The 288,358-nt window shown below is 42.2% G+C and overlaps 2 protein-coding genes and 1 long non-coding RNA gene across 8 annotated transcripts; 2 read left to right on the top strand and 1 right to left on the bottom strand.

Annotated features, from left to right (window-relative positions):
* Nucleotides 1-14,231: 14,231 nt before the first annotated feature.
* On the bottom strand, nucleotides 14,232-51,018 carry tent2 (terminal nucleotidyltransferase 2). 5 transcript variants are annotated; one of them, XM_046346511.1, is made up of 15 exons: nucleotides 50,864-51,018; nucleotides 50,320-50,516; nucleotides 45,065-45,178; nucleotides 44,653-44,896; nucleotides 44,352-44,466; nucleotides 44,145-44,236; nucleotides 41,753-41,816; nucleotides 41,176-41,242; nucleotides 40,750-40,826; nucleotides 37,345-37,473; nucleotides 37,170-37,213; nucleotides 33,404-33,540; nucleotides 15,645-15,736; nucleotides 15,270-15,349; nucleotides 14,232-15,153 (listed from the first exon to the last, which is right to left on the bottom strand). In XM_046346511.1, exons 2-15 carry the CDS (start codon nucleotides 50,460-50,462, stop codon nucleotides 15,082-15,084), a joined length of 1,470 nt encoding a protein of 489 aa, XP_046202467.1. In that variant the 5' UTR covers nucleotides 50,463-50,516; nucleotides 50,864-51,018; the 3' UTR covers nucleotides 14,232-15,081. The 5 variants fall into 5 exon arrangements, with proteins under 5 accessions (XP_046202467.1, XP_046202466.1, XP_046202469.1 ...); XM_046346510.1 differs by having other exon boundaries at nucleotides 50,733-50,873; XM_046346513.1 differs by lacking the exons at nucleotides 14,232-15,153; nucleotides 15,270-15,349; nucleotides 15,645-15,736 and adding exons at nucleotides 24,542-25,299; nucleotides 25,960-26,013 and having other exon boundaries at nucleotides 50,733-50,873.
* On the top strand, nucleotides 20,850-21,674 carry LOC124033963. The gene is made up of 3 exons (XR_006838479.1): nucleotides 20,850-20,939; nucleotides 21,141-21,180; nucleotides 21,521-21,674. It is a non-coding gene; the product is annotated as an uncharacterized LOC124033963 (long non-coding RNA).
* Nucleotides 51,019-76,007: 24,989 nt separating the features above from the next.
* homer1b (homer scaffold protein 1b) lies at nucleotides 76,008-201,304 on the top strand. 2 transcript variants are annotated; one of them, XM_046346508.1, is made up of 9 exons: nucleotides 76,008-76,513; nucleotides 114,749-114,905; nucleotides 115,816-115,947; nucleotides 131,595-131,690; nucleotides 132,808-132,953; nucleotides 172,467-172,623; nucleotides 172,758-172,868; nucleotides 185,577-185,657; nucleotides 195,907-201,304. In XM_046346508.1, the coding sequence occupies exons 1-9, from the start codon at nucleotides 76,509-76,511 to the stop codon at nucleotides 196,093-196,095; spliced, it is 1,074 nt and encodes a 357-aa protein (XP_046202464.1). In that variant the 5' UTR covers nucleotides 76,008-76,508; the 3' UTR covers nucleotides 196,096-201,304. The 2 variants fall into 2 exon arrangements, with proteins under 2 accessions (XP_046202464.1, XP_046202463.1); XM_046346507.1 differs by lacking the exon at nucleotides 76,008-76,513 and having other exon boundaries at nucleotides 114,027-114,905.
* The last annotated feature ends 87,054 nt before the right edge of the window (nucleotides 201,305-288,358 follow it).

The following is a 288,358-nucleotide window of genomic DNA, read 5'->3' as shown; positions in this document are numbered from 1 at the left end:
CCCGCTCAGCCCAGTCAAAACTGTTCGCTGCTCTGGCCCCCCAATGGTGGAACAAACTCCCTCACGACGCCAGGACAGCGGAGTCAATCACCACCTTCCGGAGACACCTGAAACCCCACCTCTTTAAGGAATACCTAGGATAGGATAAGTAATCCCTCTCACCCCCCTTTAAGATTTAGATGCACTATTGTAAAGTGACTGTTCCACTGGATGTCATAAAGTGAATGCACCAATTTGTAAGTCGTTCTGGATAAGAGCGTCTGCTAAATGACTTAAATGTAAATGTAAATGTAAAGCGGATGACGAAACATGTCAGCTACTACAGCGACTGAAATGACTGCAACACTTAACAAAGAGCTGCAGTTAGTTTCAGAATAGGTGGCAAGGAATAAGTTAGTCCTAAATATTTCAAAAACTAAAAGCATTGTATTTGGTAAAAATCATTCACTAAACCCTAAATCTCAACTAAATCTTGTAATGAACAATGAGTAAATTAAGAAAGTTGTTGTGACTAAACTGCTTGGAGTAACCCTGGATTGTAAAACTGTCATGGTCCAAACGTATTGATCCAACAGTAGCTAAGATGGGTCGAAAGTCTCTCCATAATAAATCGCTGCTCTATCAACAAGCCAGGTCCATTTGTCGCACCTGGAATACTGTTCAGTCGTGTGGTCAGGTGCCACAAAGAGGGACTTAGGAAAATTGCAATTGACTCAGAACAGCCCTTAAATTTACACTGAGCGCTAACATTAATAATATGCATGGCAATCTCTCCTGGCTCAAAGTGGAGGAGAGATTGACTTCATCACTACTTCTATTTGTGAGAGCTATTGACATGTTGAATGCACTGAGTTGTCTGTTTGAGCTACTGGCACACAGCTCGAACACCCATGCATACCCCACAAGACATGCCACCAGAGGTCTCTTCACAGTCCCCAAGTCCAGAACAGACTATCGGAGGTGCACATTACTACATATAGCCATGACTACATGGAACTCTATTCCACATCAAGTAACTCATGCAAGCAGTAAAATTCGATTTAATAAACAGATAAAAATACACCTTATGGAAAAGTTGGAAAATGTGAAGCAACACAAACATAGGCTCAGATACATGCATATACACACGATAGCATATGTACTAAACTCAGCAAAAAAAGAAATGTCCCTTTTTCAGGATAGATAATTCGTAAAAATCCAAATAACTTCACAGATCTTCATTGTAAAGGGTTTAAACACTGTTTCCCATGCTTGTTCAATGAACAATAAAAAATGTATGAACATGCACCTGTGGAATGGTCGTTAAGACACTAACAGCTTACAGACTGTAGGCAATTAATAAGGTCACAGTTATGAAAACTTAGGACACTAAAGAGGTCTTTTTACAGACTCTGAAAAACATCAAAAGAAAGATGACCAGGGTCCCTGCTCATCTGCGTGAACGTGCCTTAGGCATGCTGCAAGGAGGCATGAGGACTGCTGATGTGGCCAGGGCAATAAATTGCATGTCCGTACTGTGAGATGCAAAAAACAGCGCTACAGGGAGACAAGACGGACAGCTGACAGTCCCCGCATTGGCAGACCACGTGTAACAACACCGGCACAGGATTGGTTCATCCGAACATCACACCTGCGGGGCAGGTACAGGATGGCAACAACTACTGCCCGAGTTACACCAGGAACGCACAATCCCTCCATCAGTGCTCAGACTGTCCACAATAGGCTGAGAGAGGCTGGACTGAGGGCTTGTAGGCCTGTTGTAAGGCTGGTCCTCACCAAACATTACCGGCAACAACGTCTCCTATGGGCACAAACCCACCATCGCTGGACCAGACAGGACTGGCAAAAAGTGCTCTTCACTGACGAGTCGTGGTTTTGTCTCACCAGGTGTGATGGTCGGATTCGCGTTTGTTCTTGAAGGAATGAGTGTTACACCAAGGCCTGTACTCTGGAGCAGGATCCGTTTGGAGGTGGAAAGTTCGACATGGTCTGGGGCGGTGTGTCACAGCATCATCGGACTGAGCTTGTTGTCATCGCAGGCAATCTCAACACAGTGCGTTACAGGGAAGACATCCTCCTCCTTCATGTGGTACCCTTCCTGCAGGCTCATCCTGACATGACCCTCCAGCATGACAATGCCGTCAGCCATACTGCTCGTTCTGTGTGTGATTTCCTGCAAGAAAGGAATGTCAATGTTCTGCCTTGGCCAGCGAAAAGCCCAGACCTCAATCCCATTGGGCATGTCTGGGACCTGGTGGATCGGAGGGTGAGGGCTAGGGCCATTGGGGCGGCAGGGTAGCCTAGTGGTTAGAGTGTTGGACTAGTAACCGAAAGGTTGCAAGTTCGAATCCCTGAGCTGACAAGGTACAAATCTGTCGTTCTGCCCCTGAACAGGCAGTTAACCCACTGTTCCTAGGCCGTCATTGAAAATAATAATTTGTTCTTAACTGACTTACCTAGTAAAATAAATAAAATAGGGCCATTACCCCCAGAACTTGCAGGGGCCTTGGTGGAAGAGTGGGGTAACATCTCGCAGCAAGAACTGGCATATCTGGTGCAGTCCATGAGGAGGAGATGTGGCCACCAGCTGCATTGACTGTTACTTCTGATTTTGACCCCCCCTTTGTTACGGGACACATTATTCCATTTCTGTTAGTCACATCTCTTTGGAACTTGTTCAGTTTATGTCTCAGTTGTTGAAACTTATTATGTTCATACAAATATTTACACATGTTAAGTTTGCTGAAAATAAACGCAGTTGATAGTGAGGATGTTTTGTTTTTTGGCTGAGTTTATATACACACGTACACATGGATTTTGTGTTGTAGATATGTGGTAGTAGAGTTGGAGCCTGAGGGCACACAATGTGTTGTGAATGTATTGTAATGTTTTTAAAATTGTATAACTGCCTTAATTTTGCCCGACCCCAGGAAGAGTTGCTGCTGCCTTGGGATCCATAATAAATACACATTTGAAAGCTTGTTCTATTGACAACATGACTAGGTAAGTTATAAAATAAGATCTTAGTGTTAGGTTTTCACAGTGCAATTCAGAGAAACAGAGCGTCATTTTGGTGCGCATAGAAAGGAGTCATGCATGCATTCAGGTGCGTGTTCCGAGGCAAATATTCTTCATAAGACAAACATAGTTCAGGGTATGACGCCATGTCATCTAGTAATTGTACATCAAACAAAGTGATCATAAACATTGACTGCATATGAGTTTTGTGATATGGAAATGTGAAGTGCAAATTTGGACTCATGAGTGTTTGGCATCAAAGTGGTATTAATTATAATCCTCAATGTGTCATCTTTCAAAATATATGGAACCAAAATGTAATTGCAACATCCCTCTTGGTGAGCATTTCTCCTTTGCCAAGATAATCCATCCACCTGACAGGTGTGGCATATCAAGAAGCTGATTAAACAGCATGAACATAACACAGGTGCAGGTTGTGCTGGGGACAATAAAAGGCCACTCTAAAATGTGCAGTTTTGTCGCACAACACAATGCCACAGATGTCTCAAGTTTTGAGAAAGTGTGCAACTAGCATGATTACTGCAGGAATGTCCACCAGAGAATTAAATGTTAATTTCTCTACCATAAGCCACCTCCAACGTCATTTTACATAATTTGGCAGTACATCCAATCTGCCTCACAACCGCAGACCATGTGTAACCACACCAGCCCAGGGCCTTAACATCTGACTTCTTCACCTGCGGGATCATCTGAGACAAGCCACCCGGACAGCTGATGAAACTGTGGGTTTGCACAACTGAAGAGTTTCTGCACAAACTGTCAGAAACCTTCTCAGGGAAGCTCATCTGCGTGCTCGTCATCCTCACCAGGGTCTTGACCTAACTGCAGTCCGGCATCGTAAACGACTTCAGCGAGAAAATGCTCATCTTTGATGGCCACTGGCACGCTGCAGAAGTGTGCTCTTCATGGATGAATCCTGGATTTAAACGTACTGAGCAGATGACAGACAGCATGTATGGAGTTGTGTGGGGGAGCGGTTTGCTGATGTCAACGTTGTGACACATTTTGGTATGGGCAGGCATCAGCTACGGACAACGAACACATTTTATTGATGGCAATTTGAATGCAGACACCGTGACGAGATCCTGAGGCCCATTGTTGTAGCATTCATCCGCCACCATCACCTCATGTTTCAGCATGATAATGCACGGCCCAATGTCACAAGGATCTGTACACAATTCCTAGAAGCTGAAAACGTCCCAGGTCTTCAATGGCCTGCTTACTCACCAGACATGTCACTCATTGAGCATGTTTGGGATGCTCTGGATCGCTGTGTACAACTGCTTGTTCCAGTTCCCACCAATATCCAGCTACTTTGTACAGCCATTGAAGAGGAGTGGGACACCATTCCACAGGGTAAAATCAACAGTCTGATCAACTCTCTGTCATGCTAAATGAGACAAATGGTGGTCACATCAGATACTGATTGGTTTTCTGATCCACGCCCCTATCTGTGATGCATATCAGTTTTCCCAGTCATTTAAATCCATATATTAGGGTCTAATGAACAAAAATTTGAATTGACTGATTTCCCTATACTGTATGAACTGTACCAGTAAAATCTTTGAATTTGTTGCATGTTGCATTTATATTTTTATTCAGTGTACATCGAGTTTTGTTGTCCGAGTCCCTGACAACAAAAATGTTTTGATAGTTGCCCAATTAGCAGGAGGGAAGGGGGCTACTTCTTGTCACGTATGGGTGCTCAAGTTCAAAACGGCTGTCAGTCAAAACCCATACAGCGCTGTGAAACGCAGAGCCTGAGCTCTGTTATAATTTATAGCATGTTACTGTATAACCACTGCATTTCAATTTAGGTGCTTATCAGTGCCCAAACTTGCCATTTTAAACCTGTATACAGGTGTGAGTTGAAAGGGCTAATTGACGAAATCTTGCAGCTATACCTTTAAGACTAGATTCTCCGTGGCTGGGTTAAATATAGGCACTGTACCCCCTTGTAGCACAGGCGTGAACAAACATACATGCACACATAGCTATGTCTGACTAACACCATGTCCCTCCTCATGCCAACACTATGCACTGGTCATAAAACTAACGTAATTCAACATTAAAATCACAGAGACAAACTAACAAGGGTCTGGGAACCTAGAGGTCTCAGCCTCAGGTAACATTTCATTCCAATGAAATATGCAGGGACACAATTTTTCTTATCACTTAAATAAAACATTGAAAGTGTGTTCAGTACAAAAAGTCACAAGGAACCACATTAACAAAATATTTCCAATAAAAGTAGCTATACTCACGTCGAGGTGAGAGTAGATTGTCGCACTGGTCTGTCTAGCAGTTAACTGATCAAATATGAGTGACTGTCAATATTTAGAAGAACAAAACTAGTCGCTGAATCAGACACAGCAATCCAATCATAGGAAAATAAAGGGTTTGAACAGAAATGTCTTCGAATTTCCCCAATATAATTAACTAATTTGAAAAATACAGAAAGCTTCCCAGCAAACTGGGAACATTCCCAGAACATTAGCTAAGATTCCCATTAAATTCTAGTTAAGATTTTATATAACATTAGGATGATAACATGTTTTTTTTTGTTGAATAAAAAAAATAAAAAAATGTCCTTAGAATGTTCTACTAACGTTAAAATGTTGTGCATAACAGCTGTAACATCCACCACAGAACATTCTTCAAACGTTCTCATTAGGTTTCCAGGTAATAACAATGTCAAATAAATGTTTTTAGAACATACTGCTGCAACAAAATGTGAGCGCAATAGAAATGGTTCTGAGGAAACATTACAGGAACATTCTCTTAATGTTGAAGGCGATGTAATTAAATTAAAACACCCATAGCAACAAGCAGGGAATATTCCCACAATGCTCTCATAATGTTATAGTGTGGCGTTATGACATGATGGTTCCAATAACGCTCCATAAACATTCTTTAGCGGTCATTTCTGGGTTCAATTAAATTGGTTATGAGAGAACATTACTAGAACATTTCCCTGACATTAATGGATATGTCAACCGAGACACCGATCCAGGTATAGAATCTTAATTTGACCAGTTTCTCACAGCAGGAAAATAATCCTGCAGCAACAGGAAATGTGAATTACTATGTGGATTATAATTAATGGTACATTTTGTATCGGTTGATAAAATTTTTGTTTGAGCAAAAACAAGTCTGACATTTTAAAGTGTAAAAAAACGTGTATTTTAAAGTGTATTACAAACTTTAGAAGCATTTTATTAACCATTTTATTAACCTTAAATAAAATAAAAGTTTTAATTTCCTATGGTGCAGGAAGAAATATCCTACAACAGGGTGGTCAAATTAAGATCCTGTATTTAACAACCTATGATGTGTATTTATAACAACCAACAGCCCAGCAAACCGGGAACATTCCCAGAACATTAGCTAACATTCTTAATGAAGTTCTAGTTAGGTTTTGAGATTTGAGAATGATAACGTCCCACAAACATTCAAAGCATTTTTTTGATCACCAAATATTATTTTCTACGATAAAAAAAAAAATTGCTGGAATGTTCTAAAAACTATCAAAGAACATTACACTAAGGATCTCATTAGGTTTCCAGGGGTAACACAATTATCCATTAATGTTCTTAGAACATACTTCCGCAACAAAATGTGGGAGCAATAGAAGTGGTTCTGAGGAAACACTACAGGAGCATTCTGCTAATGTTGATGGATATGTTATTCAAACACATAACAGCAAGCAGGGAATATTCCTACAACGGTCTCATAAAGTTATAGTGTGACATCATAGTCCTAATAACCTTCCCTGTTGGAGCAATATAAATTGTTCTAAAAAAAACAAATTTTTATTTATTATTCAGGTAATGTTGGGATGATATTAATACTAACACCTATAACAACAAGAAACATTCCTGCGAGACTCTTACGAAGTTATTCTTTAAAGATTATGACATGATGATCCAGAATTGTTCGAAAAACATACGTCAATGATAATGGAAGTAGTTTTGAAAACATTGCTGTTTAAGTGCTGCTAATATTGATGTGTGTTGTAACACTATTATATGAAGTTGCCAAACTTTTAAAGAAATGGCATTTCAATCTTCTTACATATATTTTATTAAGGTACTGTCCAAACATAACTATAGCTTTTTTAAAGAATGGTAATCAAATAGATTTGAACATTGTCAAGCCCTGTAGGCTACAGAGTCTGCTGCCCCACCAGGGATCCTAATGTTTCCCGTGGAATTCCCTTTGTATTGAAATACTTTAATTATGATATATACCGTATATGTCTTCGTATATACAGTACCGGTCAAAAGTTTGGACACATCTACTCATTCAAGGGGTTTCTTTATTTTTACTATTTTCTACATTGGAGAATAATAGTGAAGACATCAAAACTATGAAATAACACACATGCAATCATGTAGTAACCAAAAAAATGTTAAACAAATCCAAATATATTTTATATTCTTCAAAGTAGCCATCCTTTGCCTTGATGACAGCTTTTCAAACTCTTGGCATTCTCTTAACCAGCTTCATGAGGTAGTCACCTGGAATGCATTTCAATTAACAAGTCTGCCATGTTAAGTTAAATTGTGGAATTTCTTTCCTTAATGGGTTTGAGCCAATCAGTTGTGCTGTGACAAGGTAGTGTTGGTATACAGAAAATATCCCTATTTGGTAAAAGACCCAGTCCATATTATGGCAAGAACAGCTCAAATAAGCAAAGAGAAACGACAGTCCATCATTACTTTAAGACAATCAATCCGGAATCAATCTGAAAAATTTCAAAAGTTTCTTCAAGTTGTCGCAAAAACCATCAAGCGCTTTAATGAAACTGGCTCTCATGAGGAACGCCACAGGAAAGGAAGACCCAGTTCATTAGAGGTAGCAGCCTCAGATTGCAGCCCAAATAAATGCTTCAGAGTTCAAGTAACAGACACATCTCAACATCAACTGTTCAGAGGAGACTGTGTGAATCAGGCCTTCATGTTCTAATTGCTGCAAAGAAACCACTACTAAAGGACACCAATAAGAAGAAGAGACTTACATGGGCCAAGAGACACGAGCAATGGGCAGGTGGAAATCTGTATTTTGGTCTGATGAGTCCAAATTTGAGATTTTTGGTTCCAACCGCAGTGTTTTTGTGAGACGCGTAGAGTAAGTGAATGGATGATCTCCACATGTGTTGTTCGCACCTTGCAGCATGGAGGAGGGGGTGTGATGATGTGGGGCTGCATTTTAAAATTGTATTTAATCTTTATTTAACTAGGCAAGTCAGTCAAAAACATATTCTTATTTACAATGACGGCCTACCAAAAGGCAAAAGGCCTCCTGCGGGGACGGGGGCTGGGATTTTAAAACACACATCCATCAACATTAGCAGAATGCTCCTGTAATGTTTCATGGTGACACTGTCAGGGATTTATTTAGATTTCAGGGCACACTTAACCAGTATGTCTACCACAGCATTCTGCAACAATATGCCATCTCATCTGGTTTGCACTTAGTGGGACTATCATTTTTTTTCTCTAACAGGACAATGACCCAACACACCTCCAGGCTGTGTAGGAGCTACTTGACCAAGAAGGAGAGTGATGGAGTGCTGCATCAGATGATCTGGCCTCCACAATCACCTGACCTCAAACCAATTGAGATGGTTTGGGATGAGTTGGATCGCAGAGTGAAGGAAAAGCAGCCAACAAGTTACTACATGAATTAGTATGTGTTATTTCATAGTGTTGACGTCTTCACTATCATCCTACAATGTAGAAAATAGTAAAAAATAAAGAAAAACTCTTGAATGAGTAGGTGTCCAAACTTTTGACAGGTACTGTATGCAAAGATAAAGACCACAATCTGGAAGTCAGAGTAAAGGTGTAAATTGCTTATCTGTATGTTAGTCCCTTTCCAATGGCGCTATGGTTTAATTCCAGGGATAATGCTCCCAGGTCCGATCCCCGCTTCAGACTATGGCAGAACTGTTTGTACAATAAATTGTCATGTAATTACAATTAATTGCCAGATGTGTTTCTACATGGATTGTTGTACAACTAACTTTGTCAACAGTAAGAGAACACTAATACATGAAAGAAACCTCCATGAACTGTTCAAAATTGAATTCGATCATTCTGAGAACATAGAAATAACATTCAATGAACATCGAGGGAAGGTTTTGTGCACCCTGATACAAACATTGTAAGAATGTCATCTCAAATGGACAGATTTTCTGTTTTGGGAACCCATCTTGTCATATCCCGCAATGTTCCCAAAACCTAAAGAAATGTTTTAAGAACTTTAAAATAACATAAGAAATGTGTTCTGGGAACGTTCTTGCAAACTAATATAAACATTGTATAATCATCTGGACAGGTTTTGTGTTTTGGGAACACATCTTTTGTGATGTCCCCACAATGTTCCCACCAGACTGTTCCCACATTCTGGGAACCTTTAAAGAACAGACTAAATGTGTTCTGCGAATGTTCTTGCAATGTCAGGTGAATGTTTTATACAAACATTGTATAATCATCAGCACAACGGGACAGTTTTTGTATTATGAGAACATTTACCGCAACCTAATGAATGTTCTGGGAACTTTCACAGAACCAATTTTGGTTTGCTGGGTGCTCATACATGCCATCATAGCCTAGGATCCCAAATGGATTTCTTAGTTGTTATTCCCACAAAAGCACTTCTGCAGACACTACCTCTACCTATTGTCATAGAGACAACAGAATAATGACAGCAGAATGACAATGTTCCATGATAATAACATTCTAATATGCATTCTATCTAGGATTGGTACTTCGCCCAACAACATTGTCAATGTCATAGATAATCATAGATAAGCTGGAAACATACAGGTGCTGAGGAACTAATATTAGAGAGCTGACTGGAGGTTCCGAGATGTGTTCTTGACCAAGGGTTTGACCTTGGTCTTGGGAGGACAGGTCCCCCATTGTATATAAGGAGCAGAGGAAGTAGAACACAGTTCAGGGAGAACCTTAGGACAGATCATTACAATTCCATGTACAAGGGCAGACACAGAGGAGAGAAAGAGATGGAGATGAAAAGAGAGTGGGGTGAAGAAAGGGATATTATCATAGCTATGTTTTCTGTCAGGGTCCGCTCTTATCTAAGGGGACAATTCAGACCAGAGTTACACGCTCGTAAATGTACTTTATTACCTTTTTTATGCACTTTTCTGTCTCAGCGTATTCTGACCTTGAATTTAAGCTTGGGGGAAATGCAAGTGCCAGCAAGGTATCCGTTTGGGGTGCAGATCAAATAAATGATATGATAAGAGCTATTGACAAGAGCTAGGTAATCTGTTTGGATATGGGGATTATACATATAGGCTATATAACAATTGTTTTAGATCTACTTTACCTTATGATCGCTGCAGATGAATGGAAGGAATCTGAAAAACATATAAACATGACAGGTAGGCCTATTTATGCCCCTTTCCCACAGTGAAGTATGAAATGCTGTGCCATTATGCAGAATTTTAATTGTATGGCTTTATAACTTGCAGGGATTAAATGAATAGCCTATGTTAAATATTATAAGCAACTGTGGGTAGCGACCATAACCACATATATTTAGCTCTCAATTTAATGTTATAGCAGCCTAACTTTATTTCTTTCCACTGTAAGGGCATCCTTGTGGTTGTGGCGGAGGGTCAAATAATAGTGGATACTATTTAATGAAGGCCAAATACAAACTGTAGTAAAAATAAACAATTATAGACTTCAAACTGTTTCTTTGAACTTGATGAATGCCGCAAGACTTTGTACTTGCCATCAAACAGTTCAATGATCAATGCGGGCAATTAGCGAATATTTATTATATGATACTGCTGTATACTATTCAACATATTATAATGATTTTGTAGGCTACATTACTTCCAACGTTACCATTGATGATCTGAATGTGGCAGGTTTCACAATGAATCAAACCACCTTTCTTCATTTGCCCGTAAAAGGCAACATTTTTCCATTAAGTAGGATTCATGATTATTCCCTAAACATAAATGTGTAAATCTACCCATGGATTCTGAAATTGAGGCAAATATGTACAGTGGGGAGAACAAGTATTTGATAACCTGCAAAGTCGGCAGTGTTTCCTACTTACAAAGCATGTAAAGGTCTGTGATTTTTACCATAGGTACACTTCAACTGTGAAAGACGGAATCTAAAACAAAAATCCAGAAAATCACATTGTATGATTTTTAAGTAATTAATTTGCATTTTATTGCATGACATAAGTATTTGATACATCAGAAAAGCATAACTTAATATTTGGTACAGAAACCTTTGTTTGCAATTACAGAGATCATATGTTTCCTGTAGTTCATGACCAGGTTTGCACACACTGCAGCGGGTATTTTGGCCCACCCCTCCATACAGACCTTCTCCAGATCCTCCAGGTTTTGGGGCTGTCACTGGGCAATACGGACTTTCAGCTCCCTCCAAATATTTTCTATTGGGTTAGGCCACTCCAGGACCTTGAGATGCTTCTTACAGAGCCACTCCTTAGGCCTTAGTTGCCCTGGCTGTGTGTTTCGGGTTGTTGTCATGCTGGAAGACCCAGCCACGACCCATTTTCAATGCTCTAACAAGATCTTGCGATACATGGCCCCATCCATCCTCCCCTCAATACGGTGCAGTCGTCCTGTCCCCTTTGCAGAAAAGCATCCCCAAAGAATGATGTTTCCACCTCCATGCTTAACGGTTGGGATGGTGTTCTTGAGGTTCTACTCATCCTTCTTCTTCCTCCAAACATGGCGAGTGGAGTTTAGACCAAAAAGCTCTATTTTTGTCTCATCAGACCACATGACCTTCTCCCATTCCTCCTCTGGATCATCCAGATGGTCATTGGCAAACTTCAGACGGGCCTTCAGACATGCGCTGGCTTGATCGGGGGGACCTTGCGTGCACTGCAGGATTTTAATCCATGACGGCGTAGTTTGTTACTTATTGTTTTCTTTGAGACTGTGGTCCCAGCTCTCTTCAGGTCATTGACCAGGTCCTGTAGGGCTGATCCCTCACCTTCCTCATGATCATTGATGCCCCACGAGGTGAGATCTTGCATGGAGCCCCAGACCGAGGGTGATTGACCGTCATCTTGAACTTCTTCCATTTTCTAATAATTGCACCAACAGTTGTTACCTTCTCACCAAGCTGCTTGCATATTGTCCTGTAGCCCATCCCAGCCTTGTACAGGTCTACAATTTCATCCCTGATGTCCTTACACAGCTCCCTGGTCTTGGCCATTGTGGAGAGGTTGGAGTCTGTTTGATTGAGTGTGTGGACAGGTGTCTTTTATACAGGTAACGCGTTCAAACAGGTGCAGTTAGTACAGGTAATGAGTGGAGAACAGGGGAGCTTCTTAACCTGTTAAGACTCTAGGGGCAGTATTTCATTTTTGGATAAAAAGACATGCCCGTTTTAAGCGCAATATTTTGTCACGAAAAGATGCTCGACTATGCTTGGAATTGATAGTTTTGGAAAGAAGACACTCTGACGTTTCCAGAAGTGTAAAGATTTTCACTGTGAGTGCCATAGAACAACATCTACAGGCAAAATCAAGATGTTTGAGTGACCAGGAAATCAACAGGATTTCTGGAGGCACGTTTTCCATGATCTCCTTATATGGCTGTGAATGCGACAGGAATGAACGGACACTTCCTATCGTTTCCCCCATGTGTCTGCAGCATTGTGACGTATTTGTAGGCATATCATTGGAAGATTGACCATAAGAGCCTACAATTACCAAGTGTCCCGCACGGTGTCTGCGTGGAAATTGGTGCGCAAAAGTCAGGTACCAGTATTTTTCCATCCGAATCAGAGAAGAATGCACGCTTCCAGGGAAGGGATTTCAATGAAGAGATATATGACAAAACACCTTGAGGATTGATTCAAACAACGTTTTCCATGTTTCAGTCGATATTATGGAGTTAATTCGGAAAAAAGTTTGACGTTTAGGTGACTGAATTTTCGGTTAGTTTCGGTAGCCAAATGCATAGTAACAAAACGGAACGTTGTGTCCTACACAAGCATCTTTCAGGAAAAACTGGACATCTGCTATGTAACTGAGAGTCTCCTCATTGAAACATCTGAAGTTCTTCAAAGGTAAATTATTTTATTTGATCCCTTTGCTGGTTTTTGTGAATGTTGCGTGCTAAATGCTAACGCTAAATGCTAAGCTAGCTATCACCACTCTTACACAAATTATTGATTTTCTCTGGTTCTAAAGCATATTTTGAAAATCTGAGACGACAGGATTGTTAAGAAAATGATAAGTTTGAGGATAGGCATATTTATTTCATTTAATTTGCAATTTTCAGAAATCGCTAATTTTGCGTTATGGTAATGAGCTTGAGGCTGTAGTCACGATCCCGGATCCGGGATGGGGCGGACTAAGAGGTTTTAAAGAAAAACTTACAGGTCTGTGAGAGCCGGAATTCTTACTGGTTGCTTGGTGATCAAATACTTGTCATGCAATAAAATACTAATTAATTACTTAAAAATCATACAATGTGATTTTCTGGATTTGTTTTAGATTCCGTCTCTCACAGTTGAAGTGTACCTATGACAAAAAATTACAGACCCCTACATGCTTTGTAAGTAGGAAAACCTGCAAAATCGTCAGTGTCTCAAATACTTGTTCTCCCCACAGTATATGTTTTAATGGCTTCTATATTCTGAACGCATTCGTCATAGTCTACATTCAAGTCTTGTGCCGATCAAATTCAAATTAAAGGTACACCATATTTAAAGAGATTGCTTTAGAGAAATGAACAGATTAACGATACTAAACAAAAATATAAATGCAACATGTAAAGTGTTGGTCCCATGTTTTATGAGCTTAAATAAAAGATCACAGACATTTTCCATACACACAAAAACCTTATTTGTCTCCATTTTTGTGCACAAAATTGTTTACATCCCCCTTAGTGAGCATTTCTCCTTTGCCAAGATAATCTATCCACCTGACAGGTGTGGCATATCAATAAAATGATTAAACAGCATGATCATTACATAGGTGCACCTTGTGCTGGGGACAATAAAAGGCCACTCTAAAATGTACAGTTTTGTCACACAACACAATGCCACAGATATCTCAAGTTTTGAAAGTGTGCAATTGGCATGCTGAAGGCAGGAATGTCCACCAGCGCTGTTGCCAGAGAATGAAATGTTAATTTCTCTAACAAAAGCCGCCTCCAACACCGTTTTAGAGAATTTGGCAGTACGTCCAAACGGCCTCACAACCGCAGACCACGTGTCACCACGCCAGCCCAGGACCTCCACATTCGGCTTCTTCAGCTGCGGGATCGTCTGAGACTAGCCACCAAGCCAGCTGATGAAATTCAGGATTATTTCTGTCTGTAATAAAGCCCTTTTGTGGTGAAAAACTCATTTTGATTGGCTGGGCCTGACTCCCAAGTGGGTGGGCCCATGCCCTCCCAGGACCACCCATGGCTGCGCCCCTGCCCAGTCATTTGAAATCCATAGGGCCAAATGTATTTATTTATTTTGACTGATTTCCTTTAAATTAACTGTAACTCAGTAAAATTGTTGAAATTGAGGCATGTTGCGTTTATATTTTTATTCAGTATGACTGAACAAAAACTCCCTGATCAAATTGGTATGTATTCTGGAGTTGAATTCCATTTATTTAGTGCGCGCAAGGGAACCCCCCCCAAACCTCGTTACATGCCTGAAGTCTGAATACCAACTACTGAGAAGTGCGTTGGAAAAGCGTGCCTAAGAAAGAGAAATTTACTAAGTCTGAATCGGCCCCTATGCGAGACAGCAGCAATACTTCAGGTCACACACACTTTAGCAGCAATCTCATGTATCCTCTTCAAATATCAAAGGTTATACTTTCTTTTATTTCTCCTCTGTGTCCGTAACATTGGCAGGTGAGTCAGGAGAACGTGAAGAGTCTGAATGTTAGGGCTTTGACATGCTGAGGAGGGAGACGGAGACTGTACAACCCAGCAGAAAGGCCCAGGACAGACCAGGCAGATTTCCTCTGTACAGCTGAGTCACTCATAGTTCCTCCTCCTCATCTCTGAATGGTGTTTCTGATTGGGAGGATGAAGTTGAGATCCTTTCTCAGCTGGAGCATCTGCCACGACTAGAGAGAGTGAGAGGGGTGGGGTTAGATTTGGGATGCCCCAGGCTCTCAAAGAAAAATGGTGGATTTGCAATGTGGAAGGAAAACAACCACAGTGAAACGTTCCCTAAGTCTACCTCAGCGAACTGTGCTTTGATGGCATCAAACTTGACCTTCTCATGGACTGCCCTGGCTGTGTTGGTGCCATCAAATGGCTCTGAGAGAGCAACAATGGAGAGACAACATTTCAGTTGGGACAGATGCCACATTAAAACATTGACACTGATTTATCAAGACCCAAATGTATTGCACCAGCATGTATTGCACAATCATGTTTTGTAGCACAATTCTCTAGCCCCTAGGTATCAATATAAGAAGATTATCTAAAAGGGGAGACATTACATCATGGTAATAACGTTTTTTACACAGTCACTACACAACTGTGTGGGAGGCAGCTTGGTGGCAGTGTCATGGTTGGAAGTGATTCACTAGTCAGGTCTGGTCTGACCTACCTTCCACACAGATGAACTTGTCTCTCCACTCTAGACTATTTGACTTGGGCAGAGCCTTAGCCTCTCGCACCGAGATCACCTGTTTATCCCACCTGAAACAGAGGAGAGGGAGTGTGTTGTGAGCATGAGTAGACATCTGTGTGTGTGGGAGTTCTAAATGACATGTTATGGTATTGTAGGCATAAACTTCAGAGCTCAGTCAGAGGTCCTCGGAGCGTCCAGCAACGCTGCCAAAAGGTTGAAGGTCAATTTCCACCTGTTGCAGTCCCTCAGACAGCAACATGACACCAGAGAACAGGGGGAGTGGGAGGAGAGTACATACCAGCTGTGACAGCAGTAAATGACGATAGTCGCTGATCGAAACTCCATATTTGGTGAGTAACAAATGTAATTTGACATTATTAAGCTTGAAAAGCTGGTGAACGGCAGGTTGAATGGCTGCTTCCTGGGCTTAAAGGAGATTCACCATATCAGCGTCTACTGTAAGGCCAAATTCTGGTTCAGATGAGCACAAACTGTCATTATATGCAGATGTTGTGTTATTGTATGTAAGTGATCCAATAAATTAGATTCTGGCCTTGTTCAAATGTTTAACACTAGAACCGCCAGAGGCCAACGGCCACTGACGTTTGATTTTGTAAGTAAAAGAAAAGGTGGCCTCCCTTACTTTTCCTAAATGTTTGTATTTTACATTGTGATTTCAAAATTCTGTCAAACAGAAAAGTATTTAGAGCCTTTTTACCATTTGTCCCACACCTATTCCCAACTTAACCCGCCAAGATAATGTGCTGTAGGACATTGGTACCCAGCCAGGTGCTAATGCGTCTCCCTCTCTCTCCTCACTGAATGAATGACAAATGGATGAATGGGCGATAATTGTGCATCTTACTTCACAATTGAATTTAAATTGGGCCTAACTGAATGATAAGCAGGATGAAGAGGTTGATTTAATTCAGAAAGACAATAGTGTAATGATGAAGTTGTGTTGTGCCTATTTTTCAGCAGCAAATAATTTGACCGCACCTTGCAGGTTGGTTGATTTGACGTTTTACTTTGTAAAAAATAAGCCGTTACGGGACTGTTTTATTTACTGTAACTCTACTACTGATCAAATGTATTGTAAGGAAAACTAAAACATGCTATGTGTTGCAGTAGGCCTTTAGAATAATGCTAAACATATCCTTGACTCTATCTAGGTTGATGAGCGGGAAACAAACAATGCCAGTCAGCCTGCACAGCCGGCCCATAGAAATAACACCATAAACTATACCGATACTAATTTCACACATAAGAGTTAGCCTATAGACAAGATTAAATAATTTGATGAGTGACAATTCTTAGGCCTATCAGTTAGGCCTATCAAATTGTATATAGAAAAGATGTGTGCATCTTGTAATTGACAGATGCAAGGAAAGGAGCATTACTTTATCAAATCCTCCTTCAGAGTCACATGCAGGTAAAACATTTATATTTCTATATAGTCTCAGAAAGTCCATATTCTATGACACTTACTTTTGTCAAATAGTGCAGCTGTTTCCATATTTCACTTTTTCCAAGGATATCAGTGCTGTCATTGCAGTCAGCACATGACCACTGGCTACTAAGCAAAAACTAGTAACATAATAAACTTAAAATATGCTATTCTGTCGTCAATGGATGAATGGGCGATAAAAAACAGATGGATTCTGATAATGGTGCATGTGACTTCAATGAAGGGAACGATGAGGATGATGAAGTGTAATAGTGTAATGATGATGAAGAATTGTGGGCGGTCTAATTATTTAATTACGAAAGGCTGGAAATTGTATATCATTTCACCTTGGAGAGTCAAATCAGAAACTGAATACAACCCACAATGTGTGTAGCGCACATTGGAAAGATGAAACCAAACGAATGGACGCACTGACGGTATTGCAAATGCTGCAGAATTTATATGAGTTGGAGCCGGATGGAGGCTCGGATATTGAGCTTGACGTTGCAGATGAAGAGTCTTCATCTGATTCCCAATGTTTACTTCGAGTCTCCGCCTCTGATGCCTAAGCCATGCCGCAGAAAAACAGAGCCAACAGATGGTAATTCCATCTACGGTGAGACAGGAGTCTTGAAGGGATAGCACGGTTTATGTGATGAGTGACGAGTTTGTGACATGTAGATGTTGCAAATATTGCAGCACATCAGAGATTGTACTGCCACTCATGCGCACAGAAAAGGAAATAGTACGTGAGACATGTCTATGGATGACATGGACATACGGCAGAAAGAGCATGGATGTGGAGTCATTTTGGTCTGATGGGTATGGGGTCGATTTAGTCCTCGAGACCATGCCACGCAACCGCTTCAGAGATTATGCGACACCTGCGGCAGGTGCACACAAAACAAGGCCCATGAAAACTGTGTGCAGAGCACAAAGGTGATTGCAATGTAAAAATGAAAGACTAATATTGATTTTGTTTTGGCAGATTCTTTTTTTTTATACCTTGTACAATAAAAACAATTTATAAAAAAATAACAGGTATTCTAAAATAGATGACTGTTCAACCTGTGTGACTAGGGTGAGTACGCTAGTTTTTTGCATTGTCTAGGGCTTTTTGTATGTCTAGGATTTTTGTAGGTCTAGATGATTTGTATGTCTATGGTGGCCTGATATGGTTCCCAATCAGAGGCAGCTGTTTATCGTTGTCTCTGATTGGGGATCATATTTAAGTAGCCATTTCCCTTTGGTGTTTGTGGGATCTTGTTCTACGTTTAGTTGCCTGTCTGCACTATTCATATTAGCTTCACGTTTCGTTAGTTTGTTCACTGTTCATTATTTTAATAAATTAGAATATAAGCATACCACGCTGCACCTTGGTCTCCTTCGTATGATGAACCTGACACATATTTGAAATCTAATATGCCTATTAGTGTCTTAAAATGAATTATATGAGGCTATGCATTTTTGCAGCCATTCATGGACAGTTTTGAATATTGATAATCATTAGGTTCGGTGATTTAGAGAAATGAATTGTTATAACAAGAACATTTTCAAACACCCAGCACTTGTGAAACATAGATCAGGGGTGTTCAACCCTCATTGAGAGCAAGCAGGATTTTCTTCCAACCCTCTTTTAAAGAGATAGTCTTCCAACCCTCTTTTAAAGAGATACTCTTTTAAAGAGATAGTTGCTCATAGGCCTAAGCCTTGTCAAAATGTGTAAAATCACAGGAAATTAGCTTTAAAACAGTAACATTTTCCTGGAGGAGGACACTCAAGCCCCCCTGCTAGAGGATGTGCCAATGAAATTCACATAGCAAATCTCACTCTAAGCTTTCTTCAAAAGTTGGCAGCCCTGTATTTGGCTACTTCTCTTCTCCAATTAACTAGCTAATTGTTTGGATTCAAATACCAGCCTAGTTAGATCTTCCTAGATCATCATCTCATGCAAATTCAATGCATCTCATCTACTGGACCAAAGGCAGGACCACAATATTCATAAATGGCAGCAATCTTCACAAGGACTCCTCAGAGGTTTTGCACAGATTAAAACAACCTTGTGTAAGGAGTTTAAGAATAGCTTCTTTCAATACGGGATCCTACAAACAAAATGCAGAAGGCGAGGACGATGAGGTGGTAACCTCCAATCTGCCAGTTACTGACTCTGTGGCTCAACACAAAACTGCCTTGGCTTCCATACTGGATGAAGTTTCTCCTTTGAAAACCCGCCTGGTGTCTTCCTCCAAATATTCTCCCTGGTACACTGAGGAGTTACGCTGTCTCAAAGCAACTGTCTGTCATCTAGAATGATGTATGCGATGTATGCGCAACATCAGAAAAAGACTACAAACAGGCCAGACATCCAGACAGGCCAGGCAGCTCAGACATCTTACTACTCCCAACTGATCAGCAATGGCAGTGGTAACTTCTGGGTGCTGTTCTCTACTGTAATCAATCTCCCCCAACCTGTAAACATCACTGCTACCTCAGCCTCCCCAAAACGGTGCAATAAACACCTTTGCTTCTTCCCAAGCAAAATTTAAAAGATCAATAATACCACCCTATCATCTCCAGCTCTTGTAGTTGATCTACCCAGTCCTATGATCCCTGAGTCAAGGTTCTCCACCTTCACCACAGTCATTGCAGCTGATGTAACCAAGCTGGTTAGGACAATGAGGCCCACCACTTTCCCACTTGACCCTATCCTCACCTCCTTTCTGAAGACCTGCTTACATGCTCTGGAACCTTTCTTCACGGAAATCATCAACATTTCCCTTACCACTGGATATGTCCCTCCTCAGCTCAAACTCACAGCAGTCACACCAGTACTTAAAAAGCCTGGATCTGACCCTGACAACTTCCAGAACTACAGGCCTATCTCCAACCTGCCCTTCCTGAGTAAGCTACTCAAACGTGCTGTGTCTAGTCAATTCAAAACAGCATATGGCCACTCACAACCTACTCAAGCCCTTCCAGTCGGTTTCAGAGCTAGACACAGCACAGACAGTGCCTTGGTAAGGGTCACCAATGGGCTCCTGATGAATGCTGACTCTGGGGCTGCCAGCATCCTCCTATTGCTGGACCTCAGTGCAGCATTTGACACTGTCAGCCAGACCATTCTGCTGGACAGCATGGAGAAGCTCCTGGGCCTGTCAGACACTGATAACTCCATGTTTGTAGCCCTCGGCCCTAGTAGGTCAGACACAGTGGTGGTCCATCAGGGGTCCCTCAAGGCTCGGTCATAGGGCCACTACTGTTTTGTATCTACATGCTGCCACAGGGAAATATCTTGAGGAAACACGGACTGGGCTTTCACTTTTATGCTGATGACACACAGCAAAAATACAGAGGTCGCATTCCCACCATCATTAAATTACAATTTCCCCGCTGCTCTATTTGAATACGTATGTACATTAATATGTTAAACATACAGTATCATATGCATTATAAAAGTTTCGAATTATTTCACTACACACAAATACAAGTGTTTCTGCATCTCACCAGTAGAAACAGGCCAGCTACATTTCCTGGATGTAAGCAAACCACAATATCCAAAATTCATAGCAATTTCAGGACATGGAGAACCTCCTCGTGGAGGTATATCCAACTGATGTGAAAAATATCAAAATGCCTGTGCTTGTATCCAGAACTTTCAGCCAGAGGATTTCGAAACGTAACTGAAGTCATAACTGATGGAGTTGCCATGTCATCGAATGTTGAAAAGTGATGCTAGTCCATCGTCCATCGATTTCCCCTTCACTTCAAAGAGGAAGGCATCCGATCAGCCAAAATCAGCGTAGCAGAAAAGTAGTCAAGCTGAGGTAACGTAACTAAAGTTACCTAGCTAACTACATGTCTTTATCAAAACCAGAATCTAGCTAGCTTTCATAATACGCTGGCTAGACGTTCCAAAACATATCAATGTAATTAGCAAGCTAACGTTAGCTTCTTTAGGTTACGTTAGCTAGCTAACTAACTACCGCAGAGGCTAACGTGACTAATGTTTTGTGTTCTATTTCGAGTCCAATCCCATCAACATCAAGCGCAGCACCAGGAACTAGTGTAAGTCGCCTTCTAAAATCGACAAAATCGTTCCATGATGAGTAAATAAATATACTGGTACTAGGCATAAACATGGTCTGTCTTGTCATAGTTGGTGTGTTTACAAGTAGGCTACAACTTCTAGTGTAGGTATCTGTATTATGGTGGCTTAGTTGATTGTTCACGCAAGGCTTGAAGTCTAAATTGGAAAAAATGTGATATCAGTAAGGAGGGGATGGTTAGTATGCATGATCTATTGACATGAGGGGGGTGGGTGGATATAGTACCTTGATTGAGTGTGTATTGATGGGTACAAAGTAGTAAAATGTTGGCTTATCACTGACTACTGTGTGTCCTACAGACTAATCCTAATGTTGATGACGATGACCTTGACACAAGCTTTAGTAGTGCAGAGCCTGTAGACCCACTGGATGAAAGCTTTCAGCCTGGAAAAATCTCAAGCTCAACATCATCTGACTTTGAAACAAGCCAGGACAGCCAAAGGTATTTATGAAAGCACAATGACCTTGAAGAAAGCAAAATCACTAATACACTAAACTGTCTACAAGACAAGTGATCCTCAAACGTTTCACACCCTTGCAGTCAGTTCTTTGGCATGGAGAGGGGTTGTTAGCATACTCTTTTAGCCTATTCACTATTGTTGGCAGTGTTCGTCTACTCAACAGCACAACTAGGTGCTCATACACAAAAATACACAACTAAATGGTCTACAAGTCAAGACCCCCTCAAACTTTTCAAGACCCCCATCTCAAAGCCCCATTATTGACTGAGTAAACAACAAACACATACCAGTCTATTGTACCCTTTTTTGTTTACAGATGAACATGGTTTATTGGATGGTTACACATCTTCATGATCAGTCTTCATGTATTTCCAGGAATGTTGGAAGTACATACAGTACATACAGTACAAATCTTCTGAAAGAGGTCAAAGCAGTGGGTGGTGAAGAACATCGCCAACGCCTGCTAAACCAGCTGCCATTATCCAACACAAGGGTTTCGAGCTAAAGAACATTTTGTAACCTGCCTGGAACATTCAACCGACACAACATCCATATTCAGTTTGACTGATGTTGTAGTATAATATAGAATACTTAGTATGCTCACAACTGTGGTATACACGGAGTGTATAAAACATTAAGAACACCTGCTCTTTCCCATGACATAGACTGACCAGGTGAAAGCTATAATCCCTTATTGAGGCCACTTGTTAAATCCACTTCAAATCAGTGTAGATGAAAGGGAGGAGTCAGGTTAAAGAAGTATTTTTAAGCCTCGAGACAATTGAGACATGGATTGTGTATGTGTGCAATTCTGAGACTATGGCAAGACAGAATATTTAAAGTGCCTTTGAATGGGGTATGGTAGGTAGGTTTTGCTGTTTTTTTATGCTCAACAGTTTGCAGTGTGTATCAAGAACGGTCCATCACCCAAAGCACATCCAGCCAACTTGACACAACTGTGGGAAGCGTAGGGCCCCACAGTGGAGGAGTCATAAAACCTAGCGGTCAAACAGGGAAATGGTTCTAATCGTTTTTCAACCATCCATAGGGAATTTTAGAAACACTTCAAATAAAGTTTTTTTCATGTATGCTTACCCTGATCGAAGTCACCTTGTCCTAGAGAGATTTACACGGTTATGAAAACATCATAGAAGGGTAAGCCTACACAAAACACAGCCCTTATTTTAAGTGTTTCTAAAATCCCCTATGGGAAAACTACTAGGACCATTTCGTTGTTTGACCGCTAGGTTTAATGGGTCACACTGTGGTATTCTATTGGAGTCAACATGGGCCAGCATCCCTGTGGAATGCTTTTGACACCTTGTAGAATCCATTTCCAGCTGCATCAGAAAGCAATAAAGTGTTGACTTCAACTTCTGGATCAATTCATTGTGATATTCATGAACCGTGTTTGGATAAATTAGCTTCAATCTTACTGCTAAAACAAATGATGCAGGGGGTTGGTGGATCATTTCAACTTACATTTGTTGGCAAGTAAACATGCTTCAATAAAACAATAGATTAGTCTGTCTAACCACGAGTAAAGTCACACCGTATTTAAAAAAATAATATGACAACTGTGATGGAAAGAGGAAGTTTCAGTACAATTTTATAAATGCCTACAGATAATTTGTTAATTTGACATGGTGGGATCTTTTTTGTCTATAAAATGTATTATGGGAGAAATAGCGGTGGAAAAGCCTTTATGTGCAAATACTAATATAATAACCATCACCATCAAAGCTAACTTGGAGTCTCGTGATATGGTGTGCGATCCTTCCACTACGACTTGGGAAACCATGTAGTTTATTAGGCTACAGATGACATGAGTTATGATGAACTTCACAGTGTTGAAAGTGCACACTATGTGCTTGATGCTCCTTTCAAATAAATATCAAGGGTCTTATTCTGGTGACATGATGATCGATGCTTGACTGCCATTTGGCAAATATTCTCGCTCTTATCCATAATAATATCATAACATAGACTAACCTACCTGCACTGTATCTGCGAGCTGTTGGCTATAGAGAATGTCCCAAGTCCAGTGTAGGCACATTTGCTGTATTTTTGAGACAAAACATATAAATCTAATCTGTAGAGTTGAAAATGCGATGGAAACACATTGAACTTCAGATTTTTATTTGGTACATGCAAACTTAGCAGAAAATTGCATTTTGTGTGCACTACGACATCATGCACTGATTTTTGTCGGCAACAAGTCAGTTTGGTAGAGACACACTACTGGAGGGAAAAACTTTCTTTATGCAGATTTTTTGAGATTTGCTTGAAAATCTGTCGCCAATTGGATGGAAACGTAGGTAATATAGCAAATAAGTAGACATGGCTTATATTCAAGACAAAGTTTATTTGCTCAGGAGACCGAGGTGAGTTTACACAGCAGTATCCAGGAATAGTTACTGTATAGAAATGTATGACATAAACAGTGCCTTCAGAAAGTATTCACACAACTTGACTTTTTCCACATCATGTTGTGTTACAGCCTGTATTTGTCGTCACTGGCCTACACACAATACCCGTTAATGTTAAAGTGGATAAATGTAATTTACAAATTATTTACAAATGAGCTGAAAAGTCTTGAGTCAATAAGTATTCAACCCCTTTGTTATGGCAAGCCTAGATAAGTTCAGGAGTATGCTTAACAAGTCACATAATAAGTTGCATAGACTCACTCTGTGTGCAATAAGTGTTCAACATGATTTTTGAATAGCTACCTCATCTCTGTACCCCACACAGTCGAGCAGTGAATATCAAACACGGATTCAAACACAAAAACCAGCAAAGTAGTCCAATGCCTCGCAAAGAAGGGCACCTAGAGTAAAAATAAAAAAGCAGACATTGGACATCCCTTTGAGCATGGTGAAGTTATTATTTACACTTTGGATGGTGTATCAATACACCCAGTCACTACAAAGATACAGGCGTCCTTCCAAAATCAGTTGCCTGAGAGGAAGGAAACCGCTTCAGGATTTCACCTTGAGGCCCAATAGTGACTTTAAACAGTTACAGAGTGTAATGGCTGTGATTGGAGACAACTGAGCATTGATCAACAACTTTGTAGTTACTCCACAATACTAACCTAATTGACAGAGTGAAAATAAGGAAACTTGTACAGAATAAATGGATGGATCCTGTTTGCAACAAAGCACTAAAGTAATACCGCAATTTACTTTTTGTCCTGAATACAAAGTGTTGTGTTGAGGGAAAATGCTATACAACAGCCTCCCGAGTGGCACAGTGGTCTAAGGTGTCACGACAGACCCAGGTTCAATCCCAGGCTATGTCAGAGCCAGGCGTGACCAGGAGACCCATGAGGCGGCGCTCAATTGGCCCAGCGTCATCCAGGTTAGGGCCCAGAGTTTGGCTGGCCGGGATATCCTTGTCCCATTGCGCTCTAGCGACTCCTTGTGGCGGGCCGGACGACTGCAAGCTGACTTCAGTCACCAGCTGTACCGTGTTTCCTCTGACACATTGGTGCGGCTGGCTTCCGGATTAAGAGAGCAGCGTGTCAAGAAACAGAGCAGCTTGGCAGTTGGATCCATGGCTCTCGACCTTCGTCTCTCCGGAGTCCATAGCGGAGTTGAAGCGATGGGACAAGACTAACTTCCAATTGGATATCACAAAATTGGGACGAAAAAAGGGGTAAAAGTTCAAATATATAAAACAATGTTTTATATCCAATACAACACATTACTGAGTACCACTCTCCATATTTTCAAGCATAGTAGTGGCTGCATCATGTTATGGGTATGCTTGTAATCGTTAAGGATAAAAAAAGAAACAGAATGGCGCTAAACACAGGCAAAATCCTAGAGGAAAACCTGGTTTAGCCTGCTTTCTACCTGACAATGGGAGATTAATTCAACTTTCAGCAGGACAATAACCTAAAACACAAGGCAAAATCTACACTGGAGTTGGTTACCAAAAGACAGTGAATGTTCCCGAGTACAGTTTTCACTTAAATCTACTTGAACATCTATGGCAAGACCTGAAAATGGTTGTCTAGCAATGATCAACAACTAATTTGGCCGAGCTTGAAGAAATTTGACAAGAATAATGGGCAAAGTGGAAAGCTCTGAGACTTATCTAGACATACTCACACAACTGTAATAGCCACTCAAGGTGTTCCTACAAAGTATTGACTCAGGGGTGTGAATACTTATACTACATATACCATAGTATGTGGAAACCCCTTTAAATTAGTGGATTCGGCAATTTCAGCCACACCTTTGCCGACAGGAGTATAAAATCGAGCACACCTTTCACATCTCCTCTTGCGAGTCATCAACTTCTTAGTAGCCAAGCAGTATTGTCTGTGAAAGAAAGACGAAAACGCTATTAGTTATTCATGGGCAATTGTTGTGTAATGTCTGTATTCCTACTGTAGCAGCATGGTGTAGAATATGAGACAACCCACAGACACAGGTTAGCTAGCTCGCTACAAACCACAGGTATAGTTACTCCAAGACTAATATGAGTCACAAAGACTCAAAGTCATTATATGAAACACCAACACATTTCTCCAGTGTTGCTCTAATGAGAGGCACTGAGGCTAGCTAGGCTAGTTAGCTAACTAGCTATAAATGTTAGACTACAGTACATTTTAAATGTAGCAAACAAAGCTAACTCGCTAAACTTGGCTAGTTTGGCTTGTAGGGGTACTAGCAAGCCATGTTATGGCTGAATCGATCACCAAATTGTACTGTACAACACTTCCTTGTGTAAAAAGAGGTTATATTGCTAGCTAGCTAACGACAGCAAAATAACTTACTTGTTTTTAATTTGCCCTACTGAGTCCTGGTTCAGCTGGTCTAGGAAGCAGTCACAGCTAGCTGGTCTCGCAATTATTTTTCTTGATGTTTCAACTCCTCTTCAGTGTGTTCCGGCTCAAATAAAATAGGGCTGTATGTTCCTATGTCAATTTTATAAAATTAAAACGTGTTGTCGTCGTCCAGCTCTTCTTGGAAAGAGGAATCATCAGTAGCAGCCATTATAGCAAATTATTTTGTAATCTCGGATAGAAAATGCACGGTAACATAGCTCCAGTGAACCTATAAACTAGTACCGCACCCCTTTTTTGAAAAGCCTGCCTTTGAGGGTGGGAACAATGAAGTAGGGCTCCTGTCAGGCTGTACTCTTGACAAAACCAGGGAAAATGAGTAAACCTAAATATCCTGCAATGTCTCGATTGAACAAGAACAAACACGCTGTTAGCGTGATCGTGCAAACCGTTGAAACACAAAGGCCACAATAATTGCTGCAAAACATGATTCCATTCATTTTTAGATCAGACAGCAGGTTTAAGAGGGTGTGAACGATGCTGAATGGCTGTAGACAAGGAGCTCTCCAATAGGTGCACCAAAACATTCAAAAGGCAATTTTCTCAAAAGTGAGGTTACAAGTTTATCAACTTTAAAAGCAGAATTACTTTTATCCAATGTAAAAAACACCATTTCAACTTTTGCTACATAAGACCTGGTTCACAGCTACCAAGTTATCCACAACTCTGGACTCAAAAATCTGTCTGATCTTATCCTGCCTCCTGCCCCAAACGCATCCTTCGCTCCTGCAGCTCCATCTCCCTCCAGCAGCCCCACAGCGGACTAAAAACTATGGGTGACAGGGCTTTCAGTTGTGTGTATCCTCATTATAATCACGGTCAGGACAGCTCAGCTAAAGACTGAGTTTTTCTGAAAAGCTTTCAAGGACCTACATTAGACAGTAAAAAAAAATATATATATATATATATATATATATTTTAACTAGGCAAGTCAGTTAAGAACAAATTCTTATTTTCAATGACGGCCTAGGAACAGGGGCAGAACGACAGATTTGTACCTTGTCGGCTCGGGGATTCGAACTTGCAACCTTTCGGTTACCACTAGTCTACCCTGCCGCACAGTTGAAGTCGTAAGTTTACATACACCTTAGCCAAATACATTTAAACTCAGTTTTTCACAATTCCTGACATTTAATCCTAGTAAAAATACCCTGTTTTAGGTCAGTTAGGATCACCACTTTATTTTAAGAATGTGAAATGTCAGAATAATAGTAGAGAGATTGATTTATTTCAGCTTTTATTTCTTTCATCACATTCCCAGTGGGTCAGAAGTTTACATACACTCAATTAGTATTTGATAGCATTGCCTTTGAATTGTTTAACTTGAGTCAAACGTTTCGGGTAGCATTCCACAAGCTTCCCACAATAAGTTGGGTGAATTTTGGTATATTCCTCCTGACAGAGCTGGTGTAACTGAGTCAGGTTTGTTGGTCTCCTTGCTCGCACACGCTTTTTTAATTCTGCCCACAAGTTTTCTATGGGATTGAGGTCAGGACTTTGTGATTGCCACTCCAATATCTTGACTTTGTTGTCTTTAAACTGTTTTGCCACAAGTTCGGAAGTATGCTTGGGGTCATTGTCTATTTGGAAGACCCATTTGCGACCAAGCTTTAACTTCCTGACTGATGTCTTGAGATGTTGCTTCAATATATCCACATAATTTTCTTGCCTCGTGATGCCACCTATTTTGTGAAGTGCACCAGTCCCTCCTGCAGCAAAGCACCCCCACAACATGACGCTGCCATCATCAGACCAGAGGACATTTCTCCAAAAAGTACAATCTTTGTCCCCATGTGCAGTTGCAAACATTAGTCTGGCTTTTTTTAAATGGCAGTTTTGGAGCCAGTGGTTTCTTCCTTGCTGGGCTGCCTTTCAGGTTATGTCGATATAGGACTTGATTTACTGTGGCTATAGATACTTTTGTACCTGTTTCCTCCAGCATCTTCACAAGGTCCTTTGTTGTTGTTCTGGGATTCTGGCACTTTTTGCACCAAGTACGTTCATCTCTAGGAGACACAATGAGTCTCCTTCCTGGGCGGTATGACGGCTGCGTGGTCCCATAGTGTTTATACTTGCGTACTATTGTTTGTTGGTACCTTCAGGCATTTGGAAATTGCACCCAAGGATGAAACAGACTTGTGGAGGTCTACAATGTTTTTTTCTGAGGTCTTTTGATTTTCCCATGATGTCAAGCAAAGAGGCACTGAGTTTGAAGGTAGGCCTTGAAATACATCCACAGGTACACCTCCAATTGACTCATTTTCTGGAATTTCCCAAGCTGTTTAAAAAGGCACAGTCAAATTAGTGTATGGAAAATTCTGACCCATTGGAATTGTGATACAGTGAATTATAAGTTAAATAATCTGTCTGTAAACAATTGTTGGAAAAATGACTTCTGTCATGCACAAACACAAAGTAGATGTCCTAACCGAAAACTATAGTTTGTTAACAAGACATTTGAGGAGTGGTTGAAAAACAAATTTGAATGACTCCAACCACGGTGTATGTAAACTTCTGACTTCAACTGTATGCACAAACGTTCGTGGACACCCCTTCAACTTAGTGGATTTGGCTATTTTAGTCACACCTGACAGGTGTTTAAAACTGAGCACACAGCCATGCAATCTCCATAGACAAACATTGTCTGTAGGATGGCCTTACTGAAGAGCTCAGTTACTTTCAGCGTGGCACCGTCATAAACTAACAGAATGGGACCCCAAAGTGCCGAAGCGTGTAAAAATTGTCTGTCCCCGGTTGCAACACACACTACCGAGTTCCAAACTGCCCCTTGAAGTGCCTGACCTCACTAATGCACTTGTGGCTGAAGTGAAACAAGTCCAGCAGGAATGTTCCGACATCTAGCAGAATGCCTTCCCAGAGGACTGGAGGCTGTTATTGCATCAAAATGGGGGACCAACTCCATATTAATGCCCATGATTTTGGAATGAGATGTTCGACGAGCAGGTGTCCACACACTTTAGTCATGTAGTGTATGTTTATTCTGTTCTACTGTCCACCGGATCTGACAACACCTGTAAATGGCTTTGATTGTTGTCTGCTTACAATGTTCTGTGTTTTGGTTTGTTTTTATTATCAATTAATACATTTTCTTAAGTGCGATGGATGTGAGAAAAGCGCTTAACAAATTAATTGAATTATCATTACTATTATTAACTAGCTGTCAGTAAGTTATTCTAAAATTCTAAGTAACTTAATAGCCAGTAACTTACTTGCAAATAGCTGCCAATAACTTACTGAACTTTAATGATTACAAGATAGCTTAACATTAGTTTACAACTACTAAGCATTATTTGTGGTGAGCACACCACGGACATCCTCAGCCACGCTCAAGGTCCTAAACGATATCATAACCACTATCGATAAAAGACAATACTGTGCAGCCATCTTCATTGACGTGGCCAAGGCTATCAGCAGACTAGATAGCCTTGGTTTCTCAAATGATTGCCTCGCCTGGTTCACCAACTACTTCTCTGATAGAGTTCAGTGTGTCAAATCAGAGGGCCTGTTGTCTGGGCCTCTGGCAGTCTCTATGGGGGCGCCACAGGGTTCAATTCTTGGACCGGCTCTCTTCTCTGTATACATCAATGATTTCGCTCTTGCTGCTGGTGAGTCTCTGGTCCACCTCTACGCAGACGACATCATTCTGTATACTTCTGGCCCTTCTTTGGACACTGTGTTAACAACCCTCCAGGCGAGCTTCAATGCCATACAACTCTCCTTCCGCGGCCTCCAATTGCTCTTAAATACAAGTAAAACTAAATGCATGCTCCTCAAACGATCGTTGCCCGCACCTGCCCGCCTGGCCAACATCACTACTCTGGAAGGTTCTGACTAAGAATATGTGGACAACTACAAATACCTAGGTGTCTGGTTAGACTAAACTCTCCTTCCAGATTCACATCAAACATCTCCAATCCAAAGTGAAATCTAAAACTGGCTTCCTATTTCGCAACAAAGCATCCTTCACTTCACTTCGGCGATGTCATTTACAAAATAGCCTTCATTAATTGGATGGAGTCTATCACACCAAAGCCCCATATACTTAACCACCACTGCGACCTGTACGCTCTCGTTGGCTGGCCCTCGCTTCGTACTCGTCGCCAAATCCACTGGCTCCAGGTCCTCTACAAGACCCTGCTAGTCCCCCTCATCTCAGCTCGCTGGTCACCATAGCAGCACCCACCTGTAGCACGCGCTCCAGCAGGTATATCTCTCTGGTCACCCCCAAAACCAATTCTTCCTTTGGCCGCCTCTCCTTCCAGTTCTCTGCTGCCAATGACTGGAACAAACTACAAAAATCTCTGAAACTTGAAACACTTATCTCCCTCACTAGCTTTAAGCACCAGTTGTCAGAGCAGCTCACAGATCACTGCACCTGTACATAGCCCATCTATAATTTAGCCCAAACAACTACCTCTCCCCCTACTGTATTTATTTATTTTGCTCCTTTGCACCCCATTATTCCTCTCTCTACCTTGCACATTCTTCCACTGCAAATCTACCATTCCAGTGTTTTACTTGCTATATTGTATTTACTTCGTCACCTTGGCCTTTGTGGTTTTTTGCCTATACCTACCTCCCTTATCTCACCTCATTTGCTCACATTGTATATAGACTTGTTTTTCTACTGTATTACTGACTGTATGTTTGTTTTCCTCCATGTATAACTCTTTGTTGCTGTATGTGTCAAACTGCTTTGCTTTATCTTGGCCAGGTCGTAATTGTAAATTATAACTTGTTCTCAACTTGCCTACCTGGTTAAATAAAGGTGAAATAATAATAAATAAAAAATCCTCAACATCAATGGTTGACAACCACTTGACCTTGCTGCCACAACCATCATGTCAGTGGACGTGACAGATCTGCCACAGTAGGTTACTGTGCATTTTACCATAACTACTTGCAGCAAGCGGACAGTAAATGATTGACCAATGTAAATTACCTTCCTGGTGACCAACTGCCATTAAGTTACTAAAACTGCAAGAGCTGTACTCTTAACAGTGCAGCTCTTGATTGTCACAAGTTCTTACACAGATTGAACTGGTACAACACTTCCAATAACGGTTGGCACAAATAAACATTTTAGACCATGCCCCCAAATATGCTAATGAGCCCCCACCAGAATACTGCCCCCACCTACATTTCAAAGTGCAGTAATGATTGTACCAATTAGGTTCCTCTACAGGGGGATTCCTTGTGAGAGGGTTAAAAAAAATGTTCTAAATATGTTTTGATTGATTGTAATGGTTTATTTGTTGAAATTGCAATTTTATAATTGTACCTTGCAGTTTTTTTATTCTTGGTGTTTTCTTTGGAATGTTCATTTTCTTGATTGTGAAGATGTTTGTACTCAGGGCACCCATTAATAAATAAAAGTAAAATAAATAAATAAATAGCATTCAATACACTGCTCTATGTTGTAGAAATTGGGCCAAAACAAAAGGTTGAAAAGCCAAAGATATTGATATTAACTTAAGATATGTCATCTGCATTATTTACAGTGGGTGCAAATGAATACAGTGGGCAGAACAAACAAGGTGGGCAGTCAAATCTGAGCTAGGGAGATCCTATTGGTGTATTTTAGCATGCATGTGCACATTTCTGTTAGGGAACACCGACTCTGAAGTGCACGTGTGCAAGTCGACCTTGCACTCCTAAACAACACCATTTTTTGAAACTTTGGCAAACTTTATGTACTCTGTTCATAAGTAACATATTATAGTTTTGGAAATAGAAAACTGTATTGAGATTGAATGTTTCTTTAATGAGAAAATGTGCAGAATATCGGTCTAATTTCATCCCTCTCCATCTTCTCCCACTGCCCGCCACTGGATTTCCGCTCACCACCATATTAGGTGGTGAGAGGAAGTTCCAACCGTAAATGTGTTTACCCTTTCATCATTCTATCCCGTATAGAACAGCGGGGACTGTGAGCGCTAGCACATGCACTCCACACACACGTACATTGTAATATTATTGTATTGTGGTATTATACATTTTGTATTGTAGATATGTAGTGGCGTAATAATGTTATATGATGTACTGTTTTATCTTTAGTTTTACATGTAATGCAAGTGCCTTAATGTGTTTGGACTCCAGGAAGAGTAGCTCTTTTGGCAGCAGCTAATTCTATGGTAAAGCTAGCTGCCTGCATTTTACTTTGAAGCTAACTGGTTAGTCGCTCCTACCTAGCATAAAACTAACGTAGCAAACATTTAAACATAAATTTCTGTCAAAATATTGTAACCATACATTGTCATATGGATTCAATTGTAATCATACCATTTCAATATCAAAATGCCAGTGTGATAAAAATATTCTCAGTAATGATGAAGTAGCCTATCATGCTGAGCAATTAGCCAAAATGTAGTTTCACCCACATTTTTAAACAAGGAAATGACCAATGTTGGTTAAATGAATTGAATATCCATTTAGTTGTTTTTTTTCTTCGGTTTTACACAAACTTTGGGACGTTGTAGGAAGTTGTAGTTTACAACAGGCAAATATTCAACAAAGTTGAAATTCGTTAGTACTTATTAGTACTTATTAGTACTTATTAGCATCTGCTAGCATTTTTTTTTTTTTACAGACGGTTATTGGGTTTTTTTTGCATAAAAAAGTGACCCCTTGTTCTGCAACGTAAATAATACCTTATACCCCAGTATGGCACAAGGACAGTAAAAAAAGGTATGAAAATCTGGATACCACACAACCCTACCGGCAACTTTACTTACCTGGTGACATTGCTGTAGTACTTTTACAGAGTAAATGTTGAGTTTTTGAAGATTATTTGAAGGGTCTTACCTGAAGACAGTACTAGAGTAATATTTTAGCAATATTACCTAAAGACGGAGGTGTAGTACTTGAGAAAGCCCAGCAGCAGCTCTCCCAGTGAGGCCTGGTTAGAGGAGGAGTAGGGGGGGATGTCTCTCGGACCCTCAGGCACACGGTGGATATCCATGGATGGACTAAAACACTCCTGAAACAGCAGGGGTGTATTCATTAGTCACACACGGTTGCAAAACATTCTGCAGCTAAAACAGGTTCTGCAACATCAAGCAAAAGATGTTGAGTTCCGTTTAGTTCGTAAACAACGTTTTGTGCGTCACATTGCAGAACGTTCGGTATTAAACGGTTTCCCTACAAAATGTTTTACAACGCTGTGTCTTATTTTTAATGAATATGCCCCAGGGATTTAACATGACCTCATCAAACAGGGACAGACCATCATCCTACAGGTACAGATGACATTGTTTGTGTTTCCATGCTCAGGCGTTGCATCAAACAATTATTGCGTGCCACGTCATCGACCAGATTGCCATAACCTATGATGCGGATACATAAATGATCTATCCAGGCATTGTAAGATCTGGCATGTATCAGCAAAGTTTGAGCAGGGGAATACAACACTAATTACACTGGGACATATGGCATTATCACAGAGGAACAGATGACACCATCACACGGGAACAGATTACATCATCACACAGTATGTTGTAAATTACACCATCATATCAAGGCTTTTGAGAAATTTACCGGACCATATGCATCAGGTGCGTAACCTGATTAGAGCGTCCATCCACGGTGCTCAGAATGACAGAAATCACATGCAACTCGAGGATGCAACGACATGCTTCCCTCTTACTGGATACCGATGCGCACTTTGAAGATGTTAGAAAAACTGCCACATTTACTTTTCCTCAGCTAACAAGACGAGTAACCGACAGAAAAGTCACTAGCATATGTCAATCTAATATCCCCATAGTAGAAAAGTTGACCTATTCTATTGGTCAGCTTGTTGTTCTGTGCAAGAAAGAAATACCCTATTCCGAACAGACTCTGGCTACATTATTTGTATTTCTTTAAAGCATTGAGGCTGATGTAATAGATCAGAACATTTAGCTTAATATGTTGATAAACTATTATTTATTCACATTATAAGCGCAGCAATGCGCACAAGGCAGTAGGCTATGAGTAGGCTATGCGTGAATTTTCGTTCCATAATGCAATTAGCAAGAAAACACTATTGTCGAAAGTGCACCGAAAATACAAACGGTTTAGTGACAGAGATGAAAATGTCCGCTAGAGATTTTAAAAAGAGGGGAGATGCAACTAGCACGGGTTGCTAATATGACCAGTATTGTGCCTTTGGCTACTGGAAACTGAAATAAAGTTCACTTGAAAATCAATAGAACATGAGAGAAATATGCTACCGGTTTCAATGGTTTATGGAAGTCTTTATGAAAATAAACTGAACAAAAATACAAATGCAAACATTCCACAATTTCAAGGATTTTACTGAGTTACAGGTCATATAAGGAAATCAGTTAATTTGAAATAATTAATTACGCCCTAATCTGTGGATTACACATGACTGGGAATACAGATATGCATCTGTTGGTCACAGATACCTTAAAAAAAAGGAAGGGGTGAGGATCAGAAAACCAGTCAGTATCCGTTATGAACACCATTTGTCTCACGCAGCGCGACATGTCCTTCGGATAAAGTTGATCGGGATTGTGGTCTGTGGAATGTTGTCCCACTCCTCTTCAATGGCTGTGCGAAAATGCTGAATTATTGGTGTGAACTGTACGGCGATGTTGTACACGTCGATCCAGAGCATCCCGAACATGCTCAATGGGTGACATGTCTGGTGAGTATGCAGCTCATGGAAGAACTGAGACATTTTCAACATCCAGGAATTGTGTACAGATCTGCACTCTGTTCACAATATTGACATCAGCAAACCGGTCGCCCACACGACGCCATGGTAACCAGGATTAATCCGTAAAGAGCACACTTCTCTAGCGTGCCAGTGGCCATCGAAGGTGAGCATTTGCACACTGAAGTCAGATGAGCTTTCCTGACACGGTTTCTGAGTTTGTAGTACAGAAATTCTTCAGTTGTGCAAACGCAGTTTTATCAGCTGTCCGGTTGGCTGGTCTCAGACGATCCCGGAGGTGAAGAAGCCATATGTAGAGGTCATGGGTTGGCGTGGTTACACGTGGTCTGTGTTTATGAGGCCGGTTGGACGTACTGCCAAATTCTCACGAACAACGTTTATTTGTAAAGAAATGAACATTCATTTCTCTGGCAAAAGCTCTGGTGGACATTCCTGCAGTCAGCATGCCAATTGCATGCTCCTTCAAAATTTGAGACATTTGTGAAAAAACTGCCCATTTTAGAGTGGCCTTTTATTGTTCCCAGCACAAGGTGCAAGTATGTAATGATCATGCTATTTAATCAGCTTCTTGAAATGCCACATCTGTCAGGTGGATGGATCATTTTGGCAAAGGAGAAATGCTCACTAACAGGGATGCAAACAAATTTCTGCACAACATTTTTGAGAAATAAGCTTTTTGTGCGTTTCGAAATTGTCTGGGAACTTCACACCTTGCATTTTTATTTTTGTTCAGTATAATTGCCTCCACGTTTGTATTGTTGTATTTTACTTTGAAGCAAGGTAAGACATGCCTAATTATATGAAGTAAAACGTTCAGGTTTGAAACAACTAAGTTTTCAAAATACATATTGCATCCAGATTATTGCAAAGTAGTGTGTGACACGCCTTTCTTACTGTTGCATATAGGCAATGAATGGGATTATAAAAGCCCGTTTCACTCCAGCAGCAACAAATTAGTTGTTTGAAAAGCTGTAGCAGCAGCTCTCGCGCTGTCTGACAGATTTTCCGCTCATAGGCCTCTGTATCTGTACGCATGTGATAAACTTAACGACTAATGAAAATACACACAGGCCAATTTAATTCCACAAAATTATGCTAATTCACCTATAAATGGGTAAGCATAACCGGTCAAATGTATTTCCATCGACTGGTATTTCCATCATGGAATATGCTAAAAAGCATCATTTTTGCAATGGGATTATTTTTCTTTCCCCAGATAATTGGCCGGCGACAGTTTTATTTATCAGCTTTTCATGTATTTTTTGGGGCACAAAACCAGCTATTGCCAGTTTACGGAAACCCTGCATCATATAGGGACAAAGACTCCTACACACAGTGGAAAGGAGGTGTCTGGGTGCTAGGAGAAACCAATTATTAGAACATTGGAGTCACAGGTTGAGTAATGTTCCCAAATTCCTATTATACGTCAATAATTTATAATACAAAAAAGTATAAAATGTTTTATTGTCACATACACCAGATAGGTGCAGTGAAATGTGTTGCTTGACATGGTCAGTCATAGTACGGCGCCCTTGGAGAAAATTATGGTTAAGTGCCTTGCTCAAGGATGTTTTACCTTGACAGCTCAGGCATTCGAATCAGCTATCTTTCACCTACTGGCCCAACCACTAGTTAGTAGTGAATGCCATCTTATTTTTTCAAAGCCATTTTAGCTCTTGCCGTTAAGCCGACATTGCCCCCCCCCAGTGTAAGAAACCTGCTAGCAAATGTTTGCGCTTTGAAACTAAATAAATACTACACTCTGAACCAAAAAAACATCTTTGCTAGATTCATGATAGTGTAGTTGAACAAATCATGGAAAGTAATGACATGACGTTTTATTGGAATTGGTAGCATAAAACAACTTAATAAACCCGTAATGTAGCCTGTTTTTGTCGTTTAAGAGTAAATGTAAATTTCCTTACTGGATATTCATTCTGCAGAGAGGGAATGACTGGTTCAGGCAAAGCTGGAAAGACAGAGACAGACACACTGGGTTAAACAGTGTAGTGGTTAACCTCGAAAAAGGAATGCCAGAGGTATATTGTAGTTAGTGCAGGACCATGATTACTGTGTGTGTGTGTGTGTGTTTACACTCACTCTGTAAGTAGTGTAGTACCATCAGTACTAGAGTGTAGCTGCTGAGTGTTCCTTTACTGGCGTCGTTTATCCTGTGATGTCTGGCCCACCTCTTTACCACCAAGATGATGGGACGCACACGCCGCTCAGCTATAGACACACGGAGCGACAGAGAAGAGGCTAGTACAGAATTGTAACATAGTGGGCACACATCCAGCACACAGTGTGTAACAGGGTTTGAAATACTCTCCTTATTGAAATGTGTGACTTTCACCCAAATGAACTGTTTTGATATTATTCATTTGTTGTGAGTGGAGTAATGTGGTAGTGCAGGTCTGTGGTTACTCTAGAACAGCATGTACAGTGCATTTGGAAAGTATTCAGACCCCTTGACCTTTTCTACATTTTGTTACATTACAGCCTTATTCTATAAGGGTATTGTGTGTAGATTTTCCTCATCAATCTACACACAATACCCCATAATGACAAAGTAAAAACAGGTTATCATTTTCTTGCACATTTATTAAAAATGAAACACTGAAATGTCACACTTACATAAGTATTCAGACCCTTTATTCTGTAATTTGGCAGCAATTACAGCCTTGAGTCTTCTTGGGTATGACGCTACAAGCTTGGCACACCTGTATTTGGCGAGTTTCTCCCATTCTTCTCTACAGATCCTCTCAAGCTCTGTCAGGTTGTTTGGAGAGAGTCGCCGCACAACTATTTTCAGGTTTCTCCAGAGATGTTCCAATATTGTTTAAGTCCGGCTCTGGCTGGGCCACTCAAGGACATTTAGAGACTTGTCCAGAAGCCACTCCTGCGCTGTCTTGGCTGTGTGCTTAGGGTCATTGTCCTGTTGGAAGGTGAACGTTCGCCCTAGTCTGAGATTATGTGCACTCTGGAGCAGATTTTCATCAAGTATCTCTCTGCACTTTGCTCCGTTCATCTTTCCCTTGATCCTGACTAGTCTCCTAGTCCCTCCCGCTGAAAAACATCCCGAAGCATGATGCTGCCAACACCATTCTTCAGCATAGGGATGAATACAGGTTTCCTACAGACGTGACGCTTGGCATTAAGGTCAAAGTGTTCAATCTTGGTTTCATCAGACCAGGGAGTCTTCAGTTGCCTTTTGGCAAACTCCAAGCGGGCTGTCATGTGCCTTTTACTGAGGAGATGCTTCCGTCTGGCCCCTCTACCATAAGGCCTGATTGGTGGAGTACTGCAGAGATGGTTGTCCTTCTGGAAGGTTCTCCCATCTCCACAGAGGAAATCTAGAGCTCTGTCAGACTGACCATCAGGTTCTTGTTCACCTCCCTGACCAAGGCCCTTCTCCCCCGATTGCTCAGTTTGGTCGGGTGGCCAGATCTAGGAAGAGTCTTGGTGGATCTAAACATCTTCCATTTAAGAAGGATGGAGGCCACTGTGTTCTTGGGGACCTTCAATAATGCAGAAATGTTTTTTACCTTATCAGCTTGGGAATTCAATCCAGCAAGCTTTCGGTTACTGGCACAATGCTCTAACCACTAGGCTACCTGCCGCCCCTTACAGTATACTTACAGTACCAGTAAAAAGTTTGGACACACCTACTCATACCAGGGGTTTTCTTTATTTTTACTATTTTCTACATTGGATAATAATAGTGAAGACATCAAAACTACAAAATAACAAATAAGGAATCATGTAGTAACCAAAAAAATGCTAAACAAATAAAAATATATTTATATTTGAGATTCTTCAAAGTAGCCACCCTTTGCCTTGATGACGGCTTTGCAAACTCTTGGCATTCTTTCAACCAGCTTCATGAGGTAGTCAAATGGAATGCATTTCATTAAACAGGTGTGCCTTGTTAAAAGGTCATTTGTTGAATTTCTATCTTTCTTAATGAGTTTGAGCCAATCATTTACATTACATTTAAGTCATTTAGCAGACGCTCTTATCCAGAGCGACTTACAATCAGTTGTGTTGTGACAAGACAGGGGTGGTATTCAGAACATAGCCCTATTTGGTAAAATACCAAGTCCATATAATGGCTCAAATAAGCAAAGAGAAACGACAGCCCATCATTACTTTAAGACATGAATTTCAAGAACTTTGAACGTTTCTTCAAGTGCAGTAAAAACCATCAAGCACTATGATGAAACTGGCTCTCATGAGGACCATCACAGGAAAAGTAGACCCTCTGCTACAGAGGATAAATTCATTAGCGTTACCAGTCTCAGAAATTGCAGCCCAAATAAATGCTTCACAGAGTTCAAGTAACAGACTTGAACATCAACTGTTCAGAGGAGACTGTGAATCAGGCCTTCATTGTCGAATTGCTACAAAGAAACCACTACTAAGGACACCAATAAGAAGAGACTTGCCTGGGCCAAGAAACACGAGCAATGGACATTAGACCAGTGGAAATCTGTCCTTTGGTCTGATGAGTCCAAATTTGAGATATTTTGGATCCAACCGCCGTGTCTTTGTGAGACACAGAGTAGGTGAACGGATAATCTCCGCATGTGTGGTTCCCACAGTGAAGCATGGAGAAGCAGGTGTGATGGTGCTTTGCTGGTGACACTGTCAGGGATCTATTTAGAATTCAAAGCACACTTAACCAGCATGGCTACCACAGTATTCTAAAACGATACGCCATCTCATCTGGTTTGCCTTAGTGTGACTATCATTTTTCAACAGGACAATGAACCAAAACACACATCCAGGCTGTGTAAGGGCTTTTTGACCAATAAGGAGAGTGATGGAGTGCTGCATCAGATAACTTGGCCTCCACAATCACCAGACCTCAACCCAACTGAGATGGTTTGGGATGAGTTGGACCCTAGAGAGTAGGAAAATCAGCCAACAAGTGCTCAGCATATGTGGGAACTCCTTCAAGACTGTTGGAAAAGCATGAAACTGGTTGAGAGAATGCCAAGATTGTGCAAAGCTGTCATCAAGGCAAAGGGTGGCTACATTGAACAATCTAAAATATAGTTTGATTTGTTTAACATGTTTTTGGTTACTACATGATTCCATATCCGTGTTATTTCATAGTTCTGAATATAGTAAAAATAAAGAAGAACCCTTGAATGAGTAGGTGTGTCCAAACCTTTGACTGGTACTGTATGTAAATAAAGTATCTGTTTTTTGTTTTTAATACATTTGCAATGGGGTATTGTGTGTGGATTGATGAGGGAAAAAGATGTATTTAACCAATTTTAGAATACGACTGCGTGTAACGTAACAAAAAGGTAAGGGAATGCACTGTAAAAAAAAAAAGGAGAATAGCCACACTGCTTAGATCCCCAGTTTTAATGTCAACCACATGCACAAACTAATGATTTATAGTTTAACCAGTAGCCAATAGCTGGAAGAGGGTGAAAGGTGAGTGGTGACAGTTAAGCAGTGGTGGGTGTGGGTGTTGTGTGTGTGTGACCTAACCGTAGGCGTAACTCCTCAGCAAGAAGGTGTTTCTGATCCCTACAGTGTTGTTTACGTTCAGATCAAACTCGACTCCACTGGAGAAAGAGAGAGGAAGAGATAAATACATTTTTTATTGAGGCTTGATATAGTCCATTGCCCATGCACTGTTCTACTGTGGACCATTAGTAACATGTACATATTTCTGTCTGTAAAGAAATGTTTGATGCACCGCCGTATTGTGTGAAGGAGGACCAATACGCTTATACCCAGTCAGCCAGAGAAATATTGGCTTCACCTCAAGAGTCTGGTTGTTCACAAGGTTTCTACTCTTTCTCTCAATGAGTCTTTCCTTGCCAGTGTTGCCTCTGCCTGCTAAGCTTAAATGTGTTTATGAGAAAAAAAAAGACAAATAAAATGTGATTGATTGATAAAGTTTCCACCCACCTGACTTTGTCTCTGAATTTGAGGATGGGGACCTTGGCTCGGATCAGCTGCGGTCTCTCTATGTACGCTGTGGACCAGAACACACACATATTCCTCAACTCCACAAGACCTTGCACACATATTTTTGTTACTCTGACTACCTGAAGTGAACACCATTGTGTGTGTTTAGTTTACCTACATCTCTATATATATCAATCACTCTGGCTTCACCAGGGAACTAGAGCCCTCTAGAGGACACTGAGGATAAATACAGCTGCTCCTTTATCATTAATACACAAACTCATGGAACAAGATGGGCCAAGCCCACCGATCTGACAGGTGAAAGCCATATGGTGTAAACAATAAAGCGGAACATTATACAGTACCAGTCAAAAGTTAACACGTTTTTGGTTACAACATGATTCCATATGTGATAGTTCTGAGGTCTTCACTATTATTCTACATTGTAGAACAAGAAGAACCCTTGAATGAGTGGGTGTGTCCAAACTTTTGACTGGTACTGAGGAAACAAGGAAGCTGATGAAGAGTATTGAGAGACAAAGCTGAAATGTGCTTAAACAGCAGCTGTAGTACTCACAGAGTCTGTAGAAGAGCTGCTGAATGAGACTGAGTACATACACAGCATCATTCCTCTGATCCACCTGACAGAGACACAGACAGGGTCAATGGGCATTATATTCACACAAAGATAGACGGGTTAGCTGATAGTCGCACAAACGATGCGCACGCTTCAACAGGGCAGAGGTCTGTGTGTTGTTGTGATTCTAAATGGTCAGATAGCTAGCAACAACGACAAGAAGCTGCCATGTTGCGAACTGTAGGTGTCTCGTTTCACAATGTCTTGTTTTGAGGTGTTTTGACTGAATGCTAAAATGGTTGTGTGTCTGTAGCTCGGTTTCCAACCAATTGGCAACAGATGGGGGTGCCACAGGGTTCAATTCTTGGACCGACTCTCTTCTCTGTATACATCAATGAGGTCGCTCTTGCTGCTGGTGAGTCTCTGATCCACCTTTACGCAGACGACACCATTCTGTATACTTCTGGCCCTTCTTTGGACACTGTGTTAACAACCCTCCAGGCAAGCTTCAATGCCATACAACTCCCCTTCCGTGGCCTCCAATTGCTCTTAAATACAAGTAAAACTAAATGCATGCTCCTCAACCGATCGCTACCTGCACCTACCCGCCTGTCCAACATCATTACTCTGGATGGCTGACTTAGAATACATGGACAACTACAAATACCTAGGTGTCTGGTTAGACTGTAAACTCTCCTTCCAGACCCATATCAAACATCTCCAATCCAAAGTTAAATCTAGAATTGGCTTCCTATTTCGCAACAAAGCATCCTTCACTCATGCTGCCAAACATACCCTTGTAAAACTGACCATCCTACCAATCCTCGACTTTGGCGATGTCATTTACAAAATAGCCTCCAATACCCTACTCAACAAATTGGATGCAGTCTATCACAGTGCAATCGGTTTTGTCACCAAAGCCCCATATACTACCCACCATTGCGACCTGTACACTCTCGTTGGCTGGCCCTCGCTTCATACTCGTCGCCAAACCCACTGGCTCCATGTCATCTACAAGACCCTGCTAGGTAAAGTCCCCCCTGATCTCAGCTCACTGGTCACCATAGCATCTCCCACCTGTAGCACACGCTCCAGCAGGTATATCTCTCTAGTCACCCCCAAAACCAATTCTTTCTTTGGCCGCCTCTCCTTCCAGTTCTCTGCTGCCAATGACTGGAACGAACTACAAAAATCTCTGAAACTGGAAACACTTATCTCCCTCACTAGCTTTAAGCACCAACTGTCAGAGCAGCTCACAGATTACTGCACCTGTACATAGCCCACCTATAATTTAGCCCAAACAACTACCTCTTTCCCTACTGTATTTAATTAATTTATTTATTTTGCTCCTTTGCACCCCATTATTTTTATTTCTACTTTTGCACATTCTTCCATTGCAAATCTACCATTCCAGTGTTTTACTTGCTATATTGTATTTACTTTGCCACCATGGCCTTTTTTTTGCCTTTACCTCACTTATCGCACCTCATTTGCTCACATCGTATATAGACTTGTTTATACTGTATTATTGACTGTATGTTTGTTTTACTCCATGTGTAACTCTGTGTCGTTGTATGTGTCAAACTGCTTTGCTTTATCTTGGCCAGGTCGCAATTGTAAATGAGAACTTGTTCTCAACTTGCCTACCTGGTTAAATAAAGGTGAAATAAAATAAATAAATAAAAGATCTTCAAGTAAATATTTAAAAAATCTGCATAAAAACCATACGTGCATTTTACCACGAGGTGTGTTTCCATCAAAAGCTGTGTGTGAGGACATAGTGCACATTAAAAACACTTTTGCTCTTAAGTTCCCATGTACCAGCAAATGTGTCCAATCTGGTTTTGGCGCATGCTGTTTAGAGAAGAGTTCATTGATGAAGTGGACAGGGTAGGTTACATGACAAGATAGGCTAAGAGCAAAATCATTATATTTGATAAAGCACCGATCATCATGTCACCAGCATTCAAATAATAGCCTACCCTCGATATTTATTGGAAATTTGCATGATCACCATGCACTTAACCACCATGTGAAGTTCATCATAACTTATTTAATCTGCCTATAAACTCATGCTTTTCCACATTGTGGTGATAGGCCTACAACATAACATATTTACTTCCAAGTTTACCTCAAAATTATGGTTATTATATCAACATTTGCACATAAAGGTGTTTCCACCACAATTGTCGCATACTCAATTTCACGACAAAAAGATTATCCACCCTTGTCTAGCGTATTTTGTGTTGTTGACATTAGGAAATTTTACCCACAAATTTCCTGTTTCCACCAGGCGTGTTGTGACTTTTTTTATGCTTCAGGTAATTCATCCGCATTAAATGGTTGGATGGAGATCTGGTTTGTGTCTGTTACAAGTAATTGACACACTCACTGGTGCTGCTTGGATGACCAAACAGAGGTCAGCATCACTGTTCCTGCTGCCGAAACCACTCAGAGAAGAACCAGCCAGGTACAACCTCACCACTGAGAGAGAGAGAGAGAGAGAGAGAGAGAGAGAGAGAGAGAGAGAGAGGGGGGTGGGGGTGTAGAGAATTATGACAGTAGGATGATTTAGTGTGTGTCTGTGTGTGTTACATACATGGGAAGAGTCTCTGGATCTCTCTCTGTAGTTGAGCTCTGCACAGCTCCTTCCTCTCCAGGTCAGTCGACTGCTGCTGGCATGCCTCAAAAAGCTCCACCATCTGACCACTCAGCTGAGAGACATAACAACTCACAGCATTTGTGCTGATACACACACAGGCTTTCCCACTGGGACTTGTTTTCCCATCCTCTCTATTTGTTTGTGTATATCCATGTGAACGCGAATGTAAACGCCCGGGTTGGATAAAAAGAAAACCACTACACATAATATGTATTATTATCATGATCCTGAGGCTTACCTTGTCCTTGGCATAAGCCTGCAGTGAGCTACGAGGGTTCTCTCCCCACAGGGGGGGCATCCGTGGGGCAGACAGTTGGGGGCTGAGAGGGGAGTGCTGGATTAGGGTAGACTGTGTTTCCCTGGGGCCAGGGCGGGATACAGAGGGAGAGGTGCCGACAGCAGGAGGACTGCCATAATGGGGGACAGGGGAACTGAAGTGCTGCCTCTTTAAATTATACGGGCTGTGGTCTCCACTGTGCCTCCTAGTATACAAAGGGAGAAGACACAGGAGCACATACACACAGGAGAGGAAGACACACACACACACTTTAGGAAACTGCAACATTTCAGGTCTAACGTTTGGAAATGGTGCCTGTGCTAATGAAATAGGGCAGGTAGAAGAAAACAGAGAAAGAATAAACAAGCCTTACTTCCTCCCGTTGGCCAGTGCAGATGCATGAGGACCAGGTGGGGTGCTGGGACTTGGCTTCCAACCATAAGGAGGAATATCTGAAGGACCTGCAGGCAGGGTCCGACCATGGAAACTACACACACAGTGAGAATAGGCTAACACACCAGCATGAAATATCTCAGTAGTTGATAAACAGAGCAAAGAGATCAAGTACATACAAGTAGCCATACAGACTAAAGAGAATGCATTTGATTCTGTATTGCTTGCGCACATATGGCACAAATGCAGGATTAATTTTCACAAGGTTAGGAAAAGAGAAGTGATTTGTCGGCTGAGGAAACAGGAAAAGTAGTCTGCAGCAGACCCAGGTTTGGAAAGTCTTTGATAATACTTTAGGGTCTTTCCATGTCATTTCAGCATGTCATGACACCCACCATCTCAGATAGTTCCCGAAATCATTTTTGTAGTAAGAAACAGATAAGATTAGCATTCCTGCAACATTTTGTTGAAATATAATTAGATCTCTGAGAAATGTTTCTAATTGATTTCACACAAATTGTGCATTTTAAATTTTATGAATCATATAATATTCAATAAATATAGTAGATGAAATCTGATATGGACCCCAAAATATTTTAACAATGTGTGAAACATGAGGATTCCAAAGAAATTGTCAAAAGCCACACACAGACCACCCACACCAATCCCAACCCAACAAGTTTGACAAGTAGTATGGAGCTGCGGCTCAGTGAAATTAGTCATTGAAGTTGTTAGGTTTATGTCCCATCTTACATCCTGATATTACCAGATTCTGACAGGTAGATGGGGCTGTTCCTGGTATTCTGTGATTAATTTTAAAATAATCCACCACCACTCAATTGTTCATCCAAAGTACAAAATGACATATTGGTTCCCTTAACCTGTAAACCAGGATTCCCCAACTGGCTGCCCGCAGGATTCTATTTGCCCCCCCATTATATTGGTTTGGGCTTTTTGCAGTCAATTTGCAGTCTACATATTATTTGTAATTATGTTCCGGCCCCCTGATCATATGCTCAAAAAAAAAAAAAAAAAAAAAAAGGTCCCGCGGCTGAATCTAGTTGATGATCCCTACTGTAAGCAGTGTATAGACAAGGTACAACAGCAACCCATGCTTTGGTTTATACCTGCAGTGATGCAAACTGGTGAGGGTCCAAAAAGGTGACAAAATGTTATTTTTATCATTTGCATCTTTTCAGAAAATAACAAGTACATAACACATATTTGAACAATCTCAATAGTCAGGAAACATGTTTATGGTAGGCTGGCATTGCTTAACTGATGATGTGGGTCGAAAATTATGTTTTGGTTATTTAGATCTCCATATGTTTACTGTTACAGGGAATTGTTCCGAGGTCGTCATTGAAAATAAGAATTTGTTCTTAACTGACTTGCCTAGTTAAATAAAGGTAAAATAAATAACGTAACTAGCCTAAATATATACTGAACAAAAATAAACGCTACATGCAACAATTTAAGATTTGAATTAGTTACAGTTCGTGTGACAAAAATCAGTCAATTGAAATAAATACATTCGGCCATAATCTATGGATTTGACATTACTGGGAATTCAGATATGCATCTGTTGGTCACAGATACCTTAAAGAAATGGGCCTCAGGATCTCGTCATTGTATTTTTGTGCATTAAAATTCCCATCGATAAAATGCAATTGTGTTTATTTTTCATAACATATGCCTGCCGATACCATAATCCCACCATGTGGAGCAAACCGCTTGCCAACACGACGCCATATACAGTTGAAGTCGGGAAGTTTACATACACTTAGGTTAGAGTCATTAAAACTAGTTTTTTCAACCACTCCACAAATTTCTTGTTTAACAAACTATAGTTTTGGCAAGTCAGTTAGGACATCTACTTTGTGAATGACACAAATCAATTTTTCCAACAATTGTTTACAGACATATTTTTTTTCACTTATAATTCACTGTATCACAATTCCAGTGGGTCAGAAGTTTACATAGACTAAGTTGACTGTGCTTTTAAACAGCGTGGAAAATTCCAGAAAATGATGTAATGTCTTTAGAAGCTTCTGATAGGCTAAGTGACATAATGACATAATTTGAGTCAATTGGAGGTGTACCTGAGGATGTATTTCAAGGCCTACCTTCAAACTCAATGCCTCTTTGCTTAACATCATGGGAAAATCTAAATAAATCAGCCAAGACCTCAGAAAAAAAATTGTAGACCTCCACATGTCTGGTTCATCCTTTAATTTACAAACGCCTAAAGATACCACGTTCATCTGTACAAACAAAAGTACACAAGTATAAACACCATGGGACCACGCAGCAGTCATAAAACTCAGGAAGGAGACGCATTCTGTCTCCTAGAGATGAACATACTTTGGTGCAAAATAAATCCCAGAACAACAACAAAGGACCTTGTGAAGATGCTGGAGGAAACCGGTACAAAAGTATCTATATCCACAGTAAAACCAGACCTATATATCCACATAACCTGAAAGGCAGCTCAGCAAGGAAGAAGCCACTGCTCCAAAACCACCATAAAAAAAGCCAGACTACGGTTTTCGACTGCACATGGGGACAAAGATCGCACTTTTTGGAGAAATGTCCTCTGGTCTGATGAAACAAAAATATAACTGCTTGGCCATAATGACAATCGTTATGTTTGGAGGAAAACGGGTGAGGATTGCAAGCCGAAGACACCATCCCAACCGTGAAGCACAGGGGTGGCAGCATCATGTTGTGGGGGTGCTTGGCTGCAGGAGGGACTGCTGCACTTCACAAAATACATGGCATCATGAGGAAAGAAAATGATGTGTATATATTGAAGCAACATCTCAAGACATCAGTCAGGAAGTTAAAGCTTGTTCGCAAATGGGTCTTCCAAATGGGCAATGACCCGAAGCATACTTCCAAAGATGTAGTAAAATGGCTTAAGGACAACAAAGTAAAGGATTTGAAGTGACCATCACAAAGCCCTGACCTCAATCCGGTAGAAAATGTGTGGGCAAAACTGAAAAAGGGTGTGCGAGCAAGGAGGCCTACAAACCTGACTCAGTTACACCAGCTCTGTCAGGAGGAATGGGTCAAAATTCACCCAACTTATTGTGGGAAGCTTGTGGAAGGCTGCCCGAAACATTTGACCCAAGTTAAACAATTTAAAGGCAATGCTACCAAATACTAATTGTGTGTATGTAAACTTCTGACCCACTGGGAATGTGATGAAAGAAATAAAAGCTAAAATAAATCACTCTACTATTATTCTGACATTTCACATTCTTAAAATAAAGTGGTGATCCTAACTGACCTAAGACAGGGAATATTTACTAGGATTAAATGTCAGGAATTGTGAAATACTGAGTTTAAATGTATTTGGCAAAGGTGTATGTAAACTTCCGACTTCAACTGTGTGTCCACCTCACTTTAGCACTTTTCTTCACTCCAAAAATGGTGTTGAACCACGAAGTACCAGTAGTCTGAAGCCTCTGCTCCTGTGTTGCAGGAAGTGCTCTGTTTAACCATCTAGTTGCACTTTACCAGACTGCACACTTATCGCAACTCAACACTCCTGCTGCACCACCAATCCATAGCTGCAGACAGAACTGCGTTGCCACAAACCAAGACCACTATCAGTAGGTCTATGTTACACAGCATTTTGTAATAGTCCTTATTTTTCAGGTTGTGAAGCCTGGCCCGGTTGACGGGATAGAGTTGTGAAAACCAACCAATTCAAGTGCTGATGGAACAAGGTAAGATTAGAGACATGTCCAGCTAAAAGGCTTTAAGAACAGTGGCATCAGTCTTTAAAATGTAATATGAAAGGCTGGGAGGTAAAAACTCTAGCGATCTGTATCTGTGTTAATTGACGCTTTCAGCCTAGCGCTCTTTATCTAGACAGGTTACAGCAGTAATGAGTGGTAAAACATAAAACATGGTCATACCTAAAAACATCTCACACATACATAGTGGGAGCTACTGTGCATCGCTCCTACTTTCATGATGTGTGTACCAGTTAAATAATTTCTCAAGATGCAAAACCGTGCGTCTTTGGAAGATAACAGTTTGTCGTGAGGAGGTAGGCATTATTCATGGTCACAACCAGGGAAAGCCTTGAAATCTTTGTCAGAGCCTAACAGGTTCATCATCAAGTCCATCGTTCATAGCCGCAAAACAGCGCAACCCGTAGCCAATGGTCTTCACTAATATTCTACAATGTAGAGAATAGTAAAAATAAAGGTGCCTCCAAACTTTGACTGGTACTGTACATACACACACACATTACACACAGGCTGTAACATAACAGAATAGTTTCTGAATGTACTGTGTGCAGGAAAATAAAAGGCAAGTGATGTATCGGAAATTGTGTAATGGCATTACAGCCAACCTAAAATATTGTCATATAATTATAAATACAGTTTATACACGTTTTATACATATGTTCTGTATACATAGCCTCTAAAATATACATAAACAGATCATATATGTGTCAGATTGTTTCCTTTTAAAGCTGTTAGTGTTATTATGATACAATATCAGTACTTGTTGCATTTACAACTTATCTAAGTCCTATCCTCAACTGATTTGAGCCAGTGTATGGCTGTGGATTGTTTGAATGAAATGTTGGTATATTGGCAGTTAATTTGAAAAATGTATGGAATCATTCTCTAAAACGGATTGGCTAGCTAACACACAGAGTGCAGATACATTCTTCACATTCATTGTTTTACAAAACAACTTATCACAGCACTGGCAAACCATGGTCGACCAACTCCCTTACCAACATGGCTGAACTTTGGACAATCATAATGGAGGTTTATATACTTTCTCGTATACTAAATCCTAATTCAATAGCCACAGTATTGTCCCATGAGTTTGCGGGGCTAGCCCATCATGCACAGCAGTGTTTTTGTTACTCTCTTTGTGCACATGCTTACAGGGGGCTCGAGAACAATGACCTTGTACACAATTTCGAGGACACTTTTAGACTCTTGAGCACTGCTTTCAGAACTACCGGCTTAAAAGTATACAAAACCTCTGTTCAATTTCTTTAAAAACGTATTCTTTTTAGTCTATAATGGACATTACATACATACATACATACATACATACATACATACATACATACATACATACATACATACATACATACATACATACATACATACATACATACATACATACATACATACATACATACATACATACATAGAAAGACCCACCCAGCCACATTATTCCATGGGATTGCCTTACTTTGTGTTAGCGATGTTTCGTGGAGCCTCAGCTAGTTGCTGGTAATGTTGAAGGAAGGCCTGAGGTAGCGGGTAGAGTCCATTACCGTGCCCGTTTTTGGAGTTGTAGGGCGGGCATCCCGCTGGCGCAGCGCTGGGGTACATGTTGCTGCTCACGGAGGTCCAACATCAACTGTGCCTCGGTGTATCGGTCTCAGGCTAGATGAAGTACCAAGAAACAACGCCAAGATCTTAGCCAGCAGTCCTAATATTTTTTATCAATTAGCTAGCAAGCTAGTTATGCTAAGTTAGGTGACGTTAGCTAGCTAGTAAGCTAACGTTAGCAGTTTCACTTGTTAGTCTGTTTTTGAGTCTCTGCATCAACATCATCTGTTAGGCTGGAGAAAAAAATAATTGCAGTAAAAACATGTTTACTTTGGAGATTCGGAGTTTGCTCGTCAATAGCTCTCGTGCAGAAGGTTCTAGGATGATGAGTGATATATAGAATCAAATGATGGTACAGAGCTAAGTAAACCCTTTGTGTTTACTGATATTCGAACTCTTACCTTAACAGAGACAAAAAGGAGGCATTACGATGTTTTCTTGGCCTCTGGTGATTTAGGGACCATCGTAAAAGTGCACAACCGGTAATTGCGTGTAAACTCAAAAATGTTTTAAAATTTCTATTCAGAAGGGTTAAACCGATATGAAGATTACACACTGCATGGCACCTCCAGTCACTGAAGGGCTCAGCATTTGTATTATTTACCTCTAGCTACCAAGGGGGAAACATTTGACCCATTTACAAGGAAGCTTCCTACTATCTAGGTGAAATGGAGATGTAAAACCACATAATGTGAAGTCACTGACCTCCTCATCTATGCTATATTAATGATATTTTCAGGTCATTACTTCCCTGATTTTACAGCCATATTTCTTGTGATAGGTCTGTATTTCAATACCTTCCTATCAATATAAGCTACAGATCTAGAAACAAGTGTGGTGGGTTCCTTTACAGCTCTTTCAAAATTATTCCCCTTTGATTGTTTACAAATATTTATCCTATTATTATTATTTGTTCACGTACAGATCTAATTTTCTTTAGCTCTATCCAGATGGTTTTGAAATCTAACACTGAAAATTATTCTCAATATTGCACATATATATTCCATAGTGCCCTCAAAGCTGAAGAGTCTGTGACTAAGCACATCCCTCTGCAACTGGATCTTGGACTTCCTGACGAGCTGCCCCCAGGTGATAACGGAAGGTAACAACACATCCGCCACGCTGATCCTTAATACGGGGCCCCTCGGGTGCATGCTCAGTCCCCTCCTGTACTCCCTGTTCACTCATGACTGCACGGCCAGGCACGATATCCGTCTCTCCTTCCAGTTCTCTGCTGCCAATGACTGGAACGCCAACATCACTACTCTGGAAGGTTCTGACTAAGAATATGTGGACAACTACAAATACCTAGGTGTCTGGTTAGACTAAACTCTCCTTCCAGATTCACATCAAACATCTCCAATCCAAAGTGAAATCTAAAACTGGCTTCCTATTTCGCAACAAAGCATCCTTCACTTCACTTCGGCGATGTCATTTACAAAATAGCCTTCATTAATTGGATGGAGTCTATCACACCAAAGCCCCATATACTTAACCACCACTGCGACCTGTACGCTCTCGTTGGCTGGCCCTCGCTTCGTACTCGTCGCCAAATCCACTGGCTCCAGGTCCTCTACAAGACCCTGCTAGTCCCCCTTATCTCAGCTCGCTGGTCATCATAGCAGCACCCACCTGTAGCACGCGCTCCAGCAGGTATATCTCTCTGGTCACCCCCAAAACCAATTCTTCTTTTGGCCGCCTCTCCTTCCAGTTCTCTGCTGCCAATGACTGGAACAAACTACAAAAATCTCTGAAACTTGAAACACTTATCTCCCTCACTAGCTTTAAGCACCAACTGTCAGAGCAGCTCACAGATTACTGCACCTGTACATAGCCCACCTATAATTTAGCCCAAACAACTACCTCTTTCCCAACTGTATTTAATTTACTTATTTATTTTGCTCCTTTGCACCCCATTATTTTTATTTGTACTTTGCACATTCTTCCATTGCAAAACTACCATTCCAGTGTTTTACTTGCTATATTGTATTTACTTTGCCACCATGGCCTTTTATGCCTTTACCTCCCTTCTCACCTCATTTGCTCACATTGTATATAGAGTTGTTTATACTGTATTATTGACTGTATGTTTGTTTTACTCCATGTGTAACTCTGTGTCGTTGTATCTGTCGGACTGCTTTGCTTTATCTTGGCCAGGTCGCAATTGTAAATGAGAACTTGTTCTCAACTTGCCTACCTGGTTAAATAAAGGTGAAATAAAAAATAAAAAATAAAAATAAAATCCCCGTCTGTACTAGCAAAACAGTCTTGTAGCCTCGCATATGCTTCATCCAACCACTTCCGTATTGAGCGCATCACTGGAACTTCCAGTGGAACAGCTGAGTCAGAGTTGAACTCTATTTGAAGTCAAAATCGAGGTTTGTAACTGTCGATCTGATGTCCAGAAGTCATATGTGATAATAGTGTGAACTTTCTGTACAAAAAAAGTAAAGATAAACGTGATAAAAGTCATAGAAAAGTTGGGTTGGAACTCGTAAGATATGACCCTTCTCAGTCAACATAGGCGAGAGGTTTGCTTTGTTAATACAACCGATGGATTACAGAATAAAGTTAAGAATGTTCATGCGAGACAGGAGTTAGGATTTTACGTTTCATTGGCATTGGGACTATAAAGGAAAATATATATGTTATATGTTAAGATTTCAGTTGACAGAGATGTCTATGTAGTGAATTGTGCATAGGCCTATCACATTTGTGACTGTATTTTATAGGCTATACTGTAGGGGTTTCCTGTAGGGTTTATTAATGAACTGCATTCGGGTTGCGTGTGCAGTCTGGCAGTGTCACTTATGTGTGTGCTTTTTATGTCAGTTTCAGTTATGCGTGTGTGGAATTCATGGTGACTATTTGTGAAGTAAATACGCTAGGCTAAAGGCTTCCATGCATCAACCAGCTTAAATGTAAATGTAATAATGTCCTATTACATTTTTGGCTAGTCTGATGCTGCGCATGTTGTGTATTTTGTGGAATTGCATTAGCGCAGACATTAGGTATTTTTTTCTTCATTTCCCTGGTTTTGTCATTTTATTTTTTGGGGAAATGTGAAGAGTGTTCCCTGGACAGTCCAGAGATCCCAGATACCCAGGTTAATCCCTAATGTATACGGTTAGAAATGTGGTATTACACACCAAATGGTTCTGTAAGTGGTGTATGGCCCAAACCTAAATCATATGGACTTGTGGAGATCTGAGTGGATTTGACTGGTGTAAGCAATATGGCAATAGCTTCAACTTTCCATCTTATAGTATTTGGAATTTTCACCATACTGCTTATACCAATCTCCACAACCTTTGATCTCCACAAGTGCATAGGGCCTAGGTTCAAAGGGTTGATTGGGTATTGTTCCTATGATATTGCACTTTGGAGGATGCTGTCTTTTGGAAGGGGTCTTAAACGCGTGTCTTGAATATCTGATAATTTAGTATCTTAACATGGTGGGCCTACTTCTCATAAGAGAATAGTTTCTTACCCTGATGTCCTGGCTAAATTCCAATTTGAACCCTCTACCATAATGTTCATGTAATCATTCCTCTCCCAAGTACTTATAGCTCATTAATCCACTGTCTGCCCTATGCAACTAACACTTATGTGTTGGCAGCTAATAATAGCCATTAAAAAATATTTATTATATTTAAACAACTAATAAAATATTGTTTCGGGCTTCATCAATGATACAGATGGAATTGACAAATACACAGGTCATAGGGATATGCAAAGAACATTTGCAAAGAAACTATTCAGCTGGTGTGCCAATGAGAGGTGTGGTTGTCAATTCAATTTGTCCACAGGTTAGGAGGAACTGTGGTCAATGGCTTCACCAAGTGTCAAAATACAGAACAGAAAACAATAAATCAAAGGCAGAGGCAAGGCAAGCATATTACAACTGCACAAGTGAGCAAATATGTAAAACCACTGCTAGAAGTGGTAGAATAAAGACCTAGGTAGGGAATATATGTTAAAACTGTACAATATTGGAATGTTTTTTCAGTGTTTGTTTCAAAACCATCTGGATACAAAGAAACATAAACTGTTATCTGTACCTGACTTAGTAACCAAGGCAATAAAAGGAAAAATATTTATAGAGAATCAAAAGGGAAGAATTTTGAAAATTGAAGGTGAACCCAACGCACTTGTTTGTAGATCTGTAGCTCATATGGACAGTGAGCTATTGAAAATCTGGAAATATTCATAAAAATTAGTGCAATGGAAAAAGGAAATTCTAATGGGTGTACTATGGATGAGGTAGGACTGTGACTTAACATCAACTGATTTTACAGGTATATGTAATTTGGATAAGAAACTATTGAAAATTAGATATCTATGTGAACAAATAACCACAGCTGTAATAAGATAACTATTTGTAGAATATCAAAGGGGAGGAGTACAAAAAAAAGGTATAGCTTTCATAAGAGAGGTAAAGTTTGCAAGTTTGCAGACAACACAACAGTAGTAGGCTTGATTACCAATAACGACAAGACAGCCAATAGGGAGGAGGTGAAGGCACTCGGAGTGTGGTGTTAGGAAACAAACTTTCACATCAAAGGAGATGATTGTGGACTTCAGAAAACTGCAGCGGGACTTGGTGCGGCAACTGCACCGCCCACAACCGCAGGGCTCTCCAGAAGGGGGTGCGGTCTGCACAACGCATCACCGGAGACAAATTACCTGCCCTCCAGGACACCTACAGCACCCGATGTCACAGGAAGGTCAAAAAGATCATCAAGGACATCAACCACCTGAGCCACTGCCTGTTCACCCCAGTACCATCCAGACGGCGAGGTCAGTACAGGTGCATCAAAGCTGGGACCGAGAGACTGCAAAATAGCTTCTATCTGAAGGACATCAGACTGTTAAACAGCCATCACTATCACAAAGAGGCTGCTGCCTACATACACACTTAAAATCATTGGCTACTTTAATGCATGGATCACTCGTCACTTTAATAATGCCACTTTAATAATTATTACATATCTTGCATTACTCATCTCATGTGTATATACTGTATTTTATTCCATCTATTGCATCATGTCTATGCCGCTCGGTCATTGTTCGTCCATATATTTATATGTATATATTCTTATTCCATTCCTTTACTTGGATTTGTGTGTATTAGGTAGCTGTTGTGGAATTGTTAGATTACTTGTTAGACATTGCTGCACTGTCAGAACTAGAAGCACAATCATTTCGCTACACTCGCAATAACATCTGCTAACCATGTGTACGTGACCAACAATGGCTCCCCAATGGTGGAACAAACTCCCTCACGACACCAGGACAGCGGAGTCAATCACCACCTTCCGGAGACACCTGAAACCCCACCTCTTTAAGGAATACCTAGGATAGGATAAAGTAATCCTTCTCACCCCCCCTCCCCCCCCTTAAAATATTTAGATGCACTATTGTAAAGTGGTTGTTCCACTGGATGTCATAAGGTGAATGCACCAATTTGTAAGTCGCTCTGGATAAGAGCGTCTGCTAAATGACTTAAATGTAAATGTTAAATGCAATAAAAATGTATTTGATTTGATTTAAAGGAACCCTCCATACTTGTTTGTAGATCTGTAGCTCATATAGACAGTGGGCAATTGAAAAGAAGACCCATAACTGCAAATATTCATATAAAATCAGTGCAGTGGAAAATTGAGATTCTAATGGAGGAGGGAGGTCTGTGACAACTTCAAACGGGTTTACAGGTATACATCATTTGGATAAGAAACTATTGAGAATTAGATACAGTTTAAGTCGGAAGTTCACATACACCTTAGCCAAATATATTCAAACTCAGTTTTTCACAATTGCTGACATTTAATCCAATTTATTTATTTATTTTAAGAATGTGAAATGTCAGAATAATAGTAGCGAGAATGATTTATTTCAGCTTTTATTTCTTTCATCACATTCCCAGTGGGTCAGAAGTATTTGGTAGCATTGCCTTTAAATTGTTTAACTTGGGTCAAATGTTTCGAGTATTCTTCCACAAGCTTCCCACAATAAGTTGGGTGAATTTTGGCCCATTCCTCCTGACAGAGCTGGTGTAACTGAGTCAGGTAGACCTCCTTGCTCGCACACACTATTTCAGTTCTGCCCACAAATTCTCTATAGGATTGACATCAGGGCTTTGTGATGGCCACTTCAAATCATTTACTTTGTTGTCCTTAAGCCATTTTGCCACAACTTTGGAAGTATGCTTCGGGTCATTGTCCATTTGGAAGACCCATTTGCGACCAAGCTTTAATTTCCTGACTGAGGTCTTGAGATGTTGCTTCAATATATCCACGTAATTTTCTTTCCTCATGATGCCATGTATATGGTGAAGTGCAGCAGTCGCTCCTGTAGCCAAGCACCCCCACAACATGATGCTGCCACCCCCGTGCTTCACAGTTGGGATGGTGTTCTTCGGCTTGCAAGCCTCCCCCTTTTTCCTCCAAACATAACGATGGTCATTATGGCCAAACAGTTATATTTTTGTTTCATCAGACCAGAGGACATTTCTCCAAAAAGTGTAATCTTTGTCCCCTTGTGCAGTTGTAAACAGTAGTCTGTATTTTTTATGGCGGTTTTGGAGCCAGTGGTTTCTTCCTTGCTGAGCGGCCTTTCAGGTTATGTCGATATAGGACTCGTTTAACTGTGGATATGGATACTTTTGTACCCGTTTCCTCCAGCATCTTCACAAGGTCCTTTGCTGTTGTTCTGGGATTGATTTGCACTTTCCGCACCAAAGTACGTTCATCTCTAGGAGACAGGATGCTTCTTCTTCCTGAACGGTATGACGGCTGCGTTGTCCCATGGTGTTTATACGAGCATACTATTGTTTGTACAGATGAACGTGGTACCTTCAGGCGTTTGGAAATTGGTCCCAAGGATGAAACAGACTTGTGGAGGTCTACAATGTTTTTTCTGAGGTCTTGGCTAATTTATTTGGATTTTCCCATTATGTCAAGCAAAGAAGCACTGAGTTTGAAGGTAGGCCTTGAAATACATCCACAGGTACACCTCCAATTGACTTAAATGATGTCAATTAGCCTATCAGAAGCTTCTAAAGCCATGACATAATTTTCTGTAATGTTCCAAGCTGTTTAAAGGCACAGTCAACTTAGTATATGTAAACTTCTGACGCACTGGAATTGTAATAAAGTGAGATAAGTGAAATAATCTGTCTAAACAATTGTTGGAAAAAGTACTTGTGTCATGCACAAAGTAGATGTCCTAAACCGACTTGCCAAAATTATAGTTTGTTATGGGGTGGTTGGAAAGCGAGTTTTAATGATTCCAACCTAAATGTATGTAAACTTCCGACTTCAACTGTATGTATGTGAAAAATAACCACAGCTGTAAAAAGATACATGTTTGTAAATGAAATCTAAGGGCAAGAAATCTGAGAAAAAATAAAAGGTGTACCTTTCATAAGAGAGGTAATGGAACTCATGGACACTGAGATATTGAACAGAAGACCCATAACTGGAAATGTTAATATAAAATCAGTGCAGTGCAGTGGTGTGAATCAGTTATATTTCAGATGGTGTCAACAACATTTAGTTTTCATGCGTTTTGGAGTAGAATGTTGTTTTTTTAAGTCACCAGAAGTGACTTGTCACAGTTATGCTATAAAATAATCTGATCCAACCCCTCAAAATCCTCCAGCAAAGAACCCCCCCCCAACCCTACCTATGCCTCACCACTGCTGAAAACACTGAAGATCATAGGCCTATTCATGCTTTTTGACCTTGTAGTTTTACATAAAATAGTACATATTAACAAGATCAAATTTAAAAATGTAATTGTTGTAAGAGCTCTTTTAATTGAGACAAACATTACGTTTTCCTGTAAACACCACATTCTGCTTATTGCACTTTTAAGACAGTCCCTTAGTCAGGATTGCATAATATCCCCTATTGAAACCAACTTAAAGGGGAATGGAAACACTAGAGCTGTTTTCGAAATATTCATACTAACCGCACGAACCATGCTATTTGTGACATTGAGTATATAGTATGCTCATTGGTCATAGTATGGACATAGTCAGTATTCCGGATAGCGTACTAAATTCGGCAAAATATGAAGTATACATGCAGAGGACACTATTTCCGTACTTTAGGACCCATAATGCAATGCTTCATGAAATGGGTGTGGCTTCACATCGTTTCGAGATTTGAAGAAAATGGTCAAAAAATGCAGTCGAAGTACAACGAGAGCGGATACAAATTCATTGTTGTAATTATGAGGAATGTTAAGAAAATGTTGAGCAATAGTGATGCCTTTTCAAAGAAGTTAACTTACACGTTATATTTGCTGACAATTTGTTAGCTATGCTGTCCTTACGAAACACACAGCATATCATTACTGCAGTATGTACATGTATGTTGTTAGCTAGCTACCTAACAATAGTTAGCTACTTGCCAGTATATTATCTATAGGATATCTAACTACCCAACGATTATTGACTTGATTTTCCCGTCATTCTTAGCTTAATGGTATAGTTGTGGTATATATAGTTGCTTTCATAAATTCGTTCTGGCTATCTACTCTGAATTCAGAGCACTCTCCTCTGTGTACCAGAGCGCAGAATAATGGATTTATGATTGCTCAACATCCATTGAATATGGCCGGTGTCAGTAAATGTTAGCCAATAAAGCGTAATTAAATTGTTGCCAGCAGCACAGCTACAGTCACCAACGCTCTGGATAACATGAAAACTGCCTTACCAGCTCTACTAAGGCAAGTAAAATGGTCAGTGGTCTCATTTGTGTCTGAAAGTAGCTAGCGTTAGCTTGGGTGCTTAACTGCAGTTGTAAGGTCAGAACGCTCAAATCAACCCTACTAGCCTGAGCGTCCAATGTGCGCTCCGAGAGCGAAACGCACTGAATTGACAAACGGGACAATCTGACAATGCTCTGAATTTACAAGCGCACTCTGGCACTCCATATTGAATTTAAGGACACATCCGAACTCGTAAAATGTCTAACTAGTAATCTGTTATGCTAACTAGCTAGCAAGAGCATCAACTTCGGGTATACAGTCCAAAAGCTAGTATGATAAACTGAAGGCATACTGTTTGTTTATTGTATACTAAAATGAACTAAAAGTATGTAGTATATACTGATTAAGTATGCCACTGGGGCGGCAGCGTAGCCTAGTGGTTAGAGCGTTGGACGAGTAACCGAAACGTGACAAGTTCAAATCCCCTGCTGACAAGGTACAAATCTGTCATTCTGCCCCTGAACACCATAAGTAAAGGTGAAATAAAAATGTTAGTATGGGTTTTAGAACACTGCTTAGAGCTGTCTTCAAATACTCATACTGACTACTATTTGTGACTTGAATTGAGTATAGTATGGTTATTGGTCATAGTATGGATATAATTAGTTTGCCAAAAGTTGTACTAAATTCGCCAAAACATGAAGTACACATGCACTTTGCAATATTTCCGTACTTTTAGGGCCCATAATGCAATTCCTCAGAAAATGAATGTTGCTTCACAACTTTTTTAGATTTGAGAAAATGGTGGAAAATATACAGCCGAAGTCCAACGAGAGCGGTTACAAATTCAATGCTTTAACTAAAAATGTTGAGCAATGTAATAAAGTAATGACTTTTCAAATATGTTACATTATTTGCTATTTGCTACGCTATCCTTACGAACTGTATAGCATTACAGCAGTTATGTACCGGTATGTTAGCTAGTTACCTAACGTTAGTTGGCTACTAATACATCAAACTTGCCAGGCAGTATATTAACTATCTTAACTACCCAACGTTTATTGACTTAATTATTCACATCATTCTTAGCTAAGTGGTATAGCCGTTGTGCATTTCAGAGCACTCTCGCGCAGAATAACTGATGAATTTCCTAAAGCTCAACACTCTTAGAATTCGGCTTGCAATCTTCCCCCTTTCTTCTCCAAACACAACGATGGTCATTATGGCCAAACAGTTCTATTTTTGTTTCATCAGGCCAGAGGACATTTCTCCAAAAAGTTCAATCTTTGTCCCCATGTGCAGTTGCAAACCGTAGTTTGGCTTTTTTATGGCGGTTTTGGAGCAGTGTCTTCTTCCTTGCTGAGCGGCCTTTCAGGTTATGGGACTCATTTTTACTGTGGATATCAATACTTTTGTACCTGTTTCCTCCAGCATCTTCACAATGTCCTTTGCTGTTGTTCTGGGATTGATTTGCACTTTTCGCACCAAAGTACGTTCATCTCGAGGAGACAGAACGTGTCTTCTTCCTGAGCGGTATGATGGCTGCGTGGTCCAATGGTGTTTACACTTGCGTACTATTGTTTGTACAGATGAACGTGGTACCTTCAGACATTTGGAAATTGCTCCCAAGGATGAACCAGACTTGTGGAGGTGTAACAGAATAACTTTACGTCCGTCCCCTCGCGCGAACCAGGGACCCTCTGCACACATCGACAACAGTCACCCTCGAAGCATCGTTACCCATCGCTCCACAAAAGCCGCGGCCCTTGCAGAGCAAGGGGAACTACTACTTCAAGGTCTCAGAGCAAGTGACGTAACCGATTGAAATGCTATAAAATTCACCCAATTCATTGTAGGAAGCTTGTGGAAGGCTACCCGAAATGTTTGACCCAAGTTAAACAATTTTAAAGGCAATGCTACCAAATACTAATTGAGTGTATGTAAGCTGTGAGGAAAGAAATAAAACCTGAAATATATCATTCTCTACTATTATTCTGACATTTCACATTCTTAAAATAAAGTGGTGATCAGAACTGACCTAAAACAGGGCTTACTCAGATTAAATGTCAGGAATTGTGAAAAACTGAGTTTAAATGTATTTGACTGAGGTGTATGAAAACTTCTGATTTCAACTGTCTTATTTCATTCCTACTTAGATTTGTGTGTATTTGGTACATATTGTGTAATTTCTTAGATATTACTTGTTAGATATTACTGCACTGTCAGAGCTAGAAGCACAAGCATTTCGCTACACACGCAATAACATAGCTTATCACATGTATGTGACCAATTAAATTGGACTTGATTTGAAAGAGCGGGTGTTCCTAATGTGGTGTTTCCTTCTCTGGGACATTAAAGCTCATGCATATGATAAATTAAAGACAAAATGAAAAGTGAATGGAATTTAAAACCATATCAAAATGTATAATCTTTTTGAGGGGGCCCCTTTAACTCCCAGAGAAAACAAACACCCCTTTGATGACATAGGTCTCAGGAGTGCATCCAGTGTCAGTGCATAGTTTTGCGCAGTGATGAAGGCAGTTCATTGCTGTCAGTGATCATTGGGATGGGGGAAAATAGGGGGGTGCACCCAACAGGGTATAACTACACCTTGGGAGTTTTTACCCCAGAAAAGTTAATGTCGGGCATAAATGCAGAAATAAAAGTGTAGCCAATGTAACAATGCACACCGATAGCCTACCATAATTTTATATTGCCCCTATTGAAATTCCCTCAGTAGGTAAGGCAAAAGCCATCACTGTCTGTGCTTCTGAGAACAGATTTTATTGAGCACAATTACATGCACACTAATACGATTAGTCTGGACAGTCAGATTAATATAATAGTTTGATTAAAACGTTTACATGCTTTGAAGGAAGAACGATTTCCCTAATAATCCTGTTTACATGGACACATCTGTCATGCCCTGACCGTAGATTGCTTTGTATGTTTCTATTTTTAGTTTGGTCAGGGTGTGATGTGGGTGGGTATTCTATGTTTTGTTCTATGTTTGTATTTCTATGTGTTTGGCCTGGTATGGTTCCCAATCAGAGACAGCTGTCAATCGTTGTCTCTGATTGAGAACCATACTTAGGCAGCCTGGTTTCGCCCTTGAGTTGTGGGTAGTTATTTTCTGTTTAGTGTGTTGTTTCACCTGACAGGACTGTTTTGTTTATTTCATTCACTTTGTTATCTTGTTTTGTGTGTTCAGTTCTAATAAATTAACATGGACACTTACCACGCTGCATATTTGTAACAGCGTTCGTCTGTTGAAGGAGAGTCGGACCAAAATGCAGCGTGGTGGTTACTCATGTTCTTTAATGAAGAATATAGCGATACATGAAATAACTAAATAAATACAAAACAACAAACGGAACGTGAAAAACCTAATTTCAGCCTATCTGGTGAACACTACACAGAGACAGGAACAATCACCCATGAAATACACAGTGAAACCCAGGCTACCTAAATATGGTTCCCAATCAGAGACAATGAGAATCACCTGACTCTGATTGAGAACCGCCTCAGGCAGCCAAGCCTATGCGAGACACACCCCTAATCAGCCACAATCCCAATGCCTACAAAAAAAACAATACGACAACACAATAAACCCATGTCACACCCTGGCCTGAACAAAAATTAAAGAAAACACAAAATACTAAGACCAAGGCGTGACAGAACCCCCCCCCCCAAGGTGCGGACTCCCGGACGCACCTCAAAACCATAGGGAGGGTTCGGGTGGGCGTCTGTCCATGGTGGCGGCTCGGGACGTGGACCCCACTCCATTAATGTCATAGTTCCTCCCCTTCGCGTCCTGGGATAATCCACCCTCGCCGCCGACCATGGCCTAATAGTCCTCACCCAGAACCCCACTGGACTGAGGGGCAGCTCGTGACTAAGGGGCAGCTCGGGACTGAGGGGCAGCTCGGGACTGGGGCAGCTCGGGACTGAGGGGAAGCTCGGGACTGAGAGGAAGCCCAGTACTGAGAGGAAGCCCAGTACTGAGATGAAGCTCAGGCAGGTAGTTGGCTCCGGCAGATCCTGGCTGGCTGGCGGATCTGGAAGAGTCTGTTTGACTGGAAGATCATGGCTGACTGGCGGATCTAGCTGCTCTGGCTGCTCCATGCAGATTGGCAGCTCTGGCTGCTCCATGCAGACTGGCTGCTCCATGCAGACTGGCAGCTCTGGCTGCTCCATGCAGACTGGCAGCTCTGGCTGCCCCATGCAGACTGGCTGCTCCATGCAGACTGGCAGCTCTGGCTGCTCCATGCAGACTGGCAGCTCTGGCTGCTCCATGCAGACTGGCAGCTCTGGCTGCTCCATGCAGACTGGCAGCTCTGGCTGCTCATTTACATTACATTTATGTCATTTAGCAGACGCTCTTATCCAGAGCGACTTACAATGCAGACTGACAGCTCCATGCAGACTGACAGCTTTGTGCAGACTGGCAGCTCTGGCTGCTCCATGCAGACTGGCAGCTCTGGCTGCTCCATGCAGGCTGACAGCTCTGGCTGCTCCATGCAGACTGACAGCTCTGACTGCTCCATGCAGACTGACAGCTCTGGCTGCTCCATGCAGTCTGGCAGCTCAGGCTGCTCCGAACAGGTAGGAGGCTCTGGCAGCGCTGTAGAGGAGGAAGGCTCTGGAAGCGCTGAACAGGCGGGAGACTCCGACAGCGCACGAGAGGAGGAAAACACTGGATGCGCTAAACAAGCGGGAGGCTCCAGCAGCGCTGTAGAGGAGGAAAGCGCTGGCTGCGCTGAACAGGCGGGAGGCTCCGACAGCGCTAGAGGGAGGGAAGGCTCTGGCTGTGCTGAACAGGCGAGGCGCACTGAAGGCCTGGTGCGTGGTGCTGGAACTGGTGGTACTGGATCGAGGACACGCACAGGAAGCCTGGTGCGGGGAGCTGCCACCGGCGGACTGGTGTTTGGAGGTGGCTCTGGATAGACCGGATCGTGCAGGCGCACTGGAGCTCTTGAGCACCGAGCCTGCCCAACCTTACCTGGCTTGATGCCCACTCTAGCCCGGCCAATACGAAGAGCTGGTATGAACCGCACCGGGCTATGCACCCGCACTGGAACCACCGTGCGCTCCATAGCATAACACGGTGCCTGCCCGGTCTCTCTAGCCCCCTGGTAAGCACAGGGAGTTTGCGCAGGTTTCCTACCTGGCATAGCCATACTCCCTGTGAGCCCCCCCCCCCCCCCCCCAATAAATTTTGGGGCTGACTCTCAGGCTTCCATCTGCGTCGTCGTGCTGCCTCTTCATACCAGCGCCTCTCCACTCTTACCGGCTCCAGTTCTTCTTTGGGGCGTCGATATTCACCAGGCTGAGCCCAGGGTCCTTTTCCATCCAATATCTCTTCCCAAGTCCAGAAGTCCTTTGATCGCTGCTCCTCACGATTAACAGGGAGAGTTAGCTCAGGTCTGACTCCTGACTCTGTCACTCTCTCCCTTAGTCCCCCCCCCAATACATTTTTGGGTCTGACTTTCGGGTTTCTTTCCGCGCCGCCGTGTCTTTCTCTTCGACTCCATTCTCCTATAACCCTCTTCGCACTGCTCCAGCGAAACCCAGGCGGGCTCCGGTACTCTCCCTGGGTCGACCGCCCACCTGTCTATTTCCTCCCAAGTAGTGTAGTCCCGATATTGTAGCTCCTGCTGCCGCTGTTGTTTCTCCTCATACCAGCGTCTCTCAGCTCTCGCAGCCTCGAGTTCTTCTTTCGCTGCTCCTGCTGTTGCTGCCTGTTACCACGCCGCTCGGTCCGTGTGTGGTGGGTGATTCTGTAACGCCGTTCGTCTGTTGAAGGAGAGTCGGACCAAAATGCAGTGTGGTGGTTACTCATGTTCTTTAATGAAGAATATAGCGATACATGAAATAACTAAATAAATACAAAACAACAAACGGAACGTGAAAAACCTAATTACAGCCTATCTGGTGAACAATACACAGAGACAGCAACAATCACCCACGAAATACACAGTGAAACCCAGGCTACCTAAATATGGTTCCCAATCAGAGACAACGAGAATCACCTGACTCTGTTTGAGAACCGCCTCAGGCAGCCAAGCCTATGCTAGACACACCCCTAATCAGCCACAATCCCAATGCCTACAAAAAAAACAATACGACAACACAATAAACCCATGTCACACCCTGGCCTGAACAAATAATTAAATAAAACACAAAATACTAAGACCAAGGCTTGACAATATTGGTCCGATCCTTCCTACTCCTCCTCGGACGAAGAGGAGAAACGTTACAACATCTGAAATCAGGCTAGCTGTTGGGACTTAAATAAATGCAGGAAATCACCAATCAAAATAAACGTTCTACCGCAGTCACCAAGTTATTTTTTGCGAACCCTATTTGATTCTGAGTTTGTACATACAAAGCTTGTATTTCTAATATGCATGTGCTGATCAAATACACCACTAGAACGCTGATCAGTGCAACTCTTCAATGGGGTAGGTGTCAGGGCCCGGTTACGAAACCGGGTCTCCGGAGTGAGAAACAGTCACTAAACCAACTGAGCCACGAATAGTCAGCAGAACCCAGAAGATGAGGCAGACACAGCAGTACTTGAGACGGTGTATTTAATGAAGTAAAAAGTGAAGTTCTTCAGCAAAACATGTAACTCCACAACCTCAAAAGGAATTCCAAAAGAACAAAGGCAATCCTCCAAGACAAAAAGGCAAATCCACAAGGTGGAAGGCACAGCACAAAAAGCCTCAAAAGATACTCAAAAACAAACAAACAAGAACAAAAAAAACAGAACTCCACAAGAGAGTCCACCGGGATCAACAAGAGCTCACAGAGTACTAGGGCTGGGTGCTAACATACAAACACAGAGCAAAGAACTGAGTAAAACAAAGGGTTTAAATACAATCAGGGGAAACGAGGCACAGGTGCAAATAATAATGGGGATCAAGGGAAAACAAAAGGTCAAAAGGCACAATGGGGGCATCTAGTGACCAAAAACCGGACCAACCCTGGCCAAATCTTGACAGTAGGGACTTCCGAAGGATCTCGGATAGCATGGACCCTGGAACTCCGATTAAGCTCATTACATATACTAATAATTCCAGGTTTTTATTCGGCATATGCAGGTTATGGTGTTACTATTTCCATACTTGGCCTACTGCCATAGTCAGTTTAATATCGATGTATTAGTGTGCATGTACATTTACTATTTTGTGACTGGACTAATGCCAGTGGAGTCTCCTCAGAGGAACAAGAGCAGGACCATCCTCCTCACTGAATTCCATAAAAATAAAAATAGTAAAACTATACTAAATATATTAATGTTACCAAATAATTGATTAAAACACACAGTTTTGAAATAAAGGTCTACAGTAGCCTCAACAGCACACTGTAGGTTAGCACCATGGTGTAGTGTCGTGGTAATTTGATGTATTAGTAAATGATGAGAGTTACAAACCACACACTAGTCAGAGTTATACTTAAACTTAAATATTCTAATAATATGAGCTTCACCATAGCCCTGTGACTCTCAGATCAATTCAGTGTATATAAATGAATTCTCTGAGAGTGCTTACAAAAGAATACTTCATCTTTTATAGCCAAGATACACCCCTCTCAACTCACAATGACGAACCACAGATCTTAGGAACTTCACAAAGGGCCTTTTACTTGAAGTATCCCATAGCCAGATAGCATTAGCTCTAAATTATAGTTCAGTTTGGTCACGAAAACGAGATTCTAATCTCGTTCCTGGTACTTCATAGTACCAAGACATTACCTCACTATCTGGAATGCTCTTTAGGCTTTATTGGCCAAAGACATCGTACATCTCCTCTGTCAGTGCTGTCTCATAGAGACCCATCCTCAGTGGAACACACACACACAATATTCTAATGCAATACAAAGATGATAAAATAATCTTACAAGCACTATAACATAATCTTGCAATTTTCCACGACATCTCCCCATCACATGGTTTAACAGATATATTCATTATGAAGACAATGTTCAAACCTGACTTCTCCCTTTCGGATATTCAACCTATTACCAGACATGTAAGGAACAAGCCTGACCTCTCCCCTCTCTGGGCCCCAAGTGACTTTTCCCTAGAGAAGAAAGGAAAAAAATAGGGCTGCCGGTGTAACCGCTATACTGCATGATTGTAGGGGGTTTACTAACACATTAGTTCTATTAGCTATGTTGACTAGGACGTTACTTTAGCTAATATGGTGACAACGATGTAGGCTGTGTGTAGTGGTTAGGATATGGTTTGGCTTGGATAGGTTTTTTCGCCTGGTTACATACTGCTGATGCAAGTCCACAAATGAAGGGAAAACAAGTGAACTGTTTACGTGTCATCAGGGGTGTATTCATTCCGCCGACTCTGTTGAAAAACGTTTCTTAAATGGAAGCAAACGTAAATGAAATGGGGATAAACATATCTGAATTTGTCCAATAGAAACTCTTGTTTGCATTTGTTGGACTAATGTTTACACCCTAGATCAGCTAGATGCAGGCAAGAGTGTGCAAAGCGGTGTTAAATGTGTCGCTGTCTGTCACCTCAGCATTTTCTCTCGACCTGTGTGCAGCAAAGTTGTAAACTTTAATTCATAGGCTAGGTTGTAGCACCCTCATGATGGTGTCGTGACGTGACTATCATTAATGCAATGACTATTATCTTATCAAATCAATTAACTATGTTTAATTGATTATGTGATTCAATTAATAATGTAACAATTAACTCAGTAACTTGGGACACCACAGGAAAACTTATTTAATGAGTTACTATCTCCCAAATTGGGCTCTTATAAGATATATTCATATCTATAGATAACAGTCACTTATTAATGTATTTATTTTACCTCATATCAGTCTCATTCTGAATGTCATAATATTCTATAAATCTGCACAAACCCTAGTCTACATGATGACTCAGCATACGCAAATTGGCTTAATTATTTATTTACTAACTAATTTAACAATTACACAGAAATTCATTAACACACACAGTATAGGTTGAATTGATTACTAACATAATGCAATGAAAAGTCCCTAGTGGACTAACCCAATATGACGGCTGGTTACACAATGAACGGGGTGGGGAAAGAAAGAGCAGGAGAAGGAGAGACAAAGGAATTCCACCAAATTTCACAGTGGTTGCGAGACCTGGAGAAGCCTACAAGCCACTGTGTCTTGCACACACTGAAATTTAGTGGAGGATCGGTGATGATCTGGGGGTGCTTCAGCAAGGCTGGAATCGGGAAGATTTGTCTTTGTGAAGGACACATGAATCAAGACACGTACAAGGTTTTCCTGGAAGAAAACATGCTTCCTTCTTCTCTGACATTGTTCCCCAACTCTGAGGATTGTTTTTTCCAGCTGGACAATGCTCCATGCCACACAGCCAGGTCAATCAACGTGTGGATGGAGGACCACCATATCAACTCTGTCATGGCCAGCCCAATCTCCAGACCTGAACCCCATTTAAAACCTCTGGAATGTGATCAAAAGGAAGATGGATGGTCACAATCATTGATCATCAATGTGAAAGACTGGTGGAGAGTATGCCAAGACGCATGAAAGCTGTGATTGAAAATAAGAGTAATATTTTTTTTAAAGTAATATTAAAAAGTAACACAATAAGAATATCGAGGCTAGGTACAGGGGGCACCGGTACCGAGTCAGTGTGCAGGGGTACAGAATAGTCGAGGGGCGAAGTAGCTGGGGGCGAAGTGACTGTCCATAGGTAACAAACAAACAGCGAGTAGCAGCAGTGTACAAGGGAGGCGGGGTCCATGTAAATTGTCTGGTGGCGATTTTTATGAATTGTTCAGCAATCTAAACACATTAGTATTGTGTTAAAAAATGAATATGAATTTATATTATTTGCATTATTCAAGGTCTGACAACACTGTGTATCTTTTTTGATTGTCTTGAAAATTTCTTCCAAATTCCAAATAAACATATTGTCATTTAGAGCATTTATTTGCAGAAAATGACCAGTTGTCATTTTCTGCAAATAAATGCTCTAAATGACAATATGTGTATTTGGAATTTGGAAGAAGTGTTGTCAGTAGTTTATAGAATAAAACAAATATGTCAATTTTACCCAAACACATACCTATAAATGGTAAAACCAGAAAAACTGATAATTTTGCAGTGGTCTCTTAATTTTTTCCAGAGCTGTATATTTAGCATCTCTTGAGAAAATGTGAATGCCCACGTAATGTGTTATCTTTGACACTGTTATGCAAGCAGACAGTATATCAACCACATAAAAATATGCACCCAAGACAACCTGAAGTCTTATCAGAAACGTTTCATAGTTTTCTCAGTGTTTAATCTCCTTATAGATTGTCATTTTGCTCAGGACCAATCTTTCCTCTGTTTTGGAGTTATTGCAACAATTAATTGATATTGAATAAAGATGATTGTTTGAAAAATGACAAAGTCTCTCTCGCCTGATTAGAATATTCCATGACGGATACAAGCTTTTTTGGGTTATTGTAAAAGGGTTACTTTGTTTACCTGAGGCAATTCAAAAATAAAAATACTTGAGTATACTGAATAATAACTAGACATTGATGTGCATGAAAAAGTGATCAGTGAAAATGGAAGGCAGTCGGGAGGAGGCAAGATCAGATTGGACCATTCTAGCCGATGAGAGGGCAGAGATGTGTGAGGAGCTCAGGCACAATGGTTTCCACTAGATAACCACAACAGCCACAAGGTCAAAATTGGTTTATTATGTGCTTTTTGCTTTTCATTGAAATTATAGTTAGGCATGAGGTTATCAGTGTGGTTGAGGATAGGGTTAGGTTTAAAATCACATTTTAAGAAGAAACATTTTAGAAATAGGCTGGTTTATAACTCTGTGGCTGCGGTAACTAGAGATGTCCTGGCACAACTTCGATATAAAGTGTTTTATCTCAAAGTTGTTGGGATGTGTCAGGGTTTTCCTGTGGTGAAGTAGAGGAGGACCAAAACGCAGCGTGGTTATATTGACTCATGTTTAATAAAAACGGATAAACATGAACACTACAAAACAATAAACGTGGAAAACCAAAAACAGCCCCATCTGGTGCAAAACACAGAGACAGGAACAATCACCCACAAAACCCAACACAAAACAGGCTACCTAAATATGGTTCCCAATCAGAGACAATGACTAACACCTGCCTCTGATTGAGAACCATATCAGGCCAAACATAGAAATAGACAAACCAGACACACAACATAGAATGCCCGCCCACCCAGCTCACGTCCTGACCAACACTAAAACAAGGAAAACACATACGAACGATGGACAGAACGTGACAGGATGTAACGTGTTGTAACGGCGTTCTTCGTTTGTTGAAAGAGAGTCGGACCGAAATGCAGAGTGGTGGTTACCCATGTCTTTTAATGAATGAATCGCGATACATGAAATAACTTATACAAAACAACAAACGGAACGTGAAACCTAATACAGCCTATATGGTGAACACTACACAGAGACAGGAACAATCACCCACGAAATACAAAGTGAAACCCAGGCTACCTAAATACGGTTCCCAATCAGAGACAACGAGAACCACCTGACTCTGATTGAGAACTGCCTCAGGCAGCCAACCTATGCTACACCCCTACTCAGCCGCAATCCCAATACCTACAAAACCCCCAATACAAAACACAATATTAAACCCATGTCACACCCTGGCCTGACCAAATATATAACGAAAACACAAAACACTATGACCAAGGCGACACGTGTCCTACATATACAGTGGCTTGTGAAAGTATTCACCCCATTGGCATTTTCCTATTTTGTTGCCTTACAAACTGGAATTAAAATAGATTTTTGGGTGGTTTGTATCAATTGATTTTCACAACATGCCTACTACTTTGAAGATGCAAAATATGTTTTATTGTCCCCCCCCCAAAAGTCAATACTTTGTAGAGCCACCTTTTTGCAGCAATTTCAGCTGCATGTCTCTTGGGGTATGTCTCTATAAGCTTGGCACATTTAGCCACTGGGATTTTTGCCCATTCTTCAAGGCAAAACTGCTCCAGCTCCTTCAAGTTGGATGGGTTCCGCTGGTGTACAGCAATCTTTAAATCATACCACATATTCTCAATTGGATTGAGGTCTGGACTTTGACTCAGCCATTCCAAGACATTTAAATGTTTCCTCTTAATCCACCCAAGTGTTGCTTTAGCAGTTTGCTTAGGGTCATTGTCCTGCTGGAAGGTGAGCCTCCCTCCCAGTCTCAAATCTCTGGAAGACTGAAGCAGATTTCCCTCAAGAATTTCCCTGTATTTAGCGCCATCCATCATTCCTTCAATTCTGACCAGTTTCCCAGTCCCTGCCGATGAAAAACATCCCCACAGCCTGATGCTGCCACCGCCATGCTTCACTGTGGGGATGGTATTTTCGGGGTGATAAGAAGTATTGGGTTTGCGTCAGACATAGCATTTTCCTTAATGGCCAAAAAGCTACATTTTAGTCTCATCTGACCAGAGTACCTTCTTCCATGTTTGGGGAGTCCCCCACATACCTTTTGGCGAACACCAAACGTGTTTGCTTATTTATTTCTTTAAGTAATGGCTTTTCTTCTGGCCACTCTTCCGTAAAGCCCAGCTATGTGGAGTGTACGGCTTAAACTCCAATCTCCACTGTGGAGCTTTGCAGCTCTTTCAGGGTTATCTTTGGTCTCTTTGTTGCACCTCTGATTAATGCCCACCTTGCCTGGTCTGTGAGTTTTGGTGGGCAGCCCTCTCTTGGCAGGTTTGTTGTGGTACCATATTCTATAAATTTTTAATAATGGATTTAATTGTTCTCCATGGGATGTACAAAGTTTCAGATATTTTGTTATAACTCAAACCTGATCTGTACTTCTCCACAACTTTGTCCCTGATCTGTTTCGAGAGCTCCTTGGCCTTCTTTGTGCCACTTGCTTGATTGCAGACTCTGAGGCCTTTCAGAACAGGTGTACATATACTGAGATCATGTGACACTTAGATTGCACAGATGTGGACTTTATTTAACTAATTATTTGACTTCTGAAGGTATTTGTTTGCACCCGATCTTATTTAGGGGCTTCATAGGGGTGAATACATATGCACGCACCACTTTTCAGTTTTTAATTTATTTTGAATTTTTTAAACAAGTTCTTTTTTTCATTTCACTTCACCAATTTGGACTGTTTTGTGTATGTCCATTACATGAAATACAAATACAAATCCATTTAAATTACAGGTTGTAATGCAACCAAGGGGGATTAATACTTTTGCAAGGCACTGTATCAGTACACTCATAACAACCTAATCATTACAAAAATGATATTTGATCAAATAAGCCACAAGAAGCAAATAAGTCATTATATTTTGTGTTCACCAAATTCGACATTTTGTCGAAGATGCTTGGACCTTTAAAAATTTTCAGTGACAAATACACGGCCATAAAGAAAATTTGAATTAAAAACAGGTTCAGCCCCTGGTTCGACTGTGATCTGGCAGCATTACTCCATCTCATGAATTCCATTTGGCAAATCGCTTGGCACACACATACTCAGGCTGACTGGCTCTCGTTCAGACAAATTTGAAATAAGTGCACTCAAGCTATCTGGAAGGATCTATATAAAAAAATATACATTGGATCACATTTCAAAAGGATCCTTATGTGTGTATGTCTTCATGATAATAAAAGCATAATGACATAGACTTCAAAGTAATAAAAAAAATAGATTTTAGACTATTTTATTTCAGTGGATGGAGGCAATTTTTCAATGTTCCAAGTGCTACTCAATCAACTCGAACGAGAATAATTAGGAATAAAATAACATTAAAAACACTATTTCCTAATTTTCTTCATTAAATGTTATCTGATGTATAGTCTTTTATGTTAAATGCTGCACTTTTTCTAAGAATATTGACTATTTTCTGTCCATTCTCAAAGTCGTTGTCCACCCTGTTACATTGTGGCACTTTCAGAAAATATATATTTTCTACAATGACATCACAAATAGGAATGTATGTCACTTCCTTAGCGGGAAAACAACTGTGGTGAACCTGGTGAGTATCTAGATTTCATACTATTACATTTTCATCATTATATGTTGGTGATGTGATGTGGGAAAGCATAACATGTCCACCCTGTGGCAGCCATTATCCTAGCTTGGAGCCTTGTTGCTAATTTGAACTCAAAATGTCCACCCTGTTATTGTCCACCCTGTTATCCATGTATATGTAACAGGGTGGACATGCACTCAACAGGGTGGACAAATTGATATTTTGTAGTAAGATATGTGTTTTTATTCATAAATTGTAAGACATAATTACAGTGTTTATAGCATGTATAGTATTTTAATAATAAATATCAATTGAATCAGGTTTTTCTGAAGGAATTGCACATCTTAGTGCAGCAGAAAGACAGTGGCAATACAGAGAACGATGTAATGCTGACTCAGAAAGAAGGAGAGAAATCTAGAGAAATAGAGGGAGAAATGGAGGAAAGATAAAGAGACAGGGAAGAAGAAGACAATAGCTGAACTCAGTGAAAGAGTGTAGCGTGCAGAAAGGAAGCAATGGAGAGATTCCTTTCTAGGGAGTTTTTCCTAGCCACCGTGCTTCTACACCTGCATTGCTTGCTGTTTGGAGTTTTAGGCTGGGTTTCTGTACAGCACTTTGAGATATCAGCTGATGTAAGAAGGGCTTTATAAATACATTTGATTTGATGATTCAAAAAGGATACTCAGAGCCAGGGCCAAGGATAGTGCATTGCTGCAGTCCCAAACACCTCCATCAACTCCTAAAAATCAGCCTGGGCCTTCAATGTTAGAATACGTGAAACGTCTGAAACCTCCTGGGAATATACAAGTTCCTCTGACACAATGGACCTTGGGAGAAGATACAAAAAGATGGAGAGAAGTGCTCCATGATAACCATGAAGAGGGAGGTCACAATAACAGAATCTGAACTGGTCAGTCAGTTTCAAGATAGACTCGCCAAATTTAGGCACTACATCTTTAATATCAAGTGGCAATACAGGGCCTGTAGGGAGCTTAGTGAGAGTCTGAAGAACAATGAATGCATGCCACACATTGACGTCAGCGAAAACTATTCATGCAAATACAGTCAAGAGATCCAGTCCGTGCAGTTTGGAGGATCTCACCAGCAAGCCACTCTCCACACTGCAGTGCTCTACACTGCTGCAGACCAACCATCAATTGCTTTTTGCTCCATTTCACCACCACGCAGACATGATTCACCCGCCATTTGGGCCCACCTTGTTCCCGTTCTTCCTATGTTGAAGCAGAAGTACCCTGAAGACTGCAGGCTTCATTTCTTTAGTGACGGACTGGCTACACAATACAAGCACTAAGGGAACTTCTACCTACTTGCCACAGAACCACACAAACAAGGCTTTCAAGAGGTCAACTGGAATTTATTTTGGTCCAGCCACTGCAAGGCGGCACACGATGGTGTTGGAGCCTCAAGAAATCTGCAGTATAGCAGTTCCAGTGTTGTTACTACATGTATTACTATGTAGATGTCTAGTCAGTGTTCAGTATTCAGTGTTCAGGGTTTAATTTATGTTCTGTCCCATTTATAGCTGTCCACGCTTTTATACCTTGGTCGACCCTGTTATCTTGGCATATTTTTCAAATGAATTCAGTTACATTGTCAAATATCAAGAATGTGTGTAATGTTTATTAAAGAGTAAGACACGGCCAACACCAGACAATTATAAACTTTGATAAAATATAATTAATACCTGTCTCAATTTAGAAAGATAAGGTGCAAATTAGATGAAGTTCTGTATAAAACCCACAATGTATACACAATCTGTTATTTCTTTATAATTTGATCAGAACAAATAGACATGATTGACAAGGGGACACAATAGCTTTATGAAAATGTAAATATTATTAAAAATAGTCCAATGAAAGTCATTAAAGACAGTTAAGTGCATGTCTGTAACAGGGTGGACACCATATTGCTGTTTATAATTATCTAACTCTAAGTCTAAAAGTCTAATATTTCCCTTTATAGTACAACATAAAAGGAATACAAATTTGGAAATAAAACTGGTCTAAATGGTACTGTTTTGTGATATTGAACCATCTACTGCAGCCCTCATCCTGCACATACAACACCCATTCTGCCAGTCACATTTTGTTAAAGGTCCCCAAAGTACACACCACTGGGTCACTCTGCTTTTCAGTTTGCTGCAGTCAGCGACAGGAATGAGCTGATTTTTAAAAAAATAAACTGGACTGTTTTATCTCAATCTCTTAATTCAAAGACTCAATCATGGACACTCTTACTGACAGTTGTGGCTGCTTTGTGTGATGTGTTGTTGTCTCTACCTTCTCGCCCTTTGTGCTATTGTCTGTGCTCGATAATGTTTGTACCAAGTTTTGTGCTGCTACCATGTTGTGCTGCTACCATTTTGTGTTGCTTCCATCTTGTTGTCATGTTGTGCTGCTACCATGCTGTGTTTTCACATGTTGCTGCCATACTATGTTGTTGTTTTAGGTCTCTCTTTATGTAGTGTTGTGGGGTCTCTCTTGTCATGATGTGTGTTTTGTCCTATATTTTTAATTTTATTTTTAATGCCAACCCTGCCTTTTGTAGGCCATCATTGTAAATACGAGTTTGTTCATAGCTGACTTGCATAGTTAAACAAATAAAGGTTAAATAAATACAAAATAAATACATTATCCCATTGACCTCCGAACAAAAACTCCTCGCTTGGTGAGAGAAATAAACGAATAAACGCCACCTGCTGGAAACGACCGATTTTGTGCTCAGTCCATCCTGCTTTGTCTCTTCGTCTATGGCAACATACATTGCTAAGGACTGAGGAGGTGTCCGGTCGAGAGAGCAGGGACCAGAGGGCGTAGAGGAGAGGAGAGAGCTCATGGGGTGGACAGTGGGTTCTGTGCTTTACCGATCGACTGGACTTGTCAGGGGGCGTTTGGAGATCAAACAGCGAAAACAACGAAATAACATCTCTCCTGTTTTCATATACCCGACAATTGTCTGACGGACACATTTCTCTCTATCAAACTCTCTATGGCTCTTCCGGACGCCGCTTCAACACAGTAGTTTAGGTACTTGCAATGGGCATTAATCTCGAGTGAATTAACATCTGTTCTGCTATGTGTAGTTTCACACTGTTGCGAATGTGACAATGCAGTATTTGCCTTTGAATTTATTTCGGACGAGCTACGGTGAAGAGGCAGAAACACGCCTATTATAGAGGGCAATCACCGCGCCAAACCAACAGAAACAACGTCCAGAATTTGACCAGAGAACATTTTCAATCTGCTCATCTGCTGATTTGGTTTACCTACAATAACAATGGGGTAAGTTTGTGTAATAACCTACAATCACATGAATAAGACTGGCTTTGATTGACTAAGCTATTTGGTATTCATCTGTCCAAATCAAATCAAATTGTATTGGTCACATACACATATTTAGCAGATGTTATTGCAGGTATAGCGAAATGCTTGTGTTCCTAGCTGCAACAGTGCAGTAGTATCTAACAGTTCACAACAATACACACTCATCTAGTAAGTATAAAAATGGTATTAAGAAGTATAGTTATATTAGATCGAGCAATGTCGGAGGGGCATTGACTAAAATACAATCGAATAGAATACACTATATACATATGAGATGAGTAAAGCAGTTAGTAAACATTATTTAAACATCATTCATTCTTCTGGATTTAATTTACAATGTAAAGGGATTGTTATTTATCAGAGACTTATATTACAAATCTGACTCGACAAAGCAAAGCATCGCCATGCCTTTGACATGCAATGCAGCAATGATGGCCAAGATCATTCAAAATGTAGCCTACCATAATATTATACTGAGAATGTGTTCCAAATTGGTGGAACGCATTTTGTTATCGCTTGTCATGTTTCATCTCGATAAGCAGGCTACCTGTTCTATTGTAGATATTAGTGACTGTCATAAGTTATTCCGTAACAAACCAGTCAGTGGAGGCTGCTGAGGATGAGGATGGCTCATAATAGTGTCTGAAACTGCATTTATGGAATGGCATCGAACATATAGAAACCATGTGTTTGATACCACTCTACTTATTCTGCTCCAGCCATTACCACGAGCCCATCCTCCCCAATTAAGCTGTCACTAACTTCCTGTGACACCAGTACATAGCAATATATATATAGCAATGTAATTATATGAGCTATTTGTTGTTATGTAGGGTTAGGGGTGAGGGTTTATGAGAAGGATAATATCTATGGTTAGAAAGTGTCATCTTCATCCAAGAATGTCTATCAAACATATATCCACTACTGGTCAGTGAGGACAACAAAAACGAATGTGCCAATCTATACCAACCAGGATTATAGTGCTAATGCTCTGTAAAGTAAATAGTTCTGTGTTTATATTGGTTGGGATTGAGATATAATGGTATGGTACAGGCATCAGCACAACTCTTGTATCCACTATTCATATTGGTAAACTACTTGATCTTTCACATTCACATCCTATTCCTAGTCTCCTTCCTTCTCTCCTCATGTCGCCTCACCAGGCATGAGATGTGAATTGAAAGACTAGGGGGAGAGCAGAAGGGATAGGGTTAGGCAAGAGAAGGGTAGGGGTCTTGGGGTAACATATCGAGAAATGGGAATGGAACCAGGCTATTCATCCCCCAAAGGAAAGGGAAAGAGGGATACCTAGTCAGTTGTACAACTGAATGCGTCTTCTGCATTTAACCCAACCCCTCTGCACACACAGGACACACCAACTCTGCTGGTGACTATGTTTCCGTTACGCAACTGCATCAATGATTTAATTAACCCACAATGGTTTTGATAATGAGATTCAGTCCACGCACGCCCAGGCCCAAAGCAATTACATTTTTCTTTATTTCTCAGGATATTTACATGAATTCACGACAGTCACAATGCACTGCACTTCTCAGGACTTGACTGTACTTAACTCCTATATCTGGAGTGTGCTGTATGTGTGTGCGTGTGCATACATGTGTGTGTGATCTGCTCTGAACCACAGCCAGCTTTGGTACTTCTAATCTAATGATGCTGTAACTGTAACCACGCTCAGCTGTGTGTGTGTGTGTGTGTGCCTCTATTATCTGTGTTGTTTGATTGTACCCATGCTCAGCTGTGAGGGTCATGTGAGCTAGAAAAATGTCAAACTCTCCTCTGTAAGTGCAGCAGAAAGAGCTGTCTCTGCCTCTGGCTGTCCTACAGTAATGTTATAATGTAAAGTTCTATGACAAAGTCATATTTCACCCTAAACATTCTGGCACACAACCAAACAACTTACAGCTAATAGTAATGGGAGAGAAGATACATTACTGTTGGACAACAACTGAAAGTGAACATAGACACCTTTCCATAAAAAAGTGAACATAAACACCTTTTTTGTTTTTGTTTGACCCACGCAAAAATGTGATATTGGAGAATCTCTCTCACTGATTGATTGTACAATGTGTACATCCATAATATTATATTATGATTTCAGTGTGTGAGTGTGTAATATGGGGGTTAGATACATGTTTATTTTGTCATTATAAAGAAAGTATTTTATTAACAATGCCAACACTGCCATGTTGGTTTGAGCTTTGCGGTTAAAAACAACATCCAATTCAAGTGTTTTTTTCTCCCGACTGACACAAGCAAAAACTCTTACATAAATGTAGCAACCCACACCTAAACATTAGCGATCTGACATGCTTTATTGCATGGAAACAAGAGTATTTTTCAGTCTGGTCGACTGTAACCTACAAACAGTTGATCAGCCTACTATGCGCCTTGTCCCTCTGGCCAGTGTAAATTAAGCTGTAATATTGTGTATTTTTAGACCATTTGTTTGTGAGAATGTGAATGGGATTAAATTTGGTTTATATTCAAACTTGGGCTGACTAGGCTACCTAGACATTTTCAATCCAAAATTATTAACTGGATAGTTTGCATAGACTGTGAGCACATTTTTTATTAGGCCTATAGTTGCATAGGGCAGGACGACACGATGCAAACCTGCATAAAGCAAACTCAGCCCTGTGAGATGTATTGTCCAATCATGTTGCTTTCTGTGTCTGTGTGTAGGAAACTCCCCTATTCCTTCTTTAAAATATAATTAATATTAACAAGTACAAGGTTGCTGCAGTTTGACAGAGTTTTTTCATCCTCCCAAAGGCCAGGAGTTTTTCCAGGATTTGTTTTAAAACCATGTGACCTGATTAGAAAAACTCTGGTCTCATCATAGCCCATATTAAACCTTTTTACAACAGATTAAGCATGTCATAGCGTATAAGGTCCAGATTTTTACCTGGTTAGATTACAAGATCAGGGATATCTTATAAACTATGGGCCCCAGAAATGTTTTTACACCAAACCACTCTGGTACCTGTGTGAGAATTAATATTGCTGCAGTATGTTCAGGTCATACTTTGGGTGTTTCACTGTTTTCCCATATCACATGGAGATATCACATATCAGAGACAGACAGGCAGTTATCTGGCGGTCATGGACAATGTTCCCTGTAAGCTGATTGAGATGGTTTGGGATGAGTTGTACCGCAGAGTGAAGGAAAAGCAGCCAACAAGTGCTGAGCATATCTGGGAAATTCGTCAAAACCGTTGAAAAAACATTTCAAGTGAAGTTGGTTAAGAGAATGCCATTTTGAACCATTTCATGTGTCTGAAGATACCAACTCTGCCTTGCCAGCGGACCGAGAGTGCAAATTAAGTGCACTATAGTTCTACCGCTGGCCAATCGGATGGCTCAGATTACCATCCGATTGGAAAAACTCCCTAGAAAGGCCAAAACCTAGGAAGAAACCTAGAGAGGAACCAGTCTATGTGGGGTGGCCAGTCCTCTTCTGGCTGTGCCGGGTGGAGATTATAACAAAACATGGCCAAAATGTTCAAATGTTCATAAACGATCAGCATGATCCAATAATAATAAGGCAGAACAGTTGAAACTGGAGCAGCAGCACGGCCAGGTGGACTGGGGACAGCAAGGAGTCATCATGTCAGGTAGTCCTGAGGCATGGTCCCAGGGCCCAGGTCCTCCGAGAGAGAGAAAGAAAGAGAGATAGAGAGAATTAGAGAGAGCACACTTAAATTCACACAGGACACCGAATAGGACAGGAGAAGTACTCCAGATATAACAAACTGACCCTAGCCCCCCGACACAAACTACTGCAGCATACATACTGGAAGCTGAGACAGGAGGGGTCAGGAGATAATGGAGGAGGGGTCAGGAGACAGCTGCAGTTCATTTCAGAGTGGTTAGCATGTAATAAGTTAGTCCTAAATATTTCTAAAACTAATAGCATTGTATTTGGGACCAATCATTCACTAAATCCTAAACCTAAATCTTGTAATGAATAACGTGGAAATTGAGTTGAGTTGGCTAAACAGCTTGGAGTAACCCTGGATTGTAAACTGTCACGGTCAAAACATATTGATACAACAGTAGCTAAGATGTGTTGAAGTCTCTCCATAATAAATCGCTGCTCTGAATTCTTAACAGCACTATCAACAAGGCAGTTCCAACAGGCCCTAGTTTTGTCGCACCTGGACCACTGTTCAGTCGTGTGGTCAGGTGCCACACAACGGGACTCAGGAAAATTGCAATTGGCTCAGAAAAGGGCAGCATGGCTGGCCCTTGGATGTACACAGAGAGCTAACATTGATAATATACGTGTCAATCTCTTCTGGCTCAAAGTGAAGGAGAGATTGACTTCATCACTGCTTGTATTTGTGAGAGGTATTGACATGTTGAACGAACCGAGCTGTCTGTTTGTAATACTGGCGCAGAGCTCGGACACCCATGCATACCTCACATGACATGCCACAAGAGGTCTTTTCACAGTCCCCAAGTCCAGAACAGACTATGTGAGGAGCACAGTACTACATAGAGACATGACTACATGGAACTCCATTCCAAATTAAGTAATTAATGCAAGATTTAAAAAACAGATAAAAATACACCTTATGGAACTGTGGGGTCTGTGAAGGAACACAAACATAGGCACAGACACATACATACACACAATAACATACATACTATACACACACATGGATTTTGATTGTAGATACAGTACCAGTCAAAAGTTTGGACACACCTAGTTATTCCAGGGTTTTTCTTTATTTTTACTATTTTCTACATGTAGAATAATAGTGAAGACATCAAAACTATGAAATAACACATATGGAATCATGTAGTAACCAAAATAGTGTATAACTTATCAAAATCTATTTTATATTTGAGATACTTCAAGTAGCCACCCTTTGCCTTGATGACAGCTTTGGACACTTGGCATTCTCTCAACCAGCTTCATGAGGTAGTCACCTGGAATGCATTTCAATTAACAGGTGTGCCTTGTTAAAAGTTAATTTAATTAATTTATTTCCACCTAAATGTGTTTGAGATAATCAGTTATGTTGTGACAAGGTAGGGGTGGTATACAGAAGAGAGCCATATTTGGTAAAATACTAAGTCCATATTATGGAAAAAAACAGCTCAAATAAGCAAAGAGAAAAGACAATCCATCATTACTGACTGACATGAAAGTCAGTCTATCCGGAAAATTTCAAGTGTGCAGTCATGTGGTGTCAGGAAAATAACCTCACACTCAACGTCAGCAAAACATAGGTGATCGTGGACCTCAGGAAACAGCAAAGGGAGCACCCCCCTATCCACATTGACGGGACAGTAGTGGAGAAGGTGGAAAGTTTTAAGTTCCTCGGCGTATACATCACGGACAAACTGAAATGGTCCACCCACACAGACAGCGTGGTGAAGAAGGCGCAACAGCGCCCCTTCAACCTCAGGAGGCTGAAGAAATGTGTCTTGTCACCAAAAACACTCACAAACTTTTAGATATGCACAATCGAGAGCATCCTGTCGGGCTGTATCACTGCCTGGTACGGCAACTGCTCCACCCACAACCGTAAGGGCCTCCAGAGGGTAGTGAGGTTTGCACAATGCATCACACGGGGCAAACTACCTGCCCTCCAGGACACCTACATCACCCGATGTCACAGGAAGGCCAAAAAGATCATCAAGGACAACAACCACCTGAGCCACTGCCTATCATCCAAAAGGTGAGGTCAGTACAGGTGCATCAAAGCTGGGACTCATCAAAGCTGGGACTAAAAAACATCTTATATCTCAAGGCCATCAGACATCACTAACATTGAGTGGCTGCTGCCAACATACAGACTTAATCTCTAGCCACTTTAATAATTAAGGATTGGATGTAATAAATGTATCACTAGTCACTTTTAAACAATTGCACATTATATAATGTTTACATACCCTACATTATTCATCTCATATGTATATACTGTACTCTACACCATCTACTGCATCTTGCCTATGCCATTCGGCCATCTCTTATCCATATATTTATACATAGATATTCTTAATCACTCCTTTACACTTGTGTGTATAAGGTAGTTGATGTGAAATTGTTAGATTACTTGTTAGATGTTACTGCGGTCGGAAACTAGAAGCACAAGCATTTCGCTACACTCACATTAATATCTGCTAACCATGTATATGAGACCAATGCATTTTTATTTTATTTGATCATGGGCTGCATCAGATTTGCCCGTTCTTGCTGTGAGATGTTACCCCACTCTTTCACCAAGGCACCTGCAAGTTCCCGGACATTTCTGGGGGGAATGGCCCTAGCCCTCACCCTCTGACCCAACAGGTCTCCAACGTGCTCAATGGGATTGACATCTGGTCTCTTCGCTGGCCATGGCAGAACACTGACATTCCTGTCTTGCAGGAAATCACGCACAGAATGAGCACTATTGCTGGTGGCATTGTCATGCTGGAGGGTCATGTCAGGATGAGCCTGTAGGAAGGGTACCACATGAGGGAGGAGGATGTCTTCCCTGTAACTCATAGCATTGCAATTGCCTGCAAAGACAACCATCTCAGTCTGATGATGCTGTGACACACTGCCCCAGACCATTTCGGACCCTCCACCTCCAAATCGATCCCTCTCCAGAGTACAGGCCTCGGTGTAACGCTCATTCCTTCGACAATAAACGCGAATCCTACCATCACCCCTGGTGAGACAGAACCGCGGCTTGTCAGTGAAGAGCAACTTTTGATTGTCTTGTCTGGTCCATCGACGGTGGGTTTGTGCCCATAGGCGACGTTGTTGCCGGTGATGTCTGGTGAGGACCTGCCTTACAACAGGCCTACAAGCCCTCAGTCCAGCCTCTCTCAGTCTATTGTGGACAGTCTGAGCACTGATGGAGGGATTGTGCGTTCCTGGTGTAACTTGGTAGTTGTTGTTGCCATCCTGTACCTGTCCCGTAGGTGTGATGTTCGGATGTACCGATCCTGTGCACGTGTTGTTACACATGGTTTGCAACTGTGTGGATGATCAGCTATCCGTCCTGTCTCCATGTAGTGCTGTCTTAGGCGTCTCACAGTATGGGCATTGCAATTTATTTCCCTGGCCACTTCTGCAGTTCTCATGCCTCCTTGCAGCATGCCTAAGGCACATTCACACACATGAGCAGGGACCTGGGCATCTTTCTTTTGGTGTTTTTCAAAGTTAGTAGAAAGGCCTCTTTCGTGTCCTAAGTTTTCATAACTGTGACCTTAATTGCCTACCATCTGTAAGCTGTTAGTGTCTTTTCGACCACTCCACAGGTACATTTTCATTAATTGTTTATGGTTCATTGAACAAGTATGGCAAACGTGTTTAAACCCTTTACAATTAAGATCTGTGAAGTTATTTGGTTTTTACAAATTATCCTTGAAAGACAGGGTCCTGAAAAAGGGATGTTTCTTTTTTTGTTGCTGAGTTTAGTACAGTTAAATAGTTAACATACACACATGGATGGAGCGGTCTAAGGCACTGCATCTCAGTGCAATAGGTGTCGCTACAGTCCCTGGTTCAAAAACAGGCTGTATCAAATCCGACCGTGATTGGGAGTCCCATAGGGCGGCGCACAATTAGCCTAGCGTCGTCTGGGTTTGGCCGGGGTAGGCCGTCATTCTAAGTAAGAAGACAAAGGTAACTGAACTAAATGACAAATCGCCCCGTAGCACTCACCTCTGTCATCATGAAGTGCTTTGAGAGACTAGTCAAGGATCATATCACCTCTACCTTACCTGCAACCCAGACCTACTTAAATTTGCTTACCGCCCCAATAGATCCACAGACGATGCAATCGCCATCACTCTGCACACTGCTCTATCTCATCTGGACAAGAGGAATACCAATGTAATGCTGTCAACAAAACAAAGGAGATGATCATGGACTGAAGAAAACAGCAGAGGGTGCACCCCCATATCTACATTGACAGGACTGCAGTGGAGAAGCTTCAAGTTCCTTGGCGTACACATCACTGACAAACTGAAATGGACCACCAACACATACAGTGTGGTGAAGAAAACGTAACAGAGCCTCTTCAAGCTCAGGATGCTAAATTAATTTGGCTTGTCACCTAAAACCCTCACCAACTTTTACAGATGCACAATTGAGAGCATCCTGTCGGGCTGTATTACTGCCTGGTCACGCAATTGCACCACCGGCAACCGCAAGGCTCTCCAGAGGGTAATGCGGTCTGCCCAACGCATTTCCCAACACCAAAGAACTCATCACAGGCCACTTCCCTTTATTTGGCCTACGGCGGGTGATGTGCTTCCATTGTTGGGCAGCAGGATTGGTTCCAGTACAATATGCTAAATCCACCAGAAGCCCCAGTCTTGCTCTTTGGCATTGGCCATTAAGTCAAGGAGTGTTGACTTGACGGTGACACATTAGTGCGGCATCCAGCATGTTGTTTAGAGTAGACTGAAAATATCTGTAAATATCTGTAAATACACCCAATCCAAACATAATAGACAATTCAATTCAACAATTCACTCAAACAAATTTGCACACTCGCTCTCCTTCCAGTCAAAGAGTTGGGGTGTCCGGTAGCAGGCAGTTCATCCACTCTGAAGATTTCTACTTCAATTAGTCGGCAGCACAGGACACCCCGGACCAGGCCCTAATCCCTGACACTCGGAAGAGAAAGAGACAGTAATATAGAGGCTGACGGGCTGGTACCCTGTGAAACTATGGCGACAAGTAAATAATCCATCTCTACCCTCTGTTCTATTGGCAAATGTATACTGAACAAAATATAAATCCAACATGCAACAATTTCAAAGATTTTACTGAGTTACTGAGTTACAATCAGTCAAATGAAATAAATAAATTAGGCCCTAATCTATGGATATCACGTGACTGGGAATACAGATATACATCTGTTGGTCACAAATACGTTAGAAAAATGGGCCTCACAATAGGCCTCAGGATTTTGTCAGGGTAGGTTCCTTGTTCCTTGTCAATCATTGGCTTATTGGTGAAATCAGCAGTCAGACAATATCTTCATTAAGTAAATCAATTAAACCTTTATTAATGCAATTGCAGACAGAAGTTGACAATGGAAACACATCTTGTATGTTTCAGAGTAAGTTCTGCAAGTTCTGCAACCCACCTACTGTATGTATACAGCAATAAACACCCCCACTTTTATTCTACCCAGCAATTATGATTATGCTGGTTTTTAAAATTGAAATGTTTTACCCCATTTTTCTCCCCAATTTCATGGCATCCAATTGTTAATAGTTATATCTTGTCTCATCGTTACAACTCTCGTACGGGCTCGGGAGAGACGATGGTCGAAAGCCATGCGTCCTCCGAAACACAACCCAACCAAACCCCAGTGCCTTAGACCACTGTGCCACCCAGGAGGCATGTTTATGCTGTTTAATCAGCTTTTTATATGCCACACCTGTCAGGTGGATTGATTTATATTGGTAAAGGAGAAATGCTCACTAACAGGGATGTAAATTAGTTTATGCACAAAATTTGAGAGAAATACGTTTTTTGCGCGTCTAAAATTTCTGGGATCTTTTATTTCAGCTCATGAAATATGGGACCAACACTTCATATGTTGCGTTTATATTTTTGTTCAGTGTATAATCACTGGAGAACAAACTGAACTAGCGAGGTTCAAGACGATCTTATCAACGTGACCCGAAGAACTGTTTTATCTTATGTTTTTCAGAACTTGGCTGGTTTTCTATGCATCGGCAGAACAGAATTTCAGCATTGGGTAAGCTCAAGGGTGGTGGTGTGTGTATTTGGTAGCAACAGCTGGTGTGCGATTGCTAATATTAAGGAGGTTCTGCTCACTTGAGTTAGAATAAGCTCTAGACCATACTTTTTACCAAGAGAGTTTATCTATATTTTTTTGTAGCTGTCTATTTACCACCACAAACCTATGCTGGCAATAAGACCTTGCACAACAAGCTGTATAGATCCATAAGAGGTGGTGCTCCTAGTGGTCGGTGATTTGAACTGAAATCCGTTTTATCTCATTTCTACCAACATGTCTCCTGTGCAACTAAAGAGTGAGGAAGAACTCAATCACCTTTACTCCACATACAGAAACGCATACAAAGCTCTCCCATTTGACATATCTTACCATAACTATCTTGATTCCTGCTCACAAAAACAACAGACAGAAAGTAACAGAAGTGGTCTGATAAAGCGGATGCTAAGCTAGAGGACTGATTCGCTAGCACAGACTGGAAAATGTTCCGGGACTCATCCGATGGCATTGAGGAGTTTACAACACCTTCACCAGCTTCATTAATAAGTCCATAAACGACGTCGTCCACACAGTGACCATACATACTTACATATCCCAACCAGAAGCAGTAGATTACAGGCAACATCCACACTGAGTTAAAGGCTAGAGCTGTCCCTCCGACTAACCATCAAACAGGCAAAGCATCAATACAGGACTATGATCGAATCCTAATACACCGGCTCTGATGCTTGTCGGATGTGACATGGCTTGCAAACCATCACAGATTATAAAGGAAAACCGAGCCATGAGCTGCCCAGTGACGTAAGCCTACCAAGCAAGCTAAATGTCTTCTATGCTTACTTTGAGGCAAGAAACACTGAACCATGCGTGAGAGCACCAGCTGTTCCGGATGACTGTATGATCATGCTGTCCGTGGCCGATGTAAGAGCTTATAATTAAAAACAAATATTTTACTTATATATATTTTTAAAACAAAACATACACATACAAAATACAACATTCATACTCACTCAAACGTCAACATCACTCCTGCCCAGACCCACCTGTTCTAACCCCTATTTCCAGTGCCTGCACTACTCTCCGCCACATGTACTCAAATTTCACAATTTTGGTTCTCTCCGTCTCCAACACTCTCAAGTTTTAGATAATAAAGGATATGGTTTTTTCATTGTCTTAATGATGGAGGATTGGTTGATTTCCAGTTTTTAAAGTATGTTTTCTCAAGATAATTGACAAAAGGGTATCACCAACCCACTGGGTATCTCACTGCCCCCCCCCTCCCCATATCCCATGACTTGAAATATGCAGACAGATGGATTAAAAGTACATTTCCATTGTAATACTTCTAAAAGACAACTTTCTAACTCCTTCCATAACTTCTGGACTTTATAGTATTGGCAGAAGTCATGGATTATTGAGTCATTGTTTTTACACTTAAGACATGACTCCTGCTGTCGTGCTGTAGAATTTGTGAATTTGGTTTATTTTATAATACATTCTATACATTAGGTTAGACTGGATTAAGAGTATATTTTTGTTACTTGTAATTTCATTAGTTATATTCCAAGATTCCTTCCATCTTGTGCCAATATCAGTTATTTTTAAAACTTCTTCAGGATCGGTGTCCCGTCCGCGGGACTGTTGAGCTAACATAGGCTAATGTGATTAGCATGAGGTAGTAAGAAACAATTTTGTTTTTTGATATGGGCAGAAAGCTTAAATTCTTCTTAATCGAACTGCACTGTCCAATTTACATTAGCTATTAGAGTGAAAGAATACCATGCTATTGTTTGAGTAGAGTGCACAATTATGAACTTGAAAATGTATGAATAAACCAATTAGGCATATTTGGGCAGTATTGATACAACATTTTGAATAGATAAGCAATACATCACTGGATCACTCTAAAATGTTGCACATACAGTGCTCCCATCTAGTGGCCAAAGTAAATTTCACCTGGGTTGGAATAATTCATTATGACCTTTCTCTTGCATTTCAAAGATGATCGTACAGCAAAGTGTGTTTTAAAGCATTTCTAACTTGTTAACAATTTCTGCTAGTTAGTTTTTGATACCATGTACCATGTAGCTTGCTTGAGCCTGCTAACTGAGTGTAAATTCACATGTTTCATTTTAAAACATGTATCTTACAAAGGAGTTATTTCATCTAACTACTATTTATCTGTACATGGAATTGTATTTGGGGTTTTTTACATTCCCCCCCCCCCTAATCTTTACAGGAAAATGCCACGGGCACTATCTGATGTGTGGAGACATTTCACTGCAGCTAATGTATAAGGAAAAGCTGTGTACATTTTCAAATACTGTGCCAAATCATATGTGAAGAATGCAACAAAGATGTAGAATCATCTGGTCAAGTGCATAAAGTTCACTCAGCACTCACAACCAGCAACCTCTAACAAAAGTCCCTGTACTTCTATTCAAGGTAAAACATTATGAATCAGTCACCTTATCGATAGCAACAGCTCATGGTCCTCCTGGAATCAGAAGTTTTTTTTTACTCAATGGAGGAACGTAGTCAGAGAAATGCTGATGAATGTCTTGCTCGAGCTCTGTATGGAACTGTTTCACCTCTGATGCTCACAGGCAATGTGTATTGGAAGACATTTCTGAATGTTCTTCGCCCAGCATACACCCCTCCAACCAGACATGCTTTATCTACTCATTTGCTGGATGCAGAGTTCAACAGAGTTCAAGTGAAGGTCAAGCAAATCATAGAGAAAGAAGCCTGTATTGCAAACAACTCTGATGGGTGGTCGAATGTTCGTGGGCAAGGAATAATTAACTACATCATCTCTACCCCTCAACCAGTATTCTACAAGAGCAGTCACAAGGGACACCAGACACACCGGTCTCTACATTGCAGATGAGCTGAAGGCAGTCATCAGTGACCTTGGACCACAGAAGGTATTTGCACTGGTGACAGACAATACTGTGAACATGAAGGCTGCTTGGTCAAAAGTGGAGGAGTCCTACCCTCACATCACACCCATTGGCTGTGCTGCTCATGCATTGACTCTGCTCCTCAAGGACATCATGGCACTGAAAACAATGGATACACTCTACAAGAGAGCTAAGGAAATGGTTCGGTATGTGAAGGGTCAACAAGTTATAGCAGCAATCTCCCCCACCAAGCAAAGTGAGAAGAGTATGAGCACCACATTGAAGATGCCCAGCAACACCAGTTGGGGGTGGTGTTGTCTTCATGTTTGACAGTCTCCTGAAGGGGAAGGAGTCTCCATGAAATGGCCATATCACAGTCTGCCCCATCAAGAGGATCCTCCTGGATGACGTATTTTGTGAGAGAGTGGTAAGCAGCCTGAAACTCCTGAAACCTATAGCAGTAGCCATTGGACGGATTGAGGGAGAAAATGCCACCCTGTCTGATGTTCAGACTCTGCTTGCAGATGTAAGAGAAGAATTCCGTACTGCCCTGCCCACTTCACTGTTGCTCCAAGCAGAGGAAACTGCAGTTCTGAAATACATAAAAAAGCACGAAGACTTTTGCCTGAAGCCATACACGCCGCAGCATACATGTTGGACCCCAAGTATGCTGGAAAGAGCATCCTGTCTGGTGCAGAGATCAACAAGGCCTATGGTGTCATCACTACCGTGTCTCGCCACCTTGGCCTGGATGAGGGCAAGGTTATTGGCAGTCTGGCGAAGTACACATCCAAGCGAGGGCTTTGGGATGGATATGCAATATGACAGTCGTGCCAACATATCTCATGGTATCTGTTGTGGAAATTTCCTTAATTACCAAATGATGAGAGAGCAAATCACACACCAGTCAGAGTTATGCTTAATCTTCACCTTTAATAATAATTAAGTTTTTGCAATAGCATTTTGACTTTCAACAGTTCAGTATCTCTAATGAAAAGTTGAGAGTGGTCAACATAATGGCAACTAAGATCTTTTATAGCAAAGATCCACTCCCCCTAGATGACATGACAAACCACAGGTCTTAGGAACTTACACAAAGAAAGACTTTACTTCAGAGAGGAATATCCCCTAGCCAGACAGCATTGGCTATAAATTATCGTTCAGTTTGGTCTCCTAAACAAAGCTCTTATCTCGTTCTTGGTACAAAATGGTACCAAGACATTACCCCACCCAATGATATATATCAATTTAGATACTCCCATCCCAAATACAACCAATTCTGGACAAGCTCACAGAGAGGAAAGTGAGCCTCTAGGTCAAGATAGGGGCAACGAGAGAGGGAACATAGAATGGTTCCAGACACTGCCATCCTCCTCTCTCCGATGGGAAAAGTAGGGAGTGACTGGCACACAGACATTGTGGAGCCAAGAGATAATTGGTTCCCCATCAATCATCCCTTCACATGGTTTAAAATATAGGTTTACACATGATGACAAGCTTGACCTCTCCCCTCTCTGCGGCCCAAGTAACTTAACCCTGACAGAGAACTGTTACAATAATGAGTGAAGAGGTGTGGAGTCAGGCGCAGAGAGCAAAAGATGTGGGGAAAAACAACACGCTTTAATGTCCCGGAAACATAACATGTACAAAAGTGAAAACACAAATGAACAGAAATATAAACGGACAGCGTGAAACCCAAATGCAAACAAAAATACACTCAAACAACAAAACAGACGAACAAGCCCGCACGAAACAGAAGCGGGCTAAACAGACTATATATAACCCTATCCTAACAACCAAACTAGAAACAGGTGCTACCAATTAGACAAAACTAAACGAACACAGAACAACGGATCGGCGATAGTTAGTAGACCGGCGACGACGACCGCCGAGCGCCACCCGAACAAGAAGGGGAGTCACCTTCGGTAATATTCGTGACAGTACCCCCCTCCTGGATCACGGGGACGACCCGGAGGCCGAGGCGCTGGGCGATCCGGACGGAGGCGATGGAATTCACTCAACATGGATGGGTCTAGAATATCCCTCGCCGGAACCCAGCACCTCTCCTCCGGACCGTACCCCTCCCAGTCGACGAGGTACTGCAAGCCTCTCACCCGGCGTCTCGAGTCCAGAATAGCTCGTATCTTGTATGCCGGGGACCCCTCGATGTCCAGAGGGGGCGGAGGAACCTCCAGTACCTCATTTTCCTGCATGGGACCAGCTACCACCGGCCTGAGAAGAGACACATGAAATGAGGGGTTAATACGATAATACGAAGGAAGTAATAATCGATAACAAACCTCATTTATTCTCCTCAGGACTTTAAATGGCCCTATACACTGCGGACCCAGCTTCCGGCAGGGCAAGCGGAGAGGCAGGTTTCGGGTCGAGAGCCAGACCCTGTCCCCAGGTGCAAACACGGGGGCCTCACTGCGGTGACGGTCAGCGCTCTTCTTCTGCCTTATACTCGCTTGGCGTAATGACTCCTGGACTGCCCTCCAGGTCTCCTTAGAGCGCTGTACCCACTCCTCCACCGCCGGAGCCTCAGTCTGGCTCTGATGCCACGGTGCCAGGACCGGCTGGTACCCCAACACGCACTCAAATGGTGACATGTTGGTAGAAGAGTGGCTTAGAGAATTCTGGCAATAGGGAATATATCTCGCCCACTCGCCTGGCCGGTCCTGGCAATACGACCGCAGAAACCTACCCACCTCCTGGTTAACTCTCTCCACCTGACCATTACTCTCCGGGTGATACCCTGAGGTAAGGCTGACCGAGACCCCCAGACGTTCCATAAATGCCCTCCAAACACGGGAGATAAATTGGGGGCCCCGATCAGAAACTATATCCTCGGGCACCCCGTAGTCCCGGAAGACATGGGTGAAAAGAGCTTCCGCAGTCTGTAGGGCCGTAGGGAGACCGGGCAATGGGATAAGACGGCAGGACTTAGAGAACCGATCCACAACGACCAGGATAGTAGTGTTACCCTGAGAGGGGGGGGGAGGTCAGTAAGAAAATCCACCGAAAGATGGGTCCACGGCCGTTGTGGAACGGGAAGAGGTTGTAATTTACCTCTTGGCAGGTGTCTAGGAGCCTTACTCTAGGCGCACACCGAACAGGAGGAAACATAGAATCGCACATCCCTCCTCAAAGTGGGCCACCAGTACTTCCTCTCAAGACCTCTCACTGTCCTATAAATACCTGGGTGACCCGACGAGGGTAGACAATGAGCCCATCGAATCAATTGATCACGAACAGCCAGCGGCACGTACCTACGACCCTCCGGACACTGTGGAGGCGTAGGTTCCCCCCTTAGTGCCCGCTCGATGTCCGCGTCCACATCCCATACTACCGGTGCCACCAGCTTAGCTGCCGGAATGATGGGAGTAGGATCGATGGACCTGTCCTCAGTGTCATAGAGTCTTGACAGCGCGTCAGCCTTAGTGTTGAGGGAACCTGGTCTATATGAGACAGTGAAACGAAATCTGGTGAAAAACATGGCCCACCTTGCCTGACGAGGATTCAGTCTCCTAGCTGATCGGATATACTCCAGGTTACGATGGTCAGTCCAGATAAGGAAAGGGTGCTTAGCCCCCTCAAGCCAGTGTCTCCACACCTTCAGGGCCTTAACCATAGCCAACAACTCCCTATCCCCCACATCATAATTCCGCTCCGCTGGCCCAAGTTTCTTAGAAAAAAAGGCACAGGGGCGGAGCTTCGGTGGCACACCCAAACGCTGTGAGAGCACCGCTCCAACCCCAGCCTCGGATGCGTCCACCTCTACTATAAACGCCAAAGAAGGGTCCGGATGTGCCAACACCGGCGCCTTAGTAAACATCGCCTTCAACTTATGAAAAGCTCCGTTCGCATCTGCTGACCACTGTAAACGCACCGGTCCTCCCTTCAGCAGTGAGGTAATAGGGGCAGCTACCTGACCAAAACCCCGGATAAACCTCCGGTAGTAATTGGCAAATCCCAAGAACCGCTGCACCTCCTTAACCGTGGTCGGAGTCGGCCAATTACGCACGGCCTTAACGCGGTCACCCTCCATTACCAAACCAGAGCTGGAAATGCGATAACCCAGGAAGGAAACTGATTGTTTGGAAAACTCACATTTCTCCGCCTTCACATACAGGTCATGCTCCAGCAGTCGTCTAAGAACCTTACGCACAAGAGATACATGCGCAGAGCGTGTAGCGGAGTAGATCAAAATATCGTCAATATAAACCACTACACCCTGTCCGTGCAGGTCTCTGAGTATTTCATCCACGAAGGATTGAAATATAGCTGGAGCATTCTTTAAACCGTATGGCATGACGAGGTACTCATAATGGCCCGACGTAGTGCTAAATGCAGTTTTCCACTCATCTCCCTCGCGAATACGCACCAAATTATAAGCACTCCTGAGATCCAGTTTAGTGAAGAACTGCGCTCCGTGAAATGATTCCACTACCGTAGCAATGAGAGGTAGTGGGTAACTAAAACCCACTGTAATGGAATTTAGACCTCTATAATCAATACACGGACGCAAACCACCATCTTTTTTCTTCACAAAAAAGAAACTCGAAGAGACAGGTGACATGGAGGGCTGAATGTACCCCTGTCCCAGAGCCTCGGTGATATAATTTTCCATAGCCACCTTCTCCTCCTGGGACAAAGGATACACATGACTCCTGGGAAGTGCAGCATTAACCTGGAGATTTATCACGCAATCCCCCTGCCTATGGGGTGGTAATTGGGTCGCTTTCTTTTTACTGAAAACGATAGCCAAATCGTCATACTCAGCTGGAATACGCACGGTGGAAACCTGGTCTGGACTCTCCACCGTTGTAGCACCGATGGAAACCCCTACACACCTGCCTGAACACTCATCAGACCACCCCTGTAGAGTTCCCTGTTTCCACGAAATCGTAGGATTATGAATAGCCAGCCAGGGAATCCCCAGAACAACTGGAAACGCAGGTGAATCGATAAGGAACAAACTAATTCGCTCCTTGTGATTCCCCTGCGTAATCATCTTCAACGAAATTGTGGCTTTCTTCACCAGCCCTGACCCTAATGGTCGACTATCTAAAGAGTGCACGGGAAAAGGGGGGTTTACTTTTACTAACGGAATCCTCAACCTCTGAGCGAGTCCGCGATCTATAAAGTTTCCAGCTGCGCCTGAATCTACCAGTGCCTTATGCTGGAGAGAAGGAGAATAATTTAGGAAACAAATTAATAGGAACATGTGACCAACAGGAAACTCTGGGAGAGTGTGGTGCTTACTCACCTGGGGTGACCGATGAGTGTTCTGCCTGCCCTCATGATTCCCAGATGAATTCCTCCAGCACCGACCAGACGTGTGCCCTCTCCGGCCACAACTAGTACAGGAGGAGCTTCCTCCTCCGATCTCCCTTGATGCGGTACCTCCTAGCTCCATCGGAATAGGGGCAGGAGGATCAGGAGGTAGAACTGACAGGACCCTTTCAGAACGTCCACGAGCAGCTAGCAGATGGTCCAAACGGATCGACAGGTCTATCAGTCCATCCAGGCCAAGTGTAGTATCCCGACAGGCCAGCTCCCTACGGACGTCCTCTCTCAGGCTACACCTGTAATGGTCTATCAGGGCCCTGTCGTTCCACCCTGCTCCCGCAGCCAAGGTCCGGAACTCCAGCGTGAAGTCCTGCGCGCTCCTCGTCCCCTGTCTCAGATGGAACAATCTCTCACCCGCCGCACGACCCTCTGGAGGGTGATTGAACACGGCCCTGAAACGGCGGATGAACTCCGGGTAGTTGTCTTTCGCCGAGTCGGGCCCGTTCCAGACCGCATTAGCCCACTCCAGGGCTCTACCAGTCAGGCAGGTGATGAGGACCCCTACTCTCTCCTCCTCTGAGGGGGCCGGTCGAACGGTGGCCAGGTAGAGGTCTAATTGCAGCAGGAATCCCTGGCACCCTGTCGCTGCTCCATCATAATTCCTCGGAGGCGTCATGTGCAGAGCGCTGGAACCGGATCCAGATGGGGGAGATGGTAGAGTTGCTGGTGGGAGGGTCGGTGGAGTAGTAGGGAAACCATTCCTCTCCCAACGATCCATCCTCTCCATCATCTGATCCATCGCTGATCCTAAGCGATGGAGGATGGATGTGTGATGATGGACTCTCTCCTCCATAGTGGGAAGAGGAGTGGTCGCTGCTCCTGCTGACTCCATATCGAGGTGTGGGCTTCTGTTACAATAATGAGTGAAGAGGTGTGGAGTCAGGCGCAGAGAGCAAAAGATGTGGGGAAAAACAACACGCTTTAATGTCCCGGAAACATAACATGTACAAAAGTGAAAACACAAATGAACAGAAATATAAACGGACAGCGTGAAACCCAAATGCAAACAAAAATACACTCAACCAACAAAACAGACGAACAAGCCTGCACGAAACAGAAGCGGGCTAAACAGACTATATATAACCCTATCCTAACAACCAAACTAGAAACAGGTGCTACCAATTAGACAAAACTAAACGAACACAGAACAACGGATCGGCGATAGCTAGTAGACCGGCGACGACGACCGCCGAGCGCCACCCGAACAAGAAGGGGAGTCACCTTCGGTAATATTCGTGACAAGAACAGATGACAGCAAATGGCCACCACTATAGTACAACAAAATACATTCTGATGAGCAGTAACTCACAAGCATATCATGAAAATAAAACATCTTATCTATGTTACCCAACTAATTCTGATTATTCCCAACATATCTCACTCATCTCAACATACCTGGTGGAAGAGACTTTGTGGATCTGAGGCTTTTCCCCCTGTTGCATTCATAATCCTCCAAATCCCACCAACATCAGCCGCCTCAGAGCACAACTGGTCCTTGTTTGGGAACACACACCAAAGCACACAACAGGCTGACCAACACAAGAGTTGAAAAATTGGTGGCCATCCGGGCAAATTTGAAGCTTTTTGAGCCTGACATCGAGCCATTCTCATCAAGTTTGGAAAGTGACATGGAAGATGAGGCCTCAGAGTTTGATGTTCTCAGTCAGATGTTCAAGAGGTGGACATTGAGGAGGTCCAGGGAGAAGACTTGGAAGCCTGAGACGAAGACAACCACATCTTTAGTTTCTAGACTATCAATTTACAGAATGTATGTTGAAAACGTTTTTGGGAGATGCGATGTATCATTGGGATCATTCAATATTGCCTTTATTCTGTTATCCTGTAATGGCTGCATCCCTTTGTTCTCAATTTCCACCTGAAGACATACCCTAATCTAACTGCCTGTAGCTCAGCCGCAGAGGCAAAGATATGCATATTCTTGGTATCATTTGAATGTAAACATTCTGAAGTTTGTGGAAATGTTAATTGAATGTAGAAGAATATAACACATTAGATCTTGTGGAAGAAAAGAGAAAGAAAGAGCATACGTATTCTGTTTTTTATTATTGTAGCATCATCTTTCACATGTACTAGAATAGCCACACAGTCAGATAGGATGCACCTGTAGCTGTGCAAAGTTTCAGACTGATAGCTTCAGGAATGGGTGAGCTACATGACATTTAGCATGAAGTCACCCAGGTGTCCCACACAAGTTGCCCAAATGTACCCAAGTGGCCGAATTGGTGAAATGACCTATAACTATATACAACAGTGCAAATAACTATATACAACATATCAAAAAGCAATTCTAACACACACACACAAAATTAAAAATATATATATATATTGAAAAAAACAGAAGAAAAGAAACAGTACACCCCTTGGAAGTCCTCGTCACAATATTTTGCTGCCTGTGTCATGTCCCATAGCAGTCTCTTTCTGATATAAAGCAGAGGCAAACTGAACAAGTGGTGCAGTTCATGCGACACAGAACACAACGACGCCTCCATGCTGTGCCCTTTTGGCCCTGAGGCACAGTCATGCCTGCAGTAATGAACTGTGGCATATGAACACCACTGGGGGCAGAGGTAGAGCGGGCAGCTTGGCACCAGGGGCTCCCAGTCATAGTCGCTATCACTGTGAAAGAAAACATTAAACAAATATTTGTATTGTATGATTCTTTTATCATCACATAAAATAAACAGATATGTATTGTATAGAGCAGAGGGAACAGTCACTAAGGTGAAGTTCTGTTCCATTCAACTCCGGCCATTGTTGTAGGCCTGCCCTCCCCTGAACAGCACCCAATGGCTATTTCATATGGAAATTAAGAGGAGTAGCAGGCGCAGAGGCCATGTGTGTGTGTGTTTGCTGTTCTACTCCATTCCATTTGAATAAAAAAATGGAAAATATAATCTGACATGGAAAATATATCCACACACACACACACCCAAACAAACCACACATTTCATTGCAAAAAAAATAAAATATTATTATTATATTCCATAAAATGGCATTAGCACTTACCCGTCCAGAAGTACGTCCTGTCCTTGCAGAAACAGCTCCTCAGTTCCTGTTTGAATCATAACACTCAAAGATTCCTCAAACAAAAAATCTGTCTCACTTTCACTTTTTCACTTTCACGTTAGACTTTGACTTCGCTTTTCCTGATTTATGCGCAATGATATCTTCAATGAAATCATTGAAAATACAACTTTCCGAAATACAGCTGCGTGTAACAAGCCTCACAGCAACTCCTCTGATAGTCAAGGCGAGAATGGAGTTCCTTACGTGTGCGATTACAAACAAGGAATGGTGGTCCAACCCAAAACAATTACATACTGGCGTTTACCTCAGCTCATTGGCTATCTACCCAGCTAGCTTTCAAGAAGATCAGTGGTCATTGGGCAGAAATACAGTCCATCAACGAAGCTTCGCTAAAATGATTGGTGCGTAAAGTAGAAATTGATCGGTATAGGCTTTTTTTGGTCCTCCAATAATCAATATCGGTATTGATACCGATTTATAATCGGTCGACCTCTAAATCATAATCGGTCAACCTCTTCAGCAGAGGTTTCTTCACAGTCCTCAAGTCCAGAACAGACTAAGGGAGGTGCACAGTGCTACATAGAGCCATGACTACATGGGACTGACTCTATTCCGCATCAGATTTTTTTTAAACAGGTAAAAATACACCTTATGGAACAATGGGGACTGTGAAGAGACACTCACAAAGGTAGACGCATGCATACGTATGCATTGTTGTATGGTGGTATTAAAGATTTTGTGTTGTTGATGTGTAATAATATTATATGATGTACTGTTTTATATTTTGTTTTATATGTAATGTATGTTTGATACCAGGAAGAGTAGCTGCTGCTTTTAATAATAATGGGGATCCCTAAAATATACAAATACATAGAACCAGGAAGTACTGAATTGAGTGATGTATGTTGTCCTGTGTAAATATGGGGTGCTACTTTGTCTAGAATGTTCAATACAATTTTATGGGAAAGCTGTCCATACTTGGTGCTTTTCTTTGCACAAATGTTTTAAGTGTTGCAATATTAATTTGTTCTATTTTTTGTCTGGTGATAGCTAAGAAGGCTGTAAGAACAGTCCAACTGTTTAATTCTGATTTATATCGATTTTCATAGAAGCTTTTAAAATTGTCATTAATAGCATTGTTGTTTCTAATTAAAGCATTTGTATCCTTACGTGGATTTTTTTAAGGGCTGTGAGTTTAACATGTAGTTGTTGGCTCTCTTCAAAAGTGAAAGATCATATTTCTGCCTAAGTTCAGAAATGTTATATTCTTCTTTGCCTTTTTCTAAGATGGTGATTTCTTTTTCTAACTCATATTTCATTTCCGCCGAGTATTTGATGTAAAGATGGCGCCGGAGACGAAGATTGACGTTTTACGTGTTCCTAAAAATGTTTGTTTATTTCTTTGTTTCTTTGCGTTGTTTGGAACTTATTTTTTAACTTATTTTGTACATAATGTTGTTGCTACCGTCTCTTATGACCGAAAATAACTTCTGGACATCAGTACTGTGATTACTGCCTTCTGAGGGCTGCCTTCTGAGAATTCGTAGGCAATCGAATAAACCCCCACTGCCTTCCATTCTGATAGCTTTTTTCCCTTAAAAAATAAAATCATCGCTTAAAAACTGCATTTTGTGTTTACTTGTGTTATCTTTGTGTAATATTTAAATTTGTTTGATGATCTGAAACATTTAAGTGTGACAAATGAGCAAAAAAAACAAGAAATCAGGAAGGGGCAAATACTTTTTCACAGCACTGTAGTTAAAGAGCGGCAGTAAAATAACAATGCGAGGCTATATACAGGGGGTACCGGCACCGGTTAGTTGAGGTAATTGAGGTAATATGTAGGTAGAGTTATTAAAGTGACTATGCATAGATAATAACAGAGAGTATGGGGGGGGGTGAAAATTGTCTGGTTTGTAAGGGGGGCAATGCAAATAGTCTGGGTAGCCATTTGATTAGATGTCAGATTGTTCATTTGTAAATTCAGAGCCTTTCGCTCTCGGAGCATTCAGAGCGCACTCTGGACACTCTGGTTGATCCGAGTGTTCTGACCTCACAACAGCAGTCAAACACCCAAACTAACTGGCTAGTTCCTTCCATACCAGAGAACAGCTCACCCTGACCGTTTTACTCGCCCTAGCAGAGCTGGTTAGGCTGTTTTTATGTTATCCAGAGCGTTGGTGACTGCTGGCAAAATGTAATTACGTTTTTTTGCCAATGTTTACTGACACTGGCCATATTCAACGGTTTTGAGATTTTGTAAATTCATCAGTTATTCTGCGCTCTAGCACACTCAGACGAGAGTGCTCTGAAATCGAAGTACATAGCCATAGCGAATTTACCAGCTAAGTCTATCGACAGTTGTTGCAGGGACATCATGAACATTCTATTGAAATGTTTACTTGCATAGTGGAGTCTTTTGTTTAGACATGTAGCTAGCTAGCTAAACAATGAACCACAATCCCAGCTCATAACCTTACTACCCCGCATGAATCTGCAGGTAGCTAAGCAACCAGGTTCAATGTTAGCTAGCTAATAGTAGGCCATAACTAGCAATGCAAATGGATCTATGGTACGCTTTAATTTGAAATGAAAACTACTTTCTGACTAGTTTAAATGTTTATTATCTGAAAATGTAGATAGCTAGACTATCTTACCATACACATGGATGGACACTTCTCCCTTTTTGTCACGGATGCCATGGTTCCCCTTAGCTTTGAGATATAATCCAGAGACAGGTGTTTTATACAATAGCCTTCTTTGTGTTCCTTTTTACAACTCCTGCATATTTCCAATCAAACGCCAAAATATTCTCCATCTCCTTGGCTATCATACTCTTAATTCCACTGATTTCAAAACTGAGTCCTCCAGAAAGTGGAGAGCAACACTTTTGCAGTTCTACAAAGTGATATCTTTCAAAAAATATGCGTTATAAAGGACTATCTACACTACTATCTACTAGCTCATATTATAGACAGAAGCGGGCTACATGGCAGACCAATCCGATATCTCAGCCAATCATAGCTAGCGGGAAGGTACTTGACTTTTTCTGTGGCTAAATCAACTAGGCTCGAAATGTAACTATTTTATTCATATTTAGAGATGCAATATACTTTTGTTATTAAGGCACATTAAAGTTTATATGTTCCAGAAGGCATTTCCGCCAAAAAAAGGCATTTTGATAAAAAAAAGTTTACGTTCAAATGGCTCTCTGGTGAAGTAGTGATGCACGACTAGTTTCCTGAAATGAGTCACATTTCGTGCAAAAAGATATACCCACAAAATAGCAAAGTTGGGCCGGAGCTCGTAACACAGCAGCCATCTCCCCATCTCTCACTGTGTTTGTGTGCGTGTGTGTGTTTATTTACCTTAATTTTATTAAGGTATAAGAAAGTTGATTGACCTTCTAAGAAGTCTCTTTTATAACTTGTATTTGACCTTTATTTAACTTGCCCTGCTCAATAAAAAAACAAGCACAAACAGGCAAGTATAGGTACACGTAAATATAGACAATATACACATTAAGATACAGTTAATTAAAACAAACAAATTCTTGATGCGATTGAGTGCTATAAAATCAGCTGACAGAAAGTTGAGGAGGGAGAGATGGATAGAGTTAGCTCCCTTAGCTCCACAAATTCCTGGCTCTGTATCTGGTGTTGGTCCCCTCATGAATACATATGAGCAAGCTTTGCTAGCTGCTACAGAGGTACAGGTATTCTCCGCTGTGACTACTGATGAAGGATGGAATGGAAACCTGTGGTACACTTAAACAGAGTGTTCTGTTTAAGTACACTTCTACAAAGCCCACTTATCAGGAGTCCAGCCCTGCTTGACTTCGAGCCAGCCCTGCCTATGTCCTCCCCACCTTACATTTGATTCATGGATTGATTGCTTGCTTGCTAGCTTGATTGGCATCATTAATGGTATCAATAAATGGATATGAATATGCAACCTTTTCCCCAAACGCTCTTCAGTCATTGAACACACTAGAGTGTCTCCACCAAAGATAAATACAGTGGGATTGTAACGGGAATTAAGTTACAATCAGTCAGTTGCAAATATAGGAACAACTTATTATGGGTTAATGTGTATCAGGGGTGTTAACCGTGTTTAAATCGACACATCCCGGCAAGCTAGTTCCCCTTGCAGACATTGCCATTGGATGTTAAAACCACACCTGTCCTTAATATACAGTGTCAAGATTATTATTGAACCCGTAGTGCAGTTTTTCTGTGAGTAATCCAATGATGTGATGGACTCCTGAGGACACTGTGTATTTGACAGTGTGTGTGTGTGTGTGTGTGTGTGTGTGTGTGTGTGTGTGTGTGTGTGTGTGTGTGTGTGTGTGTGTGTGTGTGTGTGTGTGTGTGTGTGTGTGTGTGTGTGTGTGTGTGTGTGTGTGTGTGTGTGTGTGTGTGTGTGTGTGTGAGGTGGACCCATCTCTCTTATTAATGACCCCTCTCTGGTTAAAATAAGAGCCTCTGAGCTCTAATCTCTACTCTGTTAAATGAATAAACAGCTCAGGGGAGAGGAACAACTCCTATACAGGGATGAGTGAGGGAAGGAGGGAGATGAGAAAGGGAGAGCTCTCTGGTGAATTACCTTTTCACTAGCCCCATCTCTTCCTATGATAGAGTGAGTGTCAAGGAGTTCTCACTTTAGATAGTATGTAAAAAAAAAATGAAAGTCTATATAGGCCTAAGTGGCAAAAGTGGAGTTTGCAGAGTACTGTAGAGCTGGGGACGGCTAATGTCGCCACTAACTAAACACAACAGATAAGGGAAATATGTTAGATAGATTATTTGTCACAAGAATAGTTTCCCAGACAGCAGATGACACTTCAAATGTTTAATACATAATAATAGATCTTATTTGGCGGGGTTGGGGGCAAGGAGACCAGCAGAGGGAGCAGAGTAAGTGGTAGAGGGCATAGACTGAGAGAAGGTCAGAGAGGGACTATAAGTGGGTGACAGGTTGTAATTCAAATGAAGTGTGTGTGTATTTATGAAGGAAAGAGGCAAATGTGTGAGGGCCCAAAAAGGTGACACTTTTCTTTGCACTGAAACATGCAAAAAAAATCCCTTCTAGGGGGAAATGCAGGTTTTAACTAATTAAACAACAAAGAATATGATCTACATGATCAGTCTCTGTGTGTAAAATAAAAAGTGGTTAATGTGAACCTAACTCACAGCTAAAAAAAATTTTTTGAAAGCATTCCAATGTTATTTGTTGACTTGACTTTACTGCAAATGAGAAATAACAATACACTAAGATTATGGATGCACCGATATTACATTGTTGGCCGATACCGATATGCAATATTTTCCTTGCCTAAAAAACGATACCGATACCAATAACCAATATTTAAAATTGTGGCAACCTTTTAAGCATTCTAGTAGAGTTAAATAGTTAACACACACACACACGGATGCATCTCAGTGCAAGAGGCGTCACTACGGTTCGAATCCAGGCTGTATCACATCCGGCCATGATTGGGCGGCGCACAACTGGCTCAGTGTCGCCCGGGTTTGGCAGTCATTGTAAATAAGAATTTGTTCTGAACTGACTTGCCTAGTTAAATACAGGTTACACACACACCACGCTGACCAAAAAGTTATTTTGTTGGCATTTATGTATGTTCCCATTACCAGTAAAACATAATCAAATCCTGTTTCTTTCCCTTACGTGCTGTGCTGTTTCGTTGTTCATTTGTTCAGTCGTTTCATTCTCAACCAGGATTTCATCATACATGTCAAGCAGTGGTTTCAGCTCTGTCTGTCCGTGGCCTCTTCCTTTGTGCGCACTGTCACTGTGTCCGTTTTCATCTTGTCCAACTGTCTATGTAACATTTCACGTAAACCCTGTTTTTTGTCTGCATCGAAGTAGCGGTCCTTGTACCTAGCATCGAGCATGGTGGCGATACAGTAAAGAGGCTCAGAGAGCATACCACCAAATTGCCTCGAGTACTTTTGTAAGTTAACCCCACGGTCTGTGTCGGCAGTTTTTTGGAGCAGGTGAATATAATAATGAATTCCATTATCTTGGCATTAATGTATTTCAACCTTTGAGTTGTTTCGCTGAAATGTTCTTACTCTTTCAAATGACTGCTCAATTTCAACTTGTTTGGAAGTGTGCGCTTAGTATTTTTCTGCTTTTGTTCTGTGTAGCACTGTATTTTTCGTGGTGTCACTCAGTCATCTCCGTACGTTACATATACAGTTGAAGTCGGAAGTTTACATACACCTTAGCCAAATACATTTAAACTCAGTTTTCACAATCCCTGACATTTAATACCTGTCTTAGGTCATTTAGGATCACCACTTTTTTTTTAAGAATGGGAAATGTCAGAATAATAGTAGAGAGAGTGATTTATTTCAGCTTTTATTTCTTTCATCACATTCCCAGTGGGACAGACGTTTACATACACTCAATTAGTATTTGGTAGCATTGCCTTTAAATTGTTTAACTTGGGTCAAACTTTTCGGCTAGCCTTCCACAAGCTTCCCACAATAAGTTAGTGAGTTTTGGCCCATTTCTCCTGACAGAGCTGGTGTACCTGAGTCAGGTTGTTGGCCTCCTTGCTCGCACACCCTTTTTCAGTTCTTCCCACAAATATTCTATAGGATTGAGGTCAGGGCTTTGTCATGGCCACTCCAATACCTTGACTTTGTTGTCCTTAAGCCATTTTGCCACAACTTTGGAAGTATACTTGGGGTCATTGTCCATTTGAAGACCCATTTGAGACCAAGCTTCAACTTCCTGACTGATGTCTTGAGATGTTGCTTAAATATATCCACATAATTCTCTTTCCTCATGATGCCATCTATTTTGTGAAGTGCAACAGTCCATCCTGCAGCAAAGCACCCCCACAACATGATGATGACCCCCGTGCTTCACGGTTGGGATGGTGTTCTTCAGCTTGCAAGCCTCCCCTTTTCCTCCAAACATAACGACGGTCATTATGGCCAAAACGTTATATTTCGTTTCATCAGACGAGACAACATTTCTCCAAAATGTAAATCTTTGTCCCCATTTGCAGTTGCAAACCGTAGTCTGGCTTTTTTTATGGTGGTTTTGGAGCAGTGGCTTCTTCCTTGCTGAGCAGCCTTTTAGGTTATGCCGATATAGGACTTGTTTTACTGTGTTTATAGATACTTTTGTACCTTTTTCCTCCAGCACCTTCATAAGGTTCTTTGCTGTTATTCTGGGATTGATATGCTCTTTTCGCACCAAAGTATGTTAATCTATAGGAGACAGAACGCGTCTCCTTCCTGAGCGGTATGACGGCTGCGTGTCCCATGGTGTTTATACTTGCGTGCTATTGTTTGTACAGATGAATGTTGTACCTTCAGGCATTTGGAAATTGCTCCCAAGGGTGAACCAGAGTGGAGGTCTACAATTCTTTTTCTGAGGTCTTGGCTGGTTTCTTTAGATTTTCCCATGTTTTTAAGCAAAGAGGCATTGAGTTTGAAGGTAGGTTTTCTAAATACATCAACAGGTACATCTCCAATTGAATCAAATGATGTCAATTAGCCTATCAGAAGCCATGACATTATTTTCTGGAATTTTCCTAGCTGTTTAAAGGCACAGTAAACTTACTGAATGTACACTACTGTTTCACTGGAATTGTGATGCAGTTAATTATAAGTGAAACAATCTGTCTGGACACAATTGTTGGAAAAATTACTTGTGTCTTGTACCGTACGTACATACCCCAACCAGAAGCCATGGATTACAGGCAACCCTGAGTTAAAGGCTAGAGCTGCCGCTTTCAAGGAGAAGGACTCTAACCCGGACGCTTATAAGAAATCCCGCTATGCCCTCCGACGAACCATCAAACAAGCAAAGCATCAATACAGGACTAAGAATGAATCGTACTACTCCAGCTCCGACAGTCGTTGGATGTGGCAGGTCTTGCAAACTATTACAGACTACAAAGGGAAGCACAGCCGCGAGCTAACCAGTGACACGAGCCTACCAGACGAGCTAAATAACTTCTATGTTTGCTTCGAGGCAAGAAACACTGAAGTATGCATGAAAGCATCAGCTGTTCCGGACGACTGTGATCACGCTCTCCGTCGTCGAATGTGTGTAATATCTTTAAATAGGTCCACATTCAGAAGGCCGCAGGGCCTGACAGATTATCATGACGTGTACTGCGAGCATGCGCTGACCAACTGGCATTTTCAACCTGTCCCTGACCGAGTCTGTACTAACATGTTTCAAGCAGACCACCATAGTCCCTGTGCCCAAGAACAACAAGGTAACCTGCCTAAATGACTACCGACCCGTAGCATTCACATATGTAGCCATGAAGTGCTTTGAAAGGCTGGTCATGGCTCACAGCAACACCATTATCCCAGAAACCCTAGACCCAGTCCAATTTGCGTACCGCCCCAACAGATCCACAGATGATGCAATCTCTATTGCACTCCACACGACCTTTTCCCACATGGACAAAAGGAACACCTACGTGAGAATGCTATTCATTGACTACAGCTCAGCATTCAACATCATAGTGCCCTCAAAGCTCATCACTAAGCTAAGGACCCTGGGAATAAACACTTCCCTCTTAACCTGGATCCTGGACTTTCTGACTTGCCGCTCCCAGGTGGTAAGGGTAGGTAACAACACATCTGCTATGCTGATCATCTACACGGGGGCCCCTGAGGGGTGCGTGATCAGTCCACTCCCGTACTCCTTGTTCACCCATGAATGGATGTCCAAACACGACTCCAACACCATCATTAAGGTTTGCTGATGACACAACAGAGGTAGGCATGATCACCGATAACGATGAGACAGCCTATAGGGAGGAGGTCAGAGACACTGCCAGGATAACAACCTCTCCCTCAACGTGATCAAGACAAAGGATATGATCGTGGACTACAGGAAAATGAGGAATGAGCACGCCCACATTCTCATCGATGGGGCTGTAGTGAAACAGGTTGAGAGCTTCATGTTCCTTGGTGTCCACATCACCAGCAAACTATCATGGTCCAAGCACACCAAGACAGTTGTGGAGAGGGCACAACAACGCCTATTCCTCCTCAGGTGACTTGATTTGGCATTGATCCTCAGATCCTCAAAAAGTTCTACAGCTGCACCATCGAGAGTATGGTTGCATCTGGTTGCATCACCGCCTGGTATGGAAACTGCTCCGCCTCCGACCGCAAAGCACTACAGAGGGTAGTGAGTATGGCCCAGTACATCACTGGGGCCCAAGCTTCCTGCAACCCAGGACCTCTATACCAGGCGGAGTCAGAGGAAGGCTCTAAAAATTACCATAGACTCCAGCCACCCTAGTGGGTTCTTTCTGATGTTCTTTCTGCTACCGCATGGCAGGCGGTACCGGAGCGCCAATTCTAGGTCCAAAATGCTTCTAAACAGCTTCTTCCCCCAAGACATGAGACTCCTGAACAGCTAATCAAATGGCTAGCCGGACTATTTGCATTGTCCCCCTCAATTACCTCGACTAACCTGTGCCCCTGCACATTGATTATTTACCCTTATTGCCTCGCTACTCTTATTTTATTGTTGCTCCTTATTTATATTTATTTTCTTTATATTTTAATTGTTATTTTTCTTAAACTTCAGTTTATTTGAGTAAATACTTATTTTTTTATTAAAACTGCATTGTTGGTTAAGGGCTTGTAAGTAAGTATTTCACTTTTCTCCCAGTCCCTGCCGCTCCCAGTCCCTGCCGCTGAAAAACATCCCCACAGCATGATGCTGTTACCACCATGCTTCACCGTAGGGATGGTGCCAGGTTTTCTCCAGACGTGACGCATGGCATTCAGGCTAATGAGTTCAATCTTGGTTTCATAAGACCAGAGGATCTTGTTCCTCATGGTCTGAGAGTCCTTTAGGTGCCTTTTGGCAAACTCCAAGTTGACTGAGGAGTGGCTTCCGTCTGGCCACTCTACCATAAAGGCCTGATTGGTGGAGTGCTGCAGAGGTAGTTGTCCTTCTGAAAGGTTAATCTTAACAGAGGAACTCTGGAGTTCTGTCAGAGTAACCATTGGGTTCTTTGTCACCTCCCCGACCCCGATTGCTCAGTTTGGCCAGTCTTGGTGTTTCCAAACTTCTTCCATTTCAGAATGGTGGTGTCCACTGTGTTCTTGGGGCCCTTCAATGCTGCATACATTTTTGGGTACCTTTTCCCAGATCTGTGCCTCGTCACAATCCTGTCTCAGAGGTCTACGGACAATTCCTTTGACCTCATGGCTTGGTTTTTGCTCTGATATGCACTGGCAATTGTGTGACCTTATATAGACATGTGTGTCCAATCAATCGAATTCACCACAGGTGGACTCCAATCAAGTTGTAGAAACATCTCAAGGTTGATCAATGGAAATTGGATGCACCTGAGCTCAATTTAGAGTCCCCTAGCAAAGGGTCTGAATATTTATGTAAATAAGCTATTTCAGTTTTTTTTTAATAAATTGCAAACATTTCTAAAAACCTGTTTTCGCTTTGTCATTATGGAGTATTGTGTGTAGATTGATGAGGAAAATGTTTTATTTCATACAATTTAAAATAAAGCTGTAACGTAACAAAATATGGAAAAAGTCAAGGGGTCTGTATACTTTCCGAATACACTCTATATGATATTATATGTAAAAAGAGAGAAATAAAGAAAATGCATCATGTTATCCTAATTATTGTGCTTGGGATATTTGTTATTTAACTTTTATTTAGTCAGGCGAAACCCATTGAGATCAGGGTCTCATTTTCAAAGGTGCCCTAAGCACAGTAATACAATAGTACAAAATGATCATTCTAACAAGGATAGAAAATATTTAAAAAATTCAAGGTACAACTCATAACAATCTCTTCATTCAATCAAAACATCTGCAATTCTCATTCAACACACTAATACTGGAGTCTTAAACTGCCCTGGCGGCACCAGGGAATCAAGATGCAAGGAGATCTGCAGGCTATTTCAAGAATGGGAGGCATTAGAACTGAAAGTGGATCTACCCCGATCGGTATGGACTATTTTAACCTCGAGAGTTAACCATCCCCGTGAACGGGTTTGGTGTATCATATTTGTTTATTTTAAACAGTGAAATTAGGTAGGTTGGAAGCTTTTTCAGAATAGCTTTGTGAACAAACAGGGAGTATTGAAGTTATGTACGGGACTTTAGTGAGGTCCAGCCGACCCTTTGATACAGGATGTAGTGATGAATATTAAACCTGTCACCTGTGATGAAGGGAAGTGCGCTATGGAGACTGTAGCCAAAGGTTTTAGAGTGGTGTCTGCTGCATTTTGCTAAAATGGTGTCACCATAGTCCAAAACTAGCAGGAAAGTTGTCAAGATCTATTTCTAAAAAAGAAGCCCACTTTAAATCATAGCTATTTAACTAGCTCTTCCATATGTTTTTTAAACATTAGATCTTTATCAATCCAAACACCCAAATAATGTATTGTGAAATCTGTCGTAAAATATATTTTAATATTTACATGTTTTATTATCATGTATATAACTGCCTTATTTTTTGCTGGACCCCAGGAAGAGTACAGAAGCTACTGGGGATTCTTAATAAATTCAAATACAGTGGGGAAAAAAGGCATTTAGTCAGCAACCAATTGTGCAAGTTCTCCCACTTAAAAAGATGAGAGAGGCCTGAAATTTTCATCATAGGTACACTTCAATTATGACAGACAAAATTAGAAAGGAAATCCAGAAAATCACATTGTAGGATTTTTTATGAATTTATTTGCAAATTATGGTGGAAAAGAAGTATTTGGTCAACAACTAAAGTTTATCTCAATACTTTGTTATATACCCATTGTTGGCAATGACAGAGGTCAACCGTTTTCTGTAAGTCTTCACAAGGTTTTCACACACTGTTGCTGGTATTTTGGCCCATTCCTCCATGCAGATCTCCTCTAGAGCAGTGATGTTTTGGGGCTGTTGCTGGGCAACACAGACTTTCAACTCCCTCCAAAGATTTTCTATGGGGTTGAGATCTGGAGACTGGCTAGGCCACTCCAGGACCTTAAAATGCTTCTTACGAAGCCACTCCTTCGTTGCCCGGGTGGTGTGTTTGGGATCATTGTCATGCTAAAAGACCCAGCCACGTTTCATCTTCAATGCCCTTGCTGATGGAAGAAGGTTTTCACTCAAAATCTCACGATACATGGCACCATTCATTCTTTCCTTTACAGCCCCAAAGCATGATGTTTCCACCCCCATGCTTCACAGTAGGTATGGTGTTCTTTGGATGCAACTTAGCGTTCTTTGTCCTCCAAACACGATGAGTTGAGTTTTTTCAAAAAGTTCTATTTTGGTTTCATCTGACCATATGACATTCTCCCAATCTTCTTCTGGATCATCCAAATGCTCTCTAGCAAACTTCAGATGGGCCTAGACATGTACTGGCTTAAGCAGGGGACACGTCTGGCACTGCAGGATTTGAGTCCCTGGCGGCGTAGTGTGTTACTGATGGTAGGCTTTGTTACTTTGGTCCCAGTTCTCTGCAGGTCATTCACTAGGTCCCCCCGTGTGGTTCTGGGATTTTTGCTCACTGTTCTTGTGATCATTTTGACCCCACGGGGTGAGATCTTGCGTGGAGCCCCAGATCGAGGGAGATTATCAGTGGTCTTGTATGTCTTCCATTTCCTAATAATTGTTCCCACAGTTGATTTCTTCAAACCAAGCTGCTTACCTATTGCAGATTCAGTCTTCCCAGCCTGGTGCAGGTCTACAATTTTGTTTTTGGTGTCCTTTGACAGCTCTTTGGTCTTGGCCATAGGGGAGTTTGGAGTGTGACTGTTTGAGGTAGTGGACATGTGTCTTTTATACTGATAACAAGTTCAAACAGGTGTCATTAATACTGGTAACGAGTGGAGGACAGAGGAGCCTCTTAAATAAGAAATTACAGGTCTGTGAGAGCTGTACAGTACAATATGAATGTCAATACACACAATAGGCTGACTGGGGAGGTAACAATGGCACCGGAGAAGAAGGTTGACTTTTTTTCTTGTCCCCAACAGATTGTGTTTTTTTTCTTCGTTTCTTTGTGTTGTTTGTAACTTATTTTGTACATAATGTTGCCGCTATCGTCCCTTGTGACCGAAAATAACTTCTGGACATCAGGACTGCGATTACTCACCACTGACTGGCAGAATCCTTTTTTTCCTTTAACGAGTCTGACGAGCCCGACACGAATGATATACTGCTTTCTCGGGAACAGGCCCAGATCCCTGTGAAGAGGAGGTGGAGAAAAAGGGCCAGAGGGTGGGATGCCTTCTGAGAATTCATAGGCGATCGAATAAACCTCCAATTCCTTCCATTCTGCTAGCAAACGTGCAATCTTTGGAGAATGAAATCGATGACCTTCGCGGAAGAATAAACTACCAACGGGACATTCAAATCTGTAATATCTTATGCTTCACGGAGTTGTGGCTGACGCTATACAGGCAGGATAAAACAACGGTGTCTGGTAAGACAAGGAGCGGCAGAATATGTATTTTTGTAAATAGCAGCTGGTGCACGATATCTAAGGAAGCCTCGAGCTATTGCACATTGACTCTGTACCGGTACCCCCCTGTATATAGTCTTGCTATTGTTATTTTACTGCTGCTCTTTAATTACCTCTTACTTTTATTTCTTATTCTTATCCTTATTTCTGTTGGTTAGGGGCTTGTAAGTAAGCATTTCACTGTAAGGTCTACACCTGTATTCGGTACATGTGACTAATAAAATGTCATTTGATTTCCCACAGTCAAAGTCCCGCAATAAGGGCTAAGACGCTAATATTTGCACAGTTGTGTTCTGTGGGTGTCACCGAGTAGACTGACAGCCCATTTCATTGCTCCACATTCCAAAACTGCAACCTTGTTTAACATGATCTAGTCTAAATATGGCATGATTCCACCAATTGTAACTTTCTTCATCACTTTCAAATGGGAACTTTTATCTTAAAGGTGAAATGCAAATTCCACTATTGTGGCTACCCCTTATTATGACTAGCTTCACAACACATAACCCAGTCCGGTCAAGCCATACTAGTCAGAGGAAGCTAGCTGGCTGCTTATAACATTAGTTTTGGGCAACAGGGTTAAGTACCTGGCAAGCTAGTTCTTTCAATAGGAGAACAACAAGTGGCTACCTAGCTAATACTTACTCACATGGATTCCTAAATCATTGCTAACAATATTGAAAATGTCTGCAGTTTCCACTGGTCATTGTTTCCAGGCTGGTTGCATTGATGCTAGCTAGGTACCAAGCTAAAGCTAGCGAGCTAGCTAGCTACCCCAGAAGTTGCTAATAACATCTCTATCAAAGATATTTGCAAACATTTTTTATCCTGCTCGTTTGATCTTGATCTAATTTCAAATGCTCACACAGACGTATTCCCATTCGGTCGAACAAATAATGCCTTATTATCAACACAGTTTTGTATAGCTATGACAGTGATCGTAATGATGGCCCTTGGCTTGTACATGCAAATTCAGCAAAAACAACAATCAATAATAGAATTGTGTTATTTGACATGTCAAATTAAAAGCTTATTTGAGGCGTCAAATAGTGTTATTTGACATGTATCTTTTTTGACACACAAAGACCCAAACAGCGTTCCATAGTGGATTGACTGCATTGTTTGAATGTAATGTTGGCATATTGGCAGTTAATTTGAAAAATGAATGGAATCATTCCTCTAAATCTGTCTGGCTAGCTAGCTAACACATACAGTGCCAATAAATTATTCACATTCATTGTTTTACACTATCACAGCACTGGCAAACCATGGTTGTACAACTTCCTGACCAACATGGCTGACCTTTGGACCATCATAAGAAGGTTCATGTCAACTCAAGAATTCTAATTCCTAATTCTATGGTCTGACATCAGAATTGGCAGGGTATGTTTGGCAGCATGAGTGAAGGATGCTTTGTTGCGAAATAGGAAGCCGATTCTAGATTTAATTTGGGATTGGAGATGCTTAATGTGAGTCTGGAAGGAGAGTTTACAATCTAACCAGACACCTAGGTATTTGTAGTTGTCCACATATTCTAAGTCAGAACCGTCCAGAGTAGTGATGCTGGACGAGCGGGCAGTGAATGGTTGAAGAGCATGCATTTAGTTTTATTTGCATTTAAGAGCAGTTGGAGGCCACGGAAGGAGAGTTGTATGGCATTGAAGCTCGTCTGGAGGTTAGTTAACACAGTGTCCAAAGAAGGGCCAGAAGTATACAGAATGGTGCAGTCTGCTTAGAGGTGGATCAGAGAATCACCAGCAGCAGGAGTGACATCATTGATGTATACAGAGAAAAGAATCAGCCCGAGGATTAAACCCTGTGACACCCCCATAGACTTCCACAGGTCCGGACAACAGGCCCTCCGATTTGACACACTGAACTCTGTCTGAGAAGTAGTTGGTGAACCAGGCGAGGCAGGCATTTGAGAAACCAAGGCTGTTGAGTCTGCCGATAAGAATGTGGTGATTGACAGAGCCTTGGCCAGGTTGAAAGCCTAAAAATGCATGCATTAAATGCTGCACAATTATGAAAATATGACTAAAACATTGACAACTTCGTCAGGAAACATAAGGAAATAAATACTGGACTCAGTTATTGCATTCATGCACAATGAAGGATAAAACAGTTAGAATGATGATGTTAGAACACCAGAGATTCTATGCGCAGCCACAGGCGGCGAGCTGAACTCTTTATTTAACCCTGTATGCCCGTGCTAGCTGTGATTTTGATATAGGATTCCAGTAGAAAAATCATAAATCCTATAGAATATTTTGACACATTTGCATCTCCCAACAACTGGAATAGGCACGTTCAAACAGAAGTGGAGATTGAAAATTTCCGAAATGTCCATTTTCAAAAATATTCCATGCTAGTGATGCTAGCACAGTAAATTAGCTTACTTGCTTCTGAAGAGGGATAGGAGTGGTGGATGTTTTTGAAAAATCTACTCACAGCCAATAAATGCTTTCACTGGCAGCCGCTGGCAATCTGCACTCCATTCATATGTATTAGAAAAGTTTCCAATATGAACTTCCTCAGGCTTTCGAACTTCACATTTACAACCACTGCTTTCCCTCCCTCCCTTCTCTCCTCCTCCCCCTCTCTTGGTTGATTATGTACAGCAGTGGTTATCAAACGGTCGATCGCAGTCGAATGGTCAATCTACAAGGCATTCCTAGTCGATCACCTAACATTTCTGTTGAAAAGCCGATAAAGCCTTGCACCACTATTTCTTTTAAATTCAAGTGTATTGCTGGCCATTTGGATAGTTCAAATCACTGTGCCGGCAGCTTCTATGACCCCACAGCCACGTTTGATACTATGTGAGATTTCATAACTTTTCTCTATATTTAGCCGGTTCTCTATATTTAGCCTGTAGCCCCTCTCTCACCATACCACTGGCATTCCCAAATCAGAGCAGGGAGAGACAGCACTGCCATTCAGAGGAGAGACTGCGTGGAAGTGCACTTGTATAGCCTACATGTATAGGAAGTACCATTTCGCAGACACTGTTTTCCAGAGAGAGTTATAGGAGCAATTAGGTTTAAGTGCCTTGCTCAAGAGCACATTTAGAGATTTGTTTACCTTGTTTGCTCGGGGATTCAACACAGCAAACTTTCGGTTACTGGCCCAACGCTCTTAACCACTACGCTACCTGCGGCATGTATTAGTATGTGCAGCATGATTGGTGTGTATGTGGCCTGTGTGTGGGTGTAGTAGGTCTGTGTATGTTTATAGGAGGTCTGTGTGTATAAGAAGATAGTGTGTGTGGAGAAGGTGGTGTGTAGGCAGTAAGTGTGTGTGTGTGTGTGTGTGTGTGTGTGTGTGTGTGTGTGTGTGTGTGTGTGTGTGTGTGTGTGTGTGTGTGTGTGTGTGTGTGTGTGTGTGTGTGTGTGTGTGTGTGTGTGTGTGTGTGTGTGTGTGTGTGTGTGTGTGTGTGCGCATTGACTGTCAGTTGGTGAACTTTAAGCACACGCTGCCCTCCCTGTGGTTGTCATGGAAGGCGGTGGCGAGTTGGTGATTCGGTTACCGGGACGATCCCATTCCCCGGACAACAACGGCAACAGTAACTTTGGGTTAGGCGAGTTTGGCCAGACAATGGTGTTAAGGCACAAAGAGGTTCACCACTTCTTCTTGGCCCCCTTCAGGGAGCAGCCGATCTACAGCACGCGGGCCCATGCGTTCCAGATTGACCCCAACACCAAGAAGAACTGGGTGCCCACCAGTAAACACGCTGTCACTGTGTCCTACTTCTATGACAGCACCCGCAACGTTTACCGCATCATCAGCCTCGACGGCACCAAGGTAAAGGCTACTTATAGTGCTTATAACACGTACAACTCTCCTGAGATCCTGAAACTCCTGTTATGCCTCTATGCTATGGCCACTTGCAGGTATTTTTTTCTAACACTGTGCAGGTCTTTATGGACATTGTTAGAAGTTCATTTTGGTTGGTTGAGTACAACATAGGAGCTGCACTGTGATATTGCAAAAGCAGTAGGTTTTTCACCTTCTACACTGGAAGCATAACTTTTGTCCAGCATGGGCAGTGTGAGCGTTCTCAATTGTGAACTGCATGCCCGAAATCTTGAAAATTGAACCAGAGTGTAAGTTTACGCTGAGCAGCACGAGCATCTTGCAGAGCCGCACTGCTTCCGCCCAGTTTTCATTGAATTGCAGCGTCTCACACTCTTAAAAAGTTACGTGTCTAGTGTAGCAGGCCAGTAAGTTACATGTGAGACAAGTATCTTTAAAAAGCATAGTAGAAGGGTCATTACTTTTTGTAGGCTGGAGCTCGGAAAATGATTTGGTTCATTGGAAAGCTCTAAAACATTCTAAAGACATTAAACACAAGGTGACTGCACCATCATCCAAAGCCAAGGGAAAGATAACTAGCAACATTTTAACACATCCAATTTAGTGGGTTTGTCTAGTGTTAATGGACAATCTAATGTACAAACATGTCAGTGGGTGGACAGCATAGCTAACACTGGCATGATTCAGCCGAGTGCTGGAATCTAGAATGTGTTTTATTCAGCTCATGTGTCAGACAGAGCCAGGAGTGCCCTAATAGGTGTGCGTGAATGTCTTACTGTGTGATAGGGACAGGGTCCATTTTAGGTCTGGACTTGAGTCCACTCTCCTCTCTGGGTATTTTAGTTTTGTGGGTTTGATTTGTTGTAATTTGATCTAATGTGTGTGTTTGCTCCTGTAGGCGATAATCAACAGCACCATCAGCCCCAACATGACCTTCACAAAGACGTCTCAGAAGTTTGGCCAGTGGGCCGACAGCAGAGCTAATACTGTTTATGGCTTGGGCTTCTCTACTGAACACCACCTGACCAAGGTACACAGACACACGCATCCCTTAAAAGTGGTTCCCTCTGCACTTTCTCTCTCTCTTCTTCACTGTTCTTTCTTCTCGCCGGGTAGCTCTTCCACTTTTAGCTCTAATGAGGCACTTATGTGTGTGTGTCAGTGTGTGTGTATGTGGGCGGGTGCTTCTTTCCTCTGCAGTATGATTAAGCTATGTCGTGAGCCGGGGGATGCACACAGCAGCCCTACTCTCAGACAAGACGGATATGCATACATGCTGTTATGCAGGTGAATGAGGACCCAAAAGCGACTTGGCGAAAACAGAGTCTTTAATCCAGTAAAGGAAATATGCAATACTCCTAGACAAATCGGAGCGGTAAAATAAAGCATAAAAAACAATTCCACTCGTAATGACGAGAACAGACTGGAGACTCGATCATAAACTGTAGGTTGCCTCGGGAAGGCACTGACCGTAGCAGACTCAGACACCTGCTCACCACGCAGCATCTGAGGGAAACACGACACGACAGGGCGATACAAAGACACAGCACGGTGAACAATATACAAGGATCCGACAGGACAGAAACGGAAAACAAGGGGAGAAATAGGGACTCTAATCAGGGGAAAAGATAGGGAACAGGAGTGGAAAGACTAAATGATTGATTAGGGGAATAGGAACAGCTGGGAGCAGGAACGGAACGATAGAGAGAAGAGAGAGAGGGAGGGAGAGAGAAAAAAGGGAACGAACCTAAAAAAGACCAGCAGGGGGAAAACGAACAGAAGGAAAAGCAAAATGACAAGACAATATAAGACAAAACATGACAGTACCCCCCACTCACCGAGCGCCTCCTGGCGCACTCGAGGAGGAATCCTGGCGGCAACGGAGGAAATCATCAATCAGTGAACGGTCCAGCACGTCCCGAGACGGAACCCAACTCCTCTCCTCAGGACCGTAACCCTCCCAATCCACTAAGTATTGGTGACCCCGTCCCCGAGAACGCATGTCCATGATCCTACGTACCTTGTAAATAGGTGCGCTCTCGACAAGGACGGGAGGGGGAGGGAAGACGAACGGGGGTGCGAAGAAAGGGCTTGACACAGGAGACATGGAAGACAGGATGGACGCGACGAAGATGTCGCGGAAGAAGCAGTCGCACAGCGACAGGATTGACGACCTGGGAGACACGGAACGGACCAATGAACCGCGGAGTCAACTTACGAGAAGCTGTCGTAAGAGGAAGGTTGCGAGTGGAAAGCCACACTCTCTGGCCGCAACAATACCTTGGACTCTTAATCCTACGTTTATTGGCGGCTCTCACAGTCTGTGCCCTGTAACGGCAAAGTGCAGACCTCACCCTCCTCCAGGTGCGCTCACAACGTTGGACAAACGCTTGAGCGGAGGGAACGCTGGACTCGGCAAGCTGGGATGAGAACAGAGGAGGCTGGTAACCCAGACTACTCTGAAACGGAGATAACCCGGTAGCAGACGAAGGAAGCGAGTTGTGAGCGTATTCTGCCCAGGGGAGCTGTTCTGCCCAAGACGCAGGGTTTCTGAAAGAAAGGCTGCGTAGTATGCGACCAATCGTCTGATTGGCCCTCTCTGCTTGACCGTTAGACTGGGGATGAAACCCGGAAGAGAGACTGACGGACGCACCAATCAAACGACAGAACTCCCTCCAAAACTGTGACGTGAATTGCGGGCCTCTGTCTGAAACGGCGTCTAACGGGAGGCCATGAATTCTGAACACATTCTCGATGATGATTTGTGCCGTCTCCTTAGCGGAAGGAAGTTTAGCGAGGGGAATGAAATGTGCCGCCTTAGAGAACCTATCGACAACCGTAAGAATCACAGTCTTCCCCGCAGACAAAGGCAGACCGGTAATGAAGTCTAGGGCGATGTGAGACCATGGTCGAGAAGGAATGGGAAGCGGTCTGAGACGACCGGCAGGAGGAGAGTTACCTGACTTAGTCTGCGCGCAGTCCGAACAAGCAGCCACGAAACGGCGCGTGTCACGCTCCTGAGTCGGCCACCAAAAGCGCTGGCGAATAGAAGCAAGAGTGCCTCGAACGCCCCGGGATGACCAGCTAACTTGGCAGAGTGAGCCCACTGAAGAACAGCCAGACGAGTAGAAACAGGAACGAAAAGAAGGTTACTAGGACAAGCGCGCGGCGACGCAGTGTGCGTGAGTGCTTGCTTAACCTGTCTTTCAATTCCCCAGACTGTCAACCCGACAACACGCCCATAAGGAAGAATCCCCTCGGGATCAGTAGAAGCCACAGAAGAACTAAAAAGACGGGATAAGGCATCAGGCTTGGTGTTCTTGCTACCCGGACGGTAAGAAATCACAAACTCGAAACGAGCGAAAAACAACGCCCAACGAGCTTGACGAGCATTAAGTCGTTTGGCAGAACGGATGTACTCAAGGTTCTTATGGTCTGTCCAAACGACAAAAGGAACGGTCGCCCCCTCCAACCACTGTCGCCATTCGCCTAGGGCTAAGCGGATGGCGAGCAGTTCGTGGTTACCCACATCATAGTTGCGTTCAGATGGCGACAGGCGATGAGAAAAATAAGCGCAAGGATGAACCTTATCGTCAGACTGGAAGCGCTGGGATAGAATGGCTCCCACGCCTACCTCTGAAGCGTCAACCTCGACAATGAATTGTCTAGTGACGTCAGGAGTAACGAGGATAGGAGCGGACGTAAAACGTTCTTTTAGAAGATCAAAAGCTCCCTGGGCGGAACCGGACCACTTAAAACACGTCTTGACAGAAGTAAGAGCTGTGAGAGGGGCAGCAACTTGACCGAAATTACGAATGAAACGCCGATAGAAATTAGCGAAACCTAGAAAGCGCTGCAACTCGACACGTGACCTTGGAACGGGCCAATCAGTGACAGCTTGGACCTTAGCGGAATCCATCTGAATGCCTTCAGCGGAAATAACGGAACCGAGAAAAGTAACGGAGGAGACATGAAAAGAGCACTTCTCAGCCTTCACGTAGAGACAATTCTCTAAAAGGCGCTGGAGAACACGTCGAACGTGCTGAACATGAATCTCGAGTGACGGTGAAAAAATCAGGATATCGTCAAGATAGACAAAAACAAAGATGTTCAGCATGTCTCTCAGAACATCATTAACTAATGCCTGAAAAACAGCTGGCGCATTGGCGAGACCAAACGGCAGAACCCGGTACTCAAAATGCCCTAACGGAGTGTTAAACGCCGTTTTCCACTCGTCCCCCTCTCTGATGCGCACGAGATGGTAAGCGTTACGAAGGTCCAACTTAGTAAAGCACCTGGCTCCCTGCAGAATCTCGAAGGCTGATGACATAAGGGGAAGCGGATAACGATTCTTAACCGTTATGTCATTCAGCCCTCGATAATCCACGCAGGGGCGCAGAGTACCGTCCTTTTTCTTAACAAAAAAAAACCCCGCCCCGGCCGGAGAGGAAGAAGGCACTATGGTACCGGCGTCAAGAGACACAGACAAATAATCCTCGAGAGCCTTACGTTCGGGAGCCGACAGAGAGTATAGTCTACCCCGAGGAGGAGTGGTCCCCGGAAGGAGATCAATACTACAATCATACGACCGGTGAGGAGGAAGGGAGTTGGCTCGGGACCGACTGAAGACCGTGCGCAGATCATGATATTCCTCCGGCACTCCTGTCAAATCGCCAGGTTCCTCCTGAGAAGTGGGGACAGAAGAAACGGGAGGGATGGCAGACATTAAACACTTCACATGACAAGAAACGTTCCAAGATAGGATAGAATTACTAGACCAATTAATAGAAGGATTATGACATACTAGCCAGGGATGACCCAAAACAACAGGTGTTAAAGGTGAACGAAAAATCAAAAAAGAAATAGTCTCACTGTGGTTACCAGATACTGTGAGGGTTAAAGGTAGTGTCTCAAATCTGATACTGGGAAGATGACTACCATCTAAGGCGAACATGGGCGTAGGCTTGTCTAACTGTCTGAAAGGAATGTCATGTTTCCGAGCCCATGCTTCGTCCATGAAACAACCCTCAGCCCCAGAGTCTATCAAGGCACTGCATGTAGCACCCGAACCGGTCCAGCGTAGATGGACCGACATAGTAGTACAGGATCTAGATGGAGAGACCTGAGTAGTAGCGCTCACCAGTAGCCCTCCGCTTACTGATGAGCTCTGGCTTTACTGGACATGAATTGACAAAATGTCCAGCAAGTCCGCAATAGAGGCACAGGCGGTTGGTGATCCTCCGTTCCCTCTCCTTAGTCGAGATGCGAATACCTCCCAGCTGCATGGGCTCAGTCTCTGAGCCAGAGGAGGGAGATGGTTGCGATGCGGAGCAGGGAAACACCGTTGACGCGAGCTCTCTTCCACGAGCTTGGTGACGAAGATCTACCCGTCGTTCTATGCGGATGGCGAGAGCAATCAAAGAGTCCACACTGGAAGGAACCTCCCGGGAGAGAATCTCATCTTTAACCACTGCGTGGAGTCCCTCCAGAAAACGAGCGAGCAACGCCGGCTCGTTCCAGTCACTAGAGGCAGCAAGAGTGCGAAACTCTATAGAGTAATCCGTTATGGATCGATCACCTTGGCATAGGGAAGCCAGGACCCTAGAAGCCTCCCTACCAAAAACTGAACGGTCAAAAACCCGAATCATCTCCTCTTTAAAGTTCTGGTAATTGTTAGAACAATCAGCCCTTGCCTCCCAGATAGCTGTGCCCCACTCTCGAGCCCGGCCAGTAAGGAGTGATATGACGTAAGCAACCCGAGCTCTCTCTCTAGAGTATGTGTTGGGTTGGAGAGAGAACACAATATCACACTGGGTGAGAAAGGAGCGGCACTCCGTGGGCTGCCCGGAGTAACAAGGTGGGTTATTAACCCTAGGTTCCGGAGGCTCGGCAGACCAGGAAGTAACAGGTGGCACGAGACGAAGACTCTGGAACTGTCCAGAGAGGTCGGAAACCTGAGCGGCCAGGTTCTCCACGGCATGACGAGCAGCAGACAATTCCTGCTCGTGTCTGCCGAGCATGGCTCCTTGGATCTCGACGGCAGTGTTACGAGCGTCTGTAGTCGCTGGGTCCATACTTTGGTCGGATCCTTCTGTTATGCAGGTGAATGAGGACCCAAAAGCGACTTGGCGAAAACAGAGTCTTTAATCCAGTAAAGGAAATATGCAATACTCCTAGACAAATCGGAGCGGTAAATAAAGCATAAAAAACAATTCCACTCGTAATGACGAGAACAGACTGGAGACTCGATCATAAACTGTAGGTTGCCTCGGGAAGGCACTTGACCGTAGCAGACTCAGACACCTGCTCACCACGCAGCATCTGAGGGAAACACGACACGACAGGGCGATACAAAGACACAGCACGGTGAACAATATACAAGGATCCGACAGGACAGAAACGGAAAACAAGGGGAGAAATAGGGACTCTAATCAGGGGAAAAGATAGGGAACAGGAGTGGAAAGACTAAATGATTGATTAGGGGAATAGGAACAGCTGGGAGCAGGAACGGAATGATAGAGAGAAGAGAGAGAGGGAGGGAGAGAGAAAAAAGGGAACGAACCTAAAAAGACCAGCAGGGGGAAAACGAACAGAAGGAAAAGCAAAATGACAAGACAATATAAGACAAAACATGACACATGCACCCACACGCACCCATCCATCCATCCATCCACACGCACGCACGCACGCACGCTCGCACGTGTTGTAAATGAGAACTTGTTCTCAAATGGCCTACCTGGTTAAATAAAGGTGAAATAAATAAAAAACACACGCACCCACACATATATGGGCACCCACACACGCACCCACACACGCACGAACACACATACGCATGCACCCACACATACACACGCATCCACACACGCGCGCACACACACTCACACCCACGCACATATACACACCCACACACACAGAGAGAATAAGCAGAATAATGATGTTCTTAGTCTTATAATCATTAATGTCTTAATTTCATGATTAGGGATATTAACATTGGGTATAAATTCTCAATCAATATTCCACTAGTAATCCAGTAATAATGAACCCTCTGAGCACACACTAGTTGAATCAACGTTGTTTCCATGTAATTTCTATGAAATTGTATGATCTGTTCACCCCAGGGGACTAGGGTAGGTAACAACACATCTATCACGCTGATCTTCAACATGGGGGCCCCTCAGGGGTGCATGCTCAATTCCCTTCTGTACTACCTGTTCGCTCATGACTGCACGACCAGGCACGACTCCAGCACAATCATTACGTTTACAGATTACACAACGGTGTGAGGCTTGATCACCGACAACGACGAGACAGCCTATATGGAGGTGGTCAGAGACCTGGCTGTGTGGTGACAGGACAACAACCTCTCCCTCAACGTGATCAACACAAAGGAGATGATTGTGGACTACAGGAAACGGAGGACCGAGCACGCACCCATTCTCATCGACTGGGCTGTAGTGCAGCAGGTTGAGAGCTTCAAGTTCTTTGGTGTCCACATCACCAGCAAATTAACATGGTCCAAGCACACCAAGACAGTCGTGAAGACGACACGAAAAAACCTATTCCCCCTCAAGAGATCTGAAAATATTTGGCATGTGTTCTCAGATCCTCAAATGGTTATACAGCTGCACCATGAAGAAAAAGTTCTACAGCTGCACCATCTAGAGCATCCTGACGGGTTGCATCACTGCCTGGTATGGCAACTGCTCGGCCTCCGACCGCAAGGCACTACAGAGGGCAGTGCGTACGCCCAAAAAATTGTCAAAGACTCCAGCCACCTAGTCATAGACTGTTCTCTCTGCTACTGCAGGGCAAGTGGTACCGGAGCAGCAAGTCTAGGTCCAAGAGGCTTCTATAAACAGCTTCTACCCCCAAGCCATAAGATTCGTAACATCTAATCAAACCCCCCCCCCCCTGTTTACACTGCCGCTACGCTCTGTTATTATCCATGCATAATCACTTTAATAACTCTACCTGCAGTACATGTACATTTTACCTCAATTACCTTGACCAACCGGTGCCCCCGCAAGTTTTTCACAATTCCTGACATTTAATCCTAGTAAAAATTCCTTATCTTAGGTCAGTTATGATCACGACTTTATTTAAAGAATGTGAAATGTCAGAATAATAGTAGAGCGAATGATTTATTTGAGCTTCCTCCTGACAGAGCTGGTGTACCTGAGTCAGGTTTGTAGGCCTCCTTGCTCGCACATGCTTTTTCAGGTCTGCCCTTTTCTATAGGATTGAGGTCAGGGCTTTGTGATGGCCACTCCAATACCTTGACTTTGTTGTCCTTAAGCCATTTTGCCACAACTTGGGAAGTATGTTTGGGGTCATTTGTCACGTTCTGACCTTTATTTCCTTTGTTTTGTCATTATTTAGTATGGTCAGGGCGTGAGTTGGGGTGGGCAGTCTATGTTTGTTTTTCTATGATTTGGGTATTTCTATGTTTCGGCCTAGTATGGTTCTCAATCAGAGGCAGGTGTCATTAGTTGTCTCTGATTGAGAATCATACTTAGGTAGCCTGGGTTTCACTGTGTGTTTGTGGGTGTTTGTTTCCGTGTCTGTGTTTTTCTCCACACGGTACTGTTTTGGGTTTCGTTCATTCCACGTTTATTGTTTTTGTATTCAGTTGTTCATCTGTACATTTTCGTATTAAAAGAACCATGGACACTTACCACGCTGCATATTGGTCCTCTGATCCTTTTCGCTTCTCCTCTTCGGAAGAAGAGGAGGAAATCCCTTACATCATTGTCTATTTGGAAGACCCATTTGCGACCAAGCTTTAACTTCCTGACTGATTTCTTGAGATGTTGTTTCAATATATCCACATAATTTTCTTTCCTCATGATGCCATCTATTTTGTGAAGTGCACCAGTCCATCCTGCAGCAAAGCACCCGCACAACATGATGCTGCCACCCCCGTGCTTCATGGTTGGGATGGTGTTCTTCAGCTTGCAAGCAATTTTTCCTCCAAACATAACGATGGCCATCAGACTAGAGGACATTTTTCCAAAAAGTACGATCTTTTTGTCCATGTGCAGTTGCAAACCGTAGTCTGGCTTTTATATGGCGGTTTTGGAGCAGTGGTTCCTACCTTGCTGAGCGGCCTTTCAGGTTATGTCGATATAGAACTCGTTTTACGGTGGATATAGATACTTTTGTACCAGTTTCCTCCAGCACCTTAACAAGGTCCTTTGATATTGTTCTGGGATTGATTTTCACTTTTCACACCAAAGTACGTTAATCTCTAGGAGACAGAATGCGTCTCCTTCCTGAGCGGTATGATGGCTGCGTGGTCCCATGGTGTGTGTACCTGCGTACTATTGTTTGTGCAGATGAACGTGGTACCTGCAGGTGTTTAGAAATTGCTACCAAGGATGAACCAGACTTATGGAGGTCTACAATATTTTTTCTGAGGTCTTGGCTGATTTCTTTAGATTTTTCCATGATGTCAAGCAAAGAGGCACTGAGTTTGAAGGTAGGCCTTGATATACATCCACAGGTACACCTCTAATTGACTCAAATGATGTCAATTAGCCTATCAGAAGCTTCTAAAGCCATGACATAATTTTCTGGAATTTTCCAAGCTGTTTAATATAAACTTCTGACAACCTGGAATTGTGATATAGTGAATTATAAGTGAAATAATCTGTCTGTAAACAATTGTTGGAAACATTACTTCTGTAATGCACAAACTAGATGTCCTAACCGACTTGCCAAAACTATAATTTGTTAACAAGAAACTTGTGGAGTGGTTGAAAAACGAGTTTTAATGACTCCAACCTAAGTGTATGTAAACTTCCGACTTCAACTGTATATACATATCATACCAGTCATCAATGAATAATTTCCTCATATCAGTCGTAGACTCGGTGAATCTGCAAAAAAGTCCCACTGATCATTCCGTACCATACAAATTGATTTAATTATTTACTAACAAGCTAAATGATAACATAAGATTTACATACACACACACACAGTATAGGATATTGATTAGAAATAATGCGATGACAACAGGTCCCTAGCGGAGCAAGACAATATAACGTGGTACACAAGATGGAGATTTAAAGAGCGAGAGTGAGAGAGAAAGAAACAACACTTGGATACATTTGTAAACTGCAGTTACTTTTGCCCTGATACCTTGCCCCGAACTAACGATCTTATGGGTAAGAAGTGTAAGTCATGTATTTACATGTTGAAGGTCTTCGTTGGGTATCTCTTTGGTGTTTCTCTGTTTGGCCCAGGCCTTCGTGGGCCGAGTTCCACTTTGTGAGAGAGGTTCGGCCTTGTTCTTTGTATGGCCATCTCCTTCGTTCTCTGGTGTAAATCTCTGATTAGATACAATAATAAGAACAGCTACTCAACCGTGGCATTGTTTGTTAAGAGGTTCTTTTGTCTTTTTCAACCTCATGTTGCGTTTCGGTGTCGCGACTAATCATAGACCTTCTAGTTTGATATGTTAATTCTTAACTCAAGTGCTTTATAACCTCGAGTAGAAAGGGGGAATTTCTGTCTTGCTGACACGCTCCCTCAGTTCCCTGGGGCGTAGCTAGTTATGAGGCAATGTATCAGAATTTACTATGATCTCGTTAGATAACTAAAATCACAGTCTTCTCTTTAACAAAAACATTCTCTTTAATCTGGATATTTTCTGCACAACATAAAGTATGTCAACATGAGATACACATTATGAAAACCCATCAAGTTACATTGTTTTCGTTGTAACGTCTTCATTTAACTTTTAATGACATCACAAAATAGTCAATCTTCCACATTCCATCTCTTATCATTACCAAAATTTGGAGGATGAAATAATTGTCCCTGTGTCCATTGTTGGATGTTGTAGTTTTGAGCGATAAACTCTTCATAAGGCAGACAGATATTCCAATCACCCATACTAGAGACCAGAAATCAAATCAAATGTTATTTGTCACATAAACATGGTTAGCAGATGTTAATGCTTGTGCTTCTAGTTCGGACAATGCGGTAATAACCAACGAGTAATCTAACCTAACAATTCCACAACTACTACCTTATACACACAAGTGTAAAGGGATAAAGAATATGTACATAAAGATATATGAATGAGTGATGGTACAGAACGGCATAGGCAAGATGCAGTAGATGGTATCGAGTACAGTATACAGTGGGGCAAACAAGTATTTAGTCAGCCACCAATTGTGCAAGTTCTCCCACTTAAAAAGATGAGAGAGGCCTGTAATTTTCATCATAGGTATACTTCAACTATACTTCAACTATGACAGACAAAATGAGAAACAAAAATCCAGAAAAAAACATTGTAGGATTTTTAATTAATTTATTTCCAAGGGTATGCATTGTTTAAAGTGGCTAGTGATACATTTTTTACATCACTTTCCATTATTAAAGTGGCTGGAGTTGAGTCAGTATGTTGGCAGCAGCCACCCAATGTTAGTGGTGGCTGTTTAACAGTCTGATTGCCTTGAGATAGAAGCTGTTTTTCAGTCTCTCAGTCTCAGCTTTGATGCATGTGTACTGACCTTGCCTTCTGGATGATAGCGGGGTAAACAGGCAGTTGTTGTCCTTGATGATCTATATGGCCTTCCTGTGACGTCGGGTGTTGTAGGTGTCCTGGAGGGCAGGTAGTTTGCCCCCGGTGATGCGTTGTGCAGACCTCACTACCCTCTTGAGAGCCTTACGGTTGTAGGCGGAGCAGTTGCAATACCAGGCGGTGATACTCTCGATTGTGCATCTGTAGAAGTTTGTGCGTGCTTTTGGTGACAAGCTGAATTTCTTCAGCCTTTTGTTGACGTGTGAGGTTATTTTCCTGACACCACACACCGAGGGCCCTCACCTCCTCCTTGTAGTCCGTCTTGTCGTTGTTGGTAATCAAGCCTACCACTGAAGTGTCGTCCGCAAACTTGATTGAGTTGGAGGCGTGCATGGCCACGCAGTCGTGGGTGAACAGGAGGTACAGGAGAGGGCTGACAACCCACTCCTGTGGGGCCCCAGTGTTGATGATCAGCGGGATGGAGATGTTGTTACCTACCCTCACCACCTGGGGGCGGCCCTTCAGGAGGTCCAGTACCCAGTTGCACAGGGCGTGGTCGAGACCCAGGGTCTCGAGCTTGATGACGAGTTTGGAGGGTACTATGGTGTTAATGCTGAGCTGTAGTCGATGAACAGCATTCTCACATAGGTATTCCTCTTGTCCAGATGGGTTAGGGCAGTGTGGTAGCGATTGCTACGTCTGTGGACCTATTGGGGTGGTAAGCAAATTGGAGTGGGTCTAGGGTGTCAGGTGGGGTGGAGGTGATTATGGTCCTTGACTAGTCTCTCAAAGCACTTCATGATGACGTAAGTGAGTGCTACAGGGCGGTAGTCATTTAGTTACCTTAGCTTTCTTGGGAACAGGAACAATGGAGGCCCTCTTGAAGCATGTGGGAACAGCAGACTGGGATAAGGATTGATTGAATATGTCCTTAAACACACCAACCAGCATGCTCTGAGGACGCAGCTTGGGATGCCTTCTGGGCCTGCAGCGAGGGTTAACACGTTTAAATGTTTTACTCACGTCGGCTGCAGTGAAGGAGAGTCCGCAGGTTTTGGTAGCGGCCCGTGTCAGTGGCACTGTATTGTCGAGCAAAGAAGTTATTTAGTCTGTCTGGGAGCAAGACGACGGGGCCGGTTTTCTTTTTGTACTCCGTGATTGACTGTAGACCCTGCCACATACCTCTTGTGTCTGAGCCGTTGAATTGCAACTCTACTTTGTCTCTATACTGACGCGTAGCTTGTTTGATTGCCTTGCGGAGGGAATAGCTCCACTGTTTGTATTCGGTCATGTTTCCGGTCACCTTGCCCTGGTTAAAAGCAGTGGTTCTCGCTTTCAGTTTTGCGCGAATGGTGCCATCAATCCACGGTTTCTGGTTTGGAAATGTTTTAATCGTTGCTGTGGGTATAACATCGCCGATGCACTTCCTGAAGAACTCGCTCACCGAATCAGCATATTCGTCAATGTTGTTGTTGGATGCAATGCGGAACATATCCCAATTGTAACGGCGTTCTTCGTTTGTAGAATGAGAGTCGGACCGAAATGCAGCGTAGTGGTTACTCATGACTTTAATAGAAAAAGTGACACATGAAATAACTATACAAAATACAAAACAACAAACGGAACATGAAACCTAATTACAGCCTATCTGGTGAAACTACACAGAGACAGGAACAATCACCCACGAAATACAAAGCGAAACCAGGCTACCTAAATACGGTTCCCAATCAGAGACAACGAGAATCACCTGACTCTGATTGAGAACCGCCTCAGGCAGCCAAGCCTATACAACACCCCTACTCAGCCGCGATCCCAAATACTACAAATCCCAATACGAAAATACAATAACCAAAACCCATGTCACACCCTGGTCTAACCAAATATAAAACGAAAACACAAAATACAATGACCAAGGCGTGACACCAATCCACGTGATCGAAGCAGTCTTGAAGCGTGGAATCAGATTGGTCGGACCAGCGTTGAACAGACCTGAGCTTCTTGTTTTAGTCTCTGTCTGTAGGGTGGAAGCAACAAAATGGAGTCATGGTCAGCTTTTCCCGAAAGGAGGGCAGGGGAGGGCCCTATATGCGTTGCGGAAGTTAGAATAACAATGATCCAGGGTTTTACCAGCCCTGGTTGCGCAATCGATATGCTGATAGAATTTAGGGAGTCTTGTTTTTAGATTAGCCTTGTTAACCTCTTGCTCCTACCTGGCACGCAGGCGTCCCATCTAGAGCTCTGGAAATGCAAATGCGCTACGCTAAATGCTAATAGTATTAGTTAAAACTCAAACGTTGATTAAAATACACATACAGGGTATTGAATTAAAGCTACACTCGTTGTGAATCCAGGCAACAAGTCAGATTTCTAAAATGTTTTACGGCGAAAACATAGCACATATTTATGTCAAACCACCACCGCAGACATAGCTCATTAGCATAGCCAAGTAGGAAAAAATATGCAATCAACAAACACAGGATTAAAAAAAAATCATTTCACTAATCTTTTGAAATCTTCATCAGATGACAGTAATATAACATGTTACACAGAACATTAATTTTGTTTTCAATAATATGCTATATATATCCATAAATCTCTGTTTACAATGATGCATCGTTCAAAAAATGCTACTAAAATGTCAGGAGAAATGAAATAGCTCCGGCAGATAACGTCAGCTAACAAGGAATACACATCATAAACTTTGACTAAATATGCATGTTTTACATATGTATAGGAAGATACACTTCTTCTAAATGCAATCGCTGTGTTACATTTATTTTTAATGTTACAGTTTGCGTTCATTAGGCTATACTAGGAGGCGGCGCTCCAAATGTATCATTATGCCTCCTCTATCTTGGAGTCGACAGAAACCCAAAATTAACACATAAATATTCCCTTACCTTTGCTGTTCTTCCATCAAAAGACCTGGAAGGGATTATACTTACCAAAACAGCGTTTAGTTTTCAAGTCTGCGTCTTTCGGTTCTCAAAATAGCCACATTTCGGTCGAAATGTAGGCAAAATTCAAGTGGATGCGCACCAAAACGTCGAAATTATATATTATATGTCGAGTAAACTTGGCAAACTATGTTCATAATTAAGCTTTAACATGTTATAAAGGTGTACAGCAATTGTGAGGACGAAGCGAAACACACACGTCTTTTAATTGATCCTGAAGAAAAGAGAGAGCGGGAGCAGAGCGCGCATAAACGTACACTTTTTTTTCGCGTGACCGAGACCTTTCGGCACGCTCAACATCTCGTGAGCGCGCGATTCTCACAATGAGAAGCCCCATTGAAAGCAGGCTTCGCGCTGAACACGTAGGAACTGTTCCCAGAGCGGTAGTTGTTTGGGAAGGTGTTTAAGATGACGTCAAAGTTGGGCCAACTTTTTCCATGACAAGAGAGATTTTGGGAGAATGCATGCCCTGAGACTTCTGCTTTACATAGAGACTAAATTTAAATGGTTTTAGAAGCTTTAGAGTGTTTTCTATTCAATAATATTTTTTATATGCATATATTAGCAACTTTTGACAAAAATTCATCCTGTTTTATATGGGTACCCAATTCCTCCAGAAGGGGCAGTAAACAGGGCTAGGCTTAACAGGTTAAAATCCCCAGCTACAATTAATGCAGCCTCAGCATATGTGGTTTCCAGTTTACATAGTGTCAAAGAAAGTTTGTTCAGGACCATCGATGTGTCTGCTTGAGGGGGAATATATACAGCTGTGATTATAATCGAAGAAAATTCCCTTGGTAGATAATGCTGTCGACATTTGATTGTGAGGAATTCAGGTGAACAGAAGGACTTGAGTTCCTGTATGTTGTTATGATCACACTACGTCTCGTTAATCATAAGGCATACCCCCCTGCCCCTCTTCTTACCAGAAAGATGCTTCTTTCTGTCGGCGCGATGCGTGAAGAAACCAGCTGGCTGCACCGACTCCGATAGCGTCTCTTGAGTGAGCCATGTTTCCGTGAAGCAAAGAACGTTACAGTCTCTGATGTCTCTCTGGAATGCTACCCTTGCTCGGATTTCATCAACCTTGTTGTCAAGGGACTGGACATTGGCGAGTATTTATGCTAGGGAGTGTTGCGCGATGTGCCTGTCTCCGGAGCCTGACCAGAAGTCCGCTTCGCCCCTTTTACGGCGTCGTTGTTTTGGGTCGCCGGCTGGGATCCGATCCATTGCCCTGGGTGGAAGGCAAAACACAGTATCCGCTTCGGGAAAGTCCTATTCCTGGTCGTAATGATGGTGAGTTGACGTTGCTCTTATATTCAGTAGTTCCTCCCGACTGTATGTAATGAAACCTAAGATTACCTGGAGTACCAATGTACGAAATAACACGTAAAAAAACTAAATACTGCATAGTTTCCTAGCAACGCGAAGCGGCCATGTCTGTTGGGGCCATTAAACTCAAGTTAGATATTCTAGTAGGGGGTTTATATGACTAACTGTTAGATATTCTAGTAGGGGTTTATGACTAGGAGTCTGCTGACTTACAATTTATGATTGATGTAAGGTGTCATAAAAACTCCACATCAATCCCTCTTCCCCCTGTATGGGAGAGAGATCTCTGTAGAGCTGATCCACTGTAACCTGATCCTTTGGATCCTCACAATAGAGTCATGACACAATGTATGACAAAGCTGTAAGTCACTTTGGATCAAAGTGTGACAGAGAACAGCTGGTGGCATAATATAAATTAAGCCCCTCCCACAAGGGAGAGAGAGGGAGAGCGAATCGAGAAAGAGGAGTTTACCCAGTTTGACTGTGTTTATTGAGGTTTCTAATGTTCCTATGATGTTACTATGTCTCTATGTGCATGCCTGTGTTTTCCGCGCATTGGCATGGGTTTTACTGTAAGGGTTACTGTGCCATTCTCTGGTTGACGTACATCGCTCACATTTCTACCGAAGCATTATGGGTAGGGGCCTCCATTCCATAGCCCAAATGTTGGACGTCAAATCAGATGCCTCCCATTTGGTCACTAATGACAACCTCCTCTACCCTCTTAATACTAACATACTAGTGTGTTTTTTTGTGTGTGCACAGGTGTACCCTAAAGTGACAAATATTTTGTATTAGAACTAGAAATTGACGTTCTACCTCTCAGAGTATGTGACCAGTCTCTGTCTCTCTCTCCAGTTTGCAGAGAAGTTTTCAGAGTATAAGGAGGCAGCACGTCAGGCCAAGGGAAAAAGTCAAGATGGAAAGATGGAACTAGCCACCTCTCCCTCTCAGGTATTCACCACTAAAAACACCGCCACTGCTCCCTCTTAGGTACTCACACTAAAAAGGTCACAACACTCTCCTGTGGTACTTCATAAGTTAACAGCTGGAAAAAAAGAGAACCACGCAACAAACATATGAACTTGGAAATCCCTGCATTTGTTAGATTATTGTGTTTTCGCTGCATATTTAATTGTCCTCCTTTGAACAGAAATGGAAGAAATTAGGTTGTTTTTAAGATTCAATCCCCAGAGTCCCACCACTTCAAAAACCAGCTTAACACCCTCCCTAGTCCAGGGAAACCCTGCTATTTTACTACACATTGCATCAGTTTACATCATTACATGCACAGAAAACAGGATGCTGATGAATGGTTCCTCCATCCGATTCCTCCATCCAAAAAATGATTTGATGCTACACTAAATATGTCAGCACAATGGAAATGGACATTGTTGCACATGTAGAAGTCTGAGAACAGCATTGAGAGTATGATAAGCATGCATTAACCCAACCTTCTTCAATAAGGCCACTTATAAATGTAAATTATGAAATTATACTTTCAATGGGAATGTCCTGAAAGTAATTTCCTACAGTGATTAAGTCTCACTTATCTCTGTCCGTCAGGCCTAAGTGGTGCATGGTTTGAGTGTGTACAATGGCCAGTTTATAACCCCTTAATTGTTTTGTTTCATGTAATTAAAGTGTGTAAATGTTTAGTTTGGTCACATAGACTTAATTGTTTGGGAAATAAAGATAAACGTTTATCTGCAATTTCTCTGAGCTACAATAAGCTTTGGCAGGCAGAACAGCTCAGTAATGTCCTCTTGGTAATACAGAGCTAGGAGCTTATCACCAGATTCTCCTATCCGTCTCTCTCTATTTGTTTTCTCTTTATTTATTTATTTCCAATTTTCTCGATCTCTCTCTCACGCCGAACAGAGGAAAAAGATGACTGCTGAATCTCCTCATGAAAAAATGACTTGGTTCATTTGAACTAATTTCATTCTTGCTCTTTGCTAGATAAATCCAGAATCACTGTTCAGCACTTTCAGACTAATGGGTTTTTAAGATGTAAACAATTCTTTAGTTATATGTTGATTGATGGATTGATTGCTTGTCCTGTATGTAGGAGTCACCAGCAGGTGAACTCTCTTCACCTCTGACTCCTGTGACTCCTCCCGCCATGGACAACATCAACGGGACAGATGACCCCTGTGACATCACACCCGAGCCCCGTCCTGAACCGTCTCAGAACGCACTGGCTTTCACACACAGGTAACACACACAGGGGTGTTAATAAGGGGTTGTGCTGTGTGTGCGTGCGTGTGTTTGTGGGTGTGTGTGGGTGTAAACACTGAGTTTACGAAACACTTGCAATGTCAAAATCAAATCAAATGTTATTTGTCACATGCCGAAATACAATAGGTATAGATAGACCTTAGAGTGAAATGCTTACTTAAATGCCTTTAACCAACAATGCAGTTTTAAGAAAAATAAGAGTTAAAAAATAAAAATAAAAAATAAATAAGACAAATCGAAAAATAACAATAAAAAACAACAATAAAATAACAGTAGTGATGCTATAGTCAGGGGGCAATGGTACAGAGTCAATGTGCGGGGGCACCGGTTAGTCGAGGTGATTTAGGTAATATGTACATGTAGGTAGAGATAAAGTGACTATGCATGGATAATAAACAGAGTATCAGCAGCGTAGAAATGGGGGTGTGGGGGGGGGGGCAATGCAAATAGTCCAGGTAGCCATTTGATTAGCTGTTATGGCTTGGGGGTAGAAGCTGTTTAGAAGCCTCTTGGACCTAGACTTGGCACTCTGGTACCGCTTGCCGTGCGGTAGCAGAGAGAAAAGTCTATGACTAGGGTGGCTGGAGTCTTTGCCGATTTCTTTGGGTCTTCCTCTGACCCCTCCTGGTATAGAGGTCCTGGGTGGCAGAAAGCTTGGCTCCAGTGATGTACTGGGCCGTACCGCACTAACCTTTGTAGTGCCTTGCGGTCAGAGGCTGAGCAGTTTCCATACCAGGCGGTGATGCAACCAGTCAGGATGCTCACAATGGTGCAGCTGTAGAACGTTTTGAGGATCTGAGGACCCATGCCAAATCTTTTCAGTCTCCTGAGGGGGAACAGGCGCTGTCGTGCCCTCTTCACGACTGTCTTGGTGTGTTTGGACCATGATAGTTTGTTGGTGATGTGGACACCAAGGAACTTGAAGCTCTCAAGCTGCTCCACTACAGCCCCGTCGATGAGAATGGGGGCATGCTCACCTGGTTATGGACTGACCAGGTGAACACTATGATCCCTTTTTGATGTCACCTGTGAAATCCACTTCAATCCGTGTAGATTTAGGTGGAAGAGACAGGTTATAAATCAGGATTTTTAAGCCTTGAGAGAATTGAGGCATGAATTGTGTATGTGCGCAATTCAGATGGTGAATGCGCAAGACAAACGATTTAAGTGCCTTTGAACGGGGTATGGTATTAGGTGCAAGGCGCACCGGTTTGAGGGTGTCAAGAACTGCAACGCTGCTGGGTTTTTCACACTCAACAGTTTCCCGTGTGTTTCGAGAATGGTCCACCACCCAAAGGACATCCAAGTAACTTGACACAACTGTGGGAAGCATTGGAGTCCAAATGTGCCAGCATCCCTGTGAAACACTTTTGACACCTTGTTGAGTCCATGTCCCAATGAATTGAGGCTGTTTTGAGGGATGCAATTCAATATTATGCATAAATGGTAGATGCTTCCAGTTTGCAGAATAAGACAGACGTGTGCAAGGCTGAATAAGATAAGGTGTGTGTTTGGGCACTGGGCAGTAGTTGTATATAGTTGGAAGGACAGAAAGAGTGTCACTCAGTGTCTGTGTGTATGATGGGGTAAGTGTGTGTGTTTGCCACATATATAATTTCAAATCTTGGTTTTGTTTAAACTTTATTGTATGAAGACTCACATTTTTCTAAAACCCCCTCTATTTGTATCTTTTCTTTCCAGGGAGCAGTATAAAGCCTGTCGGGTCTGCTCTTTCTGATAGCTTGCTATACAGGTTCTGAAATAGGAGCTCTTTCCTACCCTACCAACACCAACCTCTATAGCTACTAGGCCACTAACATCTTGACAATAGCACCTCTTTACTGTAGCACACTGATGGAATCACATTTTCAACATCTGTACTATGACTTCAGTTAAGAGAAATCACACTCTTGCTATCAGACTTATACACCTGTATTATTATATCTCCCTCATTTAAAAACAGAGGTCACTAAAAAACTCCTCAAATGTGACTGACCCCTTGAGTGAAAAATACTGATGCCTTGTTTGGTTCTCTTACTATACTGAACTAAAAACATAAACAGAACATGCAACAATTTCTAAGATTACAGTTCAAATGAGGAAATCAGTCAATTTAAATCAATTCATTAGGCCCTAATCTATGGATTTCACATGACCCGGAATGCAGATATGCATCTGTTGGTCACAGATACCTTGAAAAAAATAGGCCTCACAATGGGCCACACACAACACAGTATTTTTGTGCATTCAAATTGCAATTGATAAAATGCAATTATGTTCGTTGTCTGTAGCTTATGCCTGCCCATAAAATGACCACACCGCCACCATGGGGCACTCTGTTCACAATGTTGACATCAGCAAACCGCTCGCCCACACAACACCATACACGTACTCTGCGGTTGTGAGGCCGCAGAGACGTTGGAGTTGGATGGATGGATTATCTTGGCAAAGGGGAAATGTGCACATAGAAAATTTCGGTGATCTTTTATTTCAGCTCATGAAACATGGGACCATGTTTCATGAGCGCAACACTTTACATGTTGCGTTTATATTTTTGTTCAGTGTAAATGTTATAGTAATATATTACGTTATTATATCAAAATGTCTTTATTTTAATGCCATTATAGCTCCATCTTTATTGCAAAAATAGCTTTTCTAAATAGATTCTAATAAATGATATTAGTCCAGTTGGCACTTTCCACAAATCTTCCATTGATCTCTATGCATTACTTGTAAGAATTATGTTGTTTAGAAATTGAACTTGGTTAGCTGGCCCTCAGACTTGTTGTTAATCTGTGTATATTCTTGTGATTTTGTGTCATCTCTTAAAGGACAAATGGTCTTACCTCTCTTGTATTCACATTTCTTTAAACTGGCATGTTGTTTTTATGATGTCATACAGTAGTTTACAGTATGTCAAGATGTGGGGCAAAGAATGCTGTCGTCTATACATTTCTGGGTCTATGATTAGATACTACATATTGATTATGTTCATAGATATTGAATAATGATGACTGAATATTTAATTAAATAGCCCAAGTCCTACCATGCAGGGACTCGTTTTAAGGTTATTCTCCTGAAGGGGTTGATAGAGGATTTATGTAACTCTTGTATAACATATGCAGTGGGGGGTGGGGTAGAGGGAGGGAGAGAAGGAGAGAAGGAGAGAGGGAGAGTGAGAGGTGCAGTGTCTAAGGGCCTGTGTGTGTGTGTGTCACTGCAACCTAAACATGAGCTTACTGCAGATACGCACACACACACACGTATGCACGTACACAGACAAACACCATACACTACACTACACCACAATACTGCACCAATAACCAAAATTGATTTGTACTTTTTTACTTCACAATAAAGACAAATAAAACTTTATTTTCAACATAAATAATCATGAACAATTTTAATGACCACACTAATACAGATTTCAAATACTGTATGTGTAGTCAAGCATCCCAGTAGGGCATTCATCATATTTTCGAGTACCCACAGGAGACTATTGACATTTCACTGTGTAGAATGAATAAGACCTTACTGATATTCATAAATGATGTATTCCCTGGCCATAAAAATCACGATGATTGTGGTTCATATTGATTAAAGTCATTAATCAATTTATCAATGTTTTTTTTTCTTCTTTTTTTTCTTAGATTTATCAGTTTGTCTATTAGCTGATATTCAGCAACTGTATTAACCCCCTCTGAAGTGCAGTCCGTTTTGTGAGAATTTGCAGAGGTGCTCTTTAAACACACACACACACACACACACACACACACACACACACACACACACACACACACACACACACACACACACACACACACACACACACACACACACACACACACACACACACACACACACACACACACACACACACACACACACACACACACACACACACACACACACACACACACACACAAGCACAAACACTTTGGTGCAGATTGCTGATTGTGTGGGAGTCAGGACTGATTTTTTTCACTCATGCAAACACCTGCACACACACACGTGATGTGGTGTTACTTTGTGAACACCAGCTGTTGTTGCTTATTAAGCTGTTGTTCAATCAGGGTGTTAAATTGGCCAGTGTTACCTAGTGTTGATTTTTCTGTGTTACATTTCTAGTGTTGATTCAGGTGTTTAATTTAAAAAACTATGTTGGTATTAATAACAAGTGTTAAACCAAAACTACGCCCATCATTATCATATTTCCCAGCATGCTCTTTTGCAGGTTGCTTTTTAGAAATGTTTTTTATTTTCAATATCTATCAAAGGCATAGATATTGAAAAAAATACTGTCATGTTTGTCATTTAGTATCATGTCTTGTCCCTGTGCTCCCCATTCTATTCGTTTCCCTCTGCTGGTCTTATTAGGTTCTTTCCCTCTTTCTATCCCTCTCTCTCCCCCTCCCTCTGTCACTCTCTCGCTCTCTCTTCTCTCTATCGTTCCGTTCCTGCTCCCAGCTGTTCCTATTCCCCTAATCATCATTTAGTCTTCCCACACCTGTTCCCGATCCTTTCCCCTGATTAGAGTCCCTATTTCTTCCTTTGTGTTCCGTTCCTGTCCTGTCGGTTCCTTGTTTAGAATTCACCGTGCTGTGATTGTGTATCGCCCTGTCCTGTCGTGTTTTTGCCTTCATCAGATGCTGCGTGTGAGCAGGTGTCTCTGTCAGCTACGGCCTGCGCCTACCCGGCGACCTGCAGTCTGTGGCCGCTTCTCCTGTTATTCCCCTCTACAGACTAGAGGATTTCTGTTATTCCCTGTTTGGACATTTCCTGTTAAGGATTCAGGATTTGTCGTTTTCTGTTTGGACTCGAATAAACTCTGTTTCTGTTAAGTCGCTTTTGGGTCCTCTTTCACCTGCATGACGGCGCAGGCCGTAGCTGACAGAGACACCTGCTCACACGCAGCATCTGATGAAGGCAAAAACACGACAGGACAGGGCGATACACAATCACAGCACGGTGAATTCTAAACAAGGAACCGACAGGACAGGAACGGAACACAAAGGAAGAAATAGGGACTCTAATCAGGGGAAAGGATCGGGAACAGGTGTGGGAAGACTAAATGATGATTAGGGGAATAGGAACAGCTGGGAGCAGGAACGGAACGATAGAGAGAAGAGAGAGCGAGAGAGTGAGAGAGGGAGGGGGAGAGAGAGGGATAGAAAGAGGGAAAGAACCTAATAAGACCAGCAGAGGGAAACGAATAGAATGGGGAGCACAGGGACAAGACATGATACTAAATGACAAACATGACAAATACATTCTATAATTAGTATTGTTATGCAGGTGAATGAGGACCCAAAAGCGACTTGGCGAAAACAGAGTCTTTAATCCAGTAAAGGAAATATGCAATACTCCTAGACAAATCGGAGCGGTAAAATAAAGCATAAAAAACAATTCCACTCGTAATGACGAGAACAGACTGGAGACTCGATCATAAACTGTAGGTTGCCTCGGGAAGGCACTGACCGTAGCAGACTCAGACACCTGCTCACCACGCAGCATCTGAGGGAAACACGACACGACAGGGCGATACAAAGACACAGCACGGTGAACAATATACAAGGATCCGACAGGACAGAAACGGAAAACAAGGGGAGAAATAGGGACTCTAATCAGGGGAAAAGATAGGGAACAGGTGTGGAAAGACTAAATGATTGATTAGGGGAATAGGAACAGCTGGGAGCAGGAACGGAATGATAGAGAGAAGAGAGAGAGGGAGGGAGAGAGAAAAAGGGAACGAACCTAAAAAGACCAGCAGGGGAAAACGAACAGAAGGAAAAGCAAAATGACAAGACAATATAAGACAAAACATGACAGTACCCCCCACTCACCGAGCGCCTCCTGGCGCACTCGAGGAGGAATCCTGGCGGCAACGGAGGAAATCATCAATCAGTGAACGGTCCAGCACGTCCCGAGACGGAACCCAACTCCTCTCCTCAGGACCGTAACCCTCCCAATCCACTAAGTATTGGTGACCCCGTCCCCGAGAACGCATGTCCATGATCCTACGTACCTTGTAAATAGGTGCGCTCTCGACAAGGACGGGAGGGGGGGAGGGAAGACGAACGGGGGTGCGAAGAAAGGGCTTGACACAGGAGACATGGAAGACAGGATGGACGCGACGAAGATGTCGCGGAAGAAGCAGTCGCACAGTGACAGGATTGACGACCTGGGAGACACGGAACGGACCAATGAACCGCGGAGTCAACTTACGAGAAGCTGTCGTAAGAGGATGGTTGCGAGTGGAAAGCCACACTCTCTGGCCGCAACAATACCTTGGACTCTTAATCCTACGTTTATTGGCGGCTCTCACAGTCTGTGCCCTGTAACGGCAAAGAGCAGACCTCACCCTCCTCTAGGTGCGCTCACAACGTTGGACAAACGCTTGAGCGGAGGGAACGCTGGACTCGGCAAGCTGGGATGAGAACAGAGGAGGCTGGTAACCCAGACTACTCTGAAACGGAGATAACCCGGTAGCAGACGAAGGAAGCGAGTTGTGAGCGTATTCTGCCCAGGGGAGCTGTTCTGCCCAAGACGCAGGGTTTCTGAAAGAAAGGCTGCGTAGTATGCGACCAATCGTCTGATTGGCCCTCTCTGCTTGACCGTTAGACTGGGGATGAAACCTGGAAGAGAGACTGACGGACGCACCAATCAAACGACAGAACTCCCTCCAAAACTGTGACGTGAATTGCGGGCCTCTGTCTGAAATGGCGTCTAACGGGAGGCCATGAATTCTGAACACATTCTCGATGATGATTTGTGCCGTCTCCTTAGCGGAAGGAAGTTTAGCGAGGGGAATGAAATGTGCCGCCTTAGAGAACCTATCGACAACCGTAAGAATCACAGTCTTCCCCGCAGACAAAGGCAGACCGGTAATGAAGTCTAGGGCGATGTGAGACCATGGTCGAGAAGGAATGGGAAGCGGTCTGAGACGACCGGCAGGAGGAGAGTTACCTGACTTAGTCTGCGCGCAGTCCGAACAAGCAGCCACGAAACGGCGCGTGTCACGCTCCTGAGTCGGCCACCAAAAGCGCTGGCGAATAGAAGCAAGAGTGCCTCGAACGCCGGGATGACCAGCTAACTTGGCAGAGTGAGCCCACTGAAGAACAGCCAGACGAGTAGAAACAGGAACGAAAAGAAGGTTACTAGGACAAGCGCGCGGCGACGCAGTGTGCGTGAGTGCTTGCTTAACCTGTCTTTCAATTCCCCAGACTGTCAACCCGACAACACGCCCATAAGGAAGAATCCCCTCGGGATCAGTAGAAGCCACAGAAGAACTAAAAAGACGGGATAAGGCATCAGGCTTGGTGTTCTTGCTACCCGGACGGTAAGAAATCACAAACTCGAAACGAGCGAAAAACAACGCCCAACGAGCTTGACGAGCATTAAGTCGTTTGGCAGAACGGATGTACTCAAGGTTCTTATGGTCTGTCCAAACGACAAAGGAACGGTCGCCCCCTCCAACCACTGTCGCCATTCGCCTAGGGCTAAGCGGATGGCGAGCAGTTCATGGTTACCCACATCATAGTTGCGTTCAGATGGCGACAGGCGATGAGAAAAGTAAGCGCAAGGATGAACCTTATCGTCAGACTGGAAGCGCTGGGATAGAATGGCTCCCACGCCTACCTCTGAAGCGTCAACCTCGACAATGAATTGTCTAGTGACGTCAGGAGTAACGAGGATAGGAGCGGACGTAAAACGTTCTTTTAGAAGATCAAAAGCTCCCTGGGCGGAACCGGACCACTTAAAACACGTCTTGACAGAAGTAAGAGCTGTGAGAGGGGCAGCAACTTGACCGAAATTACGAATGAAACGCCGATAGAAATTAGCGAAACCTAGAAAGCGCTGCAACTCGACACGTGACCTTGGAACGGGCCACTCACTGACAGCTTGGACCTTAGCGGAATCCATCTGAATGCCTTCAGCGGAAATAACGGAACCGAGAAAAGTAACGGAGGAGACATGAAAAGAGCACTTCTCAGCCTTCACGTAGTGACAATTCTCTAAAAGGCGCTGGAGAACACGTCGAACGTGCTGAACATGAATCTCGAGTGACGGTGAAAAAATCAGGATATCGTCAAGGTAGACAAAAACAAAGATGTTCAGCATGTCTCTCAGAACATCATTAAATAATGCCTGAAAAACAGCTGGCGCATTGGCGAGACCAAACGGCAGAACCCGGTACTCAAAATGCCCTAACGGAGTGTTAAACGCCGTTTTCCACTCGTCCCCCTCTCTGATGCGCACGAGATGGTAAGCGTTACGAAGGTCCAACTTAGTAAAGCACCTGGCTCCCTGCAGAATCTCGAAGGCTGATGACATAGGGGAAGCGGATAACGATTCTTAACCGTTATGTCATTCAGCCCTCGATAATCCACGCAGGGGCGCAGAGTACCGTCCTTTTTCTTAACAAAAAAAAACCCCGCCCCGGCCGGAGAGGAAGAAGGCACTATGGTACCGGCGTCAAGAGACACAGACAAATAATCCTCGAGAGCCTTACGTTCGGGAGCCGACAGAGAGTATAGTCTACCCCGAGGAGGAGTGGTCCCCGGAAGGAGATCAATACTACAATCATACGACCGGTGAGGAGGAAGGGAGTTGGCTCGGGACCGACTGAAGACCGTGCGCAGATCATGATATTCCTCCGGCACTCCTGTCAAATCGCCAGGTTCCTCCTGAGAAGTGGGGACAGAAGAAACGGGAGGGATGGCAGACATTAAACACTTCACATGACAAGAAACGTTCCAGGATAGGATAGAATTACTAGACCAATTAATAGAAGGATTATGACATACTAGCCAGGGATGACCCAAAACAACAGGTGTAAAAGGTGAACGAAAAATCAAAAAAGAAATAGTCTCACTGTGGTTACCAGATACTGTGAGGGTTAAAGGTAGTGTCTCAAATCTGATACTGGGAAGATGACTACCATCTAAGGCGAACATGGGCGTAGGCTTGTCTAACTGTCTGAAAGGAATGTCATGTTTCCGAGCCCATGCTTCGTCCATGAAACAACCCTCAGCCCCAGAGTCTATCAAGGCACTGCATGTAGCACCCGAACCGGTCCAGCGTAGATGGACCGACATAGTAGTACAGGATCTAGATGGAGAGACCTGAGTAGTAGCGCTCACCAGTAGCCCTCCGCTTACTGATGAGCTCTGGCTTTACTGGACATGAATTGACAAAATGTCCAGCAAGTCCGCAATAGAGGCACAGGCGGTTGGTGATCCTCCGTTCCCTCTCCTTAGTCGAGATGCGAATACCTCCCAGCTGCATGGGCTCAGTCTCTGAGCCAGAGGAGGGAGATGGTTGCGATGCGGAGCAGGGAAACACCGTTGACGCGAGCTCTCTTCCACGAGCTTGGTGACGAAGATCTACCCGTCGTTCTATGCGGATGGCGAGAGCAATCAAAGAGTCCACACTGGAAGGAACCTCCCGGGAGAGAATCTCATCTTTAACCACTGCGTGGAGTCCCTCCAGAAAACGAGCGAGCAGCGCCGGCTCGTTCCAGTCACTAGAGGCAGCAAGAGTGCGAAACTCTATAGAGTAATCCGTTATGGATCGATCACCTTGGCATAGGGAAGCCAGGGCCCTAGAAGCCTCCCTACCAAAAACTGAACGGTCAAAAACCCGAATCATCTCCTCTTTAAAGTTCTGGTAATTGTTAGAACAATCAGCTCTTGCCTCCCAGATAGCTGTGCCCCACTCTCGAGCCCGGCCAGTAAGGAGTGATATGACGTAAGCAACCCGAGCTCTCTCTCTAGAGTATGTGTTGGGTTGGAGAGAGAACACAATATCACACTGGGTGAGAAAGGAGCGGCACTCCGTGGGCTGCCCGGAGTAACAAGGTGGGTTATTAACCCTAGGTTCCGGAGGCTCGGCAGACCAGGAAGTAACAGGTGGCACGAGACGAAGACTCTGGAACTGTCCAGAGAGGTCGGAAACCTGAGCGGCCAGGTTCTCCACGGCATGACGAGCAGCAGACAATTCCTGCTCGTGTCTGCCGAGCATGGCTCCTTGGATTTCGACGGCAGTGTTACGAGCGTCTGTAGTCGCTGGGTCCATTCTTTGTTCGGATCCTTCTGTTATGCAGGTGAATGAGGACCCAAAAGCGACTTGGCGAAAACAGTCTTTAATCCAGTAAAGGAAATATACAATACTCCTAGACAAATCGGAGCGGTAAATAAAGCATAAAAAACAATTCCACTCGTAATGACGAGAACAGACTGGAGACTCGATCATAAACTGTAGGTTGCCTCGGGAAGGCACTGACCGTAGCAGACTCAGACACCTGCTCACCACGCAGCATCTGAGGGAAACACGACACGACAGGGCGATACAAAGACACAGCACGGTGAACAATATACAAGGATCCGACAGGACAGAAACGGAAAACAAGGGGAGAAATAGGGACTCTAATCAGGGGAAAAGATAGGGAACAGGTGTGGAAAGACTAAATGATTGATTAGGGGAATAGGAACAGCTGGGAGCAGGAACGGAACGATAGAGAGAAGAGAGAGAGGGAGGGAGAGAGAAAAAAGGGAACGAACCTAAAAAGACCAGCAGGGAAAACGAACAGAAGGAAAAGCAAAATGACAAGACAATATAAGATAAAACATGACAAGTATAATAAGAAACATCCCCATCAAAGTTCGTCAGTTTAAGCTAGAGACATCAGTTTACATTGGATGTGTCTTAATCCACCTCATCCGCCGATGTTGCACTTCCACATCTGCAGGGGCAGAGCTAGAGCAGTGTTTGTCAGACCTTGAAACATTGGTCATCTCTGAACGGTTTGGCCTACAAACAAGTATGACCCCTCTATGGAAAGATGAGACTTTCACGAACTAGATGGTGTTCTCTGTTTTGAACAAGCATCTTGGGACTTGTCTGAAGTTGGTACAGCCGTTCTGACAACTTCTGTCTGTAGCATCCGAACAGTTTGTGCTACACACTAATATGACTCCTTTTTGGGGATTATCTATTGTTCCACATTGTGAATCTGTTATTCAATGCATTAGAAAGGGGTAATAGCAGTAAGGCCACATTTAAACTGTGCCCCCCCCAATCTGTTACTTGAACTTACGCACCCGTTACTGGAATGGTTGTTTCAGTTTAGATGCTTTAGGTAGTCTCATATTTTAGTCTTCCCAACCCGGCAGCAGTGGTGTAAAATATTTAAGTAAAAATACTTTAAAGTAGTACTTAAGTAGATTTTGTGGTATCTCTACTTTACTAATGACATATTTCTTACAACTTTTACTTGCAGACTGCAAAGCAGACATAGTGTAAAATATATTTTGATTTGTTTAACACTTTTTTTGGTTACTACATGATTCCATACTTTTCATTTCATAGTTTTGATGTCTTCACTATTATTCTACAATGTAGAAAATAAGTAAAAATAAAGAAAAACCCTGGAATGAGTAAGTGTGTCCAAACTTTTGACTGGTACTGTATATTTTAAGATGTATTTACATATGACATATAAGTTATACGTTTACATATATTTACATATAAGTTATATATTTCATAAATATATTTTGGACAAACAGTGTACATGTAAATACATGTTTAATTCCCCAGCATATACAGTACAATGTCAAAAGTTCAAGTTCAAGGGTTTTTCTTTATTTTTACTATTTCTGAATAATAGTGAAGACATCACAGCTATGAATAACACATATGGAATCATGTAGTAACCAAAAAAAGTGTTAAACAAATCAAAATATATTTTATATTTGAGATTCTTCAAAGTAGCCACCCTTTGTTTTGATGACAACTTTGCACACTCTTGGCATTCTCTCAACTAGCATGAGGAATGCTTTTCCAACTGTCTTGAAGGAGTTCCCACATATGTGACCGACCTCTGATTCGGTCTTATGTAGCATAAGTAGCACATTTGAAATGGTGTTTTTTACATTGAAAAAAGAGCTACAAAATTGTATATCATACACTGCTTTGAGGAACAATGGGAAAGTAATTCTGCTTTGAAAGTTGATAAACTTGTAACTTCACTTTTGAGAAAATGGCCTTTGAACGTTTTGGTACCTACTGGAGAGCTGTTCTTTATCTACACCCATTCAGCATCGTTCACACCCTCTTAAGCTTTAGCCCCTTCCATCTCTTTAATGGTTGATCCGAGCATTCTGTCCTAACAACAACAGTCAAGCACTCAAGCTAACATGAGAACCATTCACTGACCATTTTACTCGCCCTAGCAGAGCTAGTGAGGCTGTTTTTATGTTATCCAGAGCGTTGGTGACTGAAACTGTGCCGCTGGCAACAATTTACACTTTTTTACCACCGTTTACTGACACTGGCCATATTCAACTGGTGTTGGGCGTTCATAAATTCATCAGTTATTCTGCGCTATGGCACACTTAGACGAGAGCGCTCTGAAATCTGAGTATATAGCCCGAGATTTACCAGCTACGTCTATCAACAGTTGTCGTAGTGACATTCTATTGAAATGGTTACCTGCATAGGGGAGTCTTTTGTTAAGACATGTAGATAGCTAGCTAGCTAGGTAAACAATTAACCATAATCCCAACTCATGACGTTACTACCCTGCATGAATCTGCAGATAGCTAAAAAGAACAGGTTCAATGTTATCTAGCTAACATTAGGCAATAACTAGCAACGCAAATGGCTCTGAGATCCAAATAGTAAGATCATAAACGTAACATTAGCTAGCGAGCCAGCCAGCTAATGTTAGCTAGCTAGCTAACAGTACACTTTAACTTGAAATGATGATGCCATGGTTGCCATTAGTTTTAAGATGTAATCCGCAGACAGGTGTTTTCTCCGTCTCCTAAACTATCATTCCCTAATTCCACTGATTTCAAAACTCGGTCCTCCTGAAAGTGAAGAGCAACACATGCAGTTCTACTACATGATACATAAAAAAAGCCATGTTAGACAGGATTACCAACACACACTGACCAGCTCAAATAGACAGAAATGTCCTATATGGCAGACCAATCCGAACTCATCTCTCGGCATGTCCAGCCCACTCATTATCTCAGCCAATCATGGCTAGTGGGAAGGTTGGTGACTTTTTCTGTGGCTAGGCTCATACTTTAACAGTTGTATTCGTATTTACAGATGGCATACAAGTCTGTTATTAAGGCACATGAATGTTCACATGTTCCAGAAGACATTTCTGCCAAAAAAATGCATTTTGATTTGAAAAAAGTTTGTTCAAATGGCTCTCATGTGAAATAGTGACCCACAAAATAATTTCCTGAAATGAGTTACATATGCTAAGCACTTGTTGGCAGATTTTCCTTAACTCTGCAGTCCAACTCATCCCAAACCATCTCAATTGGGTTGAGGTCGGGTGATTGTGGAGGCCAGATAATCTGATGCAGCAGTCCGTCACTCTCTTTGTTGGTCAAATATCCCTTACACAGCCCGGAGGTGTGTTTTGGGTCATTGTCCTGCAGAAAAACAAATGATAGTCCTACTAAGCTTAAACCAGATGAGATGGCGTATCGCTGCAGAATGCTGTGGTAGCCACGGTGGTTAAGTGTGCCTTGAATTCTAAATAAATCAATGACAGTGTCACCAGCAAAGCACCCCCACACAATCACACCTCCTCCAAGCTTCACGGTAGGAACCACACGTGGAGATCATCAGTTCTCCTACTCTGCATCTCACAAAGACATGGCGGTTTGAACCAAAATATCTCAAATTTCGACTCATCAGACCAAAGGACAGATTTCCACCGGTCTAATGTCCATTGCTCATATTTCTTGGCCCAAGCAAGACTCTTCTTCTTATTGGTGCCCTTCAGTGGCAGTTTCTTTGCAGCAATTCGACCATGAAGGCCTGATTCACGCAGTGAACAGTTGATGTTCAATCTGAGGTGCTGTTAACTCTAATGAACTTATCTTCTGCAGCAGAGGTAACTCTGAGTCTTACTTTCCTGTGGCGTTCCTTATGAGAAACAGTTTCATCGTAGAGCTTGATAGTTTTTGCGCTTGCACTTGAAGAAACTTTCAAAGATCATGACATTTTCCTGATTGACTGACCATGTCTTAAAGTAATGATGGATTATCATTTCTCTCTGCTTATTTGAGCTGTTCTTGCCGTAATATGGACTTGGTCTTTTACCAAATAAGGCTATCTTCTGTATACCACCCCTACCTTGTCATAGCACAACTGATTGGCTCAAACGCATGAAGAAGGAAAGAAATTCCACAAATTAACTTTTAATAAGGCACACCTGTTAATTGAAATGTATTCCAGGTAACTACCTTATTAAGCTGGTTGAGAGAATGCCAAGAGTGTGCAAAGCTGTCATCAAGGCAAAGGGTGGCTACATTGAAGAATCTCAAATATAAAATATATTTTGATTTGTTTAACACCTTTTCGGGTACAACTTGATTCCATATGTGTTATATCATGTAGAAAATGGTACACTTAAAGAAAATCCATTGAATGAGTAGGTGTGTCCAAACTTTTGACTGGTACTGTATTTATTTCAAATATTAATTTGCTTCGGCATTGGAAAGTATCGGTGTTAAAAGGGCAACACATTGAAAAGTGTAAATTCAACACTTTCTGGTGTTTCTCATATAAACAGTTCAAAAGTGTTTAGTTGAACAAGCACAGTGTTCTATTTATTGATCAAATTTTGCTGTGTGGGCTGCTTGTTTTCAGACTATCTTATGAGCTGGTGAAACTCCTGGCATTAACTACAGTATAGCTGACAGGATTTACACTAGTGTGTAGCTGATGGTCTCTGTGTTATTTGTGATTTATTATTTATTTAACATTTGCACTCTTTTTCAAGAGTTATGATTTCAAGAACATCTCCTCATGTAACAGCGTAGCTTCTTGACATCTGTGATGGGATGTTATTTCCAGTCTGTGGAAGTCCAGTAGATATGTCTGGGTCTGTGTTTACCTGTATTTACCTCGTAGAGCTTGATAGTTTTTGCGCTGTTTGCTCTGCAAATAATGTGTGTTTACCTGTACCATCTTCTTTATGCTCACAGTCTGATGAACTTCCCTCTCCGGGGTGGTTTCCATTGCGACGTCGTCATAGACCTAGTTTTGCTTACCACCATTGCTGACATACAGTGGGGAGAACAAGAATTTGATCAGTCATTTTTTATCATAGGTACACTTCAACTGTGAGACGGAATGCAAAACAAAAATCCAGAAAATGAAATTGTATGATTTTTAAGTAATTCATTTGCATTGTATTGCATGACATAAGTATTTAATACGTCAGAAAATCAGAACTTAATATTTGGTACAGAAAATGTTTGCAATTACAGAGATCATACGTTTCCTGTAGTTCTTGACCAGGTTTGCACACACTGCAGCAGTGATTTTGGCCCACTCCTCCATGCAGACCTTCTCCAGATCCTTCAGGTTTCGGGGCTGTCGCTGGGCAATACGGACTTTCAGCTCCCTCCAAAGATTTTCTATTGGGTTCAGGTCTGGAGACTTGCTAGGCCAATCCCATGACCTTGAGAAGCTTCTTACGGAGCCACTCCTTACTTGCCCTGGCTGTGTGTTTCGGGTCATTGTCATGCTGGAAGACCCAGCCACGACCCATCTTCAATGCTCTTACTGAGGGAAGGAGGTTTTGGCCAAGATCTCGCGATACATGACCCCATTCATCCTCCCCTCAATACGGTGCAGTCGTCCTGTCACCTTTGCAGAAAATCATCCCCAAAGAATGATGTTTCCACCTCTATGCTACACGGTTGGGATGGTGTTCTTGGGGTTGTACTCATCCTTCTTCTTCCTCCAAACACATGGTGAGTGGAGTTTAGACCAAAAAGCTCTATTTTTGTCTCATCAGACCACATAACCTTCTCCCATTCCTCCTCTGGATCATCCAGATGGTCATTGGCAAACTTCAGACGGGCCTGGACATGCGCTGGCTTGAGCAGGGGGACCTTGCGTGCACTGCAGGATTTTAATCCATGACGATGTAGTGTGTTACTAATGGTTTTCTTTGAGACTGTGGTCCCAGCTCTCTTCAGTTCATTGACCAGGTCCTGCCGTGTAGTTCTGGGCTGATCCCTCACCTTCCTCATGATCATTGATGCCCCACGAGGTGAGATCTTGCATGGATACTCAGACCGAGGGTGATGGACCATCATCTTGAACTTCTTCCATTTTCTAATAATTGTGCCAAAAGTTTTTGCCTTCTCACCAAGCTGCTTGCCTATTGTCCTGTAGCCCATCCCAGCCTTGTGCAGGTCTACAATTGTATCCCTGATGTCCTTACACAGCTCTCTGGTCTTGGTAATTGTGGAGAGGTTGTGGAGAGTCTGTTGTGGAGAATCTGTTTGATTGAGTGTGTGGACAGGTAATGAGTGGAGAACAGGAGGGCTTCATAAAGAAAAACCAACTGGTTTGTGAGAGCTGGAATTCTTACTGGTTGGTAGGTGATCAAATATTTATGTCATGCAATGAAATGCAAATGAATTACTTAAAAATCATACAATGTGATTATCTGGATTTTTGTTTTAGATTCTGTCTCTCACAGTTGAAGTGTACCTATGATAAAAAATTACAGACCTCTACATGCTTTGTAAGTAGGAAAACCTGCCAAATCGGCAGTGTATCAAATACTTGTTCTCCCCACTGTATGTAGGGGGCTGTGTGTGTGGGTAAATTAAGACATTGATGATGTTAATGTGTATGTAGCACAGCTGCTTTGTAGCACAGCCGCGCTTTAGCACGGTTCTGATTGAATCCAGGCCTAGGTATTGTGTTATAGCGGGTGTAGCTGTGTGTGTGCCAAAGGTGTGTGTGTATGCAGAGATTTAAATCATAAATCAGGATTCCATTGGCCAGTTGAACATCTGGATGTCCTTCTGGTGTTATCATGGTGATGTATTACCTGGGTCCAGCAGCGGAAGGTCCATAATAGGAGAACTTACCTGACCAACTCTCATGGTAAACAACAACACACTTAAAGAACCACTTTAAACAGTTACAACTGTTTAAACGACACAATTGACGCTCATCTTCTCCACATTACTGCATCATTTCTTCTTTGTTGTCAGCGAAAGTAATGGTGTTTTTTCTGCAAGATATTTTATTTTTACACATATGTTTTACAATGGTGTTCTTTATTTAGTTATACAGAAAGAGAAAGAAACCCGATCCTTCCCAATTCTCAACTGCCTGTGAGGTGAAAGAGAATAATTATTTCCTGATTCCTTCAAAAAAGAATGCCCTTGATCTTGCTAAGCTAGACGCTGTATAGTGTCTGACATTCGGTCTGTAGCGTGGAAATCAAGGCTAGAATAGTCTTAACATCTTTGTAAAGTAAGCATTGATCACACTCCATGTACAGTCGTGGCCAAAGTTTTGAGAATGACACAAATACTAATTTTCACAATATATGCTATCTCAGTTTGTATGAATGATGGCAATTTGCATATACTCCAGAATGTTTTGAAGAGTGATCAGATGAGTTGCAAAGTCCTTCTTTGCCATGCAAATTAACTGAATCCCCCAAAAACATTTCCACTGCATTTCAGCCCTGCCACAAAAGAACCAGCTGACATCATGTCAGGGATTTTCTCTTTAACACAAGTGTGAGTGTTGACGAGGACAAGGCTGGAGATCACTATGTCATGCTGATTGAGTTTGAATAACAGACTGGAAGCTTCAAAAGGAGGGTGTTGCTTGGAATCATTGTTCTTCTTCGGTCAACCATGGTTACCTGCGAGGAAACACGTGCCGTCATCATTGCTTTGCACAAAAAGGGCTTCACAGACAAGGATATTTCTGCCAGTAAGATTGCACCTAAATCAACCATTTATCGGATCATCAAGAACTTCAAGGAAAGCGGTTCAATTGTTGTGAAGAAGGCTTCAGGGCGCCCAAGAAAGTCCAGCAAGTGCCAGGACTGTCTCCTAAAGTTGATTCCGCTGCGGGATTGGGGCACCACCAGTACAGAGCTTGCTCAGGAATGGCAGCAGGCAGGTGTGAGTGCATCTGCACACACAGTGAGGTGAGACTTTTGGAGGATGGCCTGGTGTCAAGAAGGGCAGAAAAGAAGCCACTTTGTGTTCTGTGACATACATGATTGATATTTGTATTTAAAGTGAGTTTAATGTTAACCAATTGTTCCCATTGGCTTTGGCGGTCTAACTGTTAGTACCACCCCCTACAGCACATGCATGTTTGTACACATGGTGTCGACGTGGGTTCAAATCATTCACCACTGCCTTTCTGACACGTTCTCTGTCTATCTTCCCCAATATCTCTCCCGTGTCCAATAAAATAAAACATGTATACAGTATATAAAACAACACATTTTTTTGTTCATATTAATTGGCAGACCAGAAACATTATACTAATACCTTACCACATAACAGGCTCCACTGTCACAGAATAGCTGTATCTTTAGATTGACACTTCTAGTAGGGATACAGTCACGCCAAGAACAATGAAACACAATAAAACTTGATTGCCCAGCATGGGGATATTTGCATTCATATAGCAACACAGGCAGAGAGCATGTTTCAGGTAATGCTATTCATATGTGAAGGCTAATGTTCTCAGATGTAGGAACAGCTCACTTACCATGCTGAGGTCTCTCGATGTGTGTTGCTTTCTCTGTGTGTGTGTGTGTCGCTGTCTGCAGAGTAGATGGATCCAGTTCACAAGCAAGTGGGTTTAAGTAAAATAACAGAAGTCTTCCTCATCTTAAAACTGTCAGGTCCTTCTGTTGTGAAAGCTCTCCCTTTCTCTCCTGGTCTCTCCATCTCTTCTGCCTTTCTCTCTCTCTTCCTTCACCTCACATGTTCTCTCTCTCTTTGAGTCTGGTTGAGGCGTGTGAGCGGTTTTTACATTTGTGTGGCTGTGTGTGGCGGTGACAGCCTCACAGTGGGTGTGTGTGGGACGTGGTGTTGTCTCTCTCATCTGCGTCATGTGGTACGCACACGCACACACACACTGAGGGGGTGGCTGTGTTGTGTAAGAGCCCAAGGCATTGTGAGAGTTTGTCATTATGGAATACTACATTGTGTGTGTGTGTGTGTGTGTGTGTGTGTGTGTGTGTGTGTGTGTGTGTGTGTGTGTGTGTGTGTGTGTGTGTGTGTGTGTGTGTGTGTGTGTGTGTGTGTGTGTGTGTGTGTGTGTGTGTGTGTGTGTGTGTGTGTGTGTGTGTGTGTGTGTGTGCCACTAAGAGGAGATACTGCAAAGTGTGTGGGAGAAATCACTCCTATTCAAAAGGACTCTCAGCGTTAAGGTCTTTATTTTCCACTCTAACAGCTGCATATCCATATGGGCTGAGATATGGGCTGAATGAGTATTACCTTAACAGGTGAATCGGGTGAGGAAGATGGACTGTGGAGTAATGTTTGATGTTTTTTATGTATTATTTCTTACATTGTTAACCCATAAAGTATTCAGTGTTATTACATACACCTGGGAAGAACTATTGGATATCAGAGTGACGTCAACTTACCAGCACTACACCCAGGAATACGACTTTCCCAAAGCGGCTCCTTTGTCTGGACTACCGAGGGCATTTATACAGATTCCAGAGGCTGACCCACAACAACGCCGCCGGAGAAGAGTCAGACGGAGTCGTCTTCTGGTCAGACTTCGGAGGTGCGCACACCACCCACCGCTTCCGAGTATATTATTAGCTAATGTCCAGTCTCTAGATAACAAGGTAGACGAAATTAGGGCAAGGGTTGCTTTCCAGAGACATCAGGGAATGTAACATGTTTCATGGAAACATGGCCCTCTCGGGATATTCTGTCAGAGTCGGTACAGTCATCTGGATTCTATGTGCGTTGCGCCGACAGGAATAAACATCTCTCCAGGAAGAAGGAAGGAAGGGGGTGTATGGTTCATGATTAATGTATCATGGTGTAATTGTAACAACATACAGGAACTTACTCCTTTTGGTCACCTGACCTATAATTTCTCACAATAAAGTGCTGACTATATTATCTCCCAGGGGAATTCTCATCGGTTATTGTCACAGCCGCGCATATCTCCTCTCAAGCCGATACCATGACGGCCCTCAAGGTACTTCACTGGACTTTATGCAAACTGGAAACGATATATCCTGAGGCTGCATTTATTGTGGCTGGGGATTTTAACAAAGCAAATTTGAGAACAAGGCTACCTAAATTCTATCAGCGTTTTGACTGTAGCACTCGCACTGGTAAAACACTGGGTCACTGCTACTCTGACTTTTGCTCCTCCCTTCCTACAGACAGAAACTCAAACAGGATGTACCCGTGCTAAGGACTATTGAACGCTGGTCTGACCAATCGGATTGTTTTGATCATGCAGACTGGGACATGTTCCGGGTAGCCTCAGGCAATAATATTGACGTATACACTGATTTGGTGAGGTGAGTTCATAAGGAAGTGTATTGGAGATGTTTTACCTACTGTGACTATTAAAACCTACCAGAAACTGAGGATAGATGTCAGCATTCGCACAAAACTGAAAGCGCGAACTACCACATTTAACCATAGAAAGGTGACTGGGAATATGGCCGAATACAAACAGTGTAGTTTTCTTCTCCGTGGCCGACGTGAGTAAGACATTTAAACATGTTAACCCTTGCAATGCTGCCGGCCCAGACGGCATCCCTAGCCGCGTCCTCTGAGCATGAGCAGACCAGCTGGCTGGTGTGTTTACGGACATATTCAGTCTCTCCCTAACCCAGTGTGCTGTCCCCACATGCTTAAAGATTGCCACCATTGCTCCTGTACCCAAGAAGGCAAAGGTAACTGAACTAAATGACTATCGCACCATAGCACTCACTTCTGTCATCATGAAGTGCTTTGAGAGACTAGTCAAGGATCATATCACCTCCACCCTACCTTACCTGTCACCCTAGACCCACTTCAATTTGCTTACCGCCCCAATAAGTCCACAGATGATACAATCGCCATCACACTGCACACTGCCCTATCCCGTCTGGACAAGAGGAATACCTATGTAAGAATGTTGTTCATTGACTATATCTCAGCATTCAACACTGGAGTTCCCTCCAAGCTCTTCATTAGACTTGAGACCCTGGGTCTGAATCCCGCCCTGTGTAATTGGGTCCTGGACTTCCTGATGGGCCGCCCCCAGGTGGTGAAGGTTGGAAACAACATCTCCACTTCACTGATGCTCAAAACTGGGGCCCCACAAGGGTGTGTGCTCAGCCCCCTCCTGTACTCCCTGTTCACCCATGACTGTGTGGCCATGCACGCCTCCAACTCAATCATCAAGTTGCAGACGATACAAAAGTAGTGGTCTTGATTACCAACAACGAAAAAACAGCCTACAGGGATGAGGTGAGGGCACGTCAACAAAACAAAGGAAATGATCGTGGACTTCAGGAAACAGCAGAGGGAGCACCCCCCTATCCACATTGACGGGACAACAGTGGAGAAGGTGGAAAGGTTTCAGTTACACAGTGTACACATCATGGCCAAACTAAAATGGTCCACCCAGACAGACAGTGTGGTGAAGAAGGCGCAACAGTGCTTCTTCAACCTCAGGAGGCTGAAGAAATGTGGCTTGTCACCTAAAACCCTCACAAACTTTTACAGATGCACAATTGAGAGCATCCTGTCGGGCTGTATCACCGCCTTGTACGGCAACTGCACCGCCCACAACCACAAGACTCTCCAGAGGGTGGTGTTGACGGCACAGCGCACCAGGGGAAAACTACCTGCCCTCCAGGACACCTACAGCACTCGATGTCACAGGAAGGCCAAAAAGATCAAGTACAACAACCATCCGAGCCACTACCTGTTCACCCTGCTACCATCCAGAAGGCGATGTTAGTACAATGCATCAAAGCTGGGACCGAGAGACTGAAAAACAGCTTCAATCTCATGGCCATCAGACTGTTAAACAGCCATCACTAACACAGAGAGGCAGCTTTCTACATGCAAACTTGAAATCATTGGCCACTTTATTAAATGGACCACTCGTCACTTTAATAATGCCAGTTTAATAATGTTTACATATCTTGCATCACTCATCTCATATGTATATACTGTATTTTTTCTATTGCGTCTTGACTATCATCTTTCATTTCTCATCCATATATTTAAATTCCTATTCCTTTACTTAGATTTTTGTGTGTTAGGTAGATGTTGTGGAATTGTTAGATTACATGTTAGATATGGCTGCACTGTCGGAACTAGAAGCACAAGCATTTCGCTACACTCACAATTACATCTGCTAACCATGTTTATGTGACCAATAAAATGTAAAAGACAATGCAATCTAAAAAGACATCCTTGTGACTCGTATAAAATTAAAATATGGTATATTTGTGATGCCAGCTGTCCTTATTTGTTACCTAAACCTGCAACCCTCCTTCCTACCAAGGAATTTAGGAATGAGCTGAAGCTTGTGTAGCCCAAAATAGAGTTGTTGAGACCAGAATGAAAGTTTTTCTGTTCTGTCTTCTTTCTCCACCTTCCCTCTCACTCATATTAAATAACCAATGTAAAATATGATGGGGAGTAAGGGTGAGAATGGGTGAGTTGATAGGTTGATGAGTGAGGGGAAGCAAACGATGCATAATTATGTAATCACAAGGGGTGCTGGTGAGTAGCAACATGTGAATACGTGTTTTCTCGGTGCTCCTATCTATGGCAAACTATTTACTATTAATACTTCACCAACACCTCCCCTACCATATTCATTTTGTAACCTTTAATTAGGAATCAAACCCAATTCACTAATTTGGCATTTTATCCAGACATTTTTGCATTTTCATTGTAAAATGTTGAAACAACAATGGCCATGAGTCACAAAAGAGCAGGCCTCTGTTTATCATTAAGTCTGAACAGACTGTGCTGGCTAAGGTGGAGTCACTATCCACTGACCTATCCGCACAAATAGCAACTCTCGCCAATGAGGTCAAAACAAAGATCAACTCTGTTAAAGAAGATTTGGCAAAATGCCTTTATTGCCTGGAGGGTGGCACAAATACTTACTCCAACAAAGTGGTGACAATTGAAGAGCAAGTCACACGGCTATCATCAGATGTTGTCAAACTTTCTTCCAAGGTCTAGGACCTCGAGAACAGACAGCACCGAGGGAATGGTCGCCTTTTCGGCGTGAGAGAGGGACTTAAGACCGTAGGCGGATTGCGGCCTAGCCTGTTTGTATCTAAACAGCTACAGGAAATCCTAGGCCTTGATTACGCCCACACCTTAGACCGTGCGCACAGAAGCCTACAGTCCGCTCCGAAGAATGGGGAGTCGCCCAGACCCATCATAGTCAAATTCCACTACTTTCGTAAGGCATCATCGAACGGCTCCCATCACCCACAACGAGGTGAGGGGGCTCCTAGATCGCTGCCGGGAGTCCAAGTTCAGCATTCTCTACCCACTAGTGCTAAAGATCACTACTCCCTCCGGCGAGCAGAAGACATTCGTGGACCCAACCAGGGCCAAAGAATACATCCTCACGCACCTACATCCATCCACAGGACAGACGGTATATGACTAGCTAGCCTTTGTAGGCCCGTACTTTGCCCCTGGCCTTAATACACTCGGCATTCTAACGTGACTAAGGACCACCTAACTAGTGAACTCATCTCTTGATGAGAGACGTGCCTCCAACCTGCCAAAATGGACAATTATTCTTCCAGTAACTTAACTTTATAAACAAGGATGGTATGTATGTGGTGGCATGTTTTTACAAGGACAATATAGTATTTTATTGACATGGCAAAATGAGCTTTTACCAACTAGCTGCGGCTGGACAGCCTAGATGGTGCAGTACTAATTAGTCTCGTCGCTACCTAAGACTAGCCACTGAACTTTATATTTCCATGCCTTAATAGGATACCCTACCAGTATACTGTGGGCATGTTTAATGCCTGCAAGTTTGTATTCCCAAAGGACCACGTGTATTATTCTTTACTATTTGACTGGTTATGCTTAGTGGCTGCTGGCACAGGACAGCAGGTATGGACCGGTATTAATTACCAAGCGTTTGCCAGTAATATTTCTGTGTTCTGCCTTGTGTCACGACTTCCGTCACGACTCTCCTTGTTCGGGTGGTGTTCGGCGGTCGACGTCACCAACCTTCTAGCCATCACTGATCCATTTTTAAAAATGATTTTCCATTGGTTTTGTCTTGCCTTCCTTCACACCTGGTTCCCATCCCATCAATTACATGTTGTGTATTTAACCCTCTGTTTCCCCTCATGTCCTTGTCGGAGATTGTTTGTTTGATTGTATGTTTGTGTGTTGGTGCGCGAAGGGTTTTGTACCTACTTTTTACATCGTTCACAACCTCTTAAACCTTAGCCCCACCCATCTCTTTAAGAATTGACATGTGAGCCCATGTGCTAAACAGAGTGAGTAAGGTAGTGTAGTTTAGTAGTAGTAAACAACCAAAGATTTCAAGATTAAAAGTGTTAAAAATAGTAGCCTACAATAAAGTGTATTTATACCTGGAGTTATCTAGTCCTTGGCCTATATCCTAATCTGACTTTGGTGCAGGTCATGTTGTTCTTCACATTACCGTCTCTGGTAAACACACACTTTATCAAATAAAATAACATTTTATTTGTCACATGCACAGGATACACAAGGTGTAAACGATACAGTGAAATGGTTACTTGCATAGTAGCAATATCAAAAACAGAGTATCCAGATAAAATTATTTAATAAATATTTGATCATTATTAGCTGACGCTTACTTGACACACTTTAAATGGATTGGTTATGTGAATGAAGTGCTATAACAACCACCCAGCCACATCTAGCTAAGTGGATGGGTCACTATTGTCTACACATATACACATGTTCATAAAATACAATAGATGGCCATAATCACCCCCAGACACACCTGGCTAACTTGATGGGCCATGTAATCATCTGGCGAGGTAGAGTCTTTTGTTTAGACATGTAGCTAGCTAAATAATGAATCAGCATAATCCCAACTCATACTACTACAAATACAAACATTGTCATAGCTGTAGTATAAATCTGCAGGTAGCTAAAGCTAACCAACCAGGTTCAATGTTAGCTAGCTAACATTAGGCTATAACTAGCAATGCAAATGGATTTCTGAATCAAAAAATAAAACTACACAGATCATACAATTAACTTTAGCTAGCAAGCCAGCAAGCTAACATTCGCTAGCTAGCGAACTGTATGCTTTTCCAATGAAAATGATTTTCTGACAAAATTAGAAACGTACAGTATCTGAAAATGTAGCTAGACTCTTACCTGTATACATGGATGAACGTTTCATGGCAGACTGGAACCATTCAACTCCATTTTGTTTCTAGCTACATCTTGTTTGGGAAGTATTGTGTCAAGTCACTCCGGTTCACACTGACTGTGGTGTGTACAGAAAGTAGCCCATCACTTTTTCCAACCGATCTGTCAAATGCGCCTGCTAAATTCAGGGCATCAATGTTGTTGAGAAAAGTAGTAAAACTTTTGTAGTTCTCGATGGCTAACGTTATATCTTTCAAAAATGGAGTGGAGAAAGGGCTACCAACACAAACTCAGCCGCTCACTTTATAAACAGAAGAATCCTACATGGCAGACCAATCCAAACTCATCTCCCGTCATGTCCAGGACATCCATTGTAGCGGTATTTATTAAGAGAGGGGTAAAGAAAGATTTTGTTCGGGCGCCAGGTATTAACCCTGCCAAAAGGAAAAGAGTAGAATAGAGAGAGTACCACTACCAGACCCACACACATCAGCAGAAGAGACTGCCTAGAGTGTAGCCTGTTTACCAGATAGCCAGTGGAGAGAAAAAAGAATACACACCATATAAAACCCACATCACAGCACAGGGGTAACCCAAACACGAATACCTCATACAATAATACGAATACTAATAATGGCAGAGCAATTCAACAGCAACTTCATACAAGAACGAACCCAGTCATCAACATAGGATTTGCAATAATCTGTATTATTTTCTAGTGGATGAGTGCAGAGGGTATGAATGTGGGGGGTGTTCATCGACACAACAAAGGCCTTAAAAATGTCCACAGTCTTCTCGGCCACATGTCATTAGTACACCCACCTCAATACAGTTCACATAAAATACAACTTGCAAGTAACCTACTAAAATGTCCATCCAAATACTTCTGGCAGGGAAATAATAGTCCAGCTCTAATGAACTTCAATGGGCAGTGCATTTAACAAATAGAGAGTCTGTTGCAGGGTAAAGCACTGGAATGAGAGCGAAAAGAAAGAGAGAGAAAAAGATAAATCTTAGTTGTGGTCTTCAGGCCTGCCGGTGTCTGACTGTCCGATGGTTTGTTGGTTTGTTTGTTAAAACTTCGCAACAATGTTGCTAATAATCCATGCAATCCATAACGGGCGCGGTCCCAAACAAAAACAACCACGCTCTAAAGCGATCACACCGATGATTGAGTTAAATACTTTATAAACTACAAACGCTGAAAACAAACAAAACTTCTGCAGCACGCACAATCAAACTGTCGCGCCACCCAAGAGCTTCTCCCCAAAGAGCTGAACGAGCTCTCTTTATTTCCTCATTCCTTACTGCTCATGCCCTCTTAAAGTGACAGCGCACGGTGAAGGCTCCGAGCAGATTTCGCCACACCATTATCTCAGCCAGTCATGGCTAGCTGGAAGGTGCCTCTCTTTTTATGTGGCTAAACCAACTAGGCTCATTTAACATTTTCATTTGTACTTGTGGAAGGAATACAAATGTGATATTAAGGCACATGTTCTAGAAGACATTTCTGCCCCCAAAAAAACACATTTTGATAAAATGCCTCTCCGGTGAAGACGTGCGACATACACCTAGTTTCCTGAAACGAGTCACATATCACACTTTCAGTGCATTTGGAAAGTTTTCAGACCCCTTCCCCTTTTCAACATTTTGTTATGGTAGAGTCTTATTCTAAGATTAATTAATTTAATAGTTTTCCTCATCAATCTATCCACAATACCACATAATGACAAAGTGAAAACAGGTTTTTAGAAATGTTTGTACATTTATTCAAAATAAAAACAGAAATACCTTATTTAAATAAGTATTCAGACCCTTTGCTATGTGACTTGAAATTGAGATCAGGTGCATCCTGTTTCTTTTGATCATCCTTGAGATACTCCTACAACTTGATTGTTGTCCACTTGTGGTAAATTCAATTGACTGAACATGATTTGGAAAGAAACATGCCTGTCTAGATAAGATCCCACAGTTGTCAGTGCATGTCAGAGCAAAAACCAAGAACCACCAAGACTCTTCTTAGAGCTGGCCGCCTGGCCAAACTGAGCAATTGGGGGAGAAGGGCCTTGGTCAGGGAGATGACCAAGAACCTGATGGTCAGTCAGACAGGGCTCCAGAGTTCCTCTGTTGACATGAGAGATGACAACCATTTCTACAGCACTCCACCAATCAGGCCTTTATGGTAGAGTGGCCAGATGGAAGACCCTTATCAACAACAGAGTCTGGGAGACAAGTCAGGATTGAGGGAAAGTACAGAGACATCTTTGATGAAAACCTGCTCCAGAGCACTCAGGACCTCAGGCTGGGTCAAAGGTTCACCTTCCAACAGGACAACAACCGCAGGAGTGGCTTCGGGACAAGTCTCTGAATGTCCTTGAGTGGTCCAGCCAGAGCCCGGACTTGAACTAAATCGAACATCTCTGGAGAGACCTGAAAATAGATGTGCTGCAACACTCCCCCTCCAACCTGACAGAGGTTGACAGGATTTGCAGAGAAGAATAGGAGAAACTCCCCAAATGCAGGTGTACCCAAGAAGACTCAAGGCTGTAATTGCTGCCAACATACTGAGTAAAGGGTCTGAATACTTATGTAAATGTGATATTTTCATTTTCTTAAACACATATGTATTTGTTCCAAATAGGACAATTAACAATTTCAGAAATATACCCCCCCCATGCATACCCCCCAACCCAAAGAGACAAAAACATAACGTACATAAAATCACATTTAAAAAAAAAAAAAAATGAAGACATCACATTTCAATAATAAAAACATGTAAAAAGTATAATATACATTTGCAGATAATGCAGATTACTCTTCAATTTTAGCCAATATTCACCTAAAAACTAGAGAATATGCAGATTTACAATTGAACAATTGAGCAATTGAGCAATTGAACATCTAGCTTGTAATAGACAGCGGTCAACAATTTTATTTTCTCTCATATGTAAAGAGATATTCTCTGGGAAAAGATTTAGGATGCAAAGTTTAGGGATTAGTGGTATTAGGTTAGACTCAGAGATATAGTGCAGTACTGAGCTCCAAAACATTTGTATCTCAGCACACTGATACGCAAGGTGACTAAATGTGTGTTACATGTAACTCACAGGTCTAAGATATATTTAGGTCAAATTTGTGGATCATCCACAGGGGTGATATGTGTGACCGACCGGCTCAAATCGGTCTATGTAGCTACATTTGATGTTATTGTGTCTTTTACAGTGGATAAAAGTAGAGACTCAGAGCTACAAAATGTTATATTATACACTATAGTTGAGCAACAATGGGAAAGTAATTTTGCTTTGGAATTTGATAAACTTGTAAACTCACTTTTGAGTCTTTTGGTACTATTACTGGAGAGCTTTTCTTTGTCTACACCCATTCAGCCTCGTTCACACCCTCTTAAGCTTTAGCCCCACCCATCTCTTTAAGGGTTGATCCGAGCATTCTGTACTAACAACTGAAGTCAAGCACCCAAGCTAACTTGCTAGCTACTTCCAGACACAAATGACAGAACAGAACAATTTTATTGCAACAATCTCAGGCGGGTGTTTATTGTCTGTATCTGAGCTCTAAAGCCTATCATACCCCAGTCCTCTGCTGAAATATCTTCCGGCATATCTTGCATCCACTGAAGTCTCTTACTATCAGAGTTGTCTTTATGAGTAGCTTTTCCCATATAATAACGTAATTTGACCTCTCCCATAACACATATTACAGGGATGCAAACTAGTCACCTTTTGGCGAAAGTCACTGTTTTGAATCCAAAATTGTTGACCTACATGATTCGTGTAGATCCGGCTTTGGAGCAATACTGGCTGTATCCAAGGCTCAGCCAATCGTTCACATAACAACAGAATGCAGTGCAGCACGTGACTGAAGAGAGAACCAACTGAAGAGAGAACAAAATTGCTAGTTACTGCATTAGCGCGCTCTGGAAAGACAGCGGAGAGTGGAAAGGCAGCTTGCCAGTTAACTTAACTTCTCCTGAACGATAACGAAGAGGTAATGTTAGGTGAGAAGCTTGACCACGGAGACGGGGGTGAGAAGGTGATGAAGAGTACTTCATGAGCTGTACCCGAAAAACAACTGGCATTTGGAAAGTTTGAGGCTCGAGAGAAAGTGTTATGGAACAAGTATTGTTAGCATGGTTAAGAATCTTTCTAGCTGGTTTGAATTCTCCATTAGCTAGCCAGAGAAATGTTGAGCAACATTAGCCAATTTATCTGATCAGATTATTGAGTTTATGAAAATTAGCTGGCTAATAAAGTCAGACAGATAAAGTTAGCTAGCTAACATTACAACATCGGATGAGCTAACATTAGTAACCTAACCAATTCGCTGCAGTATTAACTGGTATACGACTCCTTGCCGTTCCTCAAGGTATAACACGTTAGTTGCTTACTGGACTCTGGCAATATGTGTGAAATGTTAACTAGCTAAATATTGTAACTAGCTAAATAATGTTTTCCCTCTACAGTATGTGGTTACTTTTCAGAATGAGAGAATTAGGTGAAAATGAGGCATTGCTTGTTAAACAAGTGGATTCACGGATGAAGTGTACTGGAGCTGGAGCTGGGCCTGGCTTAAGCTGGATGCCACTATAGAGGTGAAAGGAACACCACACACGGCCTCTTTCTCACTTTTTCAAAACATTGGATATAAAGGGGTTTGCTTGGTGTACTCTCTGCCTGAAAGAGATCAATTATGCCAACAAACAGTATCATGCCCTGCTGGCACGTTGTAGAACAGATGTCCACAGGCAGAAAGTGTACAAAGTAATAATGTGCAGTGTAGCCCAAATATATTGCTTTTGTTGTGTTGAATTTGACAGTAACACTTGTGTGTCAGTGAGGGGTGATTATAAAATGTTTTACTCAGTAAACATTATTTTTGCACACATGTAGCCTTGTGCACTTGATCGATGTCTACCATAGTGGCCACTATAATAGAGCAAAAATAGAATGCCTGTTTATTTAATTCTATTTCTACTTTAAGATTTTTTTCCCAAGTGCAATATTTAAATGTGTGTGGTTACAAACACTCTATTATAAAGGCTGTCATGGCCAACTGCAATCATAGTGTATTATTCTTTCTCAAGAGTGTCATTTGCAGTCAGTTCTAGGCAACAAATATCATTGGATTGCTCTCATTTTTTTTAGCTGTGACTTAGGTTCACATTAACCACTTTTTATTTTCTCCTTAGAGACTGATCTTGTTGATCATAATCCTTGTTGTTTAATTAGTTAAAACCTTAATTTCCCCCAGCATGTTTCAGTGCAAAAAAAGTGTCACCTTTTAACAGAGAGCCTTTCTAAAGTGGTCAAAGGAGGTTGAAGGCCGATTGTTTTACACTGGAAAAAATAAAGCTTCTCAATTAAGTATTTAAAAAAAATGCTTTTGTGGTAAGTTAAATCTTCACTTTAGTTCCTCAAATGACATGAGCCCCTTTTTCATTTGTATAAGTCCATTACTTTAACAATAACTTTTCTTGCCCATTCTTTTAACACCCACTCATTTTTACCATGTGTGACATTGTCTTTGCCCCAAATTGGTGTAAAACTGGATAATACAGGGGATTTGCCCAGATATGGCTGTACTTTGTGCCATATACAGTTGAAGTCGGAAGTTTACATACACCTTAGCCAAATACATTTAAACCCAGTTTTTCACAATTCCTGACATTTATTCAGAGTAAAAATTCCCTGTCTTTGCTCAGTTAGGATCACCACCTTATTTTAAAAATGTGACATGTCAGAATAATAGTAGAGATAATTATTTATTTCAGCGTTTTATTTCTTTCATCACATTCCCAGTGGGTCAGAAGTTTACATACACTCAATTAGTATTTGGCAGCATTGCCTTTAAATGGTTTAACTTGGGTCAAATGTTTCGGGTAGCCTTCTACAAGCTTCCCACAATAATTAGAGTGAATTTTGGTCCATTCCTCCTGACGGGCTGGTGTAACTGAGTCTGGTTTGTAGGCCTCCTTGGGGTCATTGTCCATTTGGAAGACCCATTTGCGACCAAGTCTAAACTTCCTGACTGATGTCTTGAGATGTTTCTTCATTATACCCACATACTTTTCTTGCCTCATGATGACATCTATTTTGTGAAGTACACCAGTCCCTCCTGCAGCAAAGCACCCCCACAAAATGATGCTGCCACCCCCGTGCTTCACTTTTGCGATGGTGTTCGGCAGCTTGCATGCATCCCCCCTGTTCCTCCAAACATAACAATTGTCATTATGGCCAAACAGTTAAAAAAATGTGCATCAGACCAGAGGACATTTCTCCAAAAAGTACAATCTTTGTCCCCATGTGCAGTTGCAAACTGTAGTCTGGCTTTTTTATGGTGGTTTTGGAGCAGTGGTTCCTTCCTTGCTGAGCGGCCTTTCAGGTTATGTCGATATAGGACTTGTTTTACTGTGTATATAGATACATTTGTACCTGTTTCCTCCAGCATCTTCACAACATCCTTTGCTGTTGTTCTGGGATTGATTTGCACTTTTCACACCAAAGTACGTTCATCTCTAGGAGACAGAACGCATCTCCTTCCTGAGTGGTATGACAGCTGCGTGGTCCCATGGTGTTTATACTTGCGTACTATTGTTTGTACAGAAGAACATGGTACCTTAAGGCATTTGGAAATTGCTCCCAAGGATGAACCATACTTGTGGAGGTCTACAATTATTTTTCTGGGGTCTTGGCTGATTGCTTTTGATTTTCCCATGATGTCAAGCAAAGAGGCACTGAGTTTGAAGGTAGGCCTTGAAATACATCCACAGGTACACCTAGAATTGAATCAAATGATGTCAATTAGCCTATCAGAAGCTTCTAAAGCCATGACATAATTGCAATTGCAATAATGCAATTTTCCAAGCTGTTTAAAGGCACAGTCAACTTAGTATATTTAAACTTCTGACTCACTGGAATTGTGATGCAATTCACTGTAAGTGAAATAACCTGTAAACAATTTTTGGAAAAGTGACTTGTGTCATGCACAAAGTGGATGTCCTAACCAAGTTTCCAAAACTATAGTTTGTTAACAGTTTGTTAATAGTTTGTGGAGTGGTTGAAAAACAAGTTTTAATGACTCCAATCTAAGTGTATGTAAACATCCGACTTCAACTGTAGTTGTTGTTTTTATCTTTCTGATCTTTGGGAAAAATAAAACGTTGTGAAGCCAAAGGAATTGCTTGAAATAGATAAAGAAAGGTGGACTACTGGATTTTGAGATATGAGGGAGTCATATTTATGTTGTTGTTTTTTTACTAGGCAAGTCAGTTAAGAACAAATTCTTATTTTCAATGACAGCCTAGGAACAGTGGGTTAACTGCCTGTTCAGGGGCAGAACGACAGATTTTGTACCTTGTCAGCTCGGGGATTTGAACTTGTAACCTTTCGGTTACTAGTCCAATGCTCTAACCACTGCTGCCCAGAGCATCATAGGTCAAACAGTCCTCTAAGACTGCTTTAACCTGTTGGGGACACCCGTTCCCAGCTGGGACCTCCCCCCCCACACCCTCAGCTGGAATGTGGCGCATGGAACGCAAAAATATTCCTAAAAATATTTAACCTCCACACATTAACAAGTCCAATAGCTCAAATGAATAAACAAGTTGTTTATCTACCCAGCAAGTCAGTTTTCTAAAATGTTTTACGGCGAAAACATAGCACATATTTATGTCAAACCACCACCGCAGACATAGCTCATTTGCATAGCCAAGTAGGAAAAAATATACAATCAACAAACGCAGGATTAAAAGAAAAATCATTTCACTAACCTTTTGAAATCTTCATCAGATGACAGTAATATAACATGTTACACAGTACATTAATTTTTTTTCAATAATCTGCAATATATATCCATAAATCTCTGTTTACAATGACGCATCGTTCAAAAAATGCTACTAAAATGTCAGGAGAAATGACGATAGCTCCGGCAGATAACGTCAGCTAACAAGGAATACACATCATAAACTTTGACTAAATATGCATGTTCTACATATGTATAGGAAGATACACATCTTCTAAATGCAATCGCTGTGTTACATTTATTTTTAACGTTACAGGTTGCGTTCACTAGGCTATACTAGGAGTCGGCGCTCCAAATGTAGCATTCTGGCTCCTCTATCTTGGAGTCCACAGAAACCCAAATTTACCACATAAATATTCCCTTACCTTTGCTGTTCTTCCATCAAAAGACCTGGAAGGGATTATACTTACCAAAACAGCGTTTAGTTTTCAAGTCTTTCAGTTCTCAAAAACTACACATTTCGGTCAAAATGTAGCCAAAAGTCAAGTGGATGCGCACCAAAACGTCGAACTTACATATTATATGTCGAGTAAACTTGTCAAACTAACTTCATAATCAAGCTTTAACATGTTATAAAGGTGTACAGCAATTGTGAGGACGAACAGAAACACAGGCATCGTTCAATCGATCTGGGAAAAAAGACAGGACTTGACCAGAGCGCGCATAAAAGTGACCTGTTTTTTCGCGTGACCGAGAGCTTTCGGCATGCTCAAACTCCCGTGAGCGCGCGATTCTCACAATGAGAAGCCCCATTGAAAGCAGGAATCGCGCTGAACAGGTAGGAACTGTTCCCAGAGCTGTATCTGTTTGTGAAGGGTGTTTGCGATGACGTCAATGTTGGGCCAACTTTTATCATGACAAGAGATAGTTTGGGAGAATGCATGCCCTGACAGTTCTGCTTTTCATAGAGACAAAATTTAAACGGTTTTAGAAGCTTTAGAGTGTTTTCTATTCGATAATATTTTTTATATGCATATATTAGCAACTTTTGACAAAAATGTATCCTGTTTAATAAGGGCACCAAATTCCTCCAGTAGGGGCAGTAAACAGCCCTAGCACTGTCAGGTTAAAGGGAGCAGTCTAACCTAAGCGACGCTTAACAAAACAAAGTGTCTCATGCCTTCTCTCTGCCATTTCTCAAAACAAAAGGCATATCTTGTAAGATGTCGTGTGAAATATCACAACAAAAGGCATATCTATCAAGATGATATGTGAAATATTATGTCGTATTCATTTGAAAAGTAGCGAAGAATAGCTCCACCTAAAACAGTAACGCTAGTTAGTGAAGCCTAACTAATGTTAACGTTACAGTATGGACAGTCCAAAATAGCTGTAGATTATCCACAACATAGGGTTTGCTGCTAGTAGCTACCAAGTAACAAAATGGCCCATACATATAGCGTTAACGTAGTATACCATCATAAGTTTATAAACCAATAAAGAGCATGAGCTGGCCCACATCCAGAGAAAATGATTTAGTGTAGAGGTGCTGACTAATGGTGAACAAACTGTAAGCTATAAAACAAAGTGGGTTGCACACTCTATGTATAAACTCCCAGTAATTTATTGGGTGAACCACCAAAGTTTCAGCATCACTGTGCCTTCTTCAGGGTAATGTCATGAATGCTTGAACCAGGTCATGTAGACAAAACAGTGCAATTAGTGCAACCAATGACAATAGTGAGAGGTGTGTCATAATTATTAGGTTGATTAGAATGAATTGAGTGGAACTGTTTAAAGACAATAGTTTACAGCATATTGAATATATTAGGCTATTGCTAGCATTAGCATAAGATTAGCATCAATATACAATATAGTTTAATTACATTTCACATATATATTTAATTGTTTACAATTTCATTACATTTTTGTTACATGTAATCTTTTGGTTCAACCATAGTGCACAATAAGCATCATCAACAGGGGGAACATATTGGATGTACTGTATAAATAATATATTAATTTATAAGACTTGTTCATAGAAAATATAATTCAAATATCCCCCCAAAAATGTGACAAAGGAGGAAGAATTTGTATACAAAACAAATGTGACTATGAATGAATGTCGCCGACAACTATCTAAAGGTGACTTCTATCACAAACTGAATTATAACCCTAGCCTACAATTCCAGCATAATATCACATCCACAGTGGAAAGCTGTTTGGAATCAGGACAAATCAGCAACAAAGAATGTGAATTTCAATGTGGGAAATTTCCTAAGATACCAACCTTTCATACAGTCGCTTAAAAACACACGTGTCTCCTCCAGGTACATCCATTGTAGCAGCAATTGACTCTGTGACGTTCAACATTTCTACATTTGTGGACCACCGCATTAAACCGATGGTTGAGAATATAATATAAAAGACACTAGTCAGATGATCTCATTGATAGAGGGCTTAGGAAGGATACCAGAGGGCACCCTGCTGGCCACTTTTGATGTGGCGAACTTGTACACTAGCAAGTACAAAAAACTCTTGATGTTGCAATGATGAAAATATCTAAAAAACCAAGACAGGAATTGCTGAAAACAAATCCAAAGAAGAAAAACAATGTAACAGTCTTTTGCACTAAGTACACCAAGTGTTCAGAGAAAATGAAAACAATCCTGAAAAAGCACTGGCATATTCTGCATTCAGACAAAAAATGTAACACCTCATCAAATAACCCCCACTGGTGGTCTATAAGTGTGGTCGCAATATTGGGGATAACTGAGATTTGACCTGCACCCTGAGCCCACTCAGACTCTCTTGACACCCATTCCAAATGGGAACTATAAATGTGGCTCATGCTCACAGTGCAATAATAGCACTACAAAAACATCCTGCTTCAGACACACACATACAGGTTGAAAAATCCCTGCCAGGGGTATCATCTCATGCAAGATAAAGGGAGTAATCTATCTCATCACCTGTTCATGTGGGAAAGCCTTCATAGGACAAACAAAAATACAATTTAAACAATGCATAGCTGAACACCGCAGCTCAATCAGGTGTAAGAACACTGACTATCCAGTAGCAGCTCACTTTGTTGAAGCTAACCATCCCATCTCCTCCCTCAAATACACAGGCGTTGAGCATGTTGCTCCACCAAGGAGAGGAGGTAACATCGAGATCCTACTACTACAGAGGGAGGCCTATTGGATATCCTATTTAAAAACATTGAAAATGACATAACAATAACGAGGCTATATACATGTTACCTAACACCTTCATAAACACAATCAAGTGATTTTGTTTTTGCCCTAGCATATATGAAATGAATGAATTACACTGTTAGAATGTTGTGGTCAGAAAAAAGGAGGGTCCCTTGAGGCCCAGTGGATCTAGTGTTAAATGCCTTGCAGTTAGAATTTGAACGAATCCTTGATTCGCTATAGAACATTCAGATCTTGTTATGACGATAAATCAGGCCTTGGACAAAAATAGAAGAACGCATTGTAGCTGATTGGCAGCTTTTCAGGCAATTAAGAAATACACTGAACAATAATATAGACACAACATATAAAGTGTTAGTTCCATGTTTCATGACCTGAAATAAAAGATCCCATAAATGTTCCATACGCACATAAAGCTTTTTTCTCTCAAATTTTGTGCACAAATTTGTTTACATCCCTGTTAGTGAGCATTGTAGTACCATCCATCTGCTGACATCACCTCATGTTTCAGCATGATAAAGCACAGCCACATTCCCAGAAACTGAAATTGTCCCAGTTCTTCCATGGCCTGCATATTCACCAGACATGCCACCCATTGAGCATGTTTGGGATGCACTGGATAGACATGTACGACAGCTTGTTCCAGTTCCTGTCAGTATTCAGCAACTTCACATTGAAGAGGAGTGGGACAACATTCCACAGGCCACAATCAACAATTATCAACTCTATGCGAAGGAGATTTGTTGCGCTGCATGATGCAAATGGTGGTCACACCAGATACTGACTTGCTTTCTGATCCACGCACCTATTTTATTTTAAACAGATGCAAATCTGTATTCCCAGTCATGTGAAATTCACAGATTAGGGCCTAATGGATTGATTTAAATTCCCTGATTTCCTCTCCACAAAAGTGGTTGCCCCTCTGAAATTAACTATCTTGCCTAGCAATTAAAAAAAATTTTAATCAACACTCAGCTTAGATATTTTCTAGCTTCAAAATGTATTCTAACTGTCCACCAGTCGGGTTTCAGGCCATATAGCATTTTATCTGCTGCTTCTTTGGTGATAAATGAGACTGTAAATTGCGTGGACAAAAGGCAGCATTGTGCTGACCTTTTCATATACCTGTTGAAGGCTTTCGACACTGTCGACCATTTATTATTAATTTGTAGACTTGTCTGAAATTGGCCTCAGTCAGGCAGCCTGCATTTGGTTTGAAAACTACCTGAAAAACAGGACACAAGGTGTTTCTTCTGATGGAACGGGACATGGTAGTAGATGCCAGGTCGCACTGGTTTGTGTCAAGAACGGCAACGCTGCTGGTATTTTCATGCTAAACAGTTTCCCGTGTGTACCAAGAATGGTCCACCACTCAAAGGACATCCAGCCAACTTGACACAACTGTGGGAAGCATTGGAGTCAACATGGGCCAGCATCCCTGTGGAACGCTTTTGACACCTTGTAGTTTCCATGCCCCAATGAGTTGAGGGGTGTGACCTCAATATTAGGATGGTGTTCTTAATGTTTGTACACTCAGTGTACAGTACAGTGTACACTTGATGTGTATGTTTGATATAGGGCTCATCTGTAAAAGAGACCTTGGTCTCAGCATGACTGATCTCATCTCCTGATTACAGCGGATCGTCACATACAGTGGGGCAAAAAAGTATTTAGTCAGCCACCAATTGTGCAAGTTGTCCCACTTAAAAAGATGAGAGAGCGCTGTAATTTTCATCATAGGTTCACTTCAACCATGACAGACAAAATGAGGGGAAAAAATCCAGAATATCACATTGTAGGATTTTTTATGAATTTATTTGCAAATTATGGTGGAAAATAAGTATTTGGTGAATAACAAAAGTGTATCTCAATACTTTGTTATATACCCTTTGTTGGCAATGACAGAGGTCAAACATTTTCTGTAAGTCTTCACATGGTTTTCACACACTGTTGCTGGTATTTTGTCCCATTCCTCCATGCAGATCTCCTCTAGAGCAGTGATGTTTTGGGGCTGTTGCTGTCCAAAGATTTTCTATGGGGTTGAGATCTGCAGACTGACTAGGCCACTCCTGGACCTTGAAATGCTTCTTGCGAAGCCACTCCTTCGTTGCCCTGGCGGTGTGTTTGGGATCATTGTCATGCTGAAAGACCCAGCCATGTTTCATCTTCAATGCCCTTGCTGATGGAAGGAGGTTTTCACTCAAAATCTCACAATACATAGCCCCATTCATTCTTTCCTTTACACGGATCAGTCGTCCTGGTCCCTTTGCAGAAAAACAGCCCCAACGCATGATGTTTCCACCCCCATGCTTCACAGTAGGTATGGTGTTCTTTGGATGCAACTCAGCATTCTTTGTCCTCCAAACACGACAAGTTGAGTTTTTACCAAAAAGTTATATTTTGGTTTCATCTGACCATATGACATTCTCCCAATCTTCTTCTGGATCATCCAAATGCTCTCTAGCAAACTTCAGACGGGCCTGGACATGTACTGGCTTAAGCAGGGGGACACGTCTGGCACTGCAGGATTTGAGTCTCTGATGGCGTAGTGTGTTACTGATGGTAGGCTTTGTTACTTTGGTCCCAGCTCTCTGCAGGTCATTCACTAGGTCCCCCCGTGTGGTTCTGGGATTTTTGCTCACCGTTCTTGTGATCATTTTGACCCCACGGGGTGAGATCTTGCGTGGAGCCCCAGATCGAAGGGAGATTATCAGTGGTCTTGTATGTCTTCCATTTCCTAATAATTGATCCCACAGTTGATTTCTTCAAACCAAGCTGCTTACCTATTGCAGATTCAGTCTTCCCAGCCTGGTGCAGGTCTACAATTTTGTTTCTGGTGTCCTTTGACAGCTCTTTGGTCTTGGCCATAGTGGAGTTTGGAGTGTGACTGTTTGAGGTTGTGGACAGGTGTCTTTTATACTGATAACAAGTTCAAACAGGTGCCATTAATACAGGTAACAAGTGGAGGACAGAGGAGCCTCTTAAAGAAGAAGTTACAGGTCTGTGCGAGCCAGATATCTTGCTTGTTTGTAGGTGACCAAATACTTATTTTCCACCATCATTTGCAAATAAATTCATTACAAATCCTACAATGTGATTTTCTGGATTTTTTTCTTCCATTTTGTCTGTCATAGTTGAAGTGTACCTCTGATGAAAATTACAGGCTTCTCTCATCTTTTTAAGTGGGGGAACTTGCACAATTGGTGGCTGACTAAATACTTTTTTGCCCCACTGTAGTATGTTACCTTTTGTTCTGTTCTTATAAAGTAATCATGTTAATGTGTCCTCTTTCCCAGCCCCTCCATCAATAAGCACTGGGAGGCAGAGCTATCCGCTCTAAAGGGGAACAATGCTAAGCTAACAGCCACTCTGCTGGAGTCCACGGCTAACGTAAAACAGTGGAAACAACAACTGGCTGCCTACCAGGAGGAGGCAGAGAGACTCCACAAACGGGTGAGGAGGCAGAAGACATGGGAGAGATGGGAGATGGGAATGGTGTGTGGCGCATCAATGGTATTTGTTCAGTTTATGTGTGTATCTTATTTTTGATTTATTTTGTCTGTGTGTGTGCGTGCATGTGTGTCTAGGTGACTGAGCTAGAGTGCCAGAACACCCAGACCCCTGTGATCAAATCCCAGAAGATGGAGCTAAACCAGACCATTGAGGAACTGGAAAGCACTCTGAAGGATAAAGAAGAGGTACGTGTGTGACATATTTGAAGACACCTATTTTATTTGATCTTTATTTGAGCATGGAGTCCCATTGGGACTAAGGCTTCTTTTCCAACGGAGCTCTGCATGAACACAATTTATAACATTTACAACATTCAACCATTAAACATAATGAGAACGTACAATACTACAAGCAATTTAAGAAGCAAACACATTCCCTAACAAAGAGGTTAGAGGTTCTCAATTAACCTCTAGTCACACCCCATCCCGTGAACGGGACGTTGTCATCATCTAACACTAATTAGCATAACGCAACGGACATAAATATTACTAGAAAATATTCCTATTCATGAAAATCACAATTGAAATATATTGAGACACAGCTTAGCCTTTTGTTAATCACCCTGTCATCTCAGATTTTCAAAATATGCTTTACTGCCAAAGCTAGACAAGCATTTGTGTAAGTTTATCGATAGCATTTTTATCGATAGCATTTTGTCCTGCTAGCAGCAGGTAACTTGGTCACGGAAATCAGAAAAGCAATCAAATTAAATTGTTTACCTTTGATGAGCTTCGGATGTTTTCACTCACGAGACTCCCAGTTAGATAGCAAATGTTCCTTTTTTCCCAAAATATTATTTTTGTAGGCGAAATAGCTCTGTTTGTTCTTCACGTTTGGCTGAGAAATCGCCCGGAAATTGCAGTCACGAAAACAGCGAAGAATATTCCAAATTAGCTCCATAATAGCGACAGAAACATGGCAAACGTTGTTTATAATCAATCCTCAAGGTGTTTTTCAAATATCTATTCGATAATATATCCATCGGGACAATTCGTTTTTCAGTTGGACCGATTGGAGTTATGGCTACCTCTGTTTTTTATGCGAGAATTTCTCTGGGAGCATTAGATGACCACTTGCGCAATGTCTCCGCCTACGTGTATTCTTCAACATAAATGTGTATAACTACGTCACAATGCTGTAGACACCTTCGGGAATATGGAGAAAGAGTAATCTGGTTGATAACAACCTGAACTGCTCTAGAGGCACCGGAGGTGCAGAGAGCTCTGCATATCATTCCATACATAGGTCGTAAAATAACTGAATGCAGATTTACCTATAGTGATCATTGTGACATGATCGTGTCTGGTGACTCGTATGTCTGTAAGGTAAGGTGAAAGTTTGCACAAGAGGGATTTATAAACAAAAAAAGAGCGGGGCATTGATCTATGAGACTGGAGATGGCCAACCTACTTTCTGATTCAGAATCCAGTGATGTGTACTGAACCTATCGCCTGCATTAAAGCTTGGTGTGCTATGACACACTGGGTCCATTGCCTTCAATACAGTGGTAGCTGCATTCATATAGACGATATATAGTGTAAAGCCGGAATGTCAACTGAACAATTTGTTTTCTACTATTTAATGAAAGGCATACCCTATTCCTATAAAGGAAGCTCATTATAATTCTTAATTTTTAACTAACCTATCAATATGATTTTTGGAAGATATCTTGTCAATCCAGATACCCAGATATTTATAAGCAGGGTAACGTTCAATGCTATATTCACCAATTTTTCACATTTGTGTTTTATCATCAGAAAATATTTATGTGTACCTTCAACAATGTGTAAAATATGACTGTTATCAAATTTGCTGATTCATACATTTTAGTATTAAAATGTTTTTTTTTGCAAAATGCTATATATTTAATGTTTAGCTAGAATTGAATGTTCGTATCCTATATATTTGACTGTGATATCTGGTTGTCTAACCTGCTAAATGACTGAAATGATAAAATGTAAATATTTTACATACAGATCTCATGTTACTGTATTGATACACACACACGCATACCGACACAACACACACACACACTCAAAATACACATACACACACACTTTTACACTCATCATTTGCCGATGCTACTCTGTTCTTTATTTTACTACTATTATTATCTATCATGATGCCTAGTCACTTTATCCTGCCTTTATGTACATATCCACCTCAAATACCTCGTACCCCTGCACATTAATCTGGTACTCCCTGAAGTGCCTTCAGAAAGTATGAATACCTCCTGACTTATTCCACATTTTGTTGTGTTACATTTTGTTGTGTTGTTGTGTTCAAAATTGATTGAATTCATTGTTTTTCTCACCCATCTACACACAATAGCCCATAATGACAAAACAAAAACGTGTTTTAGAAATGTTTGCAAATGTATTCAACATGAAATACAGAAATGTCTCATTTACGTGTGTGTTTACACCCCTTGAGTCAATATGTTTTAGAAGCACCTTTGGCAGCAATAACAGCTGTGAGTCTTTGGGCTTTAAGAGCTTTGCACACCTCGATTGTACAATATTTGCCCATTTTGTCTTTTTATAAAATCCTTTAAGCTCTGTCACGTTGATTGTTGATAATTGCTAGACAGCAAGACTTGAAATATATTTTCAAGCCGATTTAAGCCAAAACTGGAACTAGGCAATCTCAGGAACATTACATTTTGTCTTGGTAAGCAACTCCGGTGTAGATTTGGCCTTGTGTTTTAGATTATTGTCCTGCTGAAAGTTGAATTTGTCTCCTAGTGTCTGTTGGAAAGCAGACTGAACCAGGTTTTTCTCTAGGATTTTGCCTGTGTTTATATCTGTATTCCGTTTATTTTTATCCTAAAAACCTCCCTAGTCCTTGCAAATAACAAGCATACCCATAACATGATGCAGCCACCACCATGCTTGAAAATATGAAGAGTGATGATCAGTGATGTGTTGGATTTGCCCCAAACATAATGCCTTTTATTTTTATCCCCCCTCATCTCTCCTGTAACTAATTCCCATTGCTGTGAATGAGAATGTGTTCTCAGTCAACTTACCTGGTAAAATAAGGGTCAAATATATATATTTATAAAAATATGACTTATTGAAGGCACTGTATCCCAACCAGAAGCCATGAATTACAAGCAACATCTGCACTGAGCTAAGAGCTTGAGCTTCCTCTTTCAAGGCGGAGAACACTAATTCGGACTATGACCTCGGAACAATGAAAACAGGCAACGGCATGTCTTGCAAACTATCACGGATTACAAAAGGAAACCCAGCCGCAAGCTGCCCAGTGACGCGAGCCTACCAGAAGAGCTAAATGCATTCTTTGCTCGCTTCCAGGCAACCAACACTGAACAATGCATGAGAGCACCAGCTGTCCTGGATGACCTTGGGATCATGCTCTCCATAGCCGATGTAAGACCTTTAAACAGGTCAACATTCACTTACTATCAGGAGATGTGCTCAGATTATATGCTGACCAGCTGACAAGTGTCTTCACTGACATTTTCAATCTCTCCTTGACCCAGTCTCTAATACCTACATGTTTCAAGTAGACCACCCTAGTCCCTGTGCCCAAGAACACCAAGGTACTGTAAGCTGTCTAAATGATTATAGCCCTTAAGCACTCACATCTGTAGTGATCAAAAGCTTTGAAAGTCTGGTCATGGCTCACATCAACACAATCATTCCAGAAACCCAGTACCCATTCCAATTTGCATACCGTCCAAACAGATCCACAGATTACGAAATCTCTATTTTACTTCACACTGCCCTCTACCACCTGGACAAAAGGAGCACCTATGTCAGAATGCTGTTCATTGACTACAGCACAGCATTAAACACCATATAGTGCCCTCCAAGCTCATCACTAAGGTAAGGACCCTGGGACTGACAACCTCCCTATGCAACTGGATCTTGGACTTCCTAACGGGCCACCCCCAAGTGGTGAGGGGTAGGCAACATATCCTTTCAATACGGGGGCCCCTCAGGGGTGCATTCTTAGTCTCCTCCTGTACTTCTTGGTCATCCACGACTGCGTGGCCGTGCATGACCTCCAACACTATCATTAAGTTTGCTGAGTACACGATGCTGGTAGGCCTGACAGTGTGATGCCAGGACAACAACTTCTCCCCCAATGTCAGCAAGACCAAGGAACTGATCATGGGTTACAGGAAACAGAGGGCCAAGCACGCCCCCATTCACATTGACATGACTGTAGTGGAGTGGGTCAAGAGCTTCATGTTCCTTGGTGTCCACATCACTAACGATCTATCATGGTCCACACACACCAACGCAGTCATGAAGAGGGCACGGCAATGCCTCTTTCCCTATTACTGAACAGGAGAACTTGAGAACTCACATCACTGCTTGATCAGATTCAAATAAAAAAGTTATCCAATGCTGCGGAGGTGCAGCTTAAAGTTGTTTACCTGAGAGAGTCAATAAACGCAGAAGCATCTTCAGGTGTGTCGTTTTTTAGGCGATCCGTTGACCATAATCTTCAATGTGGCTGGGTACAGCAGTGGGTAGTCCATCTTCATTTTCTTGATTCGATCCTTCACCTCATCAAATGCCTTGCGTCTTCACCGCTGTGGAATAATCATTGAAGAATGAGACCCTTGGACCTTGACTACCATCAGAACCGATACGTCTGGACGCATCCATGAAGCGTTGCTTGTCGGTGAAGTTGTGGAACTTAACCTGTTGCGACGAGCCATCCCGGATCCGGGATCGTGAATACAGCCTCAAGCTCATTACCATAACGCAACGTTAACTATTCATGAAAATCGAAATGAAATGAAATCAATATGCTAGCTCTCAAGCTTAGATTTTTGTTAACAACACTGTCATCTCAGATTTTCAAAATATGCTTCTCAACCATTGCAAAACAAGCATTTGTGTAACACTACTGATAGCTTGTGTAGCATTTAGCGTATCATTTAGCGTTAGCATTCAGCAGGCAACATTTTCACAAAAACCAGAAAAACATTCAAATAAAATCATTTACATTTGAAGAACTTTGAAGAACTTCAGATGTTTTCAATGAGGAGACTCTCAGTTAGATTGCAAATGTTCAGTTTTACAAAAATATTATTTGTGTTGACAAATCGCTCCGTTTTCTCCATCACGTTTGTGTAAGAAAAAAAAGAAAAATTAAGTCATTAAAACGCAAACTTTTTTCCAAATTAACTCCATAATATCGACAGAAACATGGCAAACCGATGTTTAGAATCAATCCTCAAGGTGTTTTTCACATATCTATCGACGATAAATCCATCGTGGCAGTTGACTTTCTCTTCTGAAGAAATGGAACGCACATGGACCTAGAGATTACGCAATAATTTCGACACAGGACACCGGGCGGACCCCTGGTAAATGTCGTCTCTTATGGTCAATCTTCCAATGATATGCCTACAAATACGTCACAATGCTGCAGACATCTTGGACGAACGGCAGAGAGCTCAAGTTCATTCATGGCACATTCACAGCCATATAAGGAGACGATGGGAAACAGAGCCTCAAAAATTCTGCTCATTTCCTGTTTGAGGTTTCATCTTGGTTTCGCCTGTAGCATGAGTTCTGTGGCACTCACAGATAATATCTTTGCAGTTTCGAAAACGTCAGTGTTTTCTTTCCAAAGCTGCCAATTATATGCATAGTCGAGTATCTTTTCGTGACAAAATATTGTGCTTAATTTTTATCCAATAATGACATAGCGCCCCCATAGGTTGAAGAGGTTAATAACCACTGGCCGTGAGCGCTGGTTACTACTGGGTATCGGTGCTTGAGAGCGATGTGCTCTGTCCAGCTTCACAAGACCAGCCTTAGTGTCCATTTGTAGGTAGCCATAAAATATTTACTGAACGTGTCCCTTTAGAACATTCCGGGAGTCCCACAACACGGATATTGCATCTGCGTCCTCGATTATCCAAGTGGTCAATGTGCTCTGCTATTTTGCGCACCTGTTTCTCAAGTGCCTTTATCTTAGTGTCCATTGATGTAGTTGAAGTTTCCACAATAGCAATTCTTCCTTCCACCTCATCCACACGCTTGACAACCCTCTATAGTTCAGCTGAATGGCCTGCTATTGCTTCCAAGACCGTTCCTATCTTAACATCGATCACTTTAGTAATGTTATCCGTCATACTTTGAATCACCAGGTCCATTGTGCCTGGATCCGCAATGGTGTTAGCTTCGCTAAAGTTAGCTAGCTCCTCCCGCACATCTACAGGTGTGGTGGTTTTGGTCGAGTTCTTAGTAGTTCTGCTGGTCATGTTGCCGGAAATCTTTGAGAAATAGCCGTCAAGACTCATTGTAGGATAACTTATTTAGCAAATTCTACCACTTTTTCAAGCTAGAAAATGAATATAAATAGAGAAATTAACAAATGCCACGGGAGCTGGAACACAGTGTTCTCTCTCAGGCGCCATTTTATCCCCACTCCAGACATTGATTTTTCATTGAATCAATAAATGATTTTGATGTGTTCCATTGAAACATTAATACAGTACAGTATTTCTCACATGTTGGTATTTTTAGTTTATCTCTATAATTGTGTTGTTTATATTTCTTTTAAGTATTGTTTGTGCAGTGCCAGTAATTTTGGAGCCCACTGTAGACAGGTGTGTGTCTTTCCAAATCATGCCCAATCAATTGAATTTACCACAGGTGGACTCCAATCAAGTTGTAGAGACATCTCAGGATGTTCAATGGACATTTTGAGTTTCATAGCAAAGGGTCTGAATTTGCGAATAAATTAATTAAAAATCCTACAATGTGATTTTCTGGATTTTTTTTTCTCATTTTGTCTGTCATTGTTGAAGTGTACCTATGATGAAAATGACAGGCCTCTCTCATCTTTTTAAGTGGGAGAACTTGCACAATTGGTGGCTGACTAAATACTTTTTTGCCCCACTGTATGTAAATAAGGTATTTCTATTTATGATACATTTGCAAACATTAAAAAAAAACTGTTTTCGCTTTGTCAATATGCGGTATTGTGTGTAGATTGATGAGGATTTTTTATTTATTTAATACATTTTATTTAAGGTTGTAACGTAACATAATATAGAAAAAGGGAACGTCACTTCCATTGAATTCGGCTCCTCTCCTTGTTCGGGCAGCGTTCAGCGATCTACGTCACCGGCATTCTAGCCATCACCGCTCCATTTTCTATATATCCATTTGTCTTGTCTGGTTTTCATACACATCTGGTTTTCATTTCCCCAATCAATCTAATTGTATTTAACCCTATATTTTGTCATGTTTTGTCATTGATTATCATGCCTTGTCCCTGTTCTTCTCCTTCTATTCGTTTCCCTCTGCTGGTCTTATTAGGTTCTTTCCCTCTTTCTATCCCTCTCTCTCCCCCTCCCTCTCTCACTCTCCCGCTCTCTCTTCTCTCTATCGTTCCGTTCCTGCTCCCAGCTGTTCCTATTCCCCTAATCAATCATTTAGTCTTCCCACACCTGTTCCCGATCCTTTTCCCTGATTAGAGTCCCTATTTCTCTCCTTGTTATTCGTTTCTGCTCTGTCGGTTCCTTGTCTAGAATTCACCGTGCTGTGTTTGTGTATCGCCCTGTCGTGTCGTGTTTTCCTCAGATGCTGCGTGGTGAGCAGGTGTCTGAGTCTGTTTGGTTCAAGTGCCTTCCCGAGGCAACCTGCAGTTCACCTGCTGTTCAAGATCGAGTCTCCAGTTTGTCCTCGTCATTTCGAGTGAAAGTTGTGTTTTTTGATTGTATTTACTTTACTGGATTAAAGACTCTGTTTTCGCCAAGTCGCTTTTGGGTCCTCTTTCACCTGCATGACAGAAGGAACCGACCAAGGAATGGACCCAGCGACTTCAGACGCTCGTTACACTGCCGTCGTGATCCAAGGAGCCATGCTCGGCAGACACGAGCAGGAATTGTCTGCTGCTCGCCATGCCGTGGAGAACCTGGCCGCTCAGGTTTCCGACCTCTCTGGACAGTTCCAGAGTCTTCGTCTCGTGCCACCTGTTACTTCCTGGCCTGCCGAGCCTCCAGAACCTAGGGTTAATAACCCACCTTGCTACTCCGGGCAGCCCACTGAGTGCCGCTCCTTTCTCACGCAGTGTGAGATTGTGTTCTCTCTCCAACCCAACACATACTCTAGAGAGAGAGCTCGGGTTGCTTACGTCATTTCACTCCTTACTGGCCGGGCTCGAGAATGGGGCACAGCTATCTGGGAGGCAAGGGCTGATTGCTCTAACAAGTACCAGAACTTTAAAGAGGAGATGATTCGGGTTTTTGACCGTTCAGTTTTTGGTAGGGAGGCTTCTAGGGCCCTGGCTTCCCTATGCCAAGGTGAACGGTCCATAACGGATTATTCTATTGAGTTTCGCACTCTTGCTGCCTCTAGTGAGTGGAACGAGCCGGCGCTGCTCGCTCGTTTTCTGGAGGGACTCCACGCAGTGGTTAAGGATGAGATTCTCTCCCGGGAGGTTCCTTCAGATGTGGACTCTTTGATTGCTCTCGCCATCCGCATAGAACGACGGGTAGATCTTCGTCACCGGGCTCGTGGAAGAGAGCTCGCATCAACGGTGTTTCCCTGCTCCGCATCGCAACCATCTCCCTCCTCTGGCTCAGAGACTGAGCCCATGCAGCTGGGAGGGATTCGCATCTCGACTAAGGAGAGGGAACGGAGGATCACCAACCGCCTGTGCCTCTATTGCGGAGTTGCTGGACATTTTGTTAATTCATGTCCAGTAAAGCCAGAGCTCATCTGTAAGCGGAGGGCTACAGGTGAGCGCAACTACTCAAGTCTCTCCATCAAAATCCTGTACTACTTTGTCGGTCCATCTACGCTGGACCGGTTCGGGTGCTACATGTAGTGCCTTGATAGACTCTGGGGCTGAGGGTTGTTTCATGGACGAAGCATGGGTTCGGAAACATGACATTCCTTTCAGAGAGTTAGAGAAGCCTACGCCCATGTTCGCCTTAGATGGTAGTCATCTTCCCAGTATCAGATTTGAGACACTACCTTTAACCCTCACAGTATCTGGTAACCACAGTGAGACTATTTCTTTTTTGATTTTTCGTTCACCGTTTACACCTGTTGTTTTGGGTCATCCCTGGCTAGTATGTCATAATCCTTCTATTAATTGGTCTAGTAATTCTATCCTATCCTGGAACGTTTCTTGTCATGTGAAGTGTTTAATGTCTGCCATCCCTCCCGTTTCTTCTGTCCCTACTTCTCAGGAGGAACCTGGCGATTTGACAGGAGTGCCGGAGGAATATCATGATCTGCGCACGGTCTTCAGTCGGTCCCGAGCCAACTCCCTTCCTCCTCACCGGTCGTATGATTGTAGTATTGATCTCCTTCTGGGGACCACTCCTCCTCGGGGTAGACTATACTCTCTGTCGGCTCCCGAACGTAAGGCTCTCGAGGATTATTTGTCTGTGTCTCTTGACGCCGGTACCATAGTGCCTTCTTCCTCTCCGGCCGGGGCGGGGTTCTTTTTTGTTAAGAAGAAGGACGGTACTCTGCGCCCCTGCGTGAATTATCGAGGGCTGAATGACATAACGGTTAAGAATCGTTATCCGCTTCCCCTTATGTCATCAGCCTTCGAGATTCTGCAGGGAGCCAGGTGCTTTACTAAGTTGGACCTTCGTAACGCTTACCATCTCGTGCGCATCAGAGAGGGGGACGAGTGGAAAACGGCGTTTAACACTCCGTTAGGGCATTTTGAGTACCGGGTTCTGCCGTTTGGTCTCGCCAATGCGCCAGCTGTTTTTCAGGCATTAGTTAATGATGTTCTGAGAGACATGCTGAACATCTTTGTTTTTGTCTATCTTGACGATATCCTGATTTTTTCTCCGTCACTCGAGATTCATGTTCAGCACGTTCGACGTGTTCTACAGCGCCTTTTAGAGAATTGTCTCTACGTAAAGGCTGAGAAGTGCTCTTTTCATGTCTCCTCCGTTACTTTTCTCGGTTCCGTTATTTCCGCTGAAGGCATTCAGATGGATTCCGCTAAGGTCCAAGCTGTCAGTGATTGGCCCGTTCCAAGGTCACGTGTCGAGTTGCAGCGCTTTTTAGGTTTCGCTAATTTCTATCGGCGTTTCATTCGTAATTTCGGTCAAGTTGCTGCCCCTCTCACAGCTCTTACTTCTGTCAAGACGTGTTTTAAGTGGTCCGGTTCCGCCCAGGGAGCTTTTGATCTTCTAAAAGAACGTTTTACGTCCGCTCCTATCCTCGTTACTCCTGACGTCACTAGACAATTCATTGTCGAGGTTGACGCTTCAGAGGTAGGCGTGGGAGCCATTCTATCCCAGCGCTTCCAGTCTGACGATAAGGTTCATCCTTGCGCTTATTTTTCTCATCGCCTGTCGCCATCTGAGCGCAACTATGATGTGGGTAACCGTGAACTGCTCGCCATCCGCTTAGCCCTAGGCGAATGGCGACAGTGGTTGGAGGGGCGACCGTTCCTTTTGTCGTTTGGACAGACCATAAGAACCTTGAGTACATCCGTTCTGCCAAACGACTTAATGCCCGTCAAGCTCGTTGGGCGTTGTTTTTCGCTCGTTTCGAGTTTGTGATTTCTTACCGTCCGGGTAGCAAGAACACCAAGCCTGATGCCTTATCCCGTCTGTTTAGTTCTTCTGTGGCTTCTACTGATCCCGAGGGGATTCTTCCTTATGGGCGTGTTGTCGGGTTAACAGTCTGGGGAATTGAAAGACAGGTTAAGCAAGCACTCACGCACACTGCGTCGCCGCGCGCTTGTCCTAGTAACCTCCTTTTCGTTCCTGTTTCCACTCGTCTGGCTGTTCTTCAGTGGGCTCACTCTGCCAAGTTAGCTGGTCATCCCGGTGTTCGAGGCACTCTTGCGTCTATTCGCCAGCGCTTTTGGTGGCCGACTCAGGAGCGTGACACGCGCCGTTTCGTGGCTGCTTGTTTGGACTGCGCGCAGACTAAGTCGGGTAACTCTCCTCCTGCCGGTCGTCTCAGACCGCTCCCCATTCCTTCTCGACCATGGTCTCACATCGCCCTAGACTTCATTACCGGTCTGCCTTTGTCTGCGGGGAAGACTGTGATTCTTACGGTTGTCGATAGGTTCTCTAAGGCGGCACATTTCATTCCCCTCGCTAAACTTCCTTCCGCTAAGGAGACGGCACAAATCATTATCGAGAATGTATTCAGAATTCATGGCCTCCCGTTAGACGCCGTTTCAGACAGAGGCCCGCAATTCACGTCACAGTTTTGGAGGGAGTTCTGTCGTTTGATTGGTGCGTCCGTCAGTCTCTCTTCCGGGTTTCATCCCCAGTCTAACGGTCAAGCAGAGAGGGCCAATCAGACGATTGGTCGCATACTACGCAGCCTTTCTTTCAGAAACCCTGCGTCTTGGGCAGAACAGCTCCCCTGGGCAGAATACGCTCACAATTAGCTTCCTTCGTCTGCTACCGGGTTATCTCCGTTTCAGAGTAGTCTGGGTTACCAGCCTCCTCTGTTCTCATCCCAGCTTGCCGAGTCCAGCGTTCCCTCCGCTCAAGCGTTTGTCCAATGTTGTGAGCGCACCTGGAGGAGGGTGAGGTCTGCACTTTGCCGTTACAGGGCACAGACTGTGAGAGCCGCCAATAAACGCAGGATTAAGAGTCCAAGGTATTGTTGCGGCCAGAGAGTGTGGCTTTCCACTCGCAACCTTCCTCTTACGACAGCTTCTCGTAAGTTGACTCCGCGGTTCATTGGTCCGTTCCGTGTCTCCCAGGTCGTCAATCCTGTCGCTGTGCGACTGCTTCTTCCGCGACATCTTCGTCGCGTCCATCCTGTCTTCCATGTCTCCTGTGTCAAGCCCTTTCTTCGCACTCCCGTTCGTCTTCCCTCCCCCTCCCGTCCTTGTCGAGAGCGCACCTATTTACAAGGTACATAAGATCATGGACATGCGTTCTCGGGGACGGGGTCACCAATACTTAGTGGATTGGGAGGGTTACGGTCCTGAGGAGAGGAGTTGGGTTCCGTCTCGGGACGTGCTGGACCGTTCACTCATTGATGATTTCCTCCGTTGCCGCCAGGATTCCTCCTCGAGTGCGCCAGGAGGCGCTCGGTGAGTGGGGGGTACTGTCATGTTTTGTCATTGATTATCATGCCTTGTCCCTGTTCTTCTCCTTCTATTCGTTTCCCTCTGCTGGTCTTATTAGGTTCTTTCCCTCTTTCTATCCCTCTCTCTCCCCCTCCCTCTCTCACTCTCCCGCTCTCTCTTCTCTCTATCGTTCCGTTCCTGCTCCCAGCTGTTCCTATTCCCCTAATCAATCATTTAGTCTTCCCACACCTGTTCCCGATCCTTTTCCCTGATTAGAGTCCCTATTTCTCTCCTTGTTATTCGTTTCTGCTCTGTCGGTTCCTTGTCTAGAATTCACCGTGCTGTGTTTGTGTATCGCCCTGTCGTGTCGTGTTTTCCTCAGATGCTGCGTGGTGAGCAGGTGTCTGAGTCTGTTTGGTTCAAGTGCCTTCCCGAGGCAACCTGCTGTTCACCTGCTGTTCAAGATCGAGTCTCCAGTTTGTCCTCGTCATTTCGAGTGAAAGTTGTGTTTTTTGATTGTATTTACTTTACTGGATTAAAGACTGTTTTCGCCAAGTCGCTTTTGGGTCCTCTTTCACCTGCATGACATATTTCCCATCATGTGTTGTGTGTAATTGTTTTCATGTCATACGATGGTCTTTAGCGCTTTACTTTATTGTCCCGTGTTTTTGAGCGCGTTTGTTTTGTTGTGCTCCTGTTTTGGAACTTTAATAAAGTGCGCTTTATTTATAATACTCTGCTCTCCTGCACCTGACTTCACCTTTAGACACATCTTGACAGGGTAGGGGTCTGAATACTTTCCGAATGCACTTTATAGCAAATAACAATCTGTAACAATGTGTATCTTGATTCTCTGAAACTCCCTGTCTCACCCACAGGAAATGGAGCGGTTGAAAGAGGAAGTGGAGAACGCTAACGAGCTGCTAGAGCAGAGACACTCCTTGACACAGAAACTACAGGTGAGTACATTGTACCAGTTGCTTTAGACTTTTGTATTTGTATTTATTATGGATCCCCATTAGCTGCTGCCAAGGCAGCAGCTACTCTTCATGGGGTCCAGCAAAATGAAGGCAGTTATACAATTTTTAAAACATTACAATACATTCACAACAGATTTCACAACACAAGTTGCGGATGATGGATGATAATTATTTGGAAAAATAGTAACTTTTCAATCGAACTGTTAGGAACACAACAGCACCAATGTGCATTTGTTTATGTTTCACATCAGTAAGCAGCCCATAACACCCTGGACCAGAGCTAGCTGTTGCTAATTTAACAAGTTTTGAAAACACATCTTTGTGCTGTCTATCTATGTGGATACACTAAACTACCCCATATATAATAATCATTACAACTCTCTCTACCTATCTTCTGATTTGCACAGTATGTTTTATTTTTAATTAGGGATCAATTCAATCCGTAGCGTGTAAGACCTGCGTTGTTGCATGATTGCCATACAAAGGCATGTTTACTGCGTTTGCAGAGACTGCATTCACGGTAACCGCTGCATATGTCAGCTCAATCGAAAAATGACCTTTAAATTTCAACCGTATGATGCGGATCTTCAGCGCTACGGATTGAATCGAGCCCTTAACCTATATTGTAACAGTATTCCCATTGAGACCAAGGTCTCTTTTGCAAGGGATCCCTGCATCTCAACAATTACATAATCAAGGCAGTATAGGAGCATAGAAAATACAAAATACAAAAATCTGAATTGCCCAAAGGGCACCAATGCATCCAACTGTAAAGTAACAGAGTTGACCGTAACAGGGTTGAACATTTCAGCAATTGAATACAGGGTTCACAAAAACAATGTATATGTTCAAACATTTTTAGCCTGTCTATCTATGGGTAACAGGGTTGACGTGTTATGCTCAACCCACTCACAAAACATAAGGAAAAGAGAAGAACCAGCCCACCTGCTTTTACAATATGATTTGAATTTTAAATTCCATTTTAAAAATGAATAGTTTCATATTAAAATGAGAGTTCAGTTCACGTAACAAGGTTGACCTTAAAATTAAGGACAGACGTAAATGAATCACTAACCACATGAAATAAATCATAATCTTCAGAAATGACTGTCAAAGAAACAAATAATTAGTGCTTTAACATGGAGAAATATTGTGGTTAAGTGGGTTAAAATCTTCTTATAAGTCACAAACGAGAATTGCACAGAGGGACTTGGCACTTTAGGAAGTCTTTTCATATAAAAAATCTTGATTTATTGACTCATGTGGTCTATATTAAAAGGCATTTAATTTAATATAACAGGCGTTTAAAAATCAATATTGGTGCATGTCTACTTAAAATATCAAAGGGACGCAAAAAGCACTATTTTTGTGGAATGACCCTTTTATCTAATGTAACAGACGGAATTTCAAGTATTAGCCATCCCTGTGACTGCGTATGGTATCTCGAGCGTTAGTAGTAGCAATGTTAGTAGTAGCAATGTTAAGTAATGCAGGAGTTTTTGCAAAAAGGCTTTATAAATTAACAGGATGCAAAGTTTTCACCTATGCAACATCAAACAGGACTATCCTACTTTATGATAAAGGAAGCAGTGATTAGTGCAAAACCTTTCACCCATGATAAAAACAAAGTGCACTGTGGTAAACTGCAGTTCATTCAAATGTGAGTTCATACAACCTTTGATTGGCTGTAAATTGCTACTGATCTGATTGGTCATCTACTCATTCTCCCCTGTGAGTCGAGAAGCAAGTGCAGGTGAAACAATTAATAAAAAAACATGAAACAAGACAGCGTGACAGTGGCGAGATAACAGGAAACAATACCAACTGGGGAATTAACATAATGGAGGGACATATAAAGGGAGGTAATGAAGACGGTAATGGTGTCTAGGTGTGAATTATGATGATCTGCAGGTACGCATAATGAAGGATGCCAGGTGTGCATGATGATGAATCCCAGGACCAGTGTGTCGTGTGCCGGAGTAGATGTGACAAGCTCTTTTTTAATATTAATATTATCCATATAAAGTACCGTTTAGGAATCTGTATGAACACATCTTTGCCACAACAATAGGCTACCTGGTGATTTCGTTGATCATTTTTATATTTCAGATAGGCCTAGGTGTTTGGGTCGGTTATAATGTTATACCTCAGTGGTACTGGCTATATGTCTAAAGTTAGCTGTAACAATGCAGTACTTTCAATACTTATGGGATGACGATGTAACATATTCTGGCAAATTAATTATATATTTGTGAGGAACAAAAAGGCTAGAGACATATCATGCTTTCCATCTGATCCTGCAACCTCCGCTGCATAAATGTAGGCCTTATGTGACCAACTGGCTTGATTTGGTCTTATGTAGCAAAATTTGAAATTGTGTTTTTTTTTTACATGGGATAAAGGTGGAAACTCAGAGCTAGAAAATGATATATCATACATACACTACAATGGAGGAACAATGGGAAAGTAAAGTCTGCTTTGAAAGTTGATTAACTTGTAACCTCACTTTTGAGAAAATGGCCCTTAAATGTTTTGGTAAACCTACTGGAGAACTCTTCTTTGTCTACACCCATTCAGCATCGTTCACACCCTCTTAAGCCTTAGCCCCACCCATCTCTTTAAGGATTCAAATCTTTTTTATATATATTTTTTATTTCACCTTTATTTAACCAGATAGGCTAGTTGAGAACAAGTTCTCATTTGCAACTGTGACCTGGCCAAGATAAAGCAAAGCAGTTCGACACATACAACAACAGAGAGTTACACATGGAATAAACAAGCATACAATCAATAATACAGTAGAAAAATCTATAAAAAGCATGTGCAAGTGAGGTAGGATAAGAGAGGTAAAGGCAATAAATAGGCCATGGTGGCGAAGTAATTACGATATAGCAATTACACACTGGAATGGTAGGGTGTGCAGAAGATGAATGTGCAAGTAGAGATAATGGGGTGCAAAGGAGCAAGATAAATAAATACAGTATGGGGATGAGGTAGATTGGATGGGCTATTTACAGATGAGCTATGTACAGGTGCAGTAATCTGTGAGCTGCTGTGACAGCTGGTGCTTAAATCTAGTGAGGGAGGTAAGAGTCTCCACCTTCAGAGATTTTTGCAGTTTGTTCCAGTTATTGGCCGCAGAGAACTGGAAGGAGAGGCGGTCAAAGGAATAATTGGCTTTGGGGGTGACCAGTGAGATATACCTGCTGGATCGCGTGCTATGGGTGGGTGCTGCTATGGTGACCAGTGAGCTGAGATAAGGTGGTGCTTTACCTAGCAGAGACTTGTAGATTACCTTGAGCCAGTGGGTTTGGCGACGAGTATGAAGCGAGGGCCAGCCAACGAGAGAATACAGGTTGCAGTGGTGGGTAATATATGGGGCTTTGGTGTCATGTTTTGTCTTAGATTGTCTTGTCATTTTGCTTTTCCCTCTGTTCGTTTTCCCCCTGCTGGTCTTTTTAGGTTCGTTCCCCTTTTTCTCTCTCTCTTCCTCTCTCTCTTCTCTCTATCGTTCCGTTCCTGCTCCCAGCTGTTCCTATTCCCCTAATCAATCATTTAGTCTTCCCACACCTGTTCCCTATCTTTTTCCCTGATTAGAGTCCCTATTTCTCCCCTTGTTTTCCGTTTCTGCCCTGTCGGATCCTTGTCTATTGTTCACCGTGCTGTGTCTGTGTATCGCCCTGTCGTGTCGTGTTTCCCTCAGATGCTGCGTGGTGAGCAGGTGTCTGAGTCTGCTACGTTCAAGTGCCTTCCCGAGGCAACCTGCAGTTCTTGATCGAGTCTCCAGTCTGTTCTCGTCATTACGAGTGGAATTATGTCTTATGATTGTAGATTTACTTTACTGGATTAAAGACTCTGTTTTCGCCAAGTCGCTTTTGGGTCCTCATTCACCTGCATGACATTTGGTGACAAAATGGATGGCACTGTGATAGACTGCATCCAATTTGTTGAGTAGAGTGTTGACGGCTATTTTGTAAATGACATTGCCGAAGTCGAGGATCGGTAGGATGGTCAGTTTTACAAGGGTATGTTTGTCGGCATGAGTGAACGATGCTTTGTTGCGATATAGGAAGCCGATTCTAGATTTAAATTTGGATTGGCGATGTTTAACGTGAGTCTGGAAGAAGAGTTTACAGTCTATCCAGACACCTAGGTATTTGTAGTGGTCCACATATTCTAAGTCAGAACCGGTCAGAGTAGTGATGCTGGACGGCCGGGCAGGTGCGGGCAGCGAACGGTTGAAGAGCCTGCATTTAGTTTTACTTGCATTTAAGAGCGGTTGGAGGCCACGGAAGGAGAGTTGTAATGGCATTGAAGCTCATCTGGAGGTTAGTTAACACAGTGTGCAAAGAAGGGTCAGAGCTATACAGATTGGTGTCGTCTGCATGGAGGTGGATGAAATAGTCACCAGCAGCGAGAGCGACATCATGGATATAAACAGAGAAGTGAGTCTGCCCAAAAATTAAACCCTGTGGCACCCCCAGAGAGACTGCTAGAGGTCCGGACAACAGGCCCTCCGATTTGACATACTGAACTTTATCGGAGAAGTAGTTGGTGAACCAAGCGAGACAATCATTTGAGAAACCAAGGCTGTTGAGTCTGCCAATAAGAATGTTGCAATTGACAGAGTCGAAAGCCTTAGCCATGTCGATGAATATGGCTGCACAGTAATGTCTCTTATCGATGGCGGTTATGATATCGTTTAGGATCTTGAGCGTGGCTGAGGTGCTCCCATGACCAGCTTTGAAACCAGATTGCATAGCGGAGAATGTATGGTGAGATTCGAAATGGTCGGTAATCTGTTTGTTAACTTACCTTTCAAAGACCTTAGAAAGGCAGGGTAGAATAGATATAGGTCTGAAGCAGTTTGGGTCTAGATTGTCTTCCCCTTTGAAGAGGGGTATGACCGTGACAGCTTTCCAATCTATGGGAATCTCAGACAATGCAAAAGAGAGGTTGAACAGGCTAGTAATAGGGGTTGCAACAATTTTGGGCAGATCACTTTACAAAGAGAGGGTCCAGATTGTCTAGCCCGGCTGATTTGTAGGGGTCCAGATTTTGCAGCTCTTTCAGAACATCAGCTATCTGGATTTCGGTGAAGGAGAAGTGGGGGAGGTTTGGGCAAGTTGCTGTGGGGAGTGCAGGGCTGTTGACCGGGGTAGGGGTAGCCAGGTGGAAAGCATGGCCAGCCGTAGAGAAATGCTTCTTGAAATTCTAAATTATTGTGGATTTATCGGTAGTGACAGTATTTCCTAGCCTCAGTGCAGTGGGCAGCTGGTAGGAGGTGCTCTTGTTCTCCATGGACTTTACAGTGTCCCAGAACTTTTTTGAGTTTGTACTACAGGACGCAAATCTCTTTTTGAAATAGATAGCCTTAGCTTTCCTAACTGCCTGTGTATATTGGTTCCTAACTTCCCTGAAAAGTTGCATATCACGGGGGCTATTCGATGCTAATGCAGAACGCCACAGGGTGCTTTTGTGCTGGTCAAGGGCAGACAGGTCTGGAGTGAACCAAGTGCTATACCTGTTCCTGGTTCTATTTTTTTTGAATGGAGCATGCTTATTTAAGATGGTGAGGAAAGCATTTTTAAAGAATAACCAGGCATCCTCTACTGACGGGATGAGGTCAATGTCATTCCAGGATACCCCGGCCAGGTCGATTAGAAAGGCCTGTCCGCTGAAGCGTTTTAGGGAGCGTTTGACAGTGATGAGTGGTGGACGTTTGACCGCAGACCCATTACGAATGCAGGCAATGAGGCAGTGATCACTGAGATCTTGGTGGAAAACAGCAGAGGTTTATTTGGAGGGCAAGTTAGGATGATATCTATGAGGGTGCCCGTGTTTACGGATTTGGGGTTGTACCTGGTAGGTTCATTGCTCATTTATGTGAGATTGAGGGCATCAAGTTTAGATTGTAGGATGGCCGGGGTGTTAAGCATGTCCCAGTTTAGGTCACCTAGCAGCATGAACTCAGAAGACAGATGGGGGGCAATCAATTCACATAGGGTGTCCAGGACACAGCTGGGGGCAGAGAGTGGTCTATAGCAAGCGGAAACGATGAGAGACTTGTTTCTGGAAACATTTTTAGAAGAAGAAGCTCAAATAGGTTTGGTATAGACCTGGATAGGAAGACAGAACTCTGTAGGCTATCGCTGCAGTAGATTGCAATGCCGCCCCCTTTGGCAGTTCTATCTTGGCGGAAAATGTTATAGTTAGGGATGGAAATTTCAGGGGTTTTGATGGTTTTCCTAAGCCAGGATTCAGACACGGCTAAGACATCTGGGTTGGTAGAATGTGCTGAAGCAGTGAATAAAGCAAACTTCTGTGAGTCCATGTAATGTCAGGCTATGTACTAAACAACCAAAGATTTAAAGACTATAGGCTGGTTTATAAATTCAGCAAAAAAAGAAATGGCCCTTTTTCAAGAACCTGTCTTTTAAAAGATCATTTGTAAAAATCCAAAGCACTTCACAGATCATCTAAAGGGTTTATACACTGTTTCCCATGCTTGTTCAATGAAACATTAACAATTAATGAACATGCACTTTTGGAAAGGTCGTTAAGACACGAACAGCTTACAGATGGTAGGCAATTTAGGTCACAGTTATGAAGAGAGGCCTTTCTACTGACTTTGAAAATCACCAAAAGAAAGATGCCCAGGTTCCCTGCTCATCTGCATGAACATGCCTTAGGCATGCTGCAAGTAGGCATATGGACTGCAGGGCCAATAAATTGCAATGTCCGTACTGTGAGATGCCTAAGACAGCGCTACAGGGAGACAGGATGGACAGCTGATTGTCCTTGCAGTGGCAGACCACGTGTAGCAACACCTGCACAGGATCGTTACATCCGAACATCACACCTGCGGGACAGGTACAGGATGGCAACAACAACTTCCCGAGTTACACCAGGAACGCACAATCCCTCCATCAGTGCTCAGACTGTCCGCAATAGGCTGAGAGTGGCTGGACTGAGGGCTTGTAGGCCTGTTGTAAGGCAGGTCCTCACCAGACATCACTGGCAACAACGTCACCTATGGGCACAAACCCTCCGTTGCTGGACCAGACAGGACTGTGCTCTTCACTGACGAGTTGCGGTTTTGTCTCACCAGGGATGATGGTCGGATTTGCGTTTATCATCGAAGGAATGAGCGTGACACCGAGGCCTGTACACTGGAGAGGGATCCATTTGGAGGGTCCGTCATGGTCTGGGGCGGTGTGTCACAGCATAATTGGACTGAGCTTGTTGTCATTGCAGGTAATCTCATCACTATGTGTTACTGGGAAGACATCCTCCTCCCTCAGGTACCCTTCCTGCAGGCTCATCCTGACATGACCCCCCAGCATGATAATGCCATCAGCCATACTGCTCGTTTGTGCGTGATTTCCTGCAAGACAAAAATGTCAGTGTTCTGCCATGGCCAGCGAAGAGCCAGGATCTCAATCCCATTGAGCACATCTGGGACCTGTTGGATCGGAGGGTGAGGGCTAGGGCCATTCCCCCAGAAATGTCCGGGAACTTGCAGGTGCCTTGGTGGAAGAGTGGGGTAACATCTCACAGCAAGAACTGGCAAATCTGGTGCAGTCCATGAGGAGGAGATGCACTGCAGTACTTAATGCAGCTGGTGGCCACACCAGATACTGACTGTTACTTTTTAATGCGTCCCTTTGTTCAGGGACGCATTACTCAGTCACATGTCTGGAACTTGTTCAGTTTATGTCTCAGTTGTTGAATCCTGTTATGTTCATACAAATATTTACACATGTTAAGTTTGCTGAAAACGCAGTTGACAGTGAGAGGATGTTTTTTTCTGAGTTTAGTTGTCGCAGTGACATCATGAACATTGTCATCCGCCTTCAAATTGGTTGTTGTCGTTATGAAAAAGTAGAATCACAGAAAATACAGGCTTCATGACATCAGCAGCCTAGTGTACAAAATAGCATAACTGTAACGGCGTTCTTCGTTTGTCGAAAGAGAGTCGGACCGAAATGCAGCGTGGTTGTTACTCATGTTCTTTAATGAATGAATCGCGATACATGAAATAACTGATACAAATACAAAACAACAAACTGAACGTGAAAACTAATTACAGCCTATCTGGTGAACACTACACAGAGACAGGAACAATCACCCACGAAATACAAAGTGAAACCCAGGCTACCTAAATACGGTTCCCCATCAGAGACAACAAGAATCACCTGACTCTGATTGAGAACCACCTCAGGCAGCCAAGCCTATACTAGACACACCCCTAATCAACCACAATCCCAATGCCTACAAAAAACCAATACGACAATACAATATCCCCATGTCACACCCTGGCCTGAACAAATAATTAAAGAAAACACAAAATACTAAGACCAAGGCGTGACAATAACTAGTGTATTTTAACACCAATAAACCCAACCGTTTAAAAATTAATTTAGTATATGTCAATCTAGCAAACTAGGCAACTAAATGTAACTTTCTAAACATTGTTTTGCGAGTAAAATGGTCAGAGTGAGGTGTTCTCTCAGTTGTATCTGGAAGTTGCCTAATCATTGGCCAGAGCATCCAGTGTCACTCTGAACACTCCGAGAGCGAAATTGAATGTAAATTTACAAATGGACAATCTGACAATGCTCTGAATTTACGAATGCCCAGAGCACACACTGGCACTGCAGTTTGAATTGATGAACACACCCGTTATATCCTAATTTGACTTTGGTGCAGGTCATGTTCATCACATTACTGTCTCTGGTAAACACATAATATATCAAATTAAATCTAAGTTTATTTGTCACATACACAGGATACAGAAGATGTAGTGAAATAGTTACTTGCATAATGGAGTATTTTGTTTATACATGTAAGTAGCTAGCTAAACAATGAACCATAATCCCAACTCATAAAGTGGCTCTGAGATACAAATAATATTACTAAACAGATCATACACGTAACGTTAGTTAGCGAGGCTGTCAGATAATGATAGCTAGCTAACGGTGCACTTTAACTTGAAAGGAAAATGAATTTCTTAAATCTATCTGAAAATGTAGCTAGCTAGACTATCTTACCCGTCCGTATACATGGTTGGACACTTCTCCCTCTCTGTCACGGATGCCATGTGTGACCTATACAACAGCCTTCTGTGTGTTCTCTTTTCGACTCCCTCTGTATATTTGCAATCAAATCTCCTTAACTATCATACTGTAATTCCACTGATTTCAAAACTTGGTCCTCTAGAAAGTGAAGAGCAACTTTTGCAGTTCTACTACGTGATATCTTTCAAAAAAGTGGCGTTAAAAAGGATGACCTACACATACTGTTCAGCTCATATTATAGACAGACATGTGCCACATGGCAAACCAATCCAAAGTCATCTCTCGGGAATGTCCAGCCCATCCATTATCTCAGCCAATCATGGCTAGCCGGAAGGTTCCAGTCTTTTTCCATAGCTAAACCAACTAGACTCGTTTATAGATGGCATACACGTTTGTTATTAAGGCACATGAAAGTTCACATGTTCCAGAAGGAATTTCCGCCCCAAAACTAAATTAGATTAAATACATGCAAAATGCCTCTCCTGTTAGGTAGTGACGCCTAGTACCCCTAGTTTACCGAAACAAGTCACATATGATCCTGCTTGCTCTGGACTCCAGAGAAGTGACAATGTGACATGATATCCCTAATTGATATTGACTGCTAACATGAATGACATTCAGCTCAAAATGCAGGTGAAAAACACAGTTTATTTCTGATTCTTGCGTTGTGAAAATCTGTCACCGTTTATGGCTGTAATGATAGCCTACATTTGCGCAGCGATTGTGCACGTGCGTGCGCGGGGTCACAAGCTTTGAACCACTCTTTTTTGGTGGTCACGGGTCAAAAAGTTTGAAAACCACTGAACAAATTGCTGATTTGCTGAAATGCTATAGGATCGGGTGCAGCGCAAAAGTGAAATTGTAGGGAGAGAGGACTGCCATAAATTAATATACATCTGCAGCTCCCAAAAATGTTGGTGATCAAGAATATGAACTGTTTACTTATGAAGCTTGATATTTGGAGAAAAAAATTCAAATGAATTATTACATAATCAAAATATGAAAAGGGCTGTCTTGTAGCCTCAATAAATATAAAAATATTTGTTGTTGAACAACATATATCTCGACCCGTTCTACTTGGGACTCGACTTGAGACTTGGGCCTTGTGACTTGAGACTTGCTCTCTCCCCCCTCTCTTCCCTCCACAGGAGACGGAGTTGCATGGGCGAGTGTTAGAGGAGCAGCTCCTGGGAGCTGAGCAGCGATTGGAAGAAAGTCAGGAAGAGCAGGAGAACTTCAGGAAGAGCCTAAGAACCCTACTGGAGATGCTGGATGGGAAGATATTTGAGCTGACAGAGCTCAGGGACAGCTTGGCCAAGCTCATAGAGGGCAGCTAGTTAATCACACACCACCTACCACTGGCCAACACACTGAATTACACATAGACACACTGACCCCTACTGGCAGAGTCAGAGAACTAACCACATAGATACACCACATGATTGACATGGCACCTATAGAGCTCACTGGCTCACAGCGCCCCTTAATGTTAGACATACAGAACAGCACTCTCACCTTCTGCCAGACCCATAGAACAATAATATACACTGCTGCCATACCCACACAACAACATAACCCAGTGCTGATGACATAGAACAACACCCCTTATTGGCTCCTAGGTGTATTGTAACTGCACCCTCTCCTTCCAAAATAACCTCCTGCAGCTGCTGCCACACTGCCCTCAGCTGTTGAACACACAGAACAGGTGCCCCATGCGGACTCTCTGAACATATATGAGCAACGACATCCTTTGCAGACTGACAGAACAGCAACCCTTTCTGGTAGACTCACAGGAATACGGCTTTACAGTCAATTCACATACAGTATTCAGTATCTGGCCCATGCAGAAATAAAACCCACAAATCTAATGTTGCCAACACCATATTACAACACGCTGAGCTATTGAAAATCACAGAACTACAGGAGAGCCCTAAATCAACCACTGAAACCCACATAGCAGAAGCAGGAGTCATGTCCAACACACAAACACACACCTTGGCCTAGGATTTACAAAGGCTGCTGTAAATTGGAGTACTGTTTACATTGATGTTCAAGTCTTCATGAGTATGACTGAACCTTTGCAATATGAAAATAGTATAGTATACTATGACAAGAGAATCTTCCAGAAGCATTGGTCATGCTTTATTTAGAACTCCTAGCTCTTAAGAGCATTAGGCTAGTAACCGAAAGGTTATTGGTTAGAATCCCTGAGCCGGCAAGGTGGAAATATCTGCTGTTCTGTCCTTGAGCAAGGCAGTTAAGCCCTAACAACAACTGCTCCCTGGGCGCAGATGAAGCCAATTAAGGCAGCCCCAGCACCTCTGTTTCAGAGGTTGGGAAACTGACTCTTGACTGGGAAATTTCTTTATGGTTTATTCCTCACTTCTTATTCCACCAGCCCAACTGGTTGATTTCTCACTTCTTATTCCACCAGCCCAACCCCAGAGACCTGGGGAATGTTCCCTCTAAACTGCACGCACTTCCTCCAGGACTGCAGCACAGTAGAAATGCCATGCTGTGCTCAGAGATGCAAGAGATTGAAATTCACTGAGTTCGCCCTATATAGATCAACGTCTTTCCTGTGATTCAATCAACATTATATCACACCCTTTTCAATGCAACAAAACAAATCAAACTCTGCAAGATTGAGTCTGTGATTGTGTTGTACGCAGGGCCAGTGCACAACGGAGTATAATTATATTGTCTGGGGTAGCCCACAAGCATCTGTCAATCACCAAGTGAATGCGCTTTTCAGATGATTTCAGATCAGAGTGCAGAGCCGTGCAAGTGCACATTTGTTGATATTCTTTGATAGTTAGTTAGTTATTAGACCAGTTACAGATAAGTATAGGTCAGCAATGGGGAGTTACTGCTTCCTACAAGAGCACAAACCTTGTAGGCTACATTTCAAGCACTTGTTGAAAGGCAAGTCAGATAAGAAGCTTTTGTCTTAATTAAAGGGGCAATGTATTTTGAGTCAGGCTTGAATATGCAAATAAGCCAATAGACAGAGGGGTAGCCTATATTGTCTAATTCTCTGTATGGTAATAGTAATTCATTTTATTTTGTGAAATGGTTTCTTCCATCATACAACACAATGCAATCACCTTTTTGGCCCATGGTGTTACAGACCAAGTAAAAAATAATTGAAAAACGTTTTTAAAAGCCTCATGAAGTGTAGGCCTGCATTGAACAACACATATAGGCTACTGTAGCACATAGAAAACAAAAGCTATTTCCATGTGAAAATGTTATGGGATTTGCTCCATTGGTTGTGTTGGTAGGCCTACTATTAAGTTCAAATAGCCATAATAGCCTATTGGCTACTTTCTAAAACTGTAAGGGTACAGCCTCAGTGTTCACCGTAAATGCGCGCTGGAAATTGCACAGAATTCTCACAATGTTCAATTTTCAGCTCACACAACCTAAAATTTGCTCAGTGCCCCCCAAAATTTGAGGAAACATTGGACCTGGGGTTTGGAGAAACGTTTCAGAACGTTTCAAGCAGTTCAGAGTTAGCCCTGTTCATTTGAAAGATGTTTAAATGTTTTAAAATCTTACACATTCTGAATCCACCCTTACTTCCTCCTGAATAGAGAACTGACCTTATCTTGCTGCAAAGCTTGGGGCAATGTGTGTGTTACTGAATGGGTTCTGAACTCTACACTGCTTGAGTGTGTTGGAGTGTGCTTATGTGTCTAGAGAGACACATGCACAAAGAGGCCTGTATACACACTGAGCAAAACCAGACATTCTCTGGATGACAGACTTTAATCTAACAATCAGGTATTCAACTCAGTGGTCTGACTCGGACACCAAGACTGCACCTCAAATGACACTCTATTCCTCATATAGTGCTTTACTTATTAAAAGATACATAGAAAGACATAGGTAGTTAGAAAGATAGATAGTTGTATAGTTTATTAATGTAACTCTTCAATAAAAAAAAGCATAGCACATTTATGCATCGGCACTTTAAAATGAAAGATTATAATATGGCTTAAAGCATAAATGCAATATGTGCAAGGAAAGAAGAAAAATTGTACCATTCATGTGTCTCTACTGCACTTTAAGGGGAATAAGGGGAAGAGATGCACCCTAAAACTCTTTGGTCTCAGAAACACTGGGTACACCCACATGAAAAAATACTATGGTTTACTATAAAATACTACCGTACTTACAATAGAATTCTGTAGTAAACTGTTGTATACTGTAGAATACTATACTACACACTGTAGTATCCCTTGATCATGTGTAGGACTTTACATACTATAGAACTGAGGAGGCTGGTGGGAGGGCTATAGGAGGACGAGCTCATTTTAATGGCTGCAGTGGAGTAAATGGAACAGAGTCAAACATGTGGTTTCCATATGTTTGCTGTTTGAAACCATTTTATTTATTCCATTCCAGCCATTGCAATGAGCCGATCCTCTTATAGCTCCTCCCACCAGCCTCCTCTGCTATAGAATGTTGTAGTATACTATAGAATACTATAGTATTATCTGCAAAAAAACACTGTAGTATATACTATATAGATCAGGGGTGGGCAAATCCTGTCCTCGAGGGCCTGATTGGTGTCACACTTTTTCTCCATCCCTAGCAAACACAGCTGACTAATCAAATTGTATTCTAAACAGAAGATCATGATTAGGTGATTATTGGAGTCAGGTGTGTTAGCTGGGGCACCAATCAGGCCCTCGAGGACTGGAATTGCCCACCCCTGATATAGATACTACTAATTAAATACTGTAGTATATAATTAGCATATATCTGCCCATTCCCCACCCCCATATCCCAATTTGTGCTACCCATAAATGAGAAACCTACATGTCAAGTATGCGTTCACTAGAGGGTATAGAAAACAGCAGGAGCGGTGAACTTTCTGTGCAGACCTGCCTGCCAGGTCTGGAACATTTTCTCTTTTAGTATTTCTCCAGTAGATTTTCTCAAGGAGAAAGCCTTCACTTCAATGTCAAAGATAATACAACAAAAATGCTATAATAAATACTACAGTAATGTCTGCAGAAACACTGCAATAGATACTACAGTATACTACAATTTGCAAAAAACACTACAGTGAATACTATAGTATTGTTATACCATAGTACACTATAGTATTTTTTCATGTGGGCAGTTCTTCACCATGGACCTGGACTGCGATGAATACAAAATAACTGTCCTTAGTTTATATATATTTTTATATTCAGTATATATTATGTATATTAAATAAGACTTACTGTATAATATAACTTTATACCTGGGCTCGGGTGTAACCAGAAAGTTGGTTAAATCTGCAAAATAATTTTCTGTTGCTTTGCTGTATGTTTTTGGATTACAGAAATCAATATCTTAATTTTGAGATGAATGATGTAAATGAAATGCTTTGCTGAGATAATGCAGAGGATATAAGAATTTGTTTTCCTATTTTGTAACTTATGGTACTTAATTTAAGTATTAGTGTATTTAAAACTGAGAAAGCTGGATATATTTTGGATTATTTAAGTAATTTTGAACAAAATTGAGGATGCTATTTAATTAGATGTAGGTTTTGGATAATGATGCTAGGGTGTACTGCTGGTGTGATGATGCAATTGTGATGAAATATGTGGTTGTGGTGGAGATGAATTTGCCAAATTGTATGGAGAATTCAGAGCTTTGACACTATTTCAAAAGTTTTGTAATCACCATTTTGTAAAAATAATACTACAGGAAGGGATCACTGTTTAAGTAAGGTTCTTAAAATAGTTTCTAGACTGACCAGCTTTGCAATGTGACACATTGGTTGAAATGACATCAGGCTGACATATTCTGGTTGTTGTATACAGGCGGAATATATATATTTTTTTTTTACGTCTTTCAGAAAATGTCCATCCTTTTTCCAGACTTATTCAATTGGTCGTGAAAAATACATCTTGAGACATTTGGATATCTGACATAAAAAACAGACTTCAACCACAACTATTACATCATTATGTTCAGAAATATGTTGGGTTTAGATTTCAGGGGTTCCATGCACTGTCTGTTTCTTTCATTTACAGAACCATGGACATGAGAATGGACTACTGGGAAATTGTTGGGTTTTATTTTTCAAAACAGCTGATGGACTAAACTGTGTAGCTTCTTTTATAAACACATAATAGCTCTCATTGGTCTGGCTATAACTGCCATGGAGTCAATTTGTATTTCTCTGGTGGAGGTAGTGATACTGTTTGCAGAAGCATACCTTCATTATACATTGACAAAATTGCACAGAATGTCAGGAAATTCAACACATAAGTAAAATACACAAAACACCATGAATGGAATTTTAAAATTCTTAAATGAATTAACTAGGCCAAAATAATAAAACATGTCACAATCTATATTTTTCACAGAAAGAAAGGCAACTTCAGTACTCGGTATACAAGGTTTTATTAAGCTTTGAATATATGAAAAACAGAAATGGCAAAAAAGTTATTTTTTGAAAAACTATTGCTATATAAATGTGAATCCATTAAATGTTCAAATAAAGACAATTTGACCGTTTAGGTCAATCACATGTATGCATTTCTTGTTGAGATGTGTTTATCACTCTCTTTATCATTCTCTAACTGCAATATGTTGCACTTCTGAAGTGACTGCCCAATCAAAATCCAGGACCCGTGTGAGAGACCAGGTAGAGTAGGATAAAGTTGCTCCAAGACACTGATCTATGGTCAGTTTTGTGTTCCCCTCTAATTGTGCATATTCGGATTTGGAAAGAGCCAATAGTCAACTTTACCCAGAGCTGCGAGTCAAAGGTATACAGTACAGTGTCATGACTATACTTTCATTAATCTGATTACTTTTTTTATTTCATCCATGTAAAGAACTTCGTCTGTTGTTTGAAGAGAGTCAGACCGAAATGCAGCGTGTAGGTTACTCTGTTCAAACAACAGACGAAGTTCTTTACAGAATCACCCACCACCATTCACAGACCGAGCAGCGTGTGAACTGGCAGGATCTAAAGGAGGACGTTATGGACGGCAGAAGCAGGGATTATACGACGTGGGAAGAAATCGACAGGTGGGCGGCCGACCCAGAGCGAGTGCAGGAGCCCGCCTGGGATTCCCTACAGCAATGCGAAGAGGGCTATACACGTATGGAATCGAGAAGGAAAGCATTGCTATACAGAGCGAAAACCGAAGGTAACGGGGGAAAGCGCAGAGAGAGAGTGGCTGAGTCAGGAAACAGACCTGAGCCTACTCTCCCTGTTAATCGTGAAGAGCAGTTGCAATGGGAGAGACTGCATCATTTGGAGATTTGGACATGGGAGGAGGAATTAGACTGTAAAGGACCCTGGGTGCAGCCGGGAGAATATCGCCGTCCCAAGGAGGAAATAGAAGCAGCTAAAGCGGAGAGGCGCATGTATGAGGAGGCAGCACGGCGACTCGGTTGGAAACCGGAAAGTCACCCCCCAAAAAATATTGGGGGGGAGCTAAAAGGGAGAAAATAGTTATGCCAGGTAGGAAACCTGTGCATACACCCTGTGCTCACCGTTGGGCTAGAGAGACCGGGCAGGCACCGTGTTATGCTATGGAGCGCACGGTGTTTCCAGTGCGGGTGCAGAGCCAGCTGCGACACATACCAGCCCTTCCTATTGGCCGGGCTAGAGTGGGCATCGAGCCAGGTAAGCTTGGGCAGGCTCGGTGCTCAAGAGCTCCAGTGCGCCTGCACGGTCCGGTCTATCCAGAGCCACCGATAACACACCAGTCCTCCGGTAGCAGCCTGGTCCAGGCCTCCAGTGCGCCTCGCCTGTTCAGCGCAGCCACCGCTTGTTTAGCGCAACCAGAGCTGTTCTCCTCTCCTGCGCTGTTGGAGTCTCCCGCCTGTTTAGCGCAGCCAGAGCCTTTCTCCTCTCCTGCGCTGCCGGAGTCTCCTGTCTGTCCGCACCTTAGGGGGGGGGGGTTCTGTCACGCCTTGGTCATTGTATCTTGTGTTTTTGTTATATGCCAGGGTGTGACATGGGTTTATATGTTGTATTTCGTATTGTGGTTTGTAGGAATTGGGAGTGTGTTTATTAGGGGTGTGTCTAGTTAGGCTTGGCTGCCTGAGGCGATTCCTAATTGGAGTCAGCTGATTCTCGTTGTCTCGGATTGGGAACCGTATTTAGGTAGCCTGAGTGCGCGTTGTATTTCGTGGGTGATTGTACCTGTCTCTGTGTTAGTCACCAGATAGGCTGTAATTAGTTTCACTCGTTTGTTGTTTTTGTATTTTCAGTTATTTCATGTACCGCATTATCTTCATTAAAAGTCATGAGTAACCTACACGCTGCATTTCGGTCTGACTCTCTTCAAACAACAGACGAACTACGTTACAATCCACTAACTATGTTTTGTTACCCGACTAAATTAATCAATGTAACAATTAACTCATTAGGATTTGGGTACCACAGAAGGTTGTTTAAAGAGTTGCCATCTCCCGAATTAAACTATAAAAGGTATATATCTATTTCATCGATAAACAGTCATCTTATTAATCATTACTTCTCATCATATCAGCATTCTGAACACTCATGACCTCATGCATCTGTAAAAAAAAGTGGGTGTGCTTCTCCATCGTGTAGTCCTGAGCAGAACTACAGATTTCACTCTGTTTCATTCGCTCTTGAAGTTGCTTATTTGAAGATAAGCCAGCCGTGCCAATGGTTCCAGTGGGGTGATGAGAGTAGTGTACTACAGTGATTTGACATGGGTAGTAGGATGGTTTGAAGAGTTTGAGATATTTTACTCAGGACAGATAATCATCTGTACCAGTGATTGTCTCAGAGGGGTGTTTGTCTTCCTCTTGTGTTGATAGTCAGGATTCAGACCACAATAGACATGAGCTGCAGCTTGCCATCTCTCATGTTGAGTTTCAAAGTTCCAACCATTCCAAACATTTAGCTCCCGCCTCATGTTTCCTGGTCTATTGTTCATTTTGTTACCAAGGCTTTTTATGCACTCTGGGCGAAGGGGACGTCCGTCCGTCTGACACGCTCTCCGACCTCACTTGGGGCATGACTACTTACTTTTCTCTACTTTTCTCCCCAATTTCATGGTAGCCAATTGGTAGTGACAGTCTTGTCTCATCGCTGCAACTCCCGAACGGACTCAGGAGAGGCAAAGGTCGAGAGCCATGCGTTCTCTGAAACACGACCCAACCGAGCCACACTGCCTCTTGACACAATGCCCACTTAACCCTGAAGCCAGCCTCACCAATGTGTCGGAGGAAACACCGTACACCTGGCGACCGTGTGCATGCGCCATAAAAAAAAATAATGTTCTCTCCTGTGAACTGTTGACGCGCGACATATGCCTAGTTTCCTGAAACGAGTCACATTTGATCTTGGCGAATCATGCAACTGTGAGGCGTCGCACCGTTCATCAGACATAGGATGTGCTTGAAGGGAGGTTTGAAGGGAGGTGAGTGATTAGACATTTTCTATTGGAAGGCCACGTTTTACCCACCAAACCTTCTGAGCATGGGGCAGAAGTGTCTGGGAAAGATATTAGTCCTTAATTGAATATGGTAGTTCAGTTTGGATCAATAACCAGCACATAATTGTTGACAGTGGCTGAGTTGTGTTCCATCTCTGTTGTGTTCCACAAACAGCATAAAACAGCCTCCAGCAGGAGAACTGAGGTGTGTTCAGTCTCCCAGTGATGTTTAATGTTCCAGGCAATATTAGCATCAGTTTTTGATTTCCGCTCACATGCTTGTCATGAAGCTCTGCTTTGTAACAAGTTGCAGTTGAGTAGCATGTCCATCTCTGTGTGTTTATTGTACAGTATCAGTTCAAGAACTTCTGATTCCCCAACCCAGTGTTATTGTTTCATCTGTACAGTAAGTCATACAGTGACAACTGTGCTGTTTATTTGGATCCCCATTAGCTCATGCAGATGCATCAGCTACTCCTCCAGGGATCCACATAAAAAACACAAAACACGGAGACACTGATAGACGAGGAAAGTCACACAAATTTTAAATACTTGTGTGTACATGTGGGTAAGGGTAAAATTGACTAGGCAATCAGGATATATAATAGAGTAGCAGCAGCGTATGTGAAGTGTGAAAGTGTGTTAGTGTGTGTGTGTCAGTGTAGTATGTGTGAGAGTGTGGGTAGAGTTTACTGAGTGTACATAGAGTGAGTACAAGGGAGTCAGTGCAAAACAATTAAGATAAATGAAAAAGTGGGTCAATGTAAATTGTCCAGGTAGCCATTTGATTAACTGTTCATCAGTCTTATGGCTTGAGAGTAGAAGCTGTTCAGGTGCCTTTTGGTCCCAGACTTGGTGCTCCAGTGCCGCTTGCCGTGCAAGAGCAGAGAGAACAGTATGACTTGGGTGGCTGGAGTCTGACCATTTGTTGGGCCTTCCTCTGACACCAAGCAGTGATGCAGCCAATCAAGATGCTCTCAGTTGTACAGCTGTAAAACTTTTGGATCTGAGGGCCCATGCCAAATCTTTTTAGCCTCCCGAGGGCGAATAGGTGTCACAACTTCCTCTGAAGTCGGTCCCTCTCCTTGTTCGGGCCTTCTAGCCATCGTCGATCCACTTTTCATTTTCCATTAGTTTTGTCTTTGTTTTAAACTCCTGATTTCAATTCCCCAATTACATGTTCATTATTTAACCCTCTATTTTACCCATGTTTTTTGTGCGTTATTGTTTTATGTATGTTCGGTCCATTTATTGGAATATTTGAGTAAAGTTACTTGTGTTACTCATCCCTGCTGTCCTGCGCCTGACTCATCTGCACCAGCTACACACAGACCATTACAATAGGCATTGCCGTGCCCTCTTCATGACTGTGTTGGTGTGTTTGAACTATGATAGGTCCTTAGTGATGTGGACACCGAGGATCTTGAAGCTCTCTACTTGCTCCACTACAGCCCATCGATGTGAATGGGGACGTGTTTGGCCCTCCGTTTCCTGTAGTTCACGATAAGCTCCTTTGTCTTGCCCATGTTGAGGGAGAGGTTGTTGTGCTGGCACCACACAGCCAGGGTTCTGACCTCCTCCCTATAGGCCTCCTCCCTATAGCCCTTGTGTTGTCGGAAAACTTAAAACTTCTGAAAACTACTACAGGGGCAGTATTGAGTAGCTTGGAAGAAAGGTTCCCAGAGGTGCCCAGAGTAAACAGCCTGCTCCTCAGTCTCAGTTGCTAATATATGCATATTATTATTAGTATTGGATAGAAAACACTCTGAAGTTTAAAACTGAATGAGGTCTGTGAGTATAACAGAACTCATATGGCAGGCGAAAACCTGAGAAGAAATCCAAACAGGAAGTGAGAAATCTGAGGTTGGTCGATTTTCAACCCAGGCCCTATTGAATTCACAGTGGGATATGAATGAAGTTGCACTTCCTAGGACTTCCACTAGATGTCAACCGTCTTTAGAAACTTGAATGAGGCTTCTACTGTGTTGTGGGACTGAATAAGAGCTGAATGAGTCAGGTTACTGGCAGAGAGCCATTTCCTGGTCACACGCATTCCACATGATATCGACTGCATTCCATTACTCCTCTGGACACAAAGTAATTCTCCAGTTGGAACTTTATTGAATATTTATGATAAATACATCCTAACGATTGATTCTATACTTAGTTTGAAATGCTTCTTCGACCTGTAATATAACTTTTTGAAGTTCTTGTCAAGGATCATCATGTCACGCCTTGGTCATTGTATCTTGTGTTTTTGTTATATGTTTGGGTAGGCCAGGGTGTGACATGGGTTTATATGTTGTTATTTCGTATTAGGTTTGTAGTAATTGGGAGTGTGTATTATTAGGGGTGTGTCTAGTTAGGCTTGGCTGCCTGAGGCGATTCCTAATTGGAGTCAGCTGATTCTAGTTGTCTCGGATTAGGAACCGTATTTAGGCAGCCTGAGTGCGCGTTGTATTTCGTGGGTGATTGTACCTGTCTTAGTGTTAGTCACCAGATAGGCTGTATTAGTTTCTTTCGTTTGTTGTTTTCTTCTTCGTTATTTCATGTACCGCTTTATCTTCATTAAAAGTCATGAGTAACCTACACGCTGCATTTCGGTCTGACTTTCTACAAACAACAGACGAAGATCATTACACATCAAAGGTAAGGGAATATTTATCATGTAATTTCTGGTTTCTGTTGACCCCAACATGGCGGCTAATTTGATTATTTTTCTGCACGCGTCTTAGATTATTGCATGGTTTGCTTTTTCTGTAAAGTTTTTTTTTAATCTGACACAGCGGTTGCATTAAGGAGAGGTATATCTATAATTCCACGTGTATAACTTATATTATCATCTACATGTATGATGAGTATTTCTGTTGAATCGATGTGGCTATGCAAAATCACTGGATGTTTTTGGAATTAGTGAACGTAACGCGCCAATGTAAACTCAGATTTCTTTTATATAAATATGAACTTTATCAAACAAACATACATGAAGTCATATGAGTGTCATCTGATGAAGATCATCAAAGGTTAGTGATTAATTTGACCTCTGTTCTTTTTGTGACTCCTATCTTTGGCTGGAAAAATGGCTGTGTTTATTCCGTCGCTTGGTGGTGACCTAACATAATCGTTTGTGGCTCTTTCGCTGTAAAACATATTTGAAATCGGACACTGTGGTGGGATTAACAACAATTACCTTTAAAACGGTATAAAATACATGTATGTTTGAGGAATTTTAATTATGAGATTTGTTGTTTTGAATTTGGTGCCCTGCACTTTCACTGGCTGTTGTCATATTGATCCCGCTAACTGGATTGCAGCCATAAGAAGTTTTAATGATCGTGTTGGAGTGGTGCACAGCCACACAGTTGTGAGTGAACAGGGAGTACAGGAGGGGACTAAGCACGAACCCCTGAGGGGCCACCATGTTGATGGTCAGCGTGGCAGATGTGTTGTTGCCTACCCTCACCACCTGGGGGCGGCCCGTCAGGAAGTCCAGGATCCAATAGCAGAGGGAGGTGTTCAGTCCCAGGGTCCTTAGCTTAGTAATGAGCTTGGAGGGCACTATGGCGTTGAAAGCTGAGCTGTAGTCAATGAACAGCATTCTCATGTAGGTGTTCCTTTTGTCCAGGTGGGAAAGGACAGTGTGGAGTGCAATAGAGATTGTGTAATCTGTGGATTAGTTGGGGCGGTATGTGAATTGGAGTGGGTCCAGGGTTTCTGGGATGATTGTGTTGATGTGAGCCATGACCAGCATTTGACCAGCATTTGATTGTGTCGCACTGCTTTGCTTTATCTTGGCCAGGTCGCAGTTGTAAATGAGAACGTGTTCTCAACTAGCCTATCTGGTTAAATAAAGGTGAACTATATATATATATATATATTTTAAATAGTAAAGACCCCTTTACTGGCTCAAATAGCTGACCAATCAGCCTGTTACCAACCCTTAGTAGAGCTTTGGAAAAAATTATTTGACCAGATACAATGCTATTTTACAGTAAACAAATTGACAACAGACTTTCAGGGTGCTTATAGGGAAAGACATTCAACAAACACAGCACTTTCACAAATGACTGATTAGCTGAGAGAAATTGATTTGTTAGACTTGAGTGTGGCTTTTGACATTATCGATCATAGTCTGTTGCTGAAAAAGAATGTGTATTGGCCTTACATCCCCTGCTATATTGTGGATAAAGATTTTACCTGTCTAACGAAACACCGAGGGTGTTCTTTAATGGAAGCTCTCTAACATTAAAGCAGGTAGAATCAGAAAATCCCCATGGCAGCTGTCTAGGCCTCTTACTTTTTTCAATCTTTACGAATGGCTTTGAGTAAAGCCAGTGTGTCTATGTATGCAGATGACTCAACACTATACATATCAGCTACTACAGCGACTGAAATGACTGCAACACTTAACAAAAAGCTGCAGTTAGTTTCAGAATGGGTGGCAAGGAATACGTTTTAGTCCTAAATATTGCAAAAACTCAAAGCATTGTATTTGGGACAAATCATTTACTAAACCCTAAATCTCAACTAAATCTTGTTATAAATAATGTAGAAATTAGCATTTTGGGGCAACTAACTGCTTGGAGTAACCCTGGGTTGTAAACTGTCATAGTCAAAACATACTGATACAACAGTAGCTAAGATGGGGAGACGTCTGTCCATAATAAAGCGATACTCTAACTTATTAACAGCACTATCAACAAGGCAGGTCCTACAGGCAATAGTTTTGTCACACCTAGACTACTGTTCAGTCGTGTGGTCAGGTGCCACAAAGAGGGACTTAGGAAAATTGGCTCAGAACAGTGCAGCATGGCTTGCCCTTGGATGTTCACAGAGATCAAACATGAATAATATGCATGTCAATCTGTCCTGGCTGAAAGTGGAAGAGAGATTAACTCCATCACTACTTGTATTTGTGAGAGGTATTGACATGTTGAAAGCACTGTGCTGTCTGTTTAACTTCTTTGGGGTAGGGGGCAGTATTGAGTAGCTAGGATAAAAAGGAGCCCAGAGTAAACTGCCTGCTACTCAGTCCTAAAAGCTACAATATGCATATAATTAGTAGATTTGGATAGAAAACACTCTTGAAGTTTCTAAAACTGTTTGAATGATGTCTGTGAGTATAACATAACTCATTTGGCAGGCAAAAACATGGGGAAAAATCCTTGGAATTGGGAAATCTGAGGTTTGTAGTTTTTCAACTCTTTGCCTATCGAATATACAGTGTCTATGGGATCAGATTGCACTTCATAAGGCTTCCACTCGATGTCAACAGTCTTTAGAACCTTGTTTGATACTTCTACTGTGAAGGAGGGGGGAATGGGAGCTGAATGAGCTGAATGAGTTGACCACGTGCATTCACGTGAGAGTTCACATGAGAGAGCTTGCATTCCATTGCATTTCTACAGACACATTCTCCAGTTGAAACATTATTTAAGATTTATGATAAAAACATCCAAAAGATTGATTCCATACATCATTTTACATGTTTCTACGGACTGTAATGGAACTTTTTGACTTTGTCTGGTCGTGCCTAATAAATATGGATTACTGGGCTAAAAGCGCAAACAAAAATAAGGTATTTGGACATAAATGATGGACTCGAACAGAGCAAAAATTTATTGTGGAACTGGGATTCCTGGAAGTGCATTCTGATGATTATCAAAGGTAAGTGTATATTTATAATGTTATTTCTGACTTTGTTGACTCCACAACATGGCGGATACCTGTATGGCTCGTTTTGTTGTCTGAACGCCGTACTCATATTATTGAATGGTGTGCTGTTTCGGTAAAGCTTTTTTGAAATCTGACACAGCGGTTGCATTAAGGAGAAGTGTATCTACAATTCCATGCACAATACTTGTATCTTTTAGCAATGTTTATTATGAGTATTTCTGTAAATTGATGTGGCTCTCTGCAAAATCACCGGATGTTTTGGAACTACTGAACGTAACGCGCCAATGTAAACAGAGATTTTTGGATATAAATATGAACTTTATCGAACAAAACATACATGTATTGTGTAACATGAAGACCTATGAGTGTCATCTGATGAAGATCATCAAAGGTTAGTGATTCATTTTATCGCTATTTCTGCTTTTTGTGACTCCTCTCTTTGGCCTGAAAAATGGCTGTGTTTTTCTGTGACTAGGTACTGACCAAACAATCGTTTGGTGTGCTTTCGTTGTACAGCCTTTTTGAAATCGGAAACTGTGGCTGGATTTACAACAAATTTATCTTTAAAATGGTGTGAAATACTTGTATGTTTGAAGAATTTTTATTATGGGATTTCTGTTGTTTTAAATTTGGTGCCCTGCACTTTCACTGGCTGTTGTTGAGGTGGGATGCTACCGTCCCGAATATCCCAGAGAGATTAAACGACTAGCACACAGTTCAGACAGCCATGCGTACTCCACAAGCCATGCCACCAGAAGTCTCTTCACAGTCCCCAAGTCCAGAACAGTATATGGAAGATGCACAGTACCACATAGAGACATGACTACATGGAACTCTATTCCACATCAGGTAACTGATGCAAGCAGTAGAATCAGATAAAAAAGACACCTTATTGAACAGTGGGGACTGTGAAGCAACACAAATATTGGCACAGACACATGCATACACACACATGATAACTAAACCACTATACACACTGTCATGGAAATTTCCTCTATTTACCAAATCATGGGAGCAAACCACACACACACACACGTCAGAGTTAGTTATAAAAGTCCATCTTTAATTATATGAGCTCTATCACAATCCTGTGACTCTCAGATAAATTCAGTGCCTCTCAGTGAATTCTCTGAGAGCCCCCTTACAATGCAACTGCGTTCCTTTAATAGCAAAGACACACATAGTCAGACAGCATAGACATAATTCATCGTTCAGCTTTGTCTCCTTTCCCAAACCCCAGAACCATAAACCAAATCCTCCATATCAACAGGCATATATCAAATTGTCATTTAGATACAACCAACTCAAAATACAACCTCCTGGACAAACTCACAGAGAGGAGAATGAGGCTATAGGTTAAGATAGAAACAACATTAGAGGGAGCATAGAATGATTCTAGACACTGCCACCCTTCTTTCCCCACTAGAAAAGGTAGGGAGTAAAAGATATGTTTACACATGATGACACTTTGACCTCTCCCCTCTCTGTGGCCCATGCAACTTAGTTTTGACATAGAACAGATAACTGCAACCTCGCCACAGTATTATACAAAAATATAATTCTGATGAGAAGTAACTTACACACATTTGATGAATATTAAACATCTTACAAATGTTACCAACAAATTCTGATATTTCCACGACAACACAAGTACACATTGATTTTATGTTGTAGATACAGTGGGGAGAACAAGTATTTGAGACACTCCCGAAAGCATGAAGAGGTCTGTAATTTATATCATAGGTACACTTCAACTATGAGAGACAGAATATAAAACAAAAATCCAGAAAATGACATTGTATGATTTTTAAGTAATTCATTTGCATTTTATTGCATGTCATAAGTATCTGATCACCTACCAACCAGTGAGAATTCCGGCTCTCACAGATCTGTTAGTTTTTCTTTTAGTCCTCCTGTTCTCCACTCATTACCTGTATTAACTGCACCTGTTTGAACTCGTTAACAGACTCCAACCTCTCCACAATGGCCAAGAACAGAGAGCTGTGTAAGGACATCAGGGATACAATTGTATACCTGCACAAGGCTGGGATGGGCTACAAGACAATAGGCAAGCAGCTTGATGAGAAGGCAACAACTGTTGGCGCAATTATCAGAAAATGGAAGAGGTTCAATATGACAGTCAATCAACCTCGGTCTGGGGCTCCATGCAAGATTTCACCTTGTGGGGCATCAATGATCATGAGGAAGGTGAGGGATCAGCCCAAAACTACATGGCAGGAACTAGTCAATGACCTGAAGAGAGCTGGGACCACAGACTCAAAGAAAACCATTAGTAACACACTACGCCCAAGGTCACCCTGCTCAAGCCAGCGCATGTCCAGGCCCGTCTGAAGTTTGCCAATGACCATCTGGTTGATCCAGTGGAAGAATGGGAGAAGGTCATGTGGTCTGATGAGACAAAAATAGGGCTTTTTGGTCGAAACTCCACTCGCCGTGTTTGGAGGAAAGAAGAAGGATGAGTACAACCCCAAGAATACCATCCCAACCGTGAAGCATGGAGGTGGAAACATCATTCTTTGGGAATGCTTTTCTGCAAAGGGGACAGGACAACTGCACCGTATTGAGGGGAGGATGGATGGGGCCATGTATCTCGAGATCTTGGCCAACAACCTCCTTCCCTCAGTAAGAGCATTGAAGATGGGTCATGGCTGGGTCTTCCAGCATGATAATGTCCCGAAACACACAGCCAAGGCAACTAAGGAGTGGCTCCGTAAAAAGCATCTCAAGGTCCTGGAGTGGCCCAGCCAGTCTCCAGACCTGAACCCAACAGAGAATATTTGGAGGGAGCTAAAAGTCCGTATTGCCCAGCGACAGCCCCAAAACCTGAAGGATCTGGAGAAGGTCTGTATGGAGGAGTGGGCCAAAAGTCCTGCTGCAGTGTGTGCAAACATGGTCAAGAACTACAGGAAACATATGATCTCTGTAATTGCAAACAAATATTTCTGTACCAAATATTAAGTTATGCTTTTCTGATGTATCAAATACTTGTCATGCAATAAAATGCTAATTGATTACTTAAAAATCATACAATGTGATTTTCTGGATTTTTGTTTTAGATTCCGTCTCTCACAGTTGAAGTGTACTTATGATAAAAATTACAGACCTCTACATGCTTTGTAACTAGGAAAACCTGCAAAATCGGCAGTGTATCAAATACTTGTTCTCCCCACTGTATGTGGTGGTGGAGTAGGGGCCTGAGGGCGCTGTGAAATCAGTTATGAATATATTGTAGTGTTTGTATAACTGCCGGAGTAGGGGATAAAGGGGATCCATATGAATACAAATACAAAGTACAGCTTTTACTACTCTTAAACCTTTGGATTCCATCTAAAATAGTACCCTTCATTTTGTTACTGGTGACAATTTTGATACTCATCACTGCATCCTGTATCAAAAAGTTGGCTGGACTTCGATAAAGACCCTTAGATCTCTACATTCCTCCCTTTTTGTTTACAAGTCTGTCCTATCTAACTATGCTGTTGAAGTACAGACACCTAAGTTGCCTAACAGGATTGGTTAACTCTTGAGTTTAAGGTCTCCACCAAGCTAGGTAAATCTGCTTTTCATTTTATTGCTCTGTATTCCTTCAACAAAATTCTAAATAGATTTCATTCTGATATTCTGGTGCTGTTCTGGCATTTTTTAAGTATTGATCGGGGACTTATTTGTGGAGGAATGTAACTGTTTTTCTGGTTGATTTGTGATGCGTTATTTGTGCATGGGGGCATTGTCATGCTTAAATAGGAAAGGGCCTTCCCCAACTGTTGCCACAAAGTTGGAAGCACAGATTTGTCTACAATGTGATTGTATTCTGTAGCGTTAAGATTTCCCTTCACTTGATCTAAGGGGCCTTGCCTGAACTATGAAAAACAGCCCCAGTCCATTATTCCTCCTTCATCAAACTTTGCAGTTGGCACTATGCATTGGGGCAGGTTGCATTCTCCTGGCATCTTCCAAACCCAGATTCAAATCAAAATCAAATCAAATGTATTTATATATTGATATCTGATATCTCAAAGTGCTGTACAGAAACCCAGCCTAAAAGAAAGAGAGAATTAGAGAGAGCATACTTAAATTCACACAGGACACCAGAAGTACTCCAGATATAACAAACTGACCCTCGCCCCCTGACACATAAACTACTGCAGCATAAATACTGGATGCTGAGACAGGAGGGGTCAGGAGACACTGTGGCCCCATCCGATGACACCCCTGGACAGGGCCAAACAGGAAGGATATAACCCCACCCACTTTGCCAAAGCACAGCCCCACACCACTAGAGGGATATCTTCAACCACCAACTTACCATCCTGAGACAAGGCCGAGTACAGCCCACAAAGATCTCCGCCACGGCACAACCCAAGGGGGGCGCCACCCCAGACAGGAAGATCACATCAGTGACTCAACCCACTCAAGTGACGCACCCCTCCTTGGGACAGTATGAAAGAGCCCTAGTAAGCCAGTGACTCAGCCCCTGTAATAGGGTTAGAGGCAGAGAATCCCCGTGGAAAGAGGGGAACCGGCCAGGCAGAGACAGCAAGGGTGGTTCGTTGCTCCAGAGCATTTCCGTTCACCTTCACACCCCTGGACCAGACTACACTCAATCATATGACACACTGAAGAGATGAGTCTTCAGTAAAGACTTAAAAGTTGAGACCGAGTTTGCGTCTCTCACATGGGTAGGCAGACCATTCCATAAAAATGGAGCTCTATAGGAGAAATCCCTGCCTCCAGCTGTTTGCTTAGAAATTCTATGGACTATTAGGAGGCCTGTGTCTTGTGACAGTAGCGTACGTGTAGGTATGTATGGCAGGACCAAATCAGAGATAGGTAGGAGCAAGCCCATGTAATGCTTTGTAGGTTAGCAGTAAAACCTTGAAATCAGCCCTTGCCTTGACAGGAAGCCAGTGTAGGGAGGCTAGCACTGGAGTAATATGATCACATTTTTTGGTTCTAGTCAGGATTCTAGCAGCCGTATTTAGCACTAAGTGCTGAACTGAAGATTCATCCGTCAGAGAGCCAGATGGTAAAGCGTGATTCATCACTGCAGAGAACGCGTTTCCATTGCTCCAATTACATCACTCCAGCAGACGCTTGGCATTGCACATAGTGATCGTAGGTTTGTCTGCGGCTGCTTGGCCATGGAAACCCATTTCATAAAGCTCCTAACGAACAGTTAATGTGCTGACGTTGCTTCCAGATGCGTTTGGAACTGGGTGGTGAGTGTTGCAATAACAGCAGTTAAAGTTTTTTTATATGCCATTTAGCAGACGCTTTTATCCAAAGCGACTTACAGTCATGTGTGCATACATTCTACGTATGGGTGGTCCCGGGAATCGAACCCACTACCCACTACCCTGGCGTTACAAGCGTCATTTTTTTTTTAAATATCCACCCCGTGCTTCTACACCTGCATTGCTTGCTGTTTGGGGTTTTAGGCTGGGTTTCTGTACATCACTTTGAGATATCAGCTGATGTACGAAGGGCTATATAAATACATTTGATTTGATTTGAATACCAGGTCAATGGCATGCTATTCTCATGCTTAAATTCAAGGTCAGAATACACGTTGAGAGAAAAGTTCATAAAAAGGACTTATGTTACATTTTCCATGCGGTTAACTCGGGTCGGAATTCCCCCTTACAGATCTGGGACATGTCTACATGTATGCTGCTTCATCATAGAAAACTTCTGTGCCCTTCATCATATTTGGTGAATAATTTTATTTGAATGTTGAAGTATAAGTAATAAGAAAGTTATCAATACAGAAACAAGCAAAATAGTTCAATATCATCGATGTACTGGTTTAGTAAAGTGAGTAAACTGAACATCATTGGTGAAAGAGGTAATGGCAATTCTAGAGTGCGTGTGTGTGTGTCTGTCTGTGTGCGTGGGGGGGGGGCTTGCCACCACGCCTCTGCCTACTCAGAGAGAGAGATTAAAAGGAGGAATGCAGAGCATTCATATGTGTGAGTGAGGAACAACTTCCTGCATTTTTACATAATTTCAGTCAGTCGTAACCAGTGTTCCTATAGAGAGGCCCCGGTGTAGGCTGTCCTTGTAAGTGAACTGCCCTATGAGTGGGAGAGTTGTAGAGTAGGCCAACTTTAAGGTTGGGCGCCATTTTGCTGCCACTGAGTATTTCGCTAATGCATATTCTCTACTCTAACTGACTGTCTCGCTCACAGTAGTGTGATTTCCAGGAAGATTTGGAGCCCAAGCCTAATCTAATTTTTCACTCCAAATCTCCCAATAGCCCAGCCATATGCTGCAATCTGACAGATGGTCAGATACATATCCTCATCACTCTCAAAGGACACACACACACACACACACACACACACACACACACACACACACACACACACACACACACACACACACACACACACACACACACACACACACACACACACACACACACACACACACACACACACACACACACACATACAGAGAGATCACAAATAAAATATGATTACTCTAATCTCTCTCTTTCTCTGTGTGTGGCGTATGTGTATTGTAGAGTACTCAACCCTATATGGTGTCCACTTCTACTATGTATAATAATGCCATATTTACAGTATGATTATCAAATAAAACATAATTACATACAGTATACCAACATGGGTGATTGATTATTATCATTGGGATTGAAAATCCTCATGACAATCAATCAATTCAGCTTTGACCAATTCCAGAGGTTTGTAAGACCCTGGGTTTAATAATAATTAGGCAAAGACTCAGCTTATGCAAAAGGTATGGTCTTTAATTCACGAGAATGTTCTAAAAATCATACAATGCGCACAGCCTTTTAACTCCTACAAGCTCCTACAAGTCTACAAGCGTATCTGTTCCTCCCTGGGTAGAGGAACTTTATCTCCTGTCAATGGTCTCACAGTACAAAAACATGTTGTCAGTTCCTCTTTATCACACACAAACACAATGTTCTCACTGTCTCACAATATTCTAGTATTATGTCTAAAAACATTTTCTACGCTTCTGTAACTATTAGGGTGAAATACTTTAGTCATTACTCTTAAGTATCATTCAGATTTTCTTATTACTTTAAACATATAAATTCCCTTATCAGTGATGTCATGCAAAACTGCGCTACGCCGCTGGCTACACAATTTTTCTATTTAGTCAGGGGAAAAAATATTATCTTTTACAAGTGTGCCCTGTTTACATTATTAAAAATCTCAGCGCACAAAACACAACAAAAACATGGAAGCACCCCAACGCAGGCAAATACAACAACAAGTATATTCCTCCTTAAGCAAATCCTACATCAATGCTTTAAATTAATATATGCCATTTAGCAGACGCTTTTATCCAAAGCGACTTACAGTCATGTGTGCATACATTCTACGTATGGGTGGTCCCGGGGATTTTAATTTAAAGGCACAAGGGGTTGAAGCTTGAGCTCATTTTGCAGCATATTCCATTTCTGCGGAGCATGAAAATTAAAGGCAGTTTACCCTAGTTCTGAAAGTACTTTTGGTACAGTTGAAGTCGGAAGTTTAAATACACTTAGGTTGGAGTCATTAAAACTCGTTTTTCAACCACTCAACACATTTCTTGTTAAACTAAAGGTTTGGCAAGCCGGTTAGGACATCTACTATGTTCATGACACAAGTTATTTTTCCAACAGTTGTTTACAGACAGATTGTTTCACTTATAATTCACTGTATTACAATTCCAGTGGGTCAGAAGTTTACATTCACTAAGTTGAATGTGCCTTTAAACAGCTTGGAAAAATCCAAAAAATTATGTTATGGCTTTAGAAGCTTCTGATAGGCTAATTGACATCATTTGAGTCAATTGGAGGTGTACCTGTGGATGTATTTCAAGGCCTACCTTCAAATTCAGTGCCTCTTGCTTGACATCATGGGAAAATCAAAAGAAATCAGCCAATACCTTTTTTTTAGACCTCCACAAGTCTGGTTCGTCCTTGTGAGCAATTTCCAAACGCCTGAAGGTACCACGTTCACGTTACCACGTTCAACCACGCAGCCATCATACCGCTCAGGAAGGAGACGTGTTCTGTCTCCTAGAGATGAACTTACTTTGGTGCAAAAAGTGCAAATCAATTCCAGAACAACAGCAAAGGACCCTGTGAAGATGCTGGGGGAAACAGGTACACAATTATCTATATCCACAGTAAAATGAGTCCTATATTGACATAACCTGAAAGACCGCTCAGCAAGGAAGAAGCCACTGCTCCAACCCCGCCATGAAAAAGCCAGACTATGGTTTGCAACTGCACATGGGGAGAAAGATCGTACTGTTTTGGAGAAATGTCCTCTTATCTGATGAAACAAAAATAACTGTTTGGCCATAATGACCATCGTTATGTTTGGAGGAAAAAGGGGGAGGCTTGCAAGCTGAAGAATACCATCCCAACCATGTAGAACGGGGGTGGTAGCTTCATGTTGTGGGGGTGCATTACACGAAATGTCTAGAAATGTCTAGACATCCTGATTTAACGCCGTCAGTAAATACACAGTGTTCTATCTTTTAAATAATTCTCAAACCAGCTACAAGCAGCCAGATCTAAGCCAATCGTAGAGTTTCTGAATAAGTAAGGTGTGATCCACAGTGTTGAAAGCCTTGGACAGGTCAATGAAGCGGGCAGCACAGTGTTTATTCGTATCTGTAAGGGAATACCCCCCTGTATTGGACAAAAATGAATGGCAAGTCATTGGCATCGGACAAACCATATACACATTGGCCAATACCACCCAATTCGGCGTTGATTCATGCAAAGTGTATTGCAAATGCCATATGGCAATTGCCAGTTGTAACACTTTAAAAATTCAACAGGGGGGCGAATCCGCTACAACGGGGTTTTCATATTGGAAATGTAACCCAAGTCAACGTCCAAAAGCAAAATTTTGAAAAAATGAATTTTTTGTCAAAAACTTATCACCCCTTAAAAAAGTGCTTTCTGGACCGTTTTTCGAAATTCTTTCGATTTTTTTGTCAATTACACATGTGTAAGAACTGTATGAATATACTTTTGTCCAATTTTATTATCATAATTTTTTTTTTTACATGCGCATAAGGAATATGTTTTGTCCAATTTCAATATGATTTCATAGGAAGTCAAAAGTCAAAAGTCAAAAATGTCAAAATTTTGTAAAAAACTTCACACACCCTTAAAAAAGTGCTTTCTGGACCGTTTTTCGAAATTCTTTCGATTTTGTTGTCAATTACACATGTGTAAGAACTGTATGAATATACTTTTGTCCAATTTTATTATCTTTTTTTTTTTTTACATGCGCATAAGGAATATGTTTTGTCCAATTTCAATATGATTTCATAGGAAGTCAAAAGTCAAAAGTCAAAAATGTCAAAATTTTGTAAAAAACTTCACACACCCTTAAAAAAGTGCTTTCTGGACCGATTTTTTTAATTCTTTCAATTTTTTTTGTCAATTACACATGTGTAAGAACTGTATGAATATACTTTTGTCCAATTTTATTATCATATTGTTTTATATATTTTTTAAAATTGTGCATAAGGAATTTTTTTGTGGGCCAAATGCCATAAGAAATTTGACATGCTCAAAAATCCTGCAGAAATGCAAAATTGACTGGCCTGATGAACTCGGGATGGCCGGGCAGTGATAGTTGTTCCTTTCCATCACTCGTTGTGTTGACTTCATCATGTCCATTTTGTGATGTTTTTTCACTATATAATCATATTGCAAGTGCACGTGCATTTGCAATATGGTTCAATGGACAATTACTATATGAAATTTGACATGCTCAAAAATGCAAAATTGACTGGTCTGATGAACACAGGATGGCCGAGCAGTGATAGTTGTACATTTCCATCACTCGTTGTGTTGATTTCATCATGTCCGTTAGGTGAAGTTTTTTCACTATAGAATCATATTGTAAGTGCACGTGCATTTGCAATATGTTTCAATGTGCATTTACCATATGAAATTTGACATGCTCAAAAATGCAAAATTGACTGGTCTGATGAACACAGGATGGCCGAGCAGTGATAGTTGTACATTTCCATCACTCGTTGTGTTGATTTCATCATGTCCATTAGGTGATGTTTTTTCACTATAGAATCATATTGTAAGTGCACGTGCATTTGCAATATGTTTCAATGTGCATTTACCATATGAAATTTGACATGCTCAAAAATGCAAAATTGACTGGTCTGATGAACACAGGATGGCCGAGCAGTGATAGTTGTACATTTCCATCACTCGTTGTGTTGATTTCATCATGTCCATTAGGTGATGTTTTTTCACTATAGAATCATATTGTAAGTGCACGTGCATTTGCAATATGTTTCAATGTGCATTTACCATATGAAATTTGACATGCTCAAAAATGCAAAATTGACTGGTCTGATGAACACAGGATGGCCGAGCAGTGATAGTTGTACATTTCCATCACTCGTTGTGTTGATTTCATCATGTCCATTAGGTGATGTTTTTTCACTATAGAATCATATTGTAAGTGCACGTGTATTTGCAATATGTTTCAATGTGCATTTACCATATGAAATTTGACATGCTCAAAAATGCAAAATTGACTGGTCTGATGAACACAGGATGGCCGAGCAGTGATAGTTGTACATTTCCATCACTCGTTGTGTTGATTTCATCATGTCCATTAGGTGATGTTTTTTCACTATAGAATCATATTGTAAGTGCACGTGTATTTGCAATATGTTTCAATGTGCATTTACCATATGAAATTTGACATGCTCAAAAATGCAAAAATTGACTGGTCTGATGAACACAGGATGGCCGAGCAGTGATAGTTGTACATTTCCATCACTCGTTGTGTTGATTTCATCATGTCCATTAGGTGATGTTTTTTCACTATAGAATCATATTGTAAGTGCACGTGCATTTGCAATATGTTTCAATGTGCATTTACCATATGAAATTTGACATGCTCAAAAATGCAAAATTGACTGGCCTGATGAACACAGGATGGCCGAGCAGTGAGAGTTGTACCTTTCCATCACTCGTTGTTTTGATTTCATCATGTCCATTTGGTGATGTTTTTTCACTATAGAATCATATTGCAAGTGCACGTGCATTTGCAATATGGTTCAATGGACAATTACCATATGAAATTTGACATGCTCAAAAATCCTGCAGAAATGCAAATTTGACTGGCCAGATGAACTCGGGATGGCCTGACAGTGATAGTTGCTCCTTTCCATCGCTCGTTATATTGACTTCATCATGTCCATTTTGTGATGTTTTTTCACTATAGAATCATATTGCAAATGCACGTGCATTGTTGTGCAACTGGTAACCCAAAAAGTAAAATATGGTTGTAAATGCATTTACCGGGACTCCTATTATCCATGCCCGCTATGGGAGTACCCTACTACGGCCCTCTATCTATGGGGGCAGTCCTGAGTGCTTTATGGACTGTTTAAAATATTCTGATGGATACGCATTGTTGTGCAACTGGTGATTGAAAATAGGCACCTGGTAACCCAAAAATAAAAATATGGTTGTGAATGTATTTACCGGTCATTCTGATATTAATGCCCGCTATGGGAACACAGGATTGGCCGGGCAGTGATAGTTGTTCCTTTCCATCACTCGTTGTGTTGATTTCATCATGTCCATTAGGTGATGTTTTTTCACTATAGAATCATATTGCAAGTGCACGTGCATTTGCAATATGGTTCAATGGACAATTACCATATGAAATTTGACATGCTCAAAAATCCTGCAGAAATGCAAAATTGACTGGCCAGATGAACACAGGATGGCCGAGCAGTGAGAGTTGTACCTTTCCATCACTCGTTGTGTTGATTTCATCATGTCCAGTTGTTTATGTTGTCTCACTTTTGCAAAGTCACTGTGCATTTGCAGTATGGTTCAATGGGCAGGTACCATCACAAATTTGTCATGCTATAAAAATCCTGCAGGAATGTGAAATTGACTGGCCCGATGAACTCGGGATGGCTGGGCAGTGATTCTGGTTCATCTCAATGGCTCGTTAGGGTTGATTTCAGAATGTCACTTTTGGTGATGGTACCTCACTGTTTAAACATATTGCAAATGGACAAGAGTCACCAGCAAGTCACCGTCCATCGGTCAATTAGATATCATTCTGACACCAAAGTGATACAAACTGACACTAAACCCACTTTTTCCAACCTGTTTAGTAGCCAACTATCACACACTTCAGAGCTGGCCCAAAATTCACAACGCCTTTGGTTCAAACCATAAAAAAAACATAAAACACGTAGTTACGTTCTAGCTGCGGGTCCATTTCTTATGTTACGTGTAGGCCTAGCTGAGGCGATCCCGAATCCCAAGTTTTGGCTCGATCGATCATTTGGTGTCCGAGCAAAACCCTAATTGGTGCTGACAATCCACTTTTTTCCATGACTTGCTACGGGGTCCTTGAATGAGCTATCGGACAGAAACGTTGGGGTCTTTCTATATGGGCCGAGACGGTCGCAATGCACCTAGTCTTGTGTCTCTGAGACATTTCTAAATGTCGCCATTTTCGTAATGGTCAAAATGAATTGAAGTCATTGCAAATGTACGAAGCTGTTTCTCGGTCCGAGAACCGTCTAGAGCCACGTAACTCACCACGCACTATCGACCTGAGGTCTAGAACAGGATTGTAAAGTTTCGGAACTCTAGGTCTGACGGTTCTTTTTAGCTCGAACAAAGCAAACTATTGGAGGCACTGTCTGTCTCTACAAACCCCAATACGTCCCTCCTTCCAAGTTGTGTGTCTGTGTGATTTAGTTTTCCTTTGAAATTTTATGGGAAAAATGACTGATTTACAGTTCATGGGGGTTGCCTAATCACACATATGAAGTTTTGGACAGATCTGACTTTTTTAACCCCTCGAAACAGCACCTGAGACACCAATTAAGGCACTTCCGGTTGGCACAGGAAGCTATAAGTCAAGACATATCCTCACTGGGGTATGCTTTTACAGAATCCTGAGTTTTAAGTCCTTACGTTAAGAATTGACTGATTTACACAGGGTTGAATGCACTATGTCTATCAAACTGCAGGCAGGTAATGGAAAAACACTTTTAGGGTGATTTTAACCACTTCCGGTTGGTCCAGGAAGCTTAGAATCAACACAGGTAGACCTCATACTGGCCTGATGGACTGTCATCAAATACAGGTTCATACAGCATTCATAACCCATATAGACTTCAGGTTGAATTTAGGGGTGCAGGCAATGTATTCCTATGGGGAGAGAAGTCAATGCAAACTCTTTGAAGTAAACACCTTATTTTAACTATTAAGGGTTAATGCCACACGGTCAAGGTTAGGCTTGCACGGATCAGGAGGACCTTAGGAACGTACCTGAGGTCGAATTGTGCTTCTCACCCTAATGGTTCTCTCACTGTCACCCAAAAGCAAATGACGTTGTGGGGCAGGCTTAATTTTGGGCCTACTTTTCTAATGGTCGCTGCGCTCAGACCGAGCAAGCTACAATCAAGCGGGATATCTCGTTGAACTCGGCACAGTCTGGAGACTATGGTGATGCCATTTTTTGTGTTGATTTCAGAATGCCATTTTGGTGATGGTCCCTCTCCGTTTAAACATATTGCAAATGTACAAAAGTCAACTAGCAAGTCAGTGTCCATCAGTCAATTAGATGTCATTTTGACACCAAACTGATACCAATTGACACCAAACCCACTTTTTTCAACTCATTTAGAAGCCAACTATCATATATGTCAGAGCAGGCCCATAATTCACAGCGCCTTTAGTTTAAAACATAATAAAAACGTAAAACACATAGTTACGTTCTAGCTGCAGGTCCAGGTCGGACATTATGTGAAGGCCTATGTGAGGCGACCCCGAATCCCGAGTTTCGGCTCGATAGGTCCTTCGGTGCCCGAGTAAAACCCTAATTGGTGCTGAAAATCCACTTTTTCCATGCCTTGCTATGGGGTCCTTGAATGAGCTATCGGACCGAAACGTTGGGGTCCGTCTCTATGGGCTGAGCCGGTTTCAATGCACCTAGTCTTGTGTCTCTGACACTTTTCTAAATGTCGCCATTTTCGTAATGGTCTAAATGAATTGAAGTCATTGCAAATGTACGAGGCTATTTCTCGGTCCGAGAACCTTCTAGAGCCACCTAACTCACCACGCACTATCGACCCGAGGTCTAGAACAGGTTTCTAAAGTTTCGGAACTCTAGGTCTGACGGTTCTTTTTTAGCTCGAACAAAGCTAACTATTGGAGGCACTGTCTGTCTCTACAAACCCCAATACGTCCCTCCTTCCAAGTTGTGTGTCTGTGTGATTTAGTTTTCCTTTGAAATTTTATGGGAAAAATGACTGATTTACAGTTCATAGGGGTTGCCTAATCACACATATGAAGTTTTGGACAGATCTGACTTTTTTAACCCCTCGAAACAGACCATGAGACACCAATTAAGGCACTTCCGGTTGGCACAGGAAGCTATAAGTCAACACATATCCTCACTGGGGTATGCTTTTACAGAATCCTGAGTTTTAAGTCCTTACGTTAAGAATTGACTGATTTACACAGGGTTGAATGCACTGTATATCAAACTGCAGGCAGGTAATGGAAAAACACTTTTAGGGTGATTTTAACCACTTCCGGTTGGTCCAGGAAGCTTAGAATCAACACAGGTAGACCTCATACTGGCTTGATGGACTGTTACTAAAGACAGGTTAATACGGCATTCATAACCCATATAGACTTCAGGTTGAATTTAGGGGTAAAGGCAATGTATTCCTATGGGGAGAGAAGTCAATGCAAACTCTTTGAAGTAAACACCTTCTTTTAACTATTAAGGGTTAATGCCACACGGTCAACGTTAGGCTTGCACGGATCGGAAGGACCTTAGGAACATACCTGAGGTCGAATTGTGCTTCTCACCCTAACGTTTCTCTCACTGTCACCCAAAAGCAAATGACGTTGTGGGGCAGGCTTCATTTTGGGCCTAATTTTCTAATGGTCGCTGCGCTTAGACCGAGCGAGCTACGGTCAAGCGGGATATCTCGTTGAACTCGGCACGGCCTAGAGATTATGTTTATGCCATTGCCTGCTCTCTGTGTCTTTGAGAACCGCACTTTTCACTCCATCCTTGCTGTGTGTGCGTGTGAGAGATTTTCTTTGACATCTGTTGGGAGAAATGACTGATTTACAGTTCATGAGGGTTATCTAGTCACACATATGACGTTTTGAAAAGATCTGACCTTTTTAACCCATGGAAACTGCCACTGTGACACCATTAAAGGCACTTCCGGTTGGCACAGGAAGCTATAAATACACTCATATCATGATTGGGGTATGCCTTTACAGAATCCTGAGTTTTAAGTCTTTACGTTAAGAACTGACTTATTTACGGAGGGTTTAGTGAGTGTGTGTTATTTCAGAAAATCATAGAAAATCACAGAAATCTCGCAGAGCTCCGCAGCACACTTTAAAAAGATTCGTAAGAACACCCTGCAACTGGATCTGTAACCGTTGAAAAAAAAACACCTATCCCTGAACATCACCAAGGTGTCGATGTACGATTTCTCTTAAATGACGATAGATAAATGGCTGGTTCTTTTTTTATTGACACTGGAGGCTCCTTGACTTTGACGTGAAGTGGAAAAATAATTTCTCTATTTTCATTTTGGACCTTTAATCCCAGATAAATGGCCATAACTCAAAAACCGTTGAGGCCTAGACGCCATCTTGTTCGGGGCCAACTGGCCATTATGCCGCCCCTACGCTCACCGAGTTTCGGCTTCTAAATATTTTCAGTTTTCGAGATAAGGCCCCGTCGTGAATCGTGATGTTTTGTCCAATAGCAATATGATTGCTTATGCCCTCTTGTGGGAATTTCCGGGACATCGGAAAAATGACCTAAATCTTATTATTTTTGTAAAACGGAAACCGAATGTCCGACAAAGTTCATTTGATGACTTCCTGGTAGGTCCGGCCCTGCCGCTCGGCCCGACGCCGTCCGCGAATTTTACAAACGATTTCGGACGTCTAGTAAGGGACCGTACATTTGCAATATGGACTTTCTCACTAACCATACAGGTACTGCCGAAATCTTCCCTTATGTATGTAAGGTCCCTCCATCGAGAAGTGAATTTCAAGCACAGATTCAACCACAAAGACCAGACTATTCACAGGTTTTTCAGTGCCTCTCAAAGAAGGGTGCCAATTGGTAAATTTGTAAATAAATAAAATAATAAAAAAATAAATGTATGGTGAAGTAATGAATTATTGTCACTACCCTGTCCTTCCTAACTCAGGTGCTGGAGAGGAAGACATTTCTCAGGGACTTCACCAGTGTGCCCACGGTGCAATTGCCATACCAGGCGTGATACTGCCCAACAGGATGCTCTCAATTGTGGATCTGTAAAGGTTTGTGAGGATCTTAGGAGCCAAGACAAATTTCTTCAGCTTTCTGAGGTTGAAAGGCACTGTTTGCACCTTCTTCACCACACTGTGTGGGTGGACCATTTCAGATTGTCAGTTATGTGTACGCCGAAGAACTTGAAGCTTTTCACCTTCTCCACTGCGGTCACGTCGATGTGAATAGGGGATTGCTCTCTCTGTTTTCTCCTGAAGTCCATGATCATCTCCTTTGTTTTGTTTGACGTTAAGAGAGAGGTTATTTTCCTGGCACCACTCCACCAGGGCCCTCACCTCCTTCCTGTAGGCTGATTTCTCGTTGTTGATAATCTGTCCTACTACAGTTGTCGTCTGCAAGCTTGATGATTGAGTTTGAGGCATGCGTGGCCACGCAGTCATGGGTGAACAGGGAGTACAGAAGGGGGCTCAGTACACACCCTTGTGAGGCCCCAGTGTTGAGGATCAGTGTAGTGGAAGTGTTGTTTCCTACCTTCACCTCCTTGAGAGGCCCGTCAGGAAGTCCAGAACCCAGTTGCACAGGGCGGGGTTCAGACCCAGGGCCTCGACCTTAATGATAAGCATGGAGGGTACTATGGTGTTTAATTCAGAACTATAGTCAATAAATAGCATTCTTACATGGGTATTCCTCTTGTCCAGGTGGAATAGGGCAATGGCGATTACATCATCTGTGGATCTATTGGGGCGTTATGCTAATTGAAGTGGGTATTGTGTGTCAGGTAAGGTGGAGGTGATATGATCCTTAACTAGCCTCTCAAAGCAGTTCATGATGACAGAAGTGAGTGATTTGGGGTGATAGTCATTTAAATCAGTTACTTTTGCTTTCTTGGGTACAGGAACAATAGTGGACATCTTGAAGCAAGTGAGGACAGCAGACTGGGATAGGGAGAGATTGAATATGTCCGTAAACATCCCAGCCAGTTGGTCTGCGCATGCTCTGAGGACGCTGCAAGGAATACCGTCTGGGCCGGCAGCCTTGTGAGGGTTAACACGCTTAAATGTCTTACTCACGTCGGCCATGGAGAACGAGAGCCCACAGTCCTTGGCAGCGGACTGCATCGATGGCACTGTGTTATCCTCAAAGCGGGCATAGAAGATGTTTAGCTTATCTGGGAGCAAGACGTTGGTGTCCGCGATGTGGCTGGTTTTCCCTTTTTTCCCCTTTCCCATTTGATTGTCTGTAGACCCTGCCACATACGTCTCGTGTCTGAGTCGTTGAATTGCGTCTCCACTTTGTCTCTCTACTGATATTTTGCCTGTTTGATTGCTATACGGAGGGAAAGGTTACACTGTTTGTAATCAACCATATTCCCAGTCACCTTGCCATAGGTAGATACGGTGGTTTGCGCTTTCAGTTTTGCACTGCCATCTATTCACAGTTTTTGGCTTGGGTAAGTTTTCAGAGTCAGTGGGAACAACATCCCAGTCACCTGTGTATACAATCGTGTATACGTCAATGTTATTCTCAGAAGCAACCCGGAAACATATCCCAGTCCACGTGATCAAAACAATCTTGAAGCATGTATTCTGATTGGTCAGACTAGTGTTGAATAGACCTTAGCACGGGTACTTCCTGTTTGAGTCACTGCCTGTAGGAAGGGAGGAGTAGAATGGAGTTGTGATCTGATTTACAGAAGGGAGGGCAGGTGAGTACCTTGTAGCCATCCCGGAAGGGAGAGTAACAATGGTAGAGAGTTTTGTAGCGTGTGTACTACAGGCAACGTGTTGATCTTCAGTAGCTTTTTCCTCAATTTTGCTTTGTTAAAATCCTCACCTACAATAAATGCGGCATCAGGATATGCAGTTTCCTGTTTGCACAAAGTCCAGTGTAGTTCCTTGAGGGATGTTTTGGTATCGGCTTGAGGGGGAATATACACGGCTGTGACTATAACCAAAGATAATTCTCTTGGGAGGTAATACGTTCGACATTTGATTGAGATATTCTAGATCGGGTGAACAAAAGGACTTGAGTTCCTGTACGCTTAAAGGTTGTAATATGAGAACTGAGGATGGATAAACAACATTGTAGTTACTCCACAATACTAACCAAAATGACAGAGTGAAAAGACGGGAGCCTGTACAGAATACACATATTGCAAAACATGCATCCTGTATGCAACAAGACACTTAAGTAATACAGCTAAAAATGTGCCAGAGAAATTAACTTTTTGTCCTGAATACAAAGCGTTATGGTTTGGCCAAATCCAACACAACACATCACTGAAAACCATTCTTCATATTTTCTAACACAGTGTTGGCTGCATCATATTATGGGTATGCTTATCATTGTTTTTTTGGAGGGATATAAAGAAACGGAATACAGCTATTAGCACCGGCAAAATCCTGGTTCAGTCTGCTTTCCAACAGACATTTAGAGACAAATCCACCTTTTACTAGGACAATAACCGAAAACACAAGGCCAAATCTAGACATGTTGCTTAACAATACAAAATGAATGATCCTGAGTGGCCTAGAAACAGGTTTGACTTACATTGGTTTGAAAATATATGGCAAGACTTGAAAATGGCTGTCTAGCAATGATCATCTTGACAGAGCTTGAAGAATTTTACAAATAATAATGGGCAAATATTGTACAATCCACGTGTGCAAAGCTCTTAACTTGTTATGGCTGCAATTCCACTAATGGGATAAGTGTCATCAACAACCTCCGAATAGCAAAGCGCCAAATTCAATAAATATTACTATAAATATTTATATTCATGAAATCACAAGTGCAATATAGGAAAACACAGCTTAGCCTTTTGTTAATGCACCTGTCGTGTGAGATCTTGAAATTATGCTTTACAGCGAAAGCAATCCAAGCGTTTGTGTAAATGTATCGATCGCACAACAAAACATTAAGTACACTTAGCATCAGGAAGATTGGTCACAGAAATCAGAAAAGCAATCAAATTAATCGTTTACCTTTGATGATTTTCGGATGTTTTCACTCACGAGACTTCCAGTTACACAACAAACGTTCCTTTTGTAACTTTATATCCAAAATACCTCCGTTTGTTTGCCTCGTTATGTTCTGAAATCCACAGGAAAGAGCGGTCACGACAACGCAAATTAAAATTCCAAATAGTTTCCATAATGTCCACAGCAACATGTCAAACATGTCAAATCTGTCCCGATAGACACAGCAAATTGGATAGGCAATCACTTAAACGAAACCACAAACCTCAGATTTCCCACTTCCTGGTTGGATTTGTCTCAGGTTTTCGCCTCCCATATGAGTTCTGTTATACTCACAGACATCTTTCAAACAGTTTTAGAAACTTCAGAGTGTTTTCTATCCAATATTACTAATAATATGCATATATTAGAATCTGGGACAGAGTAGCAGGCAGTTTACTCTGGGCACCTTATTCATCCAAGCTACTCGATACTGCCCCCAAGAAGTTAACAAGCTCAGTCTTCTGTTTTTTTACACAATAAATCATTGTCAAACCAAATACCAAGGTATTTGTATACAGGGACTCGTTCAATTATAGAACCATCTGATGAGTGAAGGTGCAATCCATCTGAGACAACCTTATGAGAACTTGGAAACAACATGTATTTAGTTTTGCACATATAATGTAATGAGTTATAATGAGTTTTAAATCAGTAAGGGCTTCCTGTACAACTGCAATATCGGGCTCTTGTCATGTTTTGTCTTATATTGTCTTGTCATTTTGCTTTTCCTTCTGTTCGTTTTCCCCCTGCTGGTCTTTTTAGGTTCGTTCCCCTTTTTCTCTCTCCCTCCCTCTCTCTCTTCTCTCTATCGTTCCGTTCCTGCTCCCAGCTGTTCCTATTCCCCTAATCAATCATTTAGTCTTCCCACACCTGTTCCCTATCTTTTCCCCTGATTAGAGTCCCTATTTCTCCCCTTGTTTTCCGTTTCTGCCCTGTCGGATCCTTGTATATTGTTCACCGTGCTGTGTCTTTGTATCGCCCTGTCGTGTCGTGTTTCCCTCAGATGCTGCGTGGTGAGCAGGTGTCTGAGTCTGCTACGGTCAAGTGCCTTCCCGAGGCAACCTGCAGTTTATTATCGAGTCTCCAGTCAGTTCTCGTGATTACGAGTGGAATTGTTTTTTTATGCTTTATTTACCGCTCCGATTTGTCTAGGAGTATTGCTATTTCCTTTAACTGGATTAAAGACTCTGTTTTCGCCAAGTCGCTTTTGGGTCCTCATTCACCTGCATAACAGCTCTAGCCTTGTCATAGCCAGGTCAGCAGTCGGGGCAATTGCGCATATAATAGTAACATCAGGATATAGATGAAATGTAAACATTTTTTTGCAGATTGACCAACAGCATTTATATTAACAGTCAAAGAACAGGTCCAAGTATCGACCCCTGTGGAACACCTTTATGTACTTCAAGAAATTCAGACTTAATCAATCACAATGGCCTGAGTTCTCTGACTAAGATCATCATGAAACCATGAACAGGCGTCAGAACTCAGGCATATTGAGCACAACTTAGTCAATAAAATAACATGTTCAACTGTATCAAAAGCTTTTGACAGGTCCACAAAGCAGCATATTTAATTTAATCATCCAAAGAGTTGACAATATAATTTACAACCACTGAGGTTGCAGTAACAGTGCTTTACCCTGGCCTAAAACCTGATTGATGCACATTTAAAATACAATTATCAGGCAGAAAAGAGCATTGCCAGTGATTCTAGAATCTAGTTTAGATTCAACTGCATATTCCCTAATGAATCTGCCACAGATGAGGTCAGGATCACAAGAGAGTAGTCTCTTGTGCATTTGCCATGATTCATCAGTAGAGAATTGCATAGCTGGCAAGAATGCAGGTAGGTCTGACAGGTTTAGTGGTGAGGTGACAGAAGATAACTTTTCAGTTCTAGCATTGGCAGTGTGCTCTCCACATTTATTACTTCCAACCATTTATGGAGGGAAAGCCACTGACTAAATGCTCTACTGCTTGACTCTTTCATTGGTTGAATTTTTCTTCCTGGTTGTGTTAGTGACAGAATGAGACTTGGGTGTGATAGCTACAATATTATGATCACTGAGACCCAAAGGTGACATTGTTGTAGGGGTACTATAAAAGTCCTCTAGGTGGGTAATGACAAAGTCAAGGATGGCATTCTGTCTAGTTGGAATGTTAACAAGTTGTTGTAAAAAGACACAAAGTGCTTTCATCTTGAAATTGAGAAAACCAATTATTTATGAATAAAGAAAAGTGACATTCTCTTCTACTGCCTCATGAATTTGATCTCAAATCCCAAATGCTTTTGTACAACAGCGAAATGTATATGTGGCAACAACAACAAAAAATCAGTAGGCTACACTTAGTAGTGTAGTAAAATTGTGATTTGAGTCCCACTAGTCAACGCACAGGGAGGGAAGGGTATGGACTGCACTAACCCCTTTTTCTCCCCAATTGGTAGTTACAGTCTGTTGTTGTATGTGTCGAACTGCTATGCTTTATCTTGGCCAGGTCGCAGTTGCAAATGAGAACTTGTTCTCAACTAGCTTTACCTGGTTAAATTTTAAAAAAAAGACAGAGGGCAAAAAATGTGAGGGTGAAGATAGTCACCCGAATTACTGATAACAACCACACATATTGACCACACAACAGCTAAACTACACAACTACTGATCACAACCACACAACTTATGATAAAACGCCTTCTGACCATTCAATTGCTGACCACAAACACACTTTCTGACCACAACCACACTTCTTACCACATCTAGTGACCACAACAATACAACTGCTGACCACAACCACGCAACTTCTGACCACAACTACACAACTTCTTACCACATCTAGTGACCGTAACAACTGACAACAACCACAACTTCTGACCACAACCACACAACTTCGGACCACGACCACACAACTACCAACCACGACCACACAACTTTTGATAAAACACCTACTGACCATCCAGCTGTGCTGACCACAAACACACTTTCTGATCACAACCACACTTCTTACCACATCTAGTGACCACAACAATACAACTGCTGACCACAACCACAAAACTAATGACAAAACATCTACTGACCACACAACTTCTGACCACAACCACACAACTTCTGACCACAACAACACAACTACTGACAACAACCACACTACTTCTGACCACAACCATACAACTTCTTACCACATTTAGTGATTACAACCACACAACTATTGACCACAACCACACAACTTATGATAAAACACCTACTGACCATTTATCTGCTGACCACAACCACACAAATCCTGACCGCAACCACACAACTGTTTACAACATCTAGTAACCACAACCACAGCACAACTTTTGACCACACAACTACTGACCACTCATCTACTGACCACAACCAAACAACTGCTTACAACACCTAGTAACTACAACAAAACAACTGCTGACCACAACCACACAACTATTGACCATGACCACAACTTCTGACCACAACCAGGACTACCACACAAATTATGTGCTGTTGCGCATACTCAAGGACTATAGTTGGGAAGATGGGAGAAAATGGGTGGGAGACGAGTTTAAAAGGCAGGCATGTTACATCATGGGATGAAAGAAGATATTACCATCTTCTGGTAGTTGCAGACTGACTGTCAACTTCAAACATTTTCTCAAAAGAGGGTCTGATCAAAAACGCTTACACATTTAGTTTCCCATGGAATGAGCCTTGTGTAAATAAGTAAATGCATGTCTGTGTGTGTGGGTGTGTGTGTTTTGGGGAGGGGATGTTAAGCCTGCTTGTTGTAGTACAGTACTGTACCTGTCCATGTATGTCTCTCTCTTTTATATCGTCCTCCCTCATTCATTTCTCACCTATTCCTGGATCTGTTGTTGTTGCTGCGTCTACCAGTGTCTGTAGGGAGGGCAGAGCAGTCTAGCTCAGCTGCTATCTACTCAGCTCTTTCAGGCCCTCGGGCATTGTCTGACATGGGCACCACCTCAACATCCACAGCCACTCCTCCACTGCAGGCTCCTGCCTCTCCGCCTAGACCACCACCACCTCACATTTAATGTTAGTATTTGAACCATCCAGTCCTATGTGTAATGTATCAATTTGACTCAGACTCATGGGAATCATTGACCTGTTTATTATTCGTCTCAAAACCCATCCAACTGCATACTCCAAGCATAGCCTCTATCCGTCCTCATGTGCTTCATAGTGCCTCCCTGGTATTGCACCACCAAGTGTCGATAATACACTACATCCCTCCTCTTCTTAGATGTTTGACTAAACATTATTAATAACACATCTCCAAACTAGATCTATTCATTATAATGTAACAAAACGTTATCTAGTATTCAAAATAAACTCTCTCTCATATACAGTATTTCAAAATATTCTAAAACAACATACTGTAATGTCTACTTTTACTTTCTATAAACTACCAACCATGATACTGGTTACATTTATGGAAATATTTTGTTGACAATGTTTATTTGACAATAATTCTTGCCAGAACTTTTCTGTGATGGCTAGGGGTAGACTGACCTGCCATTGAGACTCTGACGGAGATTATTTTGCCCTATTATGGCAACGTCTATCTAACATAGTCCTTCAGATGCATAGCTTGTTGTCTGAGTCTTTAGGATCGAGGCTGTAGTTGAAGGCCTCGTCAGGTGCAGGCACTTGTCTAAGCAGTGTGTCAGGTTCTGCCCAGTCAGTGTCTCTGTCACTTGTAGTCCATTGTCCTGACTGTGGTTGTATCCACAGTTTTACAAAATGAACATGTCGCATGGCCCTCTTGCTATTACTTTTCAGGACAACAGAGTTCCCCTTCCTGCCCACAGTGTATGGCTCTGGTTCGAAGGTAGTTGACAACTTGTTCTGCTTCGGTTGCTGTAGCAGAACAATGTCACTTTGCTGTATTGTGCTCCCAGTTGCTCTCCTAAATCTGTCGGCCCTTTTCCTTCCTTTCAGCATCAGCAAGCTGTGTAACTGACCACAAGCCCTTAGATTCTTTTTATTCTCCAAAATCCAAACCACCAGCGAGGAGTGGTCACTGAGAATGCAGCCTTACAGATTCATGGTTGTATACAAGCCTGGGCCTCAGAATGCAGCCGACTGGAGAATGGAGAGATGGTCATGACCTTGTCGTGTGGTTCAGCTCCTGACTGCATGTCGGCTGACAGCTCTGGCAGTGTGGTTCTAATTTGGAGGTTGAACAAAAGTTCAGCTGGACTGCGGCCTGTGACTGAGTGTGGCGTACTCCTGTAGGCCATAAGAAACGTTTGTAGTTCTGTGCTCCAATCCTTCCCTTCTCATTGAGCAGCGGGGATTGCTTTGATAAGAGTCCTGTTCTCTTTCAACTTTGCCATTGGCATGAGAACCTGGTCCTTTGCTGACATTTATTCCAGCTCTCATGGGGTGAATGCACATGGCACTGCGTGTTTGTACTAGACGTATGTCTCCGTAGTGTGGAGATGCTGTTTGGGTACGTAGTAGATGTGGTCGTCCCCGTAGTGTAGAGATGCCGGAGGGTTCAGAGTCAACCGTGACAGTGAGTCGGCTGCATTCTGAGGCCCAGGCTTGTATACAACCTTGAATCTGTAAGGCTGCATTCTCAGTGACCATCTCTCCATCCTCGCTTGTGGTTTAAATTGAATCTAAGGGCTTGTGGCCAGTTACCATTACAAAGTCTTTGCCATATGAAACACATAAATTCTCGCACATCCAGACTATGGTGAGGGCCTCTCTTTCAGTCTGAGAATAGCGTTGTGCTACATCTGTGAGAGCACGGCTAGTATAGTACACTGGCCTGTGCGAACCATCTTTTTGCTTCTGACTCAAGATAGCCCCTAACCCCACTGGACTAGAATCTACAATCACTTGTGTCTCTGGATCTTCATTGAAGTAAGCCATGTTGTGTGAACTGGCAAGTGCGTTCTTATTTGTCACATGCGCCAAATACAAAAGGTATTCAACCTTACTGTGAAATGCTTACTTACAAGCCCTTAACCAACAATGCAGTTCAAGAAATAGGGGTAAGGCAGTTCTACTGGAAACTTGCCTTTATCTACTATGTATGTGGGAGTGTGTAATAATGTGTAACTCTTGCTCCAATGGTGTGAGCCCACTTTGAGAATGCTCTGGAGGTGACCCGCTACACCCCTCACTACATTGACCAATCACAGCAGGAGGAGAGGAAAAGGATCAGCAATGACCCACAACTGACGTCACCAATAATGAGAGGTAGGCTTGTCAGACTCTTGCTAGAAGGGTGTGTGCAGATATGGATGTTCTTTCTTTATCTCATCTCTTACGTGCCCTGATCTCTCATTACCCCTCCCTCCCTCCCCTTTCTATCTTTCTCTCTCCCCCTCTTTCCTTCTTTCTCCCAGTGTGAATGCTGTGTATAATGATCTTCAAAACACTCCTATGGCCATCAATGAGCAGGACACATTACGCTGGTGGAAGAACACCCACAGACCGGGCACACACACACACACACACACACACACACACACACACACACACACACACACACACACACACACACACACACACACACACACACACACACACACACACACACACACACACACACACACACACACACACACACACACACACACACACACACACACACACACACACACACACACACACACACACACACACACACACACACACACACACACACACACGGCTAATGGAAGTTAATGGGGCTTAATGGAGTGTACTGTAAAATGAGATGATGTAGACTTCAGCCATGTGTTATTGTCAGTTAGTCTAATGTAGTGAACAGTGTTACAAGCTAATGTAGCATACTATATGACAGTAGAGTATGGTCCAACAATGTGTAGAGGCACAGCAAGGCCCAATAGAGAGGAGTTGAGCATGGCCATGTCTGAATAACTGTTACTTGCATTCTAAATAGTAGGCGTCACACATTTTGTACATAGTAGCCCCTTTTTAATGGAGCAAAAGTTTTGGGACAAATTCACTTATGTGTATTAAAGTGGTAAAAGGTTACGTGTTTGGTCCCATATTCATAGCACAATCACTACATCATGCTTGTGACTCTACAAATTTCTTGGATGCATTTGCTGTTTGTTTTGGTTGTGTTTTAGATTATTTTGTGCACAATATAAATTAATAGTAAATAACGTATTGTGTCGTGAATAATAATGAGTGAGAAAGTTATAGATGCGAAACTATCATGAGGAATTTAACAATTTTATGATTGAAAGGGAAATCATGTGACTGAACTAAAGAATAAGAAATATAAACTATTCTATGAAACAAAAACAAATTATTTAAATAATGATAGTAAAATAGCTTTGGAGCACTTTAAATGAAATTTTGGGAAAAAAGGCTAACTCGGCTCCATCATTCATTGAATCAGATTGCTCATTCATCACAAAACCCACTGATATTGCAAACTACTTTTATGATTTTTTCATTGGCAAGATTAGCAAACGCTGACACTCCACATCCATAAAACTGTTTGAATCATGTCTGTGAGTATAACATAACTTATTTAGCAGGCGAAACGCAGAGAACAAACCATTCAGATTTTGTTTTGTTTTGAGGTCACTCTCTTTTCAATGGGTTTTCATTGTGAATCCAGATTTAAGGGACCTTCTTCCAGTTCCTATCGCTTCCACTGGATGTAAACAGCCTTTAGAAATGGGTTGAGGTTATTCCTTTGTGTAATGAAGAAATACGGCCATCTTGAACGAGGGTCACTTGAAGTGTACTGTTAGATAGAGGCCCATGACCAGAAAGCATGCTTCAGTTTGTTTTCTTCCTGTATTGAACACAGGTCATCCTATCTTCAATGTTTTTGATTATTTATGTTAAAACATACCTAAAGTTGTATTTCAAAAGAATTTTGAAATGTTTTGGCAAAGTTTACAGGTAACTTTTGAGATATTTTATAGTCACGTTGAGCAAGTTGGAACCGGTGTTTTACTGGATCAAACACGCCAAATAAATTGACATTTTGATATATATTGATGGAATTAATCTAACAAAAGGACCATTTGTGATGTTTATGAGACATATTGGAGTGCCAACAAAAGAAGCTCGTCAAAGGTAAGGCATGAATTATGTTTTTATTTCTGAGTTTTGTGTATTTTGTGTATTTCAACCTGCAGGTTTGAAATATGGTTTCTCTCTTTGTTTACGGAGGTGCTATCCTCAGATAATAGCATCGTTTGCTTTCGCCGAAAAACATTTTTGAAATCTGACATGTTGGCTGGATTCACAACAAGTGTAGCTTTAATTTGATATCTTTCATGTGTGATGTAATGAAGGTTTGATCTTTATAGTAATTTATTTGAATTTGGTGCTCTGCATTTTCCCTGGCTTTTAGTCAGGTGGGACACTAGCATCCCACATATCCCAGAGAGGTTAATGGAAGTCTCTCAAACATAATCCTGGTAGAATCAGGAATTCCCCAGGGTAACTGTTTAGGTCCCTTACCTTTTTCAATCTTTACTACCAACATGCCATTGGTTTTGAGTAAAGCCAGTATGTCTATGTATGCTGACGACGCAACACTATACATGTCACCTACTACAGTAACTGAAATGACTGCAAAACTTTTTATTTTTTATTTCACCTCTATTTAACCAGGTAGGCCAGTTGAGAACAAATTCTCATTTACAACTGCTACCTGGCTAAGATGGTGGCTTGGGGATGACCAGTGAAATATACCTGCTGGAGTGTATGCTACGGGTGGGTGACCAGTGAGCTGGGATAAGATGGAGCTTTACCGAGCAAAGACTTATAGATGACCTGGAGCCAGTGGGTTTGGCGACGAATAAGAAGCGAGGACCAGCCAACGAGAGCATACAGGTCGCAATGGTGGGTAGTATATGGGGCTTTGGTGACAAACGGATGGCACTGTGATAGACTGCATCCAATTTTCTGAGTAGAGTGTTGGAGGCTATTTTGTAAATTACATTGCCGAAGTCAAGGATCGGTAAAATAGTCAGTTTTACAAGTGCATGTTTGGCAGCATGACTGAAGGAGGCTTTGTTGCAAAATGGGAAGCCAATTCTAGATTTATTAACTTTGGATTGGATATGCTTAATGTGAGTCTGGAAGGAGAGTTTACAGTCTAGTCAGACACCTAGGTATTTGTAGTTGTCCACATTCTAAGTAAGAACCTTCCAGAGTTGTAATGCTAGTCGGGCGGGCGGGTGCGGGCAGCGATTGTTTGAAGAGAATGCATTTAGTTTTACTAGCATTTAAGAGCTGTTGGAGGCCACGGAAGGAGTGTTGTATGGCGTTGAAGCTTGTTTGGAGGTTTGTTAACACAGTGTCCAAAGAAAGGCCGGATGTATACTGAATGGTGTCATTTGAACGGTATCCTTCCTGTTTGGCCCTGTCCGGGGGTGTCCTCGGACAGTGTCTCCTGACCCCTCCTGTCTCAGCATCCAGTATTTATGCTGCAGTAGTTTATGTGTCGGGGGGCTAGGGTCAGTTTGTTATATCTGGAGTACTTCTCCTGTCCTATGCAGGGTCCTATGTGAATTTAAGTGTGCTCTGTCTAATTCTCTCTTTCTCTCTCTCTGAGGACCTGAGCCCTAGGACCATGCCTTTTTTTCCACCATAACTTGCAAATAAATTCATTAAAAATCCTACAATGTGATTTTCTGGATTTTCCCCCTCATTTTGTCTGTCATAGTTGAAGTGTACCTATGATGAAAATTACAGGCCTCTCTCATCTTTTTAAGTGGGAGAACATGCACAATTGGTGGCTGACTAAATACTTTTTTGCCCCACTGTATATACAGACAAAAGAGTCAGCCCGAGAATTTAACCCCGTGGCACCCCTATAGAGACTGCCAGAGGTCCGGAGAACAGACCCTCTGATTTGACACACTGAACTCTGAGAATTAGTTAGTGAACCAGGCAAGGCAGTCATTTGAGAAACCAAGGCTGTTGAGTCTGCTGATAAGTATACGGTGATTGACAGAGTCGAAAGCCTTGGCCAGGTCGATGAAGACGGCTGCACAGTACTGTCTTTTATCGAGCGTGGCAGAGGTTCACCCGTGACCAGCTCGGAAACCAGATTGCATAGCGGAGAAGTTACGGTGGGATTCGAAGATAACAAACAGCTGCAGTTAGTTTCGAAATAGGTAGCAAGGAATAAGTTAGTCTTAAAAATGTCACACTTAAAGCATTGTATTTGGGACAAATCATTCACTAAGCCTTAAACGTAAACTACATCTCGTAATGAATAATGTGGAAACTGAGGAAGTTGAAGTGACTAAAGTGCTTTCAGTTACCCTGGATTGTAAACTGTCATGGTCAAAACATATTGATACATCAGTAGCTAAGACAGTGAGATCTCAGTCCATAATAAAGTGCTGCTCTGCCTTCTTTACAACACTTTCAACAAGGCAGGTCCTTCAGGCCCTAGTTTTGTTGCACCTAGTCTACTGTTCAGTCGTGTGGTCAGGTGGCACAAAGAGGGACTTTGCAGTTGGCTCAGAACAGGGCAGCAAGCTCTTAAAAGTACACTGAGAGCTAACATTTGTTATATGCATGTCAATTTCTCATGGCTTAAAGTGGAAGAGAGATTGACTTTATCACTACTTGGTTTTGTAAGAGGTGTTGACAAGCTGAATGTACCTAGCTGTCTGTTTAAAAACTTGCATACAGCTCGGACACACATGCATACCCCACAAGACATGCCACAAGAGGTCTCTTCACAGTCCCCAAATCCAGAACAGACTATGTGAGGCGCACCGTACTACACAGAGCCATGAATACATGGAACTCTATTCCACATCAGGTTACTGATGCAACAGTAGAATCAGATTTAAAAAACAGGTAAAAATACACCTTATGGAACAACTGGGACTGGGAAGAGACACACACAATGGTACAGAAACAAAAATGCGCATACTTTGTGATTTTGTTGGTAGTATTAAACATTTTGTATTGTAGATATGTAGTGGTGTAATATTGTTATATGATGTACTGTTTTATCTTTTGTTTTAATGTAATGTAAGTGCTTTAATATGTTTGGATCCCAGGTAGAGTAGCTGCTGCCTTTGCAGGGGGGATCCCTAATAAATAGAAATACCCCTTTAAAATGCTAACCTCCCCTTTTATTGTAATTTTGAGAGGTATGTCTTAGGAGTATGGTATTTGTTAGTTTGTAACTTTCTGACTCATCATTATTTAAGATTCATTCAGGATTATCAGTCATCGTGGTAGCATCAATATTCATGTAGAAGTGTTTAGAAACATATAATTTTTCTCATTTACAATAAAAGTAACCCCAAAATAACCTAATAATATCTAATTTATCATTCATTTATTTTGGGCACAAAATAATCTGAAACACAAACATTAAAAACAGCAAATGTATCCAACAAATTTGTAGAGTTACACGCTTAATGTACAGTAGTCATTGCGTACTATGAATAAGGGACCAAATACTTTACATTTTACTGCTTTAATACACTTATAAGTGAATTTGTCCCAATACCTTTGCTTCCCTAAAATGGGGGGGGAGGACTGTGTACAAAAAGTGCTCTCACCTGAGCTACCGCCATATGGGAACAGCAGCCGGCCATATGCGCAAGCCAGGAGGGGTTCGTGGGAGAGGCGAGGAAGGTCTTTGATGCCTTGGAGAGGAGCTGCCCTGAAGCTAATCCAGCTCCGGAAGGATGCCAGCACTGTGGCTGACTATGCGGTGGATTTCCATACGTTGGCAGCGGAGAGTGCATGGAACCCGGAAGCACATGTTCCTGCACAGCGTCTCAGAGGAGATTAACCCGAGCTTGTGGCTTGGGAGTTACCCAGAGATTTTGACTCCCTCATCGCTTTGAACATCCACATTAATGGGCGATTGCTGGAACGACGGATGGAGAGGAAATTCGATTTTACTCGCACGTCCAAGGATTTCACCTCGCCTTCGAGTCATCCTGGATGTCCCCGACAGACCCATGGCCGAGAGCACCCGAGATTTCCCGATCTTCCTCGAGAGTCACCAAGGAGGGTCGAGGCACTGTTTCCCGAGCCCATGGGCACCAGCAGGGCTGGGCTGTTGCCAGTGGAACGGCACCGGATCAGCACATGGAGCTGTCTGTATTGTGGGATTTTTGGTCATTTTGTGTCCTCGTGCCCGGTAAAAGACCAGGCTTACTGGTAGGAGCGAGTTCTCTGGTGGGCCATATGGGGAACTTTTCTGCTTCCCTTACGCGCACCCCTTTTCACGTCATTCTGCTTTGGGTAAACCAGACCAAATCTCTCCGGGTCCTCATTGACTCTGGGACCGATGAGAGCTTTTTGGTCGCCACACTGGTTTCCGAGCTGAACAGCCCCTCTCCATTCCCTTGGATGTCAGAGTGTTGGACGGGCGCTCTATAGGTCTGGTCACCATAACAACACTCTCATCAACCTACGCGTGTCAGGGAATCACAGCGAGACCATTCAGTTCCTGCTCATCAAGTTCCCCCAGATCCCCTTGGTTTTCGGATTCTCCTGGCTCCAGCGACACAACCCACTCATCAACTGGTCTACGGGTGCAATCATGGGCTGGAGTCGGTGCAACATGCCCTGGGATGTGTGGTTCCGGACCTCTCCGCTATTCCCGCAGAGTACCAGGACCTCCGGTAGGTGTTCAGAAAGTCCCGGGCCATTTCCCTTCCGCCGCAACGCCCCTATGACAGCGGGATTGACCTTCTCCCTAGCACCACACCACCCCGGGGGTGTCTGTACTCGATGTCGGGACGTGAAACCAAGGCTATGGAGGACTACTCCCTAGCTACTGGATTTATCCATCCCTCTTCCTCTCCCACTTGTGCAGGGTTCTTCGTGGAGAAGTACAAGACCCTGCGGCCATGCATTAACTACCGGGGACTCAATGACATCACTGTTAACCTCTTAAGACTAGGCCTCAATACTGCCCCCTTTGGAGGAAGTGTGTGCCCATAGTAAACTGAAAATATTTTTTCCCAAAATTGCTAATATATGCATATAATCATTATTATTGAATAGAAAACTCTAAAGTTTCTAAAACCGTTTAAATTGTGTCTGTATGTAAAGCAGAATTCTCAGGGCAGCCTTTCTCCCAAACTCTCTCTTGTCAAGAGAAAAGTTGGGTCAACTTTGACGTCATCGCCCCCACCCTTCCCAGGCAGCTACCGATCTGGGAACAGTATGTATGTGTTCAGCGCGATGCCTGCTTTCAAATGGCGCGTTCATTGTGAGCATCTCGTGAGCCCTCGTCGTTTGGTGGGCGAAAATGTTCGGGTCACTCTCAAATACATGCACTCTATTGCGCGCGGCCGATTTGGGGCACATTCTTTTCCAAGAAACACCAATTGAAGGCGGTTTGTCTGTTCGCGCTGATCATTGTTTTACATGTTAAAAACATCATAAAGCTTGAAATGTCGTCATTGTAAACAGAGATTTGTAAACAGAGATTTATGGATATAAATGGCATATTATTGAAAAAAAAATGTATTGTGTAACATGTACTATTACTGTCATCTGATGAAGATTTTCAAAAGGTTAGTGAATTATTTATTTTTGAATCCTGCTTTTATAATTTTATATTTTCTGGGACAAAATGGCTGCCTCTCGTCTTTTGTTTCGGTGGATAACACCACCCACGCACCCTGCGCACCAGGGACACATGCTCGGCGTGTGTCCCTGGTGTCATGACAAGCTAACCAGGCTAGGCCTAGCACTACGGGAAACGCAGGAGAGTCAGTGAGAAATAGACTGATTCTCTCCATGTGACCCCCCATGCAACACTATGCCCAGAGGAGCGGTGGCCTCCCTAATCAACCATGAACCTAATGGTTGACTATCTAAGGCGTGAACTGGGAAGGGCATAGCCACAGGAACGATGGGGATCCCTAACCTATGGCAAATGATCTGTCAATAAAATTCCCAGCTGTGCCTGAATCACCGAGCACCTTATGCTGGGAATGCGGGGAAAAGTAATGAACAAAAACATGCGTGCAACAAAGGGCTCTGGGTCAGATTGGTACCATCACACCTCGGGTGACGCCAGAGTGCCCTGCCTGCTGCCTCGACCCCCAGTGACCTCTGCGGCCACAGATGGTGCACGAGACGGAACCTCCTCCCGTCTCCCTGAGCGCAGCACGTCCCAACTCCATGGACATCGGAGCGGTGGTGCTGGGGGATGGAACAGACAGACCCCGATCTGGACGTTATCCACCCGAATGGACAGGTACACCAGCTGGTCGAAGATGAGGGTGGTGTCCCTGCAGGCCAACTGTAGACGGACGTCCTCGCCCAAACTGCAGTGATAGTGGTCGATCAGGGCCCTGTCGTTCCATCCCGCTCCGGCGTTCCATCCCGCTCGTCCCCTGCCACAGGTGGAAAAGACGTTCACCCGCCGCTCTACCCTCGGACGGAAACGAAGGATGAACTCTTCAAAGTGGTCCAGCACCGCATCTCCTTCCACCCACACAGCGTTGGCCCACTCCAGGGCTTTCCCCGAGAGGCATGAGACGAGGGCGGACACCCTTTCATGGCTCGAAGGAGCCGGGTAGACGGTTGCCAGGTATAACTCCAACTGCAGCAGGAAACCCTGGCAGCAGGTAGCTGTCCCATCGTACTCCCCGGGGAGGGCGAGGCGAATCCCACTGGAACCGGGTGCAAGGGGAGCGAGTAATGGAGGCCCCTGTTGTGCTGGTGGCGGTGCTGGAGGAACTCTTAGTCTCTCTCAGCGGTCCATAGCTTGCACTACGCGGTCCATGGTGGTGCCGAGATCACTGTGTGTTCCTGGACGCGCTCCTCGACCCCTCTTGCTGACTCCATATTGGGGTGTGATATTCTGTAAGGGGTGCGTAACTGGTGGCAGCGAAGTCAGACGCAGGAGGGCAGAACTGGGTAATAATCAGAGCAGTTTAATATATATATATAACCACCGGCATCCAGAATAAATAAAGAATGGGTACAAAACCCGTCGCGCACCAGACAACAATGTACACAAGCACTTACAACAAACAATACCACACAAAGACATGGGGAGAACAGAGGGTTAAATACACAACATGTAATGAGGGAATGAAAACAAGACAAAACAAATGAGGGAATGAAAACAAGACAAAAAATGAAAAATGGATCAGCGATGGCTAGAAGACCGGTGACGTTGACCACTGAACAAGGAGAGGAACCGACTTCAGTAGAATTCGTGACAGTTATGCTGTCATGAAATATGATTATATATCGACTATGAAACATATGACATGGCCTGCTTATGAGTTGCCATGAAATATAGTTAGATTAATTCAACTGAAAATAGCGAGAACAGGCGTTCGTAGCTAAATGCTTTTGTTTAGCTTGAGAATAATAATTGCCTGATGTATCATTCTACGGTATGTATGTATGTAATATAGTAGAATGTTATTAACTGACACTGAATCGTAGGCGCTAACTACCAGCTATGTAAAAGTTGGGCGAAAGAACGCCCAGTGCTGCTTACCTGAGATGCCATTATCACACAGTCCTTCTTCGTAGGTGTCCGCTATGACTTCCTTTGTGTGGGAAAAAGGTTGCTTTCAGAGCAATTCTTTTTTGATTGAAAATAAAAAAAGTTTTGCTCTCGACAAAAAGACACAGATACCTTCATAGCATATAACAATTTGCCTGTGAATAACCACACTGTCATACAAATGTGTTACTGTATGCAGAATTCTTGGCGCACAACCGAAAATGCTACCATATCCTGCCAGCATGCCCACAAGCGAGCCATTCAGGCACAGAATGAGGACACCTGGAAGAGGGAAAGGAAAGAGATGGGAACAACAACAATTGGTTGCAAGTTGGGGTGGGGGACTAATAGCTGAACAATAGACTATTCAACCTTTACTAAAGAATAGGCTAATAGCGGAGTTAGGTGTGAAAACTCCCATACCATCACAGACCAGATTTGCCATAACGACCAAGGGGTAGCTTGCTACTCAATGTAATAAAGTAATGCCTTTTCAAATAAGTTACCGTACACATTATGTTGGCTGACAATTTGTTAGCTATACTGTCCTTACGAATCACATAGTATATCATTATAGCAGTATGTATCAGTATGTTAGCTAGCTACCTCACGTTAGTAGTTATACATCAAACTTGCCAGTATATTAACTTTAGGCTATCTAACTACCCAACGTTTATTGACATGATTATTCCCGTCATTCTTAGCTTAGCTAAATGGTATAGTCATTGTGCGTTCTCAATGTACATTCGGGGGCTTTCGTAAATTCGCTCTGGCTATCTACACAGATTTCAGAGCCCTCTCGTCTGAGTGTAACAGAGCGCAGAATAATTCATTTACAAGCTCCCAACACCCGTTGAATATGGCCGGTGTCAGTAATTGTTGGCAAAAAAAGCGTAATTAAATTGTTTCCAGCAGTGCAGTTACAGTCACCAACGCTCTGGTTAACACGAAACTGCATTACCAGCTCTGTTAGGGTGAGTAAAATGGTCAGAGTGGTCTCATTTATGTCTGGAAGTAGCTAGCAAGCTAGCCAACGTTAGCTTGGGTGATTGACTGCCGTTGTAAGGCCAGAACGCTCAAATCAACCCTACTCCTCAGACCGAACATCCAGGGCGCGCTCCGAATTTACAAACTGACAACACTGAATTCATGAGTGTCACATTGTACAGCGCCATATTTTCTGTTCCATCCTAACTGAAACCCAGAGGGTTTTTCAGTTTTAATGGAATAGAAACACATCAATTAACAGTCAAAAGTTTGGACACACCTACTCATTCAATGGTTTTTCTTTATTCTTATTATTTTCTACATTGTAGAAGAATAGTAAAGACGTCAAATCTATGAAATAACACATATAGAATCAAAAAGGTGCTAAACAAATTATTATTCAAGGTAGCCATGATGCCAGATTTGCACACTGTTAATATTCTCACAACCAGCTTCATCTGAAATGCTTTTCCAACACTAGAAGGAGTTCCCATATATGCTGAGCACTTTGTGGCTATTTTTCCTTCACTCTGCGATCCAACTCATCCCAAACCATCTCAATTGGGTTGAGGTAAGGTGATTGTGGAGGCAAGGTCATCTGATGCAGCACTCCATCACTCTCCTACTTTGTCAAATAGCCCTTACACGGCCTGGAGGTGTGTTTTGGGTAATTGTCCGGTTGAAAAACAAATGATAGTTCCACTAAGGCAAAGCAGATGGGATGGCGTATCGCTGCAGAATGCTGTGGTAGCCATGCTGGCTAAGTGTGCCTTGAATTCTAAATAAATCACTGACAGTGTCAACAGCAAAGCACCCCCACACCTCCTCCTCCATGCTTCACGGTGGGAACCACACTTGCGGATATCATCTGTTCACCTACTCCGCATTTCACAAAGACACGGCAGTTGGAACCAAAAATCTCAAATTTGGACTCATCAGACCAAAGGACAGATTTACAGCAGTCTAGTATCCATTGCTAGTGTTTTTTTGGCTCAAGCAAGTCTCTTCTTCTGATTGGTGTTAATAGTGGTTTCTTTGCAATAATTTGACCATGAAGACCCGATTCACGAAGTCTCCTCTGAACAGTTGATGTTGAGATGTGTCTGTTACTTGAACGCTATGAAGCATTTATTTGGGCTTCAATCTGAGGTGCAGTTCAGTTGTGGAAAAAGTACCCATTTGTCATACTTGAGTAAAAGTAAAGCTACCTCAACAGAAAAGGACAAGTAAAAGTGAAAGTCACCCAGTAATGTCCTACTTGAAAAAGTCTAAAAGTATTTGTTTTTGAATATACTTAAGTATCAAAAGCACACATGACTGTAAGTCGCTTTGGATAAAAGCGTCTGCTAAATGGCATATATTATTATTATTATTATTTAATTGCTAAAATCTACTTATGTATCAAAAGTGTAAATAATTTCAAACTCCTTATATTAAGCAAACCAGAGGGCACCATTTTTTTGTTTTTAAATTCACAGATAGACAAGGTTACACTACAACACTCAGACATCATGTGTTTAGTGAATCTGCCAGATCAGAGGTAGTAGGAATGACCAGGGATGTTCTCTTGATAAGTATGTGAATTTGACCAGTATTCTGTCCTGCTAAGTATTCAAAATGTACATTTGGGTGTCGGGCAAATGAGTAAAAAGTACATATTTGTCTTTAGGAATGTAGTGAAGTAAACATAAATTGTCAGAATAGAAATAGTAAAGTAAAGTACAGATACCCCAGAAAACTTCTTAAGTAGTACTTTCCAGTATTTTTACTTAACTGCAGCAGTGGTGTAAAGTATTTAACTCTAATGACCGTATTCTCTGAAGCAGAGGTAACTCGGGGTATTTCTTTCCTGTGTCGGTCCTCATGAGACCCAGTTTTATCATAGAGCTTGATGGTTTTCGCGACTTTACTTGAATAAACTTTCATATTTCTTGAAATGTTCCATATTTACTGACCTTCGTGTCTTAAAGTAATGATGGACTGTCATTTCTCTTTTCTTATTTGAGCTGTTCTTGCCATAATATGGACTTGGTCTTTTAACAAAAAGGGCTATCTTCTGTATTCCACCCCTACCTTGTCAATTCACAACTGATTGGCTCAAACGCATTAAGAAGGAAAGAAAATCCACAAATTAACTTTTAACAATGCACACCTGTTAATTGAAATATCATTCCACATGACTACCTCATGAAGCTGCTTGAATGAATGTCAAGAGTGAGCAAAGCTGTCATCAAGGCAAAGGATGGCTACTTTGAAGAATCTCAATTACAGTGCCTTGCGAAAGTATTCGGCCCCCTTGAACTTTGCGACCTTTTGCCAGATTTCAGGCTTCAAACATAAAGATATAAAACTGTATTTTTTTGTGAAGAATCAACAACAAGTGGGACACAATCATGAAGTGGAACGACATTTATTGGATATTTCAAACTTTTTTAACAAATCAAAAACTGAAAAATTGGGCATGCAAAATTATTCAGCCCCCTTAAGTTAATACTTTGTAGCACCACCTTTTGCTGCGATTACAGCTGTAAGTCGTTTGGGGTATGTCTCTATCAGTTTTGCACATCGAGAGACTGAAATTTTTTGGTCTAGTGGAAAGCCTTCTCAGAAGAGTGGAGGCTGTTATAGCAGCAAAGGGGGGACCAACACCATATTAATGCCCATGATTTTAGTATGAGATGTTCAACGAGCAGGTGTCCACATCCTTTTGCTCATGTAGTGTATGTGTGGTCTACATCAGACAATTGTAACCTTACTTTAGAACCTTACCGATCTAGATCATCATGGATCATCATCGTTTTTTTTTGAACAAAGTTAATTTGCTATGTGCTCTAACATAATCATTAATGTCACACTTTTTTTTATTAAAGCTATTTTCCATTTTGCTAGAGTAAAACATGTGGTTATCAAAAGTAAATAGGCTAACAGCTCAGTTCAATATTGTTGTTTTGATATCATCAAAACTTTCCAATGTAATTAATCTCGGTTGGTGTTTTGTGAGGATGTGTGTAGTTATAGCAGTTGTCCTGCTAGGGGGAGCCCAGACCAAGTAATTTAAATTATACAGTCTCCAGTCTCAGTCCACAGTTCATTTTATCCTCAATTCCCCAAACGAAGGGTGAGCATGTGAAGAACATGAAATCAGTTGACAACCCTGGAAATGCATTTTCAACAACATAAAGTTAGTTTCAGAAACTGTTTTATGGGCTAAAATGTTTTGTCCTATAGCCATTTTTATATTGTTAATGATTTAAACAACAAATGACCTTTTAATTGTCATTTCTATTTCAGTATTCTCAGGTTACAAAGTAGGGCCTGATTTTTTTGAACGATTGACAACACCTGGTGCTCTTTGCTACAGTATGGATGACACATCTCCAGTGATCCTAACGTCAGTGCAGAACTCCCCCAAAGAGCCAGGGTAGGTGGTTTTTAAAACAAAACTACAAGTGTTTACACCCATACAGTGAGATACATTTGCCATCAGTGCAAGCAGATGAGTGCATTGCACATTTATTTTTAACACACCTGTCCATTAGGTGTAAGTACTACTACCTCCTGCTCAGACATTAAAGAGGAATATCTGGTGTGGGTGTAATATACAGTAAAATACTCCTGCTGTTGACTGGCTTAATACATTGTGCCTTCATGGGTGATTCTAGACCAGACCCCCCCCCCCCTTCAGTCACAGTAAAAGAGCATCGGTTCTGTGTCTGTGAATAATCAATGGCAAGTGGACTGGAGCCGCCACACTGGAGCCGCCACATCTGTGTTTGCTACATGACACACACACACACACACACACCTCTAGACTCTAACAAGGAGTGACACACCACTGGGGATGAACCTCTGTCACATGGTTTGTTTACTTCAGATTGTGAAAGGTAAACAGACTGTGTGTGTGTAGTAGACACATAAAGGGGGACAGGAGAGACAGACAGACAGACAGACAGACAGACAGACAGACAGACAGACAGACAGACAGACAGACAGACAGACAGACAGACAGACAGACAGACAGACAGACAGACAGACAGACAGACAGACAGACAGACAGACAGACAGACAGACAGACAGACAGACAGACAGACAGACAGACAGACAGACAGACAGACAGACAGACAGACAGACAGACAGACAGACAGACAGACAGACAGAGCGGACCAGTATGACCTGGTCTCTCCTAGCTCCCTGAGGCAGTGTGAAAACAACCTCTTAGGCTGATGGTTGCTACATTAGTCTCTTAACCAGCCGGTCAATTTACAACTGTTCATTAGGCCGTAGGCCAGAGCCGAGAGGTATGATAGTTCACTCCCTCTCTAATTACCTGAGTGGAGTTGACTGTTGTCTCAGAGAGAGAGAAAGAGAATTAACATTAAGGGCAGGTGTTAAAAGCCACAGCTGTAATTATCCACTTGTCTTGGACCTGAATAAAAAGCTTGACTTATTAGGTCCCAATAAGGACTCTGAATGGGATTGTGGTGAAGTGTGTAGTGAAGCATGATTCCATCACCGTAGCATTATTATACAGTGTATTCGGAAAGTTTTCAGACCTTGACTTTTTCCATATTTTGTCACGTTACAGCATTATTCTAAAATGGACTAAATTGCCCCCCCCCTCCCATCAATCTACACACAATACCCTATAATGACAAAGCATAAACAGGTTTTTAGAACATTTTGCAAATGTATTACAAATAAAAACCGGAAATATCACATTTACATAAGTATTTAGACCCTTTACTCAGTACTTTGTTGAAGCACCTTTGGCAGCAATTACAGCCTCGAGTCGTCTTCGGTATGACGCTACAAGTTTGGTACACCTGTATTTCGCGTGCCAAGATCCACTCAAGCTGTGCCAGGTTGGATGGAGAGCGTTGCTGTACAGTAATTTTCAGGTCTCTCCAGAGATGTTCGTTCGGGTTCAAGTCTGGACTCTGGTTGGTCCACTCAAGGACATTCAGAGACTTTTCCTGAAGCCACACCTGTATTGTCTTGGCTGTGTGGTTAGTGTCGTTGTCCTGTTGGAAGGTGAACCTCTGGAGCAGGTTTTCATCGAGGATCTGTCTGTACTTTGCTCCATTCATCTTTCCTTCGATCCTGACTAGTCTCCCAGTCCCTGCCGCTGAAAAACATCCCCACAGCATGATGCTGCCACCCCCATGCCTCACTGTAGGGATGGTGCCAGGTTTCCTCCAGACGTGACGCTTGGCTTTCGGGCCAAAGAGTTCAATCTGGTTTCATCAGACCAGAGAATCTTGTTTCTCATGATCTGAGAGTCCTTTATGTGCCTTTTGGCAAACTCCAAGTCAGCTGTTTATATGCCTTTTACTGAGAAGTGGCTTCAGTCTGGCCACTCTACCATAAAGGCCTGATTGGTGGAGGTCTGCAGAGATGGTTGTCCTTCTGGAAGGTTCTCCCATCTCCACAGAGGAACTCAGGAGCTCTGTCATAGTAACCATTGGGTTCTAGCAATAGTCTTGGTGGTTCCAAACTTCTTCCATTTAAGAATGATGGAGGCCACTGTGTTCTTGGGGACCTTCAATGTTTCCCCAGATCTCTGCCTTGACACAATCTTGTCTCGGAGCTCTATGGACAATTTCTTCAATCTCATGGCTTGGTTTTTTGCTCTGACAGGCACTGTCAACTGTGGGACCTGATATATTTGTAAGTCGCTCTGGATAAGAGCGTCTGCTAAATGACTTAAATGTAAATGTAAATATAGACGGGTATGTGCCTTTCCAAATCAATTCCAATCAATCAAATTTACCACAGGTAGACTCCAATCAAGTTGTAGAAACACCTCAAGGATGACCAATGGAAACAGGATGCACCTGAGCTCAATTTCGAGTCTCATAGTGAAGAGTGTGAATACTTATGTAAATAAAGTATTTCTGTTTTTATTTGTAATACATTTGCAAACATTTCTAAAAACCTGTTTTCGCTTAGTCGTTATGGGGTATTTTTTGTAAATTGATGAAGAAAATTAATGTTTTAAAACATTTTAGAACAAAAATGTAATGTAACAAAATGTGGAATAAGTCAAGGGGTCTGCATACTTTCCGAAGGCACTGTATATTCTCAATACCCCCAAAACTCTACAGATCTTATAATCTTCCTTTATTGGACCACAAATATGTGATTTTAGAAGCTATTAACTGGAGAATGCATGCATAATGTGTGCATGTGTGAGTATGTGTGTATGTCCTGTGTGTCTATGTGAGTGTGTTGCTCATGTGTGTATGCGTGCTGATGGCCAGTCAGAGCAGATTACACACCAACCAGGGAAACAAAGCTCTGTTTTAGGAAGAGTGACTGATTTCACATTTCCATATTAATGAGTAGATTTGTTAAGAGGCAGCGGGACAAGGGGGAGAATAGCTCAGTCTTCATAGGGCATGACACATAAAGAAAGCTGATGCAGGGGAAAAATGGAAATGAAACCTCTTAGCTTAATACATTTGAGGCATCCGCAGCATAGCCAGCGATTCGCATTTCCATTTGTACCTAAATGATGCGGTGGGTCCATGATGAGGCTGGGTGTTTCTGTCTCTACACCTTTAAAACAAGAGTTTATCATGCCTGTAACTTTTAGACTTTTCTTTATATAGAAAAGTAACAAAGCGAATGGCCCGGCCCACCTGAAGTCATGGCATTCTCTCAACCAGCTTCACCTGGAATGCTTTTCCAACAGTGTTGAAGGAGTTCCCACATATGCTGAGCACTTGTTGGCTGCTTTTCCTTCACTCTGCGGTCCAACTCATCCCAAACCATATCAATTGGTTTGAGGTTGGGTGATTTTGGAGGTCAGGTCATCTGATTCAGCACTCCATCACTCTCCTTATTGGTCAAATAGCCCTTACACGGCCTGGAGGTGTGTTACGGTTCATTGTCCTGTTGAAAAACAAATGATAGTCCCACTGTCACATTCTGACCTATATTTCCTTTGTTTTGTCATTATTTAGTATGGTCAGGGCGTGAGTTGGGGTGGGCAGTCTATGTTTGTTTTTCTATGATTTCTATGTTTCGGCCTAGTATGGTTCTCAATCAGAGGCAGGTGTCATTAGTTGTCTCTGATTGAGAATCATACTTAGGTAGCCTGGGTTTCACTGTTTGTTGGTGGGTGATTGTCTATGTTAGTTCCTTGTGTCAGCACAGTTCTTATGATAGCTTCACGGTCGTTATTCGTTTATTGTTTTGTATAGTTTGTATCCAGTTGTTCAGTGCTTTCTTGAATTAAAAAATCATCATGAACACATACCACGCTGAATTTTGGTCCGCTCCTTACGACGATCGTGACACCCACTAAGCGCAAACCAGATGGGATGGTGTATTGCTGCAGAATGCTGCAGTAGCCATGCTGGTTAAGTGTGCATTGAAATCTAAATAAATCTCTGATGGTGTCACCAGCAAAGCACTCCCACACCACCTCCTTCCATGCTTCACAGTGGGAACTATACATTTTTATTTATGTCCTTTAGTACTGGTTTCTTTGCAGCAATTTGACCATGAAGGCCTGTTTCACGAAGTCTCCTCTGAACAGTTGATGTGTGTCCAAACTTTTGATTGATACTGTACATATTGTAACCATCTTACAGATCTTATTCACACTTCATTCCAGAAGTTGCATGCCATGCGTGCCATGGACATTCTCACCATAAAACCAGGACAGTGTTAATCATTCTAAGTTTGAATTAAACAAGCAATGTGTTCGTTTTTTTTCAACAACAACATTAAATGACTGTAAAATGTAATGATATCATAAAATCACCAGGCTAAAAAAGACAATGCATTGCTGTTAAACCAGCATTCATTGTAGTAGGCCTAGGGTAAGGTTATAGCCTACAGAGGGATTTGGGTTTCAAAAATGTGAAATGGGATACAAGCAATTTTTAAACAAAAATAACTTCCAAATAATGTAGGCCTGCCTACAATAGATAGATAAAAAGGGACCATCAGCTTATTGTTTTGCTACTCTCAAACTTGATCTTTTGATAACATTTTGGTGATTAAATGTATATACAACTGGCCTCACGAGAGTGTTCACTAACCTACTTGATTGCATTTGGCAGGACAAAAAGAAAACAGCCTTCATTGAGATGGGGGGGAGGGGGAGTCTATGCTTGGTTTTTAATTAAATTAAATTAAATGGGAGAAAAACGTTTTTTTAATGTTTCTAAATACCAAGTATACAGGCACATGACTCTTTTTCCATGGGTATAAAGTATGTGTGCGTCACGCTGGATAGACTGCTTTTCCACTGTCAGAATTAATGCCATAACCAACCACGTTACCGCTAAAACCAGCTTTGGTTGGTCTTAAATGTCCCTACCAGCGATGCCTTAAATTAACACTTTGGAGCATGTTTTTAAGGACACGTCAGATATTTCCACCCCTGCCCTCTTAGCGCAAGTGAGCTGATATAAGACAGGTATTTTATTTAACAGGTTGAAATTGCAAACGAATGGGCGTTTGACACTAGCGCCGCATTAGCTCCAGACGGAAATAGAGCCTGAAATTAATATTGCTCAGTGTTTGATAATTAGTTGCTTATTATATCTTGATGTGTGCCCGACTCTGCCCCTTATCCCAGATTATCTGCTGGGCGTACAATATATAGTACGCTTATAGTGTGGTCTCAATTAAATGAGCCATTGCCTATACTATAGGCTATAGTCCTAGGATATACGAAGAGCATGCTCCTTCCCAAGTTTTTTGCGCTGCTGGGATGGTGTATGTAAAACTAGGCTACACTACATTACACATTTCAATGGACAGGCTATCCCAATCATCAGCCCTGGCCAAAAAATGCAATATTTAATGTTATGTTCAGCTTGAAGATGAGGATGACCGGAGGTAAGCTTGCTACTGCTATAATTGATTTGAATAAAAAATCATGTTCTGTTGCCAATAATAAAGCTATTTAGTTATTGACCTCACGATAAGCCATATTCAAGACCTTTACAACCGCAGCGAAAGACAACACATGGGTGCTGTAGGCTAATTCGAGAAGTTCTAATTCATTTTAACAGTCTTCATTTTGATTTTAGGCTACTTACTAAGGCTACTTGCTTTGTGTTGGAGCACTATTTCTCCCTATTCAAGAAATAAGAGGTAGACCTACCTGTTTGACAGACTAAACTATTGTCTGCTATCCATAGATTTTGTCAGCCTATTCCTTCAGTCACCATGCACTCCTTAAATATCTCAGTGTCAGTGAAGAGCTTGTTATGTTAAGTTAAAACCAGGGCTCGAATTGAGGGGGTATGTGAGGGTATTGTGGCTTTAAAAAAAAGAAAATGGCTAAAAGCATTGGCCTACATCTTGTTAGCTGAAGATAAAACAAATGATGGACCTGATTATATAAAGCGATCTATAACGATGCTTTAGTCTGTAATGCTTTATGCTCAAAACAAGCTGTGAAATGCCGGAGAAAGACGTGACCCCAGTGCATATGGGATATCTTTGGTTTGTCTCTATGACATTCAGAGGCCGGCCTACAACCTTCTATTGCCGAGGAGACAAAACATTGTCTTTGCTTTGGAAGTGTTGTATGATTCTGTCACTATCAATTGACATTCAAAATAACAGGCTATTAAACAGTCATTATACAGTGGCCAATAAAGTTTGGCCAGTCTTTGGTTTGAGGATCATGGAATGAGCTATGCATGCCTAGTTTGTTAATTCAGCCTAGAAGATGCTCTTATATCCCCATGCCCTAATCACAGTCAACACAAATCTATTTTGTACCAATATCATGGAATAAAATAGAAAAATAAATAAAATGTATAAAATATAACACAATAGATCTTGTAAAAGAAAATACAAAGAAAAATACAACCGTTATTTTTCTACCACCATCTTTGAAATGCAACAGAAAGGTCACAGATCCTAGCCATCACTCTGTTTGTAATTCCAATGGTGTCCACAAGATGGCAGCAGTGTATGTGCAAAGTTGCAGACGGATAACTTGAAGTATTAGCAGACTAGATGACATTTAGTGTGAATTCACCCAGGTACATTTGGGCAAATCGTGAAGGAGACATTTGCATTCATATGACATTTTTGGTCAAATTCTGTATACTTGGATTAGCTTTTCCAGTATGAGTAGCCATATTATAAGTTTAACATTTGCAAAACAACCTGTTTTCATAACTTCATAACTCTGAAAATTCTTATAATTCATATCCAAAAGGAAAAGGAATGCTGTCGCACAAGGTTAGTAGCTACATTTTACTACAGATACAAGGTTTCCAGATACTCCAGTAAAGCCCAGCTCATTGGATATCTAGCTAGCTTTGTTTGACCCCGATTGTTTTTTTATTTGACAAAGTTAAAGTCCTTCAAGTGAAGACCGCCTGTGTCATCGGCGTGCCATGAAGGCGTCGTTCTCTGACCAAATATGGTGTCCTATAGCATATACTACACCCCTAATGATATAGTGAAGTCTGGTTACATTCTAGGATCTTTGAGGAATACATATGAATGTGATTTGACTGGTTGAAACAATGTTTAGGGTTAGATTTTCACAGATTCCACTCTTTGTAAATTGAACGAGTTGAAATACAAAAGCGATCGTGCATGCTATATGGACCTTTTTATGATATGAAAAAGGATTTTATCTAACAAAACGACACTTTATTTTATCTCTGGGACCCTTTGCATGATAAATCAGAGCAATATTTCAGAATGTAAGTACACATTTCACCTTCAGAGGCGAATTTATCAAACCTACCACGGTGAAAAAAGTGTTTTGTTTTTAGGAGCTCTCCTCAAACAATAGCATAGCATTTTTTCACAGTAATAGTTACCTTAAATTGGACAGTGCAGTTATAGCTTTCAGCCGATATAAGACACTTTTAAGTACAGACATTTGTTGTTTCTCTAAAATCTGAGATCGGGACATAAGGCGCTGCATGATTTACAACTGTCCTGTTGACGAGCTCTCACAAAATACAAGTAGTGATGAAGTCAATATCTCCTCCACTTTGAGCCAGGAGAGATTGACATGCATATGATTAATGTTTGCTCTCTGTGTACATCCAAAGGCCAGCCGTGCTGCCCTGTTCTGAGCCAATTGCAATTTTCCGAGGTCAATCTTTGTGGCACCTGACCACACAACTGAACAGTTGTCCAGGTGTGACAAAACTAGGGCCTGTAGGACCTGCCTTGTTGATCATGCTGTTAAGAAGGCAGAGCATTGCTATATCATGGACAGACTTCTCCCCATCTTGGCTACTGTTGTATCAATATGTTTTGACCATGACAGTTTATTAATATGTTGTGAAATATTTTGTAAATGTATTGTAATGATTTTAACAATGTATAACAGCTTAAATTCTGCTGGACCCCAGGAATAGTAGCTGCTGCCTTGGTAACTTTTTTTCATTGTGTAAAAGTCAGATGTTTTATTTGGAGCACAGTATACCTGTACCCTCTTACAAAGCTGGACCTATTTTGCACACACACACACACACACACATACATGACAAGCACACAAACACACACACAGACAAACACTCCCAGTGCTTTAACGCCTTTCTGATTGGATTTATTAGGGAATGGATGTTGACTCTGCCACTCCAGAAACCTGAATTGTTTTTGTTCCCAAATTGACAGATGTACAGTAGATGACTGAAAGTGCTTTTTAGGTTGGCTCTCTGCTGTAGATTTAATTTGGCAGGAGGGAGTCCAGCACTCAGCTCTCAGTACACAAAGACAAGAGACAGAAAAATATGGTAGACTGGTTAGGGTTTGTGGTTCTGAGGAGAGAGGAAGATATCAAAAGGAACCTGCAGGGGTTGAAACTGAGTAAAAACTTAAACAGTTCCAAGAGGTTCATTGAACAATGTGAAATACTCTCTCTGCCATTTTTCAAATAATGGAATGTTCCCCCTGTTGCACTTGCCAATCCTCTGAAGCGATTAGACTTATCACTGTTTCAGCCATGGCTGCCATTCGTTCCCAAACGTTTGACATAAACATGCAAACAGCAAAGGCATGTGCACATAAAAACAACCTTCTAGATATTTATATTTAATTTAGAGCCGAAAACAGGTCTTTCTTAGCCAATGAGGCGAGGAGGAACTTTAACTTTCACCCAATGGTATGATGATAAAAAATGTAAGGCTATAAACCTGCAGTGGGAGAGAGAATAAAAGAAAGAGAGGGGAGAGAGAGAGAGGCTAAGGATGGGGAAAGGGAACAAGGGAGAAAATTGAGAAATGGAGAGTGGATGAGAGAGAATGTCTGATGGAGAGAGGGTTGACTGAAGAAGAGAAAGAGATGAAGAGAGAGGGAGAAAGGAGGGTGATAAGGTGAGCAGGAGTAAGGGGAGAGTGAGAAATAGAGAGGGGGAGACGGGTGCAGTGTTCTGCTACATCTGCAGACTTATCATCCAGCTCTTTATGGGTTACATCTCATTGGTTGTTTCATGTCACAGTCCATCACAAACTACAAGACATATTAAGCCACACAGAACCCATCTTAAAGAAAGGATGCAATTTCAGTTAGATGGAGCCTGTAACTGTTACTGTTACTGTGTTCAGGTGAGCCTCATAAAACTGTTACACTAGTTTCTAAGATCACATGAACACAGCAATAGGAACCTATTCAATTACAATTATAGACTGGGTGGTTCGGGCCCTGAATGTGTCGTGTTTAAAACCTCTCTAGGGTACGTGAGACGGTAGTGTCCCACCTCTTCAACAGCCAGTGAAACTGCAGGGCGCCAAATTCAAAACAACAGAAATACCATAATTCAAATTCCTCAAACATACATGTATTTTAAACCATTTTAAAGATACACTTGTTGTAAATCTAGCCACAGTGTCCGATTTCAAAAAGGCTTCACGACGAAAGCAAAGCAAACGATTATGTTAGGTGTGTGCCTATTCACAGAATAACACAGCCATGTTTTCCAGCCAAAGAGAGGATTCACAAAAAGCGGAAATATAGATCAAATTAATAACTAACCTTTGATGATCTTCATCAGATGACACTCATAGTACTTCATGTTACACAACACATGTATGTTTTTTTCCAGTAAAGTTTATATTTATATCCCAAAATTTGGCGCCGTACGTTCAGAAGTTCCAAAGCATCCTTTGATTTTGCAGAGAGCCACATCAATTTACAAAATACTCATAATAAACATTGCTAAAAGATAAAATTTATGCATGGAATTTTAGATGCACTTCTCCTTAATGCAACCGCTGTGTCAGATTTCAAAAAGTGCAATAATCTGTGTCGGCGTTCAGAGCCCAATCAAGACACAAATATATCCGCCATATTATGCAGTCAACAAAAGTCATAAATAGCATTATAAATCTTCACTTACTTTTCCTGATCTTCGTCGGAATGCACTCCCAGGACTCCCACTTCCACAAGAAATGTTTGTTTTGTTCGGTAATGTCCATCATTTATGTCCAAAATAGTTACTTTTGTTAGCGCGTTTGGTAAACAAATCCAAAGTCACGAAGCGCGTTCATTAAAAGCAGACGAAATGTCAAAAAAGTTCCATAACAGTCAGTAGAAACATGTCAAACCGTGTATTGAATCAATCTTTAGGATGTTTTTAACATAAATCTTCAATAACGTTCCAACTGGAGAATTCCATTGTCTTCAGAAGTGAGATGGAACAGAGCTTCCTCTCATGTGAATGCGCATGGTCAGCTGATGGCAGACCTTACTCATTCCCTTCTCCTTCGGCCCCACCTCACAGTAGAAGCATCAGACAAGGTTCTAAGGACTGTTGACATCTAGTGGAAGCCTTAGGAAGTGCAACATTACCAATATCCCACTGTATCCTCAATAGCAGCTGAGTTGAAAATCGACCAACCTCAGATTGTCATGTTTTGTCATTTATTATCTTGTCTTGTCCCTGTGCTTCCCATTCTATTCGTTTCCCTCTGCTGGTCTTATTAGGTTCTTTCCCTCTTTCTATCCCTCTCTCTCCCCCCTCCCTCTCTCACTCTCTCGCTCTCTCTTCTCTCTATCGTTCCGTTCCTGCTCCCAGCTGTTCCTATTCCCCTAATCAATCATTTAGTCTTCCCACACCTGTTCCCGATCCTTTCCCCTGATTAGAGTCCCTATTTCTTCCTTTGTGTTCCGTTCCTGTCCTGTCGGTTCCTTGTCTAGAATTCACCGTGCTGTGTTTGTGTATCGCCCTGTCGTGTCGTGTTTTCCTCAGATGCTGCGTGGTGAGCAGGTGTCTGAGTCTGTCTGGTTCAAGTGCCTTCCCGAGGCAAACTGCTGTTCACCTGCTGTTCAAGAAAAGTCTCCAGTTTGTTCGTCATTTTGAAAGTTGTGTTTTTTGTTTGTATTTACTTTACTGGATTAAAGACTCTGTTTTCGCCAAGTCGCTTTTGGGTCCTCTTTCACCTGCATGACAGAAGGAACCGACCAAGGAATGGACCCAGCGACTTCAGACGCTCGTTACACTGCCGTCGAGATCCAAGGAGCCATGCTCGGCAGACACGAGCAGGAATTGTCTGCTGCTCGCCATGCCGTGGAGAACCTGGCCGCTCAGGTTTCCGACCTCTCTGGACAGTTCCAGAGTCTACGTCTATGCCACCTGTTACTTCCTGGCCTGCCGAGCCTCCAGAACCTAGGGTTAATAACCCACCTTGCTACTCCGGGCAGCCCACTGAGTGCCGCTCCTTTCTCACGCAGTGTGAGATTGTGTTCTCTCTCCAACCCAACACATACTCTAGAGAGAGAGCTCGGGTTGCTTACGTCATTTCACTCCTTACTGGCCGGGCTCGAGAATGGGGCACAGCTATCTGGGAGGCAAGGGCTGATTGCTCTAACAAGTTCCAGAACTTTAAAGAGGAGATGATTCGGGTTTTTGACCGTTCAGTTTTTGGTAGGGAGGCTTCTAGGGCCCTGGCTTCCTTATGCCAAGGTGAACGGTCCATAACGGATTATTCTATTGAGTTTCGCACTCTTGCTGCCTCAGTGAGTGGAACGAGCCGGCGCTGCTCGCTCGTTTTCTGGAGGGACTCCACGCAGTGGTTAAGGATGAGATTCTCTCCCGGGAGGTTCCTTCAGATGTGGACTCTTTGATTGCTCTCGCCATCCGCATAGAACGACGGGTAGATCTTTCACCGGGCTCGTGGAAAGAGCTCGCATAACGGTGTTTCCCTGCTCCGCATCGCAACCATCTCCCTCCTCTGGCTCAGAGTCTGAGCCCATGCAGCTGGGAGGGATTCGCATCTCGACTAAGGAGAGGGAACGGAGGATCACCAACCGCCTGTGCCTCTATTGCGGAGTTGCTGGACATTTTGTTAATTCATGTCCAGTAAAAGCCAGAGCTCATCTGTAAGCGGAGGGCTACAGGTGAGCGCAACTACTCAAGTCTCTCCATCAAAATCCTGTACTACTTTGTCGGTCCATCTACGCTGGACCCTACCGGGTTCTTTGAAAGGGATCATGACTACATGTAGTGCCTTGATAGACTCTGCGGCTGAGGGTTGTTTCATGGACAGAAGCATGGGTTCGGAAACATGACATTCCTTTCAGAGAGTTAGAGAAGCCTACGCCCATGTTCGCCTTAGATGGTAGTCATCTTCCCAGTATCAGATTTGAGACACTACCTTTAACCCTCACAGTATCTGGTAACCACAGTGAGACTATTTCTTTTTTGATTTTTCGTTCACCGTTTACACCTGTTGTTTTGGGTCATCCCTGGCTAGTATGTCATAATCCTTCTATTAATTGGTCTAGTAATTCTATCCTATCCTGGAACGTTTCTTGTCATGTGAAGTGTTTAATGTCTGCCATCCCTCCCGTTTCTTCTGTCCCTACTTCTCAGGAGGAACCTGGCGATTTGACAGGAGTGCCGGAGGAATATCATGATCTGCGCACGGTCTTCAGTCGGTCCCGAGCCAACTCCCTTCCTCCTCACCGGTCGTATGATTGTAGTATTGATCTCCTTCCGGGGACCACTCCCCCTCGGGGTAGACTATACTCTCTGTCGGCTCCCAAGAACGTAAGGCTCTCGAGGATTATTTGTCTGTGTCTCTTGACGCCGGTACCATAGTGCCTTCTTCCTCTCCGGCCGGGGCGGGGTTCTTTTGTTAAGAAGAAGGACGGTACTCTGCGCCCCTGCGTGGATTATCGAGGGCTGAATGACATAACGGTTAAGAATCGTTATCCGCTTCCCCTTATGTCATCAGCCTTCGAGATTCTGCAGGGAGCCAGGTGCTTTACTAAGTTGGACCTTCGTAACGCTTACCATCTCGTGCGCATCAGAGAGGGGGACCATAGTGGAAAACATAGGCGTTTAACACTCCGTTAGGGCATTTTGAGTACCGGGTTCTGCCGTTTGGTCTCGCCAATGCGCCAGCTGTTTTTCAGGCATTAGTTAATGATGTTCTGAGAGACATGCTGAACATCTTTGTTTTTGTCTATCTTGACGATATCCTGATTTTTTCTCCGTCACTCGAGATTCATGTTCAGCACGTTGACGTGTTCTACAGCGCCTTTAGAGAATTGTCTCTACGTAAAGGCTGAGAAGTGCTCTTTTCATGTCTCCTCCGTTACTTTTCTCGGTTCCGTTATTTCCGCTGAAGGCATTCAGATGGATTCCGCTATAAGGTCCAAGCTGTCAGTGATTGGCCCGTTCCAAGGTCACGTGTTAGTTGCAGCGCTTTTTAGGTTTCGCTAATTTCTATCGGCGTTTCATTCGTAATTTTGGTCAAGTTGCTGCCCCTCTCACAGCTCTTACTTCTGTCAAGACGTGTTTTAAGTGGTCCGGTTCCGCCCAGGGAGCTTTTGATCTTCTAAAAGAACGTTTTAACGTCCGCTCCTATCCTCGTTACTCCTGACGTCACTAGACAATTCATTGTCGAGGTTGACGCTTCAGAGGTAGGCGTGGGAGCCATTCTATCCCAGCGCTTCCAGTCTGACGATAAGGTTCATCCTGCGCTTATTTTTCTCATCGCCTGTCGCCATCTGAGCGCAACTATGATGTATAAAACCATGAACTGCTCGCCATCCGTTAGCCCTAGGCGAATGGCGACAGTGGTTGGAGGGGGCGTCGTTCCTTTTGTCGTTTGGACAGACCATAAGAACCTTGAGTACATCCGTTCTGCCAAACGACTTAATGCCCGTCAAGCTCGTTGGGCGTTGTTTTTCGCTCGTTTCGAGTTTGTAAATTTCTTACCGTCCGGGTAGCAAGAACACCAAGCCTGATGCCTTATCCCGTCTGTTTAGTTCTTCTGTGGCTTCTACTGATCCCGAGGGATTCTTCCTTATGGGCGTGTTGTCGGGTTAACAGTCTGGGGAATTGAAAGACAGGTTAAGCAAGCACTCACGCACACTGCGTCGCGCGCGCTTGTCCTAGTAACCTCCTTTTCGTTCCTGTTTCCACTCGTCTGGCTGTTCTTCAGTGGGCTCACTCTGCCAAGTTAGCTGGTCATCCCGTGTTCGAGGCACTCTTGCGTCTATTCGCCAGCGCTTTTGGTGGCCGACTCAGGAGCGTGACACGCGTTTTCGTGGCTGCTTGTTCGGACTGCGCGCAGACTAAGTCGGGTAACTCTCCTCCTGCCGGTTCTCAGACCGCTCCCCATTCCTTCTCGACCATGGTCTCACATCGCCCTAGACTTCATTACCGGTCTGCCTTTGTCTGCGGGGAAGACTGTGATTCTTACGGTTGTCGATAGGTTCTCTAAGGCGGCACATTTCATTCCCCTAAAAGCTAAACTTCCTTCCGCTAAGGAGACGGCACAAATCATTATCGAGAATGTATTCAGAATTCATGGCCTCCCGTTAGACGCCGTTTCAGACAGAGGCCCGCAATTCACGTCACAGTTTTGGAGGGAGTTCTGTCGTTTGATTGGTGCGTCCGTCAGTCTCTCTTCCGGGTTTCATCCCCAGTCTAACGGTCAAGCAGAGAGGGCCAATCAGACGATTGGTCGCATACTACGCAGCCTTTCTTTCAGAAACCCTGCGTCTTGGGCAGAACAGCTCCCCTGGGCAGAATACGCCAGGGATCGTTCCTTCGTCTGCTACCGGGTTATCTCCGTTTCAGAGTAGTCTGGGTTACCAGCCTCCTCTGTTCTCATCCTAGCTTGCCGAGTCCAGCGTTCCCTCCGCTCAAGCGTTTGTCCAACGTTCTTGAGCGCACCTGGAGGAGGGTGAGGTCTGCACTTTGCCGTTACAGGGCACAGACTGTGAGAGCCGCCAATAAACGCAGGATTAAGAGTCCAAGGTATTGTTGCGGCCAGAGAGTGTGGCTTTCCACTCGCAACCTTCCTCTTACGACAGCTTCTCGTAAGTTGACTCCGCGGTTCATTGGTCCGTTCCGTGTCTCCCAGGTCGTCAATCCTGTCGCTGTGCGACTGCTTCTTCCGCGACATCTTCGTCGCGTCCATCCTGTCTTCCATGTCTCCTGTGTCAAGCCCTTTCTTCGCACCCCCGTTCGTCTTCCCTGACCCCCCCTCCCGTCCTTGTCGAGTGTTAAGAGCGCACCTATTTACAAGGTACATAAGATCATGGACATGCGTTCTCGGGACGGGGTCACCAATAACTTAGTGGATTGGGAGGGTTACGGTCCTGAGGAGAGGAGTTGGGTTCCGTCTCGGGACGTGCTGGACCGTTCACTCATTGATGATTTCCTCCGTTGCCGCCAGGATTCCTCCTCGAGTGCGCCAGGAGGCGCTCGGTGAGTGGGGGGTACTGTCATGTTTTGTCATTTATTATCTTGTCTTGTCCCTGTGCTTCCCATTCTATTCGTTTCCCTCTGCTGGTCTTATTAGGTTCTTTCCTCTTTCTATCCCTCTCTCTCCCCCTCCCTCTCTCACTCTCTCGCTCTCTCTTCTCTCTATCGTTCCGTTCCTGCTCCCAGCTGTTCCTATTCCCCTAATCAATCATTTAGTCTTCCCACACCTGTTCCCGATCCTTTCCCCTGATTAGAGTCCCTATTTCTTCCTTTGTGTTCCGTTCCTGTCCTGTCGGTTCCTTGTCTAGAATTCACCGTGCTGTGTTTGTGTATCGCCCTGTCGTGTCGTGTTTTCCTCAGATGCTGCGTGGTGAGCAGGTGTCTGAGTCTGTCTGGTTCAAGTGCCTTCCCAGGCAACCTGCTGTTCACCTGCTGTTCAAGAAGTCTCCAGTTTGTCCTCGTCATTTGAGTGAAAGTTGTGTTTTTTGTTTGTATTTACTTTACTGGATTAAAGACTCTGTTTTCGCCAAGTCACTTTTGGGTCCTCTTTCACCTGCATGACACAGATTTCCCACTTCCTGGTTGGATTTTTTCTCAGGTTTTTGCCTGCCATATGAGTTCTGTTATATTCATCATATATAGACATCATTCAAACATTTTTGGAAAATTCAGAGTGTTTTCTATCCAAATCTACTAATAATATGCATATTCTATCTTTTATGGCTTTGTACCAGGCCGTTTACTCTGGGCATGCTTTCATCCGGACTTGAAAATACTGCCCCCTACCCCAAAGATGTTAAGAACAGCCCTTAGCCGTGGTATATTGGCCATTTACCACACACCCCTGGCCTTATTGCTTAATTACAGAACGGATGGTGTGAATGCTCTGCACCTAATAACAGAAGAGAAAGAGAGAGGGAAGTAGGGAGTAAAAGATAAATAGCTTAATACAGTTTTAATAATCCACAGCAGTCAAACCAGTGATTCATAGAAAATGCGTAATGGTTCATATTTAACATTTTTTTGTGCGTGTGCACATGCACTCCCCTAGTTTGAAGAGGTTAACAGGTCCACATTCACAAGACCGCAGGGCCAGGCAGATTACCAGGACGTGAAATCTGAGCATGCGCTGATCAACATTTTCAACCTGTCCCAGACCGAGTCTGTAATACCAACATGTTTAATAACCTCTTGAAGCTAGGGGGCACTATTTCTATGTTTGGAAAAATAACGTTCCCAAAGTAAACGGCCTATTTCTCAGGACCAGATGCTAGAATATGCATATAATTGACAGATTAGGATAGAAAACACTCTAAAGTTTCCAAAACTGTCAAATATATTGTCTGTGAGTATAACAGAACTGATATTGCAGGCGAAAACCTGAGGAAAATCCAATCAGGAAGTGCCTCTTATTTTGAAACACTTCTGTTCCTATGCATGCCAATCCTCCATTTAAAGGGATATCAACCAGATTCCTTTTTCTCTGGCTTCCCTAAGGTGTCAACAGTCGTTAGACATAGTTTCAGGCTTTTATTTAGAAAAATTTGTGTGAAAGATCAAATTGCGTAAGTGGATAGGTGGGGGCTCTTTTGAATTTCCGTCTACGTTGTCGTGACCACTCTTTCCTGTGGATTTCTGAACATAACGCGACAAACAAACGGAGGTATTTTGGGTATAAAAATAATCTTTATGGAACAAAAGAAACACTTGTGTAACTGGGAGTCTCGTGAGTGAAAACATCCAAAGTTCATCAAAGGTAAACGGTTAATTTGATTGCTTTTCTGATTTTCGTGACCAAGCTTCCTGATGCTAAGTGTACATAATGCTACGCTAGGCTATCGATAAACTTACACAAATGCTTGGATTGCTTTTGCTGTAAAGCATAATTTAAAAATCTGAGACGACAGGTGGACTAACAAAAGGCCAAGCTGTGTTTTGCAATATTGCACTTGTGATTTCGTGAATATTTTTAGTAATATTATTTGACTGTGGGGCTATGCTATTCAGCAGTTGCTGATGAAAATGATCCCGCGACAGGGATGGGTGCGTCAAGAAGTTAAAGCAGACCACCATAGTCCCTGTGCCCAGGAACATCAAGGTAACCTGCCTATATGACTACCGACTCTTAGCACTTATGTCTGTAGCCATGAAATGCTTTGAAAGGCTGATCATGACTCACATCAATATCAATATCCCAGAAATCCTAGACCCACCCTTTTGCATATCGCCCCAACAGATCCACAGATGATGCAATCTCTATTGCACTTCACACTACCCTTTCCCACCTGGACCAAAGGAACACCTACGTGAGAATGTTATTCATTTTCTATAGCTCAGCATTCAACACGATAGCTTAGTGATTCGTTTTGAGGGCACTAAGGACAATAGAACTAAACAACACCCTCTGCAACTGCATCCTGGACTTCCTGATGGGACTCCCCCAGGTGGTAACGGTAGGTAACAACACATCTGCCATACTGATCCTCAAGATCCTCAGGAGTGCGTGCTTAGTCCCCTCCTGTACTCCCTGTTCACCCATGAATGCATGGCCAAACACGACTTCAACACCATCATTAAGTTTGCCGATGACCTGGCAGTGTGGTGATTGTGGACTACAGGAAAAGGAGGACCGAGCACGCCCCCATTCTCATCAATGGGACTGTAGTGGAGCAGGTTGAGAGCTTCAAGTTCCTTGGTGTTCACATCACCAACAAACTATCATGGTCCAAACACACCAAGACAGTCGTGAAGAGGGCATGACAACACCTTTCAGGAGACTGAAAATATTTGTTATTTTTCTGTTTTTGTTATTGATTTATTTTATTTTTTACTTCAGTTTAATTTCGTAAATACTTTTGTCGTCGAAATGTCCTCTATTTTCCAAATTATGGGAGCAAACCACACACACACAAGTCAGAGTTAGTTATCAAAGTCCATCTTTAATTATATGAGCTCTATCACAATCCTGTGACTCTCAGGTAATTCAGTGTCTCTCAGTGAATTCTCTGAGAGCCCCATTACAATGCAACTGCGATCCTTTAATAGCAAAGAACACACATAGTGAGACAGCATAGACATAATAAATCATTCAGCTTTATCTCCTTACTCCAACCCCAGAACCATAAACCAATCCTCCATATCAACAGGCATATATCAAATTGTCATTTAGATACAACCAATTCTAAATACAACCAATCCTGGACAAGATCATAGAGACACACTGACTGGCACACAGACATTGTGGAGCAAAAGATATGTTTACACATGATGACACTTTGACCTCTCCCCTCTCTGCGGACCATGCATCCTAGTCTTGACATAGAACAGATACTGCAACCCTGCCACAGTAATTATACAAAAATAACATTCTTGATGAGAAGTAATTTACAAACATATGGTGAATATAAAACATCTCACATATGTTACCATCCAATTCTGATTATTTCCACAACACTTTCTTTACACTTTTTTACCTTGAAACTGCATTGTTGGTTCACCACTTGCTCCTACCTGGCACGCAGGCGTCCCATCTAGAGCTCTGAAATGCAAATGCGCTACGCTAAATGCTAATAGTATTAGTTAAAACTCAAACGTTCATTAAAATACACATGCAGGGTATTGAATTAAAGCTACACTCGTTGTGAATCCAGGCAACAAGTCAGATTTTTAAAATGCTTTTCGGCGAAAGCATGAGAAGCTATTATCTGATAGCATGTAACACCCCAAAAGACCCGCAGGGGACGTAAACAAAATAATTAGCATATTCGGCGCTACACAAACCGCTCCAACATGACACACCTATTGGTGTTTTACAAACATAAAATATAAAACATTCATTACCTTTGACCATCTTCTTTGTTGGCACTCCTAGATGTCCCATAATCACTATTGGGTCTTTTTTTCTCTCGATTAAATCGGTCCATATATAGCCTAGATATCGTTCTATGTAGACTGTGTGATAAACGAAAGAAAATAGCGTTTCATAACGTAACGTCATTTTTTAAAATTAAAAAAGTCGACGATAAACTTTCACAAAACACTTCAAAATACTTTTGTAATGCAACTTTAGGTATTAGTACACGTTAATAAGCGATAAAATTCATCAGGAGGCGATGCAAATTCTATAGGTGTCGTCTGGAAAAAACATGTCCGGAGAGAGCTCGGTCGGAGACCGGAGGGAAGGAGTTCCCTTGAACCGATTAGACCAAGAATCAAAGCTGAATCAAATGGCAAGACTCTAGACAACGTGTGGAAGCTGTAGGCGCTGAAACCTCGGTCTCATGTAATTCGGTTCACTTTGAACAATTCCTGTAAATGCAAGGATATTTATTTCCATTTTCAGTGATCAGGTTTTCCTGCGCTTTTCGATGAAACTCACGTTCTGGTGTAGTCACAGCCGTGATTTAACCAGTTTTATAAACGTCTGAGTGTTTTCTATCCACACATACTAATCATATGCATATACTATATTCCTGGCATGAGTAGCAGGGTGCTGAAATGTTGCGCGATTTTTAACAGAATGTTCGAAAATATTAGGGGGTAGGAGGAAGAGGTTTTAAGTATCAAAGTAAAAGTATAAATAATTTCAAATTCCCTATATTAAGCAAACCAGATCACACCATTGTAGTTTTTATTTATGGATAGCCAGTGGCACACTGCAACACACAGACATGATTTACAAACAAATCATGTGTGTTTAGTGAGCACCAGATCAGAGGCAGTAGAGATGACCAGGGATGTTCTCTTGATAACTGTGTGAATATGAACATTTTCCTGTCCTGCTAAGCATTCAAGATGTAAGGAGTACTTTTGGGTGTCAGGGAAAATCTATGCAGTAAAGTACATTATTTTCTTGAGGAATGTAGTGAGATAATTGTTTACAAAAATATAAATATTAAAGTAAAGTACAAATACCCCCCCCCCAAAATGACTTAAGTAGTACTTTAAAGTATTTTCACTTAAGTACTTTACACCCCTGAATACATATTTCTCTATTTCTAACCTTTGATTAACATAATTTTAAAGCCGCTGTTGGGGAGATTCTCAATTTGGCAAAAGTCTGTCCCCTCTGCGACTACTCTGACCTCCTCTGCTCTGACCTCCTCTCCTCTGTGAGACGGAAACCAACAAGTGGTTTCCCTATGTTGGAGAGTGTTAATTCGTTAATTGACGAACAGAGAAGTTTGCTCCCCTCCTCGATTGCCTCCTACGACAGAAGATGCTCTGTTTCCACCATGGAAGAGTTTTGAAATCTGTTACACCTCCTTTGAAACAGCTGCTGTTTTCTCGAAAGAGAAAAGCATGCACACATTTTTAAATTATATGCTAATTATCATTTTATCTACAAAATATCTAGCACAACTAACAACATTTATTTTTAACACTTTACACATGTATTTTGGAATGCCACTTCTGTTACATGTCAATTGCTTGATGACATGCTAGAGAAGGAGAGTCACATTTCAAGCTCAAGTGTTATTGTCACATGCACAAGTACAGTGAAATCCTTAACTTACATGCTCTACCATTAGTGCAGTAATCAATATCAAAATATAATAAATATTATTATCATATTTTTTTGTATTATTTATAATATTTATTTATTTATTAAAGAAAACACAATAAATAAAAGAGGAAGCTACTCTATATACAGGGTCAGTACAAATAACAAATGTACAATGTGCAGGGATACTGGAGTATTTGAGGTAGATATATACATGTAGGCGGGGATTAGGAGAAAATGACTGATAGAAAGATAAATAATAATAATAGTGAACAGTATAGCAACACTGTAAGGGGTGGGTGGTCGTGTGCGTGGTAGTGAGAGTGTAAGTGTAAGTGTGTTTGTGTTAGTGTGAGTTTGTGTGCAAGAGTGACAGTGTAGACATAATACGTGGATAAACATGCAAACAGGGAAGAAAATGTAGTGGTAGCAGGAATACATAAATACGTATGGTAATATGCTAGTGGTAATACTGTACATACACATGTAAACAGCACTAATAATGACCAGTAGCAGGATACAATAGATAGGCGCTAATGGTAAAAGCAATCAAAAAAAAATCACGTTTCCTCTCCTCTGCTTCTTTCCTCGATTACCTTTAACCTTTTTCTAAAGGAGAAGAGGAGAGGAGTCGAGGAAACCAATTGAGATTCTCCCTAAGAAAAGGAACTCTGTTCTCAACCTCCTTAGCTAGAATGTTTGAGGTGATTCAAGGTATAATTGTGTAGATTTAAATGTATATTGTAAGAGGCAGCTGCTTGCCTATCATGCTCTCTCCCCTTCTTAATCCTTAACCATTGAATTAACCTTCAATTACCGCTGTAGGAATAGAGATGAGGGAGAGACGTCAGGGGTCAGTGGTTGAAAAATGGAATTTCAACAGCTAAATGCATCAGTGGTTGTGTCCTGTGTCGCCTGTCCTTTAGGTCTGCTTCCCAAATGGCACCCTATTCCCTGTATAGTGCACTACTTTTGACATTAGCCCTATGGGCCTTGGTCAAAAGTAGTGCACTATAAAGGGAATAAAATGCCACTTGGGACGCAGTTAAGCTTCAGCCTAATTGACTGACCACAGAACTGCCCGACACTACTGTTGTCACCATGACACCATGGCAATGCTAGAGACGACAGAAGCCCATTCCTTTCTAACCACATCTGGCCTTTACTGTCACCATATTCCTTGCCCAAATAGCTCATGTAATTGTTCAGCAGATCATGTCATATTGGATATGCACCTTTTGCCTGTTCTATCGTGACCCTCCATATATATGTGTTGAACAATATTCAGAATTCCTTGCAATTAAATATTCTGGTGCCTTTCAGACATTTTAAATGATTAATTGGAGACTTTTATGTTACAGAATGCGATTGCTTTTCAGTGTATCAAGTATTCAGACCCCTTGACTTAGTTTTTATTTTATTTTTACATTTTGTTACGTTACACCCTTATCAATCTACACAACACCCCATAATGCAACATTTTTTTTTGTAAATGTATTAAAAACAAAAAACAGAAATACCTTATTTACATAAGTATTCAGAGCCTTTGCTATGAGACTCGAAATTGAGCTCAGGTGCATCCTGTTTCCGTGGATCATCCTTGAGATGATTCTACAACTTGATTGGAGTATACCTGTGGTCAATTCAATCGATTGGACAAGATTTGGAAAGGCACACACCTGTCTACGGATATAAGATCCCACAGTTGACAGTGCATGTCAGAGCAAAAACCAAGCCATGAGGTTGAAGGAATTAAAGTCCGTAAAGCTCAGAGACAGGATTGTGTTGAGGAAGAGTTCTGGGGAAGGGTACCAACACATTTCTGCAGCATTGAGTTCCCCAAGAACACAGTGGCCTCCATCATTCTTAAATGGAAGATGTTTGGAACCACCAAGACTCTGCCTAGAGCCGCCCGGCCAAACTGAGCCATCAGGGAGAAGGGCCTTGCTCAGGGAGGTGATCAAGAACCCGATGGTCCGTCTGACAGCTCCAGATTTCCTCTGTGGAGAATGGAGAACCTTACAGAAGGACAACCATCTCCCGAGCACTCCACCAACCAGGCTTTTGTGTTAGAGTGGCCAAACAGAGCTACTCTTCAGTTAAAAGAACATGACAGCCCACTTGGAGTTGGCCCAAAAGGCACCTATAGGACTCTCAGACCATGAGAAACAAGATTCTCTGGTCTGATGAAACCAAGATTGAACTCTTTGGCCTGTGTGCCAAGCGTCACATCTGGAGGAAACCTGGCATCGAGGGAAAGATGAATGTAGCAAAGTACAGAGAGATCCTTGATGAAAATTTGCTCCAGAGTGTTCAGGACCTCAGACTGGGGCAAAGTTTCACCTTCCAACAGGATAACGACCCTAAGCACACAGCCAAGACAACCCAGAAGTGGCTTTCGGGAAAAGTGTCTGAATGTCCTTGAGTGGTCCAGCCAGAGCCCGGACTTGATACCAATCTAACATCTCTGGAGAGACGTGAAAATAGCTGTGCAGCGATGCTCCTTATCCTACCTGACAGAGCTTGAGCGGATCTTCAGAGAAGAATGGGAGAAACTCCCCAAATGCAGGTGTGCCATGCTTGTAGCATCACATCCAAGAAGACTCAAGGCTGTAATCGCTGCCAAAGGTGCTTCAACAAAGTGCTGAGTAAAGGGTATGAATACTAAGATATCCGTTTTTTTATTTTTAATACATTTGCCAAATTTGTCAAACTGTTTTAGTTTGTCATTATGGGTGAATATTGATGGGGGGGTGGAACGATTGAATCGATTTTAAAATAAGGCTGTAACTTAACAAAATCTGGAAAAAGTCAAGGGGCCTTAATACTTTCCGAATGCACTGTATGTTTAATGTTGTGTATTTGTTTTATTTGTAATGTATGGCTATTGTGTTTTATTGGTTATAATGGCTATAATTGTTTTCCCTCAATGTTTAAATAAAGGTTAAAAAAAATACAAAATATTTACTTGAATTTAGTAACTTTGTGACGCTGTGGCTACAACGTGCTTTTTTTTTTACTGGAAATTACATGCCTCAGCTTCCCTCTGCTGTGAGACTTTACACTGTAGTACATCTAACTCACGGAGATATCTGGAATCACAACTTTGTCTACCCACAGATTGTCAAGAACATTTAATTAAATGTGTATTTCAGATTTTTCAGTCAGAAAGTGTCATGTTTTTCTGCACATTTAAACAGTATATTTATATACAACACTTAGCTGTATATATATTGTATTGTGTCTCTGGACTGAGAGACACAGGTTTCACGGTCCATGTGTTTGAGTGACAGCTGACCTGCTTTAGTCCAGTGCTTCAATCAGCCCTAGCCTCAGTCAATACAGCATCTGTATGCACTTTATTACCAGACACACACTTACACACACACACACACACAGAGACACACACCCTGACCCTGTCTCTCGCAGCAAGCACTGACAGACAGCCGAAGCAGAAAGAAGGTAGGGAGAGAAACAGATAGGGAGGGAGAGTGAGTCTACAGAAACACCTAAACTCAATCCCAATAACCCCCCCCCCTTCCCCTTATTGTCGAGTGTCCCCTGGTGGGGGAGTTACCCTCGAAAACAAAGCAACTACGCTGTAAAAACATTGTGCTAGTTCTACTTAAAAAAACAAAAAAAAAACCGATTTAAATCCCCTTTTTAAGTATTTCCAACATGACATATTCATATTACCTATTGGTGTTTTACAAACACTTATAGTGCCTTCAGAAAGTATTCACACCCCTTGACTTTTTCCACATTTTGTTGTGTTACAGAATTAATTAAAATGGATTAAATTTGCATGTTTCATCACTGGCCTACACAAAACAACAATTCAATTGGCAAGATTAGCAAACTTAGGGATGACATGGCAGCAACAAATGCTAATACTACACATCCAAGTATAACTGATGAAATTATAAAAGACAAGCATTTTTAATTCCCTAAATTGAGTGTTGAAGAGGTGAAAAAATTATGGCTGTCTATTGACAATAACAAGCCACCGGGGTCTGACAACTTGGATAGAAAATTACAAACAATTTTGCTAGTCCTACTTAGCATATTTTCAATCTAGGCCTGCTAGAAAGTATGTGCCTGCAGGGAAGCAGATGTTAACCCGCTACCCAAGAATAGTAAAGCACTCTTTACTGGCTCAAATAGCCGACCAACCAACCTTCAGTAAACTTTCAAGAAAAAATGTTTTTGACCAGATACAATGCTATTTTACTGTAAACAAATTGACAACAGACTTTCAGTACACTTATAGGGAATGACATTCAACAAGCACGGCACTTACACAAATGACTGATGATTGGTTGAGAGAAATTGATGATAAAAAGATTGTGGGAGCTGTTTTGTTAGACTTCAGTGCGGCTTTTGACATTATTGAATATAGTCTGCTGATGGAAAAACATATGTGTTATGGTTTTACACCACCTGCTATATTGTGGATAAAGAGTTCTGTCTAACAGAACACAGAGGGTGTTCTTTAATAGACGCATCTCCAACATAATCCAGGTTGGATAAGGAATTCCACAGGGCAGCTGTCTAGAACCCTTACTTTTTTCAATCTTTACTAATGACATGCTTTGAGTAAAGCCAGTGTGTCTACTGTATGTATGCGGACGACTCAACACTATACACGTCAGCTACTACAGTGAGTGAAATTACTGCAACACTTAACAAATAGCTGCAGTTAGTTTCAGAATGGGTGGCAAGGAATAAGTTAGTCCTAAATATTAAGAAAACTAAAAGCATTGTATTTGGGACAAATCATTCACTAAATACTAAACCTCAACTAAATCTTGCAATAAATAATGTGGAAAATGAGCAAGTTGAGGTGACTAAACTGCTTGGAGTAACCCTGGATTGTAATTTGTCATCGTCAAAACATGTTGATACAACAGTAGCTAAAATGGGAGAAGTCTGTCCATAATAAAGCACTGCGCTTTCTTTTCAACAACCCTATCGACAAAGGCAGGTCCTACAGGCTCTAGTTTTTTTGCACTTGGACTACTTTTCTGTCTTTTGGTCAGAGGGAAATAGGAAAATTGCACTTGGCTCAGAACAGGGCAGCACGACTGGCCCTTAAATGTACAGCTAATATTAATAATATGCATGTAAATCTCTCATGGCTCAAAGTGGAGGAGAGATTGATTTCATTACTTCTTGTTTTTGTAAGACATGTTGACATGCTGAACGAACCGAGGTGTCTGTTTAAACTACAAGCACACAGCTCGGACACCCAAGCATACAACACAAGACATGCCACCAAAGGTCTCCAAGTCAAGAACGGACTATGTGAGCCACACAGTACTGCACAGCACCATGGCTACGTGGAACCCTATTCCATATCAGGTAACTAATGTATGCAGTAGAATCAGGTTTAAAAAATAGATACAATTACACCTTATACAAATACACCTTATGGAACAGCAGGGACTTTGAAGAGACTCACATTCAGGCACAGGTGTACACACATATACATGAATTTTGTATTGTTGATATGTGATAGTAGAGTAGTTGCCTGAGGGAACACACTTTATATGTTAGTTGCCTGAGGGAACACACTTAATGTGTTGTGAAAAGTGTAATGACATATTATATCATGTAATTTTTAAAATGGTATACAACTACCTTAATGTTGCAGAACACCAGGAAGAGTGAGATCCTTAATAGATACAAATACCCAATAATGTCAAAGTGGAATTTTGTTTTTCAAAATTTGTACAAATTTATGAAAAATTAAAAGCTGAAATGTCTTGCGTCAAGTATTTTAACCCCTTTTTTATGACAATAACAGTAATTAACAAATAACATAATACGTTGCATAGACTCACTGTGCAATAATAGTGTTTTTTAATGACTGACTATCTTATCTCTGTAACCCACACTTACAAATATCTGTAAGGTCTCCCAGTCGGGCAATGAATTTCAAACACAGATTCAACTACACAACCAAGGTGATTTTCCTATGCCTCATAAAGTAGGGCATCTATTGGTAAATGGGTAAAACCAATACAAAAGTAGACATTGAATATCGCTTTTTGAATGGTGAAATCATTAATTACATGTTGGATGGTGTATAAATACACCCAGTCACGACATATATACAGGTGTCCTTCCTAACTCAGTTGCCGGAGAGGAAAGAAACCGCTCAAGGATTTCACCATGAGGCCAGTTATAGAGTTTAATGGCTGTGATAGGAAAACACTGAGTATGGATCAATAACACTGAGTATGGATCAACAACATTGTAGTTACTCCACAATACTAACCTAAATGACAGAGTGAAAAGAAGGAAATCTGTACAGAATAAAAATACTGCAAAACATGCATCCTGTTTGCAAAAAGGCTGTAACACAACACAATTTGGAAAAAATGTGGAATAAGTCAAAGGGGTATGAATACTTTCTGATGGCACTGTACTTTAGCGCAAAAAGGGGGGGGGGGTTAAACGTGGGTCCAAAACTTTTCAAATAAACCAGTTCTTTAACTTTCTTATATCTCTCAAATATAGGAATATAGGACAGACACAAAACATATTTATTCTTGATGTACAGTACCAGTCAAAAGTTGGCACACCTAATTACAGCATTTTCCTTAAATTTTTACTGTTTTCTACATTGTATAATAATAGTGAAGACATCAAAACTATGACATAACACGTGGAATCATGTACTAACCATAAACGTGTTAAACAAATCAAAGTGACAAAGAGAGCTAGCTATATTTCCTTGTATTTTTCATTCACTTTCACTTACTTAGCTAGGGAATGGTGCTAGCAAGTTTAGCCTACTCGAATAGATAGGGATGTTATGTTAGTTAGCTGGATATGGCTATCCAACAATGGAACTCAAGTCAAGGTAAGCTTTTGGTTTTATTAATTTACTGCAATCGGTGACCGCCGGTGTAACTGCTTGCTAACTGTACACTGTCCTGCATGATTTTAGCGGGTTTACTGACGCATTAGTACTATAAGCTACTGTAACAGGCAAAGGTTTTGACACAGTTACTCATTCCAGGGTTTTTAATTATTCAAGCTCTGACAAATTGGTTGTTGATCATTACTAGACTACCATTTTCTAGTAACGATCAACAACCAATTTGTCAGAGCTTGAATAATTCTGAAAATAATAATGGGCAAATGTTGCACAATCCAAGTGTGGAAAGGTCTTAATAAAGACTTACTGTAATCTGTAATCACTACCAAAAGTCATTCTGACATGTATTGATTGAATACTTATCTAATCAAGATATTAGTGTTTTATTTTTAATTATTTTTAAATGTCTATTTTTTTATTTATTTTTACAAATGTTAGAATTTTTCTTCCACTTTGACATTAATATTTAATGTAGATCATTGACAAAAAATGTAAGTAGTCTGCGTGCAACTCAGGTGGACTTTATTTAACTAATTATGTGACGTCTGAAGGTAATTGGTTGCACCACATCTTATTTAGGGGCTTCATAGCAAAGGGGTGAATACATATGCACGCACCACTTTTCTGTTTTATTTTTATTTCACTTCACAAATTTGGACTATTTTGTGTATGTCCATTACATGAAATCCAAAATAAAAATAAATTTAAATTACAGTTGTAATCACAACAAAATATGAAAAATACCAAGGGGGTGAATACTTGCACTGTATGCCCAGAAGCTCTTTTCGGTCATATGATACGATGCCGTAAAAAGGATGTAGAAAAATGTTATGATCAGCGTAAAAAAAAACATACAAAATAGCACTTTGGTCAGGAGTCCTTAAAACGGCTGCTATTCCCTCCAGCTCCATTCTTGGACAACTTCTAAAAATGATGTAGTGAACACAGCCACATATATCCAAATCGTATTTTAGTAACCACATTGTGTTAAAACACAAATCATGACGGTTTTGACAAATATCCACTTTGTTGGATCAGCGGAGTCCTTGCACTTTCACCCACGGTCTGCATTCCATTGACCTCTTCACTGGATGTATTGAACCATTTTAGTAGCATATGCAGCATTAGATTTGTATCTTAGGCCTGCTAGCTTGTTTGTTACATGGCAACACGCCACTAGTTTCCGTCTAGATTGCATTGTACTCTACCGTTTTATATCGTCTTCCTGAGGAGAACTTCACCAGGCTATTAAAAGTTATGTGCCATTTTACCATAATGGGACTGGGGAATTTTCCCCCACCTGTCATATTAAAACTTTGGCATAAATGGAACATTTCTGGGTTGTCAAATCATTGCATGTTGGAACAAATTGTCTGTTTGCTCTCTGTCTCTGTCTGTCTCTGTCTCTGTCTCTCTCTGTCTCTGTGTGTGTCTCTCTCTCTTTCTGTGTCTCTGTGTCTCTCTCTCTCTCTCTCTCTCTCTCTGAGATTATGATATGGTTGTGGCTGTGTGTGTATTCAGATTAACCAGTGGTCTCATTGTGTCTGACCCTGTCTCTCTAGCTGCCTGCTATCTCTAATAACATTTTGACATTCCAGTCTCCTCCCAGACTCTGAGACGTGGCAGGGCTGGGTGGACAGGGGGGGACCACTGATAAGGCTTCAGTCATAATTAGCAAGCAGAAGCTGTGAGGCGAGAGGGGGAAATTGAACTGTCAGGGAGAGGAAAAGGGGAGAAGAGGAGATGGGGTTGACCCCATCTTGCAAAACGGAGGCAGTCATAATTTGTTCATTTGGTGGCCATCAGGGTTTGCTGCACCTCTCTACCTCCACACCGCTGACCTTCTTCCCTCCATCTCACCCACTCACCCTCTCTCTCAAACCCCCCTCTATCTTACCCTCTCCATCCCTCTTTACACTTACTCATTCTAAAGCTTACCGTATGCTTCCAAGTCAAAACAGTTTGCTCATATATTGTGATTTTTTTGGTTCGTTTCATTGTTCGGCAGCATTCGGCAGGGTTTTTTATGGCAGTTCAAGTCTACACCCATTTGTCGGAGGTTGGTAAACAGTATGGATTCTTCAATTAAGTGTTTTTTGTCATTCAACGAGGGACAACTAGTTTTGATGCACATTTTTTCACTTGAGAAATACGGCACCAAATATCTTAGTTAGATGTGAAATTGTGCGACTATGACAGATTTCTTGAATTGTCTTAGATTCATTCTGACTATCTGTTGTTACGGCATCTCAAGAGAGACAAACAGTAATATTTTCAACTTAACTTAACTTTTAAGTGAGTATGCGAAGAACAGATGTTCGCTTCACCTAGCCGAGTTCTGGTAGCAGCAAACCAAACCTAGTATGCAGACGCCTTTACCCTGTCTCTCATCCCTCTCTCCAGGGCCGTGCACAGACCATTTGCGAGGCATGTGCTCAACCAAAGAAGCCCCTTCCCAAAGAAACGAAGCCCCCTCTCATTGAGCAATTATGATGAGTAAAGTGTTATGCAGGTGAATGAGGACCCAAAAGCGACTTGGCGAAAACAGAGCTTTTTAATCCAGTAAAGTAACTTTACAATCAAAAGGCATAATACTACTCGTAATGACGAGAACAGACTGGAGACTTGATCAAGAACTGCAGGTTGCCTCGGGAAGGCACTTGAACGTAGCAGACTTAGACACCTGCTCACCACGCAGCATCTGAGGGAAACACGACACGACAGGGCGATACATAGACACAGCACGGTGAACAATAGACAAGGATCCGACAGGACAGGAACGGAAAACAAGGGAAGAAATAGGGACTCTAATCAGGGGAAAAGATAAGGAACAGGTGTGGGAAGACTAAATGATTGATTAGGGGAATAGGAACAGCTGGGAGCAGGAACGGAACGATAGAGAGAAGAGAGAGAGAAAGGGAGAGAGAAAAAGGGGAACGAACCTAAAAAGACCAGCAGGGGGAAAACGAACAGAGGGAAAAGCAAAATGACAAGACAAAATAAGACAAAACATGACAAAAGTATATTGCAAAACTATTTTGAACTGGAATAAATTCTGCACTTATTTGTATTTGTATTTATTATGGATCCCCATTAGCCGCTGATGGACACAATTTTTTCTTGAGGCTAGTCGTAGTTCGGTTGTTTACATTTTAAGACCCTACCATTACTATATCCAGACCAATTCCATTTGTTGCCACTATCATGTATCCGAGGGGTTTTCAAACTTTTTAACCCTTCGACCCCTAAAATCAAATTACATTTACATTTTGTTATTGATCACATGCACTGAATACAACTGGTGTAGACTTTACAGTCTTTTGGCTTGGAGGTAGAAGCTGTCTCGGAGCCTGTTGGTCCGAGAGCCGATGCTCCGGTATGTTTTGGTGGATGGAAACTGCGTGAGCAGTCTATGGCTCGGGTAGCTGGAGTCTTTGGCAATATTCCGGGCCTTCCTCTAACACCGCCTGATATAGAGGTCTTGGATGGCAGGGAGCTCAGCCCAATGTGATTTAATGGGCTGTCTGCAAACACCCTTTATAACGCATTGTGGTCAACGGTGGTGCAATTGCCATACCAAGCAGTGATGCAGCCAGTCAAGATGCTCTCAATGGTGCAGCTGTAGAACTTTTTTAGGACCTGCCAAATATTTTCAGTCTCTTGAAGGGGAAGAGGCACTTACGTGCCCTCTTCATGACTGTGTGGGAGTGTGTTGATCATGTTAAGTCCTTAGTGATGTGAACGCCAAGGAACCTGAGGCTCTTGACCCGCTCTACAACAGCCCTGTCGAAGTGGATAGGGGTGTGCTATCCGCTCTTTCTCCTATAGTACATGATCAGCTCCTTAGTCTTAATGACATTTTAGGACGACAGGTAGCCTAGTGTTTAGAGCCAGTAACCAGAAGGTTGCTAGATCAAATCCCAGAGCTGACAAGGTAAAAATCGGTTGTTCTGCCCCTGAACAAGGCATTTAACCCACTGTTCCTAGGTTGTCATTGTAAATAAGAATTTGTTCGTAACTTAATTGCCTAGTTAAATGAAGGTGGGTCCTTCTGTAGCTCAGTTGGTAGAGCATGGAGCTTGTAACGCCTTGTAACGCCAGGGTAGTGGGTTCGATTCCCGGGACCACCCATACGTAGAATGTATGCACACATGACTGTAAGTCGCTTTGGATAAAAGCGTCTGCTAAATGGCATATATTATTATATATTATGAAGGTTAAATAAATAAAAATACAAATTGAGGGAGAGGTTGTTGTCCTGGCTTGTCCTGACTTATCACTATTGGTGATCAGGCCTGCAACCGTTGTGTCGTCAGCATACTTGATGATGGTGTTGGAGCCGTGCATGTCCACACAGTCATGGGTGAACAGGAGGGGACTGAGCACACACCCCTAAGGGGCCTGTGTTGAGGGTCAGCATGGTGGAGGTGTTGTTGCCTACCCTCACCACCTGGGTCTTACCGTCAGGAAAAACAGGGGCTTTCACGCAAGGCACAGTGCTATTTTCTTTGAGGCGAGCATAAAAGGTATTTAGCTGCTTAGGGAGTTCTGCATCACTGGGCAGCTCATGGCTGGGTTTCCCTTTGTAATCTGTTATCATCAGCACGCCCTGACACATATGACGAGCTTTGTAGCCGGTGTAATAGGATTCCACCTTCCTCCTATATTGTCCTTTTGCATGTTTGATGTCTATTCTGAGGTCGTAGCGCGTGTTCTTGTATGCATCCATGTCCGTGTCCTGTTCATTGTAAGCGGAAGCTTTAGCCTTTAGCCCAGCGTGGATGTTACCTGTAATACATGGTTTTTGGTTGAGATACGTTTTGATAGTCATTGTGGGGAGGACGTCATATTAAAAGGAGTGGTACAAAACTTGCGACCCTCCGAACACGCACATGCACGAGAGTACGTGCGAACATGCAACCACAATCGCTGTATAAATGTAGCCTGGAATTACAGCCATACTTTGTTATGCATTTTCTAAGTTATAGTAGAAAAGGTGTGAATCCCAAACCACCCCCTCGCCACTACCAACTCGCTCGGAGGGCCAATCATTGTCACATGTTGCTGATGAAACTCCCAAGTGTGACTTTCAGAGAGTGGCAAGGGGAATAATAAACACCATTTAGGGACATACACTTCACATCAATGAGGCAATTCGTGCTCTACATTTGAATAATAAAACAAACATGAGATTCAAATGAATGAATCCCCCTGACAAGATATAAACCTAAGTAAACGTTAAAGATTACATTTGTGAAGTATTCCATTTGTTACATGTGTCAAGCTTTGAAATCAGATAAAAACAAATGTATTCGACATTTAATTACGCCTCTCCATTATTTTATATTAAATTGCACAAACTTCAAAGATATCATGGTGCATGTCGGGATAGCACTTCGCTCTGGAGCCTGCATCCGTGCTGGCTCTGTGAAAGTGGCTATTGGAGGGTCTAATTAGCTCCTACAACCCGCGATAACTCCCTCAAATTTGGAACACTTGTGCAAATGACTGAGGCGAGCAGCAAAGCAAATGGAGTGCCGAGAAGAAGGGGATGATTTCCGATTCATCCAAGTTCTTTCTGGTCACTAATCTGAATATGTGCGCCTGCTTTTGCACGCCAATGATAATTACTAGTGATTGGTCAACAATCAAGACACTTCTTGGTTCTGTTGCATAGATGAGAATTAAATGAAGACTTGTGGGTTCAGAACAACAATGACAGAAAATGGATACAAAAAAGTATTATTATTATACCACAAGCAAAAGGGAACTTTGGAGACTGGAAGGGCAAAGGCTATGTGCGCTGTACAGATAGAGACCAATCTGCACATGTGCTTGCCTCTCTCCCATACTCCTGTCAATGAAATTCACACAGAGGGAACCATGTCCAATCTGAACCATCCAGGTCAGTTGCTGGAGTGCCGCAGGTACTGCAGGATCTTGTTCCAGCTAGGTACCACACCTGACCAACTGAGCTAAATGATCATATCAATGATTACCTAAATTCAACACACCTGGTTTTCCAGGTCGAAAACAAGAAGTGCCTGCGGCACTCCAGGACCAGATCTAGGTTCTAGGGAAGGGACTAGAGGTGGGAGTTAGAGTAGGGGCTCTAGAAGAAGAGGCAATGTAGCTAGTAAAGGGGTTAGAGGACAAAATGGCATGTAGCATATGCCTCCTTCCCTCTCTGTGAGTCTGGAGGATCTGATGAATGTTAATTTTGATGTTAAATAAGCAGACAGGCTTTTTAGCAGGTCTATAATTAAGGTCTGTATTTAAATGTCACTCACTGATGGACTCTAATGAGGTAATGCTGCTGCAGAGCACACACACACACATATATACAGAGAGTACCCCAATTAGGTAAATACTTTAATAACGGACAAACTGAATATTACATTTACCCAAGGAAACACAGGTTTAAAGTGCTTTATTGCCATATTCTCTCTCTCTAATTAAGGTCTGTATTTAAATGTCACTCACTGGTGGACTCGAATGAGGTAATGCTGCTGCAGAGCGCACACACACAAACAGAGAGTACCCCAATTAGAAAAATACTTTAATAACGGACAATCTGAATATTACATTTACGCAATGAAACACAGGTTTAAGTGCTTCCTCTCCTCTCTCTCTCTCTCTCTCTCTCTCTCTCTCTCTCTCTCTATACTGTAGAGTTGTGATAAGTCAGTGGTTTGTGTGTCTCCATGACAGAGAGGATACAGGTGTTGTTAGCGAGTGCTGCAGGTGACTGCTGGCCTCATCCATCACACAGGCTAAAGCCTAATGGAGACCCTCAATCAGACTCACTCAGTGTCAGTCGCAGGAAAACACAATGGAAGATCAGGCAACTAGCAGTACTGCTGAGGTTAGACCTGGGCTCTCAAACAGGATCCAGACTGTTGATCAGTGGTCTTGATGTGAATTCTGAGCCCTCCGATTGGTGGTGACATGGCAATAGTGTCAAAATGAACGAGCACTGGACAAACCATCATACAATAAATCACAGTCATTCAATAATATAGTCTACATTAATCTAGCCAGAATAGGAGAAAATATCAAATGACACCCTATCTCTCAAACACACAAGTTGGAATACCCATACTAGCGTACTACACACTTAACTGTATAGTATGTACTCATAGTATGTACTCATCAACACGGTCGTAGCATATTACTTTGCAACGGCTTTGAGTATATAAACCGTAAAGGATCATCTGTAGCCCCACCCCCTCACCTTTCACCAGAGGTAGGACCATTTCACTATTATTTGAGTCACAAGCAAGTCTCAAGTAACAATTTCCTAGTCTCAAGAAGAGCCCCAATAAATGTAACAATAATTTTCTCTTATTCAACTTTCTGTCTCCAAAGCATGGAGCGCAGGCCACGTAGCCTATTTCTATGTCCACTGAGGCGTGCGCTCTTCTATTACGCACAACCAGACGCACAACCAGAATGACAGACATTTGACACAGACATATGGAACTCCGACATAACACTTCTACCTCATGAGTATTGTGAAAGTTCATGTGCTTGTGAACAACGCGCCCACTCAGAGGGTAAGTAATGGTTGGCTAAATGAAAATGTATAGTAGGCTTATCAAATCATGTAACAGAAATGTCTATGTGTTGCAATAAACGGTATGGGGATGGAATGATAAAACGCTAGAAATTATTGCAGTATTAGATATATAACGTAGATTTACCACACACTATAGGGCCTATGCATTTAAACGTGTGGAAAAAAAAGCAAACCACTGGTGGAATTATGGAAAGCGCAAGTGAAGAGCCGTGCATGTGGTGCGTCTTTGCCACAGTAATAATACATTTTAAACAAATTCCAAATGCAAGCTTCATAAGTAAATTTTACATTTCAAGCAATTGTTACACAGCAAGATGGCGCCGACAGAGAGGGCCGCCTCGATTCTAGTGCTTAGGAAACTTTGCAGTATTTTGTTTTTTTTAATGTATTATTTCTTTCATTATTAGCCCAATAATTCTTAAGGGTTATTACATACAGAATAACTATTGGATATCGGAGCAATGCCTACTTACCAGCACTATGACCAGGAATACGACTTTCCCGAACTGGATCCTTTGTCTGAACCACCTGGGGCAATTGAACTGATTCCGAAGGCTGAAAATAACGCCATCAGAGAAGAGGCAGACGGAGCGGTCTTCTGGTCAGACTTTGGAGGCGCGCACAACACCCACCACTTCCGAGTATATTACTCTCCAATGTTAGTTTCTAGATAAAAAGGTTGACGAAATTAGGGCAAGGGTTGCTTTCCAGAGAGACATCAGAGATTGTAACATACTCTGTTTCATGGAAACATAGCTTTCTCGGGATATGCTGTCGTAGTTGGTACAGCCACCGGGATTCTTTCTACATCACGCCGAAAGAAATAAACATCTCTCCGGGAAGAAGAAGGACGGTGATTAACGACTCATGGTGTAATTATAACAACATACAGGAACTCAAATCCTTTTGTTCACCTGACCTAGAATTCCTCACAATTAAATGCCGACCATATTATCTCCCAAGATAATTTTTGTTGGTTATCGTGACAGCAGTGTATATCCCCCCTCAAGCCGATACCACGATGGCCCTCAAGGATCTTCACTGGACTTTATGCAAACTTGAAACCATATATCCTAAGGCTGCATTTATTGTAGCTGGGTATTTTAACAAAGCAAATTTGAGAACAAGGCTACCTAAATTCCATCAGCATATTGATTGTAGCACTCGCACTGGCAAAAAACTGGACAACTGCTACTCTAACTTCCACAATGCATACAAGACCCTTCCCCACCCTCAAAAAATCTGACCTCCCTTTCTATAGGCAGAAACTCAAACCAGATGTACCCGCGATAAGGACCATTCAACGCTGGTCTGACCAATTGAAATCCATGCTGAAAGATTGTTTTGATCACGCGGACTGGGACATGTTCCGGGTAGCCTCAGAGAATAATACTATTTTGCACGCTAATTCTGTGACTGAGTTTATAAGGAAGTGCATAGGAGATGTTTTACCCACTGTGACTATTTAAATCTACCCTAACCAGAAACTGTGGCAAGATGGCGGCATTCGCATAAAACTGAAAGCGCGAACCACCGCATTTAACCATGGAAAGGTGACTGGGAATATGGCCGAATACAAACAGTGTACTGTAGTTATTCTGTCCGCAAGGCAATCATACAAGCGAAATGTCAGTATAGAGATGAAGTGAACTCCCCCTCAATCACGGAAGACAAAAACAAAACCAGCCAAGTCATGGACACAGACGGCTTGCTTCCAGACAAACTAAACACCTTTTTCCGCTTTGAGGATAATACAGTGCCACCGATGCGGCCTGCTACCAGGGAGTGTGGGCTCTCCTTCTCCGTGGCCGACGTAAGTAAGACATTTAAATATGTTAACCCTCGCAAGTCTGCCGGCCCAGATGGACCAGAGATGCCCAGACCAGCTGGCTGGTGTGTTTACGGATATATTCAATCTCTCCCTATCCCAGTCTGCTGTCCCCACATGCTTCATGATGGCCACCATTGTTCTTGTACCCAAGAAGGCAAAGGTAACTGAACTAATTTACTCCTCAAACTCAACAGCAACATGGAAGTCATGCTCATCGGTTCCAAATCCACTCTCAATGTCATCTTGGACAGAACACATAAAAACCATTACCTGGTCTGCATTCTCCCATCACCGAAACATCTCCAGTCTTCACCCCTAACTGTCACACTGCAGCACCAAAACCCTCATCCATGCCTTCGTCACCACCCGACTGGACTATTGCAACACCCTATTTGCTGGTATCCCCACCAAACTCATCATTAGACTCCAACTTCTTCTGATCTCCACTGCCGCAATCCTCACCACATCAACTCCACATCAAACTACAATGGCTCCCCGGTCAAATTCAGTTTTGACTTCAAGACACTCCTCCTCACCTACAAAGTCATCCACAACCTGGCTCCCACCAATCTCTCTGACCTTCTCCCAGCCTATGCCCCCTCCCGTCTCCTTTTGTCACCCCCCCACATTCTTCCTCTCCACCATGGATGCCCAGCTCTTCAGCTGCTCAGCACTCAGGCTTTGAAATACACTCCCCCACACATATGAAATGGAGACACAATCAACACATATAAAACACCACAAAACAGACCTCTAGCTTACAGACTCTGTTTGACTCTGTCCAATAACCCCACCTATCCCAATATCCATGTTATCTGTCCTGTTTTGTCTGATCCTTTGATTTTAAATTGCACTACCAATTGATTGATTTCATTCCTCTTTGATCATTTTTAAAACATCTTGAGGTTAGGGGGCAGTATTCGGAAGTTCGGATGACTGACGTGCCCAAAGTAAACTGCCTGTTACTCAGGCCCAGAAGCTGGGATATGCATATAATTGGTAGCATTGGATATAAAATGCTAGGAAGTTTCTGAAACTGTTAGAATGATGTTTGTGAGTATAACAGGTCTGATATGGCAGGTGAAAACCCGAGGAGAATCCATCCAGAATATTTTTTTTTCTGAGGTCACAGTCCATTCAAATGCTTGTCTATGGGATATTCAAAGGAATTACTCCTAGATTGCAGTTCCTATAGCTTCCACTAGATGTCAACAGTCTTTAGAAAGGGTTTTAGGCTTGTTTTTTGAAGAAAGAATTAGTAGTTGTAGTTTTTCAAGGTGGCTCTCATTTTGACTGGAGTCATGGATGAGAGCGCACACCACGTTATTTATCTCCGGTATTGAACATACTGCATTCTGCCTTAAATTGTATCATTTATTTATATATTAGGGTACTTGAGGATTGATTATTGTTTGACTTGTTTAGACAAAGTTTATTGGTAACTTTTCGGATTCCTTTGTCTGCACGTTGAACGGGTGGATTACTGAATTAAATGCGCCAAATAAACTGACTTTTTTGGGATGTAGAAAAGGACTTTATCGTACGAAACAACCATTTGTTGTGTAGCTGGGACCCTTGGGATTGCAAACAGAGGAAGATCCTCAAAGGTAAGTGATTTATTTTATCTCTATTTCTGATATTTGTGATGCCTCTGCTGGTTTGGAAAATGTTTTTAATACTGGTGTATGCGGGGCGCTGTCCTCAGATAATCGCAGAAATCTGACAAAAGAGGTTGGATTAAGTTACACTTTTAAATGATGTAAGACAGCTGTATTTTCATGAATGTTTAATATTACAATTTTTGAATTTTGAATTTCGCACTCTGCAATTTCACTGGATGTTGACGAAGTGGGTCACTTGCGCTCCACCTAGCCCAAAGAGGTTTTAACATGCAATTGATTTTAGGTACTGCTAACATAAGGTGTCCTTGAGTGTCTTGAAAGGAGTCTGTTAACCTTTTCACAAGTGAGTTCCAAATATCTCTAACGGTCGCCCCAGTGTGACTTGTTTTCATGCACGTGATGTCAGAATGCAAAATGCAACCACTCCACAAATTCCTTGTTATCAAACTATAGTTTTGGCATGTCGGTTAGGATATCTACTTTGTGCATGACCCAAGTCATTTGTCCAATAATTGTTTACAGACATATTATTTCACTTATAATTCACTGTATCACAATTCCAGTGGGTCAGAAGTTT

The sequence above is a fragment of the Oncorhynchus gorbuscha genome, linkage group LG04 (genome assembly GCF_021184085.1).
Source record: "Oncorhynchus gorbuscha isolate QuinsamMale2020 ecotype Even-year linkage group LG04, OgorEven_v1.0, whole genome shotgun sequence".
In the NCBI taxonomy this organism is placed as follows: Eukaryota; Metazoa; Chordata; class Actinopteri; order Salmoniformes; family Salmonidae; genus Oncorhynchus; species Oncorhynchus gorbuscha.
The sequence above is the reverse complement of the archived record's forward strand: the minus strand, read 5'-3'. Positions and strand labels throughout refer to the sequence as shown.

Bases quoted from the DNA above. Each gene is read 5' to 3' on its own strand.
- tent2 (XM_046346511.1), bottom strand. From the start codon at position 50,462: ATGTACCCCAGCGCTGCGCCAGCGGGATGCCCGCCCTACAACTCCAAA. The intron at 45,179-50,319 runs GTAAGGCAATCC...CTGTGTGTGTAG, and splicing joins CGAAACATCGCTAACACAAA to TTTCCATGGTCGGACCCTGC. The intron at 15,737-33,403 runs GTAATATTGCTA...CCTCTGTTTCAG, and splicing joins TACTACACCTCCGTCTTTAG to GTGGGATAAACAGGTGATCT.
- homer1b (XM_046346507.1), top strand. From the start codon at position 114,597: ATGGAAGGCGGTGGCGAGTTGGTGATTCGGTTACCGGGACGATCCCAT. The intron at 115,948-131,594 runs GTACACAGACAC...CTCTCTCTCCAG, and splicing joins CTGAACACCACCTGACCAAG to TTTGCAGAGAAGTTTTCAGA. The intron at 185,658-195,906 runs GTGAGTACATTG...TTCCCTCCACAG, and splicing joins CCTTGACACAGAAACTACAG to GAGACGGAGTTGCATGGGCG.